The sequence below is a fragment of the Zosterops lateralis genome (genome assembly GCF_965231275.1).
Source record: "Zosterops lateralis genome assembly, chromosome: 20".
Lineage (NCBI taxonomy): Eukaryota > Metazoa > Chordata > Aves > Passeriformes > Zosteropidae > Zosterops > Zosterops lateralis.
The window spans coordinates 4946060-5156591 of NC_139780.1; the positions used below are offsets into that span (position 1 = coordinate 4946060).

At 47.7% G+C, this 210532-nt stretch overlaps 5 protein-coding genes across 12 annotated transcripts; 4 read left to right on the forward strand and 1 right to left on the reverse strand.

Annotated features, from left to right (window-relative positions):
- Positions 1-21865: 21865 nt before the first annotated feature.
- Positions 21866-162567, forward strand: COL27A1 (collagen type XXVII alpha 1 chain). The gene is made up of 61 exons (XM_083875689.1): positions 21866-22874; positions 30876-30946; positions 35906-37347; positions 46277-46330; positions 54139-54192; positions 59403-59456; positions 61337-61390; positions 66285-66329; positions 67181-67234; positions 69606-69650; positions 71909-71962; positions 73157-73201; positions 83684-83737; positions 87366-87410; positions 89627-89680; positions 90066-90110; positions 94638-94691; positions 95368-95421; positions 95578-95631; positions 96597-96650; positions 96961-97014; positions 98921-98965; positions 99618-99671; positions 100829-100873; positions 106500-106553; positions 109323-109376; positions 110173-110226; positions 113330-113383; positions 120713-120766; positions 121115-121159; positions 121290-121334; positions 121542-121595; positions 122315-122368; positions 124644-124697; positions 126410-126463; positions 127182-127235; positions 129068-129175; positions 142051-142104; positions 142230-142337; positions 143719-143772; positions 144069-144122; positions 148519-148575; positions 148734-148787; positions 149716-149769; positions 151128-151181; positions 152722-152775; positions 152853-152960; positions 153328-153435; positions 154842-154949; positions 156676-156729; positions 157242-157304; positions 157737-157790; positions 158463-158498; positions 158828-158845; positions 159209-159244; positions 159566-159592; positions 159814-159879; positions 160279-160447; positions 160607-160716; positions 161468-161686; positions 162233-162567. Exons 1-61 carry the CDS (start codon positions 22819-22821, stop codon positions 162377-162379), a joined length of 5244 nt encoding a protein of 1747 aa, XP_083731815.1. The 5' UTR covers positions 21866-22818; the 3' UTR covers positions 162380-162567.
- Positions 162568-165657: 3090 nt separating this feature from the next.
- LOC310917648 (alpha-1-acid glycoprotein 1-like) lies at positions 165658-167971 on the forward strand. Its single transcript, XM_083876094.1, has 6 exons — positions 165658-165848; positions 166487-166629; positions 166841-166911; positions 167196-167300; positions 167508-167608; positions 167812-167971. Exons 1-6 carry the CDS (start codon positions 165738-165740, stop codon positions 167863-167865), a joined length of 585 nt encoding a protein of 194 aa, XP_083732220.1. The 5' UTR covers positions 165658-165737; the 3' UTR covers positions 167866-167971.
- Positions 167972-169064: 1093 nt separating this feature from the next.
- Positions 169065-174068, forward strand: LOC310917453 (alpha-1-acid glycoprotein-like). The gene is made up of 6 exons (XM_083875688.1): positions 169065-169219; positions 169743-169885; positions 170520-170593; positions 171333-171443; positions 172186-172289; positions 173711-174068. The coding sequence occupies exons 1-6, from the start codon at positions 169115-169117 to the stop codon at positions 173825-173827; spliced, it is 654 nt and encodes a 217-aa protein (XP_083731814.1). The 5' UTR covers positions 169065-169114; the 3' UTR covers positions 173828-174068.
- A 2841-nt stretch (positions 174069-176909) lies between these two features.
- Positions 176910-202885, reverse strand: SLC25A25 (solute carrier family 25 member 25). 6 transcript variants are annotated; one of them, XM_083875653.1, is made up of 11 exons: positions 202562-202885; positions 183045-183171; positions 182869-182956; positions 182394-182429; positions 181982-182093; positions 181111-181269; positions 180199-180351; positions 179983-180090; positions 179578-179745; positions 178968-179118; positions 176910-178544 (listed from the first exon to the last, which is right to left on the reverse strand). In XM_083875653.1, the coding sequence occupies exons 1-11, from the start codon at positions 202853-202855 to the stop codon at positions 178360-178362; spliced, it is 1581 nt and encodes a 526-aa protein (XP_083731779.1). In that variant the 5' UTR covers positions 202856-202885; the 3' UTR covers positions 176910-178359. The 6 variants fall into 6 exon arrangements, with proteins under 6 accessions (XP_083731779.1, XP_083731781.1, XP_083731783.1 ...); XM_083875655.1 differs by lacking the exon at positions 202562-202885 and adding an exon at positions 191429-191668; XM_083875657.1 differs by lacking the exon at positions 202562-202885 and adding an exon at positions 185637-185985.
- A 354-nt stretch (positions 202886-203239) lies between these two features.
- On the forward strand, positions 203240-207701 carry NAIF1 (nuclear apoptosis inducing factor 1). Of its 3 annotated transcripts, none has more exons than XM_083875692.1 (3): positions 203240-204274; positions 205120-205569; positions 206146-207701. In XM_083875692.1, exons 1-3 carry the CDS (start codon positions 203764-203766, stop codon positions 206151-206153), a joined length of 969 nt encoding a protein of 322 aa, XP_083731818.1. In that variant the 5' UTR covers positions 203240-203763; the 3' UTR covers positions 206154-207701. The 3 variants fall into 3 exon arrangements, with proteins under 3 accessions (XP_083731818.1, XP_083731817.1, XP_083731816.1); XM_083875691.1 differs by having other exon boundaries at positions 206154-207701; XM_083875690.1 differs by having other exon boundaries at positions 205120-207701.
- The last annotated feature ends 2831 nt before the right edge of the window (positions 207702-210532 follow it).

A 210532-nucleotide genomic window follows, 5' to 3' on the forward strand; every position in this document is an offset into this window, starting at 1 on the left:
GTTTGTTTTTGGTTTGGTGTTTTGTTGGGTGTTTTTTTTTTGTGATGGGGGTTGGTTTTGGGGGTTTTTTTTGGGTTTGTGGTTTTGGGTGGGTTTTTTTTGTGTTTTGGGGGGTTTTTTGGGGGGGGTGGTTTGGTTTTTTTTGTTTGTTTTTTGGGGGGTTTTCTTTGGGGGTGGTTTTTTGTTTTGGTTTTTGTTGTGTGTGGGTTTTTATTTTTTTTTCTTCTGCTTTATTACTTTAATACATTAATTTGCCACTGAGGAGGTGGAGCCCATAATATCCTGTTCCTGAGGAAGGAGGGCTGGGTAACACTGAGCCACTGTTCCCAGTACAGGCTTATTTACTTTAATTAGAAAGTGCACTTGTGAAGTACTCAATTAATTACGTAGAGCAGCACCTATTGAGGGCAGATGAAAGAGCCACTGTGTGAGGAGGGAGGGGGAGATGGAGAAGGATGAAAAGGGAAAGATAAAACCAGCGCTGGAAAGTAAATGCTGTTAGAGAAGCCAGAGAGAGATCACAGGTACAGCTCTGTTGGGCCCTAAATTATGGTCACTGTTCATAAATTGGCCTCAGGTATGGGGCTGGTGCAGATTTTGTGGGATTATTTGGAGTCAGTCTGCAGCTTTAAAGCAGATCATTGACTAGGGCTTTAAGTTGATTTACTCCAAGGTCCTGCTCCACTTATCACATTCTAGAGGCTGGAGGTCAGTCAGGAGTATCTCAACCCCCAGCAAAAATAAGTGCAGCAGTTTGTTTTAGAGGGGAAACGGTTCATTCTGCTTTTAAAAATATTTGAATGTTTGCCGCTGTTTCATTTCCCTTTCTCTCCTTTTGCGTTTTCCTCTGCATTAATAAATCCAGAATTTCAAAGCAAACAAGTTAAAGTCAGGGTTTTGAAAGCAAATTTTCATGTAATGATTCCAGAAACACACTATTAATACCAGATGTTTAAATAAAGTCATCAATACATTTCCCAAAACCAAGGACACTGAAGTGATACGTCATGTATCATTCTTTCCTCTGAATTCTGAAGGATAATTCTGCAGAACTCATGTCTCAGGTCTGGAGAACGGTTACATATGAAGAGAGGTTTGGGGGTTTTGAAGCAGAAGTCAAATTTCTTGCACAAGATCCCAAGAGCTGGGGTTTTAAGCAATATGCCAACATCATGAGACTTTTGATAAAATCAGGCAAAGATGCCAATTCTAAACTGAAACCCATCTCCCCATCTTGAGGTTCACTTGAACTTCAGCCCAAAACCAGTGGAAAAATTTTGTGCCATTGGGCTGAGCCTTGGGGCTGACCCTTTGCCTGGCAGCCCAGGGTTTGCTGTAAAGGTTTGTGGTTGGTTCAAACAACGTGGCTAATCAAAAATCCATTTAGTGGGTGGCTGCAGTCAAAAAGTTCTGTGTTGCCAGATGCACACTCTGGTGCTGTAGATGGACAAGAGGTTTGTTATGATCCTCTGTGCATATGTGGCTTTTTTTTTAAGTTTCTCCTGGAATCCATATGCAGGAATGTTTCAGAGGCTTCTGATGAAATTTTATGCTCTAGCGATGACTACGCAGCAATTTCCAGGGAATTGTAATAACATAGTAAAGCCAGTCTTCTCAGAGTTTGAAGGAATTTTTCCTCAACATTTCTGAGGTTTGCTGTAATTCCCTGTCTTTTCCATGTAGGAGTGCAAACGTGGTTCCACCATGGATAAAAGCAGAGTTCGTGGTGGGCACAGGAACACTGCAAACTGCTGTAAGCCTTTTCCCAAAACATTATTCCCTCTTGGAATATTCCTAGCAGATACATCTGTGTAATGGTGCAGGATTAGGTAATGGCAATCTTTGGAGTCTGACTCTGCTCAGGATTCATTTCACTCCCATTCCACTCTGCTGGGAGCAGGAGCCTGGTGAGAAGCAGAAGCTTTTGGCAACAGAGCCAGAGAAATGATTACTGTGAAAATATGATCATCTGAGGGGGAGGAATGGGGCTGGTGTGTGTGTAAAATATGAAGTTAATAGAAATCTTTGGAGATGCCCTTTCTGTGAGAGAAGCTGCACTACTCTTGCTGCTGTTTCTTTTCTTTTTTGGCTCTCTGCACTTGAAAATAAAATCTGAGCACTGGGATCTGAGGAGTCCCTGCTGCCTCTGCTGTGCTCAGTCCAGCTGGTTTTGTGCTCTTTGCTTCCTTAAAACCATGAGCTGTTGGTACCTCAGCCCCTAAAATACTGCACTCCCCTTTAGTGACTCTGCTCCATCTGTCTGTCCTGAAGCCTTTCTTCTTCTTTCCCCACCCACAATATGTATTTAACCTTAAATTATAATTGTAACTTGAAGTATAACTAACTCATGTACAACTTTGTAAATCATCCTGAGGGGTTTTGTATGACAGAGGCAACTTCTGAGCCATAATGAGTGAGGTTTCTGAGGGACCATTGGCATTTGAATACAGACCTTTCATTAATTTTAATGAGGACCAGAAATCCATGTGTACATCTCCGAAATTGCTTCGAAGTACTCAACTGTTAATGTGTGAACAATCCTGTCACCCCTTTGATGCCCCAGTCCCCTGAGCTGCTGCTGCTCTTCTGGGGGAGTAAAAGCAAATATCAGAACATGGTTTGCTCCTTTGTGGGAGGGGAACCTGCAGTGTGGATTTATTGAGTGGCTTTGATGTCCTCACCAAACAGGAGAGAGGCAAATAAATGTGAATTCTGGGTGCTTCAGGTATCGGTTTTGCCTCGGGAACTGACCCCAACCTGAAGCCAAAGGAGCAGGGCAAAGATCCTGCTCTGGATGATGCAGGTCCAGAGTCTGGTGTGTAGGTAGTAAATAACCCCCACAGGTGCTGATTCTCCACCTGCACTGAGTGAAAAATCTGTCTGGAGATGTGTAATTTCAGAACTGGGCAAGGAGTTGTAGATGAATTATGTACATGCTAAAAGCTTTTCAGTTTAGGTCAACCAAAGGTATTTGTGAATTGTGCCCAACTCTAAGTGCTTTGCAGCTAGAGAAGGAAAAGCTGAAGCAAATCCAGGGTGTTTTCCACAGCCTTTGAATACTGAAGTGTTGCCTTTTCTCGTTTCATATTTTTTTCCTGAAACAAACTTTGAAAATTGATCCAAAAGTTTTGGTTCAACATGACATACTTGGGCCTTTCTGGTACCCAGAGCTTTGTCTGTCCCCAGCACTGGCTGAGAACATCCTGACTGTGCCACAAACCTGGTGCAAACCACTGGAAATCTTTACCATTGGCATTTCCACATTTCTGAAGGGGAAGCAGTTTATCCTGTAGGATATTTACTGATAGGATCTTGAAACCAGTTTCCCAAAACCTTTCATTGCACCTTTTGCACCGAAGCAATGAAGCCTGGTAAGGTTCTGCCAAGTCCTAAAGCTGCCAAAGCCATGATAAACATGCAGTGAGTTTGGCAGTGAGAGAGAAATAACTGCATTTTAATATCTGTGTTCAACACAGTTAACCTTTGTAGGTGATTCTTGAAAAAATACTAATGGCTTAAAAGAAGCCTGTTTGGTTAATATTGAATGAATTAGCAAAATACTCTAAAATTCCCTGACATTGTTTCTCAGATTTATCTGTACTGAGGGATTCAAACCCCAGGAGAAGAGTTTTGGGGGATTTAGAGTGTTTCTATATTTTTGATGCCTTCATTGATGTCCCAAAGCCAGACCCTTTGACTTGTGTAATTGTTCACAACTAAATTTAGCTTGGACTTCAAATGTTGAATCTGCATGTGCTGTGGGAGGGGTTCCAGAGACAAAATACCCATTCATCTTTTCAAAGATGAAGAAACTGCTGTGCCTCCCCAAAAAGATAATAAGCAAATTGAGAGGCTGGGAGCCATTTCACATCCAGCTTTTTCTCAAATCTCATGTACCAGTCTGTGTTAGGGAGAAACTAAAATGAGGTTGCGTAGATTCAGCTATAGATTGTAGGGAGAGAAGCCTCACAAAGGTTATCTTGTTCTTTCTGCTTATTTTGGAATGCCAGAGGCAGTATCTGGAGATGTGCTGCTCTAAAGGCATTCTGATCAAAAGCTGGAAAATTAGGCCCATTAAAGTATTGATTGAGGCTCAGCAGTGAAGTGATTGTTGTTGGATTCAGAGATACAGAGTGACTCTGCTCCTTTCTGCAGTGAGATTCAGAGCAGGGGGGAATCAGGAGTGTGATAGGAGTGGCCTTCTGCAGCAGAAATAGCAGGAGGGAGACAAACAGCCCCCAGCAAGGAGCTGCCAAGCCTTGGAAGTGGAAAAATCCACCTTTAGTTGTGCCAAAATGCCAGAGAGCTTGAATGATGGTGCTGAGAGAGAGGCAGGAAGGCACAGCCTTGGTGTAGTCCTGCCCCTGACTGAGGGTGGGCAGGGCTCATCCTCACCCCGATGTGTGCATCAGTTGTGGGTCACAGAATTTTGGAATTGTTTGGGCTGGGGGGACCCTAAAACTTATCCAGTTCCAACCCCCTGCCACGGCAGGGACACCCTCCAGCAGACCAGGGTGCTCCAAGCCCTGTCTGACCTGGCCTTGGTCATGAAGTCCAACCCCCCTGGATGTTCAGTTTTCCCTCTGGAGGGGAGATGAGATGAGCTTTGAAGTCCATTCTAACCCAAACCCTCCCAGGGTTCTGTTTGACTCTGCTTTATTACTCACCGAGGCACAAGGGGGCACCCATGGTTAAAGCTTTAATTATCCAGGAGGACCTGGGAGCCTTTGTGTCCCTCTGGATGTCCCCTTGTCCCCCAGCAGGGCCCGGGCTGTCTCTGCTGTGCTGGGGAGTGGATGGAGATGGGAGAAAAGGCAGAAAAATCAGGTCTTGGTAAAGTGAGAGCATTTCCAGTTCCCTTTCATAGGGAATAGAGGAGGAATCCTAAAATACTTCCCTGAGTCTGAAGACTTAACTAAAGTTTGCTAAAGTAATGAAATATTAAGATAAGACCATCAAATAATCCTTTGGGGCATTATGCCCTTTTTTTCTTCCTTCTTTTTCTCCAGAAAATGTTTTAATTCTTTCCAGTTCATGGCAGGTTTAGGACCAACTGCTAACAAGAGACAGTCCTTTATAATTAAAGGCAGGTTCATATTTTTGCAGTTAAAGGATAGAATTAGATTTCTGGGATTAGAATGAAGATTTCTAGTGATTTTTCTCAAGATGCTTGCAGAGGAGCCTAGAACTGCACAGAGTTTTTACAGCTCACATCTTTGCTAGCAGTGGCAGGTGGAAACTCCTGTACCTCTCCAACCAACTCCACCTCTCTGCTTTCTACTCTTGTTCTCACCTGGCACACAAGAAGCAAAAGCAGAGGTTAATAATTGCCCTTTTTTTTGTTTGGGTGTTTTGTGTTGTTGGGTTTTTTTTTTTTGTTTTTGTTTTGTTTTGTGGTTTTTTTGGGTTTTTTGGGGTTTTTTTTTTGTTTGTTTGTTTGTTTTTGTTTGGTTTTTTTTTAATATTGTTTGTTTGGTTGGTTTGGTTTGAGTTGGGTTGTTTGTTTTTTTTTTTTAATCAAAGCAGTCTAATTTCTGCTGAGTGAGCAGAAACTCCCTAATTCAGAGCAGGGAGGGAGGAATGTGCAAAGGGAAGGTGCCATGGATGAGCTCCATGCTTCTCTCCACAATAAGTGAGCCCGTGGTGAAGCCACAAGCTCCATCCCAAGCTCTGCAGAAGGTGCAGTGACTGCCTGTGGCTTTATGTCTTTGTGGCCCCTCTGCTGTCCCCAGCACCAGAACTTCCCTGATGCTGGAATTAATTCTGCTTTTATATTCCACTGGCTTTGTTTTCTTCTTTGTTGGTGTTCTTCAAACATTCTGCTTACACTGGATGAGGTTTTCCCCAGGAGATGGGATAAAGATAGAAGCTTTCCAAAAATAAAAAGGCAGATTTGTGGGAACTTTTTCCCCTTCAGCACATGGCTGATGTGTGCAAAGCCTGCCACGCTGATGTGAAAACAGGGAATAATCCCTGTGATGTGATACTGGAGTGGCCTGAAGAGGTTATAATGAGTGTTTCTTTTGCTCAGTGCACTAAAAACGAGCTGTGCAGGGCTTGCTCAGCTCCTCCAAGTCTTTGGTTGTTCCTCAGGTTGCTTCATCCATAAGGAAAGGAAGTGGTATGTGAAAGGTGTGGATTATGTGAGGAGCTGGGGTTAGTGTCCCCTCAGGGCTCCTTTCCCTCCTTTTCTCCACAATTTCAATCGTGGAGTTTTGAGTGCTGGGAATGTTTTATTTGCACTTGGCCAGGTTGAGCAGGAGCAGGTCCCAGTTGGGTGCTTGGAGTTTCTATGAAGTGTGGAATGATAGAAGGAGCTTGGATGAGGTGAGGCTTCTTTTGGTGCAGTATAGTGGGAATATACTTTGTGCACACAGCAATGTCCTAAGGAAATTAATCATTTCTGTTGGGGGTGTGTGTGTGTGACATAAAAGCATTTTAAAAATAAATAAATATTGCAATTTGAAGGGAGTGGGAGGAAGATGTAAGTAATGTGAAAAGAGTTAACACGATGCAGAAGTGGGGAAGACGCATCTGTTAAAGCAACCATTGGTATTGCAAGTCCAGGAGGAAGGTGCAAGGTCTATTTTGAGCCTCCCAAATCCAAGTCTCCTCCAAGTCTCTCGCCACTGGATCCCTGAACTCTGGTAAATCCCTGCCAGTGCGTGCTCCGAGCTGCTCTAACCGGGAAGAATCTTGCAATTCCTGCCACTGCCAAGCCTCAACCTGAGGAAACACCTGGAAAGTGTCAGACTGAACTGCAGACAGTGAGAGGTGACCCCTGGATCTGTCCTGGGGCAGTCTCAGGATAGAACAGTGTGAAATGCTGCTCCTTTTGCTGTGTTTGGGAGGGTCAGACACCCAGAGCACATCCAGCATGGGAGGTCCAGCAGGAGCACCAGGAGCTGGCAGCTGGAGGCACAGACTGTGGAAAATTGAGCTGGATTTGCTGTTTTGTGTGAAAGTCTCTTTCGTTCCAGAGCCTGGGTTTGTCCCTTGGCTAGAAGGAGGGAGGAAAGGCAGGAGCAGTGATCTTCCAGACCCAGCCGAGGCATTCTCAAGGCAGTTGCTCTTGTCGTGCCCCCTCCCCTCTGACACCAGTCAAACCAGGGCAGCATCCAATTGTTTTGGGGGTAATTTGTAAGGAGGGAAGAGAGCATCACCTTGGCAACAGTCTTGGAAATGACAGCAACCTTATCTTGTGCTGAAGCACTGTGCTTTTGTGCCTGCTTCGTGTAAGAGAAAAAGGAGGAATCTCAAATTGTGTAAGATTGATTGACAAACACTGAGCATCATTTTATCAGTGTTGGACAATCAGAAGGAAAAAGTAAAGGATAAATAGAGAAGGTGAGCAACATCTTAGTGCATCTGATTATTAAATTTGGGTGTAGGGAACCCTTTCCTATGAATAGGATAATTTCTGGATGCAGATGAGGAGCGTTTTTGGAAACAGGGGGTTTTTACCTGGGATCACAAGTAGAGTTACAAAAGTGGAAGCAGCTTGACCCAGCCATTTTTGAAGTCTTTGGCATTTGTGTGCCTGCCTCCATCTGTGTTTACAAACTGAAATTAAGGATTTAATTTCCATTATGTTACTGAAAGCTGAGGTTTAAGAGCTTCACAACTAACCAAAGACTCAAAGTCCCTCTGTCAAATGCAGGTCTGAGTTCAACATGACTTTAGAGTGGGCTGCTGCTCTCCTTTCACCTCCTGGCTTCCATCCCAATGAAAAATGGGGGTCTGGTTATTCAGTGCCTTGCACCTAATTTTTCTTTCTCATTTTCCTCAATATTTAAAAGCAAGTTGGGCAGGATTTAATGTGTTCCACCCCCTTAGTTTATTTAAAGCTCATCTTGCTCGTGTTTCAGTCAAGCTTAGCAGAAACTCACCCCTTGGAAACAGGATCGTGACGTGCCAGCCTTGGGGGTTTCAGCTGAGATTTGCTTGTTGAACTTTTCCCTGGGTTCAGTGACCCAGTTCCTCTGCGTTCCCTCCCTGATGTGAGGAGAGTGAAGGCCACTTGAAAGAGAAAGCTTTGAACCTTGTCTGATTTCCAGAGGGTCCCTCCCAACTGTTTGCATTGTCTTCTCCTTGTTTCTCACCTTCCTGTGCTCCTTGTGAGCCCACTCTGAGAATAGCCCTGTGCAAACACAAAAACAATAATAGAAATTAATTTATTTTTTAAGAAAAGCATCTTTTTATAGTTGAGCTGGAAGGATTAATGGCAAATTCCTGTAGAGTCAGCACTGTAACAGCTCTGGCTACTGACCCGTGAGCTGGTCAGGCACCTTTCCCTTGTCTGTCCTGGACACTGCCAAAGGCTCATCCAAATGCATCCTTCATTTCACATCCCAGGGCAGCCTGTGGTATTCTAGAAACATAAAAGCCTCCAGGAGCCTAACTTTGACAAATTATTCCCAAGATCCCAATGTAACCTGAAACACTGAATCATTTTGAAGAAGGTGTTCAAGGCAGTGAGCACAGCAGGGTTCTCAAACTTGACTTTTTCATTTTTCCTTCTAGAAAAAGAAATTATTGCCAACACCTTTTTTTCCTGTGAATGAGAAAATGTTACACACATTCCCAAGCTTTAGGAAACCTCTATTCTTGCACACATCTAAGAATTAGTAGCAGAGAACAGATCCTGCTCCACTGCTCCCTGTTTGACAAAGTGCAAGGACTAAACCAAGCTGTTGATGCTCTGCATCACCACAGGCTGTTCCCAAACCCTGCATCCTGCTGGCCTTGGCACTTTGGGATGGGTGACACTTTTAGGAATCTCCTTTTTCTTTTGTGTAGCTCCTTGAAGGCTCCCCAGTCCCACCTTGCAGGGCTGGGACACACCTGAAGTCGCGTGGAGATACCTGGGACTGTTTCTCACCAGCATCTTTAACATCTGGTGATCTTTTGCTGGAACATCTCTTACAGGTATAGGAGAGCTCAGTTCTTGGCATATCTGTGCTCAAACAACTGCAGCAACCACAGCAGGCTGGATTTGCCTTCCCAGACTCCTCTGCCTTGCTTTTCTCCTCTGCCTGATGGCTGGAAATCCTGCCGTGCCTCCCTCAGGCTGCGCTGGGAAATCTGAGATTTGCAGGGAAGGCAACCACAGAACTGGTTGATTGTGGTTCCTGCAGTCCATGTTCTGGGGGGTGCTGCCAGCAGCAGCCTCTCCCTGCCATATTATTTACATTTGTGCTCAGTGTGTTCTTCCTTGGCTCCAAGAACAAAAGGCTGCTGGTATGGATGGGTGACAATGCATAGCTTTGTTATTAAAATTGGGACTTTTCCTGCTAGGACTCTTGCATTGGAAATACATCCAGTGATTAATCTCCTGCTGGCTTTGTTCTTTTTATGACCAAGGGATTGGCTCATGGAGGACTTCCTGCTTTTTTGGAGGGGCATTGCAAGGTTGATTAATCTGTAGTAATAGTGGCTGGAGTGACCAGAGTTTCTATAGTGACCAGATGGAGATAAGAAAGTAGTTGCAAGTGGTAGTTGCTGAAGATGCTGAATGCCAAAATTGCAAACTGTTTTGAAACAGACCAGCCAAGCAAAAGAGATCTGTGGCTCCACAGTCAGCTTGGACCTGAACGTCCTCTTTGTTTGCCTGAACAAAACCCAGATAAACAAAACACTGAAGGCAATTAGCTTTGTTTGCTTGCCTTTGTCTCCTCTTCTTCCAAATCATTGTAAAATTAGGAATAATGCCAGTGAATTTTGTAGCTATTCAGTGGACAAAAGCTGGTGCACAGGAGAGGAGAAATAAATAAGTATAATACTGCTGTTTTCAATAACCAGCCCGCTCAGTTTTAGCTTTTAATTCATTTACTTTCTCTCTTCCAGATTTAAGGAGATTTATTTGATCACTCTTGTCAATGAGAGCACCAAGCCTTTGCTTGGATCTGGGTGTTGGTACCACACTTCTCCTGGGAAGGTGTCTGCTTCCCAGGCTCCTCCCTTCAGGAGTTTTCCATCAGCCTCTTGGTTGTGTCCGGGGCTGCAGCTGCCACCCCTGACTCAGTGATGGGATGTGATGGGCACAGGGCCAGGCTGCTAAGTGACAAATCTCCTGGGTGTACGTGCCATGGGGTTCACAAAAGGGTTAATTCCGACCTTCCCCTGGGTACAAAAGCTTTTTGTCTGCCCTGTTGGGGCCGGCTGGGGAGCTGCTCCCATCAAAGCTGTCTCAGGAACACCCTTGTATGGAGCAGAGCTGGGATCCCACTGGCTGCTGGCAGGGGAGCAGTGCCAGGGGTGCAGGTACAGCTGTGCCGAGGCAAAGGCAGCACCTCCTGATGGGAAAAAAATACAAGTGGAGGGAATTTAAACCTGCCTGAACTTGCTTTTCTCATAGCCATGACCCTCATGCATCAACAGCCCTGACCTGCCATGGAGTGCACTCAGCCTTGGCCTCTCCATCTTCCCTTGGACTTTCATGGAGAGGGGCAGGATCTGAGTGTGAAACAGGTTCCTGCAGTCAGCAGTTTATTCCTACAGGTCCTAAAATCTTCCCTGTGGGTTTTCCGTGAAGCCTTTGCTCTGGTCTAGATGGGGCTCAGTGCCTGAGCCTGTTGTTGTTTGCAGGGCTGGAAGCGCTGCCCTGGCTAACTGTGCGGTGCCCTGGGGCAAAGGCAGCCCAGGTGGAACAGCCTTCCCCATCTCCTCCAAAAACACCCTGTCATTAGTGGGGACAGCAGTGGGGACTTCCCTGCTGAGGCCATGGAAATGAAAAAGGCTGGGCTGTTGAAGGCAGCTCTGTGCTTTGTCTCACAGTCTCTGCCTGTGACAATGACCCAGGTCCTTGCTGCTGTCTCCACCTCGGGCTCCTCTCTGCCTTTCCCAGGCTGTCACAAGGTCGTGCTGTGGGTTTGAGGGGACTGTGTGAGCAGTGCAGTAAGGCAGCCCATAAATCACCAGGGTCCTGTTCTCAGTGTGCTCAGCCTCAGCCATGTGGGCACATCCAGGATCTCTCAGAGGGGGAATGATGCTCAGAAGGCTTTTGGGATCACCCCAGAGATGCTTCACCTTTTCCAACCCTTTTAGCATCTCTCTGAGCACACAGCTTTTGATGTGGCAGCAGCTGTCGGGGTGTGAGGTCTGCTGCTCACCAGAACCATTCCTTCAGCACAACCTGTGAGCAGACAGGGATGGGGGACTGCAGTCAAGGCATTTGCCAATTCCGAGGGATGTCACAGCTCTCTCTGAAAAGCCTTCCTTCCGTCCAGCACTTTGCCATAGGTCCCCAGGAGGATGGGGTGCAGCCATGTTCTCTGGGAGCAGCACAAATGCATTAAAAATGCAGAATACAGGGGTTCAATCCCACTGCAGAGACAGGAGCTGTACAGATCCTTTCTTGGAGAAAGGGGTAACTTGTGCAGCCCTACTTTATGGGGGATAAATCCCCCTAAGGAAAGCAGTGGGATGACAGCATCAGCCCCATCAGTGTCCCCTCCAGGAGGGGACCAGGGCATCTCTCTATGCCCCACTGCAGCAATCAGCTGGCCCTGCTTGAGGTGATGTTCATTTTCTACCTTCACTTGGTGTGGTTATTTCTAGCCAAGGGAAGATTAGGCCTTCAGTGGGTGTTTGGAATGTCAATAGCTATAATTAAGCCTTTGTGGTTCTCTTGCAAACTCTGGAATCTATAATTTTCAGCAGAGTCCCCTCCTAGCATCGCCACGGGGAAAGGGGATCTTTGTTGGACTAGAAAATAGAAATATTTTTTTAAATCAAAGCTATAAAATAAAATGCTAATCAGTGGCATTTACAAGTATTTAAATTTAATGTTATTTCCCCTTTAAAGATGGAGGCAAATAGAAATCTTGGCATTTCTTGCTGTCTTTCAACTACTTTGGGGGAAGTTTTACCCAGAAGCTAGTTTGTTCCTGTTGTTTAATAATTGTATGTCGGGGGGGAAAGAAGTACAAGCCAGCTCAGGATGAAGGGGTGAAGGATACAGAGAAACTTTATTTTCTGCACAAGGTCCCTTTGCTGAATATGGGCACAGGACAGGAGAGTTTTCCAAGTCCTCCCCAGAGCAGTGGGGTCAGGGGAGGGAGGGCACGGATTCCTGCGCTCTCCTCGCTTTGCTCCTCACTGGCATCAGAATGGGACAAGTCTTACAAACGGTCTGGTTTCACTTTCTGAAGTTGGGGAGGAGAATGCAGCTCCCAGAGAACACCCTGGTTCAGAATTACCCCTTTCAGTTTCTTTATATCTGTATATATCTGTATATGTATATATATCTGTATATATCTGTAACTGTATATGTGGCTGGGAACTGAGGGAAGCTGCTGCTGCGTTGGGTGAGGAATCCAGGATCACAGCGATCCCTGCAAAGGGCTTTCAGGATGTGATGATGAAAGGCACCTTAAGGACATCAGAGTGAGGAGGGTTTTGTGCTAATGACCTGTTCAGATGATGCTGTTTGGGCTGTTCTGTGTGGAGGAAGGCAGAGGGGAGAGCCTCGTTACCCACATCAGTTAATGCCTGGGCTTGTGTTGGCCTTTTAATACCGAGGTGCAAATACTGAACCTGCCTGGGGCACAGCCCCTGACAAGAATATTAACAGAGCATTGTTGCTTATTTGAGATGGAAAATACTAAATAGTCTCGTTTATCCCATTCTGCTGATTAATGCAAGTTTTTGCAGTGGGTTTTGGTCTGAGTTGTGTGCTGAGTGTGGGGTTTGATGGGAAAAGAGTCAGAGCTGTTCAGAGAGGAGCATCTCAAGATACATTGAGCAGCAGCAGGAGATTAAAAGTTGTCCTTTTTAAGCTAAACAGGAAATAGCTTAAACTTAGCTCATAATGAAGAAAAGTCAGAGACAAGCAGTCTAACGGAATCAGGGCAGGTGTTCAGGCTGGCTGTGAAGGGAGATTACAATGATAAAACATAAACTTTGTTTACTTGTGGTGAGTTTGCCAGTGGAAGAGTTTGCTGATGACACGCAATTGAGAAGTTCCGTGTGAAGAGGGATTTGACTGTTTTCTAAGAAACTGCAGAGCATTTTTTTCCTGGGTTTTTGGAGTGTAAAACTTGACCCTGAACTAACTCTGGTCGGTGACAAGACTCTTCGATCCCACAGATTCTGGGAGAATGGGAAATGGGAATAAAAGTGTCCTGATTTGGTCTGTAAAAAGGCTCCTCTAGAGTGATGCCACTGGATGCTGCCAATGAGGACTTAATCCCTTGGCCACATTTCTGAAATATCACAGAACACAGAGTCATGGAATGGTCTGGGATTGGACCTTTCAGGATCATCTCACTGCATCCCCCTCCCCTTTTTCTTTTTTTTTTTCTTTTTTTTTTCTTTTTTTTCTTTTTTTTTTTTTTTTTTTTTTGATCCTCAGTGACACTGTGAAGCTGCTCTGTACAGTACAATTGCATTCCAATTATAATTAAATTTTTTTTAATCCCAAACATATCCCAAACTCTGAAAACAAATAAGCAAACAAACTCCCCTTCCATGAAATCCCGATTCAATCATTTCATTTTATTTCCCTCTTCTTGGGGAGGGTGGGATTTATTTCACCAGTGGGTGTATAAATATTGACTTATTGACTTGAATATTTTTTTTTTTTTTTTTTTTTTTTTTTAAGAAACAGAAACACAACCAGGTCTCTTATTAGTTCTTACCCAAACATCAGTAAATACAGCCTTTCTGCAGTGGGTCCTGTTTGGAGAGCTTTACCAAATACTATTGCTGTTGAAGTAGAGGGAGAGAGAGAGTGTGCAGATGTGGAGAAGTGTGTTTGCAGGATGAAAAAAAAAAAAAAAAAAAAAGCCTATTAGCTTTGAAGCAGATTTGTATACTCTGGGTTAACACAGTGAGTATGTCAGGAGAGACCTTCTCTGTGGAAATGGGCTGTGTTTCTGCTTTATGTGTTAACAATTTGAGTGAGGTATGAAGAAATCAAGCATTGTTCTGCTCTAAGTGGCACAGATTGCATTTCAGTCGGTGCAGATAAAGCACCAGGAACTGTCTGCTCTGCTTCAGGAGATGGATTTGAATTGCATGTTTAATCAGAAGGGCTTTTTTTGTTGTTTTTTTTTTTTTTTTACACAGGCCTTTACAGCCAGATAAAACCGAGCAGCCTGTAATGAACTGTGCATCTGGAGGATGGCAGGTTGTGCTGAATATAAAACTGGTTGGGAAATAGATTTACACTTGCTCCTGCATGAGGAGCTGCTGCCAACTGCACAGGGAAGTAATAACAGCCACTGGCAGTGCTGGATGTCTGAAGGGCTTAAACCTCTTTACACATAGGATGATCTATATCACAAGCTTTGCTTTAAAGACAAGGAAATAATGGCACAAAAGCAATGGTTTAAGTTGCTTCAGGTCACTTGAGCAGTGAAAGCCAAACCTGAGCCCTGCTGGGATCTGGGTTAGTGTGTGAGCCTCAGCACCAAAGAGCCTCCAAAGGAAGGGAGTGACCCCTCAGCTCTTCTCATCACAGCCCTGGGGACTGGTCACAGGAACAGCTGAGCACCATTGCGAGATGAAATGCTGCTGTAGCACTGTGTGTGGCTTAGAATAGGTTTGGCAGTCCCTTGTTACGGCTGGGTCATATCTTAAAATTTCTCTGGTTATACAAACCAAATTGCAGTTGATTTTTGGTGTTGATACCTCAGGATGTAGCAGAGTAGAGGCTTTGCTGAATGTACGTGTGTGTGTTTGTGCAAGGGCTGCCTCACCCTTGTCACTGCTAAAGGAGCTTTTCTGTTGTCATTAGTGAGCCCAGTGCAGAAATTCTCATCTCAGATCTGCCCAGTCTCACCATTCCTTCTGTTTGCCCTGGATTTATTTCCATTTCAGCTCCTTCCTGCAGGTATGATTCCCCTTTGCACAGCAAACTGCTCCCACAGCCTGCCCAGGGTTATCTTCCTACAGCAGTGGGAAACAAAGAATATACCTTGCTTAGACAGTAGAAAAACCACCTTTTGCATTTAAATATTATTACCTTAACTTTATGTTATGACCAACATTTGCTTTGATGTTTTCTAAGTCCTTTTTCCTCTCCCTTCCCAACTGAAACTACTGAGAATCTGACTCAGGTTTAGTTTCTGTCTTGCACAAAACCTTGGTCCCAGGTATTTGTGCTGTAACACACTGCCTGCTCCTGAAGGCCAAGATGTTGGACTGATTTCCATCTCCCTTTGAACTCTGCCTTGAGGCTGCCTGGGTGTGCACACCAGCTCCAGCTGCCACCAGCACTGTGTTCCTGCTCTTAGCTTGTTCCTCATCCTCAGAGCAAACAGCATCCCTGCTCCAGAAGCACCTGGAGCGACTCCAGAGCCAGTGTTTGCTGCCTGCAGCTCCCAAGTCCTTGTGCAGAGTGTTCAGAGCAGGTCAGGTTCATCTCTCCTGCATCAGTTGTGTGTTGTGGGTGCAGGGCTCTGGCACAAGCCCTGCCCCACCCCTGCCCCAGTGTCACTGGGGTGTCCAGAACACTGGCAGACCACACCAGGACTGGGCAGTGCTGCCTGAAAGTCATAAGGGTTGTGCATGTGTGACCTGCAGAATCCAGACTGCAACATTACACACTGGTGTGTGCTCCCTGCCATGGTAAATTGCTGTCATAGCAGCAGCAACCACAGTGGCAGTTGTCCTTTTGTCCTTAACATGCAGGAAATTATTTAGATCAGCAGGCACTGCTGGTGTGATCTCTTTGCTGAGGGGGAAGGCACTCTCAGGGTGGTTCTGTTTCATGCAGAAGAGATATGCTGTCTCTTTAGAGAGCTCATGTTACCTGCACTCATCCAGGACAGCACTCAACCACCTCCATGAACCCATGGCATGAACAGGCTCCTTTGGCACACTGCTGGGGAAAGTGCTTGTGCTTGCTGATGCATTGCTGCATTTAACTAGCAAACCTCCAGGCAGGGAGAACTGCTTCTGCTCCTCGTGTACAGGAGCCCAGAGGATGTTTAATGGTGAGTTATTTTTTTCCCCTCCATGGTGAAAGGGAAAGACGGATCTTGGTATTCTTCTGTTCAAATGTAGGATGACCACAGGCAGCAGAACAGCCTGGTCTGGTGTTTGGACTGGAGAACACAGCTCCAAACTGGCCAGTGATGTCGATTTTCTGCTGTTTTCCACTAGCACCAGTGACTGAATAGGTCCTAAACCAGAGAGAGAACAGATGGACAAACAGAGAAATTTAAGGGACGTTCACAAAACCAGACAGTCTTTGCCTGATACCTTAAAGGCAGTCAGGATTTAGGAATTGTAACATCTTCCTGTCAAAGCCTGGTGATGCATTACATTGTCAGGGCTGACCTGGCAGCCCCAGGCTGCTGCTGCTGCCATCAGCTGAACAATCACTTCACAGCCATCCTGTAAAACTGTAGGTTTGCTCCAAACACCTAAATGCAAAGGTAGGACAGAGCTGTAATCAGCAGGCAGCCTTTCCTTGGGAAAGGGTGGGCTTGGACTTGTGTCGCTGCATTGTGTTTCCCTTTCATTCTGATGGAAAAGGCCCCATTTAATGATTAACAGCCATTCCCACCTCTCGGCTGGCTGGGCAGCCCGGTGTGATATGGGGCAGCTGGAAAGCACAGAAAGATCAGGCTCTGCCAGACGTGGCATCCCCACAGCCCCGGCCAGGAGACAAAAGCCTTTAGTGTTCCCAAGAAGAATTTAAAACATTTTACATCAAAAGGCTGCAGAAGTTCAAACATGTCACCGGCAGCCTGTGGCACAGGACAGGAGTGGCTTTGTCAGGAAGGCTGTGGAGAGGGAGGCAAATAACACCAAGCAGCAGTTCTGTTCCATACATGATTTTCAAGCTTTCTGTACATCTCCTCTATAATTAATACCTTCCACAGAGCACTGGGAGCAAGAAACACAACCCACAGCAGCTTTTGGATCATGAATAGCTGTCAAACAGCAAACCCCAAAACCAGGAGTGCTGCATGTTCTGCTCCTCTGCAGAAATTCCTAATCTGGTTGAAGCCAGAGAGACCAAATTAGGAGCATCCATTGACCAGATCCCAGCTGGGCCACCTTGAGATCTTGGCTCTGTCATGGCTGGTGGGACTTCCAGCAGGCAAATGAAGCTCTTCAGCAGGTTTATCCTCATGGCCAGGTCCCTACAGGGTAGGGAAGACTTTAATCCTGGGCTTGAACTAGTGCCAGTCATTCGAGAAGGGCTCAGGGATGTGAGAAGAGCTGGTACAGCCATGTTAAATGCAGAAGCTGAATAGAAAAGTCATGTAGGGATTAGGAAATCCTCTACAGGGAATGACACACCTGAGAGAGCACTGCAGCCAAGTATGGGAAGAAAGGGATAGAAACGGTGTGTTTCTGCTTTGGCAGAAATCTCTCAGTGCCACTCCAGCAGCCAGGGATGGGTCCCAGCCCCCGGGGGCTCTGGCTGCTGAGGCTGCTGATGTTTGCACGGTGGGTGCTGAGTCAGCAGCCATTCCCCAAAGCTGGGAACGGGCACAGCCAGTCCCTCCTGTGCCACTGCCTGCAGTGCTGTGGCTGTGTGTGGGCTGGAGGTGAGTCCCACTCGTGTGCAGGCTGGATCTCCTGTCCCTGCCGGGCTCACAGGTGTGGATCCAGCCCTCCCCACTGCCCTGCTCCACGTGATGGATGATGTGGGGCTGCAGAGCTGTGCTCTCCCACAGAATTCACAGGATCAGCAGGCTGGAAGAGACCTCCAGGATCATCAACTGCAACCCAACCCTAACCTCAACTAAACCCTGGCACCGAGTGCTACATCCAGTCTTTTCTTAAACATATCCAGAGATGGTGAATCCACCACCTCCCCTGCCAGACTATTCCAGTACTTTATTACCCTTTCTGTAAAAAACTTTTTCCTGATATCCAACCTATATTTCCCTTGGTGCAGCTCGAGACTGTGTCCTGTCATTCTGTCAGTGCTGCCTGGAGAAAGAGACCAACCCCACCTGAGCACAGCCACCTTTCAGGGAGTTGTAGGGAGTGATAAGGTCACCCCTGAGTCTCCTTTTCTCCAGGCTGAACAACCCCAGCTCCCTCATCCATCCCTCACAGGGCTTGTGCTCTATGTTTGTGCTCCCAGCACCACTAGGACCATCACCCCTTCATGGCAGGGCTGGGCTCCCTTCTCCTGTGGCTCCAGCAACTCCTCTTAGCCAGGGACCAAGTTTAGCTCCTCCTGCTCCAGGCTGGGTGTGGATCCTCAGCCCAGCAGGGAGTGAAAGGCTCTTTATCCCACCTTTCCTTCGTGTGTTTGTTTGATCCCTCCCACAAGTTTTTTCCGGTGCCGTGGTTTTCACTTCTGCCTGGTTTTTAAACCTGAATGGAGTATTTATCTAAATATATCCAAATACATCCCTGTAATTCCTTGTGACTTCTGGGGGCAGTGAGGGATCCAGGAGGCTTTTTGGACTCGGGCAAAGGTGCAAATGATTGAACTGTAATTCAGTGTTGTCCTCCAGGCCAAGCCAAAGTGGGCTGGTCAGTCCAGGTCAGTGTGGGATTCCTCTGCTCCCTGAGCTGGGCACTCTGTGTCACACAGGGCAGCTGTGACACTCCTTGCTGAGGCTCCCAGGTCCCTCCACACTTGGTTTGCTGAGAGGAGCAAAGAGACAAAATTATATTAATGAGAGCCTTGATGCTAAACTGAGCTACAGCTCCTGAGGAGAGGTGGGTACTGGTTCTTCTGGAAAGTGGCTAAATACGGGTGGGTATTTAAGATGCTGTATTTATTCAGGCTGTAATGACACGCTGCTTTTCTTGAGAGAGTGTGTTTTGTCAAAAGCAAGTGTTCTGTTCCCTGTTCCCCATGTTGTGTGGTGGCATTTCCTCCTCCCCTGTGCTTTTGATTTTTTGGCTAATTAAACTATTTCATTCCAGTTCCTTTTTGTTCTTTTTTTTTTTTCCCCTTTTTTTTTGTTTCACTGATGTGCTGTTTTACTTCAGTTTATTTAGTGTTTTAAAATGGCTTCTATTTAAATTTGGAAGGAAAAAAATAAATCTGCTAAATATATTTCTATTCAGATCATATGTTGTGGCTTTTCTCTTTTTAAAGAATGAGGTCTAATTTTTGAACCTGAATTCACTTGGCACAAGCCTTGGCTTCAGCAATGTTGGGTTTCCTTTTGTTTTAAACTCATTCCCTTTTTTCCTACTGCTGGGATACATTTATGTCTTCGTGCTAGCAAAGCTTTTATAGGCATGTGTTTGGTTTGAAAACGTTCATCGGAGCAAATACGAGCAGAGGATTTGGGGATGAGGCTGTCAGTGAGTTTTGTGGTGGTCCTTGGTGAGATGCTGTGCACCTGAAGCATCATCAGCCCTTTCCCAGCACATCCCCTTTGGATAAGGCTTTGCAAAAAGATGCAGCACATTTCTTCTTTGTCCCTGTGTCTGAAAAGCCAGGCCTTGTTCCTTTTCGGGTAGGGTGGGGTTTGGACTTTTTTTGAGGGAAAGGGAGTTTACTAAATATTTGCTGCATTCAGAAGAGAGAAAAAGTAGAAATAAGCAGGAAGATCTAAGGTGTATTCAACAGCAGAGGGATTAACTCACCGTTATTTGCAAAGTTGGGGGTTTTTTTTAATTGATTAAAGCTTTATCTTAAACACTTCAGCATGGCTAGAATATGTTTCTCAGTGAGGAATGTGTGACTGAAAAACATGGAAAGAACAGCTGGGGGAAAAAATAGCTAAGAAAAATAGAGATTTTATGGTGTTTCTGACAAGCTGTGCCACTGCCTGTTGTCCCCTGTAGTCACAGTCCTCAAAGCTGGGCTGTTTGGGTCATCTGAGTTCCTGGGCTTTCAGGAGGGTTTGAGACACATTTTTCTGTGAATAGGAAATTCTTACAAGTATCTGGATGTGTAACTTAGCTGAACCCTTCTGAGGAGGTTTTCTGGAGGACAGAGGAACTGTGAGGCTGTTAGTTAACCCCAGTCCCAACTCTGCTTGTTTCAAATGGTTTTGCTGTGGCTGCTTAAAACTTTATCTGCTAAAGCAAGAAAGGAAGCGAAATGTAGATACCTCAGAGCAAAGGTATGAATAAAATCTTCTGCCTATAGAAGCTGGGAGATGCAAAACCCAGCAAGCAACCACAACTAAGGCAAATATATGCATTAAGAGAGAGAAGCCCTTAGCAAGCATGGCAGGAGGAGGTGTCATATAGGACATCTGATTTATGGTGGAAACCTCAACTTTTGGCCACGCTCTGAGGTCAGGCTTTTGAGTAAAGCATTGCTGAGTCAGTGGGTCCTTGAGTTTTCTGGTGTGAACGTGATGTGACATCACTCTCCTCTAGCCTCAAGTTCAGGTATTGGTGGGTCGATGTGGGGCCCTATTTGTGGCTGTGTATTTCTCATGGGGAGTGTGAAAATTTAGTGTCCATGCTCAGATTTGAGGAGCTTCAGCTCTTCCCTATCTCAGGGGATAATGCAGTAAGACATTGTGGAGGGAGCCCCTGAGGTGGCTCAGCTTTGATGGCAAACCCACACTGGTGTCTGGGATCTGTGCTGGGTGCTCAGCACCTGCCCTGTGCCCTGCAGCCCTGTCCCCTTACCCTGGGGGGTCCTGTAGCCTCTGCAGCCCTGTCCCCTTACCCTGGGGGTCCTGTAGCCTCTGCAGCCCTGTCCCCTTACCCTGGGGGGTCCTGTAGCCCCTGCAGCCCTGTCCCCTTACCCTGGGGGTCCTGTAGCCCCTGCAGCCCTGTCCCCTGCCCTGTAGCCCTCTGTCCCCTTACCCTGGGGGTCCTGTAGCCCCTGCAGCCCTGTCCCCTTGTCCTGGGGGTCCTGTAGCCCCTGCAGCCCTGTCCCCTGCCCTGCAGCCCTGTCCCCTGCCCTGCCGGTGACCAGGCAGCCCCTGACCCGCAGCCCTCCCCTCCCCTCCTGGTGGGGTGCCCGGAGTGCCCCCCTGCCCGCCGGCAGCGCTGATCCTGCCCCTCGGAGGCTGGATCTCTGCTCATTAGCTGCTGTTTGCTGAAACCGGATACCTGGGGCACCCCCGCCAGCCCGGAGTCCCCGGGCTGCAGCTATTTAAAAGGACAAGGGCAGCCTCAGAACTTCCACCCCTTTCACATCCATGTCCCTCCCAGCGGCCGCTTCTCTCCTGGATCCCTGCAGCATCCATGACCCACGAGTGGAGCGACGGCCCGAGGGGGACGTGCCCGCGGGGGAGGATTATCTGCTGAATCTGGGGGGACCCCAGAGAGCCCCGGCTGGCTCCGGGCCCCTCGCCCCGGCCGCCTCTCCTGGGCTCGCAGAGCAGGAGACACCTTGAAGGGGAAGGAGGGAGGAAGGGGCTTTGTTTGAGTTTTCTTTTTTTTTTTTTTTCCCCTCCTTTTTTTCCTTTTTTTTTTTTTTTTCTTTTTTTTTAATTATTGTCATTATTATTTTTTAAGAAGCAGCAATTTCCGTGAGCTGCTGGGACAAATGAATGCCCGCGGCCATGGGGTTGCAGGGAGATGCTGCTCAGGCTCTCAGCTCGCTGCACAGTAAGTGTCCAAGGCAGAGGCGCTGACAGGGGGAGGGAGCAGGGCAGGGGCACCCAGGGGTGCAGGGGCACCCAGGGGTGCAGGGAGGAGGCAGGACGGCTCCGAGCTCTGCCCTCACCTGCCTGAGGGAACCCCACGGGGTTTGCTGTGGACAGGAGGGACCTGCCCGTGGCCCTGGGGCTCCGCGGTTGGCTGGGTGGGACTTTGGGCGAGGAGGGGAAGGCAGGGATGGAGGGGGGAGTCCCCTCTCCTGGCAGAGCCGGACAGGCGGACTCGGGATCCGGCTCGTTCTGATGGACCCCGCGTAGGAAAACGCCTTTTCCTGTTCCTGCCCTCCGGGATGGAGATTCCATCCCTTGGTGCCGGGAGGGGCTCTGGAGGTGCCCTGGGGAAGCAGAGCAGGGGAACAGGGGCACGGGGGCTTTTCTCCTCCAAGCCTGAGACCCACCCACGGGCTCCCAAGTGCCTGCAGCAAGCGCTGATCCCAAGGGAAAAACCGTGTCAGGTACTTTCTAAGGTGGGTTGGGGCTGGTTTGTGGCTCCTGGCCCTGGACAGGTGAGTGCAGGGGGCTGCAATTTCCATCAGGCCCCCAAAGAAAAGCCTGTGCTTCCCTCCCTGGAGCCTGGACAGGCTCTTCAATTCTTTCCCCGCAGTTCTCGTAGCCAAATTTTCTTTTTCCTTTTCTTTTTTTTTTTTTTTTTTTTTTTTTTTTTGTTTAAATTTTTTTTTTCTCCCCGAATTATTTATTTATTTTGTACAATTCCTCGTAAATGCGTCGCTATTACAGAGGAGGGCAGCAGAGAGAGGAAGTAAAGACATCCTTAAATAATTTTCATTTCTCAAAATCTGCCTTTTCCTCTTCTCTCTAAGTCCAGAGGAGAGATCCTTGGGGGGGGTGGGAGGCACATCTGCATTGCAAATAAAAATAATAATTACAACCACCAAGAACAACAACAAAAAGTAACAGCTAAGAAAAAAAAAAAAAAAACACTTGAAATCACGGACTTTGGGAATCAGAGATCACAGAAACTGCATTATTTATAAGGAGAGGAAAAAAAAAAAAAAAAAAAGGCAAGAAATCCAGCGACCATGGGCCAGCCTGGCTTCCTAGAGTGTACTTTGTGTTCTCTCTCCTTTTTCCAAGGTAATTGCAGTCTGCCGAGAGGGAGTTAAATGGGATTAAAAGATCTGTGTAAGCAAAAGGACCCAGAAGAGAAGGAGGAAGGAGTGAGCCGTGCGGGCCGGGGGTGTCTGTGCCACAGCCGGGCTCCCGGGAAGGATGTACCCACAAACCGCCCTGTCCCCCGAGTTCTGATGGATTGCCGCAAAAATTGCCCGAAAGAGACAATGCACTAAACGTGATGGAGCCGGAATCAGAGCCGGTCTCCAGAGTCAGAGCTACAGCGGCAGGCAGGGGGTGAGTACAAACTCCGCTTCCCCCCGCGCTGGGGAAAGGGAGCCCTGGGGGTGCCGGGGAGCCGCGGGATCCCGGGATTTGGGAACGGCGTGTGTGGGGGGAGACATTCCTCTCTGCCCGGGGATGATGTGAAAACTCCTGCTCTGCACAGCACAACGGGCTCCGGAGCGGGGAGGCCACGCTGCGGGGCGGGAGAGGGGGACGGGGTGAGGGGTGAGGGGACCGGCCCTGGGGAGGGCAGGGGGAGCCCCCCGGTCCCCACACACCGGCACAGGGGCTCCCAGCCCCGGGAGCCGCTCCGGGAGCCGGGGAACCCCCGGGCTGATGCAGGAACGGGCGATTCTCTGCCTCTCGGAGCCCTCACCCGGCACAGGGGGGTCCCAGCCCCTCCTGGGGACAGGGGCCGCTGCTCCTCACCCTGTCCCTCGGGGACACGGGGGCCTGGCTCTGCTGGGAGAGCCCCCGGGGCTGGAGGTGCGCGGTGTCAGCTCCTCAGTGTGCTCGGCACACACAAAACGCCGCTCCCTCTCCATCCGTGTGTGTGCATGAAAAGCTCCCGGCACACACCCTGCCCGCCCTCCCCCCTTCTCCCACAGCCGGGGCCGAGTGTTACTGTTTTCATTGTTAAACGCCTCGTTGGTGGCGGTTTCGTTGTTGTTGTTGTTGTTGTTGTTGTTGTTGTTATTTTCCCGGGGAGCCCGCAAAGGGTTAACCCCGCTCGGCTGCGTTGTCGGATGTACCGATGATTTACCGACACTCCCTTGGAAAGGCTGGGATTCTTCTGCCTGGCAGTTTGAAAAAGTTGTGTACAGGATCCCTCTGTATGCTCGGCTGGGCTGCGGGATGGGGGTGTTTTAGGGGGAAGAAAGGGGCCAGGGGGCGAGGGGATTTGGGGGCAGCCCCGGGGTCACCGTGTCGCCGCCCCATCCCCAGAGCCGGGGGCGGATCAATGTGCAGCTCCCTTTGGAGGCTCAGTCTGTGCGTGGAGTTACACGGGGAGCCCTTCCAGGGGCTGCAGCAGCTCTCCTCGACAAGTTTTCTGTGTGTGTGTGTACTCGCAAGGGGTGGATCTCAACGCTTTAGGGTGCGTGCGGTGCGGGGGGTTTGTTTGTTTGGGGTTTTTTGGCTGCGGCGCGTCTGGGGACGCGGCATCTCCGCGTTACAGCTTTGCAGTGCTGGGCACGCTCCGGGAGAACCGCCTGGGACCCGCGTGCGGGGAGGGCTGGCCTCAGAAACAGAGCAGCCCAAAAAGGGGAGCACACAGATCAAGGTCCCTTTGAAAGGAGCAGCGTGTCCCGGCGAGGGGACAGGGGACACTTGGCACTGACAGAGCCCCGGCTGCTCAGCCTGGCCCTGCTCACGCTGAGGATGAGGACAGCGGGGTCCTGCTCCGGTCCCTGGTGGCGCTCGGGGACACACCTGAGCCGTGTGGGCACAGGGTTAGTCAGTACGGAGGGGGCCGGGAGCGGGCAGAGTGGAGATCTGTGCCCGGTTCTGTGTCCCGGGCTGTCACAGCACGGCTCGGAGCCTTGCGGGGCCGTGGGAAACCTGGCCGGGCTCTGCCCTGGTGCCTCCAAGGGGAGAGCCTTTTGTTCCAGGGTGTTCCCCGGCCTGTCCCCCTGCCGTGTGCTGCTCCAGTCCCTCCTCAGCAGAGGTCGCTTGTTGCCCTTCTCATCATCTCCCGGAGGGATTTTTGGTGCTGGGTTTCGATTTGCTTGGCAGGGCGCCGTGCATCCCACGGCTCCATGATCCCACTGGGGCCACTGGGCTCGGACAGGCTGCTCTGAGCCCGGGGCTGACGTGTCCCTGTGCCCACCAGGCCACCCTTGGGTGGGTGAGGGCTGTGCTGCCTGCAGACAGCCTGTGATGGGAATGGTCTGGTGCATTCCTGTGTGGCACTGGGGGTCCCTCTTGTACCAGCACTCCTGCAGCTTCTGCTGGTGGTTGGGGAGCCGGGGGACGTAGGAGACCTGCGGGTGAGAGTGGGAGGGCTGGTTCCCCAGGGGAGGAGCAGCACTCACAGAGTGTGCCTGAACACTTGAGCTGCCAAAGTTCGTAAAACCAGAATGACACAAAGTTTTACAGGCTCTTCAAGCTTAACGTGCCCCTCTTGGTCATTCCTGCTGCTGCTGCTGCATTCTGCTGAGCACAGGCCCCCCCAAACACGGGGCAGGGTTTGCATTCCACTGCACATCCAGCCTTGCAGCACCAGTGCTGTTCCACTGCTCTTGTGTTATTTGGCCCATTCCAGCCCCAGTGCCCCATGCTGGCCATGGAGGAGGCTGGATGCTCCTGGAGACCTCTGATGGGTGACAACCTGCTGTCACAGCCCTGGGGTGTTGGCACAATGCTGCTCTTGGGGCTGCCTGGCCCATCTGTGTGCTGCACACACGGTACTGCAGCTTCCACCCATCAAGGTGGCTCAGCCCCTGGGAAGGCCTAAAAGGGCTGGAGGGAGACATGGATCCTTTTTGAGAGGAAAAGAGGGTTGCTTGCAAGTTAGGCAGGTGGTCTGGGGACAGATTATGGCACTGCTGAGCAAATTCAGCAATAGGGTGGCAAATGATGTGTGTGCTGGGTGCTTGGGGTAGAGAGAAGGCAATTGCACCTGGAGATGTGTCCCATGAAGGACAGACAGCATCACAGTCCATGACCACCTTCTCCTGCTATTTCCATGTGTCTCTCTGAGGCTGTGCTTTATCAAAATAAAGCTTCATCCTCTTTCTGCAATGGGTTGAGGGGTTAAAATCTGCCCTGCTTAATGTCTCTGTTCATGGAGATGCTGCTACTGACTGAAGGTTGCCCAGGTTGGTGGTGAGATGGTTGTGGGAAGTCTCTGCTCAGGAATAAACACAGAGTTGGTGGGGTTTTTTTCTCCCCTTCCTTTTCTTTGCCAATTTGTTGGGGGCATAAGAAGAAATTATGGATGCTTTTACTGAAGTGCAAATGGAAACAATGGGGAATTCTATATGGCTCTGCAAAACCCCATTCACAAAATGAAGGAATGCAAAGGCGTTTGTTGGAAGGACAAAAAAGGAGTTAGATGACAGATCACGCTTAGCACTTCTGTTTGTCAAGGGCTCCAGTTACTGGAGAACACAAAGGCCAGGGCCAGCACCGAGTGTTGTCACTTTGCACAGCAGCAAAGTCAATATCCCAGACAGACAGGGATGGGGAGCCAAGGGGAGGCCGAGTGCTGGGTTCCCAGGGAAGATTGCCTGCTCTGGAGAGCTGTTGGGAGGTCCTGGGAGGGTGTTTGAGTCAGCTCAGTCTGGCATCTCCCAGGTGAGGAAGCAGACTGGCAGCAGGAGGAGCTCAGCTCTGGGACAGCCCTGTGCAGTGAATACACAGGCTCTGGTTCCAGCCAGGAGGACAAGGACCAGCAGTTTGGGACCCTTCAGCCCCCTGTCTGCAGATGCCAGCCTAAACCGCTGAGAGGACGAGGTGAGGTGTCTGCAGCAGGTCACCCTGGCTGTGCTGGTGCTTAGCCCCCACCCTCTGTGCACTGCAGGTCAGGATGGCCCTCCTGGAGAGGTCCTCAGAGGAGCTGTAGGTGCCAGATGGGCCAACATCAGCCCTTTATGGATCCAACTCTCCTGCCATGGGCAGGGAAACCTTCCAGTAGACCAAGTTGGTCTGAGCCATCCAATGTGGATGGTCTAAATGTATCCAACCTGGCCTTGAACACTTCCAAGAATGGGAATTTCATTTTTCCTTCCTTAATATTGATATTTTCTAGATCACTTTCCTTAGAATTTTTTAATGGCCTTAAGAATGGATTTCTCTGGGCTGTATCTGTTTGCCTGCTCTATATTTTTCCATTAAAATGTAGCTTTTGAATGGGGATTACAAACTAATAGTACTTCAGTTGTTTCAGAAACTTTGCCCCTGTCACACTGGGGTTTGCAGCAGTGCCTGTGCACAAAATCTCTGCCTGGAGGTGTAAGTCAATACCATTTATACTGCAGGAGAGGTCCAGCAAAGGACTGAGCAGGGTCAATATGGGGACGTCTACATAGTTGTGTGTTTCCATTGCTCTTGCCAGAAGTTGAGGGGGAGTGGAGAAATACCATCATTTCCAGAAGCCCCAGGAGCTCCACAGAGGAGGTTGCTGGTACAAAATAAGATTTTTACCCCAAAAAAGCCATGATGGAATTGATGCACAGTACAATTTAAAGCCTCAGTGTATAGGTTGTGATTTACTTCCTGTTGTCTATCAAAACTTCTAAGGGTGTCTTCTAGAATATCTTCTAGAATATCACCTCCAGCCATGTGCAAAGGATCCTAAGCCACACGTGCATTTTCTCCTTTTTAAGACACACTGTCTGATCTACAGCTAGAAATGCAGATTTACTTTTCTTGAAAAGCAATTTTCAGCTTCCAGCTGGCTTTGTGGTCTTTTGAACAGGAAGAAAATACACCTGAATGGGGAAAAGTGGTGGGGAATTGTTTTTCCACCTTGCAGTAACGTTGGCAATTTCAAAGCTGTTTCTCCACTGTAAATGAGGGAGAAAACAAAATAAAAAATTAAATGGGCCCTTGAAATATTTTCTTCAGCTTCAACTTGTCATCTAAATAAACAGGATGCCAAAATCATTAGGACTTCTTATTTTAAGGCAGGGCAAGCCTTTTAATTAAAAAAAAAAAGCTGAAATTGTTCCAAACTAATTCCAGAAATAGTGGGGAATTAGCTGATCACAATTATTTTACAGGTTCCCTCAGTTTTGTCAAATTGGCACTTCCTTGAGGATAATTTGTGACCAAGTTGTGTGAAGGTGGTTGTGCTCTTGTTGTCCTTAATTCAGTGCAGGGCTTTATTCCAGCACTTGTCAGGTTAGAAGGGAATTGGGGTATTTGTGCTCCTCTGTCCCTCTCAGTTGTACTTTTCCTTGGGCTTCTGGCACTGCTCAGTTCCCGTGGACTGATCCACAGGAGTTTGCCAAAAGTAGGGAAGTAAAATTAAGCTGTAGTCAGTAACTTCAGTTTGCTATAAAGGGAGTTTGTGTCTGCATTGGAAAACTTTTAAGGCTCATGTGAGCTTACATCATGTGTGCTGTGGGGCACCTCTACACCCACTGACTGCACCAGTGCTTTGGCTTGGAAGGGACCATCAAAGTTCATCTCATTCCACACCTTGCCATGGGCAGGGACACTTTCCACTGTCCCAGGCTGCTCCAAGCCCTGTCCAGCCTGGCCTTGGACACTTCCAGGGATCCAGGGGCAGCCACAGCTTCTCTGGGCAGCCTGTGCCTCACCACCCTCACAGGGAAGAATTTCATCCTAATACTAATTCTAAATCTGCCCACCTTCAGTTTAAAGCCTTCCTCTTTGTCCTGTCCCTCCATGCCTCTGTCCAAAGTCACTCTCCATCTCTCTTGGAGCCCCTTTAGGCACTGGAAGTTGCTCTAAGTTCTCTCTTGAGCATTCTCTTCTCCAGGCAAACAGCCCCAGGATCCTCATTATGGTATTCACAGACCCTGCGAATAAAAGAAATAAATGCCTTTAGTGGTACCTCTTGATAGAGCCTTAATGGAAATCACTGCTCATGGGAAAAAGCCGAGGTAAAGGCCAGGTGGGTTTGATAGCTGTATATAAGGAGAAAAATCTTCTTTACTCTTGCTGCTCAAGCTGCTTATGCAGCTCTCGTCGCTGCCGAACTGTAACGGAAAAAGAGCCTGCATTAAAAATCCTGGGATAATTAACAGCCCCATCACTCACACGGCTGCCATTTGGAAGCTGCTTTTGCTTTTTCCATTAAGTTGGTAAATTTTGCCAAAGTGTTTTTCTTCAGCGTTTTGGCACCCGGCCCCACTCTCAGCTCTTACGGTGCTGGCCATGCAAGGGGTCCAGGAGCAGGGCTGGGGCCAGCTGGATCCCACACTGTGCATTCGTCTGCTTTACAGCCCAGGAGTGTCACTGGAATGAAATTATGTGCTGGATTTTCCCCCAAAACTTGTTCCTCCTCATTGTGTCAATCAACAGGGAGTTTGGTTTGTGAAGGTAGCCCACAAAAACAAAAAGTGGACTTCAGTCTGTTGCAAGCAGCAGTTGGTTGTACAAATCTGATCCTCATCAGACCACAGGTTCTTAACTCCTGGAACTGCTGCTGGTGATGACTCCGTTCCCTGTCCTGTGGCAGTCAGGGCCAGCTGATGATACCCAATCAGGGCTTTGCTCTGTGCACACATGGAATTGTGTCCTCATCTTAAACTCTGTTGGAGATGAGCACAGAAATTCAGGTTGTCATGTGAAGTGGATTTTAGCCATGAAGGATCATCCTATTCTGCTTCCCTTCCTCCACTCCCTGAAGGTACTGGGACAGCATCTCTCCTTGGAGCTGGCAGTGTCTTCAGCCCAACAGTTGTGTCCCAAGGGATGAAGTTGTCAGAGAAGAACCAAGGCTCCCCAGCTGGAGATCTCTGGATCTTGGTTTAGGATATGGCTGGTTGTAGGACATGGCAAAAGAACACCAGGATTGGGCTATTCCTGGCTGTTCTTTCATAAACTAAAGCAGTCTCAGAGCTCCTGAAATGTGCAGCCCAGTGTCAGGGTGATGGAAACAGCAAAGGGAGGTCATGGATTTCTTCAGCTCATTTGTTCCCCAGTTGATGTGGGACCACTCCAGTATTTTATCTCTTCAAGCCTTAAAATATTAGTTAGTGGCTGGATTCCTGGATGGATTTTTACATTCAGGGCCAGGTTTCCTCACTGATGTAAATCACTGTGGCTTTGTTTTAGCTGTGGGAAAGGGTCTCCTGCACAGGGAGAGGATTGGCCCAGGGTAATACATTCTCAGAGGATGCTTTCTTGGGCTAAAGTTGAGGGCTGATGGCAGGAGAGGAGTGGTTTGATATATGACTTGTATATCAGATGGGGAGAGATGAGCAAGCTGCAGTTTAGCATGGCTTTGCACAGCCTGGTGCTCACACTGGCTGGGCTGAAGTGACAAACAACCTGTGGATGTTCCACTGCTGTCTCCTGGCTGAGGACTTTCTGTAGTTTACATTTCTGTCTGTTCTTCCAGCAGCCTTTGCTGATGAAGCTGTTAAATATCCTCTCTAGAAGATGAGGGAATTCAATCTTCAAACTTTCCACTGACAGCTTTAAGTGAGCCTAAACCAAGGAGTTTCCCATGTTCTTTAGCTGGCTACAAATCAAGGAAGCTGATGGGGGAAAGGAGGGGGTTTAGCTACCTTTCTGGTTAAAGTTTTTGTTTTTTTTCCCTGAGCTGTTGTTTTCAATGGCATTTGAAGGCTTAGAGCTGAGCTAACAGAGAGGTTTGTCAAATTCCCTGTCAGGCATGAAAGGGTCTGTGAGAGCACAGGCTTGGAAGTCTGTGGATCTCCCACTTTCTGAACTTTGCTGCCATACCAGCCTTGTGAGAAGGTTCTCAGTGGCTCAGCACAGGGTGCTGAGTGGTTGGAAGCTGCCCCCATCTTTGCGTCTGGGTGTAACACGAGAAACAGATCCATGTAGGATTTTGCATGCTAAGGATATTGTTAAGCACACAATAAAGCATTAGGACTCAGGATTTGTTTGCTGAGGTTGACAAGGCACTGAGTGTCAGCCCATTTCCCACCCGTGTCCCCACAGCCCTGCACGTGCACTCCTGGCAGGGCTTTAGGCCTCCCAGCTCTGAATGATTTCTCCATTCTCTTGCATTTCTGGTGGTCTGTCCCAGGTGGGGTGAGTGCCAAAGAGCAGCAGCAGTGAAGGCACTGATGGCCCAGCAGTGATAACCCTGAATCTCAGAACACTGGGCTGATCCTTGTTCAAGGCTCTTAATACCATTGGGAAACTTTTCCATTAAGTTCAGCAGGTTTTAGATGACTTTTAAGCAGAAAAATAAAGTCTCAGCCTGAATTTACTTCCTGGAGTCTTGCTGACACTGTCACTGCCTTTGCTAGGCTTGGGATCAAGGAGAAGACCTCAAACAATGGAATTGGTTTTGTTACTGCTGTTGTAGAAATACATTATTTTTTCCTTCTCTTCCAATTTTAGGGGATTCTGCTTTCTCTGGACTATATTGTGTTTTACCTGGTTCCTGGGATTCACACAGGGAAATTCCGAAGGTAAATTACACTTTTTTTTTTCCCCTCTCCTCTTTCAACAAAAGTAAAGCCAAGTGCTTTGGTACCAGTGTAGGATTATAACTTAACAATCAATGTCTGAGCCCAGTGCACAGTTAGATGCATTTATTGCTGATGGTTTGCAGTGCAGATGGTGCAGTTAAGAGCTGGCAAAAGAACCAGGTTTTGTACAGGTGGTTACGTGTCCCACCAGATTTTCAAAGTCTGTCTGTCTGGTGGAACTGGTGACAGTGAAGCACTTTATGTCTAAAATGTCATTGGCATCTCCCTGCACTTGCCAGGACTTAGCTGCTTTTAGAATCTGCCCCTTGACACTGAGGCTTTATGGAATTAAATGTCTCTGGCAGACAGATTTTTTTTCCTTGATTTTGGTGCACCCCAGGCATGCCCTTGCCAGCACAGGGGATGTCACACATACAGAAATAATGTTAAAGGTAAAAGCAAATTTAAGGGAGGACAATCCCACAGGGTTAGTTGATAATAGAAAGGCTATATCTGGTTCAATCCCTGTGCTGTAAGGGAATATTCTGTAGAGGAGTGACACCTTCACCCCTTCTCCAGGCATCACCTCCCAGGACTAGGCTGAGGTACAATAATCAGTGATGCTACAGAAGGAGATGAAAAGCTTCAAAGTCAACCAAAACACACACACACAAAAAGTCACCTTTTACAGTTGATAGTGGGTGCTGAGCATCTCTGCAATACCTGTTTGTAAAGGAGCCTTCTCCTCTTAAAATAGTAACACCTTTCCCACATGGGTGTTTTACATGGGTATTTGCTGGAAGTGAGCAGCTTCCCCTGCCGTCAGCAGACAACACTAAGTGGACTAGCAGGCTCCAGGGCTCTCCTCTCAGTCTCTAAAACATGAAGGAAAAATAGAAATTTGGTCAACACTCAGCTGTCAGCCAGCCCATGGACCACTTTTCACAGGGGGAGGATAGATCCCTGCCATCAGCAATTTTGAAAAATGTAATATTTTCCAAGTTCTGCCTCCATGCAAAGGAGGTGAACATCTGGCTGAATTACTTAGTCAAGCAGTTTTCAGAGCAAGTTTTATGTCAGCTCATAAAGAGGCAGAACAAATACTGTGTCTTGGCATCTCACTTTTGAAGTAGATTATAATGTGCTGTTCAGATTCACCTCTATCCATCATTTTACTCCTATGATAATTATGGGATGGGGCCACGTCTTTTGTTATCATCAGCCTAAAGCAAACTCTTTTAATTTCCCTCTCATTGTGTTTACCTTGGTGTAGTTGATAACTCCCCTCTGAGATACTTCCTCTGTGATAAAATAATTTTTAAAAACTTGCCTTGTTTCCACACAATGAAAGAGAGCATTTCCTTCTGGGTACCAGAAAATAAAACCTTCCAAGAAGGTAAAGGCTGTAAAAAAACCTTTGGTGACTTGAGGCTGTGTCATCACCTGGGACTTTCAAACATGAGATTCAGAAGCAGTAAGAACTTGTTCATAGGTCAGTGTGAGGATGAAATTAAGCCAATGCTGTGGGCTTTTGAAACCACTGTGGCTGTTACTCTAAGGATTAGGACTCTTCCTGTATGCTGGAAAATCAGGGAACACAGAGGATGATCTTTCCATAAGTGTTACAAATCCAAAAGATTGTGAGGTGAGTTCATTTGCTGTGCCCTGATTAAGGGTCTGGGCAGTAACTTTTGGAACTGCTGCACTTATTCAATCCAGTTTGAGCTATGGGCATCACATCTTGGCTGCTGGAATCTGGGAAGCTGCAAGTTATTTCTCTCCTGCCTTTTGGCTTTTCTTATACAGCTTTTTGTGTGGGGAAAGGGGGAGGGAAAGAAAGAGATGGGAAGGAGAAGAATAAAATATTTTTTTCCATTTTTCAGAGATGATCTTATGGTTGTTCAGGAATCTCTGTGTATCTCACTTCATGCATAGGATCTGATAGATGAGGTTTTTCCCAGTTGCTCAAATGTTGGTACAGGAATGTTGTAGCTTTGAGGAACCTGGGATCAGGCAGCTCTAAATGAACGTTCTTTTTAAATAATGTGTTTTGATGGAAAAATCCAGAGAGGAAAAAATTTGAAGGGGAAAAAAATCCTCTGCTGAACTTGGAGCTGCTTCAGGAAGTCAGAATTACTTTGCATTTTACATTAGTTGATGACATCCCATATCCCAGGAGATGCGCCCCAGCAGCCAGGGACAGTTGGATGGGATGGAGAGGAGATGGGCTGGGTGCTCAGGAGCCCTGAGCTCCGTGCCTGGACCCAGTGCTGGAAAGTCCACATACGTGTCCTGCAGGAGGACTCTTCACTCAGATTTTGCGTAGGCATCCAAGGTTTGGCTCCACCTTAGTGGGGTTTGAGGGAGAGTGTTTGGGTTGTGCTTTTTTTCCTTGAGCACTCCTGGATGCTGTTGCTAACGAGGCACTTGGGTTGGGATTGCAAACAGCAGCAGCAGCAGCGTCCTCTGAGCAGGGAAAAAACATCCTTAGGTCTTTGCAGAGCAGCTACCCAATAAATAACTCCTAGAGTGTGCAGCATCTCTAGCAGAGACAACCCCTGTCTGCCTCTGAGGGAGAACCTAAAAATACACATAGAAATTGGAAGCTGGAGACTAGCTGCTTGCTTAAGTGGTAAATTTATTTCCTTAGGGATAAATCCTGATGCTTTTGAAGTCTGTGGCAAGGGTCCCACTTCACTTCACTAAAGCCAGGCTTTGGCCTTTGCTGTTTCATGGACTCTGGAGATTATCCAGAATGAAGACACTGCCATGATTCCTCTGTTCAGAGAGAGGAAGGCTATGCTGAGAGACAGACCTGTTGGACAATATAGAATAAAAAACAGTGGGGGACCAGGGATTTCAGAGTTTGGGAGAAATTCTGTCATTAACACTTGACTATGCTGTGCAGTAAATTACCCTCTGCACAGATTGGGAACATTTCCATGCTTTTCTACATCTGATGCATCTTCTTCAGGGTAGTGTCTGTTAGAAGATGACTCAAGCTGCTTTAAAAAAAGGAAGGTGGGAATAAAGCTAAACTCAGGCAAGGTAAATACTGATTGACTCATTCTCCCATACAAAAATGGCTGAGGTTTTTGCCAAAGTCAAGGAACAGAGGTTTTCTCATCCTTCTCCTCGCTTCCTGGCCAGCAGCAAATGTTGTGTTCTGTGCAGAACATTTAATAGTTAAGGGTGAAAGCAGCTGAATACCAAAGCCACTTTAGAAAAGTTCTGGTTTTTTTGGTTTTTTTTTTTCTTTGGAGGACTGTTGATTTAATCTGGGAAAGTTGCAATCCCATGGTGTTAGCCATGACTGGCACCACCACCTTTCTGAGTGTTAAATTCTTGCCTTGCAAATTCTTGCCTAGCATTTGGGTTGTACAGCCCTGACTGGCTTCCCCAAAGTGCACTGAAATGGGAGATCTGGCTGGTCCAGGAGTGATGGCATTGCATTTGGGCAGGAAGAGGGGAGAAAGTGCAGCTCTCCTAGCTCACTGTCAGTAGTGCTGGTGTCACAGGAGTCATTGGTTTGGAAAACCCTTAGAATCATCAAATCCAGCTGTTAACCAGGGGCTGCCAAGCTCACCATTAAACCATTAGATGTTCCCAAGTGCCACATCTGATGTCTTGAACACTACCACAGATGGTGACTCCACTGGGCAGCTTGTTCCAAGCTTTACAAACTTTTTGGTGAAGAAGCCTTTCCTACTCTTCATTCTAACACCCCCTTCCCCCCACCCCCAGCCCAACTTGAGGGCTTTTCCTGCCATCCTATTGCTTGTTACTTGGGAGAAGAACCTGACCCCCACCTGACTACAGCCTCCTGTCTGGGTGTTGTAGAGACTGAGAAGTCCTCCCCTGAATCTCCTTTTCCTCTAGGCTGAGCTCCTTTAGCTGCTCAACATCAGACCTTTTTCAGGTCTGGGCACATTTACCTTTGCAGCTTTGCTCACGTAGACCTCGGCATCTTCTCCAGTTAAGTAATTCAGCTGAGGCAGCTGCCAGCTGGCCCCAGTTTGTGTTGCTGTTGCCTGCTAATCTGAGCTGTGATTGACTCCTGATACACCTTTGAGGCAGAAAGCAGGGGATTCTGCTTGTCTGTCCATTGCAAATTCCTCCTGGAGTTGGGGGAGAAAGGTCCTCTAGGGATCAATCCCTCTCCTCCTGTCTTGAGCAAGACACCTGGCTCCTAGGTGACATTATGCAGGAGGCAAATCTTACCTCCACCATTCAGTGGCAGCCATAAACAATTTCTGAGCTCTTCCCAAGCAAATCTGGTTCCAACCTATTAAAATAATTTAATGCTGTAAGATGATCTGCGAGGGGGAAAAAAAGTGCTGCTGTTGAGAACCTTGAGCAGTTCACTGAAATCTAGGTGCAGTTTTTTCATGCTGGGAGGCACCTGCGCTTCCCTAAACTCTCAAAAGATCAAAAGCTGCTGCTTGCTAGCTTGGAGAGAGACAGATACAAGGCTTTTGCTCCCTTTGGAAGTTTTGTTACTTGCCCTCTGGGGATATGAAATTTTGCAATCCCAGCTCAATCTGTTGCTCAAATTCCTTTCCAGCTATGTGGTCAGTACTCAGAATTAAATCCCAGGAAGAGGACTAGTGGTGCTCAGTGGGAAATTTCCTTGTAGTGAGGTCAGCTCCCTCCAGAACATCTGAGCTGGTCCCTGGTAGGACGGGGGAACTCACCAGAGGCACCATGGAGCTGATGCTTTTTGGCAGTTACTGGTAATCACACTGACCATGCACTTGCTCCTCACACAATGTGAGAAGAGCTGTGAGTTCTCCATGCTCGTTATGGGAATATATATGTGAGAGGGTGGGATTAGATCTGTGAGTTGGGATTTCCTGTATCCTGTTGCCTTTGTGCGTGGATTGGTTTGACCTCCCTCCACACCCATCCAGCCCTTGGGTTGCCCAGCACCTCACATAATCTTTGTGTTTCTCTTTTCAGATGTGGATGTTCTTCAAAGACTGGGCCTGTCAGGGAAAAGGCCATCGAGTGGATGGTCCTCCTCACGTGCAGTTCCTCAAGGAGTCATTCCTTTCAAATCAGGGGTCATCTTCACTCAGCGAGCCCGTGTCGAGGCGCCGCTCAGCGCCCTCCTCCCCGCAGGCTCCAGCTCTGACCTGCTCCTGGTGCTGAGCCTCTGCTCCCACCGCATCAACAACGCCTTCCTCTTTGCTGTCAGGAGCAAAAAGAAAAAACTGCAGCTGGGGGTCCAGTTTGTGCCCGGGAAGATCATCGTCTACGTGGGCCACAAGCGCTCTGTATATTTTGATTACAATGTCCACGACGGCCAGTGGCACAACATTGCCATCAATATTCGTGGCCAGACTGTCACTTTATTTACTTCTTGTGGGAAGCACAGAGTACATGCAGATTTGCATTTTAAAAAGGACGAGGCGTTGGATCCTCACGGGTCTTTCCTCTTTGGGAAGATAAGCCAGCACTCCGTACAGTTTGAAGGAGCCATCTGCCAGTTTGATATTTATCCTTCTGCCAAGGCAGCTCATCATTACTGTAAATACCTGAAAAAACAGTGCAGGCAAGCAGATACCTACCGGCCGAACTTGCCCCCACTCATCCCCCTCCTGCCCAGGGATCCCAGTGCCTCCCCCAGTACCCCACAGCCTACAGCGCCCTCGCTGCAGGGTCTGAAAAACCTGACCACTGCTGCCCCAAACTTGGAGCTTGGCAGGGTCACTGCACCCCTCAAGACAAGGGGTTCAGGTGCAACAACCCTCACGTTGCTGTCAACCCCACCATCACGGCTGAGACTGACTACCAAAGCCACCAAGGTCACCGTGGCCCCACCTGTTCCATCAAGTCCCAAACCCCAGGTACCCACCCTGTCCTCGCTCCCTCGGGGCACGGGGACAACCCTCAGGGTGTCTCAGCCCACTGCCGGCACACGCAGGGAGAAAACTCCCCTTCCCACTGCCAGAAGGGCCCCACCAACGAGCCAGAGCCTGGTCACGGCCAGCAGGAAGGAGTCCAAGCAAGAGACCAAAAAGAAAATCAACCAAAAACCAACTGCTGAGCCCCCCAGAGTGCCTGGTACTGTAAAGCCAACGAGGAGGGTGGCTGATAACACAACCAGCAGTGTCCACCTTGTCACCCTGAAGCCAACCCCGCAGAACCCAAGCCGTGTGCCCATCCCAAAGAAGCACGTGCCGTCCCCCACCAGGAGAGTGGATCCCAGTGTCATCCCTCTGGTGTTCACCAAGCCCCCCCTGGGCTCTGCCCGGCCCGGCTCCAGAGCCAGGACACAGGCCTTCAACCTCACCACCTCAGCTGCCACTGATGGCTATCAGATCTTTGACCCCTTGGGACCCACTCCATTTCCATTTTTGTTGGGACGTCCAGGAGTGAAAGGAGAGAGAGGACCTCAGGTATGTTCAGGCTCTTGGTGGTGGCTGTTCCCAGTATGGCAGACCACAACTTCCAAGGGTTTCTGTGGAGCTTGTCCAAGCGTGGCAGCCAAGCACTGCTGCATTCCTGATTATCACAATTTTAACATAAATCTCAGTTGGAACCTGAGTGTTCAGCGATGGTGGATGCCACGAAACATTTGTGGTTCAAGCTGCTGCTTCATGTTAGATTTTTAAAAAGAAATCCCACTTTCTTTTCCTTTAAATTGCTGGCTAAAATTTTAATGGCCAGATTGGGACTATCTTCCACACCCTTGGTTTATCTCTGGTGATCTTCCATAGAAAATCCAGATGTGTTAAAACATGCCTCCAGTTAACTATTTCTTGGCACTAGTTATTAATTTGGTTTTTTATCTGATATTCACAAATCTAGAAAAGCAAATGCAAGTCCAGAGATGGCTTTGGGATTTATTTTTTTAAACAAAGTCTCATCTGTTTTTATGGTATAAGTTTTTCTTGGATGTTTTGTTCTGTTTTTTATTTCTCATAGCCTGCACTTAAAACATGCAAAAAGTTTCCTTTATAAATTTAACTACTGCATTCCACATAAAAAATAACCCCTTTCAGGTTGTATATATTGGCCATTGTAAAAGCTTACACACATTTTGTAATGCTAAAAGCACTCAGGCCCCACTAATTATCTGCTAGCTGTTCTTTTTTTATTTTTTAAATTTGAAAATGCAAACATGATCTTTAAACTGGCCAACTTTTAGGGGGGATTTGGTGTTCCAACCCAAACTGTCAATAGGAGAGAGGGATTGTACATGTAAAATAAGTTTCTCCCAGACAGAGCCTTTGGTTGCCAAGATCCAGCCTAGAGGGAATTTTTACAGCTGACTTCTTAAAATAGTGAAAGAAGAGTTTACAATGGAAATAATGAGGCTGGTGTAAGGAATGACCAGTGCTTGTCTCTGCAGAGCTGCTCCTTGGTGCAAGTAACACCTAAAGTGGAATGGTTGGGTCTCCCCAGGTCCTCAAGGGGGGCTTAGCAGTTTGTGTTTCCTCCTGCCCCATCTCCAACCTGGGTGGTGATTTCTCTGCCTGTTCTTTGGGTGTGGAGTCACCCAGGGTGGTGTTTTGTTCCCAGGTTCCTGCCCCTGGGAGAGGTGAAGGTGATGCCTGGGCAGGGGTTGAGCGTGGGCTACAGGCACCATCCCTGGTGGAGTCTTGGTGTTTGGAGAAGCTTTGCTAAATCCCTGAGTAGGCAGAACAAGCTCCAGCTATTTGGTCTTTGGTTAGGCTTCTATGTTTTGTGGAGAGTCATTTTAGGTGTATTTCCAAGAGAAGAAATTCAGCAGTTTTGCATTTCACACAGAACATCGCTCAGCTTTAAGGGGTGACCCTGGGTGCCTGCTCCAAGCCCACCAAAATCCTGACCTCTGCCACCTTCTTGTTCTTCAAGTGTCATGAGGGTGACCAGGCTCTAAGCCCCTGCAATGTAAAGAGCTCATTATTGAACTGGAGTGGAAAATCTCTCTCAAGCTTGTGAATCATAGCAAAGAAATGGATTCAGGCTGTGGAGGGCTGAGAGAAGAGATGGCAGGATTTTTCCATCCTGTCTGAGAACAACTGCAGTCCTGAACCAGAGGGAAAGGAGAACTTTCTGAGGCTCTGTCTGGCCTTATTCTCTTTGACTGCTGGAAACAAAATCGGGGCTTGGAGAGGGAAAGGTTATGGCTTGGCTGGGGCTGGCTGCCACACGGTGCTCAGCAGCTCCTGTGACTCACTCAGAGATCTCTGTACCGCGCTTCCTTGGATGTCTCTGACGTGGGAAGGGAAAAGAGGAGAAAAGATCAGAATGGGGATGACATGTTGAGAAATTCAGCACGTTCGTGGCCAGATGAGGATGTTTCAGAGCAAGTGCTGATAAATGTTCTGTGCCTGAGTAATTACCTGGCGCCATCCTCGTGCTGCCGGGCCGGCGTTCCTGATGAGGTCAGTGATATCCCAGCCTGGCCGGGGCAGGTTGTGGGCTGGCAATGTCATCTGCTGTCTGGCACACCGAGGGCAGGATAAGGTGATTAATTAGTTTTCCCAGTTGCTGCCTGATACAAGGTCTCTTCAAGAAGGTTGTCACCCTGGGCAGGGAGATGTAGGGGGGGAACTGCTTCTGCCTGTCCAGCAAGGATTGGGATCACCTCGGCTGTGATTTCTGGGCAGACTGGCAGGCACAGAATCCTTCCACCTAGAGAGAAAGGACTATTGTTCATCCTGATCATCCCAGTGGCAGCCATGGTGCCAGGCAATGATGACTCAGGCTCTGTGGTGTCTGCACTTGAGGCTTTGTGAATTCTACTAAAATAACCTATGGGATAATCTTAGCTGTGCAGAAAGGCCCCATCCAACAATAGAGGGAGGTTTTGATGGTTAGAGGAGTGTGAGCAAAGGACTGAAAGGATTTATTTGGGAATAAAATTCAGCAGCCACCATGTATTAATCTGTCCTGAAGGACCACCTGGATACTGTGCAAAAGGAAACAGAGATGCTGCATCTCACATGCAACTCATGGCACAGCATTAATTCTCCAAGAGTGTTGGGTTTGCTGAGCAGCTAGAGGAGGGAGGGCAGTATGTTCTTAAAAAAGAAAAACTTCTTGGGAACCATTAATAACCACAAGCATTTGGGATCTCAGCTGTCTGGGTTTTTTTGGAGGGGAGAAATAACAAAAGGAACACCCAGATATCGTGCGAAGTCAGTAAGGCAGCACTGACTCAGCAGCTGGCAAAAGTCCCTCTGAATCATCTCCACTGCCCAAAGCACCCCAGACAGCCTTGCTCCAGAATTCCAGGCCCTGCAGCATGACCCCAGCACATGGCTGGAAGTACCCTAAAACTCCCTTTAAAAGAAAAATGCACACTGAAAAATAGTATCTGTGTGAGCATGTCAAACCCTTGAACTGAGGCTGTAATGTGATGGCTGTTTGAATCCTCCAGTAGATGGGGTGTCATTTGCTTGTCTAGACCAGCAGCAGGTTTGGCAGGGAGATTTTGGGGAGCTGCTGTAGCCTCTCCCTTGCCCACTAGCACCACCTCCCAGGTAAAGCTGTGCTAAACCCTTGCCTTGGGGTGGCTGGGGTCTAGCACAGCGTACCCTAAGCCAGACCTTTGTATAAATCCTATATAAATCTGCAGTTCTGTAGCTCTTTGGTCCCTACAGCCAAGCCTCTTGACAAGTCTAAAGGTTATTTTTAGAGCAAGAAAACAACCCCTTGTGCTGAATGTGCAGGCTGGGATCACTGAGAGGCTGTGGAAGCACTGTGGAACAGAGGGAGTGTGTTTGAAGGACACCCCCAACATCCCAGTCAGAGCACAGGGGGACTCACAGCCCTCAGTTCCATCTGCAGCCTCAGACTGGAGGCCGTGGTGGTGCCTGGCAGGCAGCTCCCTCTCCCTCCCTCCCTCCCTGCCTGTCTCCCTCTCTGCAAGGCACATGTGTTTCCAAGCATGTCCCCAGTCTAGACTGCTCCAGCTGCCATCCTCTGCACGAGCAGTTTGTCTTGGAGCCCTGCTCCTTCCCTGAAAGAAGCAATCCCAGCCAATTCAATCAGTGGGCAGGGAAGAGAGGTGACTGGAAACACTGATAAAATATATGAAGTGCCTATTTCCAGTCCTCCCCACACCAGAAAAGGCTATTTGAGCTGCCAATCCACGATAAATTAAGGAACACACAACGTGTTTGGATATCTATTAATGAATGAGTCATATTAATAATAAAAAAAGGGGAGACTGCATGCTTTGTATAATGCATGGGGAAAGTTTTATCCTTGCTCACATCATCGGATCAAATTTTTTTAGTGATTTAACCGGAAATATCTCTGAAGGGAAATCTTGCAGGCAAATGAGCAAGGGAGAGGTCTATTATATCAGAGAGGTCTATTTGTGTAAAATAAGAGAGAGAGCTGATGGTGTGTTTGAGATAAATGCGCTGCAAAGGATCTAGGATTGTACAAATACATACAAGTTTTTTTATAAAATTTTAAAAATAGAAAGTGAGTAGTAGAGTAGGTGATCCCTCTATTCCTTCCCAGCCTTTCAGGCTCCCTTCCAAGGTCTGGGATTGCTCCAGTGTCCAAAGTACCCCCTGCAGAGCCTGTTCCTGACATCTCTCCATAGAAAAGTGGCTTTCATCAAGCTGGAACACTCATATTTTGTTGTGTACTGTGCTGCCACTCTGTGAGGAACCCAGTTGTGGACAAGGACCTTTGTGTGATAGGTGCTGCACAGACGCAGAGCAAACATCTGTGCCTGGTGAGGAAATCGTGTTACAAGGCTGGCTCTCCACCAGCAGCTCAGCTCCTGCCAGAATTATGAGGGCTTTTTGTTTTTAGACTGGTTGAAACCCAGACGTGTCCAAATTTTAATACGATAAGCCTGCCTTGGAGAAGAAAGTAACCAAAATGTTGGGGATTTCCCCTCCCCTAAAATTCTGTCTTTGTTTTAGGCAGGTTTTGAAGCCTGGCAGTGATGGGGAGGTGAGGAGAGGTTGGCAGGCTGTTGGAGATGAGGGGTTTTTTCTCCTCTTCTATTCTCCTAAGCAGGGAATTTTGAATTCCAGTGCTGTCCCTGTAGCTGTTCAGTCCTTCCTTGCTGGTGCTTCCCAGACATACAAGGCTAATGGGTAGATTTGTGGCAGTGACCATTTTTTTCTGTAGGAATATTTCTTTTCTCCTTGGAAAAGAATAGTTCAGGTTCTTTATCTGCAGGGGGAACGTCACTCACTGCTCAGAACACGGTGCCAATGTGGGGAGAAGCTTTTGATGTGTTTCCTGAACTCCTTTTTAAGTTGACTTTAACCACAGGCAGTAGCACCTGAAGAAGGAATGTTCTCTCTTCTCTCCTGAGTCTTAGCAGTGTTTTGCACTTTTGAAACAGACTTTTCTGGGTCACAGGAGAACCGTGCCACTAGTGGCTGGGCAGAAATACACTGGGAAAGACCCTAAAGTAAATATGTCCATGTGTCAGTATGCACTAGAATATGAGCTTAATAGTTTCCTGGGAAATCTCAGCTCTTTGCTGCCAGGCTGAGTACTCACCCCTGGGGAAGTGATTATGGGAATCCTCTGCTTTCTGACCAAGTTGATTCAGGAGTCATTTCCCAATTTCCAGCACCAATTCTTGTACTCAGTGTGCTTTAATTCAAGCCTTCCACAGCAGGTTTGGCCTTGCTAAGTTTGGAGCTTGCTCCCTGAAGCACTGCTGTGGGCAGAGGAAGCAGTGCAAGGGGGGGTCACAGTGTGGGAGAGGCAGAGGTATAAATTAGCAGCAAGAGGAAATGGCAAGATTTCCCTTATCCTCAGGGTCCAATGTATTTTCCTTTCAGACAAGATGGTTTAATTTTCCGTTTGCAATTTGAACCTCAGAGAGCTAAGATTAAAAAAAAAAAAAAAAAAAAAAAAAAAAAAAAAAAAGTCCCTTTTGCAGCAGAAAGTTTCCCAGCAGCAGTTTAGAACAAATCCTATAATCATTTGGTGGGATTGGTCATCGTTGCTAATGCTACCGTGGGAAACTGAGAAGGGTTAAACTTTATTGTGGCTGCCGTGAGCTGCTGCAGGAACTGTTCAGGCTGGTTAACAGCTCAGCTGTTTGGCTTGAGAAGAGAGAGAGAATCTGCTGCTGCCGAGTTTCTCCTTGATCTCTGATCTTGCCTCGTGTGATAACAGGGTGGGTGTTCTCTGCCATCAGTTTGCAGGAGGAGCAGGCAAGGAGCCAGAGAGACAAGAGCCCACAGTGCCAGGAGCAGGAGCTCACCACAGGAATCCTCAGCCTTGCTGATCCCTGCCATGGGAGGGCAGGGGCAGAGCACTGATACCCTCACCCCGTGCCAGCAGCAGGAAACTTCCCTGCCCCTTGGAGCACTCCCCTCTGCTCCTGATGGAATTCCCCGGGGTTCCCTGAGGGGTGCAGTGGACAGGTCCCTGCAGGCTCTGTGTGATCTGAGTTGGGGGTGAGGGTAGAGATGCTGTGTGGGCATCACCCCCCGGGAGGCTCTGGGCACCAGGCTGACAGACATCTCTTGCTCTCTCTGTGGAGCCCTGTGCCTGAAGTGGGACTGCATCCATCATTTGTAAGTAGCTGGGCCCTGATCCAGGCCTGTTCTCCTCTGGCTGCCTCTCTGGATGCACATTTTCCTTGAGTGTATTTCAGCATTGCTCTCCTCAGGCAGAGCCACTTGTGGGGCTCTTGTCTGAGAGCTTGAGCCTTTTGCGTGAGAACATGGGCTGGGTGATGCAGAGGGGGAAGGAGGCACTAGGAAGGCACAGTCCATACCCCCTCCAACCCAGCTCCCAAGGAACTGAGATATATGAGAAGTACAAAGTGGCCTCACAGTGTGTCACTCCTCACCACTGCCTGTGTCCATCCACTGTCACTGCCCCAGTCCTCTTCTACCTTGCCTGGCTTCAGACTGAAAAGTGGTCACATTCTTACCTTCTGCACCTTTTAGCCAGACATCCAACCCTCACCTTATCCCTCTAATTCCTCACAAAAGGAAAAATAAGTCTGAAGGGAAGACAAATCAAAGCACAGTGGTAGGCACTCCTGAATTGTGTGCTGCTCTGTGTTTTTCCAGCCTTTCTCTCCACTCTTTTCCCACTCCAGTGCTGATATTAACTCTCTCCTTATTTTTGTGTTAGCTTCAGTCTGTTCTGAGCAGCCCACATTTTTGGAGAAGGTTTTTGCTCAAGTGGCCAAGTACAATTGCAGCTGCTGTTAGCAGGAAGGTGGAAAAGGTCACCTCAATTCTGGTACACAGGGAACGCCGTGCTCAGACAGTTGCATCTCCTCTTCTGCTCCTTCTAAGAGTGTAAACAGGGATGGGTTTTGGTGGAGGAGAGATTAAGGATTGGATTAATCTCTGATAAGCTCTGTCAAAACTGTTGCTGCCTCAGTTGCACTGGATTCATGGTTTGATAGTTATCATCCCAACTGAAAGGGCAAGGGGATATTTTTAATAAAAGCTGGGATTCTGGAGCACAATTATACATGAGGCTTAAAAAACCCTACAATTACGTGTCTATTTGCACAGCTGTATAATTGCATTATGCACGGGGCCCTGAGCTGGCACAATGGCAGGTTAAAACACTGGGATATTGCTAAAATGAGGGTCAGCTGTATCAATGAGGGTTGTTAATACAAAGACCAGTAATACTGTGCTAGGCAGCAATAAGCAGCTGGCAGAGGGGTCAGATGAAGTGTCCCACGCTATGGAGACTGGACATGTCCAGGTCAGGCAGGGCTGGGCAGCAGCAGTGGGTCATATGGTGACAGAAGTCCATCCCTGTGTGTCACAGTCAGGGACATTAGCTGTTCTGTGCTGTGTAGGCTCTTTTAAAACAAGCCTTTTCTTGTTATCTACCAGAGGGGTGAAAAGTTACCCTATATTTGTTGTGCTGATAGATTAATAGCACAGAGGACACTGGGCTTTGCTTATGCCTTCCTTGACTTTTTTTTTTTCTACTGTGCCAATTTTGACTCTTCAAATAGATCACTTGTGTACAACTTATTGTGCTGTTTACATGTGGGAGGTTTGGTAATATCAGGGGAGTATTTATCCATCAGTTTACCTGCATGGTTCATACAAGTTTTCTCGTACCAAAATCTTTCCCTGGGCACGAGATTTAGGGTAGGGATGTCCTAGGTCAATTTTTTTTTTCTTACTGAATCATGATGACTCCTGGGAGCTGCAATAGAGATCACGAGCTTTGTTTGCTCCTTCTCAGGGGCAGTAGCAGCCTGAGCAGCTCTGAGCAGCAGGGCCAGCCTGGCAGTGGCTTTGCGCAGGGGTGAGATCCCCCAGGGGTGATCCAGTGGGAAGGGAGCAAGGCCAGAACGTGGCCATGGGGCTCATGCTGCACCTGTACCTTCATCCCTGTGGGATGTTGCTCCTGGGAGCTGCTGCCCCACCTGCCAGGCAGTCAGGGAGCTCAGGCTCCCTTCCAAACATCCTTCAGTTGGCTGCTCTGGATGTGTCTCCCCACTGAATGCAATGGAAACTTGTCTTTTGCAGCAAGCTACCATAATATAAATCCTCTGGGAGGCGGTTTAATTAACAGTTATTCTTGTCAGACATGCTTGGCTTGGGAGAAAAGAAATTTTGAGGAGTTATTAGGAGTTGCAGATGGCTCTCCAGAAATCTGAATTCTCCAGCCCATTGAAAAAAAAATAATAAATAGAAGAACAAATTCAAAGGAGTTCAAACCTCATTGGTTAAGTATTTTTCCTAACCTGTTTCAGATCAGTGCACAGCTGGGCTCCTGATATCTCCACTTTGTTCCTACCCTCTTCCAAGAGCCCCCACTACTCTCACGTGTATGACTCGACCTTTACTTTGCTACAGAACCTTATTTAAGAGTTTCCAACATTGACACCAATTTTATTACATTTTATAACCTGCTGCTCTAAAATATGAAGTGCTGGAGTTACACATAATCATAGATGATGTTGTAACTCGTGTAGGAACCTACAATACCAAGAGCTGCACGTGTCCAGCTGATGGAGATTAGAACACACAACGTGCTTCCCTTGCCAAGGTGCTCACACAGAGCAGGAAAATCCAAAGCTGGGAGACAGTTATGTTACCCCTATGATACAGCACAGGTCCAGGAGAGGGGAGGCACGAGACAGAGCTGTGGGAATGCAGGCTGCAGCAGAAAGATGGAGATGCTGTGTCTCTGCTCCATGGAAATACGTGCTCCCGCAGATGTTTTTGTGCGTGGCTTTTTATCCCTTTATAGTAATAGCATAATTTGAAGGGGAATTTTGGCTGTGGTGCTGTAATTGGCCCTTCTCCCCAGGTCTTCTCCAAATGATTGTGTTATGGGTCTCTGTGAAGCACTATCAGGGGCACTATCCTGTTATAGAACCATCACTAATACCTATCTTTGTTTTTCTAGGGCCCACCAGGTCTGCCAGGCTTACCAGGACCCCCTGGCAAGAGAGGATCTCGAGTAAGTGCGTTAAAAACTTCCATCAATTTGTATTTGAATCTGCCTGTCCTGTTGTTCCAAAGGCTGTTGTAGTTCCTGTGGCTGAGTAACGATTTCTTCAGGCCCTTCTCTGTTGAGATCTGGTCTCCTTCTCCCTCATTCCCTGTTGGAGGTTTTCAGGAGGCCACACTGGTGATTTGCAGCCTCCCTGAGCTAAGGTTTGGCATCAGCCAAGGCTGGGGATGGATGTTTCCAAATGGCTGTCAGAAGAACGAGATCTCTGTCTCATTTTGTTTCCAGTATCTGTTCCTTCTTGCAAACGCACTGCTGAATATATTAGCTTTGGCTGCTTTTTGTACTTCCCAGCTTCACAAATTGTTTAGTTCAAGGTCCTTCATCAGTGGGACCATGGTCTAGGACCAAGGACTCAACACACACACAGATATGAGGGGTTTTTTGTTCCCCAGACTGAGACCTGCTCTCTGACTCCTTTTCAAGCTCTGGAGCAGAATGCCTTATCTGTTCAGGAATTTGCAATGGCTCTCGCAGAATTTCTTCCTCCCCAAATGAGGTTCTGATGCAGGTCTTTGAACACTGAGTGCTGTGCTGAGGAAACATCTGGAGCTGAGTGCTGCAGCTCTCTGTGAGAAAAGCCTTCCACGCTGGCCCAGCTCTCCCAGGGCTGGGCAGTGTGCCTGACCTGGATACGGGGAAGTGCTGGCACTGCTCTCCTGGCGGCACATTGCTGTTTTCCTGGGAGCACAGGGCTGTTTTCCTGGGAGAACAGTGCTGTCCCACAGGGTGGGAGCTCTTTTCCTCAGCACTGCACCAGTGTGGGCTGGGAATGCAAAGGTGGAAGTGTCTGGAAGAGGCTGGAAGAAGGGAATATTTGGATGCGTGATCCAGGCAGCATCCTGGCCTGGCAGCAGAGGGAGATTTCCTCACACATACTTGGCTAAAACTCAACCCCCGTGTAATGTCTTTAAAGAACAAGCAGGAGGCTGAGGGCTGGGAGGCTCGGCATTCCCCCAGGACACTTGTTACACTCCTGTGAGATCTCGCAGTAACCAGCAAAAATAAACTCATCTCCTTTCCCCAGCAGTAAAATGCAGGTCTGCAGGACCCCCTGGGGCCTGGGCCTGTGTGAACAGCCCTGAAAGCTGATTTGGGCTCTGAGTGAGCAGGGTTAGGCAGCACCAGGCTCGTGTTTATAGTTGGGACAAATCTGTTCCACGTTAGAGAAGTTTTTAATGAAGCATCAGCCCTGATAGTCACAAGTGCCCAAGCAGCTCCCACATCAGTAGATTTCTCAGAGTTTGCATTTCTTGGCATCCCCATTAAAGCTGGAGGTTGGTTCCTACCCCAGCTCATTGCTTATGAGGAGTGTTTGGTGTTACTTCTGGCAATCCCGTGGTTTGCAAACCAAACTGCAGGTCTGGAGTCCCCAGCTGCATCCCCTGCCTGCTGTATGAGTGACCAAATTTCAGCTCTGCATCCCAATTCCACTTGAGTTTCTTCTGAAGGAAATAGCATCATGGAAGCTGTGTCAAAATTGTCTGTTATTCCCCAGCTGTGGCATGCTCCATCCTATATTTAAGATGATCCTCTGAAAGACAATAAGCAACAGAGGATTTTTGAGCTCAGTCCCTGCCAGACGTGCTGAGAATTGGTCCAGGAAAGAGTTCCCAGTTAGGAAGTGCTCAGCACAGCTGAGCCTGGCTTGGCTCAGACCTCTATAAAGAGGCTGTGCTAATTTTGGGAGGGGGCAGAAGGGTCACGCTATGAATATCTGGCCTGGAGCACTGGAGACAGGACTGTGCCTAAATTGTTTTGACTTTGGGATGTGTTTCTTCTGGTAATTTTTTCTTGTGTCTCTTTGGGATTTAGGGATTTCAGGGGAAAGCGGAGCTGCCAGGGACTAAGACAGGCTTAGGGGAATTTTTGCATCTTTTGCTTTTGTTGTGCTTGAAAAACTTAAAAATAAATGTGCAACATTGCAGGGGTCATGTTCTCCTAACCTGATCCTCCAAAAAAGCAGCTGCAGAGTTCATGCACCAGCCCATGGATAAGCATGAGGTGTCCCATCAGGCCACAGCCCAAGTTTGGAGCTCCAGAGGAGAGGTGAACATTGCAGGCAACTTTGCAGTGCTGGATGCAGAGGAAAGGAAGGATCTCTTTGTCACCAATGCAATTTATGCCTAATGCAGGAGATTAATCACCCTTGTTGTAACTTGCATAATTTCTGTATTATTAATGCTTGTACAGTTGCCTGGCACATTTGAAAATCCAGTAGCAGCATTTGACTTGTGACTTTGTGTAGCTGTGAAGGTGCCTCATGCTGATGTATAGTGCAGAATTTCCATCCCATATTGGCTAGGGTAAAATGAAATCTCTGATTAGCCTTTGCCTTAAGAGTGAGGCTGTAGTGGGTGAGAGTCTGTAAGAAAATCTGGCTGCTCCCATGGATCTGTCTCCTGCTTTTCAGCAGATGGGTATCACCAGACCTGCCTGTGTAGTCTGAGGGTGGCTCTTCCATGTAGGCAATGCCACCTGCTTTGCAAAGGCATCGCAGACTGTGTAACACCATAGAAGAGGTTCTGATTGGGACATACCTCAGCATTCAAGAGCAATCCAAGGCAAGGTAGCAGAGTGGATAGTGCAGTAGGCTTGTTGAAAATTACAATTTCTCCATTTTTAAAAGCCAATCCTCATTTCAGGAGCATGGAATTAATTGTATACTCTATCACTCCATCAGCAGGGGCCCGCTGAGAAAGATTCAGGCTATTCCTGTGCTCTGCTCTCTGCAGCTATGAAAGCAAATTCTCATTTTCTTAACAAGTGAAAACTGGGTGTTTCACCTTCTCATTATTTCCTGAGGGACTCCAAGAGAAATGAGCTAAAAATTGCAATAGGAATGGCTAATAACACTATCTCAGGAGCTCTCCAATCTGTAGAGATATTGCTGTACTGCCATGTGTGCTCTCCAGGAGGGGTTTCTCTATCTAGGATGGGTTTCATCTTTCATGGCTGCATTAAATAATTTGAGACATAAGAAGAGGTCTGTCCACACTTGGATGGTTTGTTGTTCAATGAATGTGCTGTGTGCCTGATCAAGTGTCTGTGTAAGACCTAAGGCAATGGTAGTGTCAGCAATGAAGGATTTCCCCAGCTTTATATGATGTGAAATGCCAGGCAGGTCACAGGATGGCTTTTCCATGGTGGTGGCACTGGGGTGCACTGGGTGACACCCCCAGTTCTGTGCAAGCCAGATTTTATTTCTGACCTTTTCATTTCTTCAAATCAGGGTCTCCCAGGGAGGCAGAGGCTGGGATTTGCTCTCAGGGATGTGCCAACAAGCTCTACAAGGAGCTGTCAACAAAGGGCTCCCACTGGAGCAATAATTCCTTCACCACTGTAGCTTGTTCCTGCCTCACCCCGGCTCTGTGAGCTTCATCCAGTGCTGTCTGTGTGAGGGGCTCTGGACAGCACATCTGCATCCACCACAAGCTGTGACTCATCCCATTGGTGTAGTTTGACCAGCAAAGGTACCCATGATTGGAGCAGGTCTGCAGAGAAGTGCTGTGAGGAGTGACACTGGGTCTTAAACTTTGCCTTCCAGCTGAGGCTGTGGAAATCCCAGTTTTGCCTCTACATGGAGGAAACAGCAATTCCTAGGTACATGCCAGACAGGAGTCCTGTTCGTGGAATGGTTTGGGTTGAAAGGGACCTTAAAGATCATCTTGTCCCAACCTGACACCACAGGCAGGGAACCTCCCACTAGACCAGGCTGCTCCAAGCCCTGTCCAGCCTGGCCTTGGTTGTTTGCTCAGCCCCCAGGACAGCAAGAAAACAACAACAGTCAAATTTTCCAAAATACGCAAATAATTCAGGAAGCCAGGTCCCACTAAAAGTCACACCTCCTACAGGTGAGCAAATGCAGGTACAAGAAATTCTCATCCCTGTCCATACAACAGATCAGAGGCAGAATCAGCAATAAAAAAGCCTTACGTGCTGTAATTGTTCTTGGTTTATTTAAACTCTGAGACACCATGGGAGAAATCCAAATGGATGGATGAAGGGAATACACATGCCCTCCCTGATGCTTCAGGATGCTCTTGCCATCCTCCTGTGAACCACAGCAGCTTGAAAGACTGGGAGGTCCCAGTGTAACATGTCCCTGTTACATTTGGTCTGTGGTTGGAAAAAATCTCCCTTTCCTTCAAAATGCAGGGCTTCCCTCCTGAAACAAGCAACTCAGTCAGCTGTGGAGATTCCCCAGTATCCTCATTCCATTAGGAAGATTTTCTAATTTCTTAAAAGTGTTTAAAGAAACAGTTTGCTTGGCTTCACTTCAAATATTTAGCTCTTTTTCAGCAAGCCAGAGGTCACAGTGGGATCTGTAGGTCAGAAGCAGAAAAAGTTGCTTTACGCAGTGAAACCCCAAGACATAATGAGTTTCAAATGAGCGGTCATTCCTCTGACTGCAGCTCTCTAGCATTTAGCAGGAGTTGGGAGGATTTTTTTCCCCTTCCTGGTGAATGCTGGGAGGGTTGGGGGAAGCTGTGCACAGTTACACTTTTGTTAATTTCTATGGGCCGTGAACCACTGGGCATAAAAGCCCTTCTATGAGCAGGGTCCCCTCTCCAGGCATCCCCAAGCAGAACTGGGTGGCTCAGGGTCCTTCTCAAGTGGCATCTTTCACATAGGAGACATTCCAGGGAGATGGGAAAGCCCTCCTTGCCTGGAGAACACATCCAGGGATTGTTCTGTTCTCTGTGCCACCGAGTAGCCTCAGGCTGCTGCTGTCCCATGGTAAAATTTTCCATGGAGTTTCTGGTACACGGCTGGGAAGGTTTCAGATCCAAGTGTGCCTGCATGGGTTGGGTTGTTTCAGCAGATAGAAGAAGCCAAAGCGGGTGGGGAAATGTGCACTCAAGCAAATAGTGACACAGGCAGTGGGGTTTTTATCATTTTCTCACCATTGTCCTACCCTGTGTGTAGATATGAGAAGTAAAATTGATGTATTGATGATAAATATATTTAGGAGAATCCAAATTTCTAGCTGGGAGTGGTAAATTGAATTAATCTAGGACCAAGTGAATAAAATACAGCAATTAACTGTTGCTGACAGCTCCTGAGGCAGCTGCTATCCTGTGCCTTTTGTTACTCAGCCCATCTCACTGTACCACACAGCATCTTCCTCCTCTGCCAAGAATGTGGGCGGAATCCCAGATTCAGGACTCACCATGTTGGAACACATCAAGATCAATTATTTTTTACAAATTTTTAGGGCTGCTGGCAGACTACACCCTTTTCTCTCCACAGCTGCCAGAGCAGTTTCAGATGTCTAACACAAGCCCCAGAACTGGTCACAGCAGTTTCCTTCATGCCAGACTGGATTTCCCACTATCATTTCATCACAGGATGTAGCCACTTCCAGTAGGATAAGACCACATTGGTCTTTAGGGACAGGATGAGTCTCTGACCTCCCTTTGCCTGGATTACACTGGATACACTCTGTCAGCCTCATTGAACTCAGTGGCAAAGGCTCTGTTTTATCTCGAGAGTCTCTGTTTTCATAATCACACTTTTAATCACTAGAAACTGTGACTGGATCCTTCCTCCCTTCTCCTCCTCCTCCTTCTGGTTAAGGCTTTTTAGGGTTTTGTTGCTGTGCTTTGGTTTACTGTGGAAGAACCTGCACCAGATTTTGCTGGGGGTGTGATCAGTCTCTTATCCAGGAGCTCTGGATTGGCAGCTGGGGTTCCTACATTCCAGGTTTCCTCCTGGAATCCACCACCTTCATTTGGGAGTCACAGCACACCGAGCTGCTCCCTCCAGCCTGACACTGCTGTGAGCCTGCCCTGGGCTCTGGTGGAGCACAAACTTCAAATGACTGCACTGCTGTGGGCTCTGGGCCAAGCTGCCTCACTCCAAAGTTGAATTACAGCTGAATTCCCTCCTCAAACCCAGCAGCAGCCTGGATTTATGGACCCTGTTCAGAGCTACCTCGATCATTGCTTATGTGTACAAGCTTTTTAGGAACATAGGTTTTTTTAAGAGACTTTGCTAGCTTGATTTCTGTTGCTTATTATTAATTTTCCTACATCTTTGAGACTTGGAAGACTTGGGCTGAAGCATTTTTGCCACCACAGACTTGCTGTATTACCTTAAGCAGCACTTTAAGTCTCTGTTTCAGTGTTCCACACAATGAGATGGGCAGGTGATTCCACAGTTTGCTGGGAAGATGAAATTTATTTAAGACCCCTCAGTGTCCAGGTACTCTGGCTACAGCAGCTGCTGTATGGCTTCTCAAGTGAGAAGTTGATACTCAAGCACCTTAATTTTAATTAAAAGCTCTTTCAGTTTCACTGGAAATTCCCAGATGGGCTGAACAGGAGGATTTCAGGTGAAAAAATGAAAGAAAATTAAGAATGGGACAATAAGTGTGTTTGGGTTCAGGCTGAAAATTTGGAAGGAATTTAAGAATGGGATGTTAATTTGAGTAAAAACTGCCATTTGAAAAGTTCAGTCTCAATCTTTAAATTAAACAGCCTCTTGCAGCATGTTGTGAAATAGCACTGAGCATTCAGCAACTGTCTGTACCACAAGATGCAATTTGAAAAGGCATTATTTTCTATTAAAATGCAGTAAAAATAGAATAGAATAGAGATCAGTGCACCAATGTTCCCTCAGGAGACAGCAAGGACACTGAACTTGGCTGGCAGTGGCACATTTAACTGCAGTGACTTTCCCTGGAAATCAGACCCTGATGATTTGGACCCCAAAATGCTCACTGGAAAACCTACAGCTTGCTGAGAAAGTGCCTGGGTGACTTTTTATCCCCTTGCCTGGACTCCCCTAATCTGGGGGTACATAAAGCCCTCCTTGTGGCAGTGCAGAGCTCTCACACCTTCTTGGCAGAATTCTTGGAGTTGAATTCTCAGGTTGTTTCATCTCCCAGGAACGTGTTCAAGTGGACTTAGAATTGTTATTACTTCTGCCTGAGAGGTTAGCAGATCTTCTGGGCTGTATATAATCCAGGCATAAACTATTCTTAGCTGCTTATTCCAGATAACTCCTTAAATAGTCTTTGGAAAATATGCAGGGTGCTTTTAAAAAGTGATGTCAAAGGAGATTCTGATGTATGTGATTTGAGGTAGATGCTCTGACAGTGTCACTGGCTCATGAGAACTAAGGGAACATACAGATTTAACTATGTGAAATATGGATTTAAAGGGTTTACATGGACTTACTGCTATTCCCACTGTTTTGTTGTCAGATTATGCATTTTCTTTCCGACCTCTAAAGACAAAAATCTGGTTGGCTTGTAGGGGAAATGAGTTCACCCCAAAGAGCTGGATAATTTTCCTTTCGTAATTACTTCTGTTCTCTTCAATTCTGAGCACAAAAAAAAAAAAAAAAAAAAAAAAAAAAAAAAAAAAAAAAAGTTAACACCCCCACACACTTCCTCTCCCCTTTGCCTGCTCCCATCCCCTTCTGCTGGGGCTCCTCCCAGAGCCTGGACTCCCCTGACCTGTGGAATATTTGGTTTACCCAAATTATCTCAGTGTCATGACATGTCCTGTGGTGACAGGCACACATCCCCTTCCACAGAGGCTGGTGGGAACCCACAGCTGAGCTTCCCTCCCTGGATGCCAGGGAGGGTCCCAGTGCCACATCCCCCTGCCAGGGCACCCCAGGGCTCTGGGGCTGGGGCTGAGTCTGAGTCTGGCACAGCACAGCCAGAGGCTTTTGGCTGCCCCAGGGTTAATGCAGATTCCCATCATCTCCTTCTGACTCAGTTTTGTGTTTGTTGTGTGTTTTAGGGTCCCCCAGGCCCCCATGGAAACCCTGGCTCACCTGGCCCCCCAGGACTGAAAGTAAGTATGAACTGCTGTGAGGAGCCTTCACCTTCCCATCCCACAGGACATCCTGGGTGAAGGACAGCCTCCTTTCATTCTGCTCTGGACAAAAAGACAGTGGCTGAAGCCATTTCTCCCTCTCTCCTGCTCTCCCAGGGGCTCTCCAGCAGCACAGCTGACCCTTCTCTTGTGCCCAGAGAGACCCTGCTCTGTGTCTCCATCCTTGGTTCTCCTGGATTTCAAAGACTGCCAAATTAGGATCCTGCTTAAGCTATTCCTGTGCCAGGGCACAAACTGCTTTGTCAGACAAGGGCAGTGGAATCCTTGCTCCAGAGCTCCACCAGCTCTGAATTTCTTTGCTTTCTCATTTCTCTCCTCTGGATTTTGCAGCCTGTTCCTCTACCTTTGAGTCTGGATAGTGGCAGGAGTGCCTGGCAGCACCCAGCATCTTTCTCTGCTTTCCTCCTTCTGAAACTCCTATCTTTCCCTCTGCAGAGTTTCTGGGAACTCTGAACTCCATCAGTCCTCCCAAACTGATCTCATGGTTTCCTTCTAGCTGCCCTCACCTCTCCCAGGAGGGCTTACAGACCTCCTGCAGTGCCAGGGGCCCTGTGTTTTGTCCTTTTCTCGTGCACACACATTCCTTGTGTTTTACGCCTTTCTCCTGCACACACATTCCCTGTGTTTTGTTATTTTCTCCTGCACACACATTCCCTGTGTTTTGTCTTTTTCTCCTGCACACACATTCCCTGTGTTTTGTCTTTTTCTCCTGCACACACATTCCCTGTGTTTTGTCCTTTTCTCGTGCACACACATTCCCTCTGGGTGGCATCGAGGTGAGAGTCACCCCCTGCAGCTGGAGCCTCTCCCTTTGCCTGGGACTGAGCACAGATGTGGCTCTGGAGGGGTCCTAACCCAGTGTGCAGCAAAACCCTTCCAAAAAGGTGTTTTTTAATTCCCAGCTCATTCTGTGTATAACGCTTTGTGTTACCTAAAGACTGAAGTTCCTGGAAAACTGGTTTGGATTGCTTTGGTATGATTATTTACAAAGGAATAGGTTTATATTTTGTAACATCTGTGTTGGACTAAAGAACAATAGAGTTTGGAGAGGCAACATTAACAGAGATTTTCACAACCAGGGAGCTTCTCAGCCAAACAGAGAAAGGTGTGAGCAATAGTTCTGTCTTTTCATGATCTCATCAGTAGGCAGAGATGTTACAAGCATTATTGATGCTCTGGGAAAAAGATTCTGGAAACTTAGCACGCTGCCTCTACGTGATTGAAAGTTAGGCACTGGAGACTTGCTGGTGAACAGCAGCTGGTTTAAATTCCACATACAGCCTCAAAAGTGAGCCTGTAAAAGTTCTACATCTTAGTGTTTTGTATTTATTCTCCATCAATGACTTCCAGATCACACTTGTTGAGTTTTATAAGTCAAATCAAACTTTTTTTATCTAACTTCCAGCCCTGCAAATCCAGCCTGGTCCAAGCTGTAGAGTCAAACTATGTTTCTGTGCTACAAGTTGGGGTTTTTTAAAACACTTTTAGCCAAATGACTTGTCAGAAATCATCATTTGGCTGTAAAGCTCTATTCAGTTGGTCACCTAATAGAAATGAAATCTTACTTTAAGCATTTTTCCTCCATCTCAATGCACAGTCTGGCAGCAGGAAGTCTCAGTGGATGGAGAGCTGTAAGTCTGCAGCAGAGATCTGGTGTCATCAGGCTCTGTGATATATTTTATTTTTGTCCAGCCACTGTTTGCAGGGTTGGTCTGTTCCTGGTGCTTTGTCAAAAGAAATTTTGGGTTTGCAATGAGGATGTGAGAGCTGGAGCTCAGCCCAAGCCATGGCCAAGGTTCACCTGTAGCAGGGAGAGCCTGGTGAGCTGTGTTATATCATCCATACCTCAGAAATACTCTTTGGAAGGTGTGGATCAGATGCCAAAGTTTTGACTCCCCTCCTTCCCTTCAATTCTCTGGTGTTACAGCAGTCCCAGAAAATGGACTTTGCCCCAAAAAGTGGATTTCACCCCCTCATGGTTTAACTGCCTACAAGCCTGCACTTGGGACCTGATTTCTTCATCATAAGACCATGAAAGAATGATTTGGGTTGGAACCTGAAAGCTGAAAACCTGAAAGCTCATCTCATTCCTGCCCCCCCTGCCATGGGGAGGCATGAGAATAATGCCCCAAATCCTCCACTAGACCAGGTCACTCAGAGCTCCATCCAGCCTGGCCTTGGACACTTTCAAAGATGGGAATATTCTTAACAGACCCAGCACATGGCAGAAATTGTGGGCTTGTGAAAGCTCAGCCTGGACAACAGGCCAAAGCAGCTCCAAGTGGAACTTTTCTTGCTGAGAGCCATCAAGTGGCTGCTGGACTCAGTCTGGCTTAGATAGCAGTTAATCCCACAGAAAAAACCAGCAATCTAAGGAAGGAAATTGAAATTTCCCATATAGATACAGCTTGGAAACCATGACTAACACCAAGTCATTGTCACTTAAAAAGGGGCCCAGGAGCATAATTTTTATCAGTTGAATGACCAGAGCCCTTGTGCAAGGGCTGTGGTGTGGCACTGCAGGCTCTGGGTGGTTTTGTGTGTCTCCTGCCAGGCTGTAGTGCTTTAGTTGTGTTTCTGCTTCTCACAGTCAACCCTGTGCAGGGCCCACTTTATTCTCATCACTGGAGCTGAGCACTTGTAATTCCTTGGACTTAGGAAGCTGATCTTTTGCACAGAGCTGTTTGTAGCTGTTGAGCCAAAATCCTGCTGATCTGCTTGGGCATGGTTCCACTGGCTCCAGTGGCATTACACCTGCTTGTGCCACCTGGGAATTTAGCCTGTGGTGCTCAGCTCAGCAGTTCATTATGAGAAACTGCTTAAAGGGGAGGATTCTTATCACTTTCCACATTCTGCTTGTTGTCCTTGGCAGTTGCATGTGATTGGCAGAGATTGATTCTTGCAGATAACCTCTGGAGCCACAGGCTGGGCTGGGGTTGTGACTGGGTCTGTCACCTCAAAGCTGCTGGGGGACACGAGGGGTGTTTTTGCTGATGACTAGATGTAGCTCTCAGGATGCCCTAAAAGCTTTTAGGATTGGGAAGATGGCCAGACAGGGTGTGTTTTCAAAAGCCATTGCAAGAGTTAGGTTTGCATCTCTCATCTGGAGGCTTTTGGTATCAGGTATTAGGATGATTTGCTGCTCTGGAGAAATCTCTTCTTAAAGTGCTTGAAAAATATTGAATTTTCAGTTTAGTGAATGGTTTTTCTCTCCAAGGTAGCTCATCAGTTTGGCTCATTGATGTTTAAAATAGTATTAGTGGGGTTGCAAAACTGAGATGTTTAAATTGCACAGCTCTAGACTTCTCCCAGGTAAGGAAAAAAAAAAAAAAAAAAAAAAAAAAAACCACTTCTTCTTTTACAAGAGGAAGAAGTGTTCTCAGTAAGTTAGGATGAGAAAGAGAGAAGCTTGTGGGAAAGGTGCTATGGCTTGGGATGGAAAAACTTAGGTTGATTCCCCTGTTGTCATTGCTGTGTGAGAAGACTCAAGCAATTAATCCACAATTTCAGCCCTCACATCCAGCTGTTCCCATTGCTGATTGATCTTGGGCACATGTGATCCTGCTCCTGGCTGAGTTCTCCACCTGTGTGATGGTCTCAGCAGTGCTGAACACAGAACCAGAGCAAAGCACAGACTTGGCTAATGTGATCTGGAGCTTCCCAGGGGAAAACACAAGTTCTTTTCCATGTCTCAAAGTCATTGCATGGAGCACAAGGCAAGATTTAGGGAAAGTGGTGGGTGTCTACCTGCTGCAGTAAATTAATTTTGCAGAGTAGAAATGGAGGACCCAGTGATCCCAAGAGCTGCTCTAATCTGTTCTCAGCAGTGGCAGCACCCAGTGACTGCTCTGAAGCTCAAGGAGTGGGAGAATTGCCCTGATAACAGCTGCATGCAAAGCAAGATTATCTGCATGACTTCATTTACTGTTTGGAAAGCCGGCAGCCTCCATTCAGAATTTGTGCAGATACATCTGCCTTGAATCAGCAGTGCTCCCTACAGTCCAGAGCTGCAGTCTCACTCCCGAGCCTCACAGCTTGTGGTGGCAGGAGGAGGAGGAGGATGGTGGGGTTTACACTCTGTGCAAGGTGGGAAGTACACATGGAATGCACTCACAGTGAGGCTGTGTGGAAAAGCAACTCAGCTGGCTGTGACCAGAGCTCTGTGCTGCTCATGAGAAATGCCAGTTAATAACCAGCATTGCTCCTTTCTAGGTCTCCCCTTCCCTACAAGCACTTCACTTGACAGCCATTAATTAACCCTCCCAGCTGTCCTGTGCTGATGTGGCACACAGAGGTTGTGGCTTGTTTATGATTCATGGGGTGTTAAACAGTGGTTGATCCTGGGATACCCATCTTGGCTGTGCCAGAGGAGATGTTATGTGTGCTAAGCTTTACTTCTCCCCTACCCAAAGAACCTGGCACACTTCAATCTCTTCTAGATTTTCCTAATTGCATTTCTCCCCCTGTTAGGTGCTCACATTACCTTCCCACCTCTTGAGAATTTGAAGTGGGGTTTCCAAAGGAATCTGCTGGAATTAGATGATCAAACACTGCTGAGATTCCAGCCCCTGTTTGTCAGAAGATCACAGCCTCAAACAGTAATTTCCCCCATCCCAGTTGTTAAGGAGGAAAATAAGGAATACTGCCACTTAAGGTCAAGTGTGCCGCTCTCTGCCAGCCTGGGAGCCTCACAATTGCTCTGCCTGTTGGGGGTGCCTAATTAGTACAACTTTCTCTGCAGGCTCATCTGTTCCTCACAGTTAAAGAAGCAACAGCATCCAGTGAGTTGTCGAGAAGGATGGTTCAGCCCCAGTAATAGGCTTGGTAATTAATTTTGTGATGGTAGTTGTAGACAAGGAAGGAATCGCAGCTGTCTGCTCTAATAAGTATCAAAAGTCCTGACATTGCTTTCTTCCAGTTATCCTTTCTTTAGCCAATTGAATACTGTCAACTGCTATTTAAAACTCAACTCTTTAGCAGCAGCAATCACTCACCAAATCCACCCCCAGCAAAACAGCTATTCCAGGCCACTTTAATACATTTGGAATGTCAGGGAAGACTGGGATAAAACAAAATGTTTTTCTCATTTGGAGGCTTGGTGGAAGCAGAACCACATCTGTGGGCTGGGCCCTTGGATTGTGTCACTAATGTTGAGTTTTTCATTTCAGGGTCAGAAAGGGGATCCTGGGCTGTCACCTGGAAAGGCTCGCAATGGGCAGAAGGTGAGATGTCACCCTGAGGCCACGAGGGGCTTTTAGACCTGTGCACACACACAGGGAGTCTGCACTGCAGCCACAAGCATCCCAGCTGCTCCACTGGACTTAGCACTGGGAAATGAGGCTCAGATCTTGGATCCAGGACTAAAGAGAGGTAGCTCTCAGTGATCATAGTGCTCTGAGGTGCCACCTGCCATGGTGTTGTCTGAGTGTTTATCCAATTTATCCATAATCTGTGGCCCAGCTGAAGCTACCACAAGCACATAGCTACTTCAGCCAAGTGTTTAAAGGTACAGCCACACTCTGGGCATGCAGCTGCAGCAAGAGGCAATCCCAGTGTAAGGAATAAAAATCTTGGAGGCCAAGGAAAGCATGTTCTTGCTGAGGAGCAGGGGTTTGCTTCATGCTCCAGCCCCATCAGGGTAGAGGTTTCTTGGTGCAGGGTTCTAAGGCATGGACCTCACTGAGGGGTTTCTACCAAGGGCTGCTCAAATCAGCACAAAGCACCAGCTTGGAAGGAAAGCTGCTTTCTGGGTTTAGCAGTTTCTGAGGATCAGAGTTCTCCTAATTCTTTTCAAGAAGTTATAACTCCCGTTTTTGCTGTTTCACAGCTGAGTGGTTTTTACTGGGGCAACAAGCTCTCACAGAATTCTAGAAATGAACAATAGGGTAATCAGGACTCCACATCACCTACCTCAATTAGCTCTTTCAGTGATGCCTGCACTGTCTTTGGTAACTTGAATCCAGATTCTCTTCCTCTCACCAGAAGCCTTGCTATAAATGCACAGCTCATAGAAAGCACCATAAGGAGCTTGGGCCCTTCATTTGACACCAGATTCCTCCGTAGAGCACAGTGAGGCCACACAGCTGCAAACTGGAAGGCGATGCTAGAAAAATATTCAGAAGACTAAATGTGAAATGATCCTGTTAACACCATGAGATGCCTTTTGAAGTTTCTGATACGCTGTATTGGAGTGGCATCACATGGAGTTCATCCACCTGCAGGGGTCTGCAACTGTTTTCTTGAAGACAGTGCTTGGTGTAAAAAAGGGAGAGATCCAGATCACCTTTAGCTTGTGTTAACAAGGATTTATTCCTGATAGAAGTAATAGGAATAAGGAGTTTCCAGCAGGAGTTTGGAGTGATGCCTAATTTTCAAGCTAGATACTGGAAATCTGTTGGATTTCAGTCAGAAAGCACTCCAGGGTGTTTTGATGCTGATCAGAGGAGGCCAAGTGGGCTCACACCGCGGGGTTGGGTGTTGGAGAGGTCTCACAGCAATGCGCTCATCCGTTCTCTGATGGTTTGGGTTTGCCAGCTGGGGTGTGATGCAATCCCTTTTCAGAAGTCCAGGCCACTGAACAAACCCTCCCACCAGCAGCCTGCAAAGGTTCAATCCATGTCAGACAGGCAGGTTAAATAATCACACCACAGCACCATCCGAACGGGAGCCACGGGCTGAGCCAGTGCAGTAGCGGAGTGTGAGAGCAAATCACAGGATTTGGCAGGAGGTACCTGTTGTTCTTGCTGCATTTAAAAATCTAAAATTTCCTTGCCTGGGCGATTTCAATGCCTATTGAAAGGCGAATGAAGCATGTGACTGAATGAGATCATTGAGGGGAAAAAAAGCGCATTCATTCTGCTTGCGAAAAGCTGGACTCCAGCAGCAGCTGCCATTAATTAACTGGGGTTATTATTTATATGAGCCAGTTAATAGAGATGTTGTTTAAATCTACTCTTCTTATCCAGTCAGGTTTTGAAGAGTTGTGATTAGAACCAGAAATATCAAAAGCTGGGGGCTGGCGTCAGCAAAATAATTGTGGTAACTGCAGTGGGCATGGGGAAAATGTTGCTGAAAACTAATTGAACTTGCTTGCTTCCTACAGGGAGACGTGGGCTTACCTGGTTTAACTGGGTTCCCTGGACCACCTGGTAGAAAGGTAAGAGTGTTCTTTTCTAGTGAATTAGATCAGTAATTTTATTTTAAAATTTTCTTCTTTAACTCTACTTGAAAGATTTAATTGCAAGTCCCAGTATCCACCCAAAGAGCCTTGTGCCTGTTTAGCAAGTGTGTAACCTGGGGAGATAGGCTGGAGTGACTGCCTAAAGGCTATGTAAGAGTATGAAATTAAATTCTGGATACAGAATTCTGTTTCTTCTTTATATTCCACATCCCTCTGCACCCTGACACTGGGTGCTCCTCAGCAAGCTCAGTTTAGGCCTGGTGCAGCCAGTGCAGTATCTAAAGGGGTCTCCAACCAACAGCAATACTCAAAGGATTCAGAACAGTGCCAGCATTCCAAGGAAACCATGACTCTCTGTCCTGGTAAAAGCACATTTAAAAAATGTATCTGTGTGCCTTCCCTCTTTATTTTTCTTGGAGACTGTCAGCACTGGTCAGGTTTTACTTTGTTTGCTTCTATATTGATGCTTCTACACAATTAACGTCACAAAATTCTGCCTAGAAAAGGGTATGTAAGGCTAGAACACAAGATCCATACCTGTTTTCCTGAGGCAGCAGGGTGTGTGTCTCCATCCTGCACAGCAATACCTCAGCCATCCATTCCTGGAGCTCAGATATTTCATATATCAAGGAGATTTCAGCTGAGTTTCCAGTTCCAGGCTCTGTTGGTAGGTTGGTTTCTATTTTTGGAAGCTGTTTGAGTGGGGTTCAGTGGCCATGACTCCCCCTCCCAGCAAGCCAATATTGCCCCAGCTAAACAAACAGTCAAAATTAGCATCTTGTTTCCATCACTTCATCAGTCAATGGGCCATTGACCATAGACTGTTCCTCAGGTCAATTAGCTGCACACAAACACCTTCTCGGGTGTGTTTTAAGACTCCAAGGAGAGAAAGAAGGTGTGGAGGAGGCTGAAAGGAACCCTCCCTCTCCACAATTATTTGTTGTGTGCCTTATTCTAGAACCAAATTGCCGAGAGGAGGGGGCTGAGTTTGTTTTCCTACTCCAAGGCTGGTCATGCTTGGGGTGCTGTGTGGAGTAGGAGCAATTGAGTGATTAATTATGGATCTTTTGCTGTCACAAACAAGTTCTAACTAATAGGGTGCAAAGAATACCATTTTCCTGGTATAACAGCTCATAAAACAAAACCTTGTGGTTACGATCAGCAAAATGCAATGTCAGGAGTGCAGGCGCTCATAGTGGAAAAAGCAGAGGAGGAATAGGAGATTGAACAAACATTCCCAAGTCCAGCACATGGCCTTCACATCTGATCTGAGCTCCCACAGGACAGGGTAAAGGCAGGAGTATGCTTCTGTTTCTTCAAGTAATGAGCAAGTTGGATGTTGAAATTTTTCCTTTGGTGCAGCTTAAAAACACCTCCCAGTAGCACTAGTCTGGCAGTGGGTTTGGTGTAACCTGGCTTTTATTAGCATCTTGCATTAAGAAAAAAAATTTACAGCTGTTGGAGAAATGTTTGGAATTTTTTTTTTTTTTTTTTTTTTTTTTTTTTTTTTTTTTTTTTTTTTAATCTGGTTTTCCTGCTGGCATTTTCCCAGTGAAAATACACTGGTGCTTGGCTGGAGGTGGGCAACATATCTTGGCTACTGGAAAACAGCAACGCTTTGGAAATGGACATCCCTCCTCTCACTCCATGGAGGTGCTGCAAAAAGGGCTCTCAGGGCTTTGATCAGAGAGCACCATGTAGAAACCTTCAAATGGGCAAAATATTTCACTGGGAGAAACAAAATGCTTTTCCCACTAAATGAAACCACTGTCTCAGCAGCGTGAGCTGGAGCCACAACCAGCAGCGTGTGGTTTTGGATAGTGTGGCTCACTCCTCAGTCCTGCCTTGGGAATGCTAACAGACTTGGATTGGACTTATAGGGTTGGACAGGCTGATCTCAGAGCACCCCCAAAGTTTTTTTAGCTCCACTTCATCTACAAGTACATGAAACTGGCTTAGAAGCAGCAGGTGTGTTTCTCATCCTCTCCACACAGAGCAAATAGTGTTTTTTTCAGACCAGGAAGGGGTGGCAGGACTTGGATGTTCCCTCTGCCTGTCCCTCTGGTGCCTGTGAGGTATTTATGGGCTTTGGCTTTTGGTTTGGGGCTGCAGACCACAGCTGCCTTGGAGACACAGCAGAGCAGCATCATTGCTCCAGAGGAGAAAACAGCAGCAGTGAGAGAGGCAAAGCTTCTTTAGAGTCAGAGAGCAAAGACAGAGTTGGGAAATGGTCAGTGCTTCACAATATCCTATATGCAGGTGTCATTGCCTGCCCCCTTTATTCTTTACATTTCCTACCAAAGTGCAGGATGATCCCTTTAGCTAGGAGAGAGTGGATTATAAATATCATCACAGATGAGTAAATCCTTCACTGGAGTGCAATTTCCTTTCTAAATCACATCCCTTTGTGTGGAGTGCCCTGTAATCATCAGGAAGTGTTCAGATAAAAGAGCAAATGCAGTTGTTTTCATACCCTCTGCCCTGTCATTTTAGTGCTATTTGAAGAGGATTTTAGCAGGTAAATACTTTCACACTGCAGCTAGCTTTAACATACACAAGCTTTTCTGGTTTTCCCTCTTTGTAATTCAGCTGAGGCAGAAACAACTGGGGTATATTGTGAAGAAACATATTTGAAACTCTCCAGAGCACGGAATATGTAGTGAGGAGGATATTTAATAGAACATAACAGTAATAGAGTGTCTACACATTTAACCTCAGTGCCATCCACTTACCACTACACAATTGGTGCAGAATTCAGTTCAGGATGTGCTTTGAGCTCCTCAAGGGACCATCATGCAACCCTCTGCTTTGGGTGGATATTGCAGGTTCAACACAGCCATCCTGCTGGAGCAGAGTGGTTCAGAGCAGCCAAGCCAGGCACATATTTCTTATCAGGGGAAAAGTTAAGATATTTTTAAGCTTGGTGCTCCAGTTGTCTAGAGACAAGGTAGGTCCTGCTCCAGACTGGAAGAACTGGGCAGAGGTCCCAGGAGAAAACCCCATGGAAATCTAAATTCCGGGGAAATGGCTGGGGATGCTGAACCCAGGGATGTTTCTGTTGGCAGCTCTCACCTTCCGGCCAGACACCCAACCAGGGTGGAGCATCCTCCCTGTTCTGCTGAGTCTCTGTCAAGGAGCCAGGGAGAGGATGAGCAGGAGAGGATTTCATGGGGCAGATTCCTGGAGAGGGGCAGGGAATCCTGTGTGCTGGTCCTACTCCAAGAGCTGCTGAGGCACCTCCAGTGAGGAGTCTCTGACTGAAATGCTCTCCCAGCACCTGGAGAAAGGACTCTCGAGGTGGTTCAAACAAGGGTCTTTCAGGTCAGCCTTGTCAGAAGGTGCAGCTCTGTCCAGAGCTGTGGAATATCAGCAAAGCCAAGCACGAGAGGACTGGTGAGAAGGGAATCAACATCACCCCAGGCCAGACTGTCTAAAATAACAAGGCAGGAGGAATGCAAAGGGGAGAGGGTAGTGGCCAGGATGGCTGAGAGCGTTGTACACCCTGCCAGCAAAGGCTCAGGCTGCAGGTCTGGAATAGCCCGTGGGAAGAATAAAAAAGCTATTAAGCAGAGGTGTGGACCTGGGAGCAGAAACAGCACCGGGTTCGTGTGGCGAGTGGAGCCAAAGGCCGAGTGCTGGGTCACTCCTGTGACTGGTGATGGTTTCCAGAGCAGAGACACTCCCTGTGGGGAGCACAGACAGACGAGGTGTGCTGGAGCCCTGGCCAGGACAGGGTGAATAGCAGGGACTGAGGTACAAGTAATTGTAACCCACCCTTGAAAGCAATTTGTTATTTCTCTAGTATTAGTGCAAGGATTGTTCCACGTTTTTGTTTTTTTTTTCCTCTTCCATTTGTTTCAAGTTAAATTTTCTGCTCTTTTTTTTTTTTTTTTTTTTTTTAATCTTGCTTCTAGCCCAGCTAAACAGTCATCTCTGTAGTTGAGTTTAATCTCCTGATCTGCTTCTCTCAATGGAAGTTTGTTTTAAACAGCTGAAGCAAGATAATAAAGAAGAGGGGAAAAACCTCAAGTGTCCATCACACACATAATTCAGTCTGTCTGAAGGGAGCTTTAGGTAAATCTAGGAGAAAGCAAACTCTCCTAAAAGACACACAGTGCTCAGTCTGCAGTCAAACAGGCTGCTCCAGTGTCTGCATCTCCTCAAAAAATGAAATACTGACAAAGTGAAGCAGAATTACGAAAGACCTGTGAGAATGATTTGAAGCCTGAACATTTGCCAGTAAGCAAGGTGGATTAAGAAACTCATTCTAATTAATTCAGCAGAAAGAGCAGGTTGAGAGGCAGCTTGCTGACCATTTTTAGTAGCTTCATAATGAAGGACTCTGGATCTTGTAATAATTAGATTAGAAAAGCTGGAAGCTGGATAAGTTCACGGTAGAAAGTCTCCCGTGACAGTAAATGGTTTTTCTGTTGTTTCCTGTGGCATTTCAAACTCTCAAGCAAAGTAAGAGCCCCAAAACACAAGTGGCTCATGTTTCTGTAGTCCCCAATGTGCCCAAGGCCAACATTTCATTCTGTGGGCCTGTGATTTCCTGAGGATTAAGGGCAGCCTTGCTCAAGGTGTAAATTACAAATAGATCTGAGCATGGAAACCACTCCAAATGTGTCCGTGGAGCAATTCCTTCTGGAGTGTGTATCACCCCAGACCCCAGCAGGGCACATCAGCAGCCTTGGGTGGTGCCAACACAAAGCAGCTTGATATAAGTTTTCAAGACTGTGTAATGCTGTCTAAAATCCTGTTTCTCCTCAGAATTTTAGTCCCACCTGCAAAGAGAAATAGAAACCAAATCCAGATTATTTTACTGTATTTTTGTTTCTTAGTATTCATCTCTTCAATGCTCTTTTGACAGGGATATAAAGGCTACCCAGGACCACTAGGTCACCCTGGAGACCAGGTGAGTTTTCCCACTTCCCAGCAGGGGAGCTTTAAGGGTTTGCTGGCTGTGATGCTGGTTTGGCTCTGGTGTGGACAGCCAGCTCCTTCCAGGGCAGCTCAGCACACACCAGGCTCTGAGCACACACACAGACCCAGCATCAACCCACAGTGGGAGGAGTCTGCCTTGGAGTTTCTAAATTTAATTTCTAATTTTTACTGCTCAGCCACACTAAGTTTACTTTGGGGAAGAAAAACCAGCTCACCATCCTCCCCCTTTATTTGTCTTTTTACATTAATTTCACCTGGACTTTACTAACCACACTGTGTTGAATATATATGATTCCCTTCCCAAAGCCAGTTCCTCTCTTCCCCTTTTCTCCCCCCTCTCTGTTTGGTTAAGTTTGATGTTTGCAATGCAGTAAAAAAAAAAAAAAAAAAAAAAAAAAAAAAAAAAAAAGGCAATGAATAACAGGCCCTGTTAGCAATGCTGTTAAAGAATATTATACATGAATCCATTTAGTTCTGAAGAATTTTGGCAGTGCTTTCCCACCAGCAAAACGGTTCCATATGCCAGATATAGATGCAGCCTTACACCTTCTCTTAGTGTCCTTGTTCCAGATTCTCCGCTGCTTTCCCCCAAATGAGGGGAGAAGGAGAAAACAGCAGCACTCAGTGCATGGATCCTGTTGACTTGGCTTCCATATGTTTTCCCACCTTATTAATTAACTTCATTATCTACCATTAATATTGTTTTCCTCTCAATGAATGTGCATCAGGTTAATCCATTCCACAATGATTCAGCTAAAAGCACTTCCCAAGTGGGACATTCACCTGACTTTTTGTGCCTTTTCTTTTTTTTTCTCTCCAAAGGGTGAACGAGGACCAGCTGGAAGTCCGGGTGCCAAAGGTTATCCTGGCAGGCAGGTGCAGTAAATCTCATCGTGCTGTGCAGAGTAGGGATGTGGGTGTGCAGGTAGCTAAAGACATGCCCCACTAAGGACAGTGCAGTCCTCTAAAAAATATTTGATCTCTGAATATTTTCCTTCCTTCCTCTTCAAGGTGTTGTACCAATAACACAGCCTTTCAACTCTGAAATGTTGTTAGAAGGTATTTTGTGCCTGTGGTAGATTAAACCTGAATTTCTACAGCAAATTATGATGGAATTTTCTTCAGAATAACAGCAGGGAAAAAACAGAACAGAGCAGAGAAAGACACGTGCAAGCTGCTAACTCTTCTTTTCTAGGTATATTTTGCATCTAATGTTGGACAAGTTAGAAACCTGGGAAGGAAAAACATGTATTTATTATCTGAGGAGGAGATTTAGATGGACTCTCACTAGTAAAATGCACTGGCATTAAATCTATGTATACACACACTGTGTTATGCATGAACTGTAAATATATATATATATATATAAAATCGTATTTGCAGCTGAAAGAAAGATGACGAAAGACAATCAAGTCATTGTTCTCACGCTGAAAAAAAATTACACAACTTTAGGAATGGAGGAGTGTGCATTGGGTAGTGGATCAAGATTGGACACTTTGTTGTCCGGCTGATAGAAGATGCTGAGTAGTGTAAAGGAAAAGAGGAGAATTTGTAAGACCCTAAAAGATGGAATCTCTTGGAGGATAGAACATCCAGCCCTGTAACATTTTGTGGTGAGGTAATTTTGTCAAGGTTTTCTAAAATGGACACATTTAATGTTGGATTCTGCCACATTTCTCTGTAAGCCAAGAGAGCAGGCAGATGTCAAAGATCCCAAATGCTTTGTCCTAAGTCTTTCAGACTCATCATGAGTTTGGATGTGAGTTTTTTGTGCAGGTGTGTAGATCATTGGATTAAATGTGAACTAGACCTGCAGAACAAGTCTGCATCTCTCTGCCTCAGACTGTCAATAAAGCATGACCCATTTTAAATTGAAAATCAAACTGATACCTTGCTTAGCACACTGGAGAGTGCAGATGGCAGAAGTGGATGGGAGCTTTATGCACCTGACTAAATGCTCCATTCATACTCTGAAAGGCTCTTAGAGCTGAGCATGCCAAAGAGTCTCCTAGGTGTGAATGTGTGTTAGATGACTAATAAGAAGATGTCCAAGAGATTTTGGACATACAAGGTTAATGAATGCTGCTCAGCAACTCAGCCCATCAGATAAGCAGGATGAAATCTGTGCCTTGACATTCAAAGAACAAACCTGCCTTCTTAAAAACATGGTTTGGGTCAGGAAAGTGACTTTTTTTTTTTTTTTTAAAGGCAGCTTTTTTCAGGCTATCTGAATGCTGTGTGTATCCTGCATCAGAGCTGTTTACTTTACTGAGATTTTACTACTTGTTTCTCCTGTCAGCTGTGCTGGCTCTGCAGCGATGGGAGAGAGCGCTTGGCTCGGGTTTGGTTTGTGCATCACAGGCAGGATTGTAACTTCACCCTGATGCCTGAAATCTTTGGCAGTGATGCAGGAGCCAGGAAAGAGCACAACCCAACTTTCACATCCCAGGCTGAGCCTGCAGTGCTGCCAGCTGAAGAAAATATGGACTTACTTTTTTTTTTTTTTTTTTTTTTTTCCCAGAAAATCCCATCAAAATCTGGAACTAGAAAAAAAATTATCTGGAAACTTGCTAGAAGGCAATAAACGTGAAATTTTATTTTGCATTTTTACACTTTTCTCCTTTGCAGCATTTTGAGTGAACAGCATTAGGTATAGAATTAGAATAGGGAATGAATTTTCCAATTCTTTCCATGGCTGGTGTTGCAGAGGGTTAGAGATATCACAGTACCTACATTGCTAAGTGACTTTCTAGGCTGTAGAAATTTAGTGTTCCCTAAGCAGATATTGGAATACATTTACTATGCATGTGTTTGCTCAGGCAGGAAGATGAATGGAGAGCTGCTGGGCACAGAGCATCACTGTGCCTTGCATCTGAAGTGTAACATAACCTCTGGGCACCCCACTGCATCAGCCCTTGTGGTCTTTATCATCAGAAATCTCTACTTCAGCCCCAGGGAAGGCTCACTGTGTGCAGCAGTCTCAGGTTCTGCCGAATCCCAGCTCCCCAACAATGGCAGATCTGTTATTTGTATCATTTTGTCTTTTTTTTTCTCTTTTGTTCATACTCCTTGGACGCTTAAAATAAAACCTTAAAGCAGAACCATGCAGCACTTAAAGCTTTAAGAGCTTTAAGGAGCACTTAAAGCAGAACCATGCAGGGGATGGTGCTTGGGGGGGTTGGCACTGCTCGTTATTTTAAGTTAAAGCTTGTCCACATTTGTCTTTGTTCTTTCCCTTCTGTTCTAGGGTTTACCTGGCCCCATAGGGGAATCTGGCCCAAAAGGCACTCGGGTAAGCAACCTTTCATTTGCCTTTTTTCTGCTTGTTTTTATCAAAGGCTTCTCAAGAAACTTTAGGCTTGATTTTGCAATTCTGAAGCTGGTTGCTTTCATTCGTTGGGTCTGGGGGATTTGAACTGTGCACCACTTGTTTATTAAAGCCCTGTTAAGTTATTTAAATTAAACATGGAATGTACCTTGATCAAAGTTCCCCAATAGTGCTGATGATAAAGTCAGAGCTCACATTGCAGGAGAGGAAAGAATGGCTTTACAAATTCCTATCAAAGCCTGCAAGCCCCATGTCCCAAAGGCCTCTTTAGTTTCAATCAGTGTGGTTCAGTGGTCTTTGACCACGCTGAATATGGGCTCATTTGGGTACAGGCCTAGTTTGGGAGTGATTTATATCGTTATGCACAAGAGCAAACCAGCATCTTGAAGCCATGTGCAAATACAAACAATATCTCCCTCCTGTCTGGTTTTGCTCACCAAAAATAATTGCTGGGGTTTTATTCTCACTGCAAAGGATTCTTTTTTTATTACTACTTAAGGCTCTTGTTAATCACATTTTGTTCTTTCCCTGCAATTATAAATTCACAATGCGACTCTAAGCCAATAAATCCCCATTTCTCTAACATGTGATACTTTCCCTATATGCAGTAAACTCAAGCAGCTGGCTTTCATCACTAGGAAAACTGCAAGGAATAAACAAATGCTGACCCTGTAGCTAGCAGTATTCCTGAGCTGGGAAGGGAGAGGGCACATTCAGTTCCTGTAGGAGAGAGGAAAATCTGAGAGCACAGCCTGCTCACCTCACTTCTGCAAGGGTTTAAGTTTTCTCTGGGGCATCTCTTTCACTGCTCTAACCAGGACCTTGTGTAATTATCGGGTGGTAGATGTGCAGAATGTAAGATTTGGAAGTTATTCTCCATTTTGCACCCCTGAGTGGTGAGGACTGGAATATATATAAATACCCAAGGAAGTCCTTTCTCAGTTAAACCACAGTCCATCAGAATTGGGTGCTAAGGTAAGATATGTGCATTTTGTGGTTTGAAGAGAGCCAGCTCTGGACTCTTCTTCATCCTCCACCTCTAGTTTTTCCCTCTCCAGGAAAAGTTTGGGTGGATTCAGGAGGCAAAGGCAGACAGGATCATTTTAGTGTAGCATTATTTCCCAGCTAGGTGCTGTCCCTAAAGGAAACACAACCCACAGGGAGCGATGGACTGGTGAAAGTTTGATGGGGTTGGCAGATGGAGATTTAGCAGTGATGGAGAAAGAAAGATGAGAGAAAAGCAGTGTTAGCACTTGGCTCCTGTAACAGAGAGGTGCCACGGAGGGGGCTCCCTGCTGAAATTCACTTCCTCTGGATTCGGCATATTTGGCACCAGTGGGGCCTTTGCAGAGGCCCAGCACACAAGGTAACTTTGTCCAGGCTGCTGAGCAAAGGGATTAAACACAAGGCTGCCATTGTGGCAAGGCAAGGGAAACAGTGTGTTTTATGCAGCATGTCTTGTCTGGGCAGGACCCCAAGGCCACAGGGAAACCTGGAAACTCGATGTTTCTGGTGAGTGTGGAAGCAGTGGGGTTTAGGTGAAAGGTGTTGGTGCAAAGGTAGTTTCCCTGTAGTGTGAATCTGTGTGGATGTGCAAGTTGGGTCTCACATCAATCCCCCAAGCCTGGAATAGCAGGTTCAGCCTCTCCCAGGGCCTTCAGTGCTTGGGATGGTGAAGGTTTGCATGAGGTCTTGCTCGTGCAGGGAGAGGCTTTGGGCAGAGCCAGGACTGACTGCAGGGTGGGGACAGCCAGGACGAGGGGGGTTTGCCCAGAAGGGGCTGCAGTGTGTGACCACCAGGTGACAGAAGACAAACAGAAAGGGCTTGATACCACAGGACAGTTGGAAATGAGTGCCAAAAGCAAAAAAAGAGATGAAGGGTGATGTAGATCTGCAAATTACTTTTTCTGTCACTTTTGCTAACCTCAAACCAAGCTCCATTTCCCTCAGGTGCGCTTAGAGCCAGCCCAGGTAAGGTTTCTTCTGGCTGTTCTCTTCCTGCCTGGAGCCTTCCTGATCCCTGGTGTGAGGGTATGTGCCCTTGGACTACATCGTGGAAGCCAGCACCATGCAGTCCATGGGCATATACACTTGCCTCAAGGTTTATTTCATCACGGCTGCCACTGATCAACGCTGGAGCTTGCTCTGCTCTTCAGGAAACACAGACTGACTGGATGCTAATGGAGAACCATATTTGACTGCTTGTTTTCTCTTTTCTTTAGGGCTATATTGGTCTCCCAGGATTATTTGGGCTACCAGGGGCTGATGGAGAACGAGTGAGTATTTTGTGAAGAAAACCTTGGTGTGTTGATTGAATGCAGTTCTTCAGAGCCTGATGTAACCTTCTCTATCCCTAGTTGCCCAGGAAGGAGGCAAGCATGCCTAATGCTTAACTATCGCTTCCTTAGTCTCTCCCTACCCTTGAATGAAGACCTGTGTCCCTGTATAATGCTGATGTTCAGCTGAGGAGAACCCAGGCTTCAGGCAGGGCCATCAGACCTTGCTGTTGACTACAGAGGAGTTTTTATACATTCTCCTTCACTTAAAAACCTGCCTTCCCTCTCCCCCTTGCCATTTCATCTTAGTGAGGTGGGGCAGGGTGAGGAGAAGGTACATTCCCTGCTCCCACAGGAATCACCTTCCAGCACACTGGCTCAGTATTTTGTGTGTCTGGATGGAGATGTTTGGCTCTTGGAAGGGACAGTGCTGGGCTTTCTGAAAATGGCTTTATTTCCAGTTGCATTGAGTTGGGTAGCCAAGCATGGGGCTGTGAGTGGGCAGCTGTGGCTCTGTCCTCCCTTCCTCACATCCTTTGCATCGTGCCTTCCCCCAGCCCAAATTTTCAGGGCTTTACAGCTCATCCCTTGCTTTTCCACTCTCCATCTCCACATCCTCCCACCTGCCCATCCAAGGACCCCCTTCTCCCCGCTACCAGAGCTCCTAAAAAGGCCACTGAAAAAACAAACACTGTTTGATCCCAGCCTTTCCTCCCTCAAATCCAAACTCCAGAAACCAGAGAGGCCCCGGGACCCTTGTGGGAGTGTTCCTTGCCTGGGAGGGGCCTGCCCCATGCTCCAGAGACGCTGATTTAATGCTTGTGTAACTAAATAAGAAACACAAACAGCAGTTTGTGCAGCGGGTGCCTCGGCGGTGGCCTTCATTCGGTTCCAGACCAGTAGCTTAATGACTGCTCCTGCTAAGGCCAGCCCTAGCCCGGGGATGCTGCCTGCGCGTGTCCTCGGGAGGCCGTAGTTAATGCGTGAAGGTTAATTGTCTTCTGCTCTCGCAGCTGACTGCAAGTAGCTGACATTTTGATTCCCAAACAATGCCACAGTCATTAGCCTGTTTTGCGTTCTCCTTTCTCGTCTCATTTTGCTTTGTATTGTTGGTTGGCTGTTTGATTTCTCAACCAGAACCTTTTTTTTTTTTTTTTTTTTTTTTTTTTGTCTCTCTGTGTTTTTTCCTTGCAGGGGATCCCTGGAGTTCCTGGGAAGAGGGGCAAGATGGGTAGGCCGGTAAAGTTTTTCCTCGTCTATTATGCAGACCTTGTTGAATGAAACTGGAAACAAGACATTTGGCTTTTGGCTGGGTCCCTTCATATCTTCAAACAAACCTTTCCATGTCTGTCTTCTCATAAACAGGAAGAAAACCAAAGATAGAGATATTACTGTCTTCCTTTCTTCCACGCTCTGCTCCATTCACAGGCATTACTGCTCTTTTCCCATGCTCCCTTGGATGTTACACTCCTCAAATTTTTCTTCTACAACATCTTCCCTCCTGTCCTGCCTCTGGCCAATCGCTTCCCTAGATGCACTTCTTAATTCCCAGCCATGATTGCAGTGTCCCAGGTGTCTGTACTGGCTCTGTTCCACCTCCTGCTTTGTGCTTCCAGCACTTCCATCACATTATGCTCTTCTTGCTGTGACTCTCTCCAACCGTTGTCCTGTCTTGGTTTGTGTAATGCAAGTGTGGTTTTGTATGGAAACCTTTTTGTCCTTGGTGGTGTAACAGATCAGGGAAGGTGTGTTTGAGGAGCAAGGAGACCAGGTAGATGTGAGAGCTCAGCCAGGAGGAAGAGATGTTTGCAAGCAGGGTTGAAGTCAACTGTGAGAGCTGTGTAGAACAAGGGGAGCTGTGCTGACTGTAGCCAAAAGCAAGAGCAAGTGGGAAAAATACCGAAATGGGCAGAAGAAACAGGGAAAGGACAGAAAGGAAAGACTTTACCCCATCAATCTTCTTCCAAGCAGTTCTGTTTGCTTCCTCTAGAAAGCTGGATAAAGCTTTTTGTTTCAGGAATCAGCAGAGAGCTCAAGGCATGTTGGAGCTCTGTTGTGTCTCATTGCCTTTGCACCTTGTCCTTCATGTTAGCCTGAGTTTCCTCTGACCTCTGGGCATCATTGCACTCATAGACTTCTTGCAAAATATCCACTCACCCACACAGGGAAAAATCCAGATCTTTCCCCATGCCCCCTGGCCTGGAGCACATCCTTCCCAAGAGTCCCAGCCTGATGTTCTCACTGCAAAAGCCATGCACACACCTCAGCAGTGCCACGTCCATCCTGCCTGTCCTCCAACTGAGATGGGGAGCAGTCGAGCAGATTTTTTTGGAGAGGTACTGGAAATCTGTGTTAGATCTTTTGCAAGCTGCTGGTTGCACCAGAAACCCCTGTGAGGAATAAGTGCAAAGCCCGTGGTGTTACCATGACTCACTGGCCAGGGCAAAACAAACACAGCAACTGTCGTTAGGTGCAGGGGCTCTGCTCCCTCTGCTCTCTCTGCACAGAGCATGCTGCAGGCTCAAAGCCTTCCAGCTGTTGGTTGGCCAGGATTTGTAATCTTCCAGGCAAGGGCTTCGGTCTGACGGTCACTGCTACGAGCCAGGGGCTCCCCTGAGATCAGCGGGGAATCTCTCAGCCGTGGAGGCATTTAGGCTGGGATCTAGGGAAGGGATTAAATGGCTATGCATGAGCACCTTTGTTCTGCTTGGCTCCCTCGGAGAGTTTTGGCTCCATCCCTGTTTTATGATATCAGGTTTAATAGGAAATCTTGAATGGGCCGATGCTGACGACTTGAACTTCCAAGCGTGAACAGAAAGATTAAGTGACATCTACAGTTATTCAGGAAGTCTCTGGGAAAAATGGAAAGCAGGAACCAGCTGACCTGATTCTCTTCCCAACACTTATCTCCTGGCCAGTGCTGCCTCCCAGCTGCTTTGGGTTTTTTCGTGAGCCTCCTGGGATTTCTCTGCTCTCTCCCATCCCTGGACCCCTAGATTTGCTGGTGTGGCTGCTGTTCCTCTGCTATCTCCGTGTTGTCACTGCAGGGGGGAGCTTATTAGCTGCCTTCAGAGCTAGTGAAGGGAGGAAGGGAGTTGGTATCACACATGTGTCTGTACCTAGCTTCGTTTGGGGTGAGAGCTGGCAGTGGATCAGTGCTCAGCCCAGGAGGAGCCGGGGGCTGGGGGAGGTTGCATGTGACACCGTGGGCCTCCGAGAATGATGTCAGAGGGAATGATTAAAATAGAGGAACTGGACATGAGTCAGATCTTGAAACCCTTCCAGACAAGTTAAGTTTTGCAGAGCTGTGAGGGACATGGTGAGTCTGTGGTGGAAACAGCTGACTCCACCTCCCGCTGGGCTCTCCCTGCCCCACACCAGCCATGCAGGAGGCCAGGGCATCCCAGCACAGGGCCCTGCAGAAGGACAGGGCTGGGGGTGGTCTGAGGCACAGTTATGATTGGAGGCCAGTGCACAGAGGAGGCTGAAATAACAGGAGTCTGTACATCTCTGGATCTGCTTGTTTTAAAGATGGGCTGGGGGACTGGAGCTGATGCAGCTGCTTGCCTAAACCTTCACTCTTGCCAATGCAGTGGCTGAAAAAAAATGTCTTTTTATGGTGTTTTTTGTAGATTTTTATGGTGTTCAGCAGAGCAGCTGGGAAAAAAAGAATTATAAGAACAAGACCCCATCAGGGGTGCTGGGGGAAGAGTGAGAGGAGCTGTTGATAACGTGTCTTGCCAGGCAGAGGCAGAGGCAATGTGTCAGGCCTGGTTCATCTTGAGGACAGAGCTGTGCTGCCACTGTAGGAAATGACTCATGGGAAGAGTAGGAGATAGAACTAGCTCAAGGAACACCAAGCTGTTCTTCTGCTGTGGGAGATGGGTGGCCACAATCAGAACTGTCTGCACTGCAGATTGTATTAAACTTCAAATAGAGTGGAATATTTTCAGAAGCTCTTAAGTTCTGATAGAAGAAAAGACTTAAAGGCAGAACTTTGGGAAATATATCCAGAGAGCCCTGAGCTCTCTTTTGGTTCATCTTTAGTTTTGATGTGTGCTTATATCTCTCTTTTTCACACGGAGTGTCAGTACTACACCAGCTGTGCTATTTAATATCTATGATTTTTTGCTTACAATCTGTTTTGTTAGTAGTATTCTTTTAAGAGAGATAGAAAAGAAGGAGGAGAAATTTAATTCAAATACATTCTTAGTAATTTTGAGGTTCATCTGAGGTCTATTCACAAGCCAATTAGGCACACCTGAGGTTTCCTTATATTTTTCTAAGAACCTGGTGGTGCTGCTGGTCCTTGGAGCCTCACTGTGTCAGGTACCATGCAAACACCTTGGGAAAGAAACGCCCTGGCCCAAAAAGCCCACAAAACAGTACAGGATCAGACCGTCCCCAGGGCTGGAAGGGTTTGGTAACAGCAGCATGAGCAAGCCATTACCACCACAAGCAGATACTTCTGCTTCCTTGCCCATCTCTGTGCTCATCGCTCTGGTTTCTCTCCATGACACGCAGTGTCACACAGGCTGCTTGGCTCTTCCAGCCCTGTACAAAGCAGGGATAACACACAGTCTTTGGAGAGCTCTCCTTTGAGCTCAGCAGCTGAAGCTTAGTGTGGAAGTGCCAAGGATGACAGCTCATGTGTCAAGGAAGAGGTGCCATAAAATGCCACATGAATTTGATGTAATAGGAATCAGCATGTGAGTGAGTTCAGTAGGGTCCCTCCCTTGTGTCCCCCACAGTGTGAGAGCCAGCAGTGACCTGACAGCCACTGGAACCAACCTCAGGGTTTGCTGGGAGCTCCAGTGCAGTGCCAGGCTGCTGGAGCTGGTGTGCTATTCCCAGGAGCTGACCACAGGCAGGATCCCCCTCTCCAGCTCTAAGCTTGGAGCACAGAGGCACCTTCTCACCAGGCTGTTTTTCATGTGTGCTATCTTCTTCCATGGTGACTTATCATGCATTAACTCCTGCCTCCAGTGAGCACCAAGTTGCAATATATTGTTTTATTCTTCATCTGATAAGCTGTCAGAAGGTGGTGTGATACCCCTGCCCTCCCCACCAGCCTGAGCAAGCTCTTGCATTGTATAAAAGGCCATTAACTGCCTCATGGGAGACTGGATAGCCAAAAGCAGGGATGACTCTGTGTCAGGAAGGTTTCATTTTGCAGCTTCCCTCAGGCTTTTGCTGGAGGGCTAAGACAGATCCATTCTCAATGTCAGAGCGTGGGGCTTTGCCAAGGTACACAAGCTCAGCTGCTCTCCATGCTAACAGTGGGGAGACATGCTCTGCCATGTGTCTGCAGAGGCTGGCACAGCCACAGATCACTGACAAAATAAATGTTGCTTCTCTCTGTAGGGACTAAGATGATAAACATCTCTCTTGCCCCGATCTTTTCTCTGCTTTGGATGCAGCTGAGACCCTTCCTTGCATTTGGAGTGAGCCAAGAGTCTCCTGCACCACATGAGATTTGGGAAACTGGTAACAGCATTTCATAGTGGCCAGCTAAAGCCAGTGAAGAAATGTGTGGGCTGAAGACCTGTGTGTGCAGGTAAATCCACAGGATGAGCTGCAGGAAGGAGCACAAATGGTCTACAGGAGCTGATGGACAGGACTTGGGTAGCATTGTCTTGTGCCAGTACCCCAGCATAGCACCAAAGTGGTGTCCTTTTCAGGAACTGATTAATTTAAAAACATAATATGCTTTTAATCATTCTGTTTGCATGCAAAGTCCAGTGGAGGTCCTGAAAACTAGCCATGAACAAAAAGCTCCTCTTTTAATGAGAGAGTTTTAGCCCATGGATCAGATGTTTCCTGTTAGCCATTTAAGTAAATTCCTATTTTTTGTTTGGGTTTTTTGGGTTTTTGGGGGGTTTTGTTTTGTTTTGTTTTGTTAACCTGAATTTTTAAAATAGATGTGGTTTGAGCAATCAGTGACTTCTTTTAATGCTGAAGTTGGACACTAAGCTGGGCAGCTGGTCTGGTCTCTCCACCCCTCTTGGCCTGGTTCACCACTCTGAAATGCAGGCGTGAGCCCAGAGCAAATGTCACCATCTCTTTTTGGCCTGAGCTGTGTTCCACATGTCTGGAGTTTCCCAGATCTCTGTGGTGAGGTGCTTGCATGGTTACTTCTCACATGTTCCTCTGTCCATGATTACACCATCCAAATAACCTGGGGATGTGGACAATATAAGTATGTATTTCATTTTTTTAAGAATGGGCAAAACAAAGTACTGAAAACACAGTAAAAAGGGTTTGAAAGGTGCCAAGAGCTGTAACTTCCACTGAAAGAAAAGAAACAATCCCAAAGATTTATTTTTTTTTCAAGAATGCTTCTAAGTGACTTGTCCATCATCATTCAGAAATCTCATGAGGAACTGAACCAAGGTATTACAGGCATCTTTAATCCTTCAAGGAAGAAGCTCATTCACAAATCAAAGATCAAAAATTATTAGAAATTATAAGGAAAAAAATGCAATTGTCACCTATGAGTCTGAAAGCATTTTGACCCCTAAAGCTGCTTGACTTTCTTGAACAGGAGGCTGCTGGATTTGGAAATGTTGGCCATAGATAAGGAGGAGGCTCTCTAGCCAACATGTCTGTGCAATGGTAACTTGGTTAGAGCTCTGCAGATTGGGAAAAGATCCTGTACCAGTGGAAAAGGAATAGAGCAGGAGTGTGGAGGGCCTGCCATTCCACTTGAGTGATGTTTGCCTGCAGGGGCTTCAGGAAACTTTTCTTGTGTTGCTCCTGCTGTACTCCCACAGGTGGAGGGACAGTTATGTTTAAAAATGCCCTGAAATTTTTGTCCCAAGAGGTGACATAGAGCTCTGGAGTCCCCTGGGGGAGAGAGCAAAGCTCCCTTTGAGGTGGCAGAGGAGAAGAGCTGCAGCAGGATCCCCACTCCATACCCAGCCAGGGATGGCATCTCCCTCTTTGCAGGGATGAAAACTGCCAGGATTCCAGGGGAGGCAGAGGTCCCTGTGTGGCTGTTGAGTTACAGCTGGTGAGAGGCACAGCAGGAGCACAGGGTCTGCCAGGCTCCCTTTGGGGTGACTCCTGCTGGGTCTGAGCCACCCCCTGCCCACCTGTGGAGGGCTCAGTCTGCTCTCCACACCAGGAATTCTCTCAGAAGTGTGAGCTGCCAACATAAGCTACACTTGTTTGTTTTACTCTCCTTCTTTTTTTCCAGTGAAGGCTTTCTCTCACCCTCAGCCTTGCTTCCCCACCACCTTTTTTTTTTTTTTCCTTTTTCCTTACTTAAATTGTTTGACTTGCAAGTTCCATCCCTGGGGAGGCTCCTGGGCAGTGATTCACCTGGCTGGAGCCAACTGGCAAATAGAGTCTTTTGCAGACAAGACAGGAGGGCTGGATGGTTTGAGCAGCTTCACCTTCAGCCAACAGGAAAATAAAATCCTATTTTTGGAGAACGATTCTGTTGGCATGAAGACCTGCCAGGATTCTTCAGAGCAGCAGCTGCCAGACCGCCTCCCTTACTCCTTCAGGGAAAGTGCTTTAAACTGAATCAGATGTTGTATACATACAACACACCCACCCACACGTGAGCACCTGAAAGGACTTTGAGGGAGCAAAGGACACTGAGTGTCACCAGTCCCTGCTCCCTGGGGGACAGCTGCTTCAGGGACAAAGGACAAGGAGCAGTGGTGTCTGCTGTGAGCAGGAGCAGTGCTTTGGCTGGCAACAGCCAGCAGAAAGGGCAGGCTGCTCTGTTTGCTTTCAGCAGAGGAAGAAAGGAAGGGGAGGTGGAGGGGGATGTAATCCCCTGATGCAGGAGGAGCTGGTTCCAGTGTCTGTCTAGGTCTGGTTGTTCTCAGCAGGAGTCTCCTGGTGTATGAAAGGATGCCCTTTGCAGGGAGCGGGGATGAAAAGGAATTAAGGCACTATTGGAACATCTCAAAGATAGAGACTTTGTTACTGCTTCAGCTTCAGAGTTCTCAGTGTAACCTGGAATAAATCAGTTTGTGTCTCAGTTCACCAAGTGCAGCGAGGACAAATTGTGCAGCCCCTGTAAAGCTCTGCTTGTGCTGGGGACAGGGGAGCACAGGAGCACCCAGACCTTGTTAGTGCACAGCATCTGCCTGTGTGCTCTCCCTTTAACTCCTCCCCAGGCATCATCTTGCTTCTTTCATTGAACTTCTCCTTCAGACAATGTGAAATCCATTCAGCTGGACATTTTCCCCCACCTTCTCTCTGAATTTCCCAGCTGTGAGGTAGAGCCAAAAGTTTTGTCATACCTGACTGGAGGAGCACCCCACCGGCTCTTGGCCAACACAACTTGTTAGTTGAGCGTTTTCTCCCTAGTTCTGCTGCCATTTGCCATTCCGTTCCCTGTCCTGGTCCTTCTCTGCACATCCCATCCCTCCCACAGAGCAGGCAGGATGCATGGCTCTGTATTTTTCACTGGGGTGTTTTCCTTTGCTGTCCCAATTCTTAAGCATAATTTCCAGGGACTAGTTTTTCCCGAAGAAAACCCACCCTGAAAAATGATGAATTTTCTGTACCAAAACCCTTTCTGCACTCACAGGAGACTCTGAATCTGCTGGATTCTTTAATCTCTTTCAAAAGTCTCCTGCAATGGGCTGCCAGTTGTGACCTGCCTGTCTGCCAGCACCATAAAATGAGTTTCCTGCCCCATGTGTTCTCCCTCAGTCTGGGCTCCCCAGGCTGTTGGAGCAGTGCATGGGAGAGCAGAGGTGTCACTGCTTAGGGGAATGAAACCAGTGGGATAACAAAGTCTGCTTGTAACTTCTGGGCTGCTTGTTTTAGTTGAATAGTGCTAGCTCTGTTCCTGGGGAACATCTCTCTCTTTTAGGCTCAGGCAGGAGAGGCACCAAAAAATAGCTTTTACAGACGTGTGAGATCCAATAAATTAGGACACTGTGGTCACTGGAACTGTTATTGTGGTTTAAACTGCTACTGCTTACCCCATGGAAACAAAGTGCTTTCTTTTTGATTAGGGGCTTAAAAGATTGATTGTTTCCTGCTGTGCAAGAGCTGTGCTGGGATAGCTTTCACAACCTGATTTGGGTCTTTGCAGACTGTATGGATGCTGAAATATCCTTCTCCATGCCATAGCCACCAGCTTTAGCCTCATTTAATGTGCAAAACCTGTTCTTGTGTGCTAAGCTCAACTTCTGGGCTGGGGTGCCTGGAGTTAGTTGAATTGAAGCTGCTCTTTCCATTTGTCTCCTCTTCTGGGTTTCTTTACAGCTTGGGCCAAAAAGTGCCAGGGGACCACCCACCAACCCGGCAGTGGGTGAGCTGGGGCTGGGAAGTGCTTGTTCCAGCAGTGCAGATGGTGTGTTAAGGACAAAAAAGGTGTTGGCAAGGATGGGCCTTTGGTGCTGAGTGTTGTCCCGGGCCTGTTCTGCTTTTCTTCTCAGCTTCCTCCCACTCTGACCCTTTTCCATCCCGTCCTGAGGACTGGCAGAGTCCTGACCTCTGTGGGCAGTCACAGCGTGCTGTGAGCAGAATTTATTGCTGAATCTCTTGGTTGCTGTGTGGTATTGGCCAAGTGACCTCAGGTGCTCAGCTCCACCTTCCAAACACAGGAAGAAATCTGGTTTTCTAGATATTTGGAGATCTAGTTCTGGAAAACCTGTGTAAAAGTTAGACTTCTATTAACTCTATCACCAAGTGCCTCAAATTTCCTGTCTTTAAGCAGCAAGGTTAATGCTGGAAAGTGAGGTATTAAAAAAGAGTGAAACACATGTGTGAAACATATGCATTTAAATAATTCCTTATCTGGCTTCTTTTATTCTGGCGCAGGAGCACATTGTTTATGTCACATTGCAACAGCTTTAAACCAAATTCAGGCAGTGGTGTTTTAGTCTGGAGCAAACATTCCCCTAGCTGATGTTATGCTGCTGTAGCAATATTGTTTTCGTTGTACCATTCAGAGTAGTAAAGTCTCCCCATGCTGGCAAGAGCTCAGCTCCACAGCAGACACCTCAGCAGCTGCAGGGCCAGGCTGCTGCTCAGTGGCATCCCTGGGTCACTCCATGCCCAGCTGTGCCCTCTGAGGAAGGAAGGATGCAGCTGGGGGAATGCTGAAGGCTGGGACTGAAATCTGCAGTGGTGTAAGTACAGTATCAGTCTATGCACACTCATATTTTCCTTGGCAAGCCATGTGATGGTAAACAGCAAAATATTCTGGCAATCTTCTTTTATTATTTTTTTGTCTTGCCTGAGCAATGAGCTTTCCCTGCACATCTCTCTTCTGATCTGATTGATTCAGCATGTAACAGAGTGATTTTTCCACTTTTTTTTCATTAAAAAAAAACTGTAGCCCCCCTGCCTTCTTGTTATTTTTGACATCTTTGTCTCTAGATGGCAGAAGGCTGTTTCCAGTGGTTGCTTACCACAACTTCTTGGCATGTGCACAGGCCTCAGAAATGTGGTGCCTAGCTGGAGAAAGGCAGACAGCTTTCCTATTTGCAGTGATTCCCACAAAATACAAGTGTTGAATCCAAGCAAGCAATAGCTCATGTCCATTCAGTCCTTCGTGCTGTAGGGAATTGGTACAGAAGAGCTGAAATGCTGGCTCTGAGCTCAGTGGCAGGATTTGTGTTGATTGAGCAGGTCTCCCATCTCTCACCTTAGATTTTACCAAGTAAGTTTTTACCTTTTCTGTTCATCAGGAGTTGTAAATCCTCAAAGGTCAAGAGAGGTCTTGGATGACAGAGCTTCCCAGTGTAGTTTTCCTGTTCTGTCTGCTGTGATCATTTCAGTTTTCATTGTTGCTGATCTGTTTCCAGATAAGCGTTCTCACTGTTGCATTCCATTTTCCTCAGATTTGCTTTTCCCAGATAACCACTGTTTGTGGTACACAGGGAAGCAGGCAGGAGAAGGGAGCATCCTCTCCCTGTCTGCTTCATCCCTGTCTCTTAAGCTCTCAGGTATTCCAGAACATGCCCATGTTGTCCTTTGTACTTCTGGTGAGCCAGAGAAGGGGATAAAGCACTTTTATTTTGACTCCCAGTTCAAGTTCTTCCTGCAGGAGACAGAGCATGGCAGGACAGGGAAGAGAAAGCTGCTTTGGGATTTGGTTGTAGCAGGGAATTGAGGGGGCTTAGAGGAGCACAGGATCTGTCCAAGAGTGAGAGAGAACGTGTCACACCACCATGTTCTGGCTCTGGCTCAGTACCTCCACTCCCTCCTCTATAATTGTCTAAAGTCTTCCAAACTTGCATCGGATATAATGAGATGAAGTCGTCTTTTGTGGTGACTTTTTCATGTAGTAAACATGGCCTTTCACAGCTCTGGGGTGTGGGCTGTAATGAGTTTGGAAGCGTTTGCTCCTCTGGCAAGCTGAGAGTGAGTGAATTCACCAGGCATCGCCGATCAGCTCCATTAAGCATCTGCAAGGGCTCCAACAGGCTTTGTGCTGTCCAGCTATCCTGAGAGGAGGGGGTGCTGTGCTAGTAGATAGCACTAAATAATTCAGTTTGACAGTCCATCTTTCAATATAGTCGCTGCAGTGAGGTTTGTAAGTCAGAGGTTTGGGGCCTTGTGGAGCTGTGCTGGTGTGGCAGGAGTGGTTTGGAAGAGGACAGGCAGGCTGGTTGTCACACTTGTCCCTGTGTTCTGCTGCTTTCCAAGTGCTGCACGGGGTGCAAGGGGAGTGCTTTGTAACTGACTGTCAACACTAGGGAGCCTCAATAACTGACATTCATGTTTGCCTCCTCTTCTCAGGGTTTTCCTGGTAATTTTGGAGAACGAGGACCTCCAGGCATCGATGGGAACCCTGTAAGTTCAAAACATTTTCCTTTCTTTTTTCCTTTTGCAGTAGACAGCACACTGTACTCTTTTGTGCTAGCTAGAGCTGAGTGAAGCTTTTAAGCTTGGTGGCAGCTGCTGCCTGGTTTTGTCCCTCCTGAAACACAAATGTACATCCCTGCCTTGCTGAAAATCCCTGTGTTTGGTTCCTGTAACTGTCAGGTCGTTTGCCATCAGTTCTCTGTCTCCATCTCTTGCCTTCCTTGCACCTCATCATAAGACAGATGTTTTCTTATCTGGAAGGTGTGACTAGGAGAAAATCAAGAGGAAAAGGGCAAGGATGTTTCTCTGGCAGACAGTGTTGGACCATGTTGCCCATACCACAGGGCACAGGTTCCCTGCTCCAGTGTCTGGGAGCACTGAGGGACAGACTCCACAGCCCAAGCCTCTGCCTGCCCCATCCCTCAGCCAGCCCTGGGCCTGCATGGGAATAAGCCTCCAGTCTCCTGAGTTCTTCTTGCCCTTCAGTCTTCATCTGACCCATGCTGGCTTCCTAAGAGTGGGATGTGTCTCCTAGGAATGGGATCAGGATGGTCACAGAAGTCATTTAAGCAGCTGGGTGCTGATAAGGTTTAATTTGCTCTGCTCTGGTAGCACTAAACTCTGGGGATGTGCTGTGTTTGCCTCTGCTCACAGAATATGTCCTCGTGGTTTTCAGCAGTTCTCAAATGTATTAATTATCCTAAATTATTTTCTGAATTACTTTGTTGGTTCTCCCTGAATTAGCATGTGAGCAGCACTGATTCATCTTCAAAATGGTTATTCACACATAATCACCGTGCTGCTCTGGGGTTTGATGGGATGATTTGTGTGAAGTAACCCACGCCACATGTGCCTGCAAGTTCCCATTCGTCATATATGCAGCATAAAAGTTATTTCCACAACCTACTCCAGTCACCAAGCCAAGCTCAGCTACAGCTCCAGCCTTTGTGGGAATTCAGCACAAGAATCACAAATGCAGTGAACTGAAAGAATGATGTTCCCAAGGAATACTTCTGCAGGACTTTTCCCATCCTTCAGTCAACTTAAGCCATGGGTCAGAGTGGAATCAGTAGTCCCAAAGCAGAAAAGTTTCTGATTGTGCTGCTATTTCCAGCCAGCCCACCAGGAAGAGCAGGAATCCTGGAGGACAGGAAGAAATCTTTTTTTTTTTTTTTTTTTTTTTTTTTTTTTTTTTTTTTTTTTTTTTTTTTTTTTTTTTTTTTTTCCCAAATAACTTACTTTGTTTTCTTTTGAATATGCAAGTTGTCTAAGCCCCATTCAGAAGATGTTCTCAATGCCAGTCAGCTGAATGGCAGTTCCCAGAGCTTGGGAGAGCAGCAAATGTCCCGTTAATTCATCCAGAAGGATTTCTCCTCTTTCATCTTATCAACGGCTCTTAAATATTAATGTGCCTTGGCGGTCGCAGAATGAAAACAGACTGTTTGGGCTGACTTAAAGGGAGGTTCACAGGGTCACAAGTGGAGTCACAGACGCAGAAAAATGCCAGAAAGTCTGTTGGTGGAGCACACAAATATGCTAGGTTTGGTAGTGGGGTGTGCAGCTGAGCTGTCACAGGCGGGAGGGCGGCCACAGCCCCAGCTGCCACATCCTCTGTTTGATCCCCTGTCGCGTGGGGAAGGCTGAACCCGACAGCCTCTGATCTCCTCTCCGTCCCCTCCGGGCACAGCACAGGCTCTTCCTGCCCCAGGGACCTTCTTCCTTCCTACCAGCTCGCTGAGAACTGTTGAGCCATCGCATTCCAGATCCCGTGTTCCCCCAGAGTGCTTCAGCCACTCCAATTAGGCTCTTAATCACAGGAATTAGACGTGGGAAAGGGCTGTTGGTTCATCTCCTCCTTTCTTGTCCCAGTGCCCAGTTCATGCACTGAAAAAAGGAGAATAGAGCCTGATTTCCCTCACAGGTCAGTGACTGATAGCCAGGAAAGGCCACTTGTAAATCCTCCATTTCCTAGACCAGGGAATGGCTCAAATTAACAACTGGTCCTGTCCACATCTCTCAGGGGAGTCCACCCCCACCTCTTCCAAGAGGAAATCCTCTTCCCTTAGCTATGAGGTCACGCATTTCCACATACACACGTTCTCTTGAGGAATTCAGTATGGCACAAGTCAGAAACCTGGGAAGTGCCTCTTGAAACTGGTGGGACCAAGAGCTGAGCATCCACCCAGCCTGCAGCCCAGCCACCCTGGGAGCCTGCAGAGCTTCCTGGGAAACCCAGGCCACCATGCAGCTCCTGTGCTCAGCATTCCTGGGATACTCCCTCTTCTTCCTGAGCCAGTAATGCCAGGCCTTGGCTAAGAGCTTGAAGCCGACCTTATAACACCAGCTCTGAGGACACAGAAATCCCACCCATGAGGAACAATTGCTCCACAGATGTCCCAAGTATGCAGGAAAGGAACTGGCCATAAAAAAAAAAAAAAAGGCAATTTTAGGCTGGTTGAGATTATGAAACGCTTTTTTTGTGTGTGTGTGTGCTTGCCCAACAGTCCTTTACTCCACTTCCCATAAAATAAACACATGTAACCCTTTACCCAAGGAGCCCTGAGCACATTCAGTCACGTTGCGTCCCCTTCTCTTTCCTTCTTCCACTAGGCAAATCTTTCCATAAAAGGGGAGCTATGTTGCACTGGAGGGGACTCCACCAGATGTGCACCATAAACTGAGCAGGGCTGTCAAAGAAAGTAGCCAGCGTGATGCAGAGCAGGGGCAGGACTGTCTGAGGGAACGGGAAGTTCAGCATTTCCAGTGCACTTGTTTTGAGAGGCCCCGTTGGAGATGGAGGTGTGTAAGAGCAGGTCCTTGCCCTGACAAGCAGCTCACTGTTAGCCTGGCCAGGGAGGCCACTGAGGGGGACACAGGACAGGCTGAGCACCCTGTGGTTGCTGAGCTGCTCAGGGACCTGGATAGGTCAGTTGTGAGGGTCTGGCAGAGCTTCTCTGCTGTGCTTCACTTGAAGATGCCATCAGACGTTCTGCATGTCTTTGGAGAGCTCAGACAGAGAAAGTTTGTGGTGAGGCTGAGGAGCCAAACCATCTCCACAAGCCCCTTGGAATGATAAGCTCCAAATACACTCCCAGGACCCATCTGCCAGCACCAGAACCTGCCATACCCCCTCCCCAAACCACTCAGTTTCATTTTCATGCAGGTCTTCCTTTCCTTCTGAGTTTTATTATTACTTAACTCCTCCCAAAAACTCACCTTTCCCAATGCTAAAGCAGCAGGTTTCCTCTCCTTCCCACCTTAGCCTTGCTCTCCCTGTGTCCCTCTCCCTGCCAGTGGCTGGATCTCACCTGGGGCAGGCTCCCACCTCTCCCCTGCACAGTGAAATGCTCCTTTCATCCATCCTGCCCTTGGGAGGGAAGTCAGCCCTGGGAATAACTGCCCAACAACAAGCAGCCTGTGTTTTCCCAGGATGTGCTCACAAGTGCCCTCCTGAAGATGGAAGTTCTGGATGGCTTTGGTGGGGAAAGGGGCTGGGGATGGAAGGGGGAAGGATGGTCTTTTCCCTTCCCTCAAGCCCTTGAAACACTAAGCTGCCTTTCAGTCTCTGCTGGTCTATAAAGTGTCTGTAACCATGTGGGTTTTTCTTTCCTTTTAGGGAGAATTGGGAGCCCCAGGTCCTCCTGGAGTCCTTGGACTCATTGTAAGTACAAAAACAAATGAAGATCTGGCTTGTCAGGCTTTAACCCTTTCAACCTGCCTAGCACAGGCCGGTTCAACACATAGATTTTCTTCTTCCTGTGAGCAGGATGACTGTTTGTATGGGGGAGGTGTGACATCTGGGGAGTGAGGGGGTTTCCTGGTGGATTGGGAGGTGGAGGAGGGCAAACCCTTTCCAAGCAAGAGGAAACAGATTAGAAGTCTGTTGTTAGTGGGTTTTTTTTCATGATAACTTGCCCTTTTCATAACGTTTACCAGGGTATTTCTTCAAAGATGCAGCATTCATTCCACACCAGGATCTCTTAAAAAGCAGGTCCCTGTAAGCAGTGACCTCAGGGACACACTGTTCCTGTTCACTGGAGTGTCTGAGGGCAGGAACAGTCTGTCCTCTGGGTAGACATTTTACATGCACTCTCACCATCCCATCACCAATCCAGGTAATTTTGTACTCAGCCAAATTCATTACACTTTTCCCCCAGCAGGAGATAAATGGCTGTAAGGATGGGTGGCAGCTCCTCCTCTGGCAGCTGTGCTGGGGGTTAGTGGATGCCCAGCTGAACATAGTGTGGTTTATTTTTAGGTCTCAGGACTGGTTTCAGGTTAGTCCCTTCCATGTAGAAAAATTGGTAGGCTTTGTTACTACTACAGCATTCTTTCAAAATGATTTCTCCTCAGCTATGATAATCCATGGAAACTTGACTTGCAGGGAATGGCTAAAAACCTTCTCCTTTTGCCTTTCCATGGCTTAAATTAACAGAAGTGTGTGTCAGCTTAGATCCAGGCCTCCATTGCACAAACCCAGAAAACTTACATTCCTTGAAGGAACAGCAGGGACTGTGGTGGAACACCTGTCTTGGAGATGGGAGATTGGGGCAGAGGTGAATTGAGTGGAAGCTTTTCCATGGAACCAGGAATTAGGTCTGCTTCCCCTCATTAGTGGGGATGAAAGGAACTTCTTTAGCCATAGCAGCATAAAGGATGTGCTTCTGTCAAAAAGATGGAAGGTAAAGATTGCTATTTAAAGCAATGCCATTGAAGGGACTGTCCAGGTTGGATTATAATCCTCCTTGCTTTTAGAAAGGTTTATCTTTTCCTTGTTGCCGTTATCTCCCAGATATTTTGTTTTTTAGAAAGTGCAAGGTCAGAGATGGTAAATGTGATCATGATCCTTCTATAGATGAAGGAATCAGAAGCTGCCTGTCCTCCCTTCCACACTGGCCCAGCCAAACTTCAAACTGAGATTCAGGTCAAACTGAGTCAGATCTTGTGTCCCATGGTAACATACATCTCCTGAATTCAGGATGCTGAAGCCTCTCTGGTGGGATAGACCAGGAGTGACCTCCTCTGTCCTCCTGGGGAGAAGGGAGCACACCCATCCGGCCTTGTCCTCCCTATGGAGGACAGCTCCACACTGCAGGGCACGGAGAAGGGGACATGGCCCTATTCAGTCTCCTCCTTGCCACCTGCAGCCACCCTGGGGACCAGCCAGGCTCTGGCAGCCTCACACACCCTGCAGAGTTTGGTTCATGGTGTAAGAGAGGCTGAAGAGCAGAATTAGGTGTAACTAAAGCCTCTTGCTCTCCTAATTAACCATGTGGGCAGAGCTGTAAGTAAAAGCATTTTTACAAGCAGCCTTTATGCTAGGAGGTATGAAAAGGGCTCTGTTGGGGTGGCTGCAGCCCAGCTCTCTGTGTGTGACTGCGGCCGCAGGGCCGCGGCTGCAGAATCGCTCCTTCAGGGAGCCTGCCCTGTTTATTTACACACTGAGGCCAGGCTGGTGCACCCTGTCACTGCCTCTCTTCATGGTAGAGAGCAGCCAGAGCCCATTTCAACACCAGCACTGAAGGGTTTCTGTTGTACATCACACATGGGTGCCCACAGCAGCCAGAGCTCTGCTGTCCTCCTGTGCCAGACCAAGTCCCAATGCACAATGCCATGCTGACTCCTCACTGCAGCAGGATGAGACACCTCTGTCCCCACCTCCTGTTCCTCCTCTCTTTCCCTTGAGTGCTGCCTTTATTTAGGGGCTGTCTGCACATTCAAAGAGCCTTGACTCATGCCAGGATGCTGCTTCTGTTGCTATCAGTAGTGCATTTCTTCGGAAATACTGAGACTGGGTATCAGAGGAGTTTCACACCATATGCAGGGATCTGTTGGGTTTGCACCTAATGACTGTGGTAATTTTCTTTCTCTCACTAGGGCGACATGGGCCCTATTGGACCAATTGGATATCCAGGACCAAAAGGATTAAAGGTGAGAGAATATCTGAGCTCCCTGAGCTCTCATCCCTCCATAGCTGGCTGAAGGTTATTCCATTCCTCCCTTGGGTAGTGGTGACTGTCCTGAGAGAAAGGATGGGCAGCAGTGATTTGTGTGTAGGGACAGGGCTGTTGAACACAACATCCCTCTGATGCCCTGCACTGGGTGTGAGTCAGTGGAGAATTCCAGAAGCATTTTCCCTGTGTGCCTGCAGCTATGAAGGATGTGTGATGGACACATTGGGAGCAGTCTGGCATTTGACCTTGAGACTGTGCCAGGCCAGTGCTGTGGGTCTGAACCATCAGCAAACAGCAATGTCACAGACCTGAGCAAGTCTCCACCATGGCTGAACCTCACTCTGAACTGTCTTTTTTTTCAGGGGCTGATGGGAAACCCTGGAGAACATGGACTGAAAGGTGATAAGGTGATCTGAATACTCCCTTATTGCACTGTGTTTTAATTTTGCATGTGAAACCCCTTCCTAGTTTCTTATTCAGCATCGTAATGCTGGTTCCATTCTGGCCATCCCTACCCCATCCTCTCACTCTCCCTCCATTCGTGACATCTACTTTTGATTTTTCTTTCTTTGATGTCTCTGTCCCACCCCCTTTTCCATGGAGTATAAATCAGTTATGCTCAGATCCTCTTTGGAGCTCCCATCTCCCACTGATGATGACAGTAACTGTGCAATTATCTGGTGTTCCACTGGTTTTGTGTTGTTTACATGATGGGATGGGGAGGAGATGATCCAACACTGACAGTGAGTTTGCATTAATGCATTTGGGGGAAAGATGTGGTGTGAAAAAGCAGCCCTGTATCAAACAAACCAGGTGGATCTCCTGGAAAAACTGTTGTGTGATACCTCTGCTCCTGTTCAAGGAGCCTCACCTCAGTTCAGCTTCCTACTGAGAGGAAATTGCCTTGTCCCAAACTGATATAAATCACTTTAGAAAAAGCAAAGTGGAGAGGGGCCTTGATTGCAGTGATTTAGTGGTGCTGGCACAAAACCACACAGCTTCAGCTAAATCAGCATGAAGCTGTGTGTGTAAATGTCTCACTGTCACGAGAACCCTCCTCCTACAGATCTTCAGCTGTAGGATTTATTTAGTCTGAAAGAGTGGGAGGTGCAGTTATTTATTGCTGGCTCTGATTGCTCAGGAGGGCAGTGGAAAATGACCATTAAGTGTATTCTCCTCCTCCTGTCGGATGTTTTATTCTCTGCTTAGATGTTTGCTTTTAGAGAATGATTTAGCAGCCCAAAACTGCACGGGGGGGAGGTAGTGTCAAGCCAGTTGATTCAACTCTTCTTATATTATAGCAGCTCTTTGCCAAGACTCCTGTGTCTGCAATTTCCATTTTTCCCTTGTGCTGCTTTTCCACTTCTGTTGAGAGCAATGACAAGGCAAGAGAGGCTTTTCCTTTAGGACGAGCTTAAGATGTTGTAGCTGGTTTCTGGACTAAACCTCAGATCCTGGAGTCCACAGACTCTTCCATCCACTCCTTGGGAGAAATGGTTAAATATCTTAAGAATCACCAAGATCTAAATCATTCTTTAGCAAAATTAACCTTCCTGGACAGTTCAGTCTCCATCACTTACAGAAACTGCTCTGTTTATGCCCAGTATTTCCCCAGCCACTGCTCTCACAGTAACCAAATGGTTTGTGGCTCTCTCTGGAGTTATCCTTTCAATACTCCCGAGTGGGGAATTATCCATCCTCCCAACAATCCCACACTCCTGAGGTACAGGAAACCTTTTCCTTCCCCCCGCAAGCTCCAGGCTGCAGGTCATCCTGCCTTCCTGGGGGATGAGCTGATGACGATTTAATTGGATGTCTGCAACCTCCTATTAATCCCATCTGTCTTGGCCGCATCCAAGACACATGGCCTTGTACAGGTTTGTCTTTTTGTAGCTGAGGAAAACTCCCTTCAGTCAGCAGCAGTCAGATAGATGCTGGTAAAAGCTGAGAAAGATGACAGGGTGGCTGGATGGTCTGTGTAGGCAGTGGGAATGTCCCTGGAGCTGCCACCTCAATCCACCTGGGACAATGTCCTCACATCAAATGGCCAGGTGTGAACCAGAATAAGGGACAACATCTTTTTATCTAGCAGCTAGACAGGCAGGTCCAGGTCATCCCTCTGTTTCCATTCCTGTGTTTTCATGGAGGCAGGGAGAGGGGCTTGTATCTGCTCTTACAGGGAGAAGTGCAATTCCTGTGTAACTCTGAAATAAAGAGTGGCCTTGAGAAGACCATGTGGGGTGATGAGTGCAGGGAAAAGGTGGAAGAAGCAGAGGAAATCCCAGCTACTTGTTCTCACAAAGGAGTTTCATGAATCAGGACATCTGTAACTTGTGGAGGACACGGCTCAGGCAAATACCTCTGGAGTTGTGCAGCATTAGCTCCCTCTGCATTGCTAAGCAGGAAGTCTTGGGAACAGAGACTTCCAATCAAGGAAAATTGAGGGGATTTTGCACAACAATCCCCTCTGCATCCCACAGACAGCAAACACATCCCACAGCTGCACATTTGGTCCCTTCCCTTGTAGCCCCTCTCTGTGCTGGGTTACAAAGGGCCTCGGGGTGTCTGAAGCTGCATTTCTTTTTATAGGTGAAACATGAAGCAAAGGCAACATCCCATGGGCAGAGCCTGTTTGTAATTTCAGACCCTACATTCCTTTTCCTGTCCCATGAACCAAGCCCTTGCAGGCCCATTTCGTCATCTCAGCATCGCAGTTTTTAATAACAAACATGCCTGACCTCTTTCCTCTGTAATTTTCCCTCATATTAAGGATACAGATCCCAAGTCCCAGTTCCAGGACAGGTGAAAGGTGATGCCCCAGTCCTCAGTTCTGATTTGAGAGATTAACAGGCATAGATGGACTGTTCATGCCGTGACATTTTGCTGTGCTGTCACAACAAAAAATGAACAGGGAGCATGAAGTCCAGCTCAGGTTGAGATGTATTTTGTTTTCCCACTTTCTCCTTACCCTCTCTAATGCCCTTTTCTCAGAGTTGTTTGAAAACTGGTTTCATTGTTATGCCCCACTTTTCCCAAAGGCTGGAAACAAAGGTTCATTCCTGTGTTTTGCTGTGCTCAGGAAACTCTTTTATTTCAGTATTTATTACTTAGTGTCCGAGTATTTCTTCTGAAACAATATTTCAATGGCCACTTGTACTGTCTGGGTAGAAAATTGCTTAATTAAAAATATAATCTTTCTTTTTTGACCCTCAGAATTGATGATAAAGGCAAACCTCATCGCCAACCTCCAGAAAAGCTGTTTTCATGCAGCCTTCAGTCAGGAGCCAGAATTAAATAGATTTCAGTGTTTTAAGCCTTGGACTACATAAAATAAGTAGAAAATTGAGAGAAGATGAGAGAAATCTGTGGAGGAGCTGGGCCACACAGTAGTTTTTTTGCCATTTTTGTTGTATCTAATACTTGGGGTTCTTCCGAACTGAAGCTGGTTGTTTCCATTTTGCATTGCCAAAAAAAAAAAAAAAAAAAAAAAAAAAAAAAAAAAAAAGATGGAAAATAGTTTAGATGAAACAAAATGTTGGTTATTTGACTCAAATTAAAATATTTTTGGTTAAAAACCAAATGAGTAAAATCAATTTAACATTTTTAAGAGCAACATTTTAATTTTGCTATGTAAAAGATTTGTTTTGAAGATGGTTCAATGAAATGTTCTGGGAACCTTTGCCAAAACATTTAAGCAAATTTAGCATGAATCCATGAAATGTTTCCATCATTGAGTCTGCATAGTTCTTAATTATTTTTCTTCTGAAAAATGGTCTTTGAAAAGTCTTTACCAACTCGAACCTGAACCCTCCACAATTTCATTATCCCCTGCATGTTACTGAAGTAGTTACAGTTATTTCAGCTCTCTGATAACAAGTGAGTGGTTTTTCTGGAGTGAAGTGGACTTTCTCTGACATCTCTCTGTGGACTTTGGCTCTGTTGCAGGACTCCATATGTCTTCCATGTGGACTATGTTTAAACATATAGCTCTGGAGTGGTTTATTCCCTTGCTGGAAAGCCAAGTTCATGGGACACAGTTCCTCCAGCAGTTATTTTTGTTGGGTCTTGTCATTGTACCAAGTTATTGTAGTCATCCCTCCCTTGACTTCCCAAGTAGAATCTTCCTTTCTCTGCCCCATCATTGACTCATCCTTTGTTTGAGTAAATCACTAAATACATGAAGCTGGAAGGGGCATCAGGAGGTTATTTGGTCCAGAGTTGCTCACAGCAGGGCTCAGAGCCAATGCAAGGTAGCCCACTGCTCCTTGGAAAACCTTCAGGGATATTTGGCTTTCACCCAGGGAGTCAGAATCTGTTATGTTGGCCCAATGAGGGCACAGACAGACAGTTTGGTGAGGAAATATTATGAGTGATGGGGTTCCCAGTCCCAGAGAACACCAGTCAACCCCTGCCAGGGAATCTCAGCTCAGATATTGGCAGTGAGGTAGCACTAAAGCATTACCAGAAGTTGCTCTTGTTTTCTTATGAAAGAGGATGGACGTTTGATGTCAGGACTGGGATATGCTCACAGAAACCCTGAGGATTGTTTTCTTTTCTGTAGAGCTTTGTGAGAGAAAAGGTTCATTCACTGAAAACTGAACTCTTCTGTTCAGCTGAATTGAACACTTCACCACCATCATGGTCACTGTTAGCCAGAGGATTGTGCCCTCAGCTTCTACAGATACACCATGCTTGAGAATTCCTGGTTTTCACTCTCCTGCAGTTTCCTTTCTCACCTTAGAATCAAGTTGGGAAATACACACTTTGTTCAGGGTTGTTGCTACATTCAATGTGATTTGCAGCTTGCCAGCAGTTCAGTTTTGAGTGGAGCTGGTGCTGAGACTTCTGCTGTACAAAGCACCTTCTAGAGCATCAACCTGGGCATTTTGGCTGTTGCTGTTGCCTATTTTAACTCTCTGGTGATGTGTACCCAGGGTGATCAGGGAAGAGCAGGTGTTCCAGGAGATATCGGCTTCCAAGGAGACAAGGTAATTGTTTTTCTTTTCTCCATTGTTATTTCCCTTTACAAAGCAGTGGCCATCAGTTTTCTCAGTTCATCCATCAGGAGCTGGAATTAGCTGCATCCTGCTGTCAGCTTCCCCTGCTTGGATAGTTCCCATTTGGGGTATGCTGTGCCTTTCTAAAATCCATGTCAGAATATGGATTTTTGTAGTTACTCATTGGAAAAGCAGTTCTGCAGGGGGTTGTGTCTTCTAGCAGAGATTGGAAATGATGGGATTGATGGGGATGTGTGTGAATATGTGTGGTCCAGCGGCTGCAGACTCAGGAGATTTTGTCTGCTCAGTGCAGCAACTTAAACCCTGACCCAGGGAAGCACTTAATGCTCTGTATAACTTCTGATCAAATGACTTCTCCCCTGTGGCTTGATGTGATACTGACTGTGGCTGACCAGTGTTGCACATAGCCCTGTGCTGGAGCCTGCTCTGAGCCACAGCCAACTGCAGCAGCTCGAGTTCTTTGGGGCTAAATTCAGGGCTGTCTCCAGAAACATCTCACTGACATTAGTGCAGCTGTCCCAGCTTCATGCAGGGCTGAGTCCAGCCTTTGGGAGGTGCTCCTCATTCTGCAGCAAAGCTGGAGCCTGGGGAATTGGAATTTGGTTTTGATGCCTCATTGTGTTCTGAAAAAATGTGTCTCTCTCAGGGCAGCCAGGGTTTGCCTGGGGTCCCTGGGGCACGAGGGAAGGCAGGACCCCTGGTAAGTAACCAAACACCCTCTGCTTCCTAATCCCCCTTTTCTAAAGGTTCCATGCCCAGCTGGAAGGACAGCTTGGCAGGGATGTGCTGTTCTAAACAGGAAATCTGTCAGCCAGCAGCCAGCTCACTTTTCCCCGTGCTTTTCCAATTTCTGCAGGGAAAAGTCGGTGACAAAGGACCAGTCGGGTTTCCAGGACCACCTGGCCCTGAGGTATGTCCCACCACTTCCTTCTCACACCCTTCCAGCCTAGGGCTTCACTTCTCTGCTGAGTTATGGTGGCACACAAGTGGTGATGGGGTAGGAAGGATCAAGATGGGTTCATGACCTATTCTATTTCTCATGGTTTCCTGGTTTTTCCTTCCTTGTTTTTGTCATAGATAAAGTGGAGGAGTTTTTTTTTTTTTTTTTTCAGTTTTTCCCCCTCAAAACACCATTTAAAGTAGAAAATCCTTTTCCTTCCCTTACCCAAAAACAGTCACAGTGATACCTTAGATACAGGATGAGCTTCTCCCAGCACACCATCATTTTTCTCCTTCTTGAGCAACCAGACAAGGTCTGTAAGATGCTAGAGAGCCCCTTTCAGCACAACTGATGGTCTGCTTTCCCCTCAGCAGTATTCTGGTTATTTCACAGGGTCTGGAAGGGCTCTCAGCTGAGTGCTGCCACTTAGCAATCATTCCTCTTTGTTGCTATTGGAAATAAGCTTGGATTCCTTTGTTTCCTCCTCGATGGGTGGCTGGGTGGGTGGGAAGGAGCCACTGCCAGGCTGACAGCAGCTAATGAGGGTGTCAGCACCTTTCCTAATTCCTCGCCTGCTTCCCTTTGTCACCGAGGCTGCAGCTCCTTTCCTGGAGCACAGAGGTTATGGGCTGACTCACAAAGATTAATTACAACCCAAATCACCACTTTTAGCTGTGTGTGATGACAGGGAGGCCCTCACTGCAATAAATCTTGTAAGAAGATGGACCTAGAGAGAGTTTGGTGGGAAAGGCTGTTTCTCCATCAAACTGATGGTGCTGCTGTGTTGTGTCCCATTCCCTCCTGGAGCTGTGGTGACCCCACACAGACACTGTCAGCATGTAACACGTCTTGTCCTTTAGCCCTTAACTACACCTCTCACCCAGGCTGACACTGCCTGCAGAGTTACACCTGTGACTGTTCCTCATTTTCTCCAGGGCTTCCCAGGTGACATTGGCCCACCAGGAGAAAACGGCCCTGAAGGTCTGAAGGTGAGTAGAGCAGAGACTGCAGCTCTGTGTGGGATTGGAAGGAGCCAGGGAAAGCAAAGTAGTGGGAAGGGGGGTAAGAGAGAAACCCCAGGAGATTCCTAAAAATTGTCCTGGCCAGAATCTCAGCTTGGTCTGTTTGGCTTGAGGTGCCTCCAAGTGCAGCGTATTCTTTGCTTCAGATTTTTTTTTCTGTAACAAAATTGACATTGGATAATGTCCCGTGGCTGTGAAAGAGACGTTCTCATTTTAATTGCCCTTCTGAGCTTATGTTTCTATTTTGTGACTATCTTTTCCTTTGGCTCTTTCTCAGGGAAAGCCAGGAGCACGAGGTTTACCTGGGCCAAGAGGACTGCCTGGACAAGAGGTGAGTGTCCTCAGCTCAAAAGAGGTTTGATTTAAAGAAGAATGCTGAATTTTGTAAATTAATGCATGGTGAAATGGTGTCTGTGGTTTAAAATGCTCTGGTCCCTCTGAATCTGGAAGCAGAGTGAGAGTGATCAGAGACCTGCAGAAGAGAAGCTTCCTCTAAGCTGTGTGATCTCCAGAACCTGTGATCTCTTCTTCCAGTCACTGCTGGCATCTGCTGACCCTAAATCCTGCTTTGGCTTTGCTTTTAAAGCCTCTTCCCCCACCCCCAGATGGGTGTTAGAGCCCTTTTCCCTGCACATCCCCTTGCACAGACATGCCCTGGCCTGGCTTTTGCTTTCTGCTCCTTTTAAGTGTGTTCCTTTTCAACCATGAGACCTGCAGACTCCACTCTCTCACACGAAGGAACATCCCTCTGTCAAAAGAGAAGGAAGTGGGAATTGCTGCCCTGCAGAAATTTGTTTGCCCAGCAGCTCAGAGCTTGCAGCTTTCACTCCTCACTTCACCTCAGAACCTGAAGCATCATCCTGCTTGCAGTCATTAAGAAGGGAACAAGTTTCATTGATTTAATTGTCCTGGAGCTTGCAGATACATTATGGGAGCAGCAGAGAATGTCTGGGTTCCCTGTTTATCCTGTTGTAACTCCAGTGACATTGGTGTAATTTCCTCTCACTCAGGCCAGTGTAAGCTGTTTGTCCAGTCACGAGACATTGTGTAAATAATACTGAGCCCATGCACGGGCAGGAGCTCGTTTTAATAGCACTAATAATTCTTAACTTTTTCTGGGAACTCTTCTGCTTGTTCTCTAAATGGGATTAATGCAAATTAGCTCATTTATTTGCAGTGAAATAAGAAAAAAAAATATTCCAGCCAAAATACAAAGGGAATCGAAGCCCTGCATTCCAGGTTCAGGCAGGCGTGACCAAGCTGCCTTCAATTTACTCTAGTTAGTGAGTGTAAAAGTAAGCCCAAAGACATGGACATGGAGTTTGGTGCAAGCTGTGCAGAAGGACTACTTTGAGTGTGCAGCAGAGCACAGCACTGCACTCTCACCACCGTGGTCACCCAGGGCACTGGGTCAGGGCTCTGAATTGCATCCCACTGGAAATGTGGCGTATTGTGGGTGGTTTGTCTGAGCCCTTGGAGCTGGGTTGTGACCCCCAGTCCCACCCTCAGCCTCTCAGTGCCCCTTCATTACCACGGCTGACCACCGAAACAAGAGCAGCCAGGCTCTGGCTGCCAAGGGCGCTTTTAATTTCTCTCTTGGCAGTTGGTTTTAGACACTTGAGATAATTTTTGTGAAGCTTAATTGAAGGTCTCTTAGAAACTGCAGATCCGATGCTATCACATTAGGAATTGGTGTGGAGCCAAGGGAGAGGAGCGAGTCCAATTGCTGTGTGAGATTTTGTGATAGCTCCATCCTGCAGCATGTGTAGTCCCAGCTGAAAGCAAAAGGGAGATGTTCACACAGTTGCCAAATGGTTCTGTGGGAAATTTTGGAACGTGCTTTTTTGGGGGGAAGGGAGAGGAAAGGGGGGAAGAAAGAAAAAGGGAACTCTGGAGCATTCACATCCCTGCCAAAGCAAATGAAGCAGAGTTGTGGCAGCATGTCCAGGGTACCCTAGTGGCCAAATGCAGCCCATCATGGACCAAATCAACTGGTGTTGCCTTGGTCAAATTTTGGATGGCTTTTACTGGCAGGACTTGACTTGAGGTCTTTTTTTTCTTGAGAAACCTCAGAGGCTGCTCTGAGATAGAGAAGGGTTCAGCTGTTAAAATGTGACAGCTGAGCACACAGTCTGTGTTTAACTGCTGCTCATACTGCAGGCATTTCATTCTTACTGCACGGTGAATCCAAATTTTCTCACTACTTTGCCGTTTATTTTAATTTCTTTTCACCTCAGGGAGATGAAGGACCCTTAGGACCACCAGGAGTCCCTGGTCCAGAGGTAGGTTTCAGCCATTTATTCACTCAGTTATTATCAGCTCTGATGACCTTGCAATGGAAATGTAGTTAAATTCTCATAAAGCTTCAACCGTCCTGGTTTGGGAAGTTAATCTGCCCTGCTCTGAATTATTGTCTTGTCCAGGGCTTGATTAATCGCTTGATCCAGGATGGCTGAAAGTCCAGAAAGTGTCTTGCACAGGGTGTTGAGTTTATGACTTGCCTAAAGTCTCAAACCTTGAAAAAGCCTCTAATGTTTAAACAATTCATCCTCAAGATAAATGGCATTGATTGGAAACCATCTCCATAACCGGCCCTTGTGTTTCTTCCTTGATTTATAATATTTTTCAATGAGTAGAGGAAAAAGAATGAAAAAAGACTGGACAGTCAGAGAGAGTCCTTTTGACCTCAGTGATGTATCACAGAAATACAGTTAGACAAAGAAAAAAGAATATTGTCGTATCTGTGAGGTTGCTCAGATTTTGTAATGGGTCTGTACATAATTGTCACCTCAGGATAGCAAAATATCCCAAAAATTGGTAATAGGTGGATCAGAAAATGGATGTTTTATCTTTTATTCTACAAGCATGTAAGCTGCACCTGTGACCAAAGCAGCTACAAGCTTTTGATGTTTATGGTTTTTCCATGTATTTCAGGGCCGATCTGGTCGGAAGGGATTTCCAGGAACACCTGGGCCCAATGGTCCAAAGGTAAGGAAAGAGTTTGTTCCTGATCAGGGAAGCAGTGGGTAGAAGGGAGGAAAGGAAGAGGGAAATGTCTTTTCTCACCTTTACCACTCTCCCAAGTATTCATTCCAGAGACAACAAGAGAACTGAGGGTTCTTTTTTTCTCAGAATTTTGGGGTCTCAGCTTCTGTTTCTTTCTTTAAAAAGAATGATGGTGCATTTTTTAAGCCATTATAAACAAATGTGTTCCTCCTTTGATATTAACCAACTTCTTCCTCCATCACCATCTCATTTTCCATTGCTCCTCCATGGTTTTGTTCTAAAACAATGCACATCATTCCTATCTTTGCTGCCTAATTATCAGCAGGAGCCATCCCAGGGCAATGCACTCCACAAACCCACACTCAAAAGGAAAGAGAAAAACCCAACAAAAACAACCTCTTCAAACAGTAAATAGCAAAAATGTGGTCTGGCAGCACATCTGGAGTATCTGCCTACTGAGAAAATACAGCTGCTGTCCTGGAGACACTGCTGGTTACTGGTGAGCTTGGCCTCTGGATGGCCCATCCAGGGACACTCCAGCTGCCTCCACGTGCTGCCACAGCTGCCCTTATCCCTGGTGGGTTTGAAATCCTTCTCCTTCTGCTTTCTCCTTCACCCTCCTCATCATGTTCATGCTCTGGACTCCTTCTTCCTGCACTGGGATTTATCTCATGTAGGTTCTTGCTGTGGTTTTCCTGTGGATGCTCCTTGTGACAGTAACGTTTGCCTGCCTGAGGTTTTATAACAACAGACTCAGGGTGCAGCATTGTCTGGGAGTATTTGGTTTTCTTTTCTTCTCATGCTTTGTAAAACTTTGGGATAAAGTAACCAGGTCTAGGCTGGGCATATGTCACAGAGCAATAGATATCTTATGTTTCAGTGTGGTTCTTTTGAGGTTATTTTACTATATCAGGACCAGCTTCTGGGGCATTTTGCTCCAGAGCAGCAAGTGTTTGCTCCATGTTTGTGCCAATGATGTTTCTTACTTTGGATTATCCTCCAAGTCACAGCTGGTTTTGTAAGATGTTGTTTCTCACAGATTTGCAGCCCAAATAATGGGTGTACAAAGAGCCACGTTGTGCTCAAGGTCTGGCTGGCAGCCCCAGGTAACCCATGTGCCCTTGTCTCTTGTCCTGCAGGGTGAGCCAGGAAACCGTGGCCGACCAGGGAAAGTTGGTGAGCAGGTAAATTCCTTATTTTCCTTGTCTCCTTGATGATCTCCTCTGTACAACGTGCCCTGGGTGCCCAGAGTGCAGGCAGAGGGCAGTGGCCAGGGACTTCTGGCCACCTCAAAGCTGTGGTCACCACAACCCTGGTGCTCCACGTTCCAGGCTTTGCCAATGTAGGTTTTAAGGATAGAATTCTCTGCCTTGGGTGTTGCTTTCACTTCCCCTAGATTTTCTGGGGAGTAGGGGAGAGATCAGCTGAAGAAACCAGACCGTGGGGAAGAGAGACACTGAGCTGCATTTCATTGTAATTCCGTAGAGAACATTCTGCTGGCATAACCCAGGACATGCATTATCCCTGTAGGCTTTGGGGGAGCCACAGGCATCAAGGAAAAAGCAACAATTGTTCCCACATCTCTGCGATTGAAACCAACCAAACTTGTCCACCAGCAACCCTGAAAGTGAAGCCACAGAGGCTCCAACATGTTCTGTGTGTTCCTGCATGACCACACCAAGCTGGCAGCTGGCCCTGGCACTGTGGGTGTGGTTCTCACCACTGCTGGTCCTTCCCAACACTTTCCCTGCTGGATGGTCAGCATGCTTGGTTTGGTTTGGTTTGGATTGGTTTAGCTTGTCAGCCTCTCTTCTTTGCCCTATATGCAACAGCCAGGGGTCACTTCTTCCAAGGGCTTCTGACCAAGGAAGTCTAAAAAAGTGAAGGTGGATGCTTTTCAGTGCCAGCAGTCTGATACCAGCCTCAGTATATACCAAAGGTGGTTACTTCTGTTTGGAAATTAGAGACGTTTCTGTGTTAATGGATGTTAATTTGCTCCACAAAGAGTAACTACTGAAGGAGCAAAGTTGTTCCCCACATCTGAGTTCTAATTACAGCTTTATCAGATTCTGCATGATCTCAGGCAACACTTCCCAGTGCTTTGTGCCTCAGTTTCCCCTTCTGTGGAAGGTGTGAGACAGCCCTGAGCAGAACTTAGCCCAGTGCCTCCTGTTCTGAAGTGGCACCTGTGGATACTGTTAAAAATGAATATTTAGAAGAGCTTTGAGACCCTTAACCAGACATTGTCCTTGAAGGGCAAAGCATCATTAGGATTATTATTCTTTAACTTCCCTCAGGACTGACCTTGGATGAGAACTGTAGGCACTGTTCATCGAAAAGAAAACACAGCTGGCCTCTGCTGACACTGAAACCAGCACAGTGGTAGGAAAGCTGCCTGTGTTATTCTTAGTCAATTAGTCTCTGTCTAGAAATATCACCCAGAAAATTTCAGTTTCTGAACCAGTCAAGTCATTAGAACAAAAATGTCTCACCAGACTAATGAGAAATAACCTCCTCTCCCATCACACCTCCACTGAGCTGTGCTGGAGTGTTGGGGTTTCCTTCCTCCCTCCACTTACACTTCAGCAGTTGGTGTTGGGGCTGGGTTGGTTTTTTTCCAAAGCCCTGAGAGGATGGGTCCAAGCCCTTGGCACTGAAGACACCATCACCTCACCCTGTTTTCTCCTGTGGAGATCTTGATGTTTTCTATTCCACAGCAAGGATGGTCACACTTCTCAATCCTGCTGCTCTGCCTGACAAATGGGTTCTCTCAGAGCAGAAAATCTCAGCACAACAGCAAGAGAAGAGATCAGCCATCCATCTCATTGAAGATTTCTTCCCCTTCTTAGGCACATCTGTTTAGGAAAACATGGGAGTTTCAGTAAGGTTTCCAGTGATACTTGAGCTCTCATTGAAAAATGAGGTTTTAAGCCACAGGGCAGTCCCTGATGCATTGTTTTTCCATTGCAAGGACACAGACTCAGGAAGATCATTCATGAGATGCTTGTTGTCTCCATGTGCTGGAAGGATTCCAGCTGCCGGGCGCCCCAGTACCCTGGAAATGTCTGGGTTAACCCTTCCTTGCCTGTAGATGGAGTCAGAAGGATTTGAAGAGGAATATGGGGCCTCTGGCCAGGGAGGCCACCAACCTTCCTGTCCCAGAGCTGGGAATGCACAGCAGGAGAATGTCACCAAAATGTCCATGCTGAAGGTCAAAGAGCTCTGTGGCAGAATTAACACCCTGCAGCAGACAGAAAAGTGCTGCCATCCCAGGCTGACCCCCTGCTTGGCACTAGAAAACCTCAGTGAAGAGTTGTGCCAGCTGAAAGAGGTTTCACTTGACTCATGTCCTTAATGGGATTGGGGAGGTCCTGTCATAGCAGGAACAGCTCATTGGGCAGCTCAGGGTCACCCACGTACCCATTGCTCTGTGCTGGGAAGGGCAGCCAAGGCCCCTTGGAGGTCTCTTGTCCATTAGGGTCAAAGTATGTGGTCTCAATATCAGTATTCTAAGATAATTGGCCAAAGGACACCATCTCCTTCATGTCTTTCCTGTTCCAAAGGAGAGGGGCTGTAATGTGTCAGGTTTGCAGGTGGGGAGGTCCTGATTGTCTTGGCCAAGGTCAAGAAGGGAGCAGGGAATTGCACTGGTGTTTCCCACATGTTAGTGCTGCTCCTTTCCAACCCACTTGCCTTCTCCTCCAGGGCGTCTCTGACCTCCAGACATCTCTATCAGGGATTTTCAGGCACTGCGGTGTTCCCAGCCTCCTTGATGTGACCTGGTGTTTCAACAGCACATCTCCACCTTCCCTCCCCTCCCTCCCTCCCCAGGGTGGTGGGAGCCCAACTGAGCCAGGGCAGGGCTGAGCCCGGTGCACAGGGGGTTAAACCACATGGCTGTTCTTTGCGGGTCAGAGCGTCCTCCTTTAAACTGTGATATTTACTGTTTTACTTTCCCTTTCTTTCATCTGAATGGGAGGATTGTACATTTACTCCCTCCCGTCCTTTGTCCCTGGTTTGTTTTGTTTTGAGTTCTAGCGGGCCAGTAGAACAGAAAGGCCGTGATCGGTTCCCGCTGGGAGCGACTCGCGGTCCCGTCCCTGGGAGACCCTGCTCACGCTGGGCTCGCCTGTTTCTCTCAAATGGGCTATGATTTATGCAAGGCTTCATTGCTGACTTGCTCTCTGTTGATGGAGCCAAGAGTGGGGGCTTAATTATGACAGGGCCGGACAATAAATGGGGAAAGCGAGACAGGAGTTAGGAATTACAACCCACCAGTCCCCCCCTCCTTTCCTTCTCTCTCCCTTCTCCAAGCCCCCAGCAACTTTTTAACAATCTCCGTCCCTTTTCCGCCATGCCCTTGGCTGGGGAATACAGCAGACTGAATCATGAGCGACATGCTGAACTCCCATCTAATATAAATGTTTTACATTCTTTCCTCTATAGTGTGGGCCTTTATCCGGGCAGCCACCACTGCTGGGACTTCACGTGCATCATTACACACACTGCCCCGAGCCCTGTTTGATGCAGGCCCTCTTTTCAACCCTGGGATCCTGAGAAAAATCTGTTGTGCCACAGCCATTTTAGTGTAATGACCGCAACTCATGTCTGCTTTGATTAAATATTTGCCACTGGCAGCTCTTCTGGTTCTTAAAAACCTAAATCTTTCTGTCTTAAAACCTAAATCTCCTTGCCTTTAGTGTCTATCCCATTTTGGCCAGTGAAGAACATCATTACCCAATCTCTCCCTGTTTTTTCTTATACTCCTGATAATTTACTGAGATTTATTTGGCGTAGACATATCTATCCTGACTTGTGTCTGCAAGCAGACATAGCAATGATGGTTAATTTAGCCGAGAGCAGACAGTGCTGGCTGCAAACACTGCAGAGCTACTGTGCTGGAAGCTACAAGGTCCCTGCTCTGCATCTCACGTTCACACCATGGGACACTCCTCTCACGTGGGGAGGGAGCAGTGACATCTTCCCCTGTGCGGTACCACAATGCACCAGCACAGACAGAATTTTCCTTTGGTTTGGACTGAAGTGTTGGCTGTGCTCCCCTTCCATCCCAAAGCTGATCTGTGCAGTGTTGGCCATGCCAGCAGGTTTCTGCACAAGCTGCTATAACAAGCAGCATATCTGTGACAGCAAGGGGGTCTCAGGAGGACGTTGAGGGCTCTTGGTGTGCTCAGATCCCTGCAAACCCCTTTGCAAAGCATCAGCAGGCCATCTGGGGAAGCACCACCAGTAGACCTGCATTCAGGACCCCAGTTCCTGAGAGGCTTTTTAGGGTGGAAGCTGATGCTGCCATGGACAGTGGGTCTGAAGACTGGCCTTCAAGCCTGAGCTTGGATATGCAGCACTTCTTGGAAAGGAGTTTGAAACAGTTTTGTTCTGAATGGGACCAACACTTGCTGCAGAGCAGGGATCCCTCTTCTGCAGGGACTGGCCTAAGGAACCAGAAATTTCTTAAAGAGCATATTCCCAGGAGAGAGAGAGAAAGAGTTCTGTGGTTTTCCAAGAAATTGGAAATGAACAAGAAATGTATTCTTTCTTGATTTATTGTCTATTTTTGCCTAGCAATGCACTTCCCTGTTGCATCTCATTACTTTGCCATTCTCTGCCATAACATTTGCCTTCTTCATGGCCTTGGGCTATTGGAAAAATTCGAAAACTGGATGCAGTTGTGTACCTGCACTTGTGTCTAACTGAAAGGACAACTGATCCAGCAGCCTTCAGCAATGCCACCCAGTGGCAACCTTGCATAGGCAGATGTTGCAGAGTTTTCTGCTCTTCCATTGATTCCTGCACTGGGCAATCCGTGATGAGTCCAGCTCTGCTCACACGGGTGCCTGGTTCATGCAGCTGGGCCACAATAACACTCCAGAGCTCCAGAACTGCCTCAGCTCGAGACACAAAGGCCATTTCTAAGCAAAGACCACTTCAGAAAGGTTGGTGGCACCCCTGCAGGATAGTGGAGCTTTTGTGTTTGTAGCTGTCATCCCACAGCTGATGAGTATTTCCATCATGGCACAGAGGAGAGCGAGCGCCTGCAGGGTCCGGGGGATGGTCCCTTGCATCTCCAGAGCCAGAAACCACTGGAGCTGGTACAGAGGTTGCTGTATCTTAATTCTCAGGAATCTTCACTTGAGATTGCATCTGTTTCCATCTTCCTAATTAAAAGCAGTTCTGTTTGCCTCTTCATTATCCTGAACGTTGTTAAACCCTGAGCTTAGACTGGAGGTTTGTTCCAAGATGGTTTCTGAGTAGTGTGCGAGATCCACTGCCCTGCTGGCCCCTCTGGCTGAGGGAACCTTTATTTCCTACTGGCATCCCACCAGCATGACACTATCCAGGGCAAAATTAGTCTGCACAAAGGGCTGAGGCAGCTTGGATTAACCCAGAGGAAGTCTGCCCAGTCCAGCCACTAAAATGATGCTCAGTCTCTGTCTCTGTGCAGCCCAGGAGCTCCCGCTGCAGATGCTCCTGGGGAAGCAGCTTTGGGAAGAGCTCACAGAACAAAGCCACACTGTGGACTCGGCCTTCCTTCCCTCATCCACTGTGCTGTGTGTTGTGGTTCTTGCAGATCCTCGTGCTGCTGTTCCAGCTGGCTCCTAAAGCAGAACCAGCTGTGGTGTTAGACATTCCCATGGCCGGGAGCAACTCCATCCGCTCTGGTAGCCAGTAGGAATTACTGAGCATTATACGAGGGATGCTGTGCTATTGCAACCAGCAAGGTGGACCAAAGGAACTGTTTACTTTCTCAGCAAATAAAAACTGAAAATTAGTTGTGCTCTTCTCTTTCCTCAGGGTCTAATGGGTTTCATTGGTCCGGTGGGGGAGCCTGGAATAGCAGGAGAAAAGGTAGGATTGCTTGCAATGAAATGTTTTTTGTAATTTTTGCAGGACAGGGAGGCTGGGGCGGGAGAAGGATTGTGGAGATTTAAGTTGTCATGTGAGTGCAACACCCAGCTGGGAATAAAGCACGTCCAGGGTGTCTGAGCTAGACTAGGACCAGGCCAAAATCATCTACTTCTCATTCAGGGATTAACACGCGCTGCCCTCCAGGGAGATGCTGTCAAATATTCTTTGAAAAATTAACTTCCCTCATTCATAATGTGCCAGGCGGTTTGTATTTAACAGTCAGCTCTGGTTTTTATGGGAATGAGGGATCCATCCATCAGCCCTGTGTTGCTGGTCGTGGGAGGAGTCCCTGGGATTGAGGTTACAGATTTCTGCAGAGGTGTGCTCTGGGTTGCCAAGGGGGGTCATTGAATAGGAGGTCTCAGCAATTTCTCAGGTGTAAAAGAGTGCAGCCACCCATCTGAGTAAAGGCTGGTCCAAAATATTTCCTTTTTTATCTGGTGAGGACCATCCCATCTGGCTGCCCCTGGCTGCTTTGGGCACACCCAGGGCTGGTGCCCTCTTGCGTACAGTACAAACACAAACCTCTTCCAGGGGAATAAAAAGGGCTTTATTTCTCATAAAAATGTAAAAGGACATTAATTTGTTTTCTATTAGAGTGTAAACTTTTATTCAGAGGCAGCTCCCAAAGACAAATCATCTGTGTCACTCATTGTATCTCACTCGCACGCTGCTGGTTTTCGTTGGTGGTTTAATTATTCACAGTGCAGCCATAAAGATAGTGGAGAGCATAAAACGATGCATTCCACACATCAGTGCTCTCTTTCTCACTTTTATTGCTTCAAGCCCTGTCCTCTGGGTAATGATGTAAAGACTCTGTGACAGTTATACTGTGTTTGCTGCAGATCCATTTTATTGTCTGTCCACAGCAGCCTTTCCATCCTGTGGGCCCCGGTGGGGCAGTAGCAGAATCAGCCTCAGTCCAAGCTGTCAAGGCCCACAAGAACTAAAAAGAATGACATGGTGTGGGCTGTATTTTAGAGAAAGGAAAACAGAGGAATAAAGAGCCTGTGATGTGTCCAGGGTGGTTACACAGAAAATTGGTGCCTGAATGAGCTGTCTCATTGGCAGCTGCAGCCCTGAATTGAATGAAGAATAAGGCATTTGCCATGCAGGAGACATGGGAAGAACTTTTTCTCCATTCCATTAAGTCCACATCTGTCCCTGTGCCTTCCTTGCCAAAGCCTTGACCACGTGAGGTATCCTGAACTTCCAGATCAGCTCTGTAATGTGCTGATGTTACATTGGTGTCAAGGCAAACCCGGGCTGTCCTTTGAAAATCTGCCCTTGGAGATCCTCTAGCACAGCTGGGATTTCCATCAGGCTTCTCCACCAGGAGAAACTTAGGGATGACAGAAATAGCTATCATCAAATCAAAACCTCAACCAGGCCTCCAGTTGGCATAGTATCCTACAGCTTACTACGCTCTCGTGAGCTAAATGAAGTGGGAAATATGCTTTCATTAGACAGAGCTGAGTCAGCAATCCCCATCCTGAGAGCTGCAAAACTTAAGGCTGAAGCCAGTAAGAATCCAAAGATTATCAAAGAGAACAATACAGTTAATACACACTTAATAAAATCCATCCATTCAGGAAGAAAAAAAAAATCCATGCATTGGTTTACAGGGGCCAACTGGTGACAACACAAACCCTGGGGTTTGTTTTTAATAAGCTCCTTAGAGCCCAGAAAATATTTCCCCTTACACTTTTTTTGCTGTTGGAAGATAGGTCAGATTTTGGGCGTAAACTAATTGGCAGCATTTGCTAAATCCTCCTGCCTCATCCCCCTGAGCACACAAACCTAACACACCTAATTCCCAGTGCATCCCTGGGGCTGGAGGGAGACTAGAAACAATTCCGTGGGAATTGCCATGGTCTCCCAAAGGAGCTGTTTATGTCCCATCACTAAAGCCACACCTTCATGTCACCCTCACATCAGCAGGTTGTGGTGATGCTCGTGGGGGCTTGACCATCTTGTCTTCTACCTGTGGGTCAAGGATCTGTTCATGGAAAGTGAGATGGTTCTCATGAGGGGATAAGGAATGATTTGCAATGAATAAGGGATGTTTTGGTACATTAGGTTTTTTGACTGCTTGCTTTAGAAGGGATCCTATGTTTAGGGTGTGCTGGAGAGTCATCCAGCTCTGAGCCCCTCATAAATCAGATCTCCAGGTTATTGTTGCTGGCATTGGGGTCTCAGTATGAGCCACAGGATAGGGAGTTCCCCCAAAACACCCTCAGTCTCCTCTGAAAGCACCAGGCATCATCTCTGGTTTTTTTCCAGCTTGATTCCCTGATCTCAAAGCAGGGCCTTGTAACAACAGACTTCAAATCCATGGCTCTGAAAATGCCAGCACATGTAGGGATTGTGATACTGCAGAACAGGCACATCATGCCTTGGGTGGGAAGGACTGAAGGTTTCCTTGGGTTCAGTCCTAGCACTGTTTGGAATTGAAGGTGATGTGTTTCTTTCCTATGGTTGCCAAAACCTTGGTGGTTTTGATGGCAAGAGTAAAGTTCCCTCTCTTGGAATGTAGAGGATTAATTAATTCCTGCAATCCCTCCACTGCTCTGGTGAGATGGATGGAAAGAGACTAATACTGGGAGCATTTCTGGTAGAAAGCCAATGGCATAGACATGAATTTGGGGGTTTTTTTAGTTGTTTCATTGCTCTAGATCACTCTTGGCTATGTCCCTGTCTCTCTCGTAGGGTGACCGTGGCTCAGTGGGACCCCCGGGCCCTCCAGGAGTCAAGGGGTCGATGGTAAGGAGTAAGTCTGCATTCTCTCACTCTTGCTGCCACCTCTCTGTCCCTGTCCTAGCCAAGGCTGCAGCTTCTCCTGGTCTTTTAGTTTCATGCCAACAGCTGCAATTTCTTCCCGTGTCTGTGGGGATGGGAATGGGTATTTCACTAAGTGGATGTTGGGGTGTAGCCCCTCCCCAGCAGTTGCGTCCAGCAGTTTCCCCCTCAGTGCAGCACTGGGGTTTGAGGTGTGTTCTGTGGCTCCATCAGCTGAGGACCTGCTGTGTCAAGTGGAGACAGCCAGGATCTGAAGGACTGTTTGTGCCCAAACATCCTGGCTCTTGAACCAGACACTGCCCACCAACAAGGGTCTGTCCAAGCTGCTCAGAGCAACTGGAAATGCAGGGTGCTTGGGCAGCACAGTCACTCTGCCTCACTGTGCTCTGCCTTTTAGGGATCTACATGGAGGAATTTAACAGTGGGGACCTCAGCTGGATCTTGTCTTGCTCTGACACTTGTTTCCTGTCTACCGTAATACAAGACCCAAAGACATATTTTCATATTAAATTCAGCCCATTCTCTTCTGGGTTGTTCATAAAATCTTGCTGCTGATATTGCTGGCTGGGTTGGAGCTGGGCTAGTGACAGCCTGGCCATTTCCTTCTGCCCCTGAGCATTTTTACCCTGATAAATATCAGGTCTGCCTGACCTTGCAAGCAGCCAACAATGACATTACCCTGTCTTCCCACTTGGGGGAACAACGTCTGTGCAGATTGTGGACATTCACAGCAGGTGTTTTCTTCTTCCTTCCCTTTTAGGGGCACCCTGGGATGCCAGGAGGAGTGGGTTTTCCTGGGATCCCTGGACCAACAGTAAGTAAAGGCTATCATCACCTTGTAATACCACATCCTGGGCATTCATGGGTTAAGTCAAACAACTGTATTGCAGTTTATTCGAGTTCAATCCAAACAAGAAATATGGGGAAAGGAATGGGACATGGGTGGGAGCAATATGGAAAGAGACACAAAAGAAGCACAATGCTTAATTCAAAACTCTGTAGCCCATTTCCTTAAGGAGGGATGCAGAAGTCACAATCCAGCCTCAATCTTTTAGCAGGACACAAGCTCCCTAGTTCAGGGTGTTCTGGGCTGGGAATGGTTGGCAGTGTGGTGATCACACCATGTGATGTAAGTGATGTATCACGGTGATTTATCACGGTCATTTATACAGTGACCACATCATGCAGCATGACCATCCTGCATAGTCAAAGCCCCTACTGGCATTAGAGGAGCAGCAGGGCAGCTCCCCCAGGCAGCCCCTACATCTGGACAGGCTCATCTGGCACTCTGCAGCTGTAGCTGGAGCATGCAATCGCCATGGAGGCAGATTTTAGGCTGGCTCTGGTTTCCCACAGATGTTCTTTAGATGTAGTTCGGGCTCTCCCAGCAGCACAAGTGCTGCTGGAGCCAACAAAAAGGCAGCCCTAGGTGGGTGCAGGGAATGGATTTTGCTCAGTGTGTGAATTCCCACAGTGCTGGTAGTTGGGAGGAAGATCACAGCAGTGAAATGCCCAGGAAGTGCCAAAGGTGTGGCCTCCAAATCAGGGTCAACTCTGCCACTGCCAGGAGCTCGGGGACACTCTGCACTGGCTGCAGGCAGCTGCTGCCTGGGCACAGATTGTGCAGTAGCAAGTGAGTGGAGGTGAGGAGAAGAGAAAATCTGTACCCATCTCTGCCTGGAGAGCAGCAGCGTGGCATCGTCCAGGTCCTTACAATCAAAGCAGCACAATGCCACCCACAGCCCCCCCCGCACTGAACTGCTTTGTGACCCCTCGTGGCAGTACTTGCTGTTGACAGAAGCCTAGGAAGGCAGCTGGATATCTGCAGATATCCCTTTTTTAGCAGCTTCCCATCATGTTAGCTGCTACATGACTTGGGACAGCCGGAGCACTGGGCTCCCTCCTGCTCCAGGCCTGTGAGCACTTGTGGCTGAGGCAGTTTCTGAGCTGTGGCAGAGAGCTCCAGCCCTGAGCACCATCCCCTGCACCACTGAATGTACCTTCAAGTGAAGCCAAGTTTTGTCTGTCTTCACTGGGGCATAACAATAGGATGAGCTGAGGCATCAGATCCAGGTGGAGATACCAAAACCTCTCAGCAAAGCTCCAGGAGCTGACAGTCACCAGGGTCCTTCTGCTTCCTCCAGTTCCCTCCTCTCCTGCAGGCAAATAACAAGTTCATCCAAGCAAAATGTTTGCTCCACAACTGCATTTTAAAAAGTCGTAATTCAATAAGCCAAACTTCCCCACAGAGCCAGTAAATCAAATAATCTCCTAATATCAAATCCCCACTCATTAACTCCAGCTGTTTTTCCACTAAACATTCCTGATTTGCCTTTCAAGCCAGACCTGAGGCATGCAGTTGTTGTTTGTCCTAAACTGTTAAAATCTTTGAATGAGGCTTAGCAGTGATGGCTGATTAATTCAACAAAGGATGACTGGAAATGGGAAGCAAAGTCAATGGTAGGAAACTTTGCCCTTGCTTTCAGCTTCCTGAGGCTTGTGAATTCGTTTTTCCTTTTCTTACCATTATGGTGCATCTTTTCTGTTAATATACAGGTTTGACAATAATGTGTGCGTATAGGAATATTAAAGGTCACTTATCTTCTCCTAAGCAGTTCATTGAAATTCCAGCAGAGTATCTTGCTGTTCCCTCAATATTTGCCATTACAATGAATGTTTCTGTCCTTGTATTTTCATAAGCTGTTTGGGATAGGCTGAGACTTCCAGAGAAGACTCCAAATACCAACTAAAGATTTCATTTCAGTATATGGTTGTCATAAAAAATCTCTATAAAACTGACATCTGACACATCCAGTGCCTGGGCCAGTCACTGCTGTCCTCACTACCAAAACTGAGATGTGCTGTGATCACAAATACAGTCAACTCGCTTTTCCATCCTGAGTGAGAACAGCTCAACATTTGTATCCTGAGCTTACATGCCATGCACAAAAGCAAAATCTTAATAAATGGCAGTTACAGGAGCAATAGGAAGATCTAATTCCAATTCTGTTCTGATCCGTGGTGGAGTTTGCAGGGCTGACAGTTGGTAAAAGATATTAATATGTAAACAGCCAAATTTGATGTGGAATGTTTGAGAGAGCAAGGAGTGAATGTGTCATTTTAAGGTTTTCTTTTCTGACAGTAGAAAGGCACTGACTTTAAACATCAGGTTTAAAAGCTGTGATACAGAACTAAGTCCTGCTAAATAAATGCATCCTTTATTCTTTTTTACTCTGATAAATATTCTAGCAGAGAAAAAATACTGGCTTTCTGCATTTTCTGTATGAACATTAATGAATCATGTGTGTACAAATCCAGATTAAAAGAAAACCTGAAATCTTTCTGTAATTGTAAGAACAGGATCATCCACAACACCAATAGTCCACATTAAATTAGTATCTATCTGCCAGTATCAATATTTATGCAGCATTAACAGGGCAACAGTTACTTAAAGATAAAGTCAGTATTTGGCTGAAAAAATCAAACTTGGATACCCAAGATGAGGTGTCTGATTTTGCATTTGGACATCTAAAAACCAGATCCTGGTTATTATTATTTTTGAACAGATGCTGAGCCACAGCTGCTTTTAATAGATTCAGAGAAGATTCTGGATGCTCAACTTCTCTTCACATCACACCACTGACACAGTGTGTGCAGATAACAGGCTGCAGGTCATTAAGCATACAAACCTCAGCCAGGATCTTTAGCCTAAATGTTCACAATCCAAAGACAATCCATGACTTTTTTTTAAAAAGGCCATTTATAGACCAGTAAAAATGGCAATGTTTTTAGCAAGCGTTTAATGAACCAATCTGCTGGACAAGGGTCTGCATCTGAGGCCCCTGCAGATCACAAAGGAAAGTAGGGTTCTACCAAAACTGCTGCCTTCCTCATTTTGTTTCCTCTTTCTCTTCCAGGGTCCAGCAGGAGCCCGTGGTGCGCCAGGGATCCGAGGGATGAAGGGCTGCAGGGTAAGAACTCTCCACGAGCTTTCATCCCTCTCCTCTTCCACACAGTGGAAAAATAAGCTGGTGGTTCAGTCTGGGGCTGTGAAGATGAGCAGAAGTTGGGCAGCATCTCCACAGACACGTTTCTGCTGTACATAAAGGCTGTGAGGTCCTGGAAATAAATCTTACCAGGAAAGTGAATGCAAAGGCAGAGGGGTGTCCACAGTAGAGGTTACCATGAGAGTGCTCCAGCCTGGTGGATATGCTGGTTTGCCAGATCAAAACACAGCTTGCCATACCAAAACACAATTTGTGGATGCTTCTGGTGAGGATGATGGAGATTTAGTTGTCTGAAGGTATAGATGGGATGCAGGAAAGGGTGCCGGTAGAAAATGAGAAAAGGTGCCTTTGTTGCTATGGGAGAAAAAGTAGCTGAGGTGTGAAGGGTTGTGATACAACCAGAGGCAGATGAAGGAGGAAATGTTGTGTCATGACATAGAATTAAGAGACAAGGCTGGCAGAAATGGAGCTGAGCTGCTCTACCTGTGTGTTCCATGTGTTCCCCTCCAGTCCCATGGGACTGACACCTCCTGGCAGAGCTCCACAGGGATGTGAGGAAAGTGTGCTTTGCATTGTCAGTAGATCAAATTATAAACACGTCCTGTGCCTTTCTAAGGATTTTTTCAGCCCTGATTTTATGTGTACATACCTCAACAGTACCACCCTGTAGGCACAGGTGTCTCCTCACCCTGCCTGGCAAGAGCAGCCCCCAGCCCCGTGTTCACATTTCCCTCAGTGAAGAGCTCACAGATACTCAGAGTCAGTTCCTGTGTGGCTCTCCCCGCTGTGTTTGGGTGACAGCCGACAGGACAGTGATCTCTAGACCTGCCAAAGCTGCTTGTTTTCCTGCCTGTGACATCAGCCCCCGTCCCACTGAGCTCTTCAATCTTTCTTCTCCAAAGGGATATTTATTGCAGGAGCATTCCCACTCTGGATTGTTTTTCCTTGTCCAGCTGCTTTACAAAGTATTAATAGTGAGCATACATGAGTTCTGCTGAAGGCCCCAACAACAACATATTTTGCATTTCTCCCTCCAAGGATCTGTTTCCATGTTTCATTTTCGAAGACCTACACTGGAGTAAACTATACATTTTACCTACTCACACTTTCTGCTTGTCCTGCAACTTCTGCGTGGGGGATTCAGGACAGCCAAGGATTGTGTGTTTCCCTATGCCAGAGTGAATGTTCTCTTCAAATAGCTGGGACCAGCAAAAGAAAATGGAATAACCAACCAGGAAGCTTTATAACCACGGAGTTATGTACCCTGAAACTGCTCTAAGCTTTAAAATCACATCTAGAAGGATGGTAGTAACATCTAAGCTCGGCAGATGTTTATCAGGGTTCATCTTTTAACTTGTGACTGGGAAAAAGCTCCCGTTCCTCTGTGCTCCTTGGTGGAAAGGCTCATGGGGTTCCCTTGCAGAGGGGCCCTTGGGGAGTGCAGTTCTCTGTGCTGCACAGCAGGGTTAACTGGGCTGGGACATCCAGACATCCATGATCACGTTGTTTAAGAAACTAGAGGTGTTCCTTCATGGCAGGCTCTGAATGGATGGTGGAAAATATCTCAAGGTAGAACTGCAGCCCAGGGTTGAACAGGAAACACCTTCTGGATGGATGCAGCCTGTGAATGTGTGGGCTTTTGGAGAGGTGGGTCCTCTGAAGGGATCAGGTGCTTTTGTCAGTGCCTTTAATGTTTGCAGTGACAGAGGAAGAGTCCTGGAACTGCCTCCTCCCAGCTGCCAGCCAGGGATCCATCCCCCATCCCTGCCACTGAGCTTCTCCTTTCAGCAGTCATGCAGAGGCAACTGCAGTTGGGTTGTCTAAGATTCCCTCACATAAAACTTCTTTAGCTCCTTACATCCATACTGGCCTCAAGTCCTCAGCCCACAAGGAAAGCTGGATTCAGCTCCCAGGAGAGGAGGTTTTCTGGGACATCAGGGACCTGCCTTTGGCTGGATCCAGAGAGAGGGTCTGAAACCCTCCAGAGAAATACTGTGAAACATCAGCTACCACCAGCACTGTCCATCTTCAGAATGATATATTGTGTAGTAGAGACCTTCAGCTTCATGGCCTGGGTTTACATTTCCTCTCCAGATGTTTAGTCCAGCAGATCCTGTGCCAGTCACTCCCTCTGGACATGCCTCCATGGAGGAAGCCAGACTTCAAAGTGCATCCCAGCCCTGCAAACCAGGAGTGCAGCAGTGGCTGTGTCCTGACAGGCTGCAGTGCTGCAAAAAGTCACCTCAGGATGTGCATTGAGGCAGAAATGAGGCAATGCCTGGGGAAAAGGGGGCATTAAGGAATTGGTTTTGCCCTAAGGAAACCAGTATTGCAGAGAGGTAAAACTCTGCTTAAAGTCCAGCAAGGACTGAGCCTCTGGATCTGCTGCTGGTGCTCCTGCTCTCAGCTCCCATTGCTGGGCTGTGCTGTGGTGAATATCTGGTGTTATTTGAGCACTGCAGTGATATAATCCATGCAGAATTTGTGAGGCAGAGAGATGGGCTTTCTAAGATCCCCAGCAGGAAGGAGGAACCTGGGCTTTTCTGTGAGATTCTGCAGATTTCAGTGGCTATGATGTAGAGAAGTCAGTACTGTAAGAACCAGCAGGTCTCTTGCCTGGAGGATTTCTGGTTTGAATCTCTCTCATTCTCATTTTCCTTCTCTTCACAGAAGATGTCCCAGGCACATAGTATTTCATGTTTGCTTACTTGCTCCTGTGATTCCAGCTCTTGCTTTACTCAGGATGGGGAAATGATCCCCCAATTGTAATTTCAGACACTGCCCTCTGTCTGTCCTAACTTACAGAAGGGATGTAATTCAACTCAGAATGGAAGCATGAATGCAGCCCCTGCCAGATGTTTGTGGATTCCATGAGCTCTCTTGGTGGATGCTTCATTAAAGTAATTCTGCTTCTGAAGGAAACGTAAATAGCAAATATGGTTTTGATTGTAAAGAACAATGGAGTCTTTTTGGGGTCTGCATTTATGTTGTGATAGTTTTTATATTGTCAATATATGTATATTTTAAAAAGAAAAGCTTTTTAAAAAATTTAACCTTCTTTTTAGTCCTGACAGAGCTATTGTTCCTTCACAAGTCTTTGTTTGTTCCACCAAACTGATACTGAACAATCTTCCTCAAATGTTATTTCCTTTCTCCTCTTCCCTAAGGAGAAGAAACTTGGACGTGTGAGCCCAGGCTCATTTCCCTTCATCTGTACTCAGTGTAGCACTTGGATATGTGCTTAACATCCAGCTAGTGACAGCTATGTACACGTTTAAACATAATTATTTAACCAAATCAAGGTTTAAATTTGGAGGCAGTTGGTCCAGCAAGCCCGTCGCCCTATATCACTTAAATCCTAAAGCACATTTCTGCTAATCAGCCCCTCACAGCAGGAAAATGTGTGTGGTCTCCTAAGGATAATGTCATCAAAAACCTGGGAATCTCTATGAAAGGCTGAATATCAACCAGAGCCATGATTTTGTAACTCACATTATAAAGCTGCACCTGAAATCCTCTGTAAAGTGCCTTACCCTGCCTTATTCTCTTGGCCAAGATGCCTGTCAGTATTTCTAGAATTTTATCCTCTCACTGCTGGGTTCTGGCTCAGGTGATACAGAGGAGCTTTTCAAATCCCAAAGCACATTTCTCTTTTCCACTGTGCCCTTTATTCATCCAGCTCCTGCATCAGCTGCTCCCAGGCAAAGCCTGCAAATCCAAGATAAGGAGAGCACACCTGCACTCCAGGCCCTTTGCTGCTCCATGCCAGAGGGAAGGAATTGCTGCCTCTGCCACAGGGACCCAATGATTTCCAGCATCTCTAGCTGCAGGAATTTGTAAATGCCAGGGATTTGTAAAGTGGTGTTATCTAAGCAAACCTGAAAATATTTGTCTTTCCAAGCCCAGCTGAGTTGTTGTTCGTGGAGAAGTGGAGGGTATTGTTTTGCTTCCAGGGATTTTTCTAGTTGACTGAGAAAGCCTTAGAAGTCTTTAAGGAAAAGCTCATTCCAGATTCATGGCCAGGGATGTCTCCCTTTGGCTTCATTCAAGGCATTTGCTTGATTTTTTGTTTGGCCAGACTGTGATAGTGAAATATCAATATTTGGATAACTGGGTAAGGAAGGAGCTTTGGGTTTCTGGAGAGGAGCTGCTGGCTGCTCCTTCATATTGCTGTTCAGAGGCAGGTCACTGTCACTGTCTGAGCTCTGGGGAGGTGTTTAACAGGAGGAAATGCAGCACTGCTCTGCAGAAACACCTTGTTGGGTACATTGTTCTGCAGGAACACTGTCTACTTTAGAAGCAGGATATATCCCTGTTGCCTCACCTGGACTGGCAAAGCTTGGAGCTGAGCTCCCCTGCCTTGGTGAGCTGTTCACATCCAGCCACTGTCATAACCTCATGTTTAGTCTGGGGTTTCTGATAGCCCTGCTTGCTGTTGCTCAGCACAGGGAAATGCTGTCCTGGCCTCCACTGCCCAGAGGGCACTGAGGGTCCAAGGGAAGCCCAGGGACTGTGCTCAGCTCTGCTTGCCAGGCCAAGCTGCCAGGTCTGCAGGGGGAAAGCACCTTGAGGCTTTGGGATGCTCCCTGGAGAGCTGCCAGGACCTCAGTCACTCACCTCTAACCAGCATTGTCAGTAAAAGAGAGTTTTAAAAATTTAACTAATTGACCAAATGCAGCTTTTCTTGTCAGGGTGGATTAGGGGAAGCCTTTATGCCAGGTTTCAGCCTAGGAAGCCAGAGAAGATGAAGCTGCCACATGCATTTGAGAATAGAGAGTCACTTTCTCCTTCTTCAGGGCTGATGCTGATGAGATGTGTTGTGATGGGATTAGGCAGGTGGCTACTGTGGAGTGAGATTGCCCTGGCAGATCCTGCCATGCTGGTGACAGGGCTCTGCTGGAAGAGATGAGGATACTGTAAACGCTTCCCTGGCCAGCCAGCCCTGATGGGAGCCACAGCCATCACTGAGGGCACCCAACAGCCTCCAGCTGGCTCAGAGCAGCCCCTGCACTGGCAAAAGGGCTGGACAGGGCAGGACAAGCTACAGAAGATGGGTCTGGATGGACCAGATTCATTCATTCCATTTTCCTTCCCAACTCTAACCTGGATCATCACTAATTTCCATGTCCCACTTGCTTCTGATCCCTGTTTCCTCTTGCACGGCAGAGCTAAGGACTCCTTGCCCTCTGCACATCCTTCCCCTGCTTCACTAGCAGGTCGCCACATCATCTCAGATAGTAAAGATGTAATTGCACAAAATATCCAGGTGGCTGCTCACAGAAAAGGGGAACAGTTTCTTTTCTGGGAAGGATGAGCATTAGATTGTTGTGGGTGCTTTCCCAGAGTGCCAACATCACAGCCTTGCTGACACCTCCCTTCCCAGTGCAGGTCTGGATGTTTGCTGGGTGTTCCAGCCATGTCAGGCAGCCTCCAAGATGCCTCCAGGCCCTGCTCTTCCACCACCCCAAGTTACAGGGCTGTTCTGACTTGAGCTGTCAGTAGCCCCTGCTTTTAAATGACCTTCTGGTCTTTGTCATTGTGCTTTGAGGTCTATAGGGACATGGATTAATAAAACTTTTGGTCTTTACTGCTCTCTGATCTAGGGGCCAGCATGAGCCACTGCACTTGGGGTTTTGGGCTGATGAGAGGTGATGTGACATTTGTGCAGCACAGCCCCAGCTGTGAAACACCCCTTTGCTTGTGGGGATCCCATCTGGGGCACAGCCCTCTGTCTGTCTGTCTGTCTATCTGTCTGTCTGTCTGTCCTGGAGGCCAGGCTGAGCATTCTTCAGAGCTGTGCCATACTGGCAGTGCAATACAGGCTCTTGGTTATTCAGTCTCTGCTCCTCTGAGCAGCATAGGGCCTTGCCAAGCTCAGTAGGAGTTTTTGCATTATTTTATATTGACAATGTTTGTCTGCTGTAATAATTTGGCTGGGGTTCCTATACATTTCTGCTGTACACTGCCTTTCTTTGTGAGTCTCTCTCTTTGCCTGTCATCCTGGAGTTGCTTTTCTAACACACTGGCTCCCCAGCCCCGTTATTACTTTTGGCACTGGGTTTGCATCCCGATTAAGCACATTGGCTCCTGTTTTTCCCTTTCTGCATTGGCCAGCTCTCAGAATTCCTCTTACCACTACACTCTAGCACCACTCTGTGTTTTTATTTATTTATATTGCAGTAGTGCCTGAGAGTCCTAACTGAGCTCATGAGCTGATTACGAACATGACGTCTGTTAATAGAGTCTCTTCATACGCCCTTTCTTAACTCTTTTATTTTCTTTCACTGTGGCTTCTTATTCTCTGTCATTGTGAGGTACTGGTCTCTGGGGGTCAAAAGGTGCAGAGGGTTGTGTGTTCAGCTTTCCTGAAATGAGCTTGAAAGGTAGATGGTCTTTTAAGTCCCTTTCAACCCAAACCATTTTTTCTGTGATTCTCTGATCATATCTTTACTCTCTTCCCATAGCTCACCTCACTTGGAACCCTTTAAAAGGACAAGGATGCCCCTTCCCCAGTGATGCCCAAGCTGTACCATGAACTGTTTAATTTTAGCTGCTCAAACCTGCTCATTTGCAGCAGGGTGTGTGCCCCATACTCCTCCCAAGGTCCCTGTGCCCACTGCCCACTCACACGCCCAGGAGCAGATGCCAGGCATGGCACCAGACCCTCCCCACCTCCCTGGTCCTTAACAGCAGCCAGATCTTTAAATATCACATAACTGTAGCTGAGGGCTTGGAGTTCAGCTGCCAGCAAACATCCTTTTATCTTTGAGAGGAGTTTGGGGCCCAAGATGATGTGAAGGTGCTGTGCAGTGGGGATTGTGCACCTCTATACCACCACTGTGACCATGGCACAGTGTGGTGTGGCAAGGGTTAAGGGCAAAGGTTTGGAAAGGGAAGGTTTCTAGGGAGAAAAAGGTTTGTTGTCAATGAGGCTGGAACTGCAAGTTTTGTCTGTGCATTGCAAAACTGTTTTCATGTAACCATTGTCTGAAAATAAGGCTGTTCCTGGCCTGCCTTTCTCCTCTGGCTGGGGTTAGTGGTTGATAGTTGGTTTAACAGGAATAAAAAGTGCCGTGTGCTGGTAATGGTGAGAAATGAAGCAACAAAACACAGAAAGAATCTTTTAGTGCTGGGCTCTGAGCTGCTGTGCTCAACCCAAGCAGGTATGAGTTGGCTTAGCCAGGATTGATCTCATGGACTGTCCTGGTGGCCAAGGCTAAAGTGACAGCTGGATTTTCCAGTGAGCCACATCCTCTGTGTTCTTATTTTTGCCTCTCCTTTGCCTCCCTCCAGGGTGCCAGAGGGCCTGATGGCCCCACAGGCGAGCCAGGGGCGCGAGGTGTCAAGGTGAGTGCCAAGGCTGCTCTCAGCTCTGCTGTGAAATGCTCTGGGCAGGATCAATGTCACATCTTCCTCCAGGAACAGGGATGTTTAATTGCTCCATGAGGATCAACCAGCATGGATGAGTCTGTCTTGCAACCAGAGTAAAATCCATGCAGCATTGGGATCAGGGCCCTTGCCCACACTCCCAGCTGGTTGGGGTGTTCCTTGGGGCACCATCCCAGGTGTTTGGCCTCTCCAAAGCTGCAGGGAACTGGAAGGGAAATTTGGGGCAAGAGCAGATGGGATGGGGGAGAAGAGCTTCACCAACAGCTTGTACTCCTGCTGACATGTTTTTTTCTTTTTGTTTTGCAGGGCCGACCAGGGGAGCCGGGCAGGGTGGGCCCAGATGGGCTGCAGGTATGTCCCCTGTGAGAGCCACAGCTGCCACTCCTGGGGACACCCACATGTCCTCAGACCCTCCAGGCCAAAGCACACAGGTGTGCCAGCACATCCCCAGATGGTAATGGCTGTAACTGTGTGTTCACAGGGCAAGATGGGGGAGACTGGGGAGACAGGAGCACGTGGATTCCCAGTAAGTGTCCATCCCTTCTACTTCCTTTCATAACCTCAAGTCCTTAAGTTTTGAGTCCTGGTCCAGGAGGGGGAATCTGGACCCTATCTCACAGGGCCACCTCTTCCCTCCTGTCACTAGAGCATTTTTGAGGTGCACATTTCTGCCAAGAGACACGGGGAGTTGCTGCTGGGTTGGAGCTGACCCTGGTGTTTCTAATTTTTCTAGGGGATCCAAGGACCTTCTGGACCTCCAGGAGCAAAAGGGGCTCCAGGCGACCCGGCAAGTGTCCTATCAGTCTCTCTGCCTGTCTTCCCTTGCACACAGACACTTCATTCCTTTCTCTGTCTGTCTCTTCCCCACCACTTATCCCATCCCCAGCTTCTCTGTCCTTGCCAACTCCAGCATGGTCAGAGATGTGAAAGACTTGGCTAGAGTCCTAGGAGCCATAAGGAAAGACAAGGTCAGACCCCTGGAAAGCAAAAGGGAGCCATGGATCTACCAGGGAGAGTGTAGGATACAGCCTGGGGTGGATTTTGGAAGGGAAGGTAGAAATGAAGGGCAAGGTTGGGTCCAGGACAGGGTGAGATGTAACAGGAGCTGGAGTGTAGGTGAAGTGGAAGGGGGAGCAGGAGAGAGGCTGATGGTGTCAGAACTGAGCCCACAGCTTTGGGGGAGTCACTGGGGTGGGACAGACCTCAAGGAGGACCAGCAGTGCTGGACAGTGAAGGGAGAGGGTAAACCAGACACTTTCACATTACCCACTGCTGTTGTTTCAGATGGGAGCCAGGAAGGTGAAAGGTCTTCTGAGCTCTTTGCCTGTTAAGGTGCCTCAGCATACCCACTGCTGGCCTCTCCATCCCACTAGCCAAATCTTGCACAGTGAGAACTCCTCTGAGGTGTGGGAGGAAGCTGATGTTTTATCTTACAGACCAGAGAAGTGATGCCCTTCAGAGATGAAAGCAGTTGTATGAAAAGAGCTTTGTGTCTCTATTTTGCAGGGTCCCCAAGGACCACAGGGGCCACCCGGGCCTTTGGGCGAAATGGGGCATAAGGTAGGTCTGACCTTTGTTCCTGTTTATTTTCCCCTTCTATGAGGAGTGGCAGGACTGAGGGAGGAGTAAACGTGCAGGGGAGCATCCCTCCACAACTTGCAGCGTGGAACCAGCAGGAAGGATTTCCCTTAAGCCTGAAAGTCAGCTTCCAAAACAAACAGTGAAAATCAGAAATTTGAGCACCCTTTTCATCACAGGCCACAGACACCCAGCTGGTGGAAGTGCAGACCCAAATTCTCAGCAGAAGATAAATTTCAAAGGTGACCATGGCAGGGACCAACTTTTTGCACCAAGATGCAAAGTCAGGGACCCAATACAAAAACAATTCAGACTGAGTGCTGGTCTTTCCCTCTCCCTGGTGCTGTTGCTGATGACACAGGTTTGCCAGCCTGCCCAGATGGCCATGGCAGCCCCAGCTGAGGCTGCTGCAGCCAGTGCAGGAAGCTCAGAGACGCCTTTGCTGCTGACGGTGCTGCTGGGCCATGGTTGCCATGAAGCAGTGACACAAACACACCAAAACTGAGCAGCAGCTGCCAAACAGTGCCCTAATGGAGTGCAGGGGATGCCTCCATGGTTTCCCCCAACTTCTCTGCACTTTTGGCTTTATTTCATTCCTCCTAAAATAATAGAGCCTTGCCTCTTTCTATCACGTGTGCCAGTGTCCCTTGCACAGCTCCTTTCTGTAGGTCCTGAGCTGTAACACAGACATGAAGGTGGCTTTGAATGCAGTCTATGCAAACTGTGTGAGTCATGAAAGTTTCCATTCTCATGGCTGCTGGACTGGATGGAGCGAGCTCTCAGCATGGTAAACCACACTGGGGAGCTGGAAAGCTGCTACTGAGCCACTCTGGATGCTGCCAACCAAGAAAGTACAGACCTTCATTCAAATCTGTAACTCCTCCAGGAGCCTTTCTCTGCACTGGCACCTCTGGAGAAACCAAAGCAGGATTTTTGCTTTCATTGGACCTTGAATTTTCTCGTTGCGTGACATGACCATTTGTTCACAAACCCAACACACACCCTGCTCCCCCCTCTGCTTGAATCCAGTTCAGCAAGCCAGGAACTGGCTTTATTCCCTGGGTAGCTCCCTTGACTATGTGCTCTTTTTTCCTTTATTCCCAACTGTAAAGAGAAGGGAGATTGTTGTCTAGAATGCAAATATCATAAGTAAATAAACCACTCAAATCCTTTAAAGAGAAGCTTTACTGTCCCATCTTTGGGCTTGTTTTACAGACTCTCATTCCCCACTGTTTCCCAGAGGTAGGAGCAAATGTACAAAGATTAAAGCTCCCAATAGATCTTGGTATTAAAGATAGTGAATGGCTGTGACCCCACTATCAGGGGCTGCACATGGACTGAGTGAGAACAGTTTGCAAGGTCATTCTCGCATCTTACATCTTTCTATCTTAATTCCTATCTTTGTCCAGGTCAAGCATTCATTTTTGGTTCTTTGAGGGCTGCCAAATCCCTGTACCAGAGTCTGTGCTCTCATAAGAGCAAGAGACTTTCTCTCAGCCAGTCCAGCCTGGGCTGTGGATTTCTGCTCTGAGCTCAGGTGTTGGACTTTGGGTATTTGCTGGCCCTGTACAGCCACAGACAGCTGGCCGATGGATGTCAAGGCTAATCTGGCTGAGATTTGTGCTGGAGGGCTCAGTGTCAGCTTGCTGCCCTCAGCTCCCTTTAGCTGGCAGCACCATCGTGCCCCTGCCTCTCTGGGAATGGGGGACAAAGGCTCAGCTGGGAGATGTGGCCTGTGGGGCAGCTTGACCCTCATCAGGAGGAGCCTGATGGTGCAGAGGACGTGCTCACACCAGTGGGAATGGAGAATTGAGACTGCAGGGAGCAAGAGCAAGACACAGCCAAACATTTCTGTCACCCACTCTACCAGCCCAGCCTGCTGGACCCTTGCAAAGAGCTTCCAGTTCTCATTCTGGACCTTTTCCCTCCTATCCCAGCTGGTTCCAGTGCTGCTCCCTGGTGGGGTTACTAACCTTAGAAAACAGAGGGATTGGAAGGAGGCAGAGAAAGGTGCTTGGCAGAGGAGGCTGGGGAGAAGGGAGGTGTGAGAGCTGATCAGAGCCCTCCCAGAATCCAGGCACGAGGGGCCTCTTTGATGCTGTGGACCCCGAGCCAGCTCCAGGGAGGTAATTGCATTGCAACCAGGGCTTGGCTGTCCCAGGAGAGCTCTGCTAAAGGAGTTATGTCTTTGATCTTGCTTTCTGCTTTGTTACAATGGGTTTTTTCATTATCTTCTTGTTTTGGTTTTTTTTCCCAGGGACCGCCAGGCTCAATGGGACAACCTGGTCCTGCAGGTGAACCTGGCATGAAGGTAAGAAAAACCTTGAGTGCAATTTCTCTGTCAGACTGGGGAGATAAATGGCAACTTGTGTTCCTGAAAGACTGAGTGATGTTGCAGGTTTACCCTCTAGCAGCCAAAGCAGATAGTGCATTCAATAAAAGATAAAGTTTAAAAAAGCTAAAACTGGGTTAATTTTAGCCATTTTTACAAATTCCTGAGCCCCATCCTGAGGGAGAGGCTGTCAGTGCTGGGAGAAGTCCAATCCCAGAAGTCTTGTGCCTCAAAAGCTGTGAAGGGCCTTGGAAATGAAGCTCAACTCTTTGCAGATCCAAAATCTCAATGGAGAGAGGAGTCCTTGAGACTCAGAGATCCAGGCAGCTTCTAATTTGAAACCAGAAGAGTCTTAGGACTTAAAAATACCCTCAGATGAGGTCCTGCCACAGTTTCCAAGCCTCAGCTCTCTGGGGACTAAACTCCTCTGATGGTTAAGGGGGAAGGGTGCCCGGCTCCAGCCCATGAATGCACCTTCTTGTCCACATAAAAGCCATCTCTTTGTCTGAGTAAAATCCCAGTGCTGAGCAGCTCAGAGGGGGCTTTATTTAATCCAACCCCCTTGGTCTGAAGATTTGATCCTGTGAGCAGAGCTTTTGAACAAACTCTATATGGGAATTAAATGCAATTTCCTCTGTGCTGCTCTTCACTCCCACCCCCCACCCCATCCTTTGCCATGTTTTCCTTGGCAAATCTTCTGACACTTCACTGGAGCTACCATGTCTTTGGCATCCTGATACTGCAGGAGTGTTTCAGCTCCAGTGCTCCTGGCTGGCCCTCCTGGGAGCAGGACATGGTGATTTGCAGACACCCCTTTACCTGCTTGGCCTTGCTGGGAAGTTGTGGAGTGAGAGTCACCTCCTGCTCCTTCTCCAAGCTGGAAGGAGCTGGACCAAGACTGGTCTATGCAGAGCAGTTTGCTGTGAGATGAGCTTTATGGATATCTATCTCAAACCTTTTTCCCTTGAACCTTCTGCATTTCCTGAGCTCTCTTCCATGCAAAGCTGATGGCTTGGATGGGCACACATGGGATAGAGCTGCCCTGTGGCCGTCCTGCCCCCAGGGCCACGCTGGCAAGATCCATTTGTTTTCCAGCTCCACCACCTTCTGTTCATTCATTTAACTGCCATCAAAGATTAGGGTTCTTCTGGAACTGAGGCTAAAAGAGTTGTTGGGGGTTTTTTCTCCCTCACTCTGGTTGTGTCTGCCACCACACCACATTGCACCCACCCTGGTGCTTCTCTGTGAAGGACCATGCCAGAAGATACCTTCTGGATTGGCAGCCCCTCTGTGCCCCCTGTCCTGCCAAGCATCATTCAACAGAGCCTGTGAGATGTGTCCTTCTTTGCTGGGCCTTTGAACTCCCCTTGAAAACTCAACTGAAGGTGTTTGTGTGGGAGAAGGAGAGAAATAGTCAAAATTAAGAGTGTGATGACTAAGGGCTAGAAAAAAGCCCCATAAGTAAAAGAATTTACTAGGTTTATAGAAAAGGGAGGAATGAGACATAGATTTGAGAAATCCCAACTGATCTTTTATAGTAGATTAAAGAGCATATACTGTATGTTAGAATGTATTCCAAGTAGTATTTTAGAATATATATTAATAATTACATATAATTTATTAAGTACTTTATGCTCCCTCACTGTCAGTAAACAGCTTGTCTCCCTGTATGTGCTTCCTTTCTTTTTTAGGGTGATCCTGGCCAGTTAGGAATCCCTGGAGAGCAAGGTCTCATTGGCCAAAGAGTGAGTATGGCCACCTTCTCATGGGGCTTCTGTGCCTCATCAGCTCCCCAGAGGTTCTGCCCTTGCTGTCCCACAGCCTGGACAGGCTGACCCTGTTCTCTGATCCCTGTTCCTTCTGTGGGTGGTGGAAGCACCTTCCCCACAGAGCCCATCAGCTCACCAGTGTGTCTGAGCCTCTCAGATGCCACAGTGACAGCGAGTGTGAAAGGGGCAGTGTGGGAGCAGCAGTGGGAACAGACCCCTCCTGTTTGCCAGGGGCTGTGTCCCTGCAGGGCTGGGCAGGCTGCAGCAGAAGGCAGCTTTAAGCAGGGAAACACTGCACACACTGTGTAAGCGTGGGAGGGGGGATGAATGCATGGATTGAGGCTGGCAGGGGCTGTGTCCCTTCCCAGGACTGAGGTCAGGGGGATGGAGCAGGATGAGGAAAGCCCCAGGTTAAATGAATTCAGGCTGAGCTGCTCCTCACACAGGGGAGGAAGGCATCCCACAGGCCAGCAGCAGGTCTGTGGAGGAGAAACTGTGGCTCAGAATGGAGCAAGAGGCTGAATTCCTGCTCTTGCTCTTGTTCAGCGTTAGGGTGTGAGACAGGACATGTGTTAGAGCACAGGGCTGAGCTCCCATCACTGCAGCCTGGCTGCTGCTGCTGTGAACCAGCTGCAGAAAGCTCAGGGGAAAGCACATTTAGGCACAGCCTTATGGTGTTTGCTTCTGTCCACAGGGAGAACCGGGGCTGGAAGGGGACAGCGGGCAGCTCGGGCCAGATGGGATCAAGGTAAAGCTCACTCCCACGGAGTTCCAGCTCTCACACACATCCCTGTGCACTCCCTGTGATTCCCAGAGCTGGGGTGAGGCCAAGGGGATTATTGGGTCCTCTGTGGAATAAGCCTCTGCCCTGCAACCTCTAAGGACTTTTTTCTGCAAGCACACATAACAAACCCCTCCTGTTTCACTCCTCTACCCACGTTTTTTGGCATCTGATCAAATCTCCAAAAAGGTCAAGTTCTTCAAAATCTGGTTTCCAACAATTTTTCCATTTTATTTGAGTCTTCACAGATCAAATTTCCAACTAATCAGGAATTCCTGGGCCTGGCAAGGGAAATCAGGAATTGTCCATCACTCTCCCCTGCACCACTGACCAGAACAATGTTAGAGAGTAAAGAAACCAGATCCCCGTCCCTTGGCAGAGCCCCAGGACCTCACTCAGGGTTCACTCTGTATCTCACTGCTGTGAGTTTGCTACCTTGCCTTTGGAACAGGGCTCTGATTCCTGTCCCTGCACAGCCAGCCTTTCCAAACAGGCCAACAGTTTTGTTCCATGGAAAGAAAGAGCAGCCCATCCCACAACAATGCAGTTTATTGCTTCTGTCTAGTTAAATTATTTGCCATGTGTCTCTACTTCTGCTTATCTCTGGATGTTGGACCAAAAGTCTCTTCCTTAAGGACAATCAAGGCTTCTGCATTCTCTTGCACTGCTGGCTGTGCCCAGGAGCTCTTGAACCAAAGCTGCTCTTTCCACCCCAAATATGTCTCTGGACACTTAACCAGATGTGTCTGTGCTCTTTAACCAGATGAGATCTTGTTGAGCTCTCCCAACGCAGGTGCAAGAGGGAAATGGTTCAGTTCAAGGCTGCTTGGCTGCACATGCTGCTCTCAGTATAAAGCTGGCCTTTATCATTGTCTCCATATGATGCAAAATATTTACAATATTTTATTTATCTTGATAAAAGAAAAACAGCTATGAATTTACTTCTTACAATTCTGTGATTGTATTTCTGGTCTGCGTTCCAGTTGGTTGATCTTGCCAAATGCTGAAGTGTTATTATCTGCCAGATTTTTTTCATAAATTTCAACCATTGGTTTCACTAGGGGAGCTTTAAGTGGGTATTGGGAAAAATTTCTTCACTGAAAAGGAAGAAGACCAGGAAGTGGTGGAGTCACTGTCCCTAGAAGTGGCACTTGGGGACATGGTTTAGAGTTGGTTTTGTCAATGCTGGGTTGGAGTTTGGATTCATTCTTCCTAAACGTCTTTTCCAACCCAAATGATTCTTTGGTTCTATGATTCTGTACTGTCAGGGCGGTGATCTGACAGCATACCCACTGCTCAGGCCACAGATCCTTTACAGGGCACAGTGACACAGTTTCACAGAGTGTTTATTGGAGCCCTGGGCTGATTCTGTTTGGCAGCAGGAGCTGAGCAGCTGCTCCAGACAAGCCCATCCTGTTAAAAGACTTTCAGCATCCCAAGCTCAGGGCTTCTGGATGAGGCAAGGGAGGCTTTCCAATCTTGTCTGCCTGCCTCATTCACGTGGGAGGTTCAGGCCTTATTGCAGGAGTCCTAAAGGGGTTCAGGTTACTCTGTGTAATGGGGGAGTTCCTTCTCCTTCAGCCAAGAGATTTAAAAAAAAAAAAAAAGAAACCTGGGTTTGCTCCTTTTTTAAAATGTCAAGTGTATTATGACTCATTCATCCTTTTTCATGCAGGCTCTCTTCCTCTCAGACTCCTGAAATATTAATTATGTGGTGGGGTTTTCCCTCACAAGAGCTTTGTACAGTGACCCATGTGTTGTGTGGGCATGAAAACCTCCCACCCTCCTCTCTTCCACAGGGAGACAAAGGAGAGCAAGGCCCAGAAGGAGAGAAAGGAGAAAAAGGCACTGAAGGACTGAAGGGAAAAGAAGGACCTCCAGGATATCCCGGCATCCCAGGTGTCCGAGTGAGTCTGTGAAACCAGCCCCTGGTGCCCCGTGGGTTCCCTGTAGTGATGAGTTTGTCACCCAGGACACAGGCCAGGAGGTCACCTGAGATGGAACTTGTTATATTGGTAAAATGTGTTGTTCTCATGAAAAACTATGTCCAAGAGGTGGTTTGGGCTTCCAGCTGGGATTCACACTTGGGAATGTTAATCTGATCTGCCACAGGCTTTGAGGAATGGTGCCTCCCTCCCACATGTCTGTAAGATGGACCCCACACAGTGTTAGAGACCCAGAGGAGGACTGATTTTTCCATAGTTGCCACAGCTGGCCTGGGGCTGGAGCTTGGAATTGGCCACCTTGTTCCTCCTCTGATGGTTACTTGCTTGCTTCTGGTCTTCCCTTCTAAGATTTCCCCATTAAATGTAGAAAACAACTAGAAGAAATCAACAGGATATGACTCCTGAATCCTCAGTGAATATCCTGGAAATGTCTGGTTCACTTGGAGTCTCATCTTGTTGCTGTAGAAAGAAAAAGTTTGATTCTGGCTCTGGGGTGAGAAAGAAGCAGGGCGGTGTCAGGTGGAAGAAGGCTCTGCCCAGTGCCCCAGTGGGTTGCTCTGCAAATTAGGCTTTTCTGCTTGAAACGTGGAGTTGATCAGGTTGATGACACGGTTTATTCATTGTGATTGTTGTCTTGGATCAGAGTTATCGGCAGTGAGGGTTTGCAAGGCTTATTTAGCAGGAGTAGCCCAGCTCAGTGGGATGCTCTGCTCCCCTGTGTCTTAACCCTCCTGCAGCTGGGGAACACGCCAGCTCCAGCCCCACACATCTGTGGAAAAGGAGCAAGAAGCCCAAGTTTAAAGGCAGCTCTGAAATCCCAGCCCAAGCTGGGTGGGAGGCAACAGGACCAGCAGGTACTGCTGAGCCCTGGGTGGATGCTCCATGGTGAAACGCTGATTTTCCTTTTGGTGTTGTGGCTGGCTAAAAGGAGGGCAGGGAGAAGGGTGTGAGGGGATGGAAGCAGCAAAAGAGATGGATTTATGTTATTTTTGGGCTGAGGTTGGGATTTGAGCACTGACTCGACTAGAAAGTGGAAACATTGGCTTAATACTGTAGCGCAGCACCATAAATGTGCAGAATAAGCCTGTAGTCCTGCCCCAAATAAGGCCACCCTTGGCCACAGGCCCCTGTACCCAACAGGGAGCCCTTTCAGGATTGGGATCATACCACAGGCAAGGGTGGTCCCCAACACCACAGCTCCTTCCCAGCTGCAGGCTGGCACAGCTGGACAGTCGCCCTCCATGTGCTGTGCCTCTGGCTGCTTCACGTGTTTATAGTGTGAGTGTTTTAAGGACCAATAAAAATACTAAAATCATGCAAAAGCCATATTAAGTTATAAAGTATAAAATACAGATTCTCTCAGATTCTGTCCCTGCTGTTTGCCAGCATGTCCCTGGGAACATGATGCTGTTTTCTGGTTTTTTGGGTTTTTTTTTTTTTTTTTAAAGCAGTCAATAGAGCCAAGATTCCTGCTCATAATCACTCCCTTTCGGGTTTTTTTTTTTACTGCAGAGTGCTATATTTCCATCTACTATTTTAATATACTTCTTTGTATTTCCTTATGCCTAAACTCAGGCAGACTTTCAGAGCTGCATAGGCTCCAGATAGTGCTGCCTCCCCTGCCAGACACTGTTACCTAATGCACAGGCTGGTGTTCCTATGCTCACTGAGGTCATTGAAATATGGAAGTCCTCTGACAGAGGCATTTTCCTCTTCCCATTACTGAGAATTGCATTCTGCATTCCCATGGAGAGTACAAATATCAGTGGGACCTTCCTTAGATTTCTGTCAAGATAAGGTTTACAACTCAGAGGTGCAAACTGCTAGAGATAATTCCAAGCCAGTTATCCAGCTGAGGGTTAGGAGCTGGAATATCCAGCCAAGCCATCCTCTGGAGGACATGGTGCAAAAGCCACCACTGCCACTGGCTACCACAAACTGCATGATGCACAGAGGTCTTTAAGGCTACTGGACTAAGATAACAAAAAGTCATGTCATGGGGAAGGTTGTTCAGCCAAGGGCAGATGTCAAGGTGACAAATTCCTGTCCAGGATTTGTATGGTGGCACAGAAATTGGTTGGGGAAGGTGTTGGAGGCGTGTGGATTGCAGGGAAAATGGAGCATGTTGGGTTTGGGTGCTGCAAATACTGAGGGATTCCACACCCCCCTGTTGTGAATGGTTTTAATACTTCTGATGTGACAGAAGTTATGCTGTCCAATAATCAGTTTAGGTGGTTTTAAGAACTTCATCTTTAGCTATTGCATATCCATTTGGCCTCTCCTGCTGTGACACCCCCAAGTCCTTGCATCTGTGCTTCACCACATTCCTGCCTGGATCTGCTGATGTTTTCCTGGGCTTTTCCTCAGCAGTAATTCTTGGGATATCATGCTCAGCTGCAAAAGGGGACAGAGAAGATGTTGATGCCTCTGTGCCCTCAGTAGGGGAGGTGCACACACAAGGATCTGTGCAGTTACCCGTGCCAACACACTGAGCTCCATTTGGGGGTGTGAAGCTCATCTTCTGGAAGTTAGTTTGAGGAAGCTGATGTCCATCTGCAATTATGGGCACAGATAAGGCTCTCCTAAATCTTGGCTTGTCTCTGTATTACTCCAGAGGGGGGACCCACAGGGACATGCCCTCCATGGGCAGCAACAACCTCTGGAAAAACCCTTTTCATCACAAGGTTTTGCAGCCACACCACGTCTTGAAGGTTTGTCCTTAATGCCAAGGAAATGTTTAGTCTTAATCTTTATTTTGCTTATGTCTGCAGGAATGTGACACTTCACTATCAAGTGTCCTTGTGACAGATGTAGGAAATGAGGTGCCAGATTGCTCTGAAATGATCTGACTTCATTGCTGGTACATTTTCAGCCCATTTTGTGTATCCTGGCCTGGAGCAGAGGCTGGTGCTGGCAGAGCAGGGATAGGAGCTGGGGAATTTGGCACGACCAGCTCACACCTAATGTGGCAACAGGCCAGCATGAGGGATGGTAGGAGATCAGAGGACCTGGAGCTCCCTGGAGATGGCAGATGAAAGGATGTACCCCAGAGCAACTTGGAAAGCTGGAGGAAGCACAGAGGGAGTGTGCTGCCCCTTTGGGTCCTGCAGAAGAGAGACACTCACCTGGTGACTGATGGGGTCAGCAGAGGCACATCTGGCTTTCCTGAGCAAGGCTCCATTTCCCAGAGAGCCATCCTGATGCTGATAGCACTGCCTGAGCACAACCAAACTTCCCTCAGTGCTCAGGAAACGTTTTTTCAGAGATCTTTAACTTGGCTCAGCCATTTCCAGCATTAACATATCTGAAAACCGGTTTCCAGTGTGGTTTTGAATCTCAAACAAAAAGCAGCAGGGAGGCCCCAGTCAAGTCTCCAGGGGTGGTTTGTACGTGCTTCAACACCAGTGGATTTCAGCAAACAAACCTGGCAGCTGAGATGGTCCATGAGCTTCACAGCTGTGGCTGGCAGGGCTCAAGGCAGCTGGAGCTGAGAGAAATGAGCGTCCTCTATCTTTTGGTCACTTTGTCCAAGTTCACACTGCTCTGTTCAGCCCCAGCTCCTGCTCAGTGGAGGGATGGGCCAATTGTCCCCTTGGCCATAAGAGAGGAGTCAGAGCACCAGTGCAAGATCCAGTTGGAATTTCCAGAGATGTGCACCTTGCCTGAGCTGCTTGCCCACGTATTATCTCCTCCCAGTGGTTTCTGCCTTCTAACACAAACTCATTGCCTTCACTTGACCTTGACTCTCTTCTGAACATGGATGGCCATTTGTACTCTGCTTTGAACAACAAAAGGCTGAAAATCCCTTCCCCTTGCAGAGCACCAGGGACTGTTTGGGCATCTGCATTCAGAGAGACTGGCTGGAAATCCAGACTTTTTGTATGGGCAAGGCACAACAAGGATTCTCCTTGTTCCAATTCTCCTCAGTGTGTGGGGACACTGGAAAGTACAACAGCCTGGTGAACCCTGGCAAGGCATCCATCAGCAGTGCAAGTGTCATGGAGTGGTTTGCCAAAATAGAAAGATCATTTACCTGCTCATCTGTAAGGCTGTGAGGGAATAGTGGCACAGAGCCTGAAACACACAGAGAACATCCCTGGAGAGTGACCTGCATTCACAAAGGATCTGAGTGCCCCTCAGAGCTGCTCATTGCATCAGAGGATGGTAAAATCCAGAGGCTGAAGTCACTGCTGTGCCACCAACAGCCTGGTCACAGGCCAGTGGGCCCTGAGAGGAACCTCTTCCCCCAAGAAGTGCTTCCCTCTGCTCCTTCTCCTCTGCAGTGATAGAAAATGTGGCAATTCAGCCCTTCCCTGAGAGGATGACAGATCCAGCAGTGGCTTAGGAAGGCCCGGGCCAGTTGGCAGAAGGAGGTGATGGGTTTCCAGCTGCACTCTGTGGCTCTGCACTGTGGTTTTTGTAACATGCTCATTGCCATACACGGCAGATATCTGATAGCAAGGGGTTTACAGTTCCAGGAAAGCAATTGGAGAGCCTGGAAGTACTGAAATACAACATGCTCTGAAACTAGAAATTCCCTCATTGTTCAGCAAAACTGGGAGTTGAGTTCTTTCCACTTCAATTTTAACCTGAAATCCTATCTGCAGTGTCATTCGAGCCATGTCAGGACTCAGAAAGCTTTGAGCCAGACACTCCAATGATCTAAATTGCCATAAACAATTACATCAGAGAAGATCTTGCTGCATTTGCCGGCCCTGCTGTGGCATGCAGATGTGCACCATCAGCCCAGAAGAGCCTGAAGGGCTGTAAATCCTTTTGCTCTGGTCCAACGAGGTCCAAAGTCCTTTCATTTGCTCTTCAGGAGGGTAGAGTGACAGAGCTGGGCTGGGCTGGAGAGCTGAGAAGGTTTTTTGAGGGAACTCATAGGATCAAGCCACTCTCCAGCCCATCACAGAGCATGGAGTGAACTTGTGGCTCTTGGCTCTGGTGCTGTGGTTGCTCCCCAGAGCAGCAGCAACCCCACACACAGCTCTGGATGGTGTCCTGAGGATCCCTCCCATCACATTTTTGTCCCTCTCTCATCTACAGGCTACAATCCTGACGTGGAAGGAGGACTTGCTGGCCAGGATGGGCCTTCTGCTCTGAGCTAGCAGAGCCATGCTGAGATGGGGCTGCTCTCTGGGCTCTGCGGTGCCAGGGCAGAGCAGGAGCTTCTTCTCATCCGACACATTGCTCTCGTGCAAAGTTGTCCAAACATCACTTACAGCAGAATTTGTCCCAGAGTGGTTTTTGCTCTTTGTTCTTTTTCTGTTTCCTGCCACTGAAAACATGATTCAAAGGTTTTCTGCAACAAAGCTCCTCGGTCTGCTGTCACTGAATCAATCCAGCCATTCACTGCATGTACATGAGCTCAGCCACAGCTGGCAGCACCACATCCATGGCATTCAGCTCCCTGAAAACACTGAGGTTGCTGAAGGACAATCCTGGAGTCACCACTGGTTTTAATCTCTGCTCTCCATGCAGAAGTTTATGGGATTTTTGGGGTTTTTTTTTTTGATAATGTACTGAGCTGTTGTTCCCTGGAAAAGCTGGGGTTTGTGCCCTGGACCATGGGCTGTCTGTGGAGTAATTACTTGAAGGAAATTTCTTAAACTCCCCCAGCTCTAGAGGGTGTGAGGTCACCCTGTGAGTGAGCAGAGGAAGGAATGGAGAACACCAGGCTGAGTGTGCAGGGGAGGGCAGTGTGTCAGTGGTACCAGTGAGATCCTTACACCTTTAATCTTAGGAAGTGAGTAGTGTTAATCCAAGTCCTGCTCTTGAATAATGTGTTAGGAGTAGATGCACAAGATAGTAAAGTGGCTTGCCCAGGGTCATGCAGGAGGTCAGTCGGTGGCAGAGGGTACCCAGGAAATCACAACAGGCCATACCCCTGCCCCACAGCCTCTCCTTTCCAGTAGCTGCTCTATCAGTGGGGCCAGTTCCTATACTGGAGCCATTTCCAGAGCTGAAGGTGTTTGCACTTGGCCCTGGTGTGTCCTTGAGTTACAGCCCTGGAGTTTCACTCCTCGTGCAGACCCAACACCCAGGAAAGCCTTAAGCGGGTATTTGTCCTGCATCAAAAACCAGAGGTGAATAAAGTTGCTCAAAATGCAGTCAAATATGCTAAAAACCTCTGCTTTGAGGAGTATGAGACCAAGAGTCAGGGCAGTCCCTCTCTGTGGAGCTGCAGGCCTGGGTGTCTCTGCTTCCCCTTCTAGAACCAACACGATCATCCCTGGGCTCCTCTGCCCATAGCAGCAATCAGCTTCTCTTTTTGCCTTGATAATCAGTGCTGGTGTCCCCAGGGTCAGCCTGTTCTGGGCATCCCACCCAATGGAGAGGCATGAGCTGGATTTTGTTGTTTGGGTGATATTATTGTGGGAGACTTTCCCCCTTTTTTGGCCATTCTACTCTCTGTGACTCGGTCCACCAAATCCATTGAAACCTTTGGAGTAGACCAGGGTTGCCTGTGAGCCCTATGCACCCTACAGGGAATCACAGAGCTCTCCCAGTCCTGAGGGAACTGCTGCTTGCAGCACTGAGGCTGCTCTCCAGCAGCTGAGGGGCTGTTTGGCCCTTGCAGGCTCTGCTGTTGGGGAAGGCAGGCTGATCCCAGCTGGTCTGTGTTTAGAGTTAATAGGAGTCAAAATGAGCCAGAATTTGAAACAAATCCCATCAACTTGGCATGGTTTCTTTCCTGACTCAGACGAAGGAGACACACTTTTTGGGCAGTTGCTCCAAGATTCCCCTCCTTATTGCAAGAGAGAATTTCATTCCCCTCCTCTTCCACAACCCCAGGGCATCTGTGTCCTTCAGAAGGAAAATATTAACCCTTAGTGTTTTGGGGGAGTGTCAGACAGAGTTGTGCTGCCCAGGTGCTCTCTCTGTTCTTTTCTTTCCCATTGTCAGATTCCAACACTAATTTTTTGGAGCATTTTGGTTTCATTGTGTATGGAAGCTTCCCAGCTCAGTGGGGGTGAGGCCTTGCACTTTTCCTACACTTCTCATTCATCCATCAAGTGTTTTAGTGGCACCTTTGTCTCCTGTGCTTTCTTAGAGATGAGGAAGTTGAGGCAAAGTGAGTGGGGGGAAAAAAAGCATTTTCCCAGAAACAATAAATTAGTGGCAGTTCAGAGCTATGAGACTGAACCAGAGCAGCTCTGAGCACACAGCACTGCTCTATACATGACTCTTTGCTGCCTTACACTGCGACTGCTTAGGAAAATCAAATTAAATAGATCTCTACCACCACAAAACTAAAACAGCAAGTTTCAGAGCAACAGCTGCATGCAGATAAGAGTTTGCTCTTAAGCAGAGAGTTCAGGATACACAATTTTGGGTTGGATTCCCATTTTAAGCTGAGGAGCTCAGCTGAAAGGAAAGTCACGGCGACTCTGGCTGTAGTCTTGCCATCCAAGACCTTTTTATAGGATTTCCCCAATTTGCTGTTTCTTTGAGCACAGCCAGCCAGCTCTACCTGCACTCCCCACTCGGGTTTCCACGAGCAGGCCAAGAGCCCATTACTTCCCAGTGCTCCCAGTGAAACCCTCTGAACCTCACAGCACAATCAGGTCTTTCTTCTCGAGAACAGTTGAGTCTTTCTTCTTTCCCCATACTCATTCAGGAGCTGCTGCTCTGTCTCCTCCCCTTCCAGACTACTGCTAGGCAGAGTGATTATGAAATGTGTTTCTTATAAATCCAAAACATTTATGTCTTCAAATGCCCGGCCTAAATAATCCCACTAATTTCCTGAGTGCTTGTGAACTGTCCTCCATGGGGGGAGGCTTCTCTCGATCAAAGTTTATTAAGTGGAGGTTCTCATATGGAGACATTGCTGAGCAGTAGGAAATTATATGGGGCTTTTTCATTTCCCTTTAAATGAGCTCACTGGCTGGGCCTGGACAATATGGGCATGGTCATCCTATGGTTCATGCTTCCTACCTTTATTGCTGCTTTTGGTTTTCCTGCCCTTTTTACATCCAGTGCCTCAAACTACCACTTTTTTTTCTCTCTGTCACCATGTCACTTTTTTTCCTTTCCTCAGTAGCTCTATTCTGGGGGTTCTGTTTCTTCCTGCCTCCTCATTTTTTGGGAGGGAGGAGCGACCTCAGACCTTCATCAGACCTTCACTCAATCACACACATACACAAAAAAAAAAAAAAAAAAAAAAAAAAAAAAAAAAAAAAAAAAAAAAAAGCAAGCTTGAAAATATGCCCCTGCTCCACAGCAGTCCTGAGCAATCCTGAAGCAGCCTGAGGCAAGCTTTGGGAAGCTCTCCCACCAGTTCTGTGCCCTGGAGAGCTTCCTTCCTGTGCTATGCTGCAAGGAAGGCAGGAACATATTTGCCCTCTGGAATGCCAAGAGCCAGAGCAGGATGGGTGAGTCACATCTCTGTTACCACTTCCCCAACCCATTGCCTGCAGCAGGAGCATCCCTGGCTGTGGGGAAGTTTGGGTCAGGATTTTAGCCCTGTTTGTTGTTTGGCTCTGTTCAGGGCATATCTCTCTGCAGTTCATTCAACTTCCTTGTTTTGTTTTTCTGGATGTTGTTGTCAGAACATAGATTTCAACTGTTGATGTCTGGAGAATTTAAAGCTGAGCTGCTCATCTATTTGCTCCCACTAAACATTGCTGTTGTGCTGGGCAATAGATCTGACTTTTTGTCAAAGCCATCAGCAGCTGGAAGTCTCTTTTTCTTTTTCTTTAAAAATTAACCAATTTGCATTGGAAAATAAACCGTTCTTCTTTCCCTTAGGGGAATATCTAAGGCTATACTAAAAAAATCCATGTAAATCTGTGTCCTTACTGAAGATGACAATGAAATTTTAAACATAAGACTATATATATTTTTTTGCTTTCCTTGGATATTTTGGCATAGCTGAAGGCATGTGTCTTAATAAAACTGCTGCTTTCCACTGTACCTGGTCACAAATACCATCATCATCTGGAGGTACTGATATGCTTCTCTAGTGAAGAATGCTGCAAAGATAAAGAGAAATCACCATTTAAAAATAGTCCCCCTGATGGAAGAAGCTTGGAAAGAAGATATATTTTCTCAGCAAACCAGTAACCCAAAGCATACAACAAAATGTGTACAAACCCCAGGAACAAAAGCCTCGAGTGTTCGGTGCTTTGGCACAGTGACCCAACTGATGTGAGTCCAGCAAAAGGAACTTGGATTTGATTATTTTGATGCGTAGGCTTTTGTACATCTTCTGCCCTCAGTCCTGTCTCTGTTAAAGAGAGAAGAAGTCCTAGGAACCTTAGGAACTTTACACTGCAGGAAAAGAGGCACCAAAAGATGCTGCATTCCCAATGTGGGGAGAGCCTGGATGAAGAAATTATCTCATTGAATTTTATTTTTATCCTTTTTTGTTTTTTTTTTTTCTTCCTCTTCCTGTTCTGGCCCTGATTTTTTTTTTCATCCCTGGGCAGATGAGTCAGAAGAATGGAGAGAAAAATGATGGGACTATTTTTGAAGGCTACCAAGGTCATTGCGGGGCTTTTTCTTCCCTGTGCAATTTGTGGAGTGTGGCAGTGCAGTGATTTCTGGGAAATGTGCACACCCCTGCCTATGTGCCCTGGGAACATCTGGGATTGCAACAGCAACCACATCTGGATCATCACAAGTAGAGATATCACATATCTGGGAACCCCAGACAAGTGTTGAACTGCCTCTAAATTCATCTGGGCAGAATTCCTGCGCAGTTGGAGAAAGCATATCCAGGAAAATCAGACACATGGTAGGCTTCCCACTCACCAGCAGAGCTTGCTGGCCAAAGTCCTAGAAAGCGTGCTGGGAGAGCACAGAAATATCCCTGACTGATAGAGCTTATTCCTCTCGAGGAGGTGACTCAGAAAGTCAAAATCTGAGCCACGTCCCTGCCCATGGTGTTGCCAGCATGGTTTGACCCATTTTTTCACACCAGCCAAGCTTTTAACCAGTGGATGAGAGTCAAGAACAGCAAGGGAGGCTTGGAACAAGGTCTCCATGGCTTCCTGTGAGTGACAGCTCCTCTCACTATCACTGACAGGAGGCTGGTGATGCTGCCAATGTTTTTTTCTTCAGAAATGGAGAAAGAGCTGCACCCCAGCTGGAGAACCCAGGGGAGCCTTCTGGAGCAGATGAACATCCCTGCTTCGTGATGTGTCATAAGGGGAAAATGGTACAAGGAGTTTGTTGGAGCCCAGATCTGTGCTCACATCCACCACCAAGGGAAAAGACAAGCTGAAGAAAGTCTGAGAAGCTGTTTGTACGTGGCACTATGGATTGAGCTCATTTTTGCAAGCAGGACTTGGACTGTCAAAGTTTGGTTTGATTTTCGTTGTTTATTCTCTCCCAGATGACTCCAGCCCCTCTATCTCTACTCTGTGATGGTGAGTGCAAGCAGGAACTTGAATGATGGCAGATTTTAGGAGCAGCGTGTTAATTCTGTTTCTCGGATGGGAAAATTTAAAGCCTAAACTTGTCTTCTCAAAAAACAAAGACATTTTCCAATGCAGGGTAGAATCAAGTTTCAGCCATGAAACTTCCATGGGAGGTGTGTGTATCCTGGTGGAGGGATCCAGGCTGTACTTCAGACTCTTCTGAAGTAGCTGTGAGATCTCGTGACCTCCCCATGAACAGGGTCCACCTGCCCTGCACAATGATAAAAGAGTGTGTTTCATCAATGTACTGGTATCTGCATTTTTTACAGACAATATAACACATTCTCAGCCTGGGCATGGAACCTTTGCATGGAAATCTTTGTTTCATGAGCTGCCACAGCACAGCAGTTCCAGGAGCACATCTGAGTGTGCAAAACTACTCTGCTGGAGAAGACCAAGGGCTTGGCCATCACCGGGTTAGGAACAGATCTAGCTTAAAATGGGCTTTCTTCCATCTGCAGGAAGCATCTACTGCTTCTGCTTCCACAAGCTCTTAAAGCACAGTCCAGAGAGACTGATGGAAAAACACTATGCAACTGATTAAAAGCCCCAGTTGTCTCTTTATTCAGTCACATTTTGTTTTTTCAGTAAAGTTTAGTGAGTGATTCCACTATTCCCTCTCCAGATTTTTAAGCCATAATGTGCCCAGGGCACTGCTGCAGAGCAGGGGCTTTGGGAGTTACTGTGCTTCAGGTGCTGAGGACCAGGTCCCACAGTGAGCTGCTGTGGAGCTGGAAGGGTCTGCCCATTTCTGATGCTTTCCTTAGGGAGGACTCCTCTGTACTGCTGTCAAAAGTGTAAATCATGTGGGTGATGCTGGAGGCTTGGCACCCATCATCTGCTCAGCATCTGTGGGAAAGTAGTTCCAAAAGTGATCTCTTGGAAAGTGGCAGCAAAAAATAGCACAAACCCCGCCCCCCACCACCCCTCTGAGCAGTATGGAGGAGACACAGAACAAGGCTCATGTGCTCCTCAGCAAGGATCTGCCCTTTGTGAGGCCTAATGGTGTTGGCAAGGTGGGCTCCTGAAATGTTTGACTGAGGTAAAATGGAGCTATTCCCTCTGGGGAGGTGAACTGGCACAGTCCTTTAGGGTTGGAAGAAGTCTGAATTGCTCCTTTGTGTTCAGAGCAGGCACTTCTGAGGCCCATGTTTCAGAGCAGAGTGAAAACCCCCTGATATGTCTCACTTTATAAGTTGCTTTTATTCAGCTGAGACTGCAACACCAGCCGTGGTGAAAACTATACCTTCTTAGCTGGGAGGGGGAGCAGAGGGAGAGATGTGGTGCTGGTGTGGAGATCTGTTGAAAAGTTTGTCACAATTGTCAAAAAAGCATGAGTTATTTTCTTCAGTTATACTTTCTGCTTCTTTTGGTCAAATTCAAAATATTCTGTCTCCCTTGCAGCCAACAGGGTCAAACAGTGGAAAAAATGAGCTCCCTGAGGTCCCTAAGGAGAGGCTGCTGTATTTAGCTGCTCATCATATCACATTTCTGTGGTGTGGGTGCGAGGAGGGGCAGCAGGTTCTGCACCCACACTGGGTTCTGAAAGCAGCTCAGCATTCCTGTCTCTGCTTGCCATGGCTCCCACCTGAAGTTTTGCATCCCACTGCATTTCTAGAAGCCTGATCGGTAGATTGTGGTTTTTGTGTGTGGCAGCAATAATACAGATAGAGGGAGGGGAGTTTCACTGTGAGCAGGAGGTTGTGTGAGGTACGTGGATAGAGAATGAAACCACTGCCTGTTTTCACAAGGTAAAAATAAGGAAAGGTGCTGTGGAGTGAATGGTTCTATTGGTAGGGTCCTAAAACTGTATAAAAAGTGTTAATTTAGTGCCAAAGTTTGTGAAGGATACAATTGTTGGTAGAGTAGTGGTGCAGAGATGGAAGCTCAGGTGGAAACCAGAGGAAACCTCTTGTGGGAATCAGGGTAAATGTGTTTTCCACATTTCAGCCCATTCTGTAGCAGAGGCTGGGTAGGTGCACTTCTGGAGATCCTTCTTTTGCACCCTTGGAGACAGATGGACACATCTGATTTAGGCAGTTTTCCAGGACCCACCTATCTTGAAGATGTGGTTTTAAAGTCACCATCATCAAAATTATCACAGTATTACCTCTCAGCTGTGTTACCCAATAGTCACCTGAGCACAAAGATCTTCCCACCTTTAAGCAATGAGTTTTCCTCCATGTGTTGGAGCAGCTAAAGACCAAACTCAGCCATACCCCAGCTGTAGCACCTATGGATTGTGGTCTGACCTGCACAACTTCCTGGGCTCCTTGTTGGCCCCCATGGGTGGGTGAGGATGCTCTCAGGTTTGTCTGTGCCAGAGAAATGCCTTGGGAGTGGCTGGTTGGGATGCCACTCCTTTGCTTTCCCATTCCAACAGCCTTCTTCTGTTTTCTCCTCTTCCAGGGACCAGAAGGGAAACCAGGAAAACAGGGGGAAAAGGGCAAGCCTGGCCAGAAGGTAGGAACATCTCTCTTTGAAAACATCACAGTAAGGAAAGGGTTCTCCCTTCCATTACTCGTGTCTGATATTTTCCTGCAGGAGAAGTTTTGTCCTACACTGATGCCAGTGCCTTTTCTCTGCAGGGCAGCAAAGGCTACCAGGGGCAGCTCGGCGAGATGGGATCCCCAGGGAAGCAGGGGCCAAAGGGGAACCAAGGCCCTAAAGGATCCCGAGGTACCCTGGGACCGATGGTGAGAAGAGCTCTGCAAACGCTTGAACACAACACAGAGAAACCCGACTGGCAGTGGTGGGAACAGGCCTGGATGGAGCAGGAAGCCCAGAAGAGGCCTCAGGGCACTGGAAGGGAAATGCTGTTAGATGGGTTTATTGGCCAAAACATCCTAACCCTCGTTCCGAGCAGTGCAGGGGGAAGTCCATGGGGTGGCTGGGTTGGTGCCCCGTGAGCCCAGCTCACGTTGCATCCAGGCAGCTCTTCACAACTCCCCAGATAGGCTGAAATTGCTGAAATATTGGGGATTTTTCCTTAGCTGAGTGAGCTGATAAGCTATTTTTTGCTAAGATCTTCCCCTTTGAGACTGCACACTCATGGCAAGAGCTGCTTCCAAGTCGAGCTGTGTTGTTGTAAGGAACTCTGCCTTGGATTTCTGCCCTGTTTCTACACCCACTCTTGATCTACTTATCTAAAACACTTGGAGCAAGAAAAAATATAGCATGGGAAGGGGTTTGAACTGGGTACTAAAGTGAGGCTTCCAGAGAGAACAGCCATAGTATGGCAGAGAGGGGAGAAAGTTAATTTGCTTTAGGCACAAGAGACAAATGGATTGGGAGAGCAGTGGTACATAAAAGTACCTCTTGTGCATTGCAGGCTGGTTAGGAAACTTCTTGCACTCTATTTGATAGAACTTAGTGCAAAATTAGGAGTTATTTATGAACTAGGAATAGTGGTTATATTTCAGAACAGTAGTAAATGAGTGATGGAGTGATGGTTCTGCTGATAGTGTTTTCCTGCACTAAAAAATTATGGCCTCACCATATATCCTCCCATAATAGTCTTTGGCAAAGCCTCCATGGGTTATTTCACAAGGAAGAAAAGCAATATCTAAGCAACAGTGTATTGGAGTGGACACATCTCTGTCTTGTGGAAAGGGCTTTATTCCATGCTAAATGGGATTATATGGAAATTTTGGGACTCACTTTAATCTGATGACCTGATTTAAACCCTTTTGTTCACTCTGCTAAAGATGCGATTCTGATCTGTGGAAGTCTGGTGGACTTCCTAGCACAACTCTGATTGGGATACAGAGACATGCAGGAGGGTAGATGAAGAGCACACAGACGCAGACATTTCTGATAGCAACTCTGAGTGAGGTGGGGAATCTATTGCTGCAGGCTGGCAAAGGCATAGAATGGCCTCCAGGCACCCCTCTCCATGTGTAAGAGGTTAAAGCCAAGCAAAAGCCCATCATGTGGCTTCAGCAGAGCTCACTGGTGGCCAGGGGAAGACTGGCCACACTCCCACATGGTCCTGAGCTTTGCTTGAGCTCAGGGCCCCCTCCTCTCATGCTAACACCATGTCCCGCTCTCTCAGTCCCTCTGTCTTTGCCTCTCCAGGGAGCTCCAGGAAGGATGGGTGCTCAAGGGGACCCAGGCATAAAGGGTTACCAGGTAGGGGTTTTATTTTCACCTCCCAGCTTTTATCTGTTCCTAAACAAAACAAAACTGCCACTCCAGCATGCCAGTTGTTCTTAAACCGTGATTTATTTCTGACCTCAAGTTTAGTTCTTTGTCAAGTCTCCATTTGCATCACCTCCATGTGGTTCTTCTGTGCCCTTGTGACCCACATGTCCCTCCAAAGTTTGGCATGCACCACCCAGGGCTTGGGAGATCTGGCAGGGAACCAGGGAGGACTTTCTGTGCCACAGCTCTTTCCTGCCTCCTCACATGCTGTCTGCTCTCCACAGGGACATGCAGGACCACCAGGGCCAATTGGACCACCAGGGCCAAAGGGGGAAAAGGTAAGGTCAGGAGGTTTGGCCTTCTCATTTCTCCTTGAATGAAACAATTGTCCCACTGCTGTAACTCCCCTGCATCTGCACTCTCCTCACCCTGTGGCAGAGGTGCCTCCTCGACCACACAGACACTTGCAAAACCCCTCAAAGCTACAGCCTTGCCTCTGCCAGTCAGTGCCACCAGGACATTGGTGCCACCAGGACATCAGTGCCACCAGCACGTGCTGCCCAGACACCACGTGCCCTTGTGCCAGAGGCTGAGCCAGCCAGCCTGAGCTCTGAGGATGTGTTTTTCCTGCATCCACAGCAATTCAGCTCAACCCCCCCAAGCCAAGAGAAATCAGACTCGTGGCTTTCTGTGATCAGGTCAGGATAACTCCCTGCACAAACGAGCTGATCTTCAGCTGCTGGCTGGTTTCTCCTCCCCATGGCCCTTGCTCCATGTTCCTTGTGCCCCACCTTTCGACAGCCCCCTGGCTGCAGCTGCCCTGACTCAGAGCCCTCTTTCCACGGTGGCTTTTCCTCGGTGTTTTCCCCCTTTTGCTGAGTCAGCACAGCCATAACCAGTTCAGGCTGGAGCAGTGACTCACCCTTTAATGGTTTCCTGTCGGCTGCTTGGCGCTCCCAGGGCTGATGGTGTCCTTCACATGCCTCCCTCAGCCATGCTCACTCCCTCCCTCCTGAGACTTCTGTGCAGAAGGCTCTGGGGAGAGTTCATTGTGACCTTCCAGTGCTTAAACAGGGCTGTGTAAAAGAGGGGAGCAGCTTATTACAACAGACAGATAGTGATAGGACAAGGGGGATGCTTTTAAAACGAAAGTGTGAAGATTTTGGTTAGGTGTCAGGAAGTTCTCTACTCAGAGGGTGGTAAAGCACTGGCACAGGTCTGGGCTGCCCTGTCCCTGGAGGTGTCCAAGGCCGGGTTGGACAGAGCTTGGAGCAACCTGGTCTGGTGGAAGGTGTCCCTGTCCATGGCAGGGGGTGGAACCAGATGGGTTTTAAGGTCCCTTTCAACCCAAACCATTCTGTGATCCTCCCTTAGTGTGGGAAGGGAAGTGATGGTGATGGGACTGATCAGTTGTGAGGTCCCCATGAAAGGGAGAGATGCATGAACTCTTTCTACTCCCCATCACCAAGAGAGCATTCAGCTTTGCCTCGGCACACAGGTGGGAGAGCAGACAGGAGCTTCATCCCTTAAAAAATGAGTTTATAAGGACTTGCCCTTGCTGGGCTTTTGAATGGATCCCTTCAGCTCAGGCTCCTGTTGTCAGGATACCCTGTTCACACCATGCTCTGCCTGAAGACTCCCTGTGCACTCAGGAATCACTGGGGCAGGGCAAGCTATTGTGTTCCACTAACACATTAACACACCTCAGAAATTTTTCTTTGGGGGTGAACAATGTCATTGTGCTGCTTCTCTCATTTCCTGCTGATGAAACACATCCATGGAGGAAGAGCTGGTGATGTTCCCGTTGTTCCCTATCTCCACTGCTGCCTTGCTGAACTTCCTGGCAAGTGTTAGACAAGCATAACCAGCCCAGAATGATGTGAGAGCTCATGACCAGGGACATTGTCAGCTCAGAACCTGCCCCAGAGGTTTCTCATAATTCCACTGTTGAATCTTGAGCATCTTCAGCAAAAAGTTTTGAGTCAAGACTATGCTTTTGCTAGCCACTGACCCTGCAGCCATTGAGATGTGCATATATGTATGTCTATTGCTTAAATTGCAGCTGTAGTTTTATTTGAAAACATTTAAAGTTGCCATCTTGAAAGCTCCTGTAATTTCAGTAGCAAATGATCCCAAAATTATTCATCTGAAGCCCCCAGTGGAGCATTTTGCCTTTCACCAACAAGATGTTGCTCTGCAAAAGGACAGTAGAAGAGCACTCCCTGAGTAGACCTGGTGTCAAAAGAGCACAGCAGTGTTATAACAAATTAATTCTACATGCAAGTATCCAAGCTGAAGCCTGATAAAGCCACCAAAGCATTCAATGCACCTAATGCTCTTAGCTGAATGCTAAGAGCAGTCAGCTCTGTTAATGACCACTGACAGCTGGATCTACTCACTCATGTTCTCCTGGAAGGCCAGTAGGTTTGCTGACACCTTGCTGGGGAGCAGAAGATGCTGAACCAGGAGAGCACAAAACCATGTACTGAGCCTCCAGCACTGCTTCCTACAGCATCCAGGTGCTCCACAAAATCTTGTATCTAAGTTTTCCTATCCACCCTCCCTCATCTCCTAAGAGTTTCCTGGATCCCAGCCTAAAGACAGACAGATTCCTTCCCTCCAGACATCTGTAACCTCTCACAAGCCTGTGAACACAAAAATGGAAGCCTGAAAATAAGAAATACAGAGAAAATGGAAACGAGACTGTGAGTACTCTGTGAGCTTTAAGTAAGATGGTAAATGGAGCTGTGCTGAAGGAGGAGGATGTAATGGTGGGGAAGGTCTTCCCTTTTTCAGAGAAGAAAGTGGTTTGGTGAGAGGCACTGCTCCCTTGTGCCATCCCAGCCAGCCACTCTGCCACATTTCATACATTTGCAGCTCCTCAAAGAGGCCTTGCTCAGAGCAGACGCCTGCTCTTGGCAGCTGCTTAAAGCAGTCCAGATGGGATCCTTTTAAAAATTACAAACTGGTGTATCTCACTTTGGGACAGGAGCCAACAACAACAAGCCTTCCCTTCTTCTCCATGCATTTTCCATTTGTATCCTAACATGTTTACTTTGCTGCCCTTTACTCTAACTTTTTTTCACTGCAACTTTCCGAAGAATTAGCGCAGACCTTTCATCTCTCTCTCAAGCAGCTGAGGCACCAGGAAGCTCTGGAGGAGCTTGGTTTCACAGTCCTAGAGCTGACCAGGCTGCAGGATTTTCTCAGGCAGGAGACAGGGAACAAGGTTGGGAATTAGCCTCAAGGGGAAGCAAAGCCACAATGGGGAGAAAGTCTGAGAGTCTTGATGCTCTTCAAGGGTCCCCAGGATTAGGAGCTTTCTCTGGGTTCATCACACTCATCCCAGCTCCCAGATGGCAAAGGTGTGCACATCCTGCTTGGGAAGAAGCAATCAGTGCCAAGACTTCTACATAGTAACAGACATGTTGGGATGACTTTTTTATTTTTCTTTCCCTGTGAGTTGAGAAATGGTGGCTTTGTTTCCCTTCTAGTCAACATTCCTTAGATAGTGGCTAGAAAGCAAACCAGTTGCCAGGTATTTTGCTGCTGGCTTCCAGCAGCAAGTTCAGTAGCACTGGAAACCATCAGCAGAGGTTTGCTTCCCCCCCCTCTCTTCTCTGCCACCCAAGTTTCTCTCAGAGGCAGGCAGGCTCACCAAGAAATTTCCCAAATGTCCTTACTATCAGCAGCTGCAACTCCAACAGGAGAGTAGCCCAAAGAGAACGTCAAAGAGAATTGTAAATATACCAGAAAGCTGGTGCAGCCACTGAGAATTACACAAGTCTGTGAAAAACTTGGCTCTGCAATCTTTGGAGATGTGGATGTTCAAGGCTTCTTGGAGCACCCAAGAACCTCCAATAAAGCAGCTCCACTCTGCCACAACCCCCCAAACTGCATCAAAGGAGCTCTGGGACATGTTCATCCTGAGGAGTCAAAGTGCCAGGGACTGCTATGGAATAGTCAAAAACTGGAGGAGCTGGAATGTAGCATTCTTCCATGGGGAGCAGAGAAACAGCCATCTCTGAGCTAGACTCCAGAGAAAACAGAACATTGTGACCCTCAGTGACTTTCACAACAGAATTTAAAAGGCTAGTGTCTCTGTCAAGTCTTAAGGGATCTCTCTGTGGATGTTTTGGAGAGACCTCAGTCATAAATAAGCCGGGTGATGTTATCCACCAGCCAAACCCTGAGCTCTGAGCTCGTGCTGTGGAGCATCCCAGCAAGGAGAGGAGTGTGCAAGGGGCTGTCTCACCTGGATGATTGTAAAACAAGCCCACAGTGGTGGCACACAACCAAGGAGCCCATCCAGACCACCCGTGCTCCCACGACAGCCCAGACAGCACTCAGTGAGGGTGGGGAAATGCTTGATTAAAGAGTTTGGTTGAACTGTCAGCAATAAAATTCAGAGGCAGAGAGCTATTTCCCATATTGTCGTAATTACATCCTGCTTGCCTCGTTTTAGGAATTGTTGAAAATAACCCTTTGCACCTGGTTACTTAAGGAGGAGAGTTAGACCAGGCAAAAACAACCACCAGAAATCAGGAAAGCAATGTGAAGAGTTAGTGAAACAAACAGCAAAAAAAATTTTGTTTAGTCTTTCCTTAGATGAAAAGGGAGTAAATTCAACAGAAGCTTTGACTTCCCATGATATGGAAGGACTGGATCGGGTCTGTACAGAAGCATCTGCTCTAAAATCTGTTGTTTATATTAATACTAACATTTCATTCACAGGGACAACAAGGTGATGACGGGAAGGTAGAAGGCCCACAGGGACCACCTGGAGACAGAGTAAGATGTTAAATCCCTTCTCTAATCAATCCTGGAGTGATTTTTGTGGCTGGATTAGTTGGGTTGCTGCCTTACTTGTAGAACACGCATGAGCCATTGAGATCTTGCAGATGACAGCTTGTTTACATCCACCTCAAGTCTTTGTTGTGCTCTTGTAGGGCCCTGTTGGTGACAGAGGTGACCGAGGGGAGCCTGGAGACACTGGTTATCCTGTGAGTCTTATCCCAAATGCATGATGCAAAGATGTTTGCCTTGTGGAAGTGCTCCCAGCCCACAGCAGCCCACAGAATTGCCCAGCAGTCCCAGTTCCTAACCTGCTGTTGTCCCTGGTCAGCTGCTGCACACGGCTGTGATTCAGACAAGAAACAATTCAGCTGTCATTACCTAAAACAATAAAGACATTGCTGAAGGCAAGAAAGTCAGCACCTCACCCTGCCCTGCACCTCCCTGAGTGAGGCTAAAGGAATGAGCAGGACCATTTTTTGCACAGGTGTCTGTGTTTATCAAGGAGACATCCCAGACAAGATATGTGCAAGAGAGTCCATGTCAGTGCTGGACAAATTGCAAAACTGATGTGCCCGTGGCTGTAGGTTCTTCCATAGGAAGATCTGTGAACTTTAAGATTTGGAGACTTCCAAAATCTTTGTAAGATTTCTCTCAAAAGCAAAAACGGGGCTATGAATTATCCTGCTGTGCTCCTTATGCCCTCTTTGCAGGACATTTTCAGCTGATTGGGGCTGATCTGCAATGGCTCCATGAATTAAGTGTTACCTCCATTCAAAAGCATCTGGTCAGAGTGACCCATTAGAGTAATTTCCAGAAGATTTTTGAATTCATCAGAGTAGCAGTGCTGCTGCCTTATTTTCTAGGACAGCTGTCTCTAACTCTTCACTTCCATTAGTGTGTATTTTGGGATGCATTGGAATACCTTCTTTGCTGCTTAGCTAGTGATGAGCAGTTCTTTCCAAAGCACATCCACAGGAGCGTGGGCACTACCCGTTACAACGCCATTTCTGTATCACCAGAATGCAGACACGTGTGTCTTCTTCCGCCCCCTAAGTCACGTCACATTACATTCATTTTTCTTTCTCATTACCACAAAATAACAAAGACACATTCCGTCTCTGGTTTTTATTTAAGGGTCAGGAAGGTCTTGATGGAGAAAGAGGAAAACCTGGGCAGCAAGGCTTACCGGTAAGAGATGCTGCTTCATTGTAAGGTACCCAGTGCCCCAGGCACAGGAAAAACAGGGAGGTGGGAAGGACTGCAGGAGGGGAGTGTGGTGAGCTGGGAAATGTGGGCACTTCCATCAGCCAGACCCTATGGAAGGGGCATTTTGAGCAACATTTGAGACAAACAGGTGACAAACCAGGGAGCACTCCTAGTGCCTGTTTCCAAAACCATCCTTTCTGGATGAGGGGCTAGAAATCTCCGGAGATGGTGGTGGGAGGTGGCAATGACAGCGGAAGGCTCTGCTTGGAAGTGATCCATTTAATGTGCTGCTGGTCCAGTGTGAGGTGAGACCATATTATTCTACTTGCAAGTTGTTTCCTCTCAAACTAGTGAAAGACTTTGTGAAAGACTAAATTAAATCCAAACTCAAGGGAAGGGCTTTTTATTCCCTTGTTATATACAGTAGCATCTGATCTTTATATGTGACTGCTGCAACTGTGAGTGCAGCAGCACATTAAATGTAGTTCGTATTGGGAAATAAAGTTGAATCAATTCCCACTCTTTGTAGGGATGCTGGGAAGAACAAAAGATTCTATTTTGGGATTTAAAATGGTAGTTCTCTGTTATATGGCCCAGAAATTATTAGAGCTGCTGCATTCCCCACTGGATGTAGTTTATTTGGGGGTTGGTAGCCCCTCAGATGATTCAGATGGAAGCAGGAACTTTGGATTGTCTTTAGTGAAGGTCCATTAGAAACGTGACTCAGAAACAAGCTGAAAAAGGAGAGCTCTGCAGGGAGTCCTTTTATTTGCTGTTATTCTAGGATTTGCCACTGGCACAAATACAGACCAAAAAAACCCAACCTGGCTGGCCAGGAGAAGAGGCTGAGATGGATGTGATGGGGAAGAGACCAGCAAGAGAGCAGTGAAATTCCCTCTCTGCTTTACTCCATAGGCAGTTTTCTAATACCTGACCCCCAGGAGAAACCAGGGCAAGAGCTGCAGTGTGCAAAAGGGAGGTGGCACCAGCAGCCACTGTGTAAACTGCTGGTTCTACACACAATTTCTGCACACAGGCTCCTTCCTGCCCACTTCACTGCTCTCCATCTGGAATCTGGTGAATGATTTCCACAAATACAGGCACCACCCAAGTGAGGGCCAGAGTTGCTTCTTCTCCAATCGACACTCTGTTAAATGCTCTCTGGAGACAGTTCCTTTGCTCCTTTTTCCCCAGGGGCCTGTCTGAGTACAGGCAGTTTCCCTGAATTGTTTCCATACAGTCAGCGTTATTAGGGCACAAAAAATGCTGTTCTTTGTGCTTCATGCAAGATACTGCCAGAAGAGAATTTTAAGCAGATTTTTCTTGTTTATGTTTTGTAGGGGGACCCTGGATCACCAGGCAAGCCAGGAGCAAAGGGATCCAAAGGTGATGTGGTAGGTTTCAGCAGGGTGGATTTACACTGTTCCAAAGTTTAAAGAAAATCTCTAACTAAGAGGACTCTCATGGTTTTGCCCAGCCTGTGGGATTTTTGCCTATGGTCTGTGCCTTGAAAGGCTGTGGAGATCCTTGTGGGAGGGCTGTAAACATTTGGGTGTCTGAGCCCAGTGGTTTGTTGGTCTTTGTAGAACTGGATCAAGACAGTTCCAGGTCCAGCATGATGGTGACTCTTGGGCAGGTCTTTAGTCCCTGCCATGGGTTGTGTCTCTTTCCCATGCCCTGTTTGTGCTGTCTCCAGCCACAGCTGGCTCCTCCATCCCCAAGGAAGGCTGAGCCAGGCAAGAGTCTCTCCCTTTCATTTGAACCATAAAATTTTCTGGCTTGAAACCTTCTGGGTTTTGGAGTCCATTTATCCATGGAGTTGTTTCTTGGAACAATCCCTCCAACTTCTTGTCCTTATTGAGCAGGAAAACCCAGGAACATGGGTCCTCCAGGGTTCATTGGGGCACTTCATACCTACTCCTACCTCCACATCTGGCTGTAATGACAGCTTGCTAATTACTCTCACAGACCAGAGACTTTATTTGCTAAAACATAAGTATGTGACCTCAATACTCAGCAAATTCCTGCTCTCTCTTGGCAGATGTCAGGGGTTTTAATCTGACCCTGCTGGGGGTAATTTCAGAAGATAGTTTTAGGTCTTCTTGGCAAGAAGTGTACCAGGTGATAAGATAAATAAATTCTGCCCATTGATGGGCAATGTGGAACTGCCTTTGGGTCTAATGATTAGCAGGGGAAGCACCCCCAGGAATATTTATTTCATGTAGCTGGCCAGTCTGGTCCTCTGCAGATGGGGAAACAATGCACAGAAAATGAATTCTTCAATTTAAAAGTGCTTTAGTACATGACCTCACTAAGAGAGCCCTAGTAAAGGTGATGAGGCTGAGTTTTCCATTCATTCTGCACAAATTAATCCTTTTTACAGCTAATAAACCTCAGGAGTGTTTCTTTTCTGCCTTTATTGACAAAGCAGCATTGCAAATTTCAGACAGAAGACACCCTTTTTAATTTCCATGAGCTCTCCAAAATAGAGTTACTTTCTCAGAGAGAAGCCCCCCCTGAACACTCTCAGAGAACTCACTGGGTGCTGGGTTTGCTGTCAATGAACTAATGGAGGACTCAGGTTTTTAGCATCTTGTTCTAATGTTTGCCAGTGTACCAAGTCCTCCCTCGAGTTCATCCTGCTTTATTTGTCCTCATCTGCTCTGTATTAGGAAAAATGCAGGTCCTTGCCTTCTAGCTATTCATTCCTGTCCTAGAACTCTCAAGACATACGAAGAATCACTTGTAATAAAACCAAATAGCAGTTCATTCCCCAGCACTGGAGCAACTGACTTTATAAATCTCCCTTTTATAAAACTCTTTCCAGTCATTATCCAGAAGCACACCCTGAAGTCACAGTCCCAAGTGGAGCTGTGCTAGAACTGCTGCAATTTTAGATCTTTTTTTTTTTTTTTTTTTTTTTTCTACTTGCAGGGTCAAAAAGGAAAGCAAGGAGCACGGGGCAGTGCAGGGAGCAGAGGCTCACCGGTAGGTGAAAAAATTCAGTTTTCTGCCCCAGGAAATGCTGTCTGCGAGCTCCTTCTCTAATACCTTTGTGATTTTAGGGCATCCTTGGGCTACCAGGTCCTCGAGGAGTTGTGGGAAGGCAGGGTCAGGAGGGTGCCCCTGGAGTGGATGGCGTGCCCGGGAAGGACGGTGTGCCCGGAGTGCTGGTAAGGCTTCAACTGCAGCCTCGAGGCATCAACAGCAAACACAGCCTTGGGGCTGGAAAACTGAAAGGTGGCACAGGACAAATTATGTGATCCAGCTATGGATATTCCTGTTTATGTGTACCCAGAGTGGGTCTTCTTCACATATCATTAGCACATAGAGGCAGCAGCTGCTTTTGCATGACCAGATCTGTAAATAAAGTGGGGTTTGTAGCCTGACAGACACTCAGGTGCACAGAACTCTGTCCACATCTGCAAACCCACCCCTGCAAACCTATCCTCCTCTTGCAGAATCTCCCCTGTCCCCACAGAAGCTGTGCAGAAGGGGAAAGGGTTTTGTTTCATAACCTCGTGTGTGTTCCTTTTCTAGGGAGAGCAGGGTGATGATGGGGAGGAAGGTGTGACTGGGATGTCGGGCAAGAGAGGGAACCCTGGTGTGCCAGGACTGCCAGGGGCCCAGGGACCACCAGGATTCAAGGTGAGTTTCTGACTCCCTAAGATGCTGCTGGGAGGGATCCAGTCTGTGAGCCTGATGCCTCTGAGCTTGAACTCTCCAAGGTCTCATATAGTCTCAGTTCCTGCTGCCACCTTTCACTTAGCTAGAGGCTCTGTAGATCTTTCTTCTCATCCGTCCCTCCATCCATTTTTCCTGATGTGCACAGCAGCTGAATGTCCCAGAGACTTTTCCTCCTTTACCAGAGGAGCTCAGGAGCCTGCAGACACACATACTCACACTAAAAACACTTGAGATTTTTATCATTAGAAACGTGGCTAGAAAAAAACACAGAGAAGTTGCAGAGAGGAACTGCTACAACCTGCCTGTAGGATGTCCAGAATGGACAACTCCATGGGAGATTCAGGTGTTCTTGCTGCTCTGCAAGACCTGAACTGCTGGAGGGAAATCTGTGCTGCTTGGTCTTTAGCATATTTACTGGATTAGAACAACTGGAGCCAGTGTGGGCTTGGACATCACACTGGCTGGAAGCAGGGACAAGTTGCTTTTGTGACCTTGGGGTTTCTTCCTGGTCCTTGCCCTGATCCAGGCTCACCACAGGATCTAAGCTGTGGACCCACAGCAATTCAGTCCTTTGTAGAAAGACTCTGTAAATAGGAAGACTCCAGCTGGGTTTGGAGAGGCTCTGGGATCTGATTTAAATTAGGGCTCCACAGCACATCGCCCTTGATCTGTCACTTGCTGCCCTCCAGCTGCCTTGGGCAGTACAACAGGAGGTAGCTGACAGACTCTGTGTCCTTGTCACACACCCTGCCTCCAGGGGAATTTGTTGCCCCTTTTCCGGCTGTTCCACCATCCTCGGCTCTCCCTTTCTTTGCTGCTCTCCCCAGACTGAGTGGCTGGAGCTTGTGCTGCTCCTGGCCCTTGGCAAGGGGAAGAGCAAAGGGTGGGAGAAGGCATTCTCTAGATTGAAGCTGTAGAGTTAACACAGGGGGAAATGTTGGCTTTGCAGCCTCTGGAGTGAAGTCCTGCTCTTGGCATGCCTTCAGCATTTTCCATGAATTAATCACCAATTGCCAGCCTGCTGGGGGAAGAGATTATGGGAAACTGCAGGGCAGGACAAAGAATGTAGGAAGTGCAAAGAGAAGAGATTTTATCCCCTTTCTCTCCCCCTACCCCCAGGCAGGTGGGAGAGCTCTGCTGAGGCTCCTGCTCTGTGGGCAGCCCAGGAGGGGACACAGCCATGCCCACCTTGGTGTCACCCTGTGGCTCCTGAACAACCTGCCTTAGCAGACCTGGGGCATCCCCTGATGGAGCCACATTCCTTTATCCCAATGAGCCATCTTTTCCAGCCTTCCATCTATGGCTATTCCAGCTGAGTTATATTTAGTTCCTGTCCTTCGGAATTACTTGAATTCTGTTATTTTTAGGGTGAAAGAGGATTGCCTGGACAGACTGGCCAAACAGGGAAGCGAGGATCACCAGGAGGAACGGGCCTTCCAGGGAGCCCTGGTGACCCAGGAGCCAAAGGACAGCCGGTGAGTGGGGATGGAGCTGATCAGAGCTGACTCCAGGCTCCTCCTGCAGGAGAGGGTGTGGATCCACAGCCCTGGACAGCAGGGGATCCCTGGGAGGGTCTTTACAGGGGAGCCCATACCCAGTTTGGGCATGATTCTGGGAGAGAAATTAGAAGAGAGATTCTGGGAGAAAGATTAGGACTGATGTGAAACAAGGCACAGAATGAACCCAAACTACCTCAAATAAAATGCACTGGTTTGCCTGTTTTGCATAAAACCTCGTGCTAACAGTTTTCAGGCTGAAAGGTAGTAACCAACACCACCATATATCATTTTGTCATTGATCATAGATCAGTCTCACAGATTATTTTGTCTCTGTGACACAAGTGACACATTCTTTTGCCCCATGTTGTCACTGCCTGATTTTCTGCAGGACTAGTGACCATGTGTCCCTTTGGCTAAGATGATTCCAGGACATTTAAACCCTTCTGACTTTCCATGTGCTTTTGCCTGCAATTCCTCTAGAAAGAAGGTTTGGTTGATTCTCCTAATGCAGGAAAGACCTTAGTCCTCTGTTGGGAGCAATTTTCCTTTCCAGGACCCAGAAATCGGCAGTTAAACCAATTTGTATCCTTGGAAAGTTTCTCACACTCCACTGAGTCCATCCAAGCCCTTTCTTGCCAAGCAGTTTCTCACTGTCACGGCCTTTTTCAAGGGAAAACTTCCTAACAGTGAGGTTTCTAGGCTGATGGTGGAATGACTGTGCAATAAAGGGGGTGGAAGCCCCATCACTTGGGTCATTCACAACTGAGTGAACAATGCAATGCACCCCAAAAAGCACAGTCAGAATGGCTGGGCCAGTCCTGCCAAAGGGCCAAACAAGCCTCATATGTCTCTGATGTTCCTAACACTGGAGAAGAATCAGCTGGTGAAGGTTTCTGACCCCTTTTGTTTTTTTAAACGCTGAATCATCTTGAATTTTGACATTTGAGAAGCCCAAAAATATCAAAGGATGACCATCTCAAAGATGGTGAAAGGAGGATGTTTACATAAGGACATGCTACCCAGGGTGGGTTTTTTATTCTCAGAGTGCATGCTATGTGCTGATTCAAGCTTGACAGTCTTTCAACTATTTTATTATTCTTTTTCTTACGAAATTGAGGAACAATCCCTGCAGAGTAGAATAGGAGAATAATTCAAAGATATGTGTGGTTATCCTGGGCTTGAGTGGGAGGTTATGTTGTAGGAACATGCACTTTTTTAACAGCTTGAATGAGCATAGTTTAAAATTATCATAGTTTGAATTAGTAGGTCAGTCTATTTTGTATTAGAAATAAAAGAGGAGCTTGTTTTAAAGAACTTTGAGGCTGTTACTTTGCAGCAAGAAATACCAAGGCCAATCTCAGAGTAGCTGCTCTGCATCCTGCTTCTGCTGGGCCAAGCCAGAGAAGCATCTTTTGGGAATAGTGTAGGTTTGCCTCCCATTTTGTGGGCAGGAAGGTGGCATTGGTGAGATCTAAGGGGTCAAGTGAGTTGCTTCTAGCCTGATGTTTGTGATGATGTTCCTCCTCCAGGTTTTTTTCATTCTTCTTTCTCATCAGTCCTGCTTAGACTGAGGGGTACTCACAGATTCCTCTTTCTCTGGAGCTGCTGAACTCTTGGTGCATCTCTGAGTGGCATCTCCAGCCATCAGTGTGAATTCACTGTTGTTCTTTGTTCTTGTATTTGTCTTGGCTGTCACATGCAGGGAGACTTCGGCGAGGCAGGATTTCCAGGGATTGCAGGACTCTTTGGGCCAAAGGTAAGAGGCTGCTGGTGACCAGCTGGTTTTCTGCTCTCACTGTACGGACGACAGTTGCATTGCTGGCAGCTCTGCAGGAACTCTGGAAATGGAATTTTGATCCCAACTTTAGTTTATGAATCTTCATTTGTTAAATGAGTGTGTGCTTACATGTGCTTTGTTGGAGGAAAAGGGCTGTCCTAGAGATTCTGTGGCTGTTTTCCCCCTTTCTGACGTTTCTATTTCCAGCATCAACCATCAGCCTGCACCTGAGACACCCAAAGTATATCCCTAACACTGACAGCCTTGACTTGAAATTTAGACTCATTTTATCAGGATATAATTTCCCTGGTGAAGAGGAAACCGTTTTCTGTTGAAAGCAAAAGCCTTGCAAATCAAGAGTGGGAAAAGAATTTACAACAAATTGGATCTTCCCAGTCCCACCCCTTGTCCTTAAAGCAGAGCTCTAAGCAAGGGCACAGACACAGGGTTTGGTTATTTAGTGGACCTCACATCTCACTTTTTGCTCGCAGGGCCCCCCAGGAGACCTTGGGTTCAAAGGCATTCAGGGACCACGTGGGCCACCAGGTCTCATGGTGAGTGGTTTTCCAGTTTATGGGTTTGGGAGGATTTTCTTCCTTCATCCCTGTTTCTTCTGTGAGGCTCCAGGGGCTGTGAGGAGCACAGTGCCCAAGGCCATGGCGCCACCTCTGAGCCGCACTGCTGTAGGTGACCACATCTGCAGGGGGCTTGGAGACAGCCACGCTGCACAGAGCACTCCAGCTGCACTGAAATCCTTCTATTTATGGAATTTCTGAGGTTTAACAAGGCTCATGACAACCATACTGTGAGGACTCACTCATCTCTTTGGACTTGCAGTTTGAAATGTTGGTTGTTTTTTTTATTCCAGCTATAAATACCACCACCAAGTTGCTGAAAAGCAGCAAAGATTCAGTGTCTTTACTGAGTCTGCCCCAGTGAAAATGACTGTCAGGTCCCACATGGTTCACATGTCTTTTCTTTTCTAGGGAAAAGAAGGAATTATTGGTCCTCTGGGCATTCAGGGTCCCACGGGAAGCCCTGTAAGTATCCACACTTCTTTCCTGCCTGTATTTTTTAGAATAATTTTAAGTGCGTGAGATCCAAGATGTTTGAGGCCAGCACAAGTAACCCCCAATTCCTGTTGTAATGAGGAAAACAAAATGGGTTTTAAGATCAGCAGCTTCAGGAAAATGCAGGCTCAGTCTCTGGCTGCTGGGAGATTATTAGCTGAAAAGTGAGGAGCAGCAAGACAGAAGTGCAAGGTTTTCAATACATTGGAAGACAAGAATGTTGTTGCAGATTTTTGAAAGCCAGAGTTTCCAAAGAACTTGGCCTGGGAGGAGGTGGGGGGAACACATTTAAATAAATTCAAATATATATTAAACTGGGAACAACTTGATTTTGGGAGGTGTTGAAAATCTCTGCCTGCCCTGAACACAGATGAAAGATCAGGTCAGCACTTTGTGAAAACACAAGCATGGCACCACTCAGAGCTTGGTCCTGCTACTGGCAGAGAGAAAAACCAGTGAGATGAACTCAGACATTGCCAGTAATGGCATTTTTTGCTCTGGGATGGGGAGGCCAATATGACACCCTCTGAGCTGGTGAGTTAGAGATGCACCTGAGTCCTTGCAAGGAGCTTCTGGGGGGCAGCACCCAGCAGGGCAGCCTGTGAATGAATGTCAGTGACAGCCACCTCCTGTGCTTTGCAGGGCCCCAAGGGAGACAAAGGCAGCCGTGGGGAGATGGTAAGTGCTGGTCCCACCCTGGGGGTCCCTAAGAGGGTCCCTGACTTTGAACAACCAAGAGTCACTCTGGGCTCTGCTGTGACCGCAGGGTGCATCAGGTTCCCATCAGGGCAAGACACTGATTACAGATGTGTACACACATCCACACCACTCCGCTGGTAAAATTTCCATTTCCTTAACCCAGCAACTCTTCAGCATGTATGTCCAACTGTGGTATCACCCAGCCCTTGGCACAGGTGCCTTGGGAACAGCACATGGGTGTACAGGGAAATTTTGGGTCAGTAATGAGCATTTTCTGACAGTTTCTGTATATTTTTTCCCCTCTGCAGGGTCTTCAAGGTCCAAGGGTAAGTGTCTGACATCTCTTTTTCTGACTGGTATCTTGTATTTAAATAAAACAGTTGTTTTTGGCAAGTGTAAAGCTGCAGGGTGGGTAATTGTACACATGGAATTGGGGTACCTGGGGACATGGCATTAGAGACAGTTGAGGGCTGGGAACAAGGGATGCAGGAGGAAGAGACCAGGTGTAGACAGATGTACCCAGAGCAGGAACAAAATGGGGCCACCTCCTGTCTTTTGAAAGTTTTGAGGGACAGGCTGCTGTGAGGTGTCAAAAATCCAGCTGGGAACAGATTCCTGCTGGTAAAAACCATGAGAAATGGAAATAAAAACTGGAGATATTTCACTAACTGATGCCACTCTGTCTTTAGGGTCCTCCAGGCCCACGAGGACACCCTGGCCCTCCGGTATGTGGATGTGGGAAGAGTTCATGATTGAAACAAGCTGAAATGATTGCTGTGATCCTCTCCAGAGGGACTGTTCCCTCACTGGAAATTATGGCTTAGCCCCATTCCTCATATGCAAAACCATGTGTGTGAATGGAGCAGTGTTTCTTGTGCTTTAGTCCAAACCATCCCCAAGAGTTTTATAGAGACAGCATTGTTGCCTCTCTCATTTCTCTGCACTGAGGGGCTGCACGGGAACTGGGGTTTCAAAAGGCTGAATATCTGTGCCACAGTGACTGACCGGCTTTCTGGCTGATGCCCTTTTTATTCTCTGATTTCCAGGGCCCGCCAGGAGTTCCAGCCTCATTTGTAAGTTGCCATTCTCTGTATGTTTGTTAACGATGCTAACAAGTCCTGCAGAGCCAAGGTGCTGCTGGGACCCTGAATACACACACTCAGGTCCAGCAGGAGATGCTCTGTTAGCAGAGCAATGCTTGAAGTGCAGCCTTAGATTTGAGAAGTGTTTCCTTGCATCAGGGCATGTTCAACTTCTAACAATCTCAGTTTCCATCTTTTTCACACCCCACCAGCAACAGGATGGCTTTGGAACAGCTTTCCAGACCCTGATCGACTCCAACACCGCGCTCAAGAGAGAGGTACGAGGGAATTTTTTAACTGCATGGTCTTTGCTTGAGCTGGAGACTGGCAATGGTTTCATCAGTGCTTTCTGTGGGCAGAAAGTTTATACAAAGCCCCGATTTGTCGCTGTTCTAGTGGAATATCTGGACTTTATGCAGGCAAGGGTCCAGTTAAAGGATATAGTTCTGTTGTGCCACTGATTGGTGAAGCTTCAGACCTCCTGACTTTGCCATTGTGACTTTGCCAGCATTTCAGCAATGTCTTGTTTGGGACAATACAAAGGCCTGGGGTTCACTGGCCCCAAGCCAGCACAGCCTCTTTGACCACTGATTTTTCTCAAAATTATGCAGAAACCCTTGTGGTTACAGCACCCCGCTCCCCCAAGGCACCCCTGACTTGCCTTCTTTTCTCTCCAGGGTTACCAACATCCAGACCTTCTCATGCTGGACCATGGAGGGGAGATCTTTAAGACTCTACACTACCTCAGCAACCTCATTCAGAGCATCAAGAGACCCCTGGGAACCAAGGAAAACCCTGCACGCATCTGCCGGGACCTCATGAACTGTGAACAGAAGATGACTGATGGTAGGAAGCCACAAATGTGCAAAGGCTCCATCCTCCCCAGGGCTCTTCCACATGGTCTCCTTCCCTGGGCCCAGTCACCAAGAAACCAAAACTCTCTTTTTGTCATTTGCAGAAAAGGTTGAGTGGCCTTGTTAATCCCCAAATCTTCCATTTCCTCAGGTACCTACTGGATTGACCCAAACCTTGGCTGCTCCTCAGACACCATCCAGGTCATCTGTAACTTCACCAACGGTGGCCAGACGTGTCTCAACCCTGTCACTGTCTCCAAGGTAGGCACAGCTCAGCCCCAGAGCAGCAGTTCCCACACTGCTATTGCCAAATATTTGTTGTGTGTGTTGTCACACACACACACGGGACAGTGACCACAAAGACACAGCACACAGGCTGGGGGAGCATTAGTGCGACTGTAACACTCAGAACTGCTCTCAGGAGTTCAAAAATGCACCTCAGGTGTTATTGGCTCTTGTCAAGACAAAGCCATGTGTTCCAGTGGTGTTTAATAAACCCATAGCCTTAACGTGACCGCTAAATTCACAAACAGGCTGCTCCCCAATCCTTTATTGACTTAACTTATGTTTGGGTCACTCTGGCATTTTGTTTTCTGCCACGTGGAGAAGTGAGATCAGCTTAAATACACAAGTTTCCAGTGAAGTTGTTGCTGTGGGGTTTTGTTGAGGAAGTACCTGTACTAAAAATACAAATAGCAATATCTAGGCTTGTTTGCAGATGAACTGGAACCTGCTTTGCAAATTGTATTGAAGTTTACATTTGTTTCCTCCTACTTAAGGACCTTCCAGTTTGTTCTGCAAAGCAGAGGACCTGCTGTGTCCCCATGAACACTTTCCAAAATGGCTTGCCATCTGGCCCTCATGCCCATATTCACACCAGATCCAGCTCTGGACACTGGTGCAGAATTCAGCCCAGGACAGGGACCCCCTTTGCTATCCCACCTTGCACTAACCCCGCTGCCCTCAGGCCCTCTGCAGGGTGTCCCCCATGACCTCTCTGTCACCTCTACAGCTGGATTTTGACATCGGGAGAGTCCAGATGAATTTCCTGCGGCTGCTGAGCTCGGAGGTGGTGCAGCACATCACCATCCACTGCCTGAACACCTCTGTGTGGAGGGAAGGCTCCTCGGAGAAACCCTCGGAGAGAGCCCTGCGCTTCCGGGCCTGGAACGGGCAGGTGTTTGAGGCCAGTGGGCAGCTCAGGCCAGAAGTGGCAGCTGATGATTGTAAGGTATGTTGCTGTGAAAGAGGGAAGAAGAAGTGGAGAGAAATGCCAGAGCCCACCCTGAGGCTCAAGTAACACCTATGCTGCTCAACCTGCAAGAGCAAAGGGTCGGGTTTACCTGTTCTCTCCAGTCCAGGATGCTATAGCAGCTCCTGTGAAGCAGATGGGCTTCAAATAGAAAGCAAATGATGAAATTCTGAAGTTGCCTGTGATGTATAGCAGCAGTGAAATGACAGAAGGGGGAATGGCTCCCCATGGGTGGTGACCCTGGCTCTTGTCTGGTGCCACACACAGTCAGGAGACACTGGGCTGCATTCAGGCTCACAGCATTGGGAGTTTGTCTTGGTGGTACCACTCAAGCTCAGTTTTCATCAGCCTGAAAAAGGGTTCCCCAAAATGCTCTCTAAACCCATCCCAACCCTGCTCAGCCCAAGGGACGGTCCCTTTTCTCACAGAGGGATTTCCAGGCTTACACCTCGTGGAACACACTCCTTTCCAGTAAGATTCCCCCCTTTGTTCACAGCTGTCTGTCTGTCCCTCCTCCCCACACAGATCAAGGACGGACGCTGGCATCGGACCCTCTTTTCCTTCCGGACACAAGACCCTCAGCAGCTGCCAATTGTCAACATCTACAACCTGCCCCCATCAGAGCCAGGACAGCAATATCACCTCGAGGTCGGCCCTGTCTGCTTCCTTTGAACCAAGCTATGGAACCCAGGCTCTGAGGCTCCAGTCCCACAGCTGGCCTATCCTTTCAGGGGCTCTCCCCCTCTCTGCAGCAAGGACAGCTGGGCTGTGTCTTTTGGGTCAACTCTTGCTCCAGCCTTTGGCTCAAGGTCTCCAGGAACCCATGATCTACTGAACTCAGCCAGTTGTTGAAAAGAGGAAGAACAAGGACGTGGAGGAAGCAGGCATCAGTCAAGGACGTGAGCAGTGAAAAGGGGTCAGGGGGACTGGATGTTGTGGTTCCACACACAAAGCTTTTTCCATGACCAAAGAAAACACTGAGAGAAACCTCAAGTGATTTGCAGCGTGTGGGGTTTTTTTTGTTGTTCCCCCCCCGGCCCCCATCCACCCACCCATTTTTGTCTGGTTCCTGAGTTACCAAATGTTCTTTCCAGTGAAAAAAAGAAAAAATTAAAAAAAAAAAAAATAGAGCTTCCCTCTCAGAGCTTGTTGCCTTCTGGACAGCCACGTGCTGCATCAGGTCTCCCAGGCGGAGCTGCAAGTTGAATCTGGCTGCTCTGTGTACAAGGAAGCATTTTGATGTGCAATATTAGAAGAAACAAAAATATATATATTATATTATTTAAAGCAAAAAGAAAAAGAAAAAAAAAAGAGAGAGAGAGAAAAAAAAGCCAACTTCCTCTGTGAGTTTAATCAATGCTCCCCTCTCAACGTGTGGTGTTGGGGTACGGGAGAGTCACGAAGCAAAGAAGGGGGAATGGAAAGAGGAGAGGGGAAGAGATTGGTGCTAAAATAGAGAGAGGGAATGGGCTCATCTGATTTGTTTCTACCTCTCACTGTGAAACCTCTGGTGCTCTAAAAAAGTATGTTATTTTATATATATGACTTTATTTAAGGTTGTGAAGGTGCTACAATGTCTTGCCACAGACCCCCCCCCCCAAAAAAAAAAAAGCCCCATAGAATCATCTCTCTGGGAAGAGAGGAAATTATGTTCTACAGTTAAATCAGAGAAACAGCCACCTTAAAAGGGATCCTTCAGTGGCCATGGGTGTCAATAACACAACTCACACCACAGCCAACATCACTTACCGGATAATTTACAAGCAAATTTGCTTTTTTTGGTTTTTTTCTTTCATCAGCACTTCACTGCTTTGGGAGGGGAGTGAGGGACAAAGCTCATCCAGAAGTTGAGCCTCAGAGAGCTCTTTGGAGTTGGTTGAGTTGGGCTGTACTGAGCTGCTCACACGACTCCCTGGACTAAGCTCACGTTTAAACCCAGCTCTGCAACTCTTCCCTCGGCCCCTCTGTCAAGACTGACATGATGGTACCTTGTTTCAGAACCCAGCCGAGCTTGGAAGGGTTTTGTTTTGTTAAGTTTTGTAGAAATTTAGTCTCTATATGTAAATTTGGAGGATTTTTTTTTTTTTAAAGAGGATAATTATGGTAATCTTTAATTCTATATAAGGAATAATATTGATGTAATCAGAGCTGTACTGTATCAGAACCTCTTCAGTGCCTGTTTGGAGTTTTCATGTCTCCTATGGACTATGGATTTTATTTTTTTGAGGGAAAAAAAATTATCTGTGAGTCTCTCTTTGTGTATTTTTTTTTTTTTTACTACTGCCTGCTGGTTGGTTCCCAGCCACCATAGGAAAAGGTTAACAGGATCTGTCCCTAATACCTCGCTCTCCACGCAGCCCCTGCCAGAAATACCTCAACCCCAGGCCAAAATCATCACCACCCATCACTTGCTGCCTCCCTGCACACCCCATACTCCAGCTCTCTCCATTTCTCATCCCATGCCATTCGTTTTGTGTTTTCTCAAGGCTGCAGTTACCATTTGTTCACCTTAAAGCCTTTTTTTCTTTTCTTTTCTTTTTCCTTTTTTTTTTTTTTTTTTTTTAACTTTAAATAAATATTTAAAACTGAGGCAATGGAACAGGACTGGAGTTGTTTGGTCTTTTTTGGTTCTTCATAAGAAACCAGGTGGACAAGAGGTGCAGAAATACCCCATTTCTCTTTGAGTGACCTGAGGAGCCAAACCCACACCCCAAACCTCCCTATGGTGCCAAATGCACAACAAGATTGGGATCCCCTTGGCTCCCAAGTGCTGTGCCTCATCCCTTTCCCCATCCTGCCACAGGGCTGGGGAGCAAGAGGAAGAAGAAAGAAAGGAAAAAAAGGGAAAAGGAAGGGAAGGGACAGGGGAAGGGACAGGGGAAGGGACAGGGGAAGGGACAGGGGAAGGGACAGGGGAAGGGACAGGGGAAGGGACAGGGGAAGGGACAGGGGAAGGGACAGGGGGAAAATGGGGTGAGGGGAAAAGAGGAGGGGGGCAAAGAGGAGGGAGAGAAAAGGGAAAAGACAAGGGCAACACCAGGGGGCAAAGCAGCGGAGGGGGCAAAAAAAAAGAGGGTGGCAAGGGGAAAGAAGGAAGCAAAGGGAAAATAATCCTGGTTGGTTGTAACAACAAGCACAGGAGCTGCCTGGGCGGGTGCCAGTTGTGACAGGGGCAGCGCGAAGTGTTTGCCCAGCCCTGCTCTGCCCCTTCCCGGCACTGCTGGCTGTTGGCACCACCTCTGCTCTGGCACCAGAGCCCGGGCTGATTGTCCCTCCCCTGAGCTCCTGAAGCAGCTGCTGTGGGCAGGGTTTTCACCTTGCAAACACCTTTAATTAATCATCACATTTAATTACCATGCCAACATATTAGGAGCTGTACGGCGCTGTTAAATGGGGAGATGCTGCATTTCAAGAGGTTGGAATTTATAGATTTCAAAAACTCTGGGCCCACTGCACTGATGAGTTCCCTGTCTCATAGCCAAGGCCCCTACCCCATGGAATCCCCCATGGCATCTGCCCTCCCAAGAGCACACAAGAACCCAAGGGGAAACCAGAGCTCTTAGAGCTGCCGTGGGAAGCTCTGTAATGTCCATGGAGGGTTTATTTGCCATCTCCACAAGGGTTTATTTGCCCTGCGGAGGAAAGCCATGTCCTACTGCCCTCAGTATCCCCAAGGTCTCCAAACACACCTGAAGCTGCCGAGCACTTTGCCAGGCACCCACTAATTGAAGTTTCAGAACAAAAGCCTGCACTGGGGAGGCATTAGGTGAGGTGAGGGGGGTTGGGGGAGTTCTCCCTTTTACTCTGGGGAAATCCAAGATTTTGCAAGTTGAGTTTCCTCCACCTGCTATTGCTTCATGCCTGAGCAAACAGCCTGGCAGCAGAACAGGCACATTGGTGCTGGGGATGTCATTGGTGCTGGGGATGTCATTGGTGCTGGGGATGTCCAGCCTTGCTGGCGGCCCTATATAAGGGGCAGAGCTGAGCAACAGCCTGGCAGAGCAGGACCATCCTCCTGGACAGCCAGGAGATGTTGGCCACCCTCACCCTGTTTCTGGGGCTGCCCCTTGCCCTGGCCACTGAGCCCCAAAGCTGCACCCCACTGGTCCCAGTCACCTTCGACAACACCACCATCCTTCAGGTAAGCCCTGCATCCATCCTCTCCTCTCCTGTCACCATCTCTATCCCTTATGGATATGGGAGAAGGTTATGGCAGCTCAGTGTTCATCTCATGCTTGTTTTCCTAAAAAAAAAAAATCCAGAACAGCTGCACAGGAGCACAGGGAAGGGGTGAAGCCTTGCAGCTCTGCACTCATAATCTCACTAGCAGGTGCTTTTGGGGGTCCTTGCCTCCATCTCCCTGCAAACCAGGCTGGGCAGCACCATCCTAACTCCTCACCACTCTATTTTAAGTCCTTCAAGTGATGATGGCTCAGGTCACGAGTCTCCATCCGCAAACCCTTCAGTGCATAAACAGTACTTAATCCCTCGGGAGCTTTTAACGGGAGGAAAGCAATGACAGCCTGGCACGGAGCGGGAGAAGCACCATTGCAGAAAGAATTGGCCCTCCTGGGAGCTGGAGCAGTGCCTTAACAGAAAGGGGACAAAACCCAGAGACCCTCACAGCCCAGATCCTGCCCAGGGCAGTCACCTACAAGGGGTGCCCCTGGCTGTGGGACAGGAGGACACAAGGCACAGCATTTGCCTTCACTCACGGGGTGTCTGTGGGTGAACCTGGCACAGCCCCTCCAACCTTCCCCACTCTGCTCCCCTCTGCAGATCTTGGGACAATGGTTCTACATTGCTGGTGCCTCCAGTTATCCCCCTCATCTGGAAGAGATGAGAGCAGTGACATTTGAGACTTTTTTCTTCTCTCCCGGTAGCCACGAGGACGAGCTCAACATCACCGAAATCATAAGAATGTAAGGACAGGCATTCACACCCTGATCTAGCCCTCCCACCCCAGGGGCATTTCTACCCTCTGGGCTGAGACACCCCACAAATTTGGGGCTGGAGAGCAGCTTTGGCACATTTATTTAAGCTCTGCAGTCCTGCTCATGTTCCAAAAATCTCTCAGGTTTGGTTGAGGCAAGCTTGGGAGTATTTGCTCCCTCTGACCTCTCTGCCCCACAGGAATGAGACATGTGTGGTGAGAAACTCCAGCAAGGTCCTGGTCTTCCAGCAGAACTCCACCCTGAAGCATGGTAAAGCTCCAGTTCTATGGGATGGGATGGGGTGAGGGGACTCAGCCACTCCTTGAACCCTCCTGCTTCTGCCCCCCAGTACTTGACCCTGAGCCTTTTACACCTAAAATCATGTCTGGGAGATAGGGGGAAAATATTTTTTCTGCCACACATCACATCTATGGCAGTGCTGTGGGAGCAGAGCAGCCCCCACTGGGATGAGGCACAAGGATAAAAGGTGATGAGCCTCAGCATGGGGCGGATTCTCACCAGTGGGGAAATCTCACTCTCTCCATACCTTCCAGTTGATGTTAACAATGTGGCTTCCGTGGCCAGAGTGATCCAAAGTGACAAAGACCTGCTGATCCTGAATCACATCAACATTGACTTCCCAAATCTGAGTCTCTCAGGTGAGCAGATGCTTCCCCAGGGACAAATCAAGAGGCATGGACATCTCCAGTCCTCACAAGCTGGGCAAAAAGCTCCTTTTCCCCTGATACAGAGAGGGGAAAGATGGAGACAGGCAGCGAGCTCCCCATCTGCACTATGGGGATCACCCAGGAGCAAAACAACCCTAAAACTCCACTTCTTTCCCCCTTTCTCCATTTCTCTGACAGCACGGACACCCAACGTGAGCAAGGAGCAGATGGAGGAGTTCAAAGTCCACCTGCACTGCCTGGGCTTCACTGAGGAGGATGTGTTCTACACCTCCACAGAGGTACAAACCCCTCCCAGGGTGTATGAGCCCCAGAACAGGTTCTGTTTCCAGTTGGGATGGGGGTCTGGGGGGTATGTGAGTTTAGTCCCCCAGCACAGCTTCCCTGCTGTGCATCCCCACTCCTCCTTGAGCATCCTACCCCAGCCATTCCTGGTGGTTCTGGGCTGAGGGAGCTGCAAGAGCTGATCTTCTCTCTCCCACAGCATGCCTGTCCCCTGCCTGGGGGTGAAGACAATGCAGATCCACAGGTGGAATAACCCCCATGGACCGGCTCAGCTGCTCCATCCTCATCCTCCTCCAGCCCCAGCCAGGCTCACCACAGCCTCAGAACCTCTCATCCTTATCCATGTTTTGGTTTTTCCTTCTGGATTAAACATTCAGTTTCATTGCTCTCAACCGGGCCCAAAATAAACTCCTGAGTTTCAACCACTGGCTGCTCCTCCTCCATCTTCTCTGAGACCCCCTCCTGTCCACCTTGCCCATGGTGCTGCATCTCCAAACCCACCCAGAGATGTGAAATGCTCCAGACAAAACCCAACCAGGGCCAAGCACGGCAGTGGGCACAGAGGGGCTCATCCCTCACACCAGGTCTGTGGTGGCAGGGGACCCTCCCAGCCTCAGGGCACTGGGACATGAGCACCCACCCCTCAGAGTGACACACAAACCTGCCAACCCCCTCGAGTCTCGCCCCCCCCCCAACACTCTTAGCACCTGAACACCCCCAATTTTCAAGCCAAATCCCACAAGGCTCCATCTACACCACAGGCTTGTGCAGGGGTCACTGCGGGGTGGGGTGACAAGAAGTGACACTGCACCATCCCCAAATGTCTCTGAAGAGGGGAAAGGGGAAAAGATGGGAAAAAAAAAATCACCCAGAGCCAGACCAAAATGTTCAGGGAGGCTCTGCTGCCACAGAGGAAAAGGCACACAAAATGCCAGAGAAACAAGACCCGCCTGTCTGACAACACAGGGACAGCAGCAGGACAGGGATGGTCAGGAGCTGGCACAGGGAATGTGTCCAACAGGAGAGGGGTGACCTCTGAGGCCCATAAGCACCACTTCTAAGGCCATTTTTGGCTAGGATGGCAAAAGCACCTTCTCTTCAAAGCCCCCTTGGGTTTTTCTGAGATTGAGGAGTTCTGCAGCCAAACCAGCGCTGGGAGGGCTGCACAACATCTCACTAGCAGATCAAGAGACAACTACAGCAGCTCCTCGCAGGGAAAAAATGGTCAAATTTAGGGCAGATTTAAGTTTTAAATGCAGTACCTGCATCACCAACAGCCCACTCCTACCAGCACCTGCTGACAGCAGCCACATCCCAGGCCAGGACAAGCGCCAAGCACATGGCTCTTCCCTGGGCATCGCCCCCAAAAAGCACCGGTTGCGACACAGGTGCAGATCCGGCAGCCCCGGGCACATCCTGGCCCCTCCCAGCAGAGCCAGCAGTGTCTGTCTGTCTGTCTGTCTGTCTGTGCAGGGCTGTGCTCACTCCGTGCTCGGACAGCCATGCACAGGGTCAGGCTCGTGGCCATCCTGGTCCTGGCGGTGCTGCTGCCCACGGATGCTTTTCCCTGCGGAGCCCAACACCCGGACAGCTCCACGGCCTCCAAGGTAGGAGACACCGGCCTGGGGGCTGCCCCAGCCTGCAATGAGCTTCAGGGTGCTCTGCTAAGCCTCGCTGTCCCTTGGGAAAGGGGAAAATCCAACCTTGTCCCCATTGCTCCCTTCCCCAGCACAGCTGCCACGGTGCTGCCAGTGAAACACCTGCAACAAACGGGATTTGTTTGCTGGCCAAAACACCTCGAAATACCCAGTTTCCTCGGGTTCCCAACGGTGACCTTGAAACAAGGCTGGGTATTTTTTGGTGCAGATCCTCCACGGCAAAGCCAGGCCTGTCCTGACCCTGCTGCACCACCCAGGGCACCCACAGCCGGTGCCAGAACCCTTCCCAACCCCCACACTCAGATATTTATTTAATTTTTTCCCCTAGTAAATGTTTCACTTTGTCACTGCAAATGCAAGAGGTAGAACCAGCAGCACTGTCAGTTTTTGCCACGGGGAGGGTAGGAATCTCAGGGTTTCTCCTGCAAAGCCAGCAGCGGTCACCAGGCTGTCCCTCCCTCCCCTCCCACAGCTGCTGGGGACGTGGCTGTACGTGGCAGGGGCTGCCCAGTACCCCCAGCACCGCGTGGAGATGCTGTTCATCGACCACGCCTATCTGCGCTTGGACCCCGGGGCCAGCGGGCAGGAGCTGCTCATCAGCCACTACGTGGCCGTGTAAGATGCAGTCCCTGTGCTCTCAACCCATCCCCTCCCTGCTACAGCCCTAAGATCTTCTAGCGCAGGATACAAGCACGGTTCTGGATTGGTTTCTCCAAAAGGAGTCTCTTCTGCCTGCTCTGTGCATCCTCTCCCCTTCTCTCTCCTCCTTTTTATTTATTTGGCTTATTGATTTCAACAGTCTGCAGGTTTAGGCAAGTTTTGCGGGGCACAGAGGTCTCACAGATAGCCAGCCCTGCAGGCGGGGGGGATGCAGGAAGGAAAAGACCTCTCTAGAAGTCTTTATGCCGGGGCTGCTGACTCTGCCAGGCGCCAAAAGCTGTTTCCCCCACAGGGTCAGGATTTCAGGGGATGTATTTTTCCGTAACAACGTAAGAAGCACTTTGAGGTTTCAGTTATTTCAGGGTGGAAAATGTCTGACCGCCAAGGAGGGGAGAGCAATGGCAAGGCTGAGACCACGAGCTGCCGCTGGAGGTCAGGCAAAGGCACGAGAGAAACACCTTGATTTTAACAGAGAGAAAGTAACCCTCAGGAGGGGGTGGCAGATGCCCGGCGTGGGGTCAGGACCAGGGCCGGGGCTTTGCCGGTCCTTTGCACACCACGGCATCACCTCCTTCCCCTCTCTCTCCAGAGGGGACCAATGTTTTACCAACAACCTGACCTATTTGGAAGTCACTGCCGGTAACGCCGCGCTGGTGAAGCACGGTAAGGAGAACGGGTGGGGTTCTCACCCAGCCCACGCTTTCACAGGGATTGAGACACACAAAACATCCGGTTTACATTACCTGATGCATTTCATTCCTGAGTCTCTTTGCCTGTTTGAAGCCTCGCTGGGCTCCAAAGAGCTCCCCAAACCCGGGGGCACCCAGGGTGTTCCTGCTCCTGGGGCACCCCAGGGATCACAGCCCCACCATCCAGCCGCGTCAAACCCACAGAGTGCCAGGAGCAAACCTGCTCCCATCCCTGCAGGGGAACACCATCCTGTTTGTGAGGTTATTTCATAATCCCCTGGGGGAGGGAGAGAGGGAACACCCCTGGCAGGTTTCAGTGAATTAATGAAGCCTCTGGTCCTGAGTCGCTTCCTCCTTGCTGATGAAGGGGGGTGAGCCAATCTGGGGTGGGGATTGCAACCCCCTGGGACAGAGTTTGCACTGACCCTTCATACCCTGAGTCCCAACACACCACATCATTCAGCACGTTCCAACAGCAGGACAGGAGCTGGGGGCCTTTGCTCTTTCACACCCCCAGCCCCATTTTTTAAAAATACAATTTATATAAACCAAGAGCCCAAAAAAAAAAAAAAATCACCCTATTTCAGGACATTTGTCTTCACCTGATACTGGGGGTTGAACATCAGGGACTACTGACATTGCCCACACCTGGGTTGGAGTTTATTGCTGCTGCAGCACTGAAAACCTGAATTATTGTATCTGTTCTCTCCAAGCCAAGACCCACAACACCGAGGGGATGCTGATGAACGTGAGCTCTGAAAACCTTTTACTCGTCGAGTACCAAATGCAGAAGGAAAGGAAGTATTTGGGGCAGTATCTCTATGGTATGAAACTCCATCCTAAAGTAATTTAAAGCTATTGCAGGACACCCAATCCCACACACAAATTTATCAGCTAAAATCATACAGCAACTTGGTTTCACCAGCAGTCAGTGACTTTCCTGAAAGAAACACTCCAGGGGTCATGGGATCTGCAAACCTCATTAAACTCCACATCTCTTGGAAAGAAGAGCAAGTTAAACACCAAACCAGCTTATGCCATAAATATTCAAAGAACAGGAAGCAAATACAATTCAGCATCGGTATCATTGTAAAATCTCAACATTTTCAAGCCAACCATGATGTTTCAGTACTTAGCTCCCAAGGCAGAGCATGTGGCTCTGCAGGGCTAAAGCTGATCAGATTTAACCACAAACCCATAAAGCAGCAGTTTTGACCCTGATAAGGCTCCCCATCGTCTTGCCAGGCTGCAAAGCAGCTGCTCAGGAGAATTTGAAGACACATAGAGAAAACTGCCTCCATACTCTGCCTCAGAGTCCCTCCTGACACCCTAGGAGTGTCAAACCATCCTCCAACCCCTTTAAGCACACAGGACCAGAGTTGCCTGGGAGAAGATTAAATAAGTGATGCCCAAGATTGGCTTTGTTCAGATGTGTTCACTATGATACAAACCACATCCACAGCAAGCACTGCTGGAGAAAGAGGGCAGCAAGGACAGGGTCGTGGCACAAAGGGCTGTGCTGAGGCCACCAGTCCATAAATTAACACTTGACAACTCCTTCTCCAGCCCGGGACCGGAGAATAAGCGAGGCCGAGCGGGAGGAATTCGAGCACCACGCCAAGTGCCTGGGGCTGAGCGCGGAGCAGATCGTGTTTGCGCCGTGGAAAACGGTACTGAGCACCCTGGGGGGGGACAGGGTCACCAAAGCCACCACAGCCCCCTCCAAGCAGGGCTGCCAAACCCCGGGCTGCACCTCCAGCTGTCAAACTGGGCTCTTAAAGACACGTTTTCAAGGTGCTGGAAATTATTGGGGGGGGCTAAATAACCACAGGTTTGCTTCAGCAGAGGTTTAAAATAGCACCTCTGAAGCAAATACCTGCACCTGAGCATCCCCACTGGGAACTCTGGTAACAGGGTGCCTACCCCTGCCAGGGGGAAAATAGGCAAGGGGGTTTTGCCCCCCAGCAAGGACCAATTCCACCCAGGAGCTGCAGAAAGGGCAGGAGCCCCTGGGGATTTTTTTTTCCTTCAGGTTTTCCACCAAAACATTAACCAGGTCCAGTCCTCACCTCTGCCACCTGATTTAAGACATTTTATCCTGCAAATGACCCAGACCCTGAGTCAGCTTGACTGGGGCTCTTGTTTGCAAAGTGAAGGTGAAAAAACATCTTACCTTTGCTGCTCTGTCCTGGTCATCTGCTCATCCCCACATAGCAAGCTCTGAGTTTTCAAAAGTGCCCAAAACCCCACTCCAAGCCACCAGGCTGGATCCAACATTGTCCCCACTACTTTTCCAGCTTCAAGAGGTTTAAAACTGCCCCACAGGATCAGGGGAATGGAGGACAGAGACAGAGAATGTCAGGGTGGAGAGTGAAACCCTCAGCAAGGGGCTGCATCTGGGGCTGGGGAAAGGTCAGGTCTCCTCTCCCATTTAACAAACGAGCAGCACCTGGGAGGCAGAGCCCAGCTCCCCTACATTAACTGCACTCAGCTGTGGACTGGGGGGTATTTGCAGTCTCTGGATCACATTTAATTTGGGCAAAATGAGGGGAATTAGACAGGACTTTGTGTGCTTACAAGGCACTGGTGCAACTGAGGTTGGCAGTTACTGGCCAAAGTAAGCTGCTGCACCGGAGGAGTAAAATAACAATTAAACAAACACAGAAAACATTTTGGGGACTTTTGTCATCAGGCTGAAGGAGGTGGATGGATGTGAACAGAGCACCAGAGCAGACTCACAAAGCCCTGTGTCAGCTGCAGGCATTAACAGAACTAAAACTATGCTGAGTGCCTGAGCAGCACAAGGTTTTTAATTATTACCCCAGAGTCTAAGTTCCCTCTTTCCTTCAGAGCACACATACCCCAACTTCACTGCAGAACCCTGATTTCCTCTTTCCAGCACAGGCCTGGAAAATGGCACCAGCAGGAGCTGAGCACCTGGGCAAGCAATGTCTGTGCCTGGGCCAGGAAGGGGAAGCCCTCTTAGACATAATCAGCTAAAAGGGGAAAGGAAAATACTTCTTTCTTGAGTAAATTCTCTCTTGCTGGCACCTTGGCAGATTCACTCTCCTTGTTTTTGTTGTTTTGACAGGAGGTGTGTCAAGTGAAAGAGGCTGAAGGCAGGAACAGCACACACCCAGAGCCCGTGGCTGCAGTCACAGCATCACCTGCTCCAGATACTCCCTGGCCTGGGAGTGCAGGGAACTGACCCCACACAAAGCAATAAATGTTTTCTCCAAATTAGCAAATCAGATGCAATTTGGTGCCAAATTGTTTGAGAGCTGAAGGTTGTGAAGAACTGGGGTTTGCAAAAAACAAAACAAAACAAACAAATAAATAAATTAAAAAAAAAAAAAAAATCACCTTGTGTGTCATCCAGCCAGGAGTTGGGAGAGTCAGCCTGGAGCTCCCCACTGAGCTTAGAAAAGTGCTCTGCCAAAAAGCAGCGCTGCAATGCAGCAGTAAGAGGAACCAGCCAGGAGAGGGCAATCATTAACTACTTTAAACAAGCAAACCAAGCATTTGAGGAGTAACAGGGATACTGAGAAGGCTGGAAACGCAGCTGTAATTGTACAGCCTGAGGAAAAGGGGGCTCGGCTAAAAGGAAACACCCAATTCTCTTGACAGTAGCTTGACTGCCAGGTAGCCCAGGTGGGACAGAGGTTCTTGCCCAAAGCCTCTGGACCAGGCAAGTGCTCCCTGATAACGTCCATCCACAGCTTGGTTTGCACAGTGTCTGACACTGACAAATTATCCTCCTGCCAAAGGGAAGGAAGGGGTGCTAACACAACGCAGCCTGGATTTTTGGTTTCCCAGAGAAAATGTCATGTTTTCTCATTTCTCAGCAAGCTCAGCACCCTGGAGATTAGAAGTGCCAAGAATGATATTGCTCTCCAAGCCTCCAGCACACCCCAGGCACCCCATCTACCCCTTATCCCAGCCCCAAAAGGGGGACAGCACCGTCATTGCCATTGTAAAAGTGGGCAAGTGTAACGAGAGACGGCTGAGGCTGCATGTCTGGAGAGTAATTCAGTCTCAGCTCCAACTTAGTAATTAAGCACTCAAAATATCTCTCTTCCTTAAAAAGGAAGAAAATGAGAAAAGCCAGAGAGAAGGCAGCAGCGAGCCCTGTGACTCCATTTGGAGCTCCAGGGTGCTCTGTTTCGGTCCAGCTGCCTTTACCAGGCAGAATTTCAGTGTTAAGCCTTTGGAGTGACTGCTCTAGCAAAAATTAATTCTACAAAATCACGGAATCATTAAAGTTGGGAAAAGATCTCCAAGGTCAAGTCAAACCTGTGACCAATCCCCACCTCATAAACCAGACCACAGCACTGAGTACCACATCCAGTCATTCCTTGGACACTTTCCAGGGATGGTGACTCCACCACCTCCCTGGGCAGCCCCTTCCAAAGCTTGACAAATCTTTCAGTGAAGAAATTGCTCCTGATGTCCAATCCGAACCTCCCCTGGCACAGCTTGAGCCCATCCTGTTCCTTCTCATCCTGTCCCTTGTTCCCTGGGAGCAGAGCCAGATCCCACCTGACTGCACCCTCTCGTGTCAGGGAACTGTGGAGAGTGACAAGGTCCCCCCTCGAGATTGCTTTTCTGCAGGATAAAAAAATAAGTTCAGCCCATTCCCTCCAGGTCTCAAGGCACAGGTATCCAGCCACTCCTTGCTTCACCCACCTCTTTATCAGCTTGTGATGTGAAATGTAACTGCCCAAGCTTTGCAGAGGGCAGGGGGGCTGAGGGGATGCTGGCAGCAGCCTCCAGTGCTGCAGTTCAAGGGCCCATCTCAGCTGACACCACTGGAGAGCTGTGGCTCAGATTACAAAAACCCAGACTTTATGAGCAGATTTATAGCTGAATAAAAGCCTTGAATTACAGGAGGAGACATAAGGAACAAACAAAGACAGTCTGGCCTCCACAGCAAGTTTTGTTAACCAAGTTCAGAGGCCACTTGCACTACCAGGTATGGCTCCTGAATGACCTTCAAGGGTAGGTCCTGGGTTGTTATTCATGAAAAAACTTGTACAAAGCCTTTGTTTTGAAAACCATATAAGCCAGGCTCTTTCAAGGGGATAATTGGACTGCAGAGCTTTCAGTTCTTCTGGGAAATTCACTTCTCTGAACAGAGTGTTATGGATACTGCAGAGATGAGCAAAGTCCAGCAACACTCAGAGACAGGTAAACAGTGTCTGAACATCCCTGACTCATCACCAACATTGTCAGCCTTGACCTTGCTGGCTTTGCTTTTAAGAATTCTGTTCTCCCAGGTCTTCATAGTGAGAATCCTTCCCAGTGTCAATGTCCTTGGTGAGAATTAGCCCAGGAAAAGTCCAGCCCCAAAGAGCACCAATAAACCACAGAGGAAGATGGAGACATGGTATCTCTTTATCAGACCTTTATTAGCAGACTGTTCCTACATGAAGAATCCGAGTTAGATTTGCATTATAACAATTTGTGGTTACAGCTACAAAGATGGTTGTCATTTTGCATTGATTTTTGCATTCTGATATTCATATTCTCATTAGGCCACACTGGTAGGAAGGAGCCACGGCAGAATTTATGACAGGTCTCAGGAAGAGGGGGGTGAAAAAAAAAATCGTATCACTAATCCATTGTTGGTTAGATTTCCATGTGGCTACTATTGACAGCACTGAAAGTCAAGGCAGAATCTCACCTGGGAGACTCTCCAGGAACCACCAAAATCTGTCAGAAAATAAAGCAGCTGTTGAGTGCTAGCAAATCCTTTTCCAATTTCTCACACACATCTCCACAGTGTCCTCCTGCATGTGATGAGCACTGGCTCAGCAGCAGGGTCTGCTGATTCAGCCTCATAGAAAAATGCAGCAGCTCGTGTCCAAGTGCAAGTTTCCTTCCATCTCTCTGGAAATGTGTATTGTCTTTAGTCCCTGAGATTTCTCTCTTCCCCCCTTACCAATAAAGTCCCCCAAGCGTTCTTAATTAACTGTTGTGACATCCACAGACCTTCCACTTCCCAACTTCAGCCATCCACCCAAAGCCTTTCCACTGTGCACAGAGGCAATTCCAAGCTAAGGCAAGCCTCACAGTGCACCCTCTCCCCAAGGTTCTGCTTCCTCACCTGCTCCCTTCTCTCCTATGGCTTCTTGCTACAGAATTTCTCTGGGCTGAGGTCCTCCAGCAACAAACCCAGACGTGGAAAAGGCAGTTCAAGCCCCAGAGGAGCAAGTACAAGAGTGACTTTAGCACCCCTCCCCACGACTCAGCTGTGTGATGTAAAATAACTAATAGAGAACTTTTTAAAGAAGAAATACAAGCACAGTAACAATATTTAAACAAACCTATAAAAATAATGTGACATAACTCTGTTCAAATAAATACAAAATAAATATGCTTTAAGCAGTAAAACAGTGGAATGCAACGCTGGTCCATTTTACCCAAAATGAAAAGTTGGGTGAGGATCTCCCAGGCCTCAGAAGCTGGATCCTATTAACTAAAGCAGCCCATAATGCTATCAAGAGAAATTTTAAAGCCATCTCTTTCCCTTAGCCTTATGAAAAGCACCCTTTGAAAGACAAGCAAGCATGTCTTCAGGACTGAAAGCTCACCTCTCCAAGTGACAGCCAGCCCCTCTCCCTAACACCCCTTCCCACAGCAGACATTCCTAACTTGGGGCCTCCATCTCACCAATGGAAACCTGAACATCCATCTACCAAGAGGTCTAAAGAGGTAAGATAGCAGCATAGGCACGGGGTTTGGAAAAGGTTCTCGAGCTCTCCTTGGCACCAGGCAGGATGGAATTCAGAGGTCCATGCAACGATGCACAGGGGCTCTCGTGTCGTGCTGGGAGCACAGCTGCACAGGAGCTGTGAGTTATTTTGTCTTTGTTCACTAAAGCCATGCATCACAGTGCCGGGCAGCCCAGGGCTCTCCTGCCTTCCCCTTTCCAAGCCCCTGCAGAGAATAAGACAAGCCAATCCCGGCATGCAAAGGATACAGGCATGCAGGCTCTAGTCTGCTGCTTCTGTTAGTAAGTGCATCTTGTTAGTGGGTTTATGAGACACACTTAAACCTATAAAAAATAAATAATTCTAATTCTTCATCAGGCTGGCTTAAGTAACCTTCAGCCTGGCTGGATAAACCACTGCCCACCAGCCCTCCAAACCAGTACAGATCAAAATTACATTTCATGTCAATTCTTGGAAGCAGAACATGAATGTCTCCCACCCAAAGGAATATTTGTAAACATAACAAGCCTGGTGTGGCAGCAGCTCCTACACAAGGTTTGTACAAATTTAAACAATGGGTAGGAAGTTAAACAACTGAATGGAAAAAGCAGCTCTCTGAATGGAAAAAGAAGCTCTTCCAGCAAGTCAGAAGGTGCTCATCTGTAGGCAAACAGCTCTGTACAGGCACTGAGAGCAGACCTGTAACCCAAATCTTTGCTACTCTGTCATACTGCTGGGAACTGACCTCAGCAACTCCAGCCTCAAAATCTCCCAGGAGTTCTTCTCCTGGTCTCCCAAAAGGCCCAACAAAAAGGACCCCGTGATAGTTTATGTGGAGTTCTGAGTAGCAAGATGGAAAAGGACACCAGATCCTCCCCTCCCCCTTCCTTACTGACTCACAATCTGAGATTTCACAGCTTTGCTTAAGTCAGCTTAGTGTCGACACATTCACAGAATGAGAGATGGCTTATATGTCTTGGGATTGCATCCCAAGATTTCAGAGTTCCCAGTCCTCAGCATCTCCTGGTCACCGCGAGTCCACACCTAGAGTCATCTTCAAGTTTTCATACACCACGTAGCTGATGCTCACAGCAGGGATCACCTTCATGAAGTTGGGCGCCAGACCCCGGTAAAGCCCAAACGCTCCCTCTGTCTTCAGAATGTGTTTGAACAGTCCCCTCATGGTCACTTCAGGAGCACCCTCCACTGAAGCTGCAACAGGAAAAGCCACAATAAATAATGAAGCCTATGTCTGGAAACCATTTTGTTTCCAAGAGCAGTTCTGATCTGTGTGCTTTCAGATGTTCCCACAGCAAAGGTGTTTTGTGGGGGACAGCATTAATTCCTCAGCTACCCATTCCATGCCCCACACAGCAAGCATTCTCTCAAACTGCTCTGCAGATGCCCTCAGCCCAGAACTGCTGATCTGAGCAAAACAGAACCTCTGTCCTGGAGGTCCTTGGCCACAGAGGTTAAAAGGGCAGCAAAGTCCACTGTGCCCTTGCAGCATCACAAACAGCCTGTGGCTCAGCTGCATGGACCAGCTGAGGCTGTTGTTGCAATGTTTACACTAGAGAACCTTTAGCCTTGCTCAAAAACAAAGGCAGGAGTTCCCACTGTTCCAGAAGTTCTCACCTTGGGCCTGCATGCGTGTCCTCACGAGGGCCAGGGGGTAACTGGCAAGTTGTCCACAGGTGCTGGAGATGGTGCCACAGGCCAGCAGAACAAACACCCCAGGGTCAGCACTGTTGACAGCATAGCGTTGTAACCAGGTGTTTTTTAAAGTCTGGAAGGAACAAGCCCAACATTAGCAGGGAAGAGGAAAGCAAAGGAATATTACATTTCATGAAAGATCTAGAGTAAAGATCCAGAAAGTTCCACCAGAAGCACAGGGCTTCTCAAATCTTTTTGAGCTGCTCTTGTAACCTGAGGAAAATCCCTCCTTTATTTTCTGCTGCAATTTTCTTGTGAAGAAACCAGGGACCATGCATGATGCTGACTATGGTTTATGAAGTATAATCATCATATTGGATTGTTTTTTAAGCCTTTTTTGGGTAAAAAAAAAATACATTTGTGCCCCCTGAGGCTATTCAAGAAAGCTTTGATAAATTACTTAAACTTGTGTCATGATTGATAGGTGATAAGGTCACACAAGCAACAAAGCCCTACAATAGGTTAACAATAAAATAAAACATAATACAGTAATTGTTGGGCTTAACCTAACAATAGGTTAAAGGCTTCATACCTCATAGACTGCCAGGTCAATACCAGCATATGGAATGATTCCCAGCATGTTGGGGATGTAGCCTTTGTAGAAGGCAGCCATTCCTTCCTTTGCAAGGATGTTTTTGGCACAATCCAACATGCCTGAATATTGTCCTGTCTTCCTTAGAGCCATCCGTGTTTTCAGAACCTAGAAGACAAGAATAAATAGCATGAAGATCTACAGGACAACAATGAACAGACAAAGTCATTCTTAGAAGCACGACTGTCAGGACCCACAGCAAGTGTCCTGCAAGCAGTACTGCTTGGTATCACCTCTGAGAACTCATTATTTAAATATCACAGTGCTGGTGTTCTACCCACATCTTCCCATCCCTGCCCCAAATCATGAGCCCTCCTAGGCTGCACTCCCAGCCTCCAGCCTCACCTCCATGGGGTAGATGCTGCTCTGTGCAATGGCTCCAGCCAGAGAACCAGCCAAGAGCCGCTCGTGGATCCTCAGCATCTCCTGGTCAGTACCAATGAACCTCTTGATCTGCGGAAGTCAAAACAGACAGACATTGAGGCTCCATCACTTATCTCAGCCATCGTTTTCTTCTCAGCTTGTCCTCCTGCAGCCACAGCTGCCTGTCTGTGCCCTCACCTGCTCATAGGCCATGAACTTGATGGCTGACTCAGGTGCAATCTTGAGCACATTGATGCCATTCCCCCTCCACAGTGACCTTGGGCCACCCTCGCGGATCATCTGAGTGAAGCCGCCGATGATGCACATGTTGTTGCTGCGGGAGGCGTGAACCTGGGGGAGAGGGACAAGCCTGGATTAGTTCCAGTCCCCATTACAACACTGCAACGTTTTTCTGTAATCCAGGGACAAAAGGCCGCTTTTTTTATTTACCCAGAGATTTGCCAAGGCTTTAATCCCTTCCAGATAACTTCTACAATAGGGAATCAAGCTTCTTTTCTTTTTTGCCAAGTCTAGCGTTAACTAATCAATCTAATCAATATCTCCCTCTGGAATGGGAGGAAAGGTTAAATAGGCAACTGTCTCGTTTTTTTTCCCCACACCTAGCACAGGATCAACTACCCACCAACTTCTCAGCTGGTTCAAGAGCAGGTGCAGTGATAAAGCCAGCTAAAATCAAAATTTTCCAACCCCTTTCTAATGCTTTTAATACTGCATACAAGCTCTGCCAACTGACCACCACTTCACTTCAACTCTCATGGCCTCAGGTTCTCTCAAAGGAATATAGGATTTTAACCTGTTTCACCAAAACTCAAGTTTATGGAAAACTGTCTTACTACTGACAGTCTTGACATGTCTACCTCCAAAAAGATCCCCTGTACTTTTTCTAGTCAATGAATAATAACTTTTTTATATTACTTTGACCACTCAAATAATTGAAAATTATTTTAAAAATAGCAATAAAAGAATGATGAGATTAACACTGGCCAGAGTGCTGTACTGTATTGATGAACATCATCACCTCCCAGGTAACCATAAATATTGAAGGAATCTGCTCAGGTATTTAAACAAACTGGAACTGCTCCATCATACCTGCATGAGCACTTTCAAACGGTCCAAGGGAGCTGTGCAGGTTCTGGACACGGCACCTGCACCTCCACCTGCAACCAGATGTCTCCACCACATCCCTGTCTGCCTCTCTTCCACTGTGAACTCATCAGGGACAGTCAAATTCTCTCCTACATCGAAGATCTGCAAAAATAGAAGGTGTTAAGGAATGCTTTACAATCTTGCCAAAGTTTTACTGCTCTTTATTAGCACCAAGTGCTGAAGTACAGGATATGTTTGTTCCAAGCCAGCAGCTTATCTACAGCCACTAACTGCTGTGCCTGACCACAGGAGCTGCCACTGCTAGAACGTGTCACAGGGGAAACTGTCAAGATTTCTCTCCAAGAACCTGGCAACTGCTGAACATTTGTCTACATCAAAATACTGTGGGTCATATTTAGGAACAAACTGACCAAGTGCAGGCAGTTGCATGGCAAAAAAAGCTGGACCTCTCCAGAACCTTCCAAGCTCACAGGCAGTTAAATCTCATTACATACTATTCATGTACAGATAACTCCAGGAAGGATGGCTGCCTGTGGAATCAGATTCTAGTTCTAACAGGTCCTGAACCAGCTGGGGCTGGCCACTGGCAGGAGCTCCTGGAGGTGCACACCAAGAGAACACCTTAATCTCCCTGCAGTGCTGCAGTCGTTACCACCTGTGCCAGCAGCTGTGACAGTGACATGTGGCAAGATTACAGCAGAGGACAGGAAGCAACTGAGCTTCCAGGGCTACAGGGAAACTATGAACCGTGAAGAGAAAGATAAGGACTGCTGATAGCAGCTCCTGGAGGCCAGGACTTGGACCAAGAAGCTGGGCAAAGACTGAGACCTGTTGTACAGGAGCTATTTCTTACCGTGGAGTGCTTCCAGTACAGGATGATTTCAGGAATGTTCTCCACGGGGTGCAGCAGGTGATAGTCCCTCCACTCATTCCAATCAATTGTCATTGTCCCATTTTTATCCATGCTAAAAAGATTGATCATCAAGTGAGTACAGACTCCCACTGGGTGACAAATTCTTCCTCCCCTTCCCTTTGATTGTGCCGGCCTACACCAAAAAGAGCTTTGCAAAGCAACTGCTAAAAGACTTCTAAAGAGACACAAGACAAAGCTAGGGAAACTTCTGTTTACCTAACAATGCCAAGGTAGAAGTGGGCTCTCTTTTCTCCCCTCTCTCTCTCCCTTCTAACCAGCCCACAACAGTATTAGCAACCCCTCCTACCAAATTCAGGGACATAACTGACACTAAAGGGAAAATAATACTTACTAGGTGACAGGACCCCAGAAGTGTCCCGTCCTTATTCTGACACACAGGCAAACAGACAGAGGGAAGGTAGCGGAGGGAAAAAAAAGAGGAAGAAAACAGCACAAATAAGTGGTTGTTAACATGTTAGTGCCACATGCATAAAGCACTCAGCATTTCCAAAGAACAACTGCACAAGTCCATCTCCAAAGCAGCAAGCTCAGGGCAGCAGGACAATCAGACAGGGATGCAAATCAGCTTAGGTGCAAGCACCTCCCCCCAACAGAGAGAGACTCTGACAGTAAGTCTCAAAAAGCATTATGATTTTATAATTGTATGTCCATTCACAGAGAAAAATCAAAATGGAAAATAATAGGAAAAAAGGGAGGAGCCAAAGTCTCTGGAAAGTCCATACAGGGGAACAAGAGACAGGTTCCATGTCCCTATATTTCTTTCTAGCTCCCTCAACATAAAACAGAAAAACTAGTGGAATCTTCACCTCTTCAGTATCTTCTCAGCCTGCTGTTCAGAGATCTTGACTCCCAGGTCCCGGAGAGACTGGACAATCTCCTGGGCATCGATGCGGCCTGCAAAGATAAACCAGTGAGCTCGAGGACACAGACTAGAGGCTGACACATGCACCAGTCCACTCATGAGCAGGAGAGAGGTGTTTACCATCATTCTTTTTATCCAAACTCTTGAAAACCAGTCTCAGCTTCTTTTCATGGTCTTGGAGATAGTGAACAAATTCCTCAAAATCCAGCTGTCCGTCCAGGTCTTTGTCTCCAGCCTTCACAATTTTCTGTTCAGAAAACAACCAAGAACTGTCAGTTCCTCTGTTCATTCAGACAGATCTATCTTCCTCCTTCTACCATATTTAAAAAACATTTCCCACATGACTTTGACTTTTTCTCCAAAAAGCAGATGACAGAACTGTAATTCTTCTAAAAGAGTTGAGCCACATGGTAACATAAAAACGTCACCCGATTCCAGCTGTTTCCCAAAGTCCATTCCACACATGGAATGCCTCATGGTCTTATCAGGGATATTCTTCTAGTGTCATGTATCTAACCTCAGGACTGTATCTTGATTAACACATTGCAAAGTCCTTGAGAAGGTTCTTGAACTAAGTATGAGTCAACAGTTTTGCATTAAAAGTGAATCACAAAACTTGAGGTAATAAAAAAACTTGAACAGCAAAAGGAATTTTGTGCCTACTACAATCCTTAGAGAAATAAGCTCCCTCTGGCAGTAACTAACTCCAGCCAGCAAACTCCTGTCCAGCTCTAGTGAACACAGCCAAAGATAAAATCCTTTGTGAACTGGTTTAGGCACCTTGAAGCTATGTGCTTTAATTGCACAAGTTTCCATGAGATGTATATGGAGCAAGAATAGGTTCTTAGTAGGACAAAGCTAAAATCAAGATCAAACTGTGCCAGACATCTAGGACGAGGTAAATGACTAATTAACTCACTGCAACTCACTGAGGCAATAGCCCATGGACTGTCCTCTCTAAGGACATACTTGGACATGTTGGATATGTGAGGTGATCTCCAGACTGCAAGAATGTGGTTCAGGGAGTTCCTATCCCCCTTCTGGTTCAGTCACTTGCTTTTGACAGCCTTCAAGTCTTTTCCAACATGAATCAGTGAGCAACACTCAATGAGTGTGATTCAGCCTAGTGCATCACCCAAAGTTTTGTTTTAATTCTTGTAACATTTATGTTAACAGCAGATGGGTTGTTAAAGAAGCTTTGAGCTGAGAAGAAACACTGGGTTAACCCTCTGTTCACCAGTATCTTGTTCAATGTTTAGGCTTCAAAGTATTAGGTAAGCCTAAACTCACTGTGATATGTCCTCAGTCTATGACCAGTCCCCTTCATAAGCTCTAAGTCTTTGTTTCAATGTCATTTTAAATTACTTCAGTACTAAATAATTCACTCTCTCTCACCCACTGAGTCCTGTCTCCTTAGCCCTAATGCTATGAGGATTATTCCTAATCACTTTATGAACCTTAAATAAGAAAGTGCTGTCCCAGCTGCCCTGACCTCCAAGGTATGCCCACCATTCCTGACCTGCCATTTATCATATGACCGTTGTTAAGTCCAGATACGACCTCATATCCAACTTGTGGGCTAAATATAGACCAACACCCCTCTCCTGTCAGCACACTGGGCTTGAACAGCTGAATCAGGGCTTCCCTCTCACTGGCAACCCCCAACCAGTTGACAGGCATTAATAATTCGGAGGCACTGTAAGAGAGATGTGACTGTGCAACTGCTCCCTCTCTCTCAGCATGCCCTGACAACTGCAGAAATGCACCCCGAGTGATCAGAGACCGCAGGCAATAAAAGCTTTGCCCTGTTCACCTTCCTCCCCAACAATCACAGCACAGAAACACTGCCTGCCCGATAGTAACCCCCACAGCACATGTGTGAGGGGTGAGAAAGCCAAGCTCTCAGCATCTTCTCTAGAGGTGTGAACAAATATCTGCCTGCATCTCCTCACTTTCAACACCAAACATGAAATCTGGTCATTAACAGCCATTTTGGCTACAGAAGTTCCTGTGGTCACCTGCAGTCACAGCCCCTGCAGCACACTGTGGGAACTCACACACCTTCCAGCCTGCTGGATGGACCTGTCCATGTCCCTGCAGAGGTGTAAAAAGCCTCCCCTGCTTGGCAGCAGCAAACTGAAAGCAAGAGCTGTGACACATCAGGATGGAGAACTCCATGGATTTAGTGCATGTCCCTTCCCTAGCAAAGCAAAAGGTTCTTGCATAACATTCCCCAGCTCAGCCCACCCACCCCTGGCTGAGTCACTCACACAGAGCTGCTCTCCTGCTCACAGCACAAACCTGCTCACCTTCACCAGGTTCAGCTGACTCTACATTATAGCCCTGCTGTCAGAAAGAGGCATGTGGAAGGATGTAAGAAGGAGGAAGAGGATGTGAAATGCTGTATCTGAACAGACCATAGAAGCAGAAGACTCCACAGACGGGAAACCCCAGGGTTTTTTTTCTATTTAACTCACATCAACTGGTTTAAACAGTCTTATAGGCACCGAGACCTCACAAATTCAAAACAAAAGAATCAAAAAGAAAAGCGTTCACTCCATGCCAGTTCAGCAATCCCTGCCAAGGGGCATGAGAAGAGTTTCCATGCTTCACTCAGTTATTACAACAGGGCCATCATGAACCTCTCCCCCTCCCAAGAGGGCCACAACAGGTATTAGACACCACCCCTCCATTCCGCTCTCAGGGCCATACCTGCTTCCACTGGCGGTAGGTGGAGAATTCCTGGGAAGGAATGAGGAGGCTGAGTCGGAAGATGGATTTGAGTTCGGCCGGCAGCCCCTTCGACTCAAAGTACTCAAACTCCGTCTGCCTCTCCCCAAGCACCGGCACGTACAGACAGAGGCAGAGCATCTTTCTGAGCCCAGGACTCAGCTGCCCTGCTCAGTACGACCAGCAAGGAAGGGAAACAAAACTGAGTGATTCCCCTGAGCTAATTTCAGAACCTAGTGGAAAGGAAATGCCAGCAAGTCTCATGACACATGCCTGCGAGTGAGCCCGGCTCCAGCGGGATTGGCTGCACAAGCCCTGCCCTTCTACTTAAAAGGGAAGCCGGGGCTGTTTAGTCCCACCCAGCTGATACGAAGGAGACACGTGTGCTGCCTCCCGTTGCTCAACACCTGGCTCTCATTAAACCCCGGTCCTTACATCACACTCGCTGCCGGTTAACTCTTACTGGGTGTCTCTCTTAACCCAAAAGGCTTTGGCCAAGGGCCAGGAAACTCACTTGCTGTGCTTCACATCCAATCAGTCCTTTTCTGATCCTGCTCTCACCTCTGTGGGGATTTACACAGTGGGGACCAGTCCTGATCACAACCTCTCCCATCATGCAACACAGGAGGACTATCACTGACTTCCCAAAAATGAGGTTTTTAAAATGCAGTAAGAACAGAAGGCCGGCCACTTAATGCTTTAATACACGTTTAGGATAGCCAGCTTAAGCAATAGTTTTCCACTTTTACAAGGTTATTTTGTTATGCCAGAGTTGACTGGCTTTGGTGGCAAGTTCTCCCAAAACCACTTGTGCCAGCTAAGAGCAGACAACCTCTGCACACAAAGAGCTCTCCCCTCTTCAGCACTCCAGAGTTACCAACACAGCAGCAATAAAGCCTGTGGAGGTTTGTCATTGAGCCAAATAGAAAGAAAATCACCCAAATCAAGGGCAGGCTTCAAACCAGCCCCAGCTGCTTCTAAGCCTCCTGGCTAAGCATCCACACAGCAGTTACACCAGCTTAATATTTTTCATCCTCTTCTGACTCCAATTAAACATTGCAGTCAGATTTGTGCTATGAGAAGTGTCCCGGGCAGAACAACATTTTCCAGTTTCTACCCTTGACAGTTTAACTGCTTTGTAAGCGAGTTCCTGAGCTCTTATTAGGAGGAAGCCAGGCTGGAGGGAGTGTGGCACAAGCACCATTTAATGCAGGTATAATTACAGCTTTCTGAGCATTTGGTGGAGTTTGAGGTACAGGGTAACACCTATCTCTCCAGAGAGAGTACCAACATGCAGCAGGCAACAATGCTGTTCAGGGACAGAATCACTGACTGCTAACATGAATGTTAAATAAAGTTATAGTAATGGTATTAATCAGAGAGAAGCTATCACACAGGGAAGATGCAAAAAGCCATAGCCAATAACCCAAATGCTGTAAATCCCGTCTGCACTAGAAGTAACAAAGTGTGTTTGCTGAACTGGTTCAAGCCAGCCAGGATAACAGCCTTCCCCACTGCTGCGGATACAGCAACATTTTCTAGTGTTTGTTGTGTTTGAACAGCCTGCCCGGCAGAGCAAAGTCCAACCAGCACTCCTCTCCTCAGGCCCTCATGCACAGGGTGCCTGTACATCTTTACTGTGGTATTTTGTTCCCTAAAGCAAAGCCAAGGTCTGTCATGAGCTGTTCACGGAGCTTCATATCAATCACACAAACTGGGAAGGAATATTTAATCTGTGGCTTAATTTCAAGGACTTTTTTTAAAGCTTAATGGATCATGACTCAGAGCAGCTCAGTACCCTTGGTAGTCATGACCTACAATGGTGTCCTCTGCCCTTCCCAGGGCACCTCCACTGCCATGGCACCACGGCAAGGTTACCTAACCAGGCTTAACCTACTCCCTGCTGACGTCTCTCTGCATGAAAACAGGATCTTCTCAGGGACTCCAGATCCTCTTAAAGATCAGCTGCAGCAGCTCACTGCATGCATGCCCACAGCACACCCCAGCACTGCCACCAAGTCCAGTCTCACTGCAAGCAGCACCCTAAGGATACCTACACCCCACTGTCCAACACCAAACGTCCCTACCGAGGGGGGCAGAGAGGGTACCCCCAGCAACAGGTAGTAAATGAACAAATCTAACTCAGATTTGCTTCACAAAGCCTTAAGACCCTCCGTAGTCCTTCCCACGAGTTGCCAAGCATCACTATTATAGCTGCTTGGCAGCTCAGTTGCTATGCCAACATGATGCAGATTTTCCTAAGAAACTCTGTTTGGAGTTGGCAGCTAGAGACAAAAGGCAAAATCGGCACATTTTAGGAAAAAAAAGCCCTAGTACCTACGTCACAGGAAAGGAGAAAGCTAATGAGGTTAAAGCTGATTTTAAGCAGGGTGTTAATTACAGGACAGTGAGCTAAGAAGGAGAGACAGATTACAAATGAAGTTTATACCAGCAATTCAGGTTATAATGACAAAGGGAACTTAAACAAGTATTAAGAAGTTTTTGTATTTCAGCTAAAAAATCCTGGTAAAGCTGAAAATACTCAAGAGCCAGGCAGCTCTCCAAAGCTGCAGGGATCAGTGCTGCTGGGACACTGGTGTGGGGTCACTGCCCACACCTCAGCACACACAGAGCCAGTCCCACTGCCCCAGCCCCTGCGGGCAGCAGCAGCACACTCAGCCCAGAGCTTAAGGCTTCAGCTACAGACAGTACATCCCTCATTAGCACTGTCTATTCCTGATCAAATCAAGGACAGGGCACAGAGCTCAAATGAACTCACTCCTCCCTGATATTTCCATCCACCAATTCTGCCACTCAAACTACACATTTTGGGCCATGTGGAGCCAGCCTGCCTAATACCCTCTGATGTTTCCTTCATGGCAAGAAAAGTGAGCCATGAAGGCAAACCCAGCTCTTTCTCCCTTTAGCAAACTCATTTTCATTTTATTTATAGGATTTGGTTCCTTTACATGCTGTATGAGTTACCAGTTTCCATACCCTGACATCCCTGCTAACCTTTCCAAATCATTTGTACTCTTTTAGGCATCTGCTTCATCGCTGGTTTACTACATCACCTCCAGAAGGTACCTCCCAAGGGACAGAAAGATGCAGCCATACAAGGAGCAGGAAAGTATGCTGTTTAATTTTGCATATACTTCGCTAAAAAAAAAGACTCTAAAAATATCAAGTACCAGCAAGCGTCACAGTCACATAACATCCTCCTTCAGAGGCAAAACAGCTTTCTGGGCTCCAACCCTATTGCTAGAAGGTTTCACTGGGTTCTGCGGACTTGGTTTTTTTTAATTTCTGGAAACGAGCTTATAATTAATTGGACAGTACAGAAAGTCCTCACGAAGCACAGAGAGTGTACAGTGTATAAAGGAGGGGAGTTAATGATTTAAGAGACCCCAGCAGAGTAAAGAGCTGCAACCAGCCAAGGGTTTGCCAGGGGAAGGATAAGAGACCGGGCACAACAGAGAGCACTATGTGGTATTTGACATAAAGGTAACCAGGAGAGGTGACCTGTTCCACCAACAACACACGGATCCAAAGTTACAAGTCCAGATGGTGACATCAGGGGCAGATGATGCCTGTTTCCTGTGTACACAGATCCAGGGCCAACATAACACATTTGCAATCAATATTTTCTCCCCATCTTTGCAAAAACAGCCTTATGTTGAAACAGCTTTAAACAGGCAAACATCTGAGGAGGAACATAGCAATAACAAGTGAAGATTGAAGAACCAAGGCCAGGAAGCCCCTCCAGTCAAGTTTATCAATACATATAAATTCCTTACAGAAACCCCAGTACCAGGTGTGGTATTTTGTGTGTTTTTAGAAGAGAGGTAGTAACAGGTGTTTTTACAAAATGAAGAGGCCTATCAGTCAAGAGACTGCTCCCAAGGTCACAGCCAGCCAGTGGCAGAGAACAAAAGCCCCCACATCTTCTATTAACACCAAACAACACTGCTTGCTCACAGTGGTTTATTATCTATCCCTAAGGCTGTACGAGACTTTTCCCAACACTTCTCCTTCAGACAGGTAATTGGAACACCTGATACCTGATCAAGCACAAACAAGTAATTGCATCTTAACGAGTTACTGTCCATCAGCTGAGCCATGGGCTGGATGAAGCATAAGCCAGCCCGAACTGCAAGGTGAAACATATCTGCATAATCCTCAACAGAAGAGCTTTACACTGTGTTTTACTTTACAATCAGGGCAAGCTAAAATTACACAGTCACAACCTCCTGGCAGATGGGTAGTTACTTCCTAAGACGCAATAACTCCATTTTACCTCATCCTTATCCTCTAGGTATTTCTCCGTTAGCCAATCCTACAGTTCCTATGCAGCAGAACTTGCCAGGGTCACACGAGAAAGAGGAGATTGGTATCAGCTTTCAGAGAAAGCTTTATTTCCAGGTGTGAACAGATGGACTCTCCCTGACTGAGAGACCATTGTTCTCTGAAAGACACCAGAAATTTTCAGCCCTGTAATTTCAAGGCTTTCATCACCACTTCCTTCAGTTCTGAGCCTCTGTCCTTCTTCAACCTCTGTGCACCAAAGTCCTCCTCAAAATGCGCATGCTCCTTTTTTGGAAGGGGATGCACAGTGCTAACTGCTAAGGACAGAGATGAAGGCAAAAGTCCCTGCAGATTTTTCAGTCTGATTCAAGCAGGGAGTGGCTTCTGCTCCTCAGAATGTGAAATGTTGCCCTGCTTGTTTCCATTCAAAACAGCAGCAGAACAGATATTAATCCGCTCTACAGTTTAAACCTGTTCATCCCTCATTTTAAAGAGAAAGCTCACAGCAACGACCATGCCAAATTCCCTGTCAAATAAGCTGGATCCTGAAAGTCACACACCCCTATCCTTGCTGCAGTCCTTCACTATCATCCTCACCTCCCACCCTTTGCAGGCCTTATGCCCAACTCCTTCCCCCCTAATCCCTGGTCACGCCTTGGTTTTAAACCACATGTAGTCAGAGCTGACTGCACCATCCTCAGGGGAGACAGACAGCAGTCCCTCCATTAAATAAGCCAGAACTGCAGTCCGCCAGCACTGTGCTGGAAGCTCCGGCACTAAACTGAGCAGCTTTTGTTCACCTACCCCCAGACAAAGCCTCACCATTTATTCTCTGCCAACTGTGCACCCCCACCACCTCCCCACTCTCCCACCCCCTGGGAACTTCCCATCCTCACGAAGATTTTAGTCTCTCCCTTATGCCACCCGCTCCCCAGGGACAGACTTTACTCTCTTCCGGGCTCTGCCATTCAAATAATACAGCTCCTTACTCATTTGCTCAAAACATGCAAGTTTTACCAAAGGCTTGCCAAATCACCAGAGACTGACTCCACAACATTTTAGGATGCATTTGATTCTTTGGTCTCCGGTGCAGGGGTGGGACTCGCCACTAACCTGCATTATCATTCCCTGTCCTCTCAGTCATGCTTTTTACAAGTTGCCAAGGAACCCTGGAGGCCCCCATATTCTCCCACGCCCCTAAACAGCATTTTTCTCCCATACTTTGAACATCATGTTTGGAAGGTTAGATCACCTCCTCTCTTCAGTCACTCCCCGGCCCCCCACCCCCTTCCTTTCTAGCAAGCACACACGTTAGACCCTGCTCCCTTTTCCTGTTCCTCTCCCCCCTCCCCAAATTCACGCACACAGCTATTCACACACTCCATCCGCAATACCCCTTCTCCCAGCAGACCACACACTCCACTGTCATGTGCACCAACCCCTCCTCAGGCCCCTGGATATCCCATTACCTTTGGAAAATGCTCTGCGGGTCCAACCACCAGTAGGATAGTTGGTCTCCTTTCAGTGGGATCAGTCCCTCTGTCCTGTGTCTTCCCCAACACCTTTGGCCCTTTCTCCCCGGGGCCTGGAAGTGGGGTGGTGTTTCTGGCCTCATCCTCTTTTTCATCTGCAGGACCTTGGCATGTGGCCCTGAGAAGGAAGCTAGACAGAAAATGCCACAGGGTCTGCAGCATTGCTGCTCCAGCGAGCATCCCAGGCAGGGAAACCCTGAGAGCTCAGGAGCTGCCCGCTGCCAAGGATGATGTGACTGCACTACCAAGCACCCTCAAGACGGGAATCGGCACGGCAGCCAGCGGGAGGTTCAACCCAGCGACTCCACCGGCTCCGATTCTTTACAGACCGCTCCTGCGGATGCTTCCTGCCTTTTGAAATTGCTGCTACTGCAGTCGTGCCTGGCCTGACAAGCAGCTCATTGTACCAGAGCCTCAGAAATCTGATGGCAACAGACAAAGCACAAGCCCCCTGGCACGGAGAAGCCGAGACGCTGCGCTTTGGAGGCTTGGACAGAGAAGCCGAGAACGCCGCACTTAGGAGGAAAGCTAAAAGATGGAACCTCTCCGAGAGGAGCTTCTCAGAGCTGCCACCTGAGCCGCGCGTCCCGGCTCATCCCAGCGGCAGCCCAGGCGAGCAGCGAGGCTGAGCAGCGATGCTGAGCACCCAGGCTGCGTCCCCACTGCAGCAGTGCCCAGCCAATCCTCGCTCCCAACACTGCGCTGCTCCGGAGCACGGCAGCGCGCGCAGCCGGCCGGGAGCGCGCCCGGGGCGCGGGAGGCCGCCCGCAGAGCAGGAACGCGCCCGCCGGGCCCCGGGCGGCCTCTGCGCATGGAAGGCGCTGCCCCAAAGCAACGGGCAGCGCCCGAGGGATGCGCGCAGCCCGGCGGCTCCGGCTGCAGCTCTTTGTTAGGGCGGCAGATGGTTCTGCAGAGAGAAGCCGGCTTTGCCCAGCCATGGCCGCATTAACCTCTAAGTGCACTCTCTCTCCCCAGTCTATTATAGTCTCATCCGTGCCTACAATAGCTCTTTGGTGCTGCATTGTGCTGCTGCCGCCCTCGGCTCCCAGCACGGCGTTTACGGCCATTCATCAGTGTGAGAGCCGTGCTTAAACCATCGCTGGTTGGTCGGCTGGCCGAGCTCTGCTGGAGGAGCCTTGAACCACCTAGTCAAAGGTAGGATATTAATATATATAAGCACAGGGACACATGATATTGCTTGGATTTCCACAAGAAACGCCACGCTTTCCTCTGCTGCCACAGCAGCAGTTGTTCATTGATTGGTGAGGCTGTGTTGGCCTCCCACCACCCTGGAGGAACCCAGCTGCGTTTTCCATTTTACAGCTCATCATCTTACTTCATACTCCCAGATTCTTTGTGTTCACAGAGGGCACTGCATGCATCACTTCCAAAGTGATGTAACTCTTCCATAAGTTAGGGGGTTTTAACAGGCAGAGAAAATGAGTACAAACCCACAGCTTCCATCACCTGGGGCTCCCTACCCAACACAGCACAGCAAGAGCCGTAGCAAGCAAAGGACCTCAGTTTTCAGCTTTTAACTTCTGAGAGTGACAAGCTGCAGGACACTTCTGCCGTACAGATGTTAGATGTGAAAATACGATCCAAAATCTAAAAGGTCTGCGAGCCTTAAGCAGCCAAGTTGCACATAAATTTTGAGATGGTATCACTTTTGGGAACTTGGTATCATAGAATTCCCATAAGGAACCTAGGTAATGGAAAAAGTGAGAGACAAGTACATAGCAGACACCGCATTTAAAAAATTCTTCTGCAAATACATCAGAATTACTTAAGAAGAAAAAAATGCTTTTTAATCACAAGGTCTGTGTACAGTATGCAACAAAGGTTTTTATCTTAAAATTTGATACATACCAAAAAGTAACCACGCATAAAAAATTTACAAAATTAAGGGGCAGTAACACTGGGGTGAGGGTGCGGGAAAGCCCTGTCCCTCTCTGAGGAATGGCACAATCTGGTTCTAGTTGGGATGCAGTCAACAGCTCAGGCACAGGCAGAAAAGACTGAGGAATTCTTGTCATGCCTCCATTACCCTGAGCTACTGCCAGTCATCACAGCTACAAGCACAAAAGTTAAACTACTTTCTAACACACAGTGAATCAGATCCTTTAAGATGACATTTGGAAGTTTTTTAATGCTCTCAAGCCAGAAGAACAAAGCAGATTTTCTGAACTGGGCACAGTTCTTCAGAATCAGCTTCTATTAGCCTAAGGCTGTGGTTTCACAAGCAGCTGTGAACCAATCTGAAGTTTACTGCCACTACAAGTCATCTCACACATCCACTTAAGCCCTGCACTTACCTTGCTCCCATGCTCCTCTGACAACCTCATTAACCCAGCCAAAAAACTGCAGAGCTTTCTGCTGGGGTAACCAGTTGAGGCTGCTCATGGATGGGGTCCAAAAAAAATGTGGAAAGGGCATCTGAGCTGCCTGCAGCAACAGGCAGGCTGACCTGCCACTCACACAGCTACAAGTCATGATATAGAAGGCAAAGCACCCAAAGTAGAACTTGAGATTTGTCCTCTGTGGTCACTTAATACTCACAAGGCCCCATTTAACAGCTGATGTTACCTGACACTGTTACAATTGTTCCCCTGTGTTAGTATTAACATTAGTGGTGTGTGCACATCAGGGACTCCCATCTTCCTTTGTTCATGCAGAGATTTCATAAGAAAATAATAATTTGTGCAAGAAATTATATGCCTGGGGTGTAATTAAAGGAGAAATTCAGCAATGCTTCTTTGGCCTCTGTCCTCACTAAAGGAAACCTCAGAGGAATTCTGCCACCACACTAATTCACACAACTCCTTGAGAACAGACAGAATTTTCTAATCACATACAGGAAAAAAAAAGGCATTTATTTTACCAAGTGGGGAATTTTATAAGGTCAGAATAATAAACCTAATAACAGCAAGATGATTATAGCTAGAAGCATGACAATTGCACTCCTACAGGGAATTTGTAGGGAAGTATTACTCTACCAACACCACGATGAAGCCAATTATTCACACATAGAAAAAAAAGAAGTAATAAATACTGTGAGTCCAGCATGAAAGGTGACACAAAGGAACACAAGGAGCAAGAGTTCACTTTTTCTAGAAATCATGAACCAACACCTAGGCCACAAGTGAAACAGCTTTCCCAACCTTATCTGCATTAGGAGACAGCTATTCCTCCAATTCCAGCTGTTTACATGATCCAGACCTGGGATTTAAGGCAGAAAAAGCAGGAGGGCTGATCTGAATGCTGGCTCTGGGCCAGCACACCAGTCACTGGGGACAGAAGGCGCCTGTGGCAGCTGGCCTCAGAGCCCTGCACACCAAAATGGATAGTCATTAGATAGCCTGAGCAGAAACGGACAATGAAGAGCTGTAATCTATCCAAATAGAGACAAAAGAGAGAGAAAAAAGCAAGAGACTGACATGTTTTGCTCAATTAAAGTATTCTCCTCAGTACTGCAAGCTGGCAGAGGGAGGTTCTGTGTAAGCCATAAAACTAAGGTATCTTGTACCTTTTTCAGCCACATCATCATACCTCCTGAGTCTAAAACTCCAGTTTTCAGACAGACACTTGCCTTTTCCAAGCTGGTATGCCTGGCAGGAACTCATTTTTGCTTTAAGATGGTTTCTAGAAGACTTTTGAGTAAATGCACAGCGTTTTCCTGTGAACATGTGAGCCTCATCACTGACAACTTGCTAACATGTAAAAAATGTGAGGGAGGGCAAAAAGAAAGGGGGGCAGAGGGAAGAGAACTGTGCTGGGGGCAATGACCCTTCTCCTCCAGCACAGGAAGAGCTGACGGCAGTCTCTGGTTCCTTAGGTGACCCTGCAGGAATGAGCAGTGACTCATCTCCTTTTGGAGCCTCCTGGAAGCACCCCAAGGAGCCCTGCTGCCTACATGTGTGTGCCACCCAGAAACAGCCCCCAGCTGGGATGGGCCACCATGACTCCACCAATTACATCTTATCTTTCCAAATTTAATTTCTGAAAGAGGAAAATGTTAAGTATGTCACTACTTTGCGCTTTTTAGAAAGTTGAAGTTAACCCTGCACGGTGCTTCTCACGCCATGGCATAAAATCTTGGCCACTGCTGCTTAAATAATTAAACTGTCTGGTGACATTCAAGCACATTCATATATTAAGGTGACACAGCATAGCTCAGGGAACACTACAAAGCAGCTGAGGTCTCCTCGTTACAGAAACCCTGGCACAAGGAATTAGCTACCCAAGCTGACATATTCAGGCATCCACAGCTAGTGCCAAATACAAAAATACAGAGAGAGTTGGCCAGGGAGGGGGAGCACAAAGTCATTGCCCAGGACAGAGAGTTCCAACAAGGTCATATTATATGAAGAGCAGGGATGAACCAAGAGACAGGGCACCCTTAATACTCAGAAAATCAACTTCTTGCTGCACCAGGCAGTTAAGCAGGAAAACAGGTAGTGAGAAAGGATGGCCCTGCAGCAGCCCAGGCCCAGGCCTGCCCCCACACAGTTCTCCCCTCAGGCTAAACGATGTAGGTTCACATACCAAGCAACTCATGATCTAAAAATTTCAACAATTTCTCTTAGAGCGGAATTCTCCACTGCAAACCACTTTAGCTGCCAGAAGCTCCCCTGCAGCTCATGACTTGGGAGTTGGAAAAACTCCGGCATCTCTGCTGCCTTCCCAGACAGACGCGAGTTATCACAGCTATGCTTCTCCACCCAAGACAAAGACTGGGCCATCATTAAACTGTGCTCATGTCCCACATTCACAGGGACAAATATAGCAATAGGACATGAACAAGAACAAAGACTCATTTGCTACAAGTAGGGCTGTAGGAAGAAGCTCCCTCCCCCTTCTCCTCCTCCCAACACCGTATCATGTTATACTCTGTGCAACCAAGAGCCCAGGGCTGCAGCACCACCATTTCATAGGGCTCTCAAACAAAAGACCAAGTCCTTATTATGGCTTTGATGTCTTTTATTAATGCTCACCAACCATTTAAGGGTTCTGCTCAATATTCAGCTAGGTTAAAAATAAAAATTAAAAGAAACAGTAAGTATGCTGAAGTCTGGATGTTTTTACCTGCCTTTATCTCAGTAATCTGACAACTCCCTGGAAGGGGGTTTTAGCCACATGGAGGAAGTTGACCTCTTCCCCAAGGCAACCAGCAACTGAACAAGAGGAAATGGCCTCAAGCCATACCAGTGGAGGTTCAGGCTGGACATCAGGAAACATTTTTTCACTGAAAGGATTGTAAGGCACTGGCACAGGCTGTCCAGGGAGGTCACCATTCCAGAAGGTGATCTCAAAACAACTTAGTGCTACGATTTAGTTAATACGGTTGTTGTGTCAAAGGTTGGACTCTCTTGGAGGACTCTTCCAACATTAACTATTCTAATAATCTGTGCAGATGAGGACAAGGAGCTATGTCCACTACTTACCAAGACATTGAGCCCTGGTTATTAAAAAATGCCCCACAGAACACACTGAAATACCAAAGCACTGCTGCATATTCTACACAGGCACAATCAGCTGCTTTGGATGAGTTTTGTTGTTTCATTCCACTCAGGCTGAGGAGTCCCTACAGGCATTCACTTCCCTACAAAGTTGAGAACAGACCCCATCCTGCAGGAAGTAATACTGTGAGGCCACATCAGTGATATTCAGGATGCCTTTCTACTTACACAATGCTGACATTTAAAATTTATATACTCTAGTCAAAGTTGCACCTACATCTCTCAAAGGTCAGCCAGCAGCCCTTGGTCATTAGCACTGTGCAAATAGGACAAAGGTCCCTGCTAAATAAACCAGAAAACCACCGGGCTTCTCCAATTTTCTGCAAGATAGGACAAAAAAACAATCCTGGAAGAACAAACATCGCTCAAGAGCTATATACCTGGTTCTATATGTACATAAAGCAACACCTGTCTCATGTGCAGTTGTTTGTTTATACACAGGGTAAACATGCAGGAGCAAGTTTCTCCTGTGCATATTTGCATCTAACACCTGGCTCCCAACCTCCCCTCTGAACACTGAGTGGACACATGCTGCCCATTTCAAGCATTAATCACACTAAGGCAGGGCTGACCAGAGACCGAGTCTGGGTAAAGACTTTCACCAAGACAGTGTGAGATTCCCTGGTCCCCAGCACCTCCTGTTGTCCCTGCAGGACCTCTGTGTCCTGGCAGAGGGACAGTCTGGGGTGCCAGCCCATCTCCCTGACATTCCCTGTCCCAAAGCTCTCACTGTAGGGGCTGCTGGCCAAGGCTATTAATAAGCAACACTGCGCCCAGAAGTTTCCTTGAGCCAAACCCAAGGCCTGTCTTCCCAAAGTCTTTTCTGCAGCTGTCAAGAACTCGTGTGATTGATTACAGAGTTCGTTTGTGTTTTCAGCCTAAATCAGAGAGGGCAACAAACCCCAAATTCATACCAACTAACCACTCACCACACAGATTTGAAAGTTTTATCTACAATTAAATCATTGGCCTACAGTTCTGCTCTTGCTCAAGTGCATGTGAACAGGGCCTCCATCAAACCACACATTGCATCATTTACACAGAGCAAGAACAGGCTTCCACTCCCTACAGACCCAGCAAATATTATCTATTTTGCTTCTTATTTTAATAAACATTACTCATGAATGTGTGACTTTAATTTGCATGTTACTGAAAATGGTTTCACCTTGCATTAAACTGGTTTGGGGTATTCACAAAAGATAATCCTTTGGGATTAGTAAAGGGATGGGTGGATGAGAAGTTGCTGGCAGCAGAAGGAAGGCTATCAACTGGAATATCAAACTGTAACAGTATTTGTCTGATACAACCTTGTGTTGCTCAACCCCTCACCATGAATTACAAAAGCCCAGGTAAAAGCTCCACAAGTGCCCCAGCAGGATTCAAGACACATAAACCATGAAAATGTGATCATGCATAAATGTATGTATGTTTGGAGATGTACTGGGAAATCTAAATGACAGCTGGAGAGAGATTCTAGTCCAAATTACAGAACACTATTAGAATTTTGCTCTTTTTATCATGAACTGATTTCTACAACACAATAAAAACTCAGGTCATCCAATTCCAGATGGCTGTGAATGGAAAACAGGTGAAATCATCACACTGGAAAATGTCTCTACTCCTTCTGCTCCTTACAGTTGCTAAGAATTGCAGTACATTGTGCATAGTATAAAACAGAGTATTCAAAACTGCTGAAGAACAAAACACTTACCGAAACAGAGCCTGAGGGGAAGAATTAAATGACGTCATGACAGAAGATAAAGTATTGATCAGAAATAAGATTAAATTTTTTTACAATTGCAACTGCTACAGTAGACAGAGTTTCTCAATCCATTCATGGAGTCACTTGCAAAAGAACTAACTGATCTATTATCCCAGAACAGCACAGACACAGCTGGAAGAGTCCTGGGACACACTTAAAATGCAGAGTTGTTCAGAGGAAAGGCCTGACGCAAACAGAGCACTGCAGAGTCCAGCTGCAGCAGCACAGCTTTGCTTCTTCAGTACATGGGAAAAGTAAAAAAACAGACCTTGGGGGGAAGTTTAGAAAGCCAGGACCTGGAGATCAAAGAGAAGATACAGAGCTAAGGAAGAAGTGATGAAAGCAGATTCCAGCAGCCTGGGAGCTGATACCAAGGGAGCAATCACAGTCACATATATGAAATAAGGAGGGGAAAGTATCACAAGACCAAGGAGGACATCACTGTTACAGCAGAGGCAAAGAGGACATTTGAGACTGAAAAGAGACAAGGGTTATGTTTTCTCTGTTTCTTAAAGTGAACTAGTCCAGCAGAAGATGCTCAGCACCACTAGAGAAGAGGCAGCTGCAGACAAAGTTCACCACTTCAGTCTGTCTCTAGGCAGCTGGGATTAATTCCACCAGTTCAGACTGTCTGGAACTTGAGGAGCAGAGATGAAGTTTTGGAATGGCACTCCAGCCCTGCAGTTAATCAGGATCAGTAGGAAAACAGTTATATTAGCAAACACACAAGTATTACCATCACACATTCTTTCAGCAATAGGACATCTCCAGACACAAAGTAGGAAACAGTTCTGTTTTAGCATATTTCCATTAAGTGCATATTTCAAGTTCCATAGGTCTATATAAAGTCAGCAAGCAACAGTAACAGGACATTGACCATCCAGAGGTAGAAGAAATTTAAAGACTTAGATAGTAAAAGACTATCCCTTCACACAGTAGAACAAGAAAGGCTTTTAAAAAAATTATTCACATGGTTATCATTTTACTGCCCAAACAGAGTGAAGTATGTGGATTGCTTCATGCTGACCAGTGCAAACAAGCATTTCGTTACAAGGCTCACTGGTCTGGCACACTCTATTTGTCAACTGGTTTAAAGATAACAGCACGGGTTAAAACACAAAAAAAAAACAACAAAAAAATAGTATCGTTTACATAAGCAAATTCCACCTCAAAGGACATCTGAGTACAACCCCTTCTCTCCCTCACCACAGAAAGCCACCTCTAAAAGAGAAGGCAGCAATTTTCCAAGAATGTCACAAAGGGTTTTATCTCAGCAAGAACTCGCAGGCATTGAAGGAGCCAAAATATTGCTCATTTTCAAGTTCAGCCCAAAAGTTATTGTTACCACAAGGACTTTTAGCCTACTGACGCAGGGAGATTAGCAGCTCCCAGCTAAGATTGGTGATAACCTCACTTTACGAGCCTAATGTTTTCTCCATCTGCTCCCAAACGTTAGGAGGCAGCTCCCATATCAAATGTACTGCTGCATGGAAGGAAAAATAAAATGCACCAGAGCCACCAAGTAATTTACTAATCACAAGCCATCCATGTGATTTATGCATAAATTGGTCTCCAAACACCATGCTCGATAAATCAGAAAGGTTCTCTATCTTGACACTTCAGCACTTTCCTTGAGCGTGAACTCACATTAGTTAAACATTGAGTGCCATAATTAGCCAAAGATGGAGCAGAAAAAAGACTGACTTATTAATAGAACTGCCTTGGAAACAGGAAGTTTATTTGCTTTCCCTAAAATTGCCCGACACAGAAGTTTGCTAGCCAGCTGAGAGCTGTTCTCACAATTTTAACTGGAATTTGAGAGTCTTGAACTCTGCATCCTCACTCTCAGTGGTTTTTACCCTGCTGAAGGGGATGCTCTACCATACAAACAACACTTTGCAAACTCTAGAACAGCTTGAGTTGGAAAGGACCTTAAGGAACACCCAGTTCCAACCCCCTGTCACAGGCAGGGACACCTTCCACTAAATCAAGTTGCTCCTTCCAGCCTGGCCTTGAACACTTCCAGGGATGGGGCAGCCACAGCTTCTCTGGGCACCCTGTTGCCAGGATTTCACCCCCCTCACACTACTGACATGGAAGAGGAGTCAGAGGAAGGAAAGGGCTGAGGAACAATACTGACAGACAGGGGCTTCAGCAGAAAGACAGGAGTGTTAAGCAGCATCCAGCCAGCGCTTCCCTCCGGCAGCGAGCTCCAGTCCCCGCAGAATGGTTCCTCTGTGCCGCTCCCGCGGCGCCAAGCAAAGAAACTCTCTGCTGGGAAGGTAAAAATGCAGTTTATTTCAAGGTGCTTCCTCTCGCCTGGGCTAGAGAAGGTTAGCCTTGATTGAATTACATGCAAAGAGAAGGGAAGGCAGATGGAGGCAGGCATGCAGCATAACCACAGAACATTCTGGGTCACGAGGGAATTTTGCCAGAGGTCAGGGATTGGGCCCCACAGGTGGCAGCAGGTCAGTGTCACAGGGCATGCACAGCTGACTTGTAGTATAATCAGATTTACACGCCCAAATGCACCCAGCAGAAAAATCCCCACGGCACTCACGTTACTTTTAGAAACGGCACAACTGAACTACTCACAAGATCACACTGTCAAGGAATTCTTCTATTTTACAGCAGCTAGGAAAATGCCAATCAAAAAGAAATGTTAGAAGTTAAGATGCTGGAGATTCAAAGTTAGAAAGGAACTAGAAACTCTGGAAAGGATTGTGCAAGTAAAGCACTCTCGAACTGGAGCACCGCTCCCAGAACAGGGAGAGAAAACCAGCTGTCGCTTGAATTAAGTATCTTTTCAGGGACTCTGAAGTTATTCTTAAACTCTTCTTCCTTCCTGTACAACTCAGGCACTCTGTTGGTGGCACCCATGTGTTTATTTCCTATCTTCACATGATACTGAGCTTTTTTTATGGCCCTGCACATAAAATACAAGCGACTAGGAAGGGCAAAGCTGTGCAGCACTGAGGACAAGCCCATTAATCACAGACATGTAAATTAAACTAATCACAATTAAATAGAGCAGCGTCATGTTGAACCTTGGAGCCCAGTGTACACCATCACACAGAGCAGTGTGAGTACAAAAGGCTCCCAATACTGAAAGAGAAAGACAGAGCTGCATGTTCTGTATGTTCCACGTGTGAACTGTACAGCACAGCAGCTTCTCTACATTCTAAGATATTTCCAAACCCATAAAACTCATAAGCCATCCTGGGCAAACAGGAGTAGCAACACGCTGCCAGACCCATATGAGGAACACGGTGATGAAATGAAACCTGTACAATCAGGAATGGCTTCCAAAGGACCTTCCACTAATGTAAGCCAGCATGCAAGTTACCCCGTCCTGAGTCCTGGAGAAACACGATTTCCTTTATGGTTTTTCCTGCCCAAACACTGAGGTTTTACTCCTATTAATTACGAAGAGTTAATACCGTACGTGCCTACAGGTAGCAAGCAAGCTGATTTTTCCGAGTCTAGTGTGCAAGGCGGCAGGGTGGCTTTGAGGCAAGGACATTTGTGTCGCATCACACAGCCCCGCTCTGGCTCGGGGAACAGGACGCTGAAAGGGACGCAGGTGCTCCCAGGCTGCTACAACGCGCAGGTGCCACCGCTGCCCCAGCTGGAAGGTCTCCAGAGTCCACGTCCTGCTCCCGAGACGAGCACGGAGAGGGCTCCGGAGCGGATACGGGACGAGGGGAGCGGCCAAACCCCCCCCTCACCCCCCGAACGCGGGAGCGCTCGGCCCCGCCGGGCCGGATCCCACCGCCCGCCGCCGCTCACCCGCAGATCCAGCTCGCTGCGGTGCAGTCCGAGGCGGCCTAGCCCCACGGCCAGATCGTGGATGCAGAGCGCGCCGTCGCGATTCACGTCGAGTTTCTGGAACAGGGCGTGGAGACGCCGGTCCTGCTCGGAGGCCTCGCATAGCGACCGCCCGCTGGACCCCGCGCTCCCCCCGCCGCCGCTGCCGCCGCCGCCGCCACTGCCGCTCTCCACCGCAGACCCATGCGGGGACCCGCACGGGCAGAGAACGCCGCTCACCACCGGGGAGGCGAGAGAGCGCCGCGCCCCCGGCATGGCAGCGCCGGCACCACCGACCACCCCTCACGCCCGCGGCACCGGCAAATGGCGCCGCTTCCGCCTTCGCGCCACGAGCCGCCGCCGCCACGTGACGCCCCGCGCCGGCCAATCACAGCGGGCGACACGCCCTGGGCCACGCCCCGCGGCGCTCATGTGGAGCGGCGGATCATGACGTCACAGGAGACGCCCTCGCCTCCACCAATGGGAAGGAAGCGCCACGGTGTTTCAGAGTGTTGCACGGGGAGCGGTGCAAACGCGCGGGCCAAGCCGCAATTGGCTGAACCCTCGGGAAGGCGGTGATAAAGCGGATATCTCCAATCAGAGCCAGAGCCGGGAGTCAGTTTGAGCTTGACGGACGTCGCGCGCATCCGGTGGGTTGGAAACGCGCTCTGGATTGATGGACAGGAGAAGTACCCAATGGGATTGGAGCGAGGAAGTCCACGGGCGGGCCCAACCCCAACTGGCCCCACGCAGGCCCCACGCAGGCCCAGTGCCCTGAGACCAGGGGCGGGGCGGAGCCACCTTTGGCTGCCTGATGGACAGGGCTTTTGACAAATAATAATGCGGCAGTACAGGCGGAAGGCGGGAAACTCGCTTGACGGGCGGGCCAGCAGGCCAATCAGGCGTGGCAGGAAGAGGGGCCGATTCTGGAAGCCATTACGCCAGTGCCGCAGGGCGGGGGCCGTTGCGCGGGGCTGCCGGGCGGGCGCCGTACGCAATTTGCGTATCGTTGGCGGTGCCAAAGGGGGAGCGGGGGGGACCGACCCCTGCGGGCCCTGAGGGGCCTCGGGGCCCCCCTGTTGTCCCCGGCCCCGGGGGTGGGGGGGCCCTGCCGCCCCTCGGCCCTGCCCGGCGTCCCCCCGGCCCCCCAGGTGTGACCCCGTGCCCCGTCCCCGGTGCCCCCCATGGCCATGGCGTCGCCGCCGGCGCCCCCGGCCAAGAAGCGGAAGATGAACTTCTCGGAGCGGGAGGTGGAGATCATCGTGGAGGAGCTGGAGCGAGGAAAGCACCTCCTCGTCAACCACTTCAACGCGGGCGTGCCGCTGGCCGCCAAGGCCGCCGCCTGGCACGACATCCTGCGCCGCGTCAACGCCGTCGCCACCTGCCACCGCGAGCTGCCCGAGGTCAAGAAGAAGTGGTCCGACCTCAAGACCGAGGTGCGGCGCAAAGTGGCCCAAGTGCGGGCTGCCATGGAAGGGGGAGGCGACAACCAGAACGGCGGCGGCAACGGGCCCGAGGGCGAGGACCCGGCGGGCGCCGCGGCCGCCCCGGTGATCCTCACCCCCATGCAGCAGCGCATCTGCAACCTGCTGGGAGAGGCCACCATCATCAGCCTGCCGAGCGGCGACTGCGGCGCGGGTGACGGGAGCGAGATCCCCATCACCGCGTCGGCCACCACGGTCACCCTGACCCAGAGTGAGTGCTGCGCCCGCCGGAACGCTCTGGGCTGGACTGGAGGGCCACGCAGAGCTCCTGACACCCCCCTGCGAGGAGACCCCCGAGCCTTGTGTGGGGAGAGAACTACACAATGGTTTTGGTTGGAAAGGACCTTAAAGAGCACCCAGTTCCAACCCCCTGCCATGGGCAGGGACACCTTCTAGACCAGGTTGCTGCATCCAGTCTGGCCCTCGACATTTCCAGGGACAGAGTGCCCACAAGGTCTTTGGGTAGACAGAAGCCCCAACAAAAAGAAATCCCCACATCTCTGTAATGAAATGCTCCTCCCAGATTGCCCTTCTGCTGTAGGGGAGTGGCCACAAGACACAAATATACTGAAAGTCAGCTTTGGCAGCTGGACTCAGCCTTAAGAACAAGGGAACCAAGGATCCTTTGCAGCTTGGGAGATTATTCAGTGACCCTCTGGGAACAAAAGCGGAGGGGAAAACATCTTCAGGGCTGATTTTCCAGTGTGCCGTGTCCCAAAGAGCAGTTCTTCTACCGACGGGCCATTCTGGGTCTTGTCTCTGTTGTTATGTCAGTCAGTTAATGCTGCTTGGAAAGATTGTTCTAAACTGGAGGTTGAGAAATTATATTGTCTGGACAGATAAGGCATTCCCTATTTCTTTGGATTGTACAGCCCAGAAGGAAGCTCGACTGAGGGTGGAGTAGACTTAAATAGGTCATTTTGTGTGTCGCTGGCCATTGTATGTTATCTCACCGAACAGGCTGTATTCCTGTGATATTCACTGAATAGTCCTGTAGATAAAAAAAATCCTGTATCCCGGCTACTCCTGACTCCCTTTCTTGTCCTTTGTTCTCAGTTCCTGCAGAGACAACTTACCACAGCCTGGAGGACGGGGTGGTGGAGTACTGCACCACGGAAACCCCCACCACCGTCACTACCGAGGCGCCCTTGGAGATGATGGCCCATCAGCACGAGGTGTCTGCCAAGCCGCAGGAGCTGAAAAGCCGCATCGCCCTGAACTCGGCCAAGCTCCTGCAGGAGCAGCGAGTGACCAACCTGCACGTGAAGGAGATTGCCCAGCACCTGGAGCAGCAGAACGATTTGCTGCAGATGATTCGGCGCTCACAGGAGGTGCAGGCGTGCGCCCAGGAGAGGCAGGCACAGGCCATGGAGGGGACACAGGCAGCACTGAGTGCCCTCATCCAGGTCCTCCGCCCCATGATTAAGGACTTCCGTCGATTTTTGCAGAGCAATACGCCCAGCCCGTCGGTCACCGCTGACCCTGGTCAGACAGGGCAGCAAGATGGTATGATCCAGTGAAAGAAACAGTGATGGGAGGGGAGCTTTAGATTGATGTTAGGAATTATTTTTTTCCCTGAAAGGGTTGTCAAGCCTTGGCACAGGCTGCACAGGGCAGTGGTGAAGTCACCATTCCTGGAGGGATTTAAAGGATATGTAGATATGGCACTTGGGGACATGGGTTAGTGGTGAATGTGGCAGTGCTGGGGAAAAACGGTTGAACTCAATGATCTTAAAAGTTCTTTCCAACCAAAAAAATTCTGTGATTCTATGGGACATCTGCCATACTAAAATCCTGCTCATGCTGGCAGAGGACACTTGGGACAAGGGGTGCTGTCTCTTCTCAGTGTGAATGGCTCCCTTGGAGTTTGGTTGAGTCTAAACAGCTTTCTCTGCTAATCTTGTGCTAATCTGCCTTTTCAGACTCTCATACAGAGCCATAGCAGGATTTGTAATAAACCAGCAACTTAACATAATTGCTTTAGTTCCTCAAACAATGGAATTTTTTTAAGTTATTTTTTAATTTCTGTTTGAAAAAAGTCTGTCCTAAATATGACACCTGTCTTTTTGTCTCTCTCTCGAGATCTATAGCCTTTAACTGACTTCTAACGTGGAGAGCTCTATTGGGATGTCAATGCTGCAGCTGTCAAGGTAGAGTGATCGTGAACCCACAGTGCACACAGTGAATGTGTTTCTGGCTCTTGCTGAAAGCATTTACTGGAAGCATGGTACCGGATGTGGTAGAAGCTTCCCTCTGCACTGAGAGCTCTTGGATCATGCTCCTGCAGTGTCACATCCAGTCCATGCAGACCAGCACCCAGCCTCTGTGCAGTTTGAGTTCCACCTACCTCCCCTGAGGATCCCAGTGGGATTGAAACAGTGCATTCACCTCATGTTTTATCTGCGTGCAGTCATGAAATTTCTCTATCAACTTGGCAGATGTGATGAAAGTTTCATGTTTTGGGTACCAGAGACTCTCCTGGGACACGTCTTGGCTCAATGTCTTTATTTGTCACAACGTAAACACCCAAGGGCCTGGATGAGTTTCACTTGGGTGGAACAGTGAAACTTCATCTCTGCCTTACCTGCATAGTTTGTCACCTCCAGAATACCTTGATCCATCAAAGTGGACCTGGACTAAGGTCCTGGACTGAGCTGCAGCCACACAGGAATTCCCAATGTTTAGCAGTTTGTCAGCCACTGATTTGAGTGAATTTGGGGGCATTACTTGGTTCTGCTGCTGGTAGTGTTTGTTTTGTACTGTTTGGGAGCTGAAAGCAAGTCTAGCCATTCCATGTTTGTCTGCTGGCTGGCCTCACCCTGAGAAACAGAGCTGAGATTCTCCTCACTATCTTATGCCATAATACAGGGTGAAACAACATTACAGCCACTTCTGAGGCATTCAGGCTACAGGGATTGGTCCTTAATGAGAAAGCTTAATTGCACAGGATTCTCAACATGATTCTCACAGACTTGCAGTAACTTGATAAACTTTTAGATTAAAGGTCCACTAGTAAATGCATGGAAGAAAACTTAGGGAAAGAAAAAAAGGAAATGTGAGTCTTCTCCTTCTACCTTGCAAAGTGGCTTACATTTAACAGGCTTGTTTCTTGCCAGATTACATATGAAATGGAAGTTTTCCAGAGCTGGTATTTACTTGCTGTTAAGTCTCCTTTAGGGCTGACAAGGGAGTGAATTTGCACAATCAAATGAAGCCTTTACACAGCCTTGAATGGGGAGATGCTGATGGGGGCTCCTTGGTTAGAGCAGTAGGTGAAGAGTTCACTGCTGTTGGTCCCTGGCCTTTATTCATCTCCTCTTGTCTACAAAACTGATGAGTGAGAAAAGGACAACACAGTGAGAAGGGTTTGGTCCCTGGAAGACTCCCAGTCCCTTGGGACTGACACCTCCAAGCTGAGTCAGGTGTATCCTGCCTTGTCTGGCATCTCACCACATGAGTAGCACTTACCTGACTCTTCCTCTTAGACTTTGTGGAATCAAATCAATTGCTGAATTGAAATTTATTTTTAAAGTGAGAACTATGTCATATGTGTTGGTTTTACCTCATTTGTGTAATGATCTCTCCTTTACAAATATGAATTTTAATAAAAAATACATTTTGGTAAGCAGGCTGTGTCAGTTCATTGGTGCGTGCCAAGGCAGAAGTGGAAGTGAGTTCATGGCAACAACTTTGCAACACAGAATCCTCACTGTGAGGGGACCAAGGAGAGCTGAGAATAACCACCAGTCACAGTAGCTTTTCCTCTTGTTTTTGAACCTTGTGGCCTTTTATTTACATAATTATAGTCTTTTTCAAATAATAGCTTTTCCAGGCTTACCTTGGAGCACAAGTTATTTCACAGTGTCTGACGGATTAGTGAAGTACAGTAATCTCCCAACTGCTCAGAAGATGCCACAATAGCCTAAAATAATGGTAGAAATACCAGCCTTTGGCTTTAAATTGCAGTGTGCATTTTTTTCAGTGACTAAGCACTTGAGCTGTGTTGCTTTTCTGGAGGAGTAAACATGTTGCCATTGGAACCACCCATTTTTCTTGTTTTTTCAGGATAAATGCAGAGCTTAGTCAAGCCAGCAGCATTCAAGTGTGTGTTCTGTGTACAGATTTTTGTCTCATTAAAAAGATGTGGCACCATTTTAAAAATAGGGTGAACTGTGTAATGAGGGGCTTGGTTGTTGCTCATGAAGAGGTTGTCAAATTTGGGGAGGGACAGAGAAAAGTGTCCCTTAATGTTAAAACCAGGACAAATGAGTGAACAGGACGCTGGCAGGGCAAACAAGTACACAGGACATTCAACTGAACAGGCAACTGATGCCCAAATAGAACAAAAGCTAAGGAGTAATATTTATAGATGTTTATTTGTTCTCCTCTACTGTTCTTTTTGTACTTAGAGATTTGTATTCAACATCCAGACTGGGAAGGAGCCATGCAGAGATGTTCTGCCACAGGGTGCCTCGGACACGGGGATGAGCAGCATCTTCCTGCCTGCTAGAGAAAGGGAAGTTTGGTGGGGCTGAGTGGTGAGAAGAAAATGTTCGTGGCCATGGAGGCAGCACCAAGCCACCGGGAGCACTGCTGCTCCCTCCGGAGCAAAGCTCTGCTTGCGATGTGTGCGGCGGCTTTCCCTTTCCAGGAGATGGCACTGCACACCGGGATCCCGAGCTGTGCCACTGCGCCGTCCCAGGAACCGCCCCTGTCCTCCAGACCTTGAGGGAGATCCTCTTTGCACCCTTCACTGGCGCATCTTTTCAAGGCTGAGAGCCTGGAGGAGAAGAAATTCAAAGGGCAGAGCGCAGCCATGAGATATCCCTGGAAAAGTCATGATGCCTGGGGACTCTTGATGCCAGGTCTCTCTGCTTCCCACATACATGGCAGAGGACACTGAGATGTCTGTCTTTGGGATGAGTTTGCTGCAGAACCGAATGGGCAAGCACAAGATTAAAAAAACACATCAAGTCCCTCATTATAAGCAATGGGAGAGGTTTAAAGGTTTTTTAGAAGGGTATACATATGTCAGTATCCCACAAGTACAGTGTGCTGCCATCACCATCTCAATTGCATCAAAATCATCATCACCATCCCAGAATTGCCATTGCAATTGCCATTGCAATTCTGGGATCAGATTTGCCATTGCAATTCTGGGAGCAGATCCCCTCCAAGGTAATAATCCCTCCAATGATATTGCTGCATGCTCACCCAAATAACCTCTACTTCCTCCAGCATGTTTTTAAAGTTTGTCAAGCCTGTTTTGGCAAAGCATCCTTCTGGGGATCTTTTGTGGGTTTTTTCCTGTTGTCATGTGAGAGGTTGTTCCCAGCAGAAGGGTTGTCAGGTCAGTGTGAAAATTGAAGCATTTAAGATTCTTTGTCTTGTTTGAAAGAGCCTGATAAGAAGCTTCATGAGACTAAGTAACACAGCTTCCAGCCCACGTTTTGAGTGCTGGAATGAAGTCGATATCACCTGAAAATAGGACTCATGAACCCTTGGGTCTCAGACGTGCAGGTGATTAACCTGAGGCAGAATCCCAGTGCCAGCAGGGACAGTTTCTTTCACCTCTGCCACCTGGGATCCCAAATTAGAGGTTGCTGTGTCAAGGGGGAACCACAGACTTACAGTTGCTTCTGATGTATTTGGGGTAACAGCAGCATTTGTGGGGTTGCAGTCAGTGGGACAGACCACGGCCACAACCAGCAAATGTCTTGTCCATCACAACACTGAAGGGATGGAAGCTGGGATACAGACACAGGATAAGGCTTAATAAACACAACAAGCCTTGAGGCAAAGCAGGTTCCAAGTCTGCAGATTTTGGAAGGGACAAATGAGATCCAGTTCCACCCACAGACCTCACAGAATGAAGCGGGGAGAGTCCTGCCGCACATTCCCAGGACACACTGTAGCAGACATGGAAACCAGTAAACAAAAAAAGCCAGGCAGCTGGATTTTCAGGTCTAACCACATATTTGGGGAAAGGAATCCACCAACTCCAGATTCCTGGGCTCCCTTTGTCAATAGCAGGATTCCCAGTGCTGGCAGGCCAGAAACCCACCGTGCAGGTGTGTCCTTGGCCCATCCAACAGGAAACCCCAGCCTGGCACAGAAAGTGAAACAGTTCCTGGCCTTTATGATGATGAGCTCAGTTGAAATATGGAACAAGTGAAAAACACAAGCAGGTCAAAGTGCAGCTCGCAGCCTGTTATTAAGCTGAGAAGATGCAAGCTTGGAATAACTCCACATCACGGGATAATCCTATGCAATGGGGATAGGTACCCATTCCCCTCACAGGGTTTCCAGCTGCCTGCATGCTACAACTTACACTGCTGTGGTGTCTGGACCTACCCCCAGTTCTGGGAGAGGCACCCACCCACTGCAGCTCCCACCCACAGCTCCTTGGAGCAGGGCATGGCATCCCACTCATGGCTCCAAGAATGCATTTACAGCATAAAGTGTCATG

Coding starts and splice junctions, on each gene's coding strand:
- COL27A1 (XM_083875689.1), top strand. CDS start 22,819: ATGGAGCCGGAATCAGAGCCGGTCTCCAGAGTCAGAGCTACAGCGGCA. Junction 37,348..46,276: donor AAGGAGAGAGAGGACCTCAG/GTATGTTCAGGC, acceptor TTGTTTTTCTAG/GGCCCACCAGGTCTGCCAGG. Junction 46,331..54,138: donor CTGGCAAGAGAGGATCTCGA/GTAAGTGCGTTA, acceptor TGTGTGTTTTAG/GGTCCCCCAGGCCCCCATGG.
- LOC310917648 (XM_083876094.1), top strand. CDS start 165,738: ATGTTGGCCACCCTCACCCTGTTTCTGGGGCTGCCCCTTGCCCTGGCC. Junction 166,630..166,840: donor ATCACCGAAATCATAAGAAT/GTAAGGACAGGC, acceptor TCTGCCCCACAG/GAATGAGACATGTGTGGTGA. Junction 166,912..167,195: donor GAACTCCACCCTGAAGCATG/GTAAAGCTCCAG, acceptor CATACCTTCCAG/TTGATGTTAACAATGTGGCT.
- LOC310917453 (XM_083875688.1), top strand. CDS start 169,115: ATGCACAGGGTCAGGCTCGTGGCCATCCTGGTCCTGGCGGTGCTGCTG. Junction 169,220..169,742: donor ACAGCTCCACGGCCTCCAAG/GTAGGAGACACC, acceptor CCCCTCCCACAG/CTGCTGGGGACGTGGCTGTA. Junction 171,444..172,185: donor TTTGGGGCAGTATCTCTATG/GTATGAAACTCC, acceptor CTCCTTCTCCAG/CCCGGGACCGGAGAATAAGC.
- SLC25A25 (XM_083875653.1), bottom strand. CDS start 202,855: ATGCCGGGGGCGCGGCGCTCTCTCGCCTCCCCGGTGGTGAGCGGCGTT. Junction 179,746..179,982: donor GCAGCATCTACCCCATGGAG/GTGAGGCTGGAG, acceptor CTTGTCTTCTAG/GTTCTGAAAACACGGATGGC. Junction 179,119..179,577: donor TTGACCTGGCAGTCTATGAG/GTATGAAGCCTT, acceptor TGTTCCTTCCAG/ACTTTAAAAAACACCTGGTT.
- NAIF1 (XM_083875690.1), top strand. CDS start 203,764: ATGGCCATGGCGTCGCCGCCGGCGCCCCCGGCCAAGAAGCGGAAGATG. Junction 204,275..205,119: donor CACGGTCACCCTGACCCAGA/GTGAGTGCTGCG, acceptor CTTTGTTCTCAG/TTCCTGCAGAGACAACTTAC.